The sequence below is a fragment of the Geotrypetes seraphini genome, chromosome 10, assembly GCF_902459505.1.
Source record: "Geotrypetes seraphini chromosome 10, aGeoSer1.1, whole genome shotgun sequence".
Lineage (NCBI taxonomy): Eukaryota > Metazoa > Chordata > Amphibia > Gymnophiona > Dermophiidae > Geotrypetes > Geotrypetes seraphini.
This window is the reverse complement of record NC_047093.1, coordinates 145,896,180-146,176,373: the sequence shown is the minus strand read 5'-3', so window position 1 is coordinate 146,176,373 and position 280,194 is coordinate 145,896,180. Positions and strand designations below refer to the sequence as shown.

Below are 280,194 nucleotides of genomic sequence, written 5' to 3'. Positions count from 1 at the left end.
ATAGTGGGGGGACTTTAATTTGGTACTGGATCCAGCTTTGGACAAGTCTGGCTCCCCTTCAGCCTCCCTGGGAGCTAAGGGTCGTCTCCTCTCCGATTTTTGTGATACTTTTTCGGTGGTTGACCCTTGCCGTCTCTTTCATTCTGAAGTTAAGGATTATACTCACCTTTCTCGGGCCCATAATACCTGGTCTAGGCTAGATTATATTTTTCTCTCTTCTACTTTATTTTCTTCGGTTCTTTCCGCAGAGATTGGTCCCCTGAATATTTCTGATCACACTCCTATTTGGGTGGATGTTCACCTAGATGTTACGTATTCCAGGGCGCCTCTTTGGCGCTTCCCGTCTTACCTCGCTCATGATAAGGAATTTCAAACCTTTTTGTTGGCCCAATGGGAGGACTATGTTACTAATAAAACTCCCCATCTGGATGAACCTGTTTTATTTTGGGAAGCTGCCAAGACTGTACTTCGGGGACATATTATATCCTTTCTGAGCGCCCGCAATAAACGTATTCATGGTGGTATTATTGTCCTGGAACGAGCATTACGTGTTGCTAAGCGGACTTTTCAATCTCGTCCCTCCAAGGAGACTAGAGAACGATATCTGTCTACTCAGGAGGCTCTCAATTCGAATTTCGTTGCTTCATTCTCGCTCTCAAAAATGGGCGGCTTACTATAAACATCGTTTCCAACGTTTTGGAAATAAGCCTGGGCGCCTTATGGCACGTTTGGTGAAGGCTGCGACCTGCAAGAAACCTATTTTGTCTCTTAGGGCTCCGGGTGGGGGTATGGTGACTAGTCAGGCGGATGTCTCTGCTGTCCTTTTTGATTTTTTTCGTCAATTGTATGATGAGCCCGCTTCAATTTCTCCAGATTTGTTGACTTCCTGGTTTTACCAGAGGCGGTCGTGTCATCCCTTAATAGACCGTTTCGAGTGGCAGAATTAGACGCCGCTATTAAAGCTCTTCGCTCGGGTAAGGCCCTGGGTCCGGATGGTTTCTCGGGCGACTTCTATCGTCTTCTTTCTTCCCATGTATGTGGTCCCTTACTGGCTTATTTCAATGCTGCTATTGCTCAGGGTTCGTTTCCGCGTTATGCTAATGAGGCTCTTATTACCTTATTACTGAAGCCTGGTAAGGCGGCCGATGACCCAGGCTCATATCGTCTTATCTCTTTGATCAACGTGGATCTTAAACTTCTCTCTCGTATGTTAGCAGATCGCTTAGCTCCTCATCTTCCCGACCTTATTCATGACGACCAGGTTGGGTTTGTCCGGGGCCGTCAATCAGTTTGTAATGTTCTTAAGGTTCTCTTTGCTATCGCCCATTGTAGTTCCAATAGTATTCCGGCTTTGTTTGTCAGTCTGGATGCGTCTAAAGCTCTTGATAGTGTCATCTGGTCCTTTTTGTTTCGCTCTCTAGAACATATAGGTTTGGGTGGCTTTTATCTGGATGCGATTAGATCACTTTATTGTAACCCGAGGGCTTCTCTTTTGATTAATGGGACCAGGACTGATTCTTTTCCTATCCTTCGGGGTACTCGGCAGGGCTGCCTCCTTTCCCCCTTACTTTTTCTGATTGCTTTGGAGTCATTGCTTTGTACTATTAGGGGGTTTGCTGCTGTTCAGGGTCTTCGTGTTGGGGGGATTGAGTTGAAGACACTTGCCTTTGCCGATGATTTGTTCTTAATCCTCACTAGACCTGAGGTGTCCCTACCTACTGCGTTAGATCTTCTTTCTGAGTTTGGTTTTTACTCTGGTCTTTCACTTAATTTGGATAAGTCCTTTGCTTTGCCTTCCTCCCCCGACCTCCGCCGCAACTGGAGGGGGGTGTTCCCCCTTCGTTGGGCTGATTCTTCTTTGAGATATTTGGGAGTCCTCCTTCCATCAGATTTATCCACTTTATATCGACTGAACATGGAGCCTTTGTTCCAGGCTCTTCAGAACAAGTTGTAGCTCTGGGGAAACCTACCCTTTTCGCTTTTGGGCCGTGTACACCTGTACAATATGCTCCTTGTTCCGTGTTGGCTCTATATTTTCCAGGTTCTTCCTCTATATCTGACTTCTCGGGATGAACACCGATTAGAACGTTTAGTCCAAAGATTTCTTTGGCACGGAAAGAGGCCCCGTCTCCCTTACAGCTGAGCGGCGGCTCCGTGGTACAAGGGTGGACTAGGTATATTGAACCTTCGCTATTTGACCATGGTTGTGGAATGCGCCACATCAATGATTTTTTCAGAGGGACTTCTAGCTTCACTGCTACTCACTTGGAACTTCATTGTTTTCGCTTTACTCATTTTAGTGCTTATCTCCACTCGCTTCCCTCCCCTTTGCCTGAGTCTCTTTCAACGAAGGTGCTACATCGTCCCTTGCGAAAGGTTTGGTGCTGGATTTGTAAATTTCACTCTCTCTCTGCTTCAGTCTCTCCCTTTTTGCCTATACGTTTTAATCCCTCCTTTCTACCTGGGATTGATGGGTTGAGTTTTGTTCAGTGGGAAACAAGGGACATATATTTTGTGTTTCATCTGGTTGATGATGATGGTAAAATTAAGTCCTTCGCACGACTAAGCGATGAATTAGGTCTCCCGCCCACTGATTACTTTGCCTGTATGCAAGTTCATCATTACCTTTCTTCTTTGCCCTCTAGATTTTTACAAGTCTCTTGCCACGAGTTGCTCTCCACGGCATTCACCATTGGTTCCCAACTTTCTGTTCCCCTTAAATTCCATCATCGCCATTTGAAAGATGAATCCCCCATGTTTGATTTCACCACTTTATGGGAAGCTTGGGCCCGTGACCTTGCAATTGACTTGCCTGATGATGTGCTTCTCCAGGCAGTCCGTAGGTTACCTGCCTTTAGAAAATATACTACCTTTTGGGAGCAATGCTATAAGTTGATTTTTCGCTTGTACATTTCTCCCAGGAGGGCGTATTTCTCGGGTTTTCGCGAGACTGCTACCTGTCTCCGCTGCCAGGCTCCTGACGTGGGCCTGGGTCATATGTTTTGGACTTGTTCTCACATCCAGGCTTTTTGGCATGCTGTCTTTACATTTGTGGAGCGTATTTGGAGCATTTCGATTCAACGCTCGCCTTTATTACTGTTTGGAGCTGTTCCTCATTATTGCCCTCGTACGAGGGGGGCTGCTGCTTTCCTTGACTGTCCTTGTTGCCCTAAAGTGTATTTTGCTGAAATGGTTCGAGGGGGATGCACCAGACTACTCCATTTGGCGTTGCCGGATGATTACTCTCTTGATGTGGGAGCGGCGTGATGTGCAGGACTTTTCCTCTCTCCCAGGCCGTACATGCCAATGTGTCTGGGAACCATTTTGGACTACTATGACTCCTGTGGCTCGCAGCCGTTTGCTTAATTGTTGACTCTTTGTTTTTGTCTTCTCTAAAGTATCTGGTATGCCTATTTCCTTGGATTCTTTTCTGTTTGCCATTGTTATACTTAGAAGGAGGACCTACCCGGGGGGGGGTTAGGGGAGTTGGGGAGGGGGGATGGGTGGGGTGGTTTGGTGGGGGGGGGGGAATTTTGGAATGTTTATACCAAAATGTGAGCAAATCTGCAGGTTGATCTGTTTCGTTGTTTGCTGTTTTTCATGAGCTCAATAAAATATATTTGAATATAAATATTGCTTTAAACATGCTATACTGTGGTTTCATTATCATTTTAATGATCCTATGCTTTGGGTAAATTATGTAAAACCGTACATTCCTGAAATAATGATAACAAAAGGTTAAAAAATGGCGTGATATGCTACGGACAGTTAGGCGTGCAGAGAGATTCAAATCTACGCCGAGTGTTCGCCGATATTTCGCATATGACGCCTACGCGGAACAGAAAATTACAAAGTTATAGCTCATTCAGTAACACAGTGGTTAGAATGAAGGTTAGCGATAAAAACAGCACTATTGGACTCCATGTCACATACTTGAGAATATGGGTTTTGGGTCAGTGAAAGCAGTGCTTTAAACCATTGAGCTGCCACTCTTTTGTCTCAGCCTACTGTGAGATGATAGCTAAGCTGATTTTACCTTAGCAGGTCACTAAGGTATGATTTGACAGGGGAGCCTGAAACACTGGAGTGAAAGGTGCTGTAGCTCAATGAGTAAAAGCGCTATCCCGATCTTCCGGAGGTTGTGAGTTCAACTCCCGGCCTGTGTTTTACTTGTGGCATTCTACATTCCTGGTGCACCCTGATAATGTCACAGGTCATCATTGTGCTGCTGGCTACTTCCATTTGCAATGAACTAGAAGCCACATTTAGGTTTGTTCTGTGTTTTTAAGCTTGGCCACTTGAAGTTATGGGATTTGACTTTGGTTTGAAGAATGAGCTGATTGTAGCAATGTTTCAAGACAAGGAGAGTGTTATTTAGAGCAAAGAATCACTTGTATACAACCTCTCTCAAATAACGTCTCTGTGAAGCCCAGAGAAAGCTCATTGGACGAGTTAGGCCGCCTATAAAGTGTTTCTGGAGCTTAAACGAAGTTTCTCAGAAGCCTATATGGTGTTCAAAGTCCTATGCTTTCCACTTCTTATAGGAGTTGATAACATATCTATACAACTTTCTGTGTAGCATAAATCTGAAGTTTCCCCCTTCCATGCTGATAATTTGAGTTCAACTCCTACTCAGTACTTCTCATCTTATATTTTTCCTTTTAGACGTGGCATATTTTTTAAGTTTTTATAATGGTAAAGTATACAATTCTGAAATCATAAAGTAAAAAGGTTTAACAGGGCAATGTTCTATCTCCTAGCAGAATTAACTGCCATTCACTACCTATAAGAAGCAGTATAATCAAATCAGAACTGCTATTTGAAGGGACATACATATATCTTATAAGTTTTCTAACTCTGTGCTGGGAAACACAAACACAGACCTAGTTTGTGTTGATTCTGCTTTAATGTTCTGAGACAAGTTAATTTAATTTTGTTAATGAAGTTAACTGCTTAGGACAATGGAGGTTCGACCCCCCCACAGCTAAGCTCTGGTTGAGAGAGATAAAGGAAGCTTTAGATAAAACACTGTTGATAAGACAGCACCTTTATATTTAGACAATGAAGCACATATGCTGTTCACCTACCCCCCTTTCTTGTGTTGATTACTTCTTTGAAGTTTATGTATCCTGTCACCAGATATGGTTTGTACTTACGTCATCTGCTAATACTACTGACCCATGTAAAAAGGTATAAAACTGGTTGTAAGACAAATAATAAAACAGGCAATTTCTTTAGGACAAGTCTGAGTATCCTTCCTGCCTAAAGGAAGTGCCTCCAGATATCTGAAAAGGCGACAGGGTGTGTGCAGGGCAGTTTCGGGACCAAGAAACGGACCCCGTTCATTTCACTATTATTGTATGGTTCGTTGTCTAGCACAGCGGATTAGAGTGAAGGTTAGCATGTCACATTTTTTCAATATACTCGCTGATATTCCCAGATCAACTCCCACTGAAACTAATAAATTATAACTATTTCTTTAAACATGCTATACTGTGTTTTTATTATCCTTTTAATGATCCTATACTTTGGGTTAATTATGTGAAAGCTTACAATGGTGAAATAATTATAACGCTTAAATATATATAACATTGTAGGGACGTCTATCTAGCGTCTTGGAAATGGCAGTGTTGAGACGTCTAGATCAGTGTTTTTCAACCTTTTTTGGGCAAAGGCACACTTGTTTCATGAAAAAAATCACGAGGCACACCACCATTAGAAAATGTTAAAAAATTTAACTCTCTGCCTATATTGACTATATATAAAGTAATTCTCTTGAATAGGAATCAAATAAACACAAAGAAAGTATTTTATAATTACTTTATTACGAAATAAAAATTATAAAATACTTTATTCAGTGCGAAACCTGGGCCTGTTTGGCTGAACACAAAGCTGATATTCTGGCTGGAATGGAAGAAAGACACACACGTAGCTCTTCGTCAACAGCTCTCAGTCTCTCTCTGTATTTGGTTTTTATAGCATACAAAAATAGACAAATATACCCTCCATCCTTTTTATTAAACCACAATAGCAGTTTTTAGCGCAGGGAGCTGCGCTGAATGCCCAGCGCTGCTCTTGACGCTCATAGGCTCCCTGCGCTAAAAACCACTATTGCGGTTTAGTAAAAGGGGACCATATTGTAAAATATAGACAGCAGATATAAATTCAGAACTGTGCATAGTAAGTGAAGGGAAGTTTTCATCTCTGGGCATTTACCCAGTTAACTATTAAGTTATTTGGGCAAATTCCTTTGAAAACTGTGGTAATACTGCCTCCACTTTGCTAAATTTAAAATAAAATCATTTTTCCTACCTTGTCTGGTGATTTCTGGTTGCACTTTCTTCTTCTGACTGTGCATCCAATCTTTCTTCCCTTCTATCAGCCTGTATGCTTTCTCTCCTCCACACCTCATTCCCTCCCCCAACTTTTTCTTCCTCTCTCCCTGACCTTTCTTTCTTTTTTTCTGTTTCTCTTCTTTCCTTCTGTTTCCCTGCCTGCCCCCTTTCTTTCTTTCTCCCAGCCTCCTGTCCAGCAGTAACTCTCTTCCCTTCCTCCCCTCCCAGCAGCATCTCTCCGTCTCCCTCTCCAGTAGCAGCTGTCCCTTTTTTTTCCTTGCCCAGCAGCTTCCCAGATTCCTTTCCCTCCTCCCCTCCCAGAAGCATCTCTCCTTCTTCTCCCTCTCCAGTAGCAGCTGTCCTTTTTTTTCCTGGCCCAGCAGCTTCCCAGATTCCTTTCCCTCCTCCCCTCCCAGAAGCATCTCTCCGTCTCCTTCTCCCTCTCCAGTAGCAGCTGTCCCTTTTTTTCCTAGCCCAGCAGCTTCCCAGATTCCTTTCCCTCCTCCCCTCCCAGAAGCATCTCTCCTTCTTCTCCCTCTCCAGTAGCAGCTGTCCTTTTTTTTCCCTGGCCCAGCAGCTTCCCAGATTCCTTTCCCTCCTCCCCTCCCAGATGCATCTCTCCTTCTCCTTCTCCCTCTCCAGTAGCAGCTGTCCCTTTTTTTTCCTGGCCCAGCAGCTTCCCAGATTCCTTTCCCTCCTCCCCTCCCAGAAGCATCTCTCCTTCTCCCTTTCCAGTAGCAGCTGTCCCTTTTTCCCCTGCCCAGCAGCTTCCCAGACTGATAGTGGTTTTCTCCCCTCCCAGCAGCTCTTCTTACTTCCCAGCGCAGCGATTCACGAAGGCAGCCTCGGGTCCTTTGTTGGGTCGCGCCGCCTCTGAGGAAAGAGGAAGTTGCATCATCAGAGGCAGCCGCGACTCAGCAAAAGCCCCGAGGCTGCCTTCGTGAATGGCTGCGCTGGGAAGTAAAGGAGAGCTGCAGAGAGGGGAGAAAGCCACTGTCGGAGGCTCCCCAAGATCTCTCCGGCCCAGCGCACGCTTCCGATGCTGATCTTGCCGGTCCTGCGCGGACCGGCAGGAAGTTCAAATGAGTCAATCTTGCCGGTCCTGTGCGGACCGGCAAAAATTTCCCGCGGACCGGCGGTTGAAGAACTGTGGATTAGATCGCCAAGACAAAGTGAGTCCTGGGTGATCGACTCACTTTGCCTTGGCGAGCTACTGGCGCCCCTGCCTCGGGCCCCCTGTAAGCTCCGGGCCCGGCGGCCCTGCGGCACACCAGGCAACATCTCGCGGCACACTAGTGTGCCGCGGAACAGCGGTTGAAAAACACTGGTCTAGATGACGTTTCAGAAAACCGCGTCTAACTCGCGCTCAGCGTTGTACAGATGTCTAGAAGAAGCCTAAGTATCGCTAATTGGCACTTGCACTGCGAGGACGTCTAAACCACGCCTAAGTTTAAACACATTATTCAGAATCTAGGCCTTAGAGTTTTCAGTTTTTTCATAAGCTATTTTTCTTAAGATATGAAAATAAATGGAAACTCACTGAACTAAGTGTATAGCCCTCAATTGAGAGACTATGTTGTTTAACTTGCTTTTTCACTAAATGTTTCAAACTATCCTCATAATTGTGTTTAAGAAAAATTTGTTTTGAGTTATAGATAACTTTTTGTGCTTTGGTTGACTTTTAATCAATTATAGTGGAATATAGCAAAAACTCAAAATACTCTTTATTCAGAACAGGAATTATTACATTATTCTAAGATCTTTCAGTTTGAGGATTCTGTAATCACTATTGTATTTTAAACCTGTTAAAGAAGGTAATAAAAGCAATCTTTTTAAACATTAGAATGGCAGTTAGACTGAAAGATTTGCAGAGCACTGAGAATTTTAACATGGTAATGCAAGTTTTAGTTATGTCTTATTTGGATTACTGCAACCCTTTATATTGTAAGTTATCACAAACATACGTTTAACCACTGCAGGGAGCCTAGAACACTGTTGCTCCATTAACTAAAGGTGCATTTCAAATTCATCACATTATCCCAGTTTTACAAAAGCTTCCTTGGCTACTGGTTGCCCACAAGAACTTTGAGATCCCAGGGGAAATGTTTAATGGAAAGTGTCCTAGGTCCACTTAGTAGAAGATAGGAGACATTTGTTTTTTATTGCCAGTCCTGCTTTTTGGAATAAACGCCCATTAGCATTAAGGCAGATGATAACATCTGCTTTGCTGTAAAGCGTCAAGATTGTATACATTTGTTTTTATATGCTGTTAATGTTTGTCTTATGTTATTTTATATATGGTAAGATTATTGAGGTAATAGGCTATGAATATTTGAAATAAATACATTTTCCCAGGCAGAACCACAAGGTGGCAGCATTACCTTACAGATCAGCAGTAGCACTGCAGCTCAGCTCCCTGATGGCTCATTTTGAATGTAGATCTTGAGGGATTTCTCAGTTTCTAAGGGATGGGGGGCAGTACAACAATCTAGCTACAATCCACCTTGGAGAGACAAGAGACAAGAGGCACCAGGCACGATGTGCGATTCAATCTCTTTCACTAGTGGCACTAGTTGGGGCAGCTGTAGCAGGGAGAACTGGTAGTAGGAGATGCTGCCCCTAGTGGCCCTCATTGGTTCAGGCAATAGAATCAGAGTCCAGCTTTGCAGATGGCAAATGTTTGTATGAATAAGGCAGACAAGAGATTAGAGACTCCACCACACTGAAGAGAGAAGGGAGTTGGGGAGTTAAAGATATTCATGGCTCTGAGCCTCTAGGCTAGTGAGGCTTAACACCTGAGGAGCTTCTCTCTCCCACCCCACCACAAGAGTTAAAGGGACAGTGCAGATAAAATTTCTGGTCTTTAAAAGGCCATATCCTGCTTAGCTAATCACAACTCCCTTTTCTGTTATGAACTAAACAAACACAATATCACAGACCAGAAACCAGTTACAAAATGTTTTACTACAAATCCAGGCTAAATAAGTATTAAGTTGTGACCTCCACTGGTTCCTATGAAGTCCAGTATTACCTGTAATCTGACCCCTAGCTCCACTCTTGAAATGCTGTGTAGGAGCCAGAACCTAGTCCAACATGAATAACTTGTCTCCTTTGATATTTCAGGGTCAAAGACTATAAAGTCCACCTGGTATTGTCTTAGGTTCCAAATGCTGAAGTTGTCATCCAAGCTCACTCCAGCCTATCCAACCATCCTGTTTGCAAGATATCTACCATAATCAGGAAAAAGATGGCCAGTCGGGGGATGCATCCCTTTCAGGTCCTGCATTCAGCAGTGTTACAATCCAGGGGGACATTATCCCTGGAGCAGACTTCCCAACTAACATATTCCCTCCCTCCCCCCCAAAAAAATTTTTCCTTCAGTCTCTGTCAAAAGATAGTGCCCATCCCACCCCCCTCAACCTTTTTGTAAAAAGTGAAACATTGAGAATAACTACAGTAAAGAGACAGGCAGGAGATTCACAGTAATATTCCATCAGCACACATGTAGTGCTGTCTTCAAGAATCAACTTTCTAGGAAGAGGTAGCCGACAGCCCTCCCAGCATGTCCATGTTTACAACCTTGTAAAAAGCCAAATGGTACCCAGCAGCCCAAGCACACTGGTTTCAGGGTGGCTCAGACACTCATTCAGGCTTGTGACAGATTCTGACCCTCTAAATCTTCAGATTTCACAGATGCCCTGTAATAGGTCTTTGGATATTTCACATTCAAGGTTCTGAAGTGCTGCTGCCATCCATCACTCCACAGCCTGCTAGCAGGATCTCTCATCAGAAGCGTTGCTGACAAATTCAAGCTAAGAGAGAACCAGCAGCCCTGAAGGAAGAGGCACGCTGTTTAAGCCAAATAATGAACACCGGTAAATCAAGTGTATCTTCCACCATGTAAATTAAGTCCAAGACCCCAGACGGACCTGGGCATCAGAGCTCAAGAGGTACCACTGGACCGGCGGCCAGTCTGCAGCAGGGCTGTGGTGAGCTCCTCACTTACTGCCATCTCCGCCACTTCAAGAAGCCGGAATTCAGCACAGAAGAGAAGAAGATGCAGGTACAAGGTGTTGAGATGTGGATGCAACTCCAGGGCCAGTACCATGCGGAAGTGTGACGAATAGATGTGCACCAAAAGGTGAAAGAGGAGGCGAATGATCCTTTGCATGGCCGGCCGGAAGGCTGGGGAGAAGTCTCTGTCTGTGGGGAGAAAGAGAAGGGTGAGGACAAGCCCTGCAAATAGATGAGCTAAAAACACTCAGAGAGAAGGGGAGGAGAACAGATGTGAGGATGGAAAGAAGAGGAGAAATGGAAGTGTAGGATTGGGGAAAGGTATACAGCTCTGAGGGGTTCATACATTAGAACAATAGGAGGGGGAGACGGAAGAAGCAAAGAGAGGATCTGGGTGTCATCGTAGACAATACGATGAAATCTTCCACCCAATGTGCGGCAGCAATCAAAAAGCAAATAGGATGCTAGGAATTATTAAAAAAGGGATGATTAACAAGACTAAGAATGTTATAATGCCCCTGTATTGCTCCATGGTGCTACCTCATCTGGAGTATTGCATTCAATTCTGGTCTCCTTATCTCAAGAAAGATATAGTTGCACTAGAAAAGGTTCAAAGAAGAGCAACCAAGATGGTAAAGGGGATGGAACTGCTCTTGTATGAGGAAAGACTAAAATGGTTAGGGCTCTTCAGCTTGAATAAGAAACGGCTGAGGGGAGATAATATTGAAGTCTACAAAATCCTGAGTGGAGTAGAACGGGTACAAGTGGATTGATTTTTCACTCCGTCAAAAATTAAAGACTAGGGGACACTCAATGAAGTTACAGGAAAATACTTTTAAAACCAATAGGAGGAAATTTTTTCACTCAGAGAATAGTTAAGCTCTGGGATGCGTTGCCAGAGGATGTGGGAAGAGCGGATAGCGTAGCTGGTTTTAAAAAAGGTTTGGACAAGTTCCTGGAGGAAAAGTCCATAGTCTGTTATTGAGAAAGACATGGGGGAAGTCACTGCTTGCCCTGTATTGGTAGCATGGAATATTGCTATACCTTGCTATACCTTGAGTTTTGGCCAGGTACTAGTGACTTGGATTGGCCACCATGAGAACGGGCTACTGGGCTTGATGGACCATTGGTCTGACCCAGTAAGGCTATTCTTATGTTCTTAGGAGAGAGTGTGTAAGGATCTGGGGAAGCGATGCTCTTGCTCCCAAAACTTTTGTGCATTGTAATTTTATCTTTTTTTTTGTTTTGTTTTACTGTTTTCTTGCCTTTCGATTTTTTAAAATCACTTAGATATTTTTATAATTATTTTGCAGTACATCAAAATAAAAATTGAACTTGAATATGGAAGAAGGGAGGAATGTGGTGCAGAGAGGGAGGGGAGAGAAAAGGTACAGGAGGTAGCGTGAAGGAACAAGGGAGAAAACTGGCATCCTGTGGGGAGAGAGGTGACTGGATGATCATATCTTACTCTCTCTGGTTGGAAAGAGGTCCTCGCTGCTCAGTAGTTTGTGGGCGAAACTGGCACCATAGTCTGCATACTGTGGAGCTGAACACTTCCTCCTTCGCCCCCTCTCATCCATCCATTGGAAGGTACTGAAAAGAGAGATACCAATCAGAGTACACACAGAAGACTCCTGCTCTATCCATAGCTACAGGACACTATACACTATACAGGGCTATAATCTGTTCAGGAAAGACAGAGTAGGAAGAAAAGGAGGGGGAGTAGTGTTATAGATTAAAGATCATATTAAAGCCATACATTTGCAGGATCTGTAGGGCAAGGAAAAAGGCATTGTGGATCAATTTAGAAAGAGGGAATGATAAATATATTTACACTAGCTTTATAGCCCGTTACATTAACGGGTGCTAGAATATATGTGTGTGTCTGTCTTCATTTCTTTCTCTCTCTGTCTCCTTAGCCGCTTTTTCCTGTGCATTCTCCCTTCTTTTTACCTCCCCTGTGTCCACCACCACCCCTTCACTGCTCCCCTTATCCAGCAGCAGCCCTTCTCCCTTTGTTTTACCTCCCCCTGTCCATCAGCACCTCTTCCTGCTCCCCCTGTCCAGCAGTGGGCCTCCCTTCATTTCCCACCCACCCCCCCGCATCCATCATCACCTCTTCCTGCTCCCCCTATCCAGCAGTAGGCCTCCCTTCATTTCCTCCCCCCGTGTCCATCATCACCTCTTCCTGCTCCCCCTGTCCAGCAGTAGGCCTCCCTTCATTTCCTCCCCCCGTGTCCATCATCACCTCTTCCTGCTCCCCCTGTCCAGCAGTAGGCCTCCCTTCATTTCCCCCCCCTGTCCATCAGCACCTCTTCGTGTTCCCTCTGTCCAGCAATAAGCCTCCCTTCCTTTTTTCCCCCCCTGTCCATCATCACCTCTTCCTGCTCGCATTTCCCTCCCCCTCCAGGTCCCTATGCAGCAGTAGCAGCATTTTCCCCCACCCCCTTCCCTAGTCTTACCACGATGTGGCCTGCTCCTTTTGGCCCCTTCGCCTTCCATTCCCGCGGTCTAGCCTGCTCCAAGGGCCCCCCCTTCCCTTATTGTGTTCCCCGCAGGCAGGCCCAGCTTCTCCCTTCATGTTACCTTTTTTTCATTCTGTTGCCCTCCCTCACGTGGCTGCCTGCCTGGTCCCATTGAGCGGCTCGCGGCTGAAGTCTTTTTTGTTGGCGCTTCCCTGCCCTGTGTTTGTTTTGGTGTTTGTCTCTGTGGATTATTTTTTTTTTCTGTGTCTCTCTCTCCTTTTATTTTTGTCTTTCTTTCAAACTTTCTCTATTGCTCCTTGTCTTTAAGGGTTTTTTTCCTGTGTGTGTCTCTCTGTTTGTATATGTCATATGTCACCTATTTTTTTTTTTTTAAATAACTGAAGTTTCACAGAGTAAGTTGTTGTTTTTTTTTAATGTATATTACCAGCATTTCTTCCCTCTCCATTTCCCTTCCACCACACTACTTTCCTGTGCAGCAGCAGCATTTCCCCTACCCCCCCTTTCCCTTCCCGCAGTCTGGTTGGCTCCCTTAGAACCTTTCCGCCACCCCCTTCCCTTCCCGCGGTCCTGACAAACCTGCTACACCAGCAGCGTCTGCAGCACTGTACACACGCTACTTCAGGGCCTTCTACTGCCCTGATTTGCTCTGCTGCTGTGCCAGAGTAAATCAGGGCAGTAGAAGGCCCCGAAGCAGCGTGTGTACAGTGCTGCTGGAGTCGGGACCGCGGGAAGGTTTCTAGAGAGTAGCTGAGCAGGTCACCGGCAGTAAATGAAGGGCTGCTATCCTCGGGGGCAGAGCCGTGGCAGGAGCTTGAATTTACAGTTTGCGGGCGGCCGTCCTCGCGCTCCGTCCACCGTGCGCGCGGGCTGCCTCTGCCCTCGGGTGCACTCGGCGGCGATGCTTGTGGCAGCCATTGTGAAGAGGCGGCATGGTGCAGTCTGTATTGTGAGGTGGAGAGCAGGGAAGGGCGTGCATGCGCACTTGTCTTGCCACATCCCGACAGAAAAGGGATGAGGGAACAAGCGAGGCAAGTGCGCATTTTATTATTTAAGATTGGTGTGATATACAGGCCTCCTTCACAGACGGAAGAAGTGAACAGAGATTTAATAGTAAAATTCAGAATACTAATAGGTGATTTTAACATGCTGGATGTTGATTGGGGTATCCCTATTGCGGGGGTCTTCTAGAACAGTGGTTCCCAACTCTGTCCTGGAGGACCAGCAGGCCAATCGGGTTTTCAGGCTAGCCCTAATGAGTTTGCATGAGAGAGATTTGCATATAATGCTTATTTGTTTTGTAATTCTCCTGGAAATGTCCAGACTACTAATTTGTAATCCGCTTAGAACCGCAAGGCACAGGCGGAATAGAAATCACTAATGTAATGTAATAATGGAAGTGACAGGCATGCAAATCTGCTCCATGCATATTCATTAGGGCTATCCTGAAAACCTGATTGGCCTGCTGGTCCTCCAGGACAGGGTTGGGAACTACTGTTCTAGAAGTAGGGAGATCCTAGATTCTCTACAAGGAGAACTGTTCCAGCAGTTGGTAATGGAAGGGGGTCATACTGGACTTAGGGCTAGATTCACGAACCTGCCCGATCGGGCCAGGTCAGATGAATTCTGCAAACTAAAATATGCAGATGGGGGTGATCGGAGGAACGCCCCGAATATAAAGGCACAGGGTATCGCCATTTGTACACACATTAAACTCTCATTGATTTTTTTGTGGTACAAATAGTTTTATCATTCCACCTTTTTTTAAAATTAGTTTTTTAGCCCTACGAGACCATGGTTTTAACCTGCTTTACACCCGCAGGTTAAAACCACAGGCTCGCAGGGTGGGGAAGGGCAGGAGAAAACTGGGGCGGCGATTTGGGCGAGCAGGCAGGAGAGATTCAGGGAAGGGCAGGAGAAAACCGGGGCAGCGATTTGGGCGAGCAGGCAGGAGAGATTCAGGGAACGGCAGGAGAAAACCGGGGCGGCGATGCGGCGATTCAGGGTTGGGAAGGAGAAAACCAGGGCGGCGATGTGGCAATTCGGGGCGAGCAGGCAGGAGAGATCTGGGCAGAGCTGGGCAGAGAGCAGGGCTTCCAGAGTTGGAAAGACGTTTTCGACTGGTCCCCAGCATTCACTTCTTGGGTTGATCGGCCAGCCTAGTCGGTTTGAAAATTTTGGTTGGTGAATTGTATCCCGGTCCACTTTGCATACGTTTCTCCTCATTTGCATGCACAGATTCGAAGCGGATCACAGGAGAGGTTAGTGAAATGAGCAGGAGGGAAATTTGGTCACAAAGGGGTCGCAAACCGATTGGTACACAATCGGTTTTCTTTGTGAATCTAGCCCTTAGTTCTTACAAAAGGGGAAAGTGTTTCTGATGTTACAGTGGGTGATCATCTGGCATCCAGTGATCACTGCATAGTATGGTTTAATATTAAGATGGGTATTGAGAGGGCTCATTCAAAAGCAAAGGTTCTAGACTTAAAAAAAAAAAAAGTAGCTTTGTTCAGATGGGGGATTACGTCAAGGAATTGTCTGGATGGAAATGTCTGAAAGGAGTGAAAATGAAGTGGGCAAAACTGAAAGGAGTAATTATAAGAGCGACAAACCTTTTTGTGAGGCAAGTAAGTAAAAGTAAGAGGAAAAGAAGGCCGCTTTGGTTCTCAAAAGTAGTAGCTGAGAAGGTAAGGAACAAGAGGTTAGCTTTCATAAACTACAAAAGACAGACAAAAATATCTGGAAAAGTTAAGAGGTTGGTCGTGTAGTCAGGAAAGCAAAGATGCAAATGGAAGAGAAAATAGCTGACAGTAAAAGGGGGAGACGAGACATTTTTTAGATATATTAGTGATAGGAAGAAGTGCAAAAGTGGCATTGTGAGACTCAGAGGTGAAGGGGAGGAATATGTAGAAGCTGATAAAGAAAAGGCTGAATTGCTTAACAAATATTTCTGTTCAAAGCTGGAGATCCGGGAGCAGGACTGCAAAAGACAAATTTGAATAGGGATGGTGGAGTGGTAGACACTGATCTATTTTCTGAGGGTTGTGTTCGTGAGAAACTAGCCAAATTACAGGTAGACAAAGCGATGGGGCTGGAAGGTGTACATCCGAGGGTGTTGAAAGAGCATAGGGAAGTTCTGGTAGCTTCGCTGGCTGACCTTTTCAATGCTTCTCTAGAGCTGGGAGTAGTACCGGAGGATTAGAGAAGGGAAGATGTGGTCCCTCTACACAAAAGTGGAAGTGAGGAAGAAGTAGGGAATTACAGGCCAGTAAATCTGACTTTTGTGGTAAGCAAATTAATGGAAACGCTTCTAAAACAAAGAATGGTGATGTTTCTGGAATCCTGTGGACCAGAGGCAACATGGATTCACTAGAGGTAAGTCTTGTCAGACAAATCTGATCAATTGGAGAATTGGATAGAAGGAGTATACTAGATGTGGCGTATTTAGATTTTAGCAAAGCCTTTGACAGTGTACCACACAGACATCTATTAAATAGTGCTCTTGGGATGGGCCCCAAAGTGACAGGCTGGGTCAGGAACTGGTTAAGTGGAAGATGACAGAGGGTAGTGGTCAGTGGAGATCGCTCTGCGGAAGGGGATGTTACCAGAGGTGTGCCTCAAAGTTCTGTTCTCAGGCCCATTCTTTTTAACATTTTTGTAAGCATTATTGCTGAAGGGGGCTGTCAGGTAAGATTTACCTCTTTGTGGATGATACCAAAATCTGCAATACAGTAGACACCCTATTAATAATAACATGAAGAAAGACCTAGTGAAGCTCGAAGAATGGTCTGAAATTTGGCAGTCAAAATGTAATGCTAAGAAATGCAAGGTCATGCATTTGGGCGGCAAAAAACAGAGGGAATGGTACAGTTTAGGGAGTGAAGAACTTAATGTGCATGACAGAAGAGCGGGACTTGGGTGTGACTGTATGTGGCCAAACAGGTTGAAAAGGTGACACTGAAAGCTAGAAGGATGCTAGGGTGCATAGAAAGAGGTATGGCTAGTAGGAAAAAGACTCTGTATAAGACACAGTCACCGAGGCGCAAAATCTATATATATACAGCATATCAACAAGAGATCTAAGAGGAAAAAGAACAAGGAACTAGCATGGCTCACTGTAGGAAGTGATCAGAGACAAGAAGACTTCGTTTAAGGATGGAAAAGGTAAAAAATGGATGAAAACTGGAAAAAGCACAAACCAACATCAAAGCTGGTGTCATAAGGCGGTAAGAGGGGCCAAAAGAGACTAAGAGGAAAAAATAGCCAAGGAGGCAAAAAACTTCAAGCTGTTCTTTCAATATATTAAGGGGAAACGACCCGTGAAGGAAGCGGTGGGGCCATTGGATGACCATGAAATAAAGGGAGAGCTTAAGGAGGACAAAGCCATCGCCGACAAACTGAACACAATTTTTGTGTCTGTATTTACCGAAGAGGACATACACAACATACCGGAAGCCGACAGGCTATACGCAGGAAATGAAGACGGGAAACGGACAGGGTTGATGGTCAGTCTAGAAGAAGTATGCAGGCAGATTGATAGGCTTAAAAACGATAAATCCCCAGGACAAGATGGCATCCATCTGAGGGTAATCAAGGAACTGAAAGGGGCTATAGCTGAACTGCTTCAACTAATAGCCAATCTGTCGATCAAATCAGGAAGGATTCCGGAAGACTGGAAAGTGGTGAATGTTACGCCGATCTTCAAGAAAGGTTTGAGGGGAAATCCGGGAAACTACAGACCGGTGAGTCTGACCTCGGTACTGGGAAAGATGGTAGAGGCGCTGATAAAGGATGGACATAATCTGTTGAGGACCAGCCAGCAAGGCTTCAGCAAAGGAAGATCTTGTTTGACCAGTGTTCTTCCCAGAAATCTTTTCCAGCTGGGTGGCTTGAAAAAGTGTTGGGCGGGATAGGAAAATTTGGTGGTTAGAATATGGTCATTAAATCCAGTGGTGTACCTAGTATATATGACAGCCAGTGCTGATCATTTTTTAACAACCCTCTCCTCTATATAAAAAAGTTAGTTTTAGTAATAATCCATGAGCCACACAGCAAGGGTGCACATAGGAAAAGGCAGCATTTTAAACATTGCAGTGAGCACTAGAACACCAACGCACGAATTGTAAAACTAAACAAGTCAGATCCTGCACAGTCAATTGATTTTGTACAGTTAATGCTAACAGAAAACTATGTCCTTTTCATACACACAGAACACAGAAACTCCCTCGCCCAATATGGAATAATCACAAATTAAAAATAGAAATATATAGACAAAAGTTAAACTAATGCAACACCACAGTGACACATGTCCCCTAATACTGTGCAAAATATAAAGATTAGATGTAAATTTGAAAAAACTGATACATAACAATCAGCACTTTAAAAATTAACAAATAGAAAATAAAACAAATAACGAGAAATAAGAAAATACAATTTTATTGGACTAATCCATTTTTCAATTAGCTTTCAGAGGCCAAATCTTTCTTCAAAACAGTACAGTATACTGCTGTTATGGTATCCTGTCCTGAGCAAAGGGGTTTAATCCAAAAGAAATCGCCTTATTTCTATTTCCTATTTATAAAATTTTATTAATACAGTTACAATACTACTTGATTCTATGTAAAGCAACAAAGAAAATTTATTTCTACCTTTTGTAGTTTCTGCTTTAATCATCTCTTCACTCTTTTCTTTCTATACAGCGTTTGTCCTCTCTCCCTTCCATGCAACATCTGCCCTCTATCTTTGCCCCTTCCATCCAGCCTCTGCTCTCTCTACCCCTTCCATCTACTGTCCACCCTCTCTCTGCCCTTTCCATCCAGTGTCTTCCCTCTTTCTCTTCCTTATGGCATCTTTCCTCTTTTTAATGTCGCTTCAATAAAGTGTATATCCTATGCCATTACTCTCCTTTGTACATGATTCATTTCAGCTTCATCCCCTCTCCATTTATCTGTCTCCACTCCCTCCCCTATGCACTGGCATCTTTCTCCTTTCCTTCCTTCCTTCCCACTCCACCCCATGGTCTGGTAGCTCTATCTCCTTCCCTTCCCTCATGCCCTGGCATTGCTCTCTTCTCCCCCTCCATTATCTGGTATCTCTCCTCCTTCCTTCCTTCCTTCCTTTCCCTTGGTCTGGCATCTGTCTTCTCCCCCCCTCACATGCCCTGACATCTCTCCCTCCATGGTCTAGTATCGCTCTTTCTTTCCCTCCCTCCCTCCCTCCCTCCCATGGTCTTGGCATATCTTTCCTCTCCTCTCCCTTCCTGGTCTTCCTTCTCCCTCCTTCCCTCTCTCTCCCCAATTGGGTGCAGCAGCAGCATTTCTCTTCCCCCTTCTCCCATCCCCTCTCACTCTCCTCCTCCACTGCTCTTCCCCTTTCCCCCATCCACTCTCCTCCTCCACTGCTCTCCCCTCAGTCCTGCTGCAGCTTTCCCTCTTCCATTTTAAGTCCAGCAGCATTCTCTTCTGTTCCCAATCCAGCAGCACCTATCCCTCTCACACCTCCCTCCACCACTCAGCTCCAACAGCACCTCTCCCTCCCCTCCCTTCTCTATTTCCATTTACCCCACTGACTAGCTGCAGCACCTTACTTTCCACTCCCAGGGCCAGAAGCACCTCTCTTCTCCGACTAGCAGGGCTCCTTTCCCTTCCCTTTCCCTCCCCTCTGACTAGAAGCAGTACCTTACCCACTCACCTCCCAGGTCTAGCAGCAGCACTCCCTCCTCTCCTCTTTTCCTCGCCTCCTATCAGCACTCCTCCCTGTTATCTCCCAGGTCAATCGGCACCATGCCCCCCTCCCAATTAACAGGCTCTCACCGGCTTGGGAATTCCCTGGCCTGACTCGGCACAGCCTGAAGTTTTGTGCTTGACTCCAGCCAAAGAAAGTAAAAAAAGAACCCCCCCCCCCAAAAAAAAAAAACAGGTGATTTTTCAAACCCTCCCCGTAACACTAGCCTGGACAAGCAGCAGCACCGCTCTCTCCTTATTGTAATTTGCCTGACTGCTGCCGTAGCTTTAGCGAGTCAATTCACTCCAGCAGCCTCGGGGCCTCTGCTAAGCCATCCCACCTCCAAGGAAGAAGGAAGTTGCATCATCGGAGGTGGGGCGGCCTAGCAAAATCCCCGAGGCTGCAGAAAGGAATCAATTCAATAACACTACTGCAGCTGTCAGGCAAATTACAATAAGGGAGAGTGGTGCTGCTGCTAGTCCAGGCTAGTGTTATGGGGAGGGTCGAACACAGAACTTCAGGCTGTGCCGAGTCAGGCCAGGGAATCCCCAAGCCGGTGAGAGGGGTTTTAAAAAAAATTTTGAGTGGCGGTGTCGGCAGCAACAGGATTCGCGACTCTGATGACAGCCAGGCGCTCACCTAAATTAGCCGGGTGCAGCGCCCGGCTAAAAAGCGCTAGGGAGAACACAGTTGACGAACTTGCACTTCTTCCATGGGTGAAATACGTGGATTAAAAACTTGCTGGCAGATAGGAAACAGATTGGGGGTAAATGGACAATACTCCGACAGGAAAAGCGTCACAAGTGGCATGCTGCAGGGTTAGGTGCTTGGACCCATGCTCTTCAACATATTTATAACTGGAAATTGGTACAACGAGTGAGGTGATTAAATTTGCAGACGATACGAAGCTATTCAGAATAGTGAAGACACAGGAGGATTGCGAAGACCTGCAACGTGACATAAACATACTCAAGAAATGGGCCGCAACATGGCAAATGAGGTTTAAAGTGGATAAGTATAAGGTGATGCATGTTGATAACAAAAATCTTATACACAAATAGAGGATGTCCAGTGCAGTACTTGGAGAGACCCCCCAGGAAAGAGACTTGGGAGTACTGGTTGACAAGTCAAGCTGTCAAGGTTCAAGGTTCAAGATTTATTAACATTTGATTTATCGCTGAATCTGTTTACAAAGCAATGTACAATATAAAACATAAAATATAGATATACAATATTAAAACTCAATAACATTAGTTTAAGACAGGACAAACTTGAGGTGGAGGAAAAGAAAGGGAAAAGATTACATTTGTCTTAGTTAGGAAAACACTTATCCACGTTAAACCTCATTTGCCATGTTGCGACTCCAGAGTAATCTAAGGAAATACTTTCTTACAGAAAGAATGGTAGATGTGTGGAAAAGACTCCCGGAAGAAGTGGTGGAGACAGACACTGAATTCAAGAAGGCATGGGACAGGCACGTGACATCTCAGAGAGAGAAAGAGATACTGGTTACTGCGGTAGAGCAGATTCGATGGGCCATTTGGCCTTTATCTGCCTTCATGTTTCTCTGTTTCACTAAAGGTTTCCTAAACAAATTCCAACAGCTCTAACAAGGGAAGCCTTAAGTTCTATCTTATCACCTGCTTTGGAGACTGAGAAAGACTGAGTTAGGAGTGGGAGCCTCAGCTAATATACTATAACTAAAGTTTTGGTCTCAGTCTCCACCTGCTGGGCATAGTGAGATATTACCCATTAGTAAAGAACGACACAGAAATGGTGTCTACCAGTAACTAGAATACAGAAGGTGAAGCCTCTTCTAGATATCCCCTCTGTTACGGAGCAGTGCAAACACCAGAAGAGAAAGAGTAGAAGTAGGTGACAGAATGCATGAAAGTCCAGAATAGGTAGAGGATCCTCAGTGGTGGAGGGAGTGAGGGGCAAAGCCTGGGATGGGCACAGACAAACCTCAGCAGCATCAGAAGTGAGAGAAGTACTTGATTCAGGTGCCACTCTGGAGGTCCACAGTGACGTGTGACTTACGTGTTCCAGGCCTTCATGGTGGGGCAGGAGGAGTTGGTGCAGAACTCGGAGAGACAGTTATACAAGAGGATGACGTGGTTGTAAAACGAGAGCACTGTCAGAGAAAGAAGAGAGTAAAGCGATCAGAAGGGGAGGGGTTTTCCGAGGCAGATAGGAAACACCTGTGAAACAGTTTAGTTATTTGGTTTTATATCCCATCCTCCCAGAAGAGCTCAAAATGGGTTACAAGTTTACATACATAATAAAGTGTATTTATACAAAATGATAGCAGGACATTGTCTGACACAGATGACAAAAACATAGTTAACAAAGCATGGTAAAACTTAATATGACAAACATGGTAGGGTGAAACAGCATGATGAGCATAGTATGGCAAAACATAACATTACAAGTGTGGCTAACCTAGTATGACATGTAGCATGACAGAATCTAGCACGGTAGACATGGAACAGAAAACGCATAGTAGACATAGTGTGAGAAATTGTAGCATGGTAGACAGTATGGCAAGTATAGTGTGGAAGATACGACTTATAGGGTGAGAGAGAAGAGGTATGTCAAAAACGTAGCATGGAAAAAAATCACTCTCCTATAAAACATTCAAACTTCTTAAATTGCTAAAAATATCTCCATATTTAGTCAAAAATATGCTCAGAGACATAGAGGCAAAAACATGGGGCGAACCCCAAGAATACGACTTATAGTAGGGTGAGAGAGAAGAGGTATGACAAAAACGTAGCATTGAAAAAAATCACTCCTATAAAACATTCAAACTTCTTAAATTGCTAAAGATATCTCCATATGTAGTCAAAAATATGCTCAGAGACATAGAGGCAAAAACATGGGGCGAACCCCAAGAATATTCGCCTCACCAACCAATCATTGCAAATATTTGAACAAACTTCAAAGAATGTACTTTCTTTGCAGCTTGTGCAGTCTAAATGATAGAATATGTAATTAGTTGAATTGTAACAAAAGAACTTATCTTTTATCAAGGCCCAATCCGTTCCTGTGTCATGGAACCAATATGCAAGATTCAAAAGATTTTAAAGGTGGAATCTGTCTCAAAAACAATTTAATCAGCGCCTTCAAAAGTGCAAGCTACTTCCACTGCGCTCAAAATGGCCGTTTCCAGATACCTTTCTTCAATCACTCCCAGTGATATTAGACCAAAAGTTTTTGATTCCCCAGTATTGTTTTGACTTAAAAACGTAGCATGGGCAGACTTAGTACATGGAATGAAGGGATCTTGCACAGTGGAGGGGACTTGGTAGGGTAGAGCATTATACGATGGGCAACATAAAGTGTGACAGTACATGGTACGATAGGATATTAGTGAGACTCAGGACAGCAGAGGGTCGATGCCATTTCCCGTAAGGTCTGGGAAATTTGGGTTGGCGCACTTTCATAGAGAGTCAAGGGAAGATGTGGATTTTTATTGCTTTCCTGAATTCCTGAATTAGTAGATCTTCTAGTGATCTTATGTGGGTAGGTAGTTTGTTCCAGAGGAGCGGTAGGTAGTGTGAGTAAGATCTTTTCTGGGCGGTCTCAAAGGGGAAAAGGACCATTCCTAAATGTGTGAGAGGGACGTCAAGCAAGCACACATCCTTGCATAGAGACACAATACAAACTATGCGAATGCCATACACACAGATAGAAACTGGGGCAGCAGGCTCTCCTTTTTCTCCTCCATCCCCAGTACAGCTTTGCTGACTCTCACTATTCCTGTGAGTGAGGCAGATGGATGAGGGAGGATTTTCTACTAGCCAGGTTTACTGTGTTTGAATATTGGAGCCCATCTGGTCTTGTACAAGTCTCAGCAGGTGCTGGAATGGGACAGAGCTCCCCAAGCCACATGAACCGAGAGGTGGAGAGGAAAAGGAGACTGCAGGAGATGGTATCCTAAGGAAGGTCTCAAGGTGGAACCAAAACATCTGTGTATCAGATTCATGTTTAAACAAATGAATGTCGGTCGCAAAGGGTACAGGGAGGGAACTAGCACCCACCATTGCTGGCCAGCCATTCGTCTGCATTCACACCCTTGGGCAGTGCCACAAGCATTAATAAATCGGTATCCAGGATACGGGCGGAGGTGTACCGGGGATCCAAGCAGAGGCGCTCCTCATCCATCAGCCCTCTCCTCTCACGGTTCTTGTCCTTCAGCGATTTCCCTCTGCAGAGAAGAGAAGAGAGATTATCTGGGATCTTACAGAGGGCTGAGGGAGGCATGGGAGCTAGCTTTTACTAAATATTTGCAGAGATGAGTGGCATAGCTAGGGTAGGGCCAAAGGCCACCCATCCAAAATTTGTGCTCCCTTGGAGTGGCTGACAAAGATCCCAAAGCCCCAGCAGCTAAAGACCTCCTGACCAGAACTGCTGGCAACATAAACAGCCATGGTAGTTATCTGTAACCACTTCTTCCCCCCCCCCCCATGTATGCTCATTTTTGGAGACCCACAGCGGTGGCAATTTGCCCAGGTTACAATAGTTCTGGTTGGCTTGGGGCTCCCCATCAGCCCAGATATTTTTGTTTTATCTTTTTGTTTCCACCCTAGTGCCCCCCCCCTCAATCTGAGCTAAGGCCCACACACAACCATCTGGCTACGTCCTTGACAGTGAATGTCCTAGATTTCTGACCTCCCCCTTCATCCTGATGCATTTTGGGATTTGCAATGCTGGTTTTAGTGAGCAGGAACCAGGTATTACAAGTCCCACACTTCTTTGGGATCTAAGTTAAAAAAACAGGACTAGCCAACATCACCACCTCTGAATAACTTGGCAGTGCTGCTATTCCTAACACAAATGTTCCTCTCTGGACTCTGTGCTTGCTTGAGAGTAGAGATTCTCAAGCATCCACAGAGATGGCATCTATGAGGAGAGAGGCAGCAGAATAGTGTCCAGGGATCTGTGTTGTGAAAGGAACAGTGTGAGCCAGTCCTGATATTACTCCTATACGCAAGACCTTGTAGTTATTTTTCCACTAATTAAACCAGGGCTGGATGAGCCTGTGACTGACCTGGAGTGAACCAGCAACTGTACTAGAGAGAGCCAGGTGAAAGGACAGGGAGAAGGCAATTATGCCCTGGAGCGTAGGAGGAGGAGTGGGTAGAGACTAGAGAGGGAGGTGCAGTTGTTTTCTGTTGAAGATAGTGGGGACAGGGAGTTGCTCCATTGCAGAGATGGAGGAAAAGGGCTGGATACTCACTGCTTCCTGTAGCCCAACAACTTCCCTACTGCTTGGAAAACCATGATAACTCGAAGTTTCCTTCCAGGTCTCTGCACTGCCAGCAGTTATGAGACTTCACTGCACTCCGACTGTTTCTTTGAGACCTGCAGGGAACAGAGATTCATGTAGAGATCTTGTGTAGAAATAAAATGAAAAGAATCCAAGTGGACTGAAACTAATTCCTCCATTGCACTAGGGCGGTGGGAGCAGATCACCTCTATCTCAGTCTTCCAAAGAACAGGATGTCACATATGCATTTTGAAACTTGGGAGTGATTTTGTGCATGTAGAAAATAAATTAATGCACATAAGAAAATTAAAGAAAAATATATAATTTTTTTAAAAAGGCAAAGCAAATTGAACACAGGTGAATGAACATACCAGAGAGACTGCAGCACAACTGAGAGCACAGGGGTCTGACTCTGAAACAGCACAGTTACTTACCGTAACAGTTGTTATCCAGGGACAGCAGGCAGCTATTCTCACTAATGGGTGACGTGATCCAACGGAGCCCCGATGCAGACGCCTCACAAGCAGTCTTGCTTGATGAAACTCAAAGTTTTGAGTCGCCCGCACCGCGTATGCGCGAGTGCCTTCCCACCCAGCACAGGGCGCGTCAGATAGCTAGCAGAGAAGCCAACCCAGGGGAGGTGGGTGGGACGTGAGAATAGCTGCCTGCTGTCCCTGGATAACAACTGTTACGGTAAGTAACTGTGCTTTATCCCAGGACAAGCAGGCAGGTATTCTCACTAATGGGTGACCTCCAAGCTAACCAGAATGGGATGGTGGGAACGTTGGCAACTTAGGAGAACAAATTTTGCAATACTCTTTGGCCAAACTGTCCATCCCGTCTGGAGAAAGTATCCAGACAATGAGAGGTGACGGTATGAACCGAGGACCAAGTGGCAGCTTTACAAATCTCCTCAATCGGTGTCGATCTGAGGAAAGCTACAGAAGCTGCCATTGCTCTGACCTTATGGGCTGTGACTTTACTGTGAAGGGGTAATTCAGCCTGGGCATAGCAGAAAGAGATACAAGCCGCCATCCAGTTGGAGATGGTACGCTTAGAGATAGGACTTCCCAACTTGTTCGGATCAAAAGAGATGAAAAGTTGAGCAGTTCTGTGTGGTTTGGTGCGTTCCAGATAGAAAACCAAAGCACGCTTACAGTCCAGAGTATGAAGAGCTGATTCTCCAGGATGAGAATGAGGCTTTGGAAAAAACACTGGAAGAGATGAAATTCCGAGACAACTTTAGGAAGGAATTTTGTATGAGTGCGAAGAACCACCTTGTCATGATGGAACACTGTAAAAGGTGGATCCGCAACCAATGCCTGAAGCTCACTGACTCAACGAATAGAAGTGAGGCCAATGAGAAACACCACTTTCCAAGTGAGGTACTGCAGATGAGCCTTGTCAATAGGTTCAAATGGAGGTTTCATAAGCTGAGAAAGAACAATATTGAGGTCCCAAACCACTGTAGGCGGTTTGAGAGGAGGATTGACATGGAAAAGTCCTTTCATGAATCTGGAAACCACAGGATGAGCAGAGAGAGGTTTCCCTTGAAGCGGCTGATGGAAAGCAGCAATTGCACTCAGATGGACTCGTATCGATGTAGACTTGAGGCCAGAATGAGAAAGATGCAAAAGATAGTCCAAAACAGAAGATAAGGAGGAATGTTGAGGCTCCTGATGATGAGAAAAACACCAAGTAGAAAATCTAGTCCATTTTTGGTGATAGCATTGTCTAGTAGCAGGCTTCCGTGAAGCTTCCAAAACATCCCTCACAGCTTGTGAAAACTGGAGAGGAGTTACGTTGAGAGGAACCAAGCTGTCAGGTGGAGAGACTGCAGGTTGGGATGAAGCAGAGATCCCTGATGCTGTGTAAGCAGCGATGGAAACACTGGCAGAAGGAAGGGCTCCCTGCTGCTGAGTTGAAGTAGAAGGGAGTACCAAGGTTGGGGCACCGAGGAACAATCAGAATGGTGGCATGGTCGGACTTCAGCTTGACTAGAGTCTTTTGAATGAGAGGAAATGGAGGAAATGCATATAGAAAGAGATTTGTCCAGTCCAGAAGAAAAGCATCTGCCTCTAGGCGCTGAGGAGTGTAGATCCTGGAGTAGAACTGAGTCAGTTTGTAGTTGTGGGGGGCTGCAAAGAGGTCTATCTGAGGCGTTCCCCACAGAGAGAAAATGTGATGAAGGGGCGTGGAATGGAGAGTCCACTCGTGAGGTTGCAGAAGATGACTCAAGTTGTCCGCTAAGGCATTGTCCGCCCCCTGAATGTAGACAGCTTTGAGGAAGGTGTTGTGGCAAATAGCCCAATCCCAAACTTTCAGAGCTTCCTGACAGAGGGAGGCCGATCCCGTGCCTCCCTGTTTGTTGATAATACATGGTGACTTGGTTGTCCGTGCGAATGAGGACCACACGGTCGTGAAGCAGATGTTGAAAAGCATTGAGAGCATTGAAAATCGCCCTGAGTTCCAGGAGATTGATGTGGCACCGGCGGTCCGTACTGGTCCAATAACCTTGAGTGCGGAGACTATCCAGATGAGCCCCCCAAGCGTAAGTCAAAGAGTCGGTCATGAGCACCTTCTGATGGGGGGGGGGCATGTGAAACAGTAAGCCTCTGGATAGATTGGAAGAGAGCATCCACCAGCGAAGAGACTGTGCCAGAGCTGGAGTGACCTGTATGTGTCGAGTCAGAGAGTCGGAAACCTGCAACCATTGAGATACCAGGGTCCACTGAGGAATTCTGAGGTGAAGTCTGGCAAAAGGAGTCACGTGTACTGTAGAGGCCATGTGGCCCAAAAGAACCATCATGAGTCTCGCCGAGATAGACTGACGAGAGGACACTGAATGACAAAGACCGAGAAGAGCTTCCAGACGTTGTGGGAGGAGGAACGCTCTGAGTTGGATAGTATCCAGAACAGCTCCAATGAAGGGAAGAGTCTGGGAAGGTTGCAGATGGGATTTTGGAAAGTTGATCTCGAACCCCAGACTCTGCAGGAACCAGATAGTGCGCTGAGTCACCAGGATGACTCCCTGAGACGTGGAATTCTTTATGAGCCAGTCGTTCAGGTAGGGAAACACCTGAAGATCATGGTTCCTAAGCACTGCGGCCACTACAACCAGACACTTGGTGAAGACTCTGGGTGACGATGTCAGACCGAAAGGGAGCACTCGGTATTGAAGATGAAGATGTCCCACCCGAAATCTGAGGTATTGACGGGAGGCTGGATGGATGGGAATGTGAGTGTAGGCCTCCTTGAGATCCAGAGAGCATAACCAGTCATTCTGCTCGAGGGGATACAAAGATGCCAGGGTCAGCATGCAAAACTTTTCTTTGACCAGATATTTGTTGAGCACTTTGAGATCCAAAATAGGACGCAGATCGCCCGTCTTCTTCAGAACAAGGAAGTACTGGGAGTAAAAACCCTTGTTCTGTTGAGCCAAAGGAACCGGCTCGGTGAAATAGTCGTCCATCGATGGTAAAAATGATGGAGACGACCTCCGATAGGGGGAGAAACGGGGAAGGGCAGAACGACTGACGTTATGCTCTCCATGAGACAGTCAAAAGGGCTCAGGAGCTTTGGGGACAGCAGATGGCTGAGGCTTTTGTTGCTGTTTCTGCAGATACTGCCTCTTAACAGGCTGACGGATGGTAGGAGCCTGTTTAGGTGGGAAACGCCGCTGGTAGATCAAAGGCGGGCGTGAAGGACGAGGAGGAGCTGGCTTGGGCTTCGGACGGAGAATCGATTGGAAAGACTTCTCGTGGTCTGAAAGCTTTTTGGTCGCCGCCTCGATGGACTCGTTGAAGAGGTCAGCACCAGCACACAGGACATTAGCCAGCCTGTCCTGCAGATTGGGGTCCATGTCGATGGTCCGTAGCCATGCAAGCCGGCGCATGGCCACCGAGCAAGCAGTAGCCCGAGCAGACAACTCAAAGGCATCGTATGAGGACTGCATCAGCTGCAAACGGAGTTGGGACGAGGCCAGAACTTCTTGGAACTCAAAATGGGCCCGAGGATCCAAATAGGCCATGAACTTGGGAAGGACAGACAGAAAAAACTCAAAATATGTAATAAAATGGGGGTCACGTGATGGCGGGTTCCTGAGCGGACATCCGTGCACAGAGCTCCGCTCCGACTTCCCGGTTTCTCCCCCCTAATCGCCGTCCATGTCGGGTGAAACTTTAAATTTTTGATCGCCAATGCAGGCACTAGTGCAGGGGCACATTGTTGCGGTTCGGAGAGGCGCTGAAATCAATTTTGGCCGCGGGGCATGCTGCCAAAAGTTTCTCGGCCGGCGAAGCAGTGTGGGAGCCCAGCGTGCAAGATGGCCGGCACGCAAACCGACGTCCCGACGGATCGATCTGAAGATGTGCTGCAGGTGTCCATGAGGCATTTGTCACAGTTGCTAGATGACAAACTAGCTAAACTGCATGCCTCTATGGATGAACTGAAGGACACCTTGGCGGGACAAGCTGTTCAGCTGCAGCACGTGGAGCAGAGGGTGTTGGCCCAGGAGGATCGTGCTGGGGTAGCAGACGGGAGGCTAGACCTGCTGGAAACTCGAGTTGGTCAGCTCATGGAGAAAGTTGAAGATCAGGAAAATAGAGCCCGACGGAAGAATCTCCGGATCATCGGAATTCCAGAGTCTGTTAAGGACCCTGAGCTCCTCCATATTGTGGAGAAGTGGCTGCCGAAGGAGTTGGGCCTCCCGGAGCATGCGGGCCCAGTGGTGGTGGAACGTGTCCACCGGGTGGGACAGCGACGAGAGCGCTGGTAGACCGAGAGCTGTGCTGGCCCGCTTTCACAATTATGCTATCAAAGCCCGTCTGCTTGAGCTATTTAAGAAGTCCCGGCGTCTGGAATATGAAGGTGCCAAGATTTTAATCTTCCAGGATTTCTCTATTAAGGTGGCTGAACAGCGCAGAACCTTCACACCTTATTGTTCGCAGCTGGTCGCAAGGGGAATAAAATTTGCTTTCTTATACCCAGCTAAGGTGCGCCTGACCCATGAAAATCGCACCTTCACTGTGTCCCAGGCGGAGGAACTCAAGCGCTTCATCGAGAGCCTTCCCGCCCAGTAGGCCTCTTCCGACCGATCTTTACCTTCTGGGTGATCTGGACCTGATGGAGCTGTGTTGTTCCCCTTTTCATCTTTATGTTTCTATCTCGAGGGGAGAGGCCCCTTGGGGTCCCTGCTGATGTCTCCGGTCTCAACGTGTGGGACTGTTTGTGAGAGACTGTGTCTTTTGATCCTGTTTTTTGGCTGGAGGGGACCTCTCGGGGAGCACCTGCAACGGGGATCTTTACGGCAGGGCTGCCTCCCCCTCCCGGAACTTATTTTGGTTCTGAGGGGGACTATGTTGTTGTCCTTCCAGGTCTCCAGTTATATGTTTCTAGTTATATGTCCCTGCACATATCTTTGTTTTCATACAGGTTCTGGACAGTTCTGGTATTTGTTTTATGGTTACGGGGGTAGATGGGGGGAGGGGGAGCTTTGGGGAGGGGAGTGAGGGTATCTGTGTTTGCTTACTGCTGGGGTTGGTGTTATGAGAGTGTGGACGAGAGTGTGGTTATGGGTTGGGGAGGTGTTACGGAAGGGGGGATTGGATAAGGGAGATATCTGTGGGGGGTGGGGGGTGTATCTGAAGGAAAGCACAGTTACTTACCGTAACAGGTGTTATCCAGGGACAGCAGGCAGATATTCTCACATGTGGGTGACGTCATCCACGGAGCCCCGACGCGGACAGCTTTTCAAGCAAACTTGATTGAAGATTTCAAGTTTGCTAGTGCTGCACCACGCATGTGTGTGCCTTCCTGATCCACTAGAGGGCGCATACCCTCCTCATGGTCCTCAGTTCAGATAGCTAGCAAAGAAGCCAACCTCGGGGAGGCGGGCGGGTTGTGAGAATATCTGCCTGCTGTCCCTGGATAACACCTGTTACGGTAAGTAACTGTGCTTTATCCCAGGACAAGCAGGCAGCATATTCTCACATGTGGGTGACCTCCAAGCTAACCAAAAAGGGACGGAGGGAAGTTGGCAATTCAAGAAAACAGATTACGCAAAACCGACTGGCCAAACCGGCCGTCGCTCCTGGACAGAGTATCCAGGCAGTAGTGGGAGGTGAAAGTATGAACCGAAGACCAAGTGGCAGCCTTGCAAATCTCCTCGATAGGCGTCGACCTGAAGAAAGCTACAGAAGCCGCCATCGCTCGGACTTATGTCCCGTGACTCGACCATGCAGCGCGAGACCAGCCTGAGCGTAGCAAAAGGAAATACAAGCAGCCAACCAGTTGGACAAGGTGCGCTTGGGAACTGGGCGTCCTAACCGATTAGGGTCGAGGGACAAAAACAATTGAGGAACCTTCTGAGGAGACTGAGTGCGTTGAAGATAAAAAGCCAACGCCCTCTTACAGTCAAGTGTGTAAAGCGCCACCTCGCCAGGAGGCGAGTGGGGCTTCGGAAAAAAGACCAGAAGAACAATGGAATGATTGAGAGGAAAGTCCGAAACCACCTTGGACAAGAACTGGGGTTGAGTACGCAGGACCACCGTGTCATAATGAAATACAGGAAAAGACGGGTCCGCAACCAGAGCTTGCAGCTCACTGACTCTGCGAGCAGACGTGAGAGCAACCAGGAATACCACCTGCCAGGTGAAGTAATTCAAAAGAGCTTTATCAATGGAATCAAATGGAGGTAGCACCAATTGAGCCAGGACCACACAAAGATCCCAAACCACCGGAGGGGCTTTGAGCGGAGGATGTACATTGAAGAGATCCCTCATAAAGCGGGAAACCGTCGGATGAAAGGCAGCAAATGCACAGAGGTGGGCTCGACTAGATGTCGATTTGAGACCAGACCGAGACAAGTGAAACAGATAATCCAGCACTGAAGGCAAGGAGGCAGAGAGCGGATCCATGCGGTGCTCAGCACACCACGCAGCAAATCAGGACCATTTCTGGGAATAGCATTGCCGAGTGGAGATCTTTCGAGAGGCCTCGAGAACACCCCCACCGACATGAGAGAAACAGAAGGAGGGAGGCACGTTGCGAGGAACTAAGCTGATAAGTGTAGAGACTGCAGATTGGAATGCAACAGAAACCTCAACACTGAGACAGCAGAGAAGGGAACATAGGTAGAAGCAGAGGCTCCCTGACATGCTGGAGGAGCAGGGAGAACCACAGCTGCCAGGGCCACAGAGGAGCCATCAAGATCATGGTGGCGCAGACCGACAGGAGGTGTATCAAAGACCTGAGAATCAGAGTAAAGGGAGGGAACGCATAGAGGAACCTGCCCATCCAATCGAGAAGGAAAGCATCCACCTCGATGCCAACCCTGGAGAACATCCTCGAGCAATATCGAGGCAACCAGTGAGTGAGGGGCAAAGCGAAAGGAACTACCTGTGGGGTTCCCCACCGAGCAACCACATGCCGCAGAGTCTGAGAATGGAGCGACCATTCATGCAGCCGAAAAGGGCGACTCAACGTGTCCACCAGACAATGCTGCTCGCCCCAGAAATACACCGCCCAAAGAAAGAAGTAGTGGTGTAACTCCCCCTCCAATGACGAAGGGCTTCCCTGCAAAGTAACAGGGAACCTGTACACTCTGGCTTGGTCACAGAATACATCGCCACCAGGATGTCGGGACGCACCAGGACCCTGCAATCCAGCAACCAATAACGAAAATCCACCACGGCATTGTAAATGACCCAGAGCTTCAGCAGATTGATGCGGCTGCGACGGTCCGCACCCGACCAAAGACTCCGAGTCCGAAGGCCGTCGAGGTGCGCCCCTAAGCCTATGCTGAGAAGTTCATCGGCAGAACCCTCTGATGCGGGGATACGAAGAGGTGGCCCACCAATGAAACAAGCGTGTCAAGGAGGGAGGCACCACAAAAGTGCTGGGAAGCGGGATCCCGATCCTGCCATCACTGAGATGCTCGGGTCCAGCGGGGAACACGAAGATGAAACCAGGCGAACATCATGACTTGAACCGTGGAGACCCATGATCCCAAAGGATCAGACCGCTGAGACACCAGCTGACTCAGGCGCAGACAGGAGGCCTGCCGAGGCAGAGGCAGAAAAGACTGGAGGCGGACCGAGGACAGAGGGGCCATCTTCCGGGATCAGACCGCTGAGACACCAGCTGACTCAGGCGCAGACAGGAGGCCTGCCGAGGCAGAGGCAGAAAAGACTGGAGGCGGACCGAGGACAGAGGGGCCATCTTCCGGTATAAACAAATAAGGCCCTCCCCCGGAGGCCGAGACAAGAAGGAGCGCAGACAAACTGGGTCCAGGTCCGCCCCGACGGACTCCCGAGACTGGGGCGGACAGAGTCTGAACCGCTCCCAGACTAGAAACTAGTGCAGGTCACGAAGGGACAGGACCAGACGCAGATGGGAGGATGGGAATGCCCAACCGACAGAGGCGAGGCTATACTCCCAGTGCATAGATACGGAGACACTCCTCCCGAAGGGAGGGGAGGAATCCCCAGAAGGAGAGCAGCCCGGAGGCTATGCGAGAATAGTCAAAAAGACAGCCAGGAGTCGCCGAAGCCGGCGGCTGGACCATAACCCGGCGCTGCTGCAGCTATTGCGGCTGCTGCGAAGGAGGCCGAGCTAACACAAGAAAGGTATCCGGAGGGCCCCTCCGGAGAAGGAGTCCAAACCACCAAGGCAGAAAGGATTCAGCTGAAGGCGTCCCGATAGGCGAAGGACCAGTCGCGTTCTGAGAGGCGGTTAGTGGCCTCCGCAAGAGAGGCCTCAAGAAACGCAATACTCACGCAAGTAAAAGTGGCGAGATGATCCTGGAGGTTCGGATCATCTGCCACACTCTGCGCCAAGCGAGATGACGCATGGCGGGAGCAATAGAGCCGGAGCAGGGAAAGAGTCTCCTCCAGTAAACCAAACTCCGTACTACAAGATTCCGTCACGGCTGCCCGGAATGAACCGAAAACGGGGAACCTTCTCGAACAGGAGCCGGAGACGCCGAGGCACAGAGCCCCAGACGACATCGAGGCACGATGCCCCCGTCAAAAACGGGGTGCAAACCCGCAGTCGACACCGAGGCCCAAAGCCTCAGCCGATGCCGAGGCATAAAGCCCCCAGCGACGTTGCGGCACCAAGCCACAGTCGACGTCGAGGCACAAGACCACAGTCAACCAAAGGACACAAAGCCCCAAGCGACGTCAAGTCACAAAGCTCCAGTCAACGGCGAGGCACGAAGCCTCGGTCGACGACGAGGCACAGAGCTCCAGCCGACGATGAGGCCCCCAGCCTCAGTCGACGCCGAAGCACAAGCATCAGGCGACGCGGAGCACACGGTCTCAGCCGACGTCGAAGGTACAAAGCATCCGTCGACGTCGAGACACCAAGCCTCAGTCGACATCGTGACACCAAGCCCAAGTCGACGTCGAGGCAGAAAGTCGAAGCACAAAGCCTCAGACAACGTCGAGGCACAAAGCCGCATTCTACATTGAGGCACAAGGCCTCAGGCGGCGGTGAGGCACCAAGCCCCAGTCGACGTCCAGGCACAAAGCCCCAGCCGACGTCCAGGCACAAAGCCCCAGCCGGCGTCCAGGCACAAAGCCCCAGCCGGCGTCCAGGCACAAAGCCCCAGCCGGCGTCCAGCCACAAAGCCCCAGCCGGCGTCCAGGCACAAAGCCCCAGACGACGTCCAGGCACAAAGCCTCAGACGACGTCCAGGCACAAAGCCTCAGACGACGTCCAGGCACAAAGCCTCAGACGACGTCCAGGCACAAAGCCTCAGACGACGTCCAGGCACAAAACCTCAGTCGACGTCGAGGCACAAAGCCTCAGTCGACGTCGAGGCACAAAGCCTCAGTCGAGGCACAAAGCCTCAAACGACGTCGAGGCACAAAGCCCCCGTCGAGGTCGAGGCACAAAGCCCCCGTCGAGGTCGAGGCACAAAGCCCCCGTCGAGGTCAAGGCACAAAGCCCCAGTCGAGGTCGAGGCACGAAGCCCCAGTCGACGTCGAGGCACGAAGCCTCAGTCAACGTCGAGGCACGAAGCCTCAGTCGACGTCGAGGCACGAAGCCCCAGTCGACGTCGAGGCACGAAGCCTCAGTCGACGTCGAGGCACAAAGCCTCAGTCGACGTCGAGGCACAAAACCTCAGGCGACGTCAAGGCACAAAACCTCAGGCGACGTGGAGGCACGAAGCCTCAGGAGACGTGGAGGCACGAAGCCTCAGCCGACGTTGAGGCACGAAGCCTCAGTCGAGGCACGAAGCCTCAGTCGACGTCGAGGCACGAAGCCCAGTCGACGTCGAGGCATGAAGCCCCAGTCGACGTCGAGGCACGAAGCCTCAGTCGACGCCGAGGCACAAAACCTCAGGCGACGTCGAGGCACAAAACCTCAGGCGACATCGAGGCACAAAACCTCAGGCGACGTCGAGGCACGAAGCCCCAGGAGACATCGAGGCACAAAGCCTCAGTCGACGTATGAAGCCTCAGTCGATGTCGAGGCACGAAGCCCCAGTCGACGTCGAGGCACACCGAAGTCCGTCGAGGTTCAGAAGTCGGCACCATACCAATGAAGCTGGTAATAAAGGTGCAGCAGTGCGCTCCATAAAGGGCAACCTCGAGATGAGTATTCCCATGAAAGGAGGCACGCTTCGAAGGTCTCGTAGAGGCGGGCACGATTGCACTCGATGCCTGGAATGCCTGAGACTCAGCCGGTGGCGTTACCGAGGTAACGCACCTAGAAGAAAGAAAGAAAGAAGACTTACCGGGGATCGAAGCTACTCAGTCCGATTCCAATGAAGGAAAAAGGGTCCCGGCCATTCTGCTCACATGAGGTGAGCCCAGAGAGAGGCCAGGGAAGAAGAAAATACAGCTGCAGCAAAATGAGGCCTAGCAGCATGGCTGAGGAAGGGCCTGCCGATGGACCAGCAGAAACACAATCAAAAGTCATTTTTTTTTTTTTTTTGAAACAAAGAAAATACACGATCAATTAACAAACGCACAGCGACTCCCTAACAAAATAAAGAAGCCGCGGTGACAGAAAGGCACTTAGAAGAACGCAGAGAAGAGAGACAGGGCTTTCTGGCTCAGCGGAAAACTAAGAACTGAGGACCATGAGGAGGGTATGCACCCTCTAGTGGATCAGGAAGGCACACACATGCGTGGTGCAGCACTAGCAAACTTGAAATCTTCAATCAAGTTTGCTTGAAAAGCTGTCCGCGTCGGGGCTCCGTGGATGACGTCACCCACATGTGAGAATATGCTGCCTGCTTGTCCTGGGATAACAGGAAGTTTTGTTGGGGGAGGGGTGGAAGGGTGGGCTGCATCCTAGGAGCACCCGGGGGTCTCTGACCAGCAATGTTCTGATACTTCAGTGGGTGGCGTGCTGGTTTGGCTGGGAAGCCGGCAGTCTCTGGGGGAACTTACTTCTTACCAACTGCTACTGTGAGTTCTGTTAAGATTGTCAGCTTTAACATTGATGGCTTGCATTCCCTGGTGAAGCGCAGCAAATTATTTCAATACTGTAAGAAATTAAAAGTAGATGTTTTAATGCTTCAGGAGACTCACCTCAGCGTGACAGAACATGTTAAACTGAAGAGGGAGTGGGTAGGGGAAGTAGCTTTTGCTTCCTATAACTCCAGACAGCGAGGTGTTGCTCTCCTCTTTCATAAAAAACATCCTTGTACTATGCACAAGGTAATACAGGACCCTGAGGGGCGATATGTGATCTGGGCAGGAGATTTTCTGGGGAAGAAATATGTGTTTTGTTCTCTTTATGCACCTAATGTATACTCTCATAGATTTTTTTCTGTATTAGTAGCGGCTCTGACGCCTTTTTCTGAATACCAATTGGTACTAGGTGGGGACTTTAACATCACTGCAGACCCACTTGTTGATTGCAAGCCGCCTAAGTCTCGATTGAAAGGAGGCGATCACAAGGGGGTGAACTTTGTGATGCACCAACTGGGTCTGATTGATGTCTGGCGCACACTGCATCCTACTGAATCTGACTTCACTTTTCACTCTCAAGTGCATGATGTTCATAGTCGTTTGGACTACCTGTTGGTGGCTCCTTCTCTGCTGGCGGGTATTCCACGAGTGGTGATTGAAGACGGTGTTTTGTCAGATCACCACTTGGTTTGGCTGGAGCTCATTGATAGGCCGGGGCCCCAGGGGTCGACTACCAGTTGGCGTATGAATCCCACGTTATATGAAGATGATGAGTTTAAGGATTTCCTGGAACAACAATGGGATTTCTTTGTGAACGACAACCCTGCTTCTGATGTATCAGAGGTGGTGTTTTGGGAGGCGAGCAAGGCGGTCTTGCGTGGTAAAATTATAGAGTATACTACCCGCAAGCGCAGAGCCCAAGATAAGACACTGTTGGACTTAACACAACGTTTGGCCGCGCTGCGTGGGAGTTTACATGCTCCGGGTGCCACGGCAGCTCAATCTCAATATTTTGACCTACGTAGGCAAATTAATGGCAGAAAGAGCCCTTAGAGATATCAGATTGTATAAATATCGCCTCCATCGCTGGGGTAACAAAGCGGGGAAACTGCTTGCATCTTTGGTTACCTCCAGGGCTCCGAAGCACATAATTTCAAGGATTCGGGCGCCTGATGGTAAAGAGATAACTGCCCAAGCTGGGATACAGCAGAGTTTTGTTAACTACTATAGGGCTCTATATGATAAGGGGACCTGTGACACAGAACAGAGGATGACTTTCTTTCAAGACCTACAGCTTCCGTCCCTGGGACATGAGCAGCGGGAGGCGTTAAATGCCCCGGTGCGAGGGTTGGAGATTCAACAAGCTATTCGAGCCTTAAAATTGGCTAAAGCCCCTGGGCCTGACGGACTGGGTTCTGAATATTATAAGTTGTTGGGGGTACGAGTGGTGGGCCCATTTCAAGCCCTGTGTGGGGCTCTTAGTAGAGGTGAACTGCCTCCGCATAGACTCACTCACGCTAATATTGTGGTTCTACCGAAACCGGGTCGAGCGGAAGATCAGCTGGGATCCTATAGACCTATTTCTCTGCTCAATCAAGATATCAAGTTGTTTGCTGCTATTATGGCGGCTCGCCTGGGTCGGGTTTTGCCCAATTTAATTCATTCGGACCAGGCAGGTTTTGTGCCGGGCCGCTATTCATCTGCTAATGTGTTGAGGGCGCTTTCGGTACTCCAGAATCCTGGACTTGCTGGGCAACACCCAGGACAGAAGAATGCCCTTATAGTTAGTCTAGACGCGGAAAAAGCGTTCGATAAAGTGTTATGGGATTATCTTTTTTGGGTTCTTCCTCAGTTCGGCATTATGGGGAGCCTTCTGACTGGGATTCGATCATTATACGCTCATCCTACGGCCCAAATCCTGATTAACGGGGAGCTTACCTCTTCTTTTGAACTCGAGAGGGGGATGTGCCAGGGCTGTCCCCTCTCTCTGATGCTTTTTGTCTTGGCTCTAGAGCCTCTTGCGGCTAAGCTCCGTCAGAGCCCTGACTTGCGTGGTATTTGGTTGGGTTCCCAAGAATTTAAAATTAATTTGTTTGCGGATGACATACTCATCTTTCTGGGAGATGCTGAAGAGGGGGTTCCTCGTTTAATTGATCTTATATGGAGGTTTGGAGCCTTTTCTGGGTTGCGAATTAACTTTGATAAGTCAGAGGCTCTGGCGGTCCGCCCCCCGTGTGCTTTGTGGCAGGATCCTTCTTTTCCGTTGCAATGGTCTAAGGGTACGCTCAAATATCTGGGAATATATCTGCATGCGGATCCGGGGGTGGTATATCGGAAGAATGTACTTGATAAATTAGATGCAGTCCGAGCTCTATGTAAGAGATGGATGGAGTTTCCCCTCTCGCCCCTGGGACGCGTTGCCCTTATTAAAATGGTCCTCTTGCCGAAACTCCTGTATCCACTACAAATGGTGCCCCTATGGATCAAACAGAAAGATGTGCAGGCTTATAGGGGGGGTCGTTTCGTCCTTTATATGGCGCTCCCGCCGGGTGAAAATTGGCTATAACAAACTGATTAGGGGGCGTGAGCACGGTGGTGTGAACTTGCCCGATTTGCGTCTTTACAATGTGGCTGCTTTGTTGAGATGGGTGCATGAATTATATACAGGAGTTGCCAGGTTTGCCCCGGTTGGATTCTGGTACATTTTGTCAACTCCGGTGTCAGTTTTTAACCTCCTGTGGCATGGGGCGGGACCCTGCCCTTCTATGCTTCGACCCTTACGAATGGCCTGGTGCTGGTGGCGGTCTTCCTTTGGGGGCGCGGTGGGTCCTTCGCCTTTTACGGAATTGGTGGGTAACCCTAAGTTTCCTGCTGGTTCGTTGCATGCATTTTTTGCCTCAGTTCGGACGTCTGGGTGTCGTTTTGTGGGGCAGGTGGTTGAAGTGGGGTCAGGATCGGTTCCCTCTTTTCTGGCATGTCGGGACCGCTGGGGTTGGACCGCAGGGTCTATGTTTGCATACCTGCAGATGCATAGTTATTGTTTGGCGCTCTGTTCGCCGGAGGGCAGCTTGCCCACTTTCACTTCCTTGGATCACCAGTTTTTGTCCGCCCCATCTGACCTTAACACGCTCTCGGAGTGGTATAAAGTGGGGAGGGAAAGACGGTCTGATAGGTTTCTTGATGCTATGGCATCGGATTGGACTTCAGCATTGGGAGAGCAGGTCACTGCTGACGAATTAGTTCGGTGTTTTCAGGAATGTGCCTCTGCCTCCCCTACTGTGAGTTTGAGGGAAGTACATCTGCAGATACTGCACCAATCTTATTTAACGAGATGTAAAGGACGAACGATGGGGTTATGGCCTGATGACTGCTGCCCCAAATGTCCGGCTCGTCGAGACACCTTGGTACATCACTTTTTGGAATGTTCACATGTAGGGCCCCTGTGGATTTCTGTGCTTCGGGAGCTGGAAAACGTTATAGGATTATCTATAGACTGGTCTTACAAGACGTTGCTGTTGGGTGTCACAGGTCCCCTGGTGGAAGCGGGTGTTAGCGATCCTGGAAGGCGCTTTCTTTTAGTGGCCTTACAACGCGGCCAACATTGCAACAGTGGCGGGCTCATATGTCTCTGATGGCTGGGTGGGAGCGGCAGCATCGCCGGGGGGCAGCTTGCTGGAAATCTGGAACCTATTTGGATTATTGGAGTTCCTTTTAGGGCTGGGTGGAGATCACGGGTGCACAGGGTGGGGGGGAGGGGTTAGAGGGGAGGGTTTCATTTCAAAATTGGATCTGCATGGGAGTTGATATGTTGTGGATGTATCCATGTTTGTTTATCCTTTGCCTGCACCTTTGATTATTGTACATGATGTCCTTATTGTATGGTTATATTCTGTATATTCTCGTATGCATTGATCCTTTAATAAACATACTTTCAAAAAAAAAATATGTAATAAAATGAAAATTGTAGTTGAGAACTCTGTATTGCATCATAGAGTTCTGGTAAATTCGCCTGCCAAACCTGTCCATCGTTTTGCCCTTCCTGTCAGGTGGAACAGTGGCATATACCTGGGAGGGGTGAGACCGCTTCAATGAGGACTCTACCAAAAGGGATTGATGGGCTAGTTGGGCACCATCAAATCCCTTATGATGAACCGTGCGGTATCTGGCATCCAATTTGCCCGGAACAGCGGGGATTGAATAGGGAGTCTCCAGACAGCGGACAAAGATCTGATCCAGCAGCTTATGAAGAGGAAGCTTGAGGGATTCAGCAGGAGGTTGAGGGAGATGCATTGTCTCGAGATACTCCTTTGAGAATTTGGACCCAGTGTCCAGCTGAATGTCCAAATCAGCTGCCATCTGACGGAGAAAAGAAGAAAAAGACAGCTGGTCAGCCAAAGCAGGGCCTCGAGAAGGACTCGAGGACGTCGAGGCCTCCTGATCCAATGAGGACGGGAATCGGGCTGGAGAAAAAGACCCCACCGTGTCCTCGAGCTCCGGCATCGGAGGAGGCGAAGTAGACGGTGGAGAAAACTGAAGAAAAGGTTGCTTCTGATGAGGCGAGGCATGCCTGGAGGAGTGCTTCGAAGAATGCCTCGATCGATGATGCGAGCTGTGCTTCGAAGCAGGCCTCGACAAACGAGGCGAATGGGTCTTTGCTGAGGCCCCCAGAGAGTGGGATGGGGCTGGAAGCGGTGGATCGAAGCAGAGGTGGTTGACTGGAGGAACCATGAGGCACTCGCAAAGACTCGAGTCCTTGCATCGAGTGAATCGGTTCCAATGGAGGCATGGGCAAAGACTCTGCTCCTTGCGATCCATGCATCGATGCCAGACCAGACACTCGCAGAGACTCTGCTCCCTGTTGAGAGTGTGTGTATGGCTGAGGCACTGGAGGCAGCTCGACCTCGCGGGAGGCCTTCGTGTGCCCAGGCTGGATTTGAGAGAGAAGCTTCGGCCCCATCGTGGTAAAGAGCTGAATGAATTGCTTCTCAAGTAAGGTCTGGAACGAAGCCGGCAAAGATGGATCTGTGTCACCAACGGGACCACCTGCACGGGCTTCGTGCTCCCTCGAGGCAGTGCGAGAGTGCTTGGATTTAGAAGCCTTGGGCACTTTAAGCACCACCGGGGGAATGGGCTGCTGCGCCATCTGACCTGAAGAGACAGAGGAAGGCACCGCAGACTGCGTCGAAGACAGAGCCGGAACAAATGAGGCCGGTTTGATGAGGCTCGGAGCAGAAGATGTGGAAGCCTGGGGAGCCTCGGGAGAGGCCGATGGTGAAGGGCCCTCGAAGACTCCATGCTGAACAGCGACTCCCACAAGATGCAACGACTCCCACAAGATGCTTGAAAGCACGGGCTATAAGTGCAAGGCCGGCACAATTTCGGAAGGTGTTGAGACCCAAGACACCGAAGACAGCGTCGATGAGGGTCTGTCAGTGAAATCACGCGCTGGCACTTGGAACACTTTTTAAAACCGGTAGCAGGCCGGGACATAGGTCGGAAAAGCTCCGCCGCAAGATTGAAGCCGCGGGGCTGCGGCCACATGGCCTGCCCGGTCGAATGGATGGAAGAAATTAAAAAAAAAAAAAAACAACCAACAATAAAAGTACGACGAAAATCAGTGATTAAGAGAAAAAGAACCCAAAACTGCGAACTTCAGAAGGCACAAGTGAAAATACTTCACGCAGAGAGTCGAAGACGGACTTCTCGGCTCTGCGGAAAAGTAAGAACTGAGGAGACACGCCCTGTGCTGGGTGGGAAGGCACTCGCGCATGCGCGGTGCGGGCAATTCGAAACTTCGAGTTTCATCAAGCATGACTGCTTGTGAGGCGTCCGCATCGGGGCTCCGTTGGATCACGTCACGCATTAGTGAAAATACCTGCCTGCTTGTCCTGGGATAAAGTAGGGGTCTGAAAATGCCAGAGACAAAGGTACAATGTAAGAGCATAGGAGGCAGGAATTGGCTAAGACTACAACAATGACGAAAGTAAGGGGATGAAAATACCAGAGTGTGTTGCACAATATAAAGAGCATGGTGTACTGAAAAAGTAGGCCCCCTATTACGTGTAGCATGTAATGACTGTGCTGTGTTACAGGTTGTGTGTAATATGTATTAATTGTATTTTATGAATTGCATTTAGCTCATAGGTGATCGTGTTCTGTTACAGGTTGCATGTAGTATGTACATGTTCATGCTCTTATTAGTTGTTTACTTTGTGATAGCGACTGATGCGGCCTCCTCTTTGCAGCTATTTTCACGGTCTAGCCCTCTCTTGTGTTTGTCTAAGAAGCTGTTGTGACTCCCTCCCAGAACACAAGGAAGTCACGAAGGCAGTTGAGTGTTGTAAATCCCTCCCTCCTCCCCCCCACACATACACCATTTCCTGCTCCTACAGACCTGGAATTGGAGTACATTATTCAGCATCCCCTTCCCCGCCTAGTGGGGAGGAATCTTAAAATGTACTTATGACCTCCCCCCCCAATCTTACAACAAACTAAAAACCTAAATGTCTAAAAGCAGGCACGCACACACTTCCCCTCACTACAGGACAGGTATAACACAGGCAGCAGCAGCAGCACCCCCCCCCCCCCTTATCTACCACAGAATAAGTACAGCGCGCGCACACTGCCTCCACCTCAGGCAGCAACTATGAGTTTCCTCAAACATATACAGCCGCCCAACCCCCAAAACAGGTACAATACAAGCAAAGCAGGGTGGATGTTCTCAAATACACACAAAAAAAATCCCATACTGCCCTCCACCACAGTATGTCAGTAGTTATAACCCAGGCTATGGCAGTGCAAGGTTCATAGAAACATTGCCCCACCACAGGACAAATAAAGACTAACAGTTTCCCTTTGTGTGGACTGAAGTTTTATCCTGGACTCTAGATGCTCTGTCCTCCATCCCCTAGTACTGTCCCTCTCTGAGCCTCAGATAGGACGCAGGATAAGTGACCCCCACCACCACCAGTCCCTAGAAGCTGCTTACCTTGGCCACTCTGTGGTACAGTCACAGGATCTTCTCTCTTCACTGTCCAGAGAACCTGAGGTTTGTGTTGCTAGAGTCAGACTCAGACAAAAGGTTCATGCAAGGATCTGCTAGTCCAGCCTCCCACAGCCACACCCCTCCTCCTGATCCACCCTCTGAACCTGCCCTTAGCAACCAAGGAAGCTTAGGGCTCCCTTCCCAAACAGGAAGGACCCCCTGCTCCCTGGGTCACCCTCAGCATGTGCAGTATGGCACATGGGGCTTCAGAGACTGGCTCACTGCCCAGCACCTTCCTCAAGACCTGGATACACAGGTTTGCACAGTTGTACAAGTACTAGGCGGAGGCTCCTGTCTCCATGCATTTATGCCACCTATTTCCTAGAATTAGAGAGAAACAGCCTTACATAGACACCCAGAAAAAGCCTTCATGATGTACTTACACTTGCCCTACAACATAAAACATCCTACAATTTTCTGGCCAGGAACAGAGCGAGAGAGAAAGAAATACAATGTGTGTCTGTCACACGGACACACCCCAGGGGTTGATATGGGAATACACCAGTAAGAATGTCTGATGTGATACATGTCTCCTCCAAGGACACAGTGGGGGTGATGTGGTACACATCTGTGCCAGTAATATGCTGGAGGTGATGTGACACACGTTTGTCTTAGGAATACACTAATGATTGGGGGGGGGGGTATTATGTGATGTGGTACAAGTCTGTTCCAGACACTCTAGGAATGACATGACAACTCTCTGAACCCTCCCTCCTCAAAATGTGTGTGTGTCTTGGGAACACATATGGTACATGTCTGTCCCAGGGACATGCTGACATGTTTTTGTCTTGGAGGGGGGTGTAATTTATGTGATATGATACATGTCTTTTCCAGGGATATGCTAGTGGCAGTGACACGTATCTAATCTATCTTGGGAACACGCTGGGGTGTGTTTCTGTGTGTGTGTGTCTCTGCTCTGGTTGTGCTCCTGTTTACTCAGCTGGCACTTACAATCAATCTCTGCGGCATAAACTGGTTCCAGCTAGTCCTACTCCCTATTTGCAAAGCCCAAAGGTACAGGTCCCTGCCGACCGAAGCCAAGCTTATCACAGTGTCTCACTTCCGGCTCATCACACAATTGTTTCCCACGTATTCACCTTTATAGGACCCCCCAGGGACCCCTGAAGAAGACTTTTTGTCGAAACACGGACCGTGTTGGGTCCTGTATCCCTAGCGGACTAGGTCCTTTAAGGCTTTTATGTGGATGATTTATTTTTATGTGGATGAAATTATTTTATGTGGATGATTTCAGTGTACCTTTGGAACTTTGACACTTTCAAATAAAGTCCATTTAGGTACATTGTCACTCCACAGAGTTTTTTTGGTTTTCTCTGTATTTGTAGGACACACACATATTTGTTCTTCGTGTGTCTGCTCATTCTTTACTTACAAGTCTTGTACATAAGTGTTATCTTCTTTGCATACACTCTTGTTTTACATGTCAGAGTTTGTATATTTAGCACATTCATGGCTGGCTTCACTATTAAGCAAACTAGTGGAGATGTCTGCGGCAGCAACAAAGTTTAATATTGAAATGTTGTCATACTTTTTTATAGGATTGTTTCTCCATGTTGATTTTAATGATCCTAATCACAGGGAACCTGAAGGGGGGGGTCCTAGAAATCTGAAAATGAATGGCAATGCACAGCCAAAATTTTCCCTTGGGAGCTAGTACTGCTGTTTATAGTTTATAAGAACATAAGAAACGCCTTCACCGGATCAGACCAAGGTCCATCTAGTCCGGCGATCCGCACACGCGAAGGCCCATTTAGGTGCTCCTTGTTGGAGACCCGGATTTCCCGTATCCCTTAATATGATTTGCAAGAAGGTGTGCATCCAACTTGCGTTTGAAACCCAGAACAGTAGTCTCTGCCACCACATCCTCCGGGAGAGCATTCCAAGCGCCCACCACTCGTTGTGTGAAACAGAACTTCCTGACATTTGTCCTGAACCTGCTGCCATTCAGTTTCAGGCTATGACCTCTTGTCCGTGTCACCTCTGAAAATGTCAGTAATGCTGCTTCCTGGTCAATTTGGTCAAATCCTTTTAATATTTTAAAAGTCTCAATCAGATCCCCACACAGTCTTCTCTTTTCGAGGGTGAACAGTCCCAGTTTTCTGAGGCGTTCCTTGTAGCTTAAATCTTTCCTTTTGGCTAAGTCTTAATAATAATAATATAATTTATAGCTAAAGAGACATATGATCAAGAAACTGTTTTATTTTACTTTTGTGATTATGATAAACATACTGAGGGCCTCAAAATAGTACCTGGCGGGCCGCACGTTTGAGACCACTGCCCTAATACATCCTGCCACTCCCTCCCAAATTCCCAACAAATCCCATCTCATGGCCTGAGAATTCAGGCTGCAGTGTGCAGGAATGTGAAGGCCACTTCTTACATCATATAAGAGATGGAAAACAACACTTCTTACAACTGTGACAACGCCCCTCAGGACACCTCATGTAACAAATGTTTGTGTTCAATTCCAGGGCTGCAGGGAGGCTCCAGCTTCAGAGCAGCCCACAGGAATGTGGCTGCCTTACCTGTCCTGGCATGCAGCTGGGCCCTTCCCTTGCATATTTCAGCCATGGCACCTGCTTAGTCACCAGAGCAGCCTGTACTCAAGCTGACTGGGAACACAGAACAAGATGTGCACTGGCCACCTTGGGAACACCAGTCACACTCCAGTCAGAGACCAAGGAGTACTCCAGTGTGCTGGTACACCAGTGACAGAACAGAGTGAGGAAAAAACTATTCAAAGCCTAAGGGTTAGTGCAGTGGCTGAGAACAGGGTTCAATTCCTGCTCCTTGTGACCCTAGGCAGGTTACTTAACCCTTTATTGCCCCATGTATGAGACTTAGATTGTGAACCCACTAGTGACAGAAGAAAGGGCGTCTGACCCACTGGTCTGACCCAACAGCGGCAATTCTTATGTTCTTAAAGTATCTGCATGCAATATATATAAACCAATTTAGTTACTCCCACTAGTGCTGCCCAATTCAGGAAAAAAAAATTTCAATTTGATTCGATTCAGCCTATTGAATCGATTTTTCGATTCGATTTTCCTGCCCAATTGGGTGTTTTTTTAAGCTTTGCAGTTATGGCACATTAATTGCTTACTCATTATTTTTTTTTCCTTGAAAATTTATTAGAAATTTTTCAAGAATACAGAAAGGAAAAATAAACAAAACAGGTCAATAGTAAATGGTTACATAAGTCAATGTGAAAAAAAATTCCAACATTATATAAAATACAGGAATATAATAATATTGTCACTGATTGTGTAAAAAGCAAAGGAAAAAATGAGGAAAGTGATAATAAAGGGGGAAGGAAAGAAGGGGAGAGGGAAGAAGCATAAAGTAAAATAGAAGGGCAGGAGAAAGATCCTAATTCAAGAGAGTAAGAGAGGAAAAAGGGAAGAAGGAAGATCCCCCCAGAGGCCAAAGAGAGGAAGAAGAAGGAAAAGAAGAGCAGCTCACTCATTATTAAAAGGTTAAAAAACAACTATTACAAATCCCACAATCCCTAGCGCCAGGCTCTGAACATTCCGGCCAGATTCGCAGTCGCCAATAGAAGGGAGTTAGCTGGGAGGCCCACAAGTAGCCAGGGATACAGGAAGGAACCTGTGAGAAACCTGAAAAGAAGGCCGCAGAGGCTGACAAGCACAGGAGCTGAGGTGCAGACTTTCCCTTTGCCCGATAAACCCTGAACGGAGTAAACACGGGGCACGAATGCATATGAAGAAGGGCTGCCCCCCTTCCCCCTTGGGATTACCTAGGGCCACCTCACAGGCTTTGCGCAACTGGGAATGCTTCACTTCCTTGTCGGCCAGGATCTTCTCCAGGGCCCATGACAGGAACATGCTTTTTGTCTGGCTCTCCTGCTGCATGACCGCCCTGGCCCCTTAGCTCGGCCCACTCTCTCGCACCCAGCTGCGCAGGGAGGCGGCCCCGAACCCCATCAGTCAGTGACAGCGCTACCTAAGGCCTGTACCCACCCCCCTCGCCCTCTAAAGGAGGAGTGGCAGCGGCCGGCCAGCAAGAGGCAGCGCTGCCGATCCTGCTTTAGGGGGCGGGTCAGACAATGAATTGGGAGGCTGATTTTTTTTGTCTGTTTTTGAATCGATTCACCCGAAATGAATCAGTGAATTGATTCGAATCATGAATCGGGCAGCACTAACACCCTGACCCTGACCTTTTTTTGAACACCAGCAAGACCACAGATGATGTAAGAGTCCAGGATAAAGACAATGAATGTGAGGCAACCATGACAGACAGACATATTTATTAGTCAGTCAGGCAGAAACATATTTTATCAAATTCCAACCAAGAAAAAAAAAGGTAAAAAGCAGCCATGCACCTTTACAAACCTCTACCACCTTACATAGCTCCTCAACTTCAGGACATTCATTGACTCCTACCAGCAGACACTGATAAAGTTCCTCCTTCAAAAGGATCCCTGACCATGACATTCCTGTCCCTTTACAATCCCTTTTCTACCCACCCCTCTCATCACCTCATACATAGTTGTCTTCTTGGGCCTGGTGTCAAGCCTCTTTTTCCTGGATTCCAGTCACACTGTGGGACCATTGACCCAAACCCAACAAGAACTCTCTCCTCAGTGCACAGGTGATATCTAAGATGTTGTCTCTTTAAACTCTCTCATGATTGTTTATCTTCCTGCAGGTGAATGCTGTGACTTCTATGGTGTCAGCCCCAGACACCGCAACATTTTGCTCTCCAGAGTTACTTATGAGCCCTCAGTGTCTTAAGTTAGGCTTTCTATTTCAGTTCTACCTGGGAAGGAAGGACCAGCTGTGGATTTCTCTCACTTAATCCTTGCGCTTCTTAGACAGATATCAGAGATACTGTCCGCCCTTGAAGCCTCTCTTCCAAGCTCGATTCCCTCTGTGGATCCCATTGTTTACAGTTGGGCCTGCTGAGCATGAAGGGCTGAGAAGCCTTTTCCAGATCCTCTGATTTCTTGCAGGCCCCACTTCTGCCCATCTGCTTCTCAGGCCTGGTCTGTGGCTCTTTGTTATGGGAAAATAAGGAGAACAGACTGAAACCTTCCCTGAAAATCCGGTTCCATACTCCCTGTGACTTGGGGTCGGAGCTAAGGTGGGAGGGTATGGAAAAATCCATGGGGGTCTCCAAAGCAGAAGGAGCTGGAGGTGTGTAGAGGGACTTGACATCCAAAGAGAATGAGTGTTTCATATTCTTAGCCTTCATACGGTTCTCCAAGGAGATCTCCAGTGAGTTGAACTGGTCTACCAGAGATAAGGGCTCCAGCTCTCTGGCCTCCTCTGCCACTTCCACACTAGTAATATCACAGGGTGGGCAGCCCAGGTCCATCGGAAAGCAGCTGTGTCCCTGGTCGCGCCATGGTGGTGGCAGAATATCTGGATGAGAGGGCTGAGAAGTGGCCTTAACGGATGGAGCGCAGGACAGGACTGCCTCATATTCCAGCAACTGACCCAGGAAGTTAAAATTGGGAGAAATGGACGGTCGCTTCTCCTTCACAAACCTGTAGGAAAAAAAGAAACATGGAATTATTATGTTCTTATAGGATTCTACAGCTAGCTTTGTGATTATTGCAGCTCTCTGGGTCTTGCCGCATCCAAAGAAAATGCAAGTGATTAGAAGAAAGTATCAGCATGATGGTTGACAATCATGTCACATCCAGGTGGAACTGACAAGACCTGAACAGCCAAAACCACCGGGGCATTACTACCTCAGTTTGAGTTCCAATCTTCAACTCTGCCCCTGACTGTGATCCTAACGTCTCTCAACTTCAGGCCAGGCCTAATCCCCGGTGCTGACACTAATCCTCTATGCATGACTGTAGGACAAGTCACTCTCTCACCCTATGCCTCAGCTCTAATCCCTGGCTCTGCTACCAGCTCTATGGGTCCCTTTTATGGAGAGTAAATATGTGTGATGCATGGAGTACCAAAGCATATGTAGGAGTTGTGAAAGTATGGACTTGTAGGCCATGTGACATGAAATGTAGTTGTGAGGAGACGGTGCAGATGTTTACAGCTGTATGTAGAATGGTACATGCGTACAGCTGTAAACATAGGAAATCCATGGGTGTAAATGGGCTGAACTTGGCTCTCATGCAGAGGGAATGTTTATCCTGTATGTATAAGCACTGTGGTTTCACCATTACCTATATGCCTCATCCAAGGGCAGCCTGATGCTATACATCACATATGCAATAGCGAAAGCGGCTGATCTGGAGACCCCAGCGAAGCAGTGGAGCAGAACCTTCCCATTCATCACCTCTGCCTTATCTGCGAGAGAAGGAGAGGGGGGTCAACAAACCGGGTATTATGAACAGCACTGCCATAGTTTGGAGAGGTGGCACTCATCAGTCTCTAGATAAAAGGATGTTCCTCCCACAGTGCACCAAAGTTCTGGAGGAAAAGTCCCAAACTGTTGTTAAAGAAATCCAGTGCTTATCATTGGATTAAGTAAAATGGAATTCTGCTACTTTTCAGGACTTTGCCAGATACTTCTGACCTGGATTGGCTACTGCTGGAGACAAGATACTGGGCTTGATAGACTTTGAGCAGCAAAGCATAGCAATTGTTTTTCTGCAAGAATTATAATATAGCTGTAGAATAAAAAGTACAATACCTATAATCTAGAAATAAATGAACAACAAGTAATGAACCTAACATAGGAAAGCTTTTAGTCATTTCCTAGATAACCTGTAGTTAAAAGTGAATGTAATTTGACCAGGTAGACAGTTCATCCCATAATTTTACTGCTTGGTATGCAGACGAAGAATGTATTAGTTGTCTTTGTTGCCCCTATGATTTAGAAAATTGAAATAAAGTGGTTCCAAAACAGTATCTTTAGTCTGAAAAAGACAGGATGATGTGTACATATATGGTGGAGATAAACCACGTTAACTTGAAACAGAATACAGTCGAACTCAAATCAAGTGGAAAAAAAAATCAAATGAACTGCTGTATTCTGAATTATCATCTTTCAGAATAGATTTAGGACAGGGAGCAGTCAATTTGTGAAAGTAGAGACTGAACCATCAGTTGAAAACAATTCTCTCTAGTTGCATACTAGATGTTTCAAGTTTATTTATATTTTGATATACTGCCTATTAAACAGGCTAGGCAGTGTACATACATATGTAATTTTCTCATGAGGAAAAAAGTTCTTTTGATGAGTAACTCTGTAAGAATTGAAAGTGTGTATCTGCAAAAAGAATCCCTAGAGCCCTAATTTCTGATGGAAAGTTAAGCAATAAAGTTCATGATCTGCAAGCCCTGATGTTAGAGGGAGACCTGGATATTGTTGCTATCACAGAGACGTGGTTCAGTGAATCCCTTGGATGGGATGCAAACATACCAGGATATAATCTTTTTAGAAAGGACAGAGATGGTCAAAAAGGTGGAGGAGTAGCTCTATGTAAGGATTGATATCCAAGCAACTGAAATGCAAGGGACCTGGGGAGAGGAAGAAGCTATATGGATCGCTCTGAAAAGAGAAGATGGAACTTCTATCTACATGGGTGTAGTCTACAGACCTCCAACTCAATCGCAGCAAATCTAATATAATAAAATGGTAAGCCGCGCATGCGCAGTTCCTATGCATGCGTCCGTTTTCCGTGAGCTGTAGCTAGGAAGTGCGCATGCACGGCTTACGGTCTTCTTCTTCCTCCCCCCTGCCTAGGTGGATGTCGGCTGCGGCGGCTGCTGGCTGCCCGAAGCTCGCTCTCTCTTCCTCCCCCGTGCTATAAAAGAGGCACGCACGCACACGCGCGTTTCTCCACATGCTCAGGAAGGAGCCCTTTTGAGACTTCAGGCTGTTGCCAGCCTAACCCAACCCGGCGGCTGACCCGCTATGGAGGGCGATCTGGCTCTTGAAGAAGAGATTGAGCTGCAGTTAAGCAAAGTGAGCGTGAAAGGGGAGGATGCGGAGAGCGAGGAGGAGGGCTGGAGCGCTGCGGAGGCGGTAAGGCAAAGCGCTAGCCAGGGGGAGGCAGAGCAGCCGCGCGCGTGTGTGTTGACGGTTCCTCAAAGGACGGAACGCGCTTTGCCACTTCCTGGGTAAGGGGTTCGTTTTTGTAGAAGCTGCTGCTCCTGAGAGTTTAAAGGGAAACTTGCACTTTGGTGGGGGGTGGGGGGAAAATATGCACAGTTCAAATTCTAATGTCAGAGTTCTTTTGCAGAAATGTCTGAGAATGAGCTCAAACATAAGTAGGGCATGGAGTTCAGGAGGAAGGTATGGGGGGAGGAAAATACTGCAACACATGGAAATGGAGGGGCAGAAAAGGGGTTGATGGACAGGGGAAGAGGTGCTGATGAACAGGGAGGGGGGCAGAAAAATGAAGACAGGCCTACTGCTGGACAGGGGGAGCACGAAGGAGGTGATGATGGACAGGGGGAGGTAAAACAAAGGGAGAAGGGCTTCTGCTGGATAAGGTGAGCAGTGATGGGGTGTTGGAGGACACAGGGGAGGTAAAAGGAAGGGAGAATGGACAGGGGGAGCAGGCAAGGGGTGGTAGTGGACAGCCAAGGAAAAAAAACCCAGAAATACAGAAAGCGGCTAAGGAGAGAGAAAAAATAAAAAAGACAGACACACACACATATATTCTAGCACCCGTTAATGTAACGGGCTATAAGACTAGTTGATAAATATCTGATTGTGGATATCCAAAAGTTTGGAAAGAAAGAGGAGGTGCTGCTGTTGGGAAATTTCAACCTGCCGGATGCGGACTGGAAAGTTTCGCTGCGGAATTGGAAAGAAGTAGGGAGATTGTGGATGCCTTTCAAGTGGCTCTGCTCAGACAAATGGTGATGGAACTCACGAGGGAAAAAGCGATATTGGATCTGGTCCTCACAAATAGAGAGAGTAAATCTAATGTATGAGTGGGTGCTCAACAAACCGTTTGGTTTGATATAATGGTTAAAGTGGAGGGCAGTCATACGATACTAAAAGTCCTAGATTTCAAACGTACAGACTTTAATAAAATGGGAGAGTACCTGAAGAAAGAGCTGTTAGGATGAGAGGACATAAGAGAAGTGGAAAAACAGTGGTCTAAGCTGAAAGGAGCTATAAAAATGGCTACGGAACTCTATGTGAAGAAAATATATAAAAATAAGAGAAAAAGGAAACCAACATGATTCTCTAAACTAGTGACAGAGAAAATAAAGGCAAAAGAGTTGGCGTTCCTGAAATATAAAAAAAAACAAGAAGAGTATAGAAAGGACTACCGGGTGAAACTGCAAGAAGCCAAGAGGGAAATACGCCTGGCGAAAGTGCAGGCGGAAGAGCAAATGGCTAAAAATGTAAAAAAGGGAGACAAAAATGTTTTCAGATATATCTGTGAAAGGAGGAAGATGAAAAATGGAATTGCTAAACTAAAAGATGCTAGTAATCGATATGTGAAGAGTGATGAGGAAAAAGCAAACGTGTTAAACAAATACTTCTCTGTGTTCATGGAAGAAAAACCTGAAGAAGGACCGAGATTGTCTGGCAAAGTTAACACTAGAAAATGGAGTAAATTCTGTGCTGTTCACGGAGGAAAGTATTTATGAACAACTTGAAAAACTGAAGGTGGACAAAGTGATGGGACCGAACAGGATCCATTCTAGGAGAGATTCTGGTGGGTCCTATTAAAGACTTGTTCAAGTTTATTATAAAATTTGATTAATCGCTTATTCAAAATTCTAAGCAATGAACAAATCAATAAAATTACAAAATTGGGGGGAAACAAAACTAACAAAAACTGAACCTTACAAAACATATTGAAGACTAACTTTACTAACAAAATAAAACGTGAGGAAAGGATGGGGAAAGAAATACAATTTGGTTAATAGAAGAAAAGACACTTATGGTTGAAAACAATAGGAAGGGAGAGAACAAAGAATCTCAAAGAAGTTATGAAAATAAAATGAAACTCCTAGTCAGTCCTTTTAGTCATTAAATGCGTCTTTAAAAAAAAGCTTTTAAGTTTGCTCTTAAATTTATCCAAATTTATTTCCTCTCTTATGTAAACAAATCTCTGAAGATGGGAGTGGTTCCTGGGGACTGGAGAAGAGCGGATGTGGTCCCTATTCACAACAGTAGTCACAGGGATGAAGCAGGAAACTACAGGCTAGTAAGCTTCACTTCGATTGTTGGAAAAATAATGGAAGTGTTGATGAAAGAAAGAATAATGAACTTCCTAGAATCTAATGGGTTACAGGATCCGAGGCAACATGGCTTTACTAAAGGTAAATCGTGCCAAAAGAACCTGATTGAATTTTTTGATTGGGTGTCCAGAGAACTGGATTGAGGACATATGCTAGATGTAATTTACTTAGATTTCAGCAAAGCCTTTGACACGGTTCCTCATAGGAGGCTCTTGAACAAACTTGAAGGGCTGAAGTTAGGACCCAAAGTGGAGAACTGGATTAGAAACTGGTTGACAGACACCAGAGGGTGGTGGTTAATGGAAGTCACTCGGAAGAAGGAAAGGTGAATAGTGGAGTCCCTCGGGGTTTGGTGCTGGGGCCGATCCTGTTCAATATGTTTGTGAGTGACATTTCTGAAGGGTTAGATGGAAAAGTTTGCCTTTTTGCGGATGATACCAAGATTTGTAACAGAGTAGACACCGAGGAGAGAGTGGAAAACATGAAAAAGGATCTACAAAAGTTAGAGAACATAAGAATTGCCGCTGCTGGGTCAGACCAGTGGTCCACTGTGCCCAGCAGTCCGCTCACATGGCAGCCCTTTGGTCAAAGACCAGTGTCCTAATTGAGACTAGCCTTACCTGCGTACGTTCTGGTTCAGCAGGAACCTGTCTAACTTTATCTTGAATCCTTGGAGGGTGTTTCCCATATAACAGCCTCCGGAAGAGCGTTTCAGTTTTCCACCACTCTCTGGATGAAGAAGGATTGTACAGAATTGATCCCCTTTTAACTTTAGAGAGTATCTTCTCGTTCCCTCTACCTTGGAGAGGGTGAACAACCTGTCTCTTATCTACTAAGTCTATTCCCTTCATTATCTTGAATATTTCTATCATGTCCCTCTCAGTCTCCTCTTTTCGAGGGAGAAGAGGCCCAGTTTCTCTAATCTTTCACTGTATGGCAACTCCTCCAGTCCCTTAACCATTTTAGTCGCTCTTCTCTGGACCCATTCAAGTAGTACCATGTCCTTCTTCATGTACGGCGACCAGTGCTGGATGCAGTATTCCAGGTGAGGGCGTACCATGGCCCGGTACAGCGACATGATAACCTTCTCCAATCTGTTTATGATCCCCTTCTTAATCATTCCCAGCATTCTGTTCACCCTTTTCGCTGCAGCGGCATATTTCGCGGACAGCTTCATTGACTTGTCAACAAGTACTCACAAGACTGTTTCCTGGGGGGTCTCTCCAAGTACTGCACTGGACATCCTGTATTTGTGTATAAGATTTTTGTTACCAACATGCATCACTTTACACTTATCCATGTTAAACTTCATTTGCCATGTCGCGGCCCATTTCTCAAGAGTGTTTGTCACGTTGCACGTCTTCGCAATCCTTCTGTGTCTTCACTACTCTGAATAGGAGGTTTGCGACAAAAGACGTATGAGGAGAGACTGGAAGCCCTGAATATGTATACCTTAGAGGAAAGGAGGGACAGGGGAGATATGATTCAGACGTTCAAATACTTGAAAGGTATTAACGTAGAACAAAATCTTTTCCAGATAAAGGAAAATGGTAAAAACCAGAGGACATAATTTGAGGTTGAGGGATGGGAGACTCAAGAGCAATGTAAGGAAATTCTTCTTTACAGAGAAGGTGGTGGATGCCGGAATGTGCTCCTGAGAGAGGTGGTGGAGAGGAAAACGGTGACGGAGTTCAAAAAAGCGTGGGATGAACACAGAGGATCTAGTATCAGAAAATAATAGTAAATATTGTAGAACTAAGGCCAGTACTGGGCAGACTTGCATGGTCTGTGTCCCATATATGGCTGTTTGGGGAAGGATGGGCTGGGGAGGGCTTCAATTGTTGGGAGGGTGTAGATGGACTGGAGTGAGCTTTGACAGAGACTTCAATAGTTGGAACCTAAGAACAGTACTGGGCAGAGCTTTAGATTCTTGCCCAGAAATAGCTAAGGAGAAGAAGAAGAAAAAAAACAACCCCAACAACAAATTTTTAGATTGAATCAGGTTGGGTGGACTAGATGGACCTTTAGGTTTTTATCTGCCATCATCTACTATGTTACTATATATCTTGTATTCTAATTGCACTCTCCTGTAATGGGTTAAATTTGTTTCTAATCAGCAAAAATGTTGTTTTAATGTAAATGATGTAAATGAATTCCACTTGTTTGACTGTAAATGATGTGTTTCATTCATTCTTCTATTAAGTCCATACTAGTGTAATTGTCATTTTTTGATGTTTAATTGAGATAGGAATGGGAACCAAAATACAGTCAAATCTTGGTTTGCGAGCATAATTTGTTCCAGAAGCAGGCTTGTAATCCAAAGCGCTTGTATATCAAAACAAATTTCCCCATAAGAAATAATGGAAACTCAGACGATTCGTTCCACAACCCAAAAACTTTAATACAAAATACTATACGTACTTGTATTGCAAGACCTCGCTCATTTAGAACAGTCACTACACTCCTGCAGCATCAGAGAGAGAAGAACCATCGGCTCAGTTGTGATGTGTGTATACTGTATGTACTTGTATTGCAAGACATTGCTTGTATATCAAGTTAAAATTTAATAAAATGTTTTGCTTGTCTTGCAAAACACTTGCAAACCAAGTTACTTGCAATCCAAGGTTTTACCGTACTTATGTTGTAAGCTTAAATAAATGATCGAAAACCAATTTGCTCTAACAGAAAAACATTGAACAAAATGGGTGACAGAGGCCCTGCATGGAATTGTCTGAGTAATTCATCATTCATGCTAACTCTAAAAAAAACACTTAAACCAATTTTAAGATGTTATCAGAGAGAAGCTACACTTTTCAGAATTTGTATTAAAATATTATGATCAACCCAAATCAAACACCAACTGTGAGGTCAAATTGTATTATCGGTGCTTATTTTCCTTCATTGATTAAGATCCTAATAGTGTCCCAGAGAGAGCCACCACCATCTCTGTGCTACAGCCTAAGTATTATCTGAATTGTGCAATATATTATACCGCTCCAGAAATAGACCCAAATGGAGAGATAGGATATTACCTTCCATGAGGACCAGCACAAGGCGTGGAAGTAGAAGGGACGCTGGGAAGCAGTGATCACAATATGATCCACTTCAATCTGGACACAGGGGCAAAACATCGATCCAGAACGACAGCCATGGCACTGAACTTCTGAAAAGGGAATTACGAAGGGATGAGACTCATGGTGGGAAAGAAGATTAAGAAGAGGATAAGTACTGTAAAACCGCTAGAGCAAGCATGGTCCCTTTTTAAGGACACAGTTACCGAGGTGCAAAATCACCACATATCAACAAGGGATCCAAGAGGAAAAAGAACAAGGAACTAGCATGGCTCACTGTAGAAGTGAAGGAAGCGAGCAGAAACAAGAAGACTTCATTTAAGAAATGGAAAAGGTCAAAAACGGATGGAAACTGGAAAAAGCACAAACAACATCAAAGCAGGTACCATAAGGCCAAAAGAGACTACAAGGAAAAAATAGCCAAGGAGGCAAAAAACTTCAAGATGTTCTTTCGATATATTAAGGGGAAACGACCCGCGAAGGAAGTGGTGGGGCCGCTGGATGACCATAGAATAAAGGGAGTGCGAAAGGAGAACAAAGCCATCACTGACAAACTGAACACATTTTTTGTGTCTGTATTTATCGAAGAGGATATACACAACATACCGGAAGCTGACAGGCTATACGCAGGAAATGAAGACGGGAAACGGACAGGGTTGACAGTCAGTCTAGAAGAGGTATGCAGGCAGATTGATAGGATTAAAAACGATAAATCCCCGGGACTGGATGGCATCCATCTGAGGGTAATCAAGGAACTGAAAGGGGTTATAGCTGAACTGCTTCAACTAATAGCCAATCTGTTGATCAAATCGGGAAGGATTCCGGAAGACTGGAATGTGGCGAATGTTATGCCGATCTTCAAGAAAGGTTCGAGGGGAGATCTGGGAAACTACAGACCAGTGAGTCTGACCTCAGTACTGGGAAAGATGGTAGAGGTGCTGAGAAAGAACCTCATCATTGACCACCTTGACGGACACAATCTGATGAGGACCAGCCAGCATTGCTTCAGCAAAGGAAGATCTTGCTTGACGAACTTGCTGCACTTCTTCAAGGGAGTAAACAGGCAGATAGACAAGGGTGACCCAGTCGACATTGTATATCTGGATTATCCCAGGACAAGCAGGCAGCCTATTCTCACATATGGGTGATGTCATCAGCGGAGCCTGGATGCGGAAGCTCGCAAGCAGACTTGCTTGAAGAAACTAGAAGTTTCGAGTCGACCGCACCGCGCATGCGCGAGTGCCTTCCCACCCAGCATAGGGTGCGTCTCCTTAGTTCTCCGCAGAGCTGAGAAGTCTGTCTTTGGCTCTCTGCGTTTAACTTCGTACTTCGTGCCTTCTCTCAACTGCGGTTTGTGTTCTTTTCTTCACGAATTGCTGTTTTTTCTTTTCTTTTATTTTAAAAAAATAATTATTATTTTCTTCCGTTCGGCCGCCGGGACAGGCCGCTCGGCTGCTGGCCACGGGCTTCGACTTTGAGGCGGCTATTTTTCCTCTTATGTCCCGGCCAATAACAGGCTTCAAGAAGTGTAGCCAGTGCCAGCGTGCGATTTCCCTCACGGACCCACACCGTTGGTGCCTCAAGTGCCTTGGGCCAGACCATCAACCGAAGTCGTGCAAGTGCTGTGCTACTCTACAACCTCGAGCCCTCAAACGCCGTCGCATTTTGGTACAGAAGCTCTTCAGAATGGATTCTTCCTCCAATCCATCGACTTCGAAGGCGGCCTCGTCCTCACCTTCGACCTAGATTCCCTCCTGCTTCGACCTCGAGCCTCATCAGACCTTCTTCGTTTGCAGTGGCTCTCTCTTCGACGACTCCTGCTGTATCTTCCCCTGTATCCTCAGGTCAGATAGCTCAGCAGAAAGTTTCAGCGGTGGTGCTTAAGGTGCTAAGACTTCCAAGTCGAAGCACATTTGTACTGCCTCTGTGGAACCTCCAGCCAAAGGCGGTGGTCCGGTTTAAGACGTGGTTCCATCCTTGCCGGCTGCTTTCCAGACCATGTTGGAGAAGCAATTCATTTAGTTCCTTACTAATATGGGACCGAAGCTTCTTCCTCTCATCCAGCCTGGGCATTCTGCAGACTCCCGCAAGGTCGAGCCTCTTCCTTAGCCTCAGTCTGAGCTTGCACACTCTTTGCAGGGAGCAGAGTCTCTGCAAGTGTCTGGTCTGGCATCCAAGCACGTCACGCAAGGAGCAGAATCTTTGCAAGTGCCTCGGCAGGAATCCTCACACTCTATCCAAGGAGCATATCGAGGAGTATATCGAGGTTCCTCCACCAAGCCTCTGGAGCTTCGATCTATAGCCTCCAGTCCTATCCATTCTTTGGTAGCGTCGGCTGCTTCTGTCTCCGAGGCGAAGTCTCCTCGATCTTCGAGACTTAGCAAACACAAGATATGGAGGGCCATGTATGTCAATGCACACAGTTTAGGTAACAAAATTCTAGAATTGGAGGCTGAAATAAGGAATGCCGACCTAGATGTGGTGGCAATATCTGAAACTTGGTTCACGGACTCACATGGGTGGGATATGGCTATACCGGGCTACAATCTACTTCGTCAGGACAGAGAGGGCAGGTTAGGAGGGGGGGTAGCTCTATACATTAAAGAGGACATCAAAACCACCAGGATCACAGATGTCAAGTACACCGGGGAGTCCCTCTGGGTAAACCTGGCAAGAGGCAGAGAAAAATGCCTGTATCTAGGTGAGGTTTACAGACCCCCAAGACAACTGGAAGACATGGACGCAGAATTAATTGAAGACATAGAGAATATCACTCTACGAGGAGAAGCTGTACTGCTAGGGGACTTCAATATGCCTGATGCAGACTGGAACTCATTTTCAGCGACAACCAGCGGTAGCAGGAGGCTCTTAACCTCCATAAAGGGAGCACGTCTCAAACAAATGGTAACGGAGCCCACTAGGGCCCAGGCGATCCTCGACCTGGTACTCACCAACGGGGAAAGCGTTTCAGAGGTCTCAGTAGGAGATACGCTAGCCTCCAGCGACCACAATATAGTATGGTTCAACCTTAGGAAAGGCTTCCCTAGATCAAACACGAAAACAAAGGTACTCAATTTCCGGGGCACAGACTTCGCACGCATGGGAGATTTCGTCCATCAGACGCTGCAGGACCAAGCGGAGACCGATGATGTAGAAGCTAAGTGGTTAACACTGAAATCAACCATACATGAAGCAACTAGCCGCTTCATAAAATCAGTAAATAAACGACAAAGAAACAATAAACCCCAATGGTTCACCGCGAAGATCTCGCACCTCATTAAGGAGAAGAAAAAAGCGTTTCTCTCCTACAAGCGCACGGAGAAAAGAGAGGCAAAAGTAGAATATAGGACCAGGTCTACAGCGGTCAAAATGGCAGTTAGGGAGGCAAAACTTCGAGTGGAAGAAATTCTGGCAAAAAACATTAAAAAGGGGGACAAATCCTTCTTCAGGTATATTAGTGACAGAAAAAGGAACACAGGCGGGATAGTACGCCTTAGAAGACCGGACTAAACTAAACTAAACTAAACTAAACCTTAAGTTTATATACCGCGTCATCTCCACGGAAGTGGAGCTCGACACGGTTTACAGGGATTAAAAATAAAGAAGAGGAACTACAATGGAAGGAGGGAGAGGTAAAGTGAACAAGGACGGAGGAGGTACATAGAATAGTGGAGAGGGAGGGAGTGGTTACATTTTGGTGAAAAGCCAGGTTTTCAGATGTTTTCTGAAATGTTGGAGGGAGGAAGTTACGTGGAAGCAGATTCCGATAAAGCCGAACTACTGAATGAATACTTCTGCTCAGTCTTCACCTGTGAGGCACCGGGACACGGTCCCCAGTTGAAGGCAACACAAAGCACAGAAGACCCGTTTCAGAATTTTGAGGCCTGAAGCGGGCAACAGCAGTGAATTGTGAATGCTGCTGCTGCCAGATGAAGTTCAGGACATCAGGACATCGGGGAAGGAGCAGGGAGAAATCGGCTGCTGGCTTGGAGGTGAGGGTAGGGAAAGAATCGTGGAAGTGGAAAAATTGGCACGATGGCTTTGGGGGGGCTAGGGGGAGAGAGAAAGAAAGGAAAAAATAAAGAGGGGGGCCAAGGGGAGAGAGAAAGAAAGGCAGAAATAAAGAGGGGTCAGGGGAGAGAGAAAGAAAGGCAGAAATAAAGAGGGGGTCAAGAGGGAGAGAAAGAAAGGCAAAAAGAAAGAGGAGGGCCAGGGGAAGAGAGAAATAAAGAGGGAGGCCAGGGGAAGAGAGAAAGAAAGGCAGAAATAAAGAGGGGAGGCCAGAGGAAGAGAGAAAGAAAGGCAGAAATAAAGAGGGGGTCAAGGGGGAGAGAAAGAAAGGCAGAAAGAAAGAGGAGGGCCAGGGGGAGAGAGAAATAAAGAGGGAGGCCAGGGGGAGAGAGAAAGAAAGGCAGAAATAAAGAGGGGGGCCAGGGGGAGAGAGAAAGAAAGGCAGAAATAAAGAGGGGAACCAGGGGGAGAGAGAAAGAAAGAGGGGTGGGGCAGGAGAAGAAAGAAGAAGGACCAGAGACTCATGAAATCACCAGACAAAAAGGTAGGAAAAATGATTTTATTTTCAACTTAGTGATCAAAATGTGTCCGTTTTGAGAATTTATATCTGCTGTCTATATTTTGCACTATGGCCCCCTTTTACTAAAACGCAATCGCGGTTTTTAGCGCAGGGAGCCTATGAGCGTCGAGAGCAGCGTGGGGCATTCAGCGCAGCTCCCTGCGCTAAAAACCGCTATCGCAGTTTAGTAAAAAGGGAGGGGGAATATTTGTCTATTTTTGTATAGTTGTTACTGAGGTGACATTGCATAAAGTCATCTGCCTTGACCTCTTTGAAAACCCGCGGAATATAAATGATAATTAACATTTTCTCTGCGTACAGCGTGCTTTGTGTTTTTAAAATTTTATTGTTGGTAGATCATTTTGACTTGGCCACAAAGGTAAGGGGGAGGGAGGGAGGGGAGCTGCTGAAAGACATCTAGTAATCCTTGCAGGCTTGACTGTGCAGGGAATTATTTTTGTAAAATCATGTTTTGTTATGTGACTGGCATTATCTAGACTTTAATTTCTATGAATGAATAGAATGAAAATGATATAAAATTATTTGCTTGCGGGGACCGCGTGTTCCAGCTCACACAAGGAAGGAGGGGGTGAAAGGGAAAAAGTTTCTCTTCCTTGGAAATAGATTCTGAAGTGACCTCATCAAAGAAGACCAGCACCAAATGTACAAGAAATCCCTTAAACAATGTCAAAAGAGCCCAAAATAGAAAACTGCTACTGCATTGAGACTCCATTATTGAAGGAATCAACTTGAAATCACAGAAGAGACAGGAAAAGGTTAAATGCCTCATGGAATCCTCAGGTACAAAACACAAACCAAATTGTGAATGAAATCGAAGCAGACAGTAAGAATTATAAAATTGATGTCATTATCTATCTGGAAAAAAAGGCGTACAATTTTCAGAAGTTCTATTTGCTCATGGTAAGGGAGAAGAGAGACTGCTAGTGATGGTGGGGGTACTGATAGAAGATATGAAAGAAGGGTGGTAGAAAGGAACAGATGGTAAAGGAGGGAGGGAAGGGTGGTGGTGGAAAGGAATAGAACAGACATTGAAAGAGGGTAGAGAACAACAGACCCTGAAAGGAAATGTGGAAGGCAGAGTGGGGAGAAGACGCTGGAAGGGAAGAAGACAGATGCCAGACTATGGGGGAGCGGAGGGAAGAAGATGGGTGCTAGACGGGGACGGTGACGGGGCGGTGAATGGGATGGCAGTGGCGGTGACGGGGCGGTGAAAGGGATGGCGGTGACGGGGCAGTGAAGGGAACGGCGGTGACGGGGCGGTGCAGAGGATGGTGGGCCGGGGATGGTGCAGTGACGGAGACAGATTTTTTCCCCGTGTCATTCTCTACAATCGCCCTCCTCCTAAGAAACAGCAGCCTCAGAAGCAACAAAAATCTCAACCTTCTGCTGCACCTAAGGCTACTTAGCCTTTTTGACTGTTTACAACAAAGCATAACCTCCACCATTCAGACTCTGACTTCTTTTCCCCCATAGGAGGTCGTCTCCATCATTTTTACCACCGATGGATGACAATTACATCCGACCTCTGGGTGCTAACCATCATCAGGGAAGGATACTCTCTTCATTTCACTCAGGTTCCACCAGAGCTTCCTCCAAGAGAGTATCCTTCCAGTCCATCCCAGACTACCCTTCTTCTTCAGGAAGCTCAAGCTCTGCTTCGTCTCCATGCCATCGAACCAGTTCCTTTGGAACAGCAGAACAGGGGTTTTTACTCCCGTTACTTCCTTGTTCCGAAGAAGACAGGCGATCAGCAGCCCATTCTGGATCTCAGGGCTCTCAACCAATTTTTGGTCAAAGAAAAATTTCAAATGTTGTCCCTGGCATCCCTTTATCCCCTTCTCGAGCAGAACGACTGGTTATGCTCTCTTGATCTCAAAGAGGCCTACACTCATATTCCCATCCATCCGGCCTCCCGTCAATATCTCAGATTTCAGGTGGAGAATCTGCATTATCAATACAGAGTGCTGCCCTTTGTCCTGGCTTCATCTCCCAGAGTGTTCACCATGTGCCCGGTAGTGGTAGCAGCAGCTCTCAGGAACCATGGTCTTCAGGTTTTTCCTACCTCGACAACTGGCTCATCAAAGATTCAACATCTCAGGGGGTTATTGTAGTGACCCAACTTACTACCTGGTTCCTACAAAGTTTGGGATTCAAAATCAACTTTCCCAAATCCCAACTTCAGCCCTCACAGAATCTACAATTCATCGGAGCTATTCTGGATACTGCCCAACTCAGAGCATTCCTTCCACAACAACGTCTGGAAGCTCTTCTTCAACTATGTCTTACAGTGTCTTCCCACTCTTCCATCTCAGCGAGATACATGACAGTACTCTTCGGTCACATGGCCTCCACAGTACACATGACTCCTTTTGCCAGACTTCACCTCAAAATTCCTCAGTGGACCCTGGCATCTCAATGGATGCAGGTTTGCGACCCACTTTCTCGACACATAACAGTCACTCCTTCATTGAAGCAGTCTCTCCGTTGGTGGATGCTCTCTTCCAATCTCTCCAGAGGCTTGCTTTTTCAACCGCCCCCCCATCAGAAGGTCCTCACAGATTCCTCGACCTATGCTTGGGGCGCTCATCTCGATGGTCTCCATACACAAGGCCACTGGACCAGTACGGATATCGTCAGTGTCATATCAATCTGTTGGAACTCAGAGCGATCCTCAAGGCTCTCAACGCTTTTCAACATCTTCTTCAAGACCAGGTAGTCCTCATTCAGACGGACAAACAAGTCACCATGTATTATGTCAACAAACAGGGAGGGATGAAATCTGCCTCCCTTTTTCAAGAAGCTCTGAAGGTTTGGGATTGGGCAATCCGCCACACCACCTTCCTAAAAGCTGTCTACATACAAGGGGCGAAAAATTGCGTGGCAGACAACGCTGAGTCGTCTTCTACAACCTCACGAATGGACACTCAATTCCTTGCCTCTTCATCACATTTTTTCGCAATGGGGAACACCTCAGATAGACCTCTTTGCAGCTCCCCACAACTACAAACTGCCTCAGTTCTGCTCCAGGATATACTCATCACCTCGAGGCAGATGCTTTTCTTCTGGAATGGACAAATCTCTTCCTCTATGCATTCCCTCCATTCCCTCTCATTCTCAAGACTCTGGTCAAGTTGAAGAACAATCATGCCACCATGATTCTGATTGCTCCTCGGTAGCCGAGACAACCTTGGTACTCCCTTCTACTTCAACTCAGCAGCAGGGAGCCTTACCTTCTACCAGTTTTTTCATCTCTGCTTACACAGAGTCAGCACTGCTTCATCCCAACCTGCAGTCTCTACACCTGACAGCTTGGTACCTCTCAACATGACTCCTTCAGTTTTCTCATTCTGTAAGAGACATTTTAGAGGCTTCTAGGAAGCCTACCACTAGACAATGCTACCACCAAAAATGGACTAGATTTTCTATGTGGTGTTTTTCTCACGATAAGAACCCTCAACATTCCTCCTTATCTTCTGTTTTGGATTATCTTTTGCACTTATCCACTTCTGGCCTCAAGTCTACATCCATCCGAGTCCATCTCAGTGTGATTGCAGCTTTCCATCACCCTATTGAAGGGAAACCCCACTCTGCTCATCCGGTGGTTTCCAGATTCATGAAAGGACTTTTCAATGTCAATCCTCCTCTCAAACCACCTCCTGTGGTTTGAGACCTCAATGTTGTTCTTGCTCAATTAATGAAACCTCCTTTTGAACCAATTGATAAGACTCATCTGCAGTATCTCACTTGGAAAGTGGTGTTTCTCATTGCCCTCACTTCTGCTCGAAGAGTCAGTGAACTGCAAGCTTTAGTTGCTGATCCACCTTTCACTGTCTTCCATCATGACAAGGTGGTTCTCCGTACTCATCCTAAATTCCTACCTAAAGTGGTTTCAGAATTTCATCTCAACCAATCCATTGTACTTCCAGTGTTTTTTCCTAAGCCTCATTCTCATCCTGGAGAATCAGCTCTTCATACTCTGGACTGTAAACGTGCTTTGGCCTTCTACTTGGAACGCACCAAACCACACAAAACTGCTCCTCAACTTTTTGTCTCCTTTGATCCAAACAAGTTGGGATATCCCATCTCTAAGCGTACCATCTCCAACTGGATAGCGGCTTGCATCTCTTTCTGCTATGCCCAGGCTGGATTACCCCTACACAGTAGAGTCACAGCCAATAAAGTCAGAGCAATGGCAGCTTCAGTAGCTTTCCTCAGGTCTACGGCTATTGAGGAAATTTGCAAGGCTGCTACTTGGTCCTTGGTTCATACTTTCACTTCTCACTATTGTCTGGATGTTTTCTTCAGATGGGATGGCCAGTTTGGCCAGACAGTATTACTAAACTAAACCTTAGGTTTGTATACCGCGCCATCTCCACAAGCGTAGAGCTCGGCACGGTTTACAGGGTTAGGTTGAAAGGAGCTACAATGAAGGGTTATAGAAAAGGAGCTAGGAAGATAAAGAGGGACAGGGTACCAAAGAGTGGGAGGTGTTAGATTTTTGAAAAGAGCCAAGTTTTCAGGTGTTTGCGGAAGGATTGGAGGGAGCTTGAAATTTTGAGCAGGGATGTGAGGTTGTTCCAGAGTTCTGTGGTTCTAAAGGGGAGGGATGTTCCTAGTTTTCCTACGTGGGATATACCTTTTGCAGAGGGGAATGATAGTTTCAGTTTTTGGGAGGATCTAGTGGAATTAGGGTTAGAGGAGTTCCAGAAGAGTGGGATAACGGGAGGGAGGATGCCATGTAAGATCTTGAAAGCTAAACAGGCACATTTAAAGAGGACTCTGGAGTGAACTGGGAGCCAGTGAAGTTTGGACAGGAGTGGGGAGACGTGGTCGAACTTGCCTTTAGCGAAAATAAGCTTGGCCGCAGCGTTCTGGATTAGCTGAAGTCTATGGAGTTTTTTTTTAGTTAGGCTTAAATAGATGGAGTTGCAATAATCCAGTCTAGAGAGGATGGTGGATTGAACAAGGTCGACGACGTGAGAATGATGAAAGTACGATCTCACTTTCCTCAGCATATGAAGACTAAAGAAGCATTTTTTTTACCAAGAAGTTGAGGTGGTCATTGAAGGAGAGAGAGGAGTCTATGATGATGCCAAGGACTTTGCTTGAAAACTCAAGCTGAAGAGTGGAGCCGGAAGATAATGGGATGGAGGTGGGTAAATGACCTAATATTGGGCCGAGCCAAAGTAATTTTGTTTTGGACTCGTTCAATTTCATTTGTACAGAATGTGCCCAGGATTGAAGGTTCATTATACATGCGGATATGTTCTAAGCGAGGTTAGTGAGGTTTGAGTCGGTCTCAAGAAGGATGAGGATATCGTCAGCATAGGTGTAGAGAGTTTTCAGGGGGGATAGATGAAGGAGTTTCAAAGAGGACATGTAAATATTGAAAAGGATAGGAGAGAGGGGTGAGCCTTGCGGGACTCCACATATCAGCTTCCAGGGAGAGGATGAGGTACCGTTTATGTTAACGAAGTAGGAGCGTAAGTGTAGGAATTTCGAGAACCAGTCTAGGACTGTGGAACTTATGCCTATTTCAGAGAGTTGGAAGATTAGGATATCATGATGGACGACGTCGAAAGCTGCGGAGAGGTCGAATTGTAGAAGTACAGCGAATTTGTTGTGAGAATGAAGTTGTTGTACCTTAGAGATTAGTGAGGCTAATAGGGATTCGGTGCTGAAGTTGGGTCTGAAGCCGAATTGGTGAATAGAGAATCTTTCTAGGTAGGATGAGAGTTGAGTGGATATGATGGATTCTAACATCTTGGTTAGGAGAGGGATATTTGCTATTGGACGGTAATTGGAGGGAATAGAGGGGTCAAGGTCGGTCTTTTTCAGTAGAGGGGTTAGTGCAATATGTCCCATTTTGGAGGAGAAAAGGCCCGATGTTAGAGCAGCGTTTATAAGTTTGGTGAGGGAACCGATGGCCTGTGTAGAGATATTCTCAAATAGGTAGGAGGGGAAAGGATCCAATTACAAAATTTATTCTCCTTAATTGCCAACACTCCCACTATCCCATTCTGGTTAGGTTGGAGGTCACCCATATGTGAGAATAGGCTGCTTGCTTGTCCTGGGATAAAGCACAGTTACTTACCGTAACAGGTGTTATCCAGGGACAGCAGGCAGCTATTCTCACAACCCACCCACCTCCCCTGGTTGGCTTCTCTGCTAGCTATCTGAACTGAGGAGTCGTACCCTACGCTGGGCGGGAAGGCACTTGCGCATGGGTGGTGCGGTCGACTCAAAACTTCTAGTTTCTTCAAGCAAGTCTGCTTGCGAGCTTCTACATCCGGGCTCCGCTGATGACGTTACCCATATGTGAGAATAGCTGCCTGCTGTCCCTGGATAACACCTGTTATGGTAAGTAACTGTGATTTTTCAGAAGGCGTTTGACAAGGTCCCACATGAATGACTACTTTGAAAAATTGTGAGCCATGGAATCGAGGGTGAAATACACATGTGGATTAAAAACTAGCTGGCTGATAGGAAACAGAGAGTGCGTGGGGGGGGGTAAAAGGACAATACTCGGACTGGAAAAGCGTCATGAGTGGAGTGCCGCAGGGTTCAGTGCTTGGACCCATGCTCGTCAACATATTTATAAACGATCTGGAAATTGGTACGACGAGCGAGGTGATTAAATTTGCAGACGATATGAAGTTATTCAGAGTAGTGAAGACACAGAAAGATTGCGAAGACCTGCAACGGACATAAACACTTGAGAAATGGGCCGCGAAATGGCAAATGAATTTTAACGTAGATAAGTGTAAGGAGATGCATGTTGGTAACAAAAATCTTATACACAAATACAGGATGTCCAGTGCAGTACTTGGAAAGATCCCCTAGGAAAGAGAATGAGAGGGCACTCTCTAAAGTTAAAAAGGGATAGATTCTGTACAAACATAAGGAAGTTCTTCACCCAGAGAGTGGGAGAAAACACCCTCCAGGGATTCATGACAAAGTTAGACAAATTCCTGCTGAACCAGAACATATGCAGGTAAGGCTTGTCTTTGACCTAAGGGCCGCCGTGGGAGCGGACTTCTGGGCACGATGGACCACTGATCTGACCCAGCAGCGGCAAATCTTATGTTCTTAGGATCTTAACAGAAAAAGAAATTGAAGCAGTAGTGTCTATAGTTAGGAATTCTCATAATTGGAGTGAGAATTATTTCTTCCATGATGACTGGGAACTTTTGTATTTGTAATAGAATGGATTTGAAACATAATGAACTAACCTGATGAGACACTGTGTATTTGTTAAACTGCATAAGAAAATATGATCTCTAAAGGAAGGGAGTGGATAGTAGGTGGTGTATTAGGCAGGCTATCTGCCTTCATTTTTCCATCTAAAGATCTATGGTCTATGTTTCTACTTGTATGTTTAATTAATGAAAGATTAGACCAAACTCTGTCCATAAATATGTCAGCTCTTCATAAAGATATCTAATGCAGTAGTTGTATCAGTACTACCAAAAAGTTTATTCCGAATTTTGCATACTTTCTAAAAATTGCCAACTGGTTAGATGTGGGTTGGGATATTCCAGAAGAGGAGGTAAGTTTATAGATCAGTTCACTTATTTAAAAGATGAAGATTTTTTTGTATCATTTTTAATGCCTTTCAGGTTAGAAGAGTAAGACTTCCTGGTTTCTCTCAATTTGAATTTAGATAAGGAGAGGAAAGGAAAATGGTAAAACCAGAGGGCATAATTTGAGGTTGAGGGATGGTAGATTCAAGAGCAATGTTAGGACATTCTACTTTACAGAGAGAGTGGTGGATGCCTGGAATGCGCTCCCGAGAGAGGTGATGGAGAGGAAAACGGTGACTGAGTTCAAAGAAACGTGGGATGAACACAGAGGATCTAGAATCAGAAAATAATATTAAATATTGAACTAAGGCCAGTACTGGGCAGACTTGCATGGTCTGTATATGGCTGTTGTGGGGGAGGATGGGCTGGAGAGGGCTTCAATGGCTGGAGGGTGTAGATGGGCTGGAGTAGGTTTTAATGGATATTTCGGCAGTTGGAACCCAAGCACAGTACCGGGTAGAGCTTTGGATTCTTGCCCAGAAATAGCTAAGAAGAAAAAATTTTAAAAATTTAAATTGAATCAGGTTGGGCAGACTGGATGGACCATTCGGGTCTTTATCAGCCGTCATCTTCTATGTTACTATGAGAGCTTTTTACACCATTGAATCTTAATGTGAATATTATTTGTTTTCCTGTATTGTAGTTTACAACAGTATTGTTAAGCAGAAGTTCTGGAGAATATCAATCAATACTAAATCGTTCTAAAAGCAGAACCATTCACTGTCCTCTCCTCATGGCCTACTGTTCCCACATTCTCTCCTCCCTTCATACCTGTAAGCTCATTGGCCCAGGAGCCCTACATCCCTCTCCCCTTGTATGCTATGGTCTGTGGCCTGGGATCCCCACATCCCTCCTCCATTTTTACCTACAAGGTCTGTGGCCCGAGATCCTCACATATCTGCCCCTCCACACACACACCTATAAAGTCTGCAGCCTGGGATCCCCATGCTCCTGCCCTTTCTTACCTATGAAGTCTGCAGCCTGCTTTAGCCAGGGCAGGATATTGTCAGAGTAACCGTCATTAATCGGAATTCTCAGGAAGCGGTAGCTGGGTATGAAACTGGACTGTGGACAGCTGCAGCTTACATTCAGAACATGAGTGATCCCATTTAGGCCAATGATCTCCTGCAGGAGGAAAAATCCAAAATACAAGCCCTTCATTAACACTCAGTCTTGACATCTGTTCAGACTAACAGAATACAGTGCTTAAAGCTCCAGCCTCAACATCCTGAGATTGTGGGTTCAAACCCATGCTGCTCCTTGTGACCTTGAGCAAGCTACTTAAGCCCCCCTCTCCCTTGCCCCCAGTACATTAGTGAGCCTTCCGGGACAGACAAGGAAAAATGCTTGAGTACCTGAATAAATTCATGTAAACCGTTCTGTGCACCCTTGGGAGAACAGTATAGAAAATTGAATAAATATAGTGGGACAGGGTCAGTGTCTTCTTTTTTTTTGTCTTCACAAACATGGTGGGTTTTTTTGGTGGGGGTATGGTGTGGTATGGGAGGGCCTGGGAGCAGGTGTCCTTTTTTTGTGTCTTCACAAATATGGTGGGGCAGCGATGTGATGTGGAAGGGGCCGGGGATCAGGTGTCTTTTTTTGTCCTCACAAATATGGTGGGGGTGGGAGGGGCCGGGGCAGGTATCCCTTTTGTTTTCACAAATCTGAGCGACCTTTATAGAATCTGGGAGATGGTGGGACCATGCACTTTTCACCTTAATTTTTCTGCATGTGTAAAACTATGTGCACTTGAGTAGGAGAGAGCATGGTGCAGTGGCTGAAGCTAAAGCCTCGACATCCTGAGGTTGTGGGTTCAAACCCACACTGCTCCTTGTGACTCTAGGCAAGTCACTTATTCCCCCCCATTGCCCCAGGTACATTAGACTAGTAAGGTTTAAAAAAGGTTTGGATAATTTCCTAAAAGAGAAATCCATAGGCCATTATTAAGATGTTTATTCTTAAGATAAGCAGCATAAACTGTTTTACTACTTGGGATCTAGTTAGGTATTTATTTTAAAAATTTCTAACCCAGCTACAAACTACAAACTACAAACAATCGTCAACTAACCAACATACAAATAAGTAAACAGGTACTTGGGACCTGGGTTGGCGGACACTGTTGGAAATAGGATAATGGGCTTGATAGACCTTTGGTCTGTCCCAGTATCGTAATTCTTATGTTTTTATTTAGATAGTTTGTGAGACCACCAGGAAAGAGGGAAAAAATGCTTGAGTACCTGAATAAATTCTGTGCTCCCCTGGGAGAATAGTATAGAAAATTGGATGGATAAACAACCCTAAGACCTCATTCCTAATGGATGCTAAGATGTCTGACCTCATTCCCCATGCGTGCTGCTCTTTGATCAGACTTTTTATGAATACACTTTTTAAAAATAATCATCTTATAATAGTTATGTTGATAAAACCAAGAAGTAATACCATACTCCTGTACAGATACTGTACTCTGTATTCTTTACCTGGTTGAGAACATCACTCTGAGACCCCAGGTATAAGTGGGGCAGGACACGTGTAATGGAGACAGATGAGGTGGACAGGCAGGGCTGGGAGATGCTAGCGTGCAGGAGGCTGGCACTGTGACCCTCACACAGGCTGGGATAACAGGATAAGAACTCTGCAAACCCACCTGTGATGAGAGAAGGCAGAACAGGAGCTTGGAGCACTGGGAGCTGTGGGGAGTACAGACCCTATAAGACTAGCTTCAAGTTCCAATTACCTTCCAGTAGCGAGACCTGGCTAGAACAGGGCTGCAGCACCTCCAGAACCAGGGAAAGCACGGGACTGGCAGAGCACTCCAAACTCCCCTGGTCATACACCACCACCTGCTTCTGGCTGGGAGTGTCCCCCTGCTGGCTCAACTTCAGGATACAGGGAGAAAAGGGGTGAGAGAAGAAATATTGGTGAGAAAAAGCGTACGAGGACAACAAAAAGGTGAGAGCCAAGACATGTCATCAGTGTGTGTGCAGGACTGTCAGTGCCTATCACTTCTAGCACTGACCTGGAAGGATGGTTGCAGCAATTTCTGTAAAAGACGCTTGAGATGGTGTCTTGAGCCGCCGAAGTTTACAGAGCCCACCACATGCAGGAGGTTGTACTCAGTGGCTGATCGACAATCTAGGAGCAGGAGCTCACTAGGATCCTGCATCAGCATTCCTGCCAGCTGTTGTGCCTGCATGGCCCGAGGGGATGTCGTCTCCCCTCCCATCTCTGCAGGGTCAACAGAAGGAAGTTGTGTGAGAACTGCACCTAAGCACAGCTTAGAAGGGGGGGGAGGGATGAGCTATAAACCCCAGCTGCAAGAGCATGGGGGGAGATGGGATGTGCTAAACCCATTACACAGATTCAAGAATGAGCTCCCACCCCCATTCCCACTACTGCATCACACACAGCCAGAGGAACCCTTCCCAACCCTACATCGCAGAATCAGATTTTTAAAATATACATTTAGAGATTAAACTACTAAAAATGCAGAAACAGTAAAAATTACAAGATACAGAGAAAATAACATCTCCAGTTTCTGCTACAGATCTGTACTCTGGTTAGGTTACAGGTCCCATCCAAGAGGTTTTCTTACCTTTGCAAGCTTCAGATTTGTCTTCACTAATGTGGAACAGAGGGGGGGACTCTAGTGCTAGAATTTAGTGGTAAAACAAGATAGACCTGTGAAGCACAGATATGGGGAACAAGGGGAGGTTTTGGACCACTGCTGCAGAGATCTGAGTGGTAGAAGGGAGTTTCTGATCCTGCGATCCACAGATACGGAGAGCAAGCGTTGGTTCTGGTCCAGAGATGCAAGGAGAAGATGGAGGTTCTGGTCCAGCGATTCAGAGACGTGAAGAATAGGGGAGGAGAGAAGGTTCTGGTCCTGTGATGCACAGACACAAGGAACAAGATTTAATTCTGGTCCAGTGACAAAGATGTAGGAAGCAGGGTTGAGGCTGATACACAGAAGCCAAATGCCCCCTCCCCAGGTAGATCTCCACAGCTATGGAAAGTGGAGGCAACACAGGGATGAAGTCACCTGCAGAAAGATGGTAAAAATAACCCATGTTGATGTCATCTCCAGCCAATGAGGATGCAGCAATGCCACAGCCACCTTCTATTAGTCCAGGACGGGTTTTCCACTCCCAGTTAACCCCTGAATGTCTTGCTTCAGCATATTAGCTTGGCATATTGGGATCAGGCACTGTATAGATGAGGATATAGAAGGAGGCTGAGAATAAAGTCCCTGCTGTAATCCCAGCTCTCTCCCTAAGTTCATCCAGTTATAAATCTTTTAGGAGTGTACTTCCTCACACAAGTACCCTTAGTTATAACCCCACCACCCCAAACATGCACTGCTCTGGCAATGTATCTACCCCTACAGCACCCTCTGCTATTCAAGTAGAGACTCCTGATGTCAGAGGAGTGGTGGGACCGCAGCAGAGGAAACAGCGCCGAAGCAGCAAAGATCGCAATCTTGCTGCAGGCTGCTTTTCTAGGTTCTTCCCCTTTACCTAATGTTTTTTAACCTTAAATGTTTCTTTTATATTGAATTGTATTTCCTCCCATAACTTTACCTTTCTGTGATCATGTATGTTTATTGTCCTGTTGTATATGTTCAATCATGTTATGTATTTTTAAGCTATTTTAATTTGTTTAATATTAAGTTGTTCTAATTATGTATGTTTACCCTAACTTTGTAATTTAAGCTGTACATCACTTAGAACCTGGAATAGGCAATTAATCAAATCTTGTAATAAACTTGGAAATGGTGCGGGGAGGCCAGGGGGATGAGCGGTCCTTCAGGGGGGGGTGCAGGCAGGCAGGCCTTCAGGGTGGGGCAGGCAGGCAGGCCTTCAGGAGGGGAGACAGGCCTTCAGGGGGGCAGGCCTTCAAGGGGGGATGACAGGCCTTTAAGGGGGGGGCAGGCCTTCAGGGGTGGGATGCAGACCTTTAAGGGGGGGACAGGCCCTGGTGTAGAAGTAAACAGAGGGAAGGGGGGGGTTCAAAGAGATGTGCATATGCTAGACTTTGGGTGGGAAGAAATAATGGGTCTGAAAATAGAGGAGAGGGAGAGAGATGATGGACCATGGGTTTTAAGGAGGGAAGGAACAGAAAGGGAGAGAAGTTGGACACAAGGGATGGTGTGGAGGGGGGGATAGAGATACTGGATAGGAGGGTAGTTGGGAAAAGAAAGGTAGAGATGATGGACCCTGGGGTGGTGGGGAAGGAGGGAGATATGCTGGATGAAAGGGTAGTTAAGAAAAGGAGGATCTGTGAAGGGAGTCGAAAAAAGGAAAGATGCCAGACATCCGGGGGAGGGAAGGGAAATGGAAGGGGAGGACAGAGATGGCAGATGGATGGTTAGCATGCAGAAAGAAGAAAGAAGGAGACCCTGGCAAGCAAGTTAACAGAAGACAACTAGAGCCTTGGACCAACAAGATTTGAAAAATAACCAGACAACAAAAGGTAGAAAAACTAATTTTATTTTCTGTTTTGTGATTACAATAAGTCAGATTTGAAATGTGTATCCTGCCAGAGCTGGTGTTAGACCGCAAACGTGAGCTAGGATTTAACAGAGAGAGGCCAACAGCGTGTCAGATTTTAAGAGAAAATGGGATATTCACGTGGGATCTCTAGGGGAATAAAAGTCAGGGAGTGGGTCATTGGTGTGGGCAGACTTGATGGGCTAAGGCCCTTTTCTGCCGTCAATTTCTATGTTTCTATGAAAATTGAATCTAAAAACCAATTCAATAGGCTGAATCGAATCGAAATTTTTTTTTTCCTGAATCTGGCAGCATTAGTTTGCGCTACTGTCTTAGACTTTAGGACCTGGGATTGGGGAGAAATGGCATCCTCAGTACTTTATAATGCAAGTGAAACGAGGATTTGGTCAGACTTTTGAAGGATCTGCAGAAGAAAAATATTGTATAGGCCAGGGACATGAGACAGCAAGAAACGGGAACTTTTCTTCCTTCTAATTTTGTGAATGGATAGGCTGAGGATGTCAGAGAGTTCAGTTAAAATATGTGCTTTATAAGAAAATATAATAATGTGTTTTATAAAGTTTATAAGCATTGCTGGCCTACCCGGTGAGATGTTCCTAGTAGTGGTGGTGGTGGCAGCATGTCAATGTGTTGAGAGGAAGAGGTGGTCTGGGAAATTCTGCTGAGCAAACTCCGGGCCCATTTCCACCCCCCAGTTAGTCCACTCCACTCAACTGGTTCACACACTGAGTGGGTCTTTGGGTGTTGTTCCTGGGTAATTGTTTTGGGATCTCTTCCAGTGGTTTGTCAGTATCTCCTTCTGGTCCAAGGAAGGAAACTTTGTTAACCTTAGCATTGACCTTCAGAATATGTGTGTAACAGCACTGCTTGTGTGGCATTAGGCTATTTAGTGATCGAAAGAAAAATACAGACCTTTGCACATTTTTGCACTATATGGTGGGTGTATGAGGAGATTCACATTTCCTGCACAGCTAAGTCCATGTGAAGTTACCTTGTGCTGTATTTGACATCTAGCAAGGTCTCTGTTTGGAAGGAAAGATCTAAGCTTAAAAATGAAGTGGCCAGAAGTTATGGTAAAAGCAGATAGCGTAGCTGATTTTAAGAAAGATTTGGACAAATTCCTGGAGGAAAAGTCTATAGTCTGTTATTAAGACATGGGGGAAGAATCTGCTTGCCCTGGATCGGTAGCATGGAATGTTGCTACTTTTTGGGTTTTGACCAGGTACTAGTGACTTGGATTGGCTACCATGAGAATGGGCTACAGGGCATGATGGACCATTGGTCTGAACCAGTTAGGCTATTCTTATGTTATGTTCTCATCTGTAGGGGCCTTTGTTTTCACTTCTTATTTTAATGTATTTTTTGGGGGGGAACTTATCAGTGTTTTTTATAATGGGAACAAAAATGGAAGAGAATTAATGTGTGTGGAATGGGGGGGGGGGGGTTACTAATTTCTTCAGCTAAATAATTAAATCCACTTCAACCAGACATAGGAGAACTCGCGCACCATTCACACACCCTCCAACCAAAAACGTCAAAAGAAAAAAACTGTTCGACAACCTCCTAGCCATTCGAGCTGCAACACTTGACCCCCAACTCTACAACCTATTGACCTCGACCACAGACTACAAAACCTTCAAAAAAGAAATAAAAACCCTTCTATTCAAAAAACACATAAAACCGAACTAACACAATCAGAACTGTCCCAAGCATCACCTGCAACTACTCCATATGTACTTCTGATGTCATGACAATTCAGACATAATTTATGTTATGTTATGCTTGGAATAATGGTTACATATATGAGGTTCAATAAAAGAAAATTTTCACTGCCTGTTTCTATTCTGACCATTTATTCCGTTTCATGGTCATTACAAAAAATATTTTTTACATGGGGGGGGTGTAAAAAAATGATGTGCCCTGGGTACCACATACCCTAGGTACGCCACTGACGAGGAGTAATACAACGTATTAAGTTAGGCAAATCTCCAGGAATGGATGGATTTACAGGACTGTTTTATAAAAAGTTTATATCCTTTGTAACCCCTGTTTTGGCAAGACTATTTAATAATTTAAAAGATAGAGAACAATTGCCTTACTTTATGAGATTGGCGGGAATTACAATCTTACCTAAATCAGGAAAAGACAATACATATTGTGCTAGTTATAGACCTATTTCCTTATTGGGAATTGATACAAAAATCATGGCCTGAGTTCTTGCTGATAGATTATCACCATATATGCCAAAACTTATACATCCGGACCAAGTGGGTTTTATAAGTGAGAAGCAGGCGGATGATGGGATTAGGAAGGTGTTAGATCTGGTATGGAGGGCCAAAAGAGATGGAACAGAATGGGTGGCAGTCTCGGTTGATGCTGAAAAAGCATTCGACCGAGTTGAATGGAAATTTATGGATGCAGTGTTGGGATATATGGGTTTTGGGAAAAGGTTTAGGGATTGGATATTTACATTATATAACAGCCCACTAGCATGTGTTAAAATAAATGGAGTCTATTCCTCTACATTTGAACTGCAGAGAGGGAGAAGGCTGTCCCTCTTGATTTTTGCATTAATTATAGAACCTTTGGCACAGAAAATTAGATAATCCCAAAAGATAAAAGGTTTGAAGGTGGCGGGTGAAGAACAAAAGCTGTCCCTGTTTGCTGATAATATATTAGCTATTGTGGAGGCATCTGAGTCGACCTTAACAGCTCTTAAGGATACCATGGGTGAATATGGTTGACTATTAGGATTTAAGGCTAATCTATCCAAGACAGAAGTAATGAACATTTCAGCATCTATAGAGGGGATTAAGGAGCTCCAAAGATCAGTGCCTCTGAGATGGGTAAAGGGATCTAGTCGCTATTTAACATTAACTATGGGAGCAGATTGGACACTTTTGTTCCAGCAAAACTATATACCATTAGTAGGGGATATCCAGAAAGATTTAGAAAGATGGAATAAGATGTTTATTTCATGGTTAGGATGTATGGAGGTGATAAAGATGATGATTCTCTATCTATCTAGGTTTCTCTATCTATTCTAAGTTTTAGCGATAGAAATTCCAAAAAGCACAGTTACTTACCGTAACAGGTGTTATCCAGGGACAGCAGGCATATATTCTCACATGAGGGTGACGTCATCTACGGAGCCCCGATGCGGAAGCATTTTCAAGCAAACTTGATTGAAGATTTAAGTTTGCTCTGCTGCTCCACGCATGCGTGCCTTCCTGCTCCACTAGGGGGTGCATCCCCTCGTGGTCTCCAGTTCACTTAACTAGCCAAGAAGCCAACCTCGGGGAGGTGGGTGGGTTGTGAGAATATATGCCTGCTGTCCCTGGATAACACCTGTTACGGTAAGTAACTGTGCTTTATCCCAGGACAAGCAGGCATGATATTCTCACATGTGGGTGACCTCCAAGCTTACTGAAGAGGGATGGAGGGAAGTTGGCAATTTAAGCAAATAGATTTCGCAATACCGATTGGCCGAACCGGCCATCGCTTCTGGACAGGGAGTCCAGACAGTAGTGGGAGGTGAAGGTATGAACCGAAGACCACGTGGCAGCTTTGCAGATTTCCTCGATAGGTGTGGACCTGAGGAAGGCTACGGAGGCTGCCATCGCTCGGACTTTGTGTCCCGTTACTCGACCATGCAGCGCGAGACCAGTCTGAGCGTAGCAAAAGGAGATGCAATCGGCCAACCAGTTGGATAAGGTGCGTTTGGAAACTGGGTGGCCTAACCGGTTTGGGTCGAAGGACAGAAACAGTTGTGGGACTTTCCGGTGTGGCTGAGTGCGTTGGAGGTAAAAGGCCAACGCTCTTTTGCAGTCAAGAGTGTGGAGCGCCACTTCTCCTGGGTGAGAGTGGGGCTTGGGAAAAAACACGGGTAAGACGATGGACTGATTTAGATGGAAATCAGACACTACTTTAGGTAGGAACTTTGGATGGGTGCGGAGTACCACCTTGTCGTGATGGAATACCGCGAAGGGTGGGTCCGCTACCAGCGCTTGTAGCTCACTAACCCGCCGTGCGGACGTGAGCGCGAGTAAGAAAATTACCTTCCAAGTGAGGAATTTTGGATGGCATTTGTCTAATGGCTCAAATGGAGGTTTCATTAGTTGAGCCAGAACCACGTTAAGGTCCCAAACCACCGGGGGAGGTTTGAGAGGGGGGTGGACGTTTAGCAGACCCTTCATGAAGCGAGTGACTAAGGGATGGAGCGAGAGGGCTTTCCCTTCCAGGGGCTGATGAAAGGCCGCAATTGCACTGAGGTGTACTCGAATGGAGTTGGTCTTTAGGCCGGAATGAGATAGTTGAAGTAGATAGTCAAGGACCAGGGGGACGGGGACCGACACTGGGTCCTGGCTGTGGGAGGAGCACCAGGTTGAGAATCTGGTCCACTTTTGTGAGTAGCAGGTTCTCGTTGAGGTTTTTCTGGAGGCCTCCAATATCTCCTTGACTGATTGAGACACGGGGAGAGCAGTCAGGGGGAGAGAAACCAAGCATTCAGATGAAGAGACTGAAGATTGGGATGTAACAGTGAACCCTGACCCTGTGACAGTAGAGAGGGAAACAGAGGCAGAGGCAGTGGATCTCTGACACTGAGTTGAAGTAGCAGGGAAAACCACGGCTGGCGTGGCCAGCGAGGGGCAATCAGGATCAGGGTGGCTTGTACTGTTTTCAGGTGGACAAGCGTCCGCAGTATCAGAGGAAACGGCGGGAACGCGTACAAGAACCTTCCCTCCCAGTTGAGGAGGAAGGCGTCGGCCTCGAGCCGGTCCGGGGAGTATATCCGGGAGCAGAAGAGAGGTAGCTTGTGATTGTGAGGGGACGCGAACAGGTCTATTTGAGGCGTCCCCCACCGTTCGAACACTCCTCGTAGTGCCTGAGAGTGTAGTGACCACTCGTGTGGCTGGAGGAGGCGGCTGAGTCTGTCCGCCAGGCAGTTTTGTTCTCCTTGTATGTACACCGCCCGAAGGAAGGTGTTGTTGGAGATTGCCCATTTCCAGAGGCGCAGGGCTTCCCGACAAAGGGGCCAAGACCCTGTGCCCCCTTGTTTGTTTATGTAGTACATCGCTACCTGGTTGTCGGTTCGGATGAGAACCACTCGGTCGCGGAGCAGATGTTGAAAGGCTACAGTTGCGAGGTAGATGGCCCGAAGTTCTAGCACGTTGATGTGGCAGCGACGGTCTTGTGCTGACCACATTCCTTGGGTGCGTAGGCCGTCCAGATGGGCTCTCCAAGCGTACTCCGACGAGTCCGTGGTGAGTACCTTGCTGTGGGGTGGGGTGAGGAAGAGCAAACCTTTGGAAAGATTTGAAGAGTCGGCCCACTAGCGGAGCGATCGTTGCAATGAAGGAGTCACTGTCACGGAGCGGTCGATCGGGTCCCGGTCTTGACGCCATTGAGACGCCAGGGTCCATTGAGGGATTCTCAGATGGAGGCGGGCGAAGGGTGTGACATGGACGGTGGAGGCCATGTGGCCCAGGAGGGTCATCATCTGTCGAGCTGATACTGAGGTCAGCCGAGAGATCCTTCGGCTCAGACTTACTAACGCCTCCAGGCGCGGAGGGGGGAGGAAGGAACGGAGGCGAACCGTGTCCAGCGTGGCCCCGATGAACTGTAGGGACTGCGAGGGGCGTAGTTGAGATTTTGGGAAGTTTATTTCGAACCCCAGACTTTGTAGGTAGGTAATAGTCTGTTGGGTCGCTGAGATAACCCCTTCCTTGGACGGGGCTTTGATTAGCCAGTCGTCCAGGTAGGGGAATACCTGGAGGCCCTGGGAACGTAAGGTTGCTGCTACCACCACGAGGCACTTGGTGAAGACCCGAGGTGATGATGCTAGTCCGAAGGGGAGGACTCGGTATTGTAGGTGCCAGTCCCCTACCTGGAAACGCAAGAACTTGCGGTGAGTGGGGTGCACTGGGACATGTGTGTACGCCTCCTTGAAATCGAGGGAGCAGAGCCAGTCGCCCTCGTCGATCAGGGGGTAGAGTGTTGGTAGTGAGAGCATCCGAAACTTTTCCCGTACCAGGAATTTGTTGAGGCGTCTCAAGTCTAGTATTGGGCGTAGGTCTCCCATTTTTTTCGGTACCAGGAAGTAACGGGAGTAGAAGCCCTTCCCCCGTTGGTCGGGGGGGACCTTCTCCACTGCTCTCAGGCGGAGCAGGTCTCGAGCCTCGGAGAGGAGTAGAGGTAGCTGAGTCCGGTTGGGAGGGCAATTCCTTGGTGGATTGTCTGGGGGAATGGCCCGAAAGTTGAGAGAGTACCCTGATGAGATCACGCCAAGGACCCATGCGTCCAACGTGATTTGTTCCCAGCGAGGGTAAAAGGCTTTGAGTCGACCCCCGATGGGAAGGAGGCCTGGGACTATGGCGGAGGGGGCCCGCCCCCTTCCGCGTGTCCCGTCAAAAGGACGGGGATGGTTTGGTGTTCGCGGGCGGTTGAGACTTGGGCATGGCCCTGTGGTGGGCTTGCGGGCATCTGGGTGGGGGCCGCGAGAAAGCAGGGGTGGACTTTTGTGGGTAGCGGCGCGGAGGGGCCCTGTATGGCCTGGACGCTGGCGGTTTGGGCTTTTGCCGGACAAGGGAGGCAAACGAGCGTTCATGTTCGGAGAGGCGTTTTGTCGCCGCCTCGATAGTGTCATCGAACAATTCCTTTCCCACGTAGGGGAGGTTAGCCAACCGGTCCTGTAAGTTGGGGTCCATGTCGACCAGGCGCAGCCAAGCTAGTCGGCGCATGGCGATAGCGAAGGCTGCTTCTCTGGAGGAGAGTTCGAAGCCATCGTAGGCCGCGTGGAATAGATGAAGGCGCAGGTTGGAGAGGGACTCTAAGAGCAGGCTGAACGTTCCCTGCCGGGAGGCCGGTAGGTCAATCTCAAAGGCTCTCAATAGTCCAATGAGGTGTTTGAGGTATGATGTGAAGGTGAAAGTGTAGCTTTGCACCCTAGAGGCCATCATTGCGTTTTGGTATAGCCTCCTGCCGAACTTGTCCAGGGTTCGGCCTTCTCGGCCTGGGGGGACCGCTGCTGAGACCCGGGACGGGTGAGCCTTTTTCAAGGAGGATTCTACTAGCAGCGATTGGTGGGAGAGCTGTGGTTGCTCGAATCCCAGGTAAGGTACTGTGCGGTACTTGGCCTCCATTTTGGAGGGTACGGCCGTGACCATGTAGGGGGTCTCCAGGTTCCTGAAGAAGGCCTGTTGGAGTACCGGGTTAGGTGGTAAGCGAAGGGACTCTCTGGGCAGTGATGGCATATCCAGCTCCGCCAGGTATTCCTTAGAGTATCTGGAGTCGGACTGGAGGTCTAAGTCCAATGCGTGGCCCATGTCTTGGACAAAGCGAGTGAAGGATGGGCGAGATGTCCCCGGGGCCCCGTGCGGGGTCGGGGAACGAGACCTTCGTCGGTTGGAGAAGGATAAGGAGGCTTCCCTCGAGTATCGAGGTTCATGCTCTGATCCATGCTCCGAGACTGGGGAAGCACTGTGAGAGTGTTCCGGGGTTGTCGATCTTCGGCGTCTCGAGGAGCCCCTCGGAGACGATGCCGGGGTTAGGGGTACCGATCGATGTCGGATTGGTGACCTTGATCCGGACTCCCTCGGAGAATGCGTCCGAGGGGGAGTTCGGAGGATGTGCGGGTTGGAGAGTGATAACTCAGCCACCCTTAGTGGTCCCGTACGAGGTGTGGGAGAATGGCCTCGTAGAGTTGGTGAACCTCGTGCCCTCTTGGAGGTACGGCGGTTCGAGGTTTCTGTAGTTCTAACCCGACGTTTTGCCCCTCTGCGGTCTGCGGAGGGGGAACGTCTCGGGCGTCTCGGCGAGGAGTCCGAGGAGGATGGGATGCGGCGAGGGTTGCGCACCTTTCCTCGAGGTTGTTCGGTGTGAGGCTCAGGCTGGTCTGGCACATTCGAGGTCGAGGCCGATTGAAACTGGGCCATTGCAGCGGACAGCTCCGACGTGATCATCGCTCGGAGTAGGTCCTGGAAGACGGGCACGGACAGCATCGAAGGCATGTCCACTGCCTCGGTGCGCTCCACCGGGGGCGACCTCGTATTAGAGTATTCCCGTGTGGTGGAGGCACGGCCCGAAGGCTTGGAGGGCTTAGACGGGGCTGTAAGCATGGGGCTTCCGCCATGCGTCGCCGCTGTCCCCGAGGTTGGCTTCTTCGCTGTTACAGAACCTGAAGAGGGAAGAGGGGACTTACCCGGAGCCGAGGCTTTTTGTTGTCCCGAGGACTTCGGGGTCGAGTCTCGAGGCGATGCTGAGGTTTCCGGGGCCGAGGTCAAGGCCGGGGCCGAGGCCGGGGCCGACCTCGAGGCCGAGGTGGAGGGTTGGTCCGGGGTGAAGAGATCCGCCATGCGGGCTTTTCTTCGGCGGAGGGCCCGGTTTTGGAAAATAGCGCACTGGGGGCAGGAGTCGGTTGGATGAGCCGCCCCCAGACAGAGGATGCACCGGCGATGCGGATCTGTGAGAGAAAGAAGCCGCTCGCACCGGGTGCACTTTTTAAATCCGGTCAGAGGCCGGGACATTAAATCGAAAGTAGCCGCGGGTCGATTAGCCACGCGGCCACGGGGACCCGGAAGCCTCCGGGTCGTCAAAAACGAAGCAGGAATCAAGTAAAGGAGTAAAGAATTCGCGCACAGCGACTTAATCGTGAAAAAACAAGAAAAAATCGCGGTGCTAGAAGGCAGTTGGGGCAGAGCCTGAAAAACACGTCTTCTAGGCTCGCGGAAAAATTTTGAACTGGAGACCACGAGGGGATGCACCCCCTAGTGGAGCAGGAAGGCACGCATGCGTGGAGCAGCAGAGCAAACTTAAATCTTCAATCAAGTTTGCTTGAAAATGCTTCCGCATCGGGGCTCCGTAGATGACGTCACCCTCATGTGAGAATATCATGCCTGCTTGTCCTGGGATAATTATATTTTCAAAAATGGAATAGTATGATATTGAGATTTATCTGGGGAGGAAAGTGCCCAAGGGTTGGAAGATATGCAAGTCTAAGGCGGAAGGAAGATTAGGTTTACCTTCTTTAGAGAATTATTATAAAGCTGCACAGCTGAGAGCAATAGTTGAATGGCATTCATATTCACCTAAATTATGGGTAAGGGTAGAACAAGAAATGTTAGAAGGGACAGAGGGTATTAGAGAATTGAAATACTTACCATGGGCGGGAGAAAAATAATTAACAAATATAAGTAACCCTTTTAGTAGATGTTCTATGAGAATATGGAAAAGTACTGGGAAAAAACTTTTAGGAAGAGAAAAAAGTATATTTTTCTCTCCTATTTTATATGTGTGAGATTTTATACCAGGGAGAGAAGGGGGAATTTTTTAAAAGTGGGAGGCAAAAGGTTTGAAATGTTTTAGATAACTTATTGACGAAGGGGAGGTTAAAGCTTTTGCAGACCTTAGGGACCTTATTTACAGGTGAAAAACTATATCCTGACATATAAGGAGATGAGTAAAGAAGTTTTAAGGAAATCTGAATTTGAAAGGGAATAGAAAACCCAGTTGCAAAAGGATGTATTTCATGGTTATATAGAATTATACATGAAAACAAGGAAGTGACAACCTCATATATGAAAGCATGGGAAGATGATCTGGGGAATGGTCAATTGATGAATGGAGGGTAATTGTAGTACAGGTATATCTTTTCCAGAGCTGCCTCACTGGTGGAAAATGCTATTAAACTGTAAATTTACTAAGGAGGACAATGCTGTCTGTTGGAAAGGATGTGGTGAAAGAGGCACATTCTATCATATGTGGTGGAACTGCCAAAAAGTCCAGAAGTACTGGGAGCAGGTATTTTATTATGTGAGTACTTCAAACTCTACTTAAAGTGAATGCTGAAAAAGCATTGCTGGGAGTAGGAGTGGAGGGGTTAACATCCTCTCTCCTATCAATCTAAACTTATGGATCTGGCATTTATAGCTGCTCGATTGACATTGGCTCAGCAATGGCGTACTCCAAATATAAAACAAACAAAGGGAAAAACCAACAATCTTGCAGTGAAGGATGCAAAACAAAAACAAAGAGAACTACAAAAACACGCACAATGATGCAGGCTAAATTTATTTGTATAAAATAATTGAGTGTGGTTAATAATACCACCTTAAAAACAAACCTAGGTGATTCTGCAATTCTCTTTGTTTTTGTACTCCAAATATACCCACCATCAGAGATATGAGAGACCGTTTAGGAATAGTTTGCGAAAAATACAGCTTCAGCTAATAGTCAATCTGTCGATCAAATTGGGAAAGATTCCGGAGGACTGGAAGGTGGCGAATCTTCAAAAATGGTTTGAGGGGAGACCCGAGAAACTACAGACCGGTGAGTCTGACATCGGTACTGGGAAAGATGGTAGAGGTGCTGATAAAGGACCGCATCATTGATCACGTTGACGGACATGGTCTGATGAGGACTAGCCAGCACAGTTTCAGTAAAGGCAGATCTTGTTTGACAAACTTGCTGCACTTCTTCGAGGGAGTAAACAAGCAGTTAGACAAGGGTGACCCAGTTGACATTATATATCTGGATTTTCAGAAGGCGTTTGACAAGGTTCCGCATGAATGACTACTTTGGAAAATTGCGAGCCATGGAACAGAGGGTGAAATACTCACGTGGATTAAAAGCTGGCTGGAACATAGGAAACAGAGAGTGGGGGTAAATGGACAATACTCAGACTGGAAGAGCGTCACCAGTAGGGTGCCACAGGGCTCGGTGCTTGGATCCGTGCTTTTCAACATCTTTAGAAACAATCTGGACATTGGTACGATGAGTGAGGTGATTAAATTTGCGGACGATATGAAGTTATTCAGAGTAGTGAAGACGCAGGGGGATTGCAAAGATCTGCAATGTGACATAATCAGGCTCAAGGAATGGGCATCCACATGGCAGATGAGGTTCAACGTGGATAAGTGTAAGGTGATGAAAGTCGGTAACAAAAATCTCATGCACAAATACAGGATGTCCGGGGCGGTACTTCAGGAGACCTACCAGGAAAGAGAATTAGGAGTTCTGATCGATAAGTCAATGAAACCGTGCATTAGAGAATGACACGGTGAAAAAATTGGTCCCCGTCACCGCCCCGTCCCCGTCTCACCATCCCCGTCACCGCCCCGTCCCCGTCTCACCATCCCCGTCACCGCCCCGTCCCCGTCTCACCATCCTCTTCACCGCCCCGTCACCGCCACTGCCACCCCATTCACCGCCCCGTCACCGCCACTGCAATCCCATTCACTTTTCTTTATTTACGTATAAAGGAAACATTCTTTAAAACTTTAAAACTTAGTTAAATATTAGTTAATAACTATACAAAAACAAAACACGCAGAGAAAAAATTAATTAATATAAATTCTCAAAACTGACACATTTTGATCACTAAATTTAAAATAGTTATTTTTCATACAGTTTTTCAATCACTAATCTTCCACCACCCCTGGGGCTAGCAATGCAAAAACAAACACGACATGTACTTTAAATGCTTACAATGTTAGCCTATATGGTAATTAGACGCGGCCGCTGTACCTAATCGCGGCAAAGATCTCCCTGCCGTGATTAGCATAGTGACCGCGGCTACGGCTGCAAGTCTCCCCTCCCCCCAGCGATCACGGCAGGAGGGCACCCAACCCCTCCTGTAGACCCCCCCAACGGCCCTCCCGACAATCGCAGCAGAAGGGTACCCAACCCCTCCTGCCGGTCCTCCCAATGGCCTCCCCTAAGATCGCCGGCAGGAGGGTACCCAACCCCTCCTGCTGGACCCCCCCCCCAACGAACCCTCCCACCCCGGAACCCCCTTAGTCTTACTTTCCAAGTTGGACCGGACGGCTCCTCACACGTATGGCCAGCAGGCTTGCCTCCGTCCAAATGAGGCGGGCCCGCCCCTACCCTGCCCAACCCACAGGATCCTAGGGCCTGATTGGTCTAGGCACCTAAAGCCACTCCCGCTATAGGAGGGGCCTTAGGTGCTTGGGCCAATCAGGCCCTAGGATCCTGTGGGTTAGGCAGGGGAGGGGAGGGGCGGGCCCGCCTCATTTGGACGGAGGCAGGCCTGCTGGCCAGACGAGCGAGGAGCTGTCCGGTCCAACTTGGAAAGTAAGACTAAGGGGGTTCCGGGGTGGGAGGGTTCGTTGGGGGGGGGGTCCAGCAGGAGGGGTTGGGTACCCTCCTGCCGGCGATCTTAGGGGAGGCCATTGGGAGGACCGGCAGGAGGGGTTGGGTACCCTTCTGCTGCGATTGGCAGAAAGGGTTGATCTGACAAATGAGGAGCACGGTGAAACACAGGTAAATAGCGGTTCCTAGAAGGGGGTACATTGGCCCGCGGGACAAACCTGTTCACCGTTTCCGCGGTCGGTGAATGGCCTTGTCCCCGTCACCGCAGCGACTGCTAGTTTTCTTCCCCGTTTTCGGCGGTGACCCGCGGCTTAAATGCGGTGGCCGCGGGTAAACCGTCACCGTGTCATTCTCTACCGTGCATGCAATGTGCAGCGGCAGCGAAAAGAGCAAACAGAATTCTAGGAATGATAAAGGGGATCACAAACAGATTGGAAATTATCATGCCGCTGTACCGGGCCATGGTGTGCCCTCACCTGGAGTACTGCGTCTAGCACTGGTCTCCGTACATGAAGAAGGACACGGTACTACTCGAAAGGGTCCAGAGAAGAGCGACTGAGATGGTTAAAGGGCTGAAGGAGTTGCCGTACAGCAAAAGATTAGAGAAACTGGGCCTCTTCTCCCTTGAGCAAAGGAGATTGAGAGGGGCTATGATCAAAACATTCAAGGTACTGAAGGGAATAGACTTAGTAGATAAGGACAGGTTGTTCACCCTCTCCAAGGTAGGGAGAATGAGAAGGCACTCTCTAAAATTGAAAGGGGATAGATTCCGTACAAACATAAGGAAGTTCTTCTTCACCCAGAGAGTGGTAGAAAACTGGAACGCTCTTCCGGAGTCTGTCATAGGGGAAAACACCCTCCAGGGATTCAAGACAAAGTTAGACAATTCCTGCTGAACCGGAACTTACGCAGGTAGGGCTAGTCTCAGTTAAGGTGCTGTTCTTTGACCGCCGCCGCGTGAGCAGACTGCTGGGCACGATGGACCACTGATCTGACCCAGCAGCAGCAATTCTTATGGGCCCTTTTAACAAATCAATGGGTGAAATTTAGAGATATTTGGGAGAGGTATATTGAAATGTTAAAAGAGATTTTTTGAAAGATTTGAACTGTACACTATTCCATCCTTAAGAATTGGGAATCCAGGTCTCTGAGAGGGGGGGGGAAGTAGGGACTGGGATTGTTTTATTTGCTGGGTTGATAAGATGTACTAATTTATTAGTTTATTATCCTAAATGTATTTTATGTTTTGTACTGAGCGTATGGTATTAATATTAAAATTGTTAAAATTACTAAAATAAAGAATTTTTTTTAAAAAAAAGAATAGACTTACTGTGTCAGACCAATGGTCCATCAAGCCCAGTAGCCTGTTCTCAGGGTGGCCAATCCAGGTTCTTAGTACCTGGCCAAAACCCAAGGAGTAGCAATATTCCATGCTACTGATCCAGGGCAAGCAGTGGCTTCCCCCACGTCTCTCTCAATAACAGACTAGGGACATTTCCTCCAGGAAATTGTCCAAACCTTTCTTAAGTTTGTTTTTGGCTTGTGTTGGTTATCAATACACACAAAATGCATCTCTACATCTATTCTTTTGGTAGGATGACTGAAGTAGTCACTCTCCCATTAAGGGTCTCGGCGTTTTGTTGGATAGATTTTTGCATTTACACACAATGCGTTTAACTGTGCAAGATCAGTTTTACTTAGGTCATGCATGTGCTTATGATCTGTGTGCTGGAACTGCATAATCTTCCCACTGCTGGATTTCTAAAAAGAGCAGAGTCCAGAAAGCAGCATCTCAAGGATGGAGGGAAAGCACCACCCAGTACCCATGAAATATATTTTCCACTCGCTAAGGAGCTCCATGCTGGAAGACGTTTCTATTTTAGTTAGAATTTAGGGCTATGAACCCGCCAGTCCTTCAGGGTATTTCCAGTGATTGTCCCAGATTTGTGGAAGATGCTTGCACTGACCTCGAGAGGTGAGACAAACCCAGCAAGGCTAAGGGGATAGAACTTGATATACCACCTTTCAGTTGCTACAAAGTACTTTACATACAGTATTATATATACCGTATTTTCACTCATATACCGCGCACCCATGTAAAACGCGCACACGGGTATAGCGTGCGGGAAACTGTAATTATGTAAAGAAATTTTTATATACCGCGCATGCCACCCCAACTCTCCTGTCGCCGCCCGAATCTCCTTTCGCCCGCCCCGACTCTCCTTTCGCCCACCCTGACTCTCCTCTCCCCCTTGAAGTCCTGTCCCCCCTTGATGTCCTGTCCCCACCCTGAAAGCCTGATGCCCCCCCGACGTCCGATTCACCCCCCCCGACGTCCGATTCACCCCCCCGCAGGACCGCTCGCACCCCCATCCTGAAGGACCACTTGCACTCGCACCCGCATCCCCACAGCCTCCCCACCCCCCCATCATGGAGAAGCTGCCTACCGTTGTCCTGCTGCTTCCTCTGCCGGTGGTCCCGCCCCTTCTCTGAGCCCTGCGTCTGCGCTGCTTCCTCTTCCGGCAGTCCCGCCCTTTCTCTGACATCAGAGAAAGGGCGGGACCGCCGGAAGAGGGAGCAGCGCAGACGCAGGGCTCAGAGAAGGGTGGGACCGCCGGCAGAGGAAGCAGCAGGACAACGGTAGGCAGCTTCTCCATGATGGGGGGGTGGGGAGGCTGGGGGGTGCGAGTGATCCTTCAGGGTGGGGGTGCGAGCGGTCCTTCAGGGTGGGGGTGCGAGCGGTCCTGCGGGGTGAATTAGACGTCGGGGGGGGAACTATGTAAAAAAAAAATGTGTACAACGCGCTCACGAATATAACGCGCATGGTTATACTCAGTTTGTAAAATCGTGTATAACGCGCGCGTTATATGCATGAAAATACGGTAGTTCCATATGTGGGGCAATGGAGGGTTACGTGACTTGGCCAATCACAAGAAGCTGCAGCGAGATCAAACCCAGTTCCCCAGGCCACTGCATTGATCACTAGGATACTCCACAACGCATTAAGAGCTGTGTGCTAGGATGGGGTAGATGGCTCCAGTGCGCCACTAGACCACCAGGGAAATAAGGTAGGCCTGGGGTCTTTCCTCTGGATCCGGGAGGGGGGTTGATGGTGTCTGTTTAGGGAGGGAGGGGGGGAACACTCTTTCTTTTAGGGGGCATGCTGACGGTGGGGGAAAGCCTCCCGGTTCAGGGGGGGCTGGGCTTATGGCAGCGGTGGAAGAAACAGAGAAGGAACACTAGTGGGAGGGAGGGTGATAGTACTTAGGGGAGAACTCAAATATAAACTGAGATCCCCCAAAGCAATCCAAATAATCAGCATTCTACTATATTCCAGTATGGAAACCTTCCAGAGCCACTTTTACCCTGCAGAAGGCCCCCCCCCCCACTACCCCCAAGGAGAAAGTGAAGAGAAAATCAGGGTAGGAAGAAATACATTCACAGCAAGAATTACTTAACTACAAATCAAACATTCTAAAATTAAATTTTATTGATATTTTCAAATACAGGTTATTAAAACTCTCCCATCCCATCCCATCCGAGAGGCTTCCAATCATGGCAAGCACACCATGGTAGAGATGATTCATCTTCCGTTCTGAAGAGAGGGGTGAAATGCTTGGGGAAGAGAACTGGACCCCTCCGTCTCTGTATCATGTCCTTATCTGTGCTCACAGGTCAAAGGATGAGGAATTACAGCTCCAGGTATAACCACTTACCCGAGAGGTGGCAAAGTGTGCCAAGGAGGCAGAGGCAGGAGGCTCTGGGAGGTCACTTCTTTTCTTGCCAAGAACATAGAGATTAGCCCAAACTGCTTTAAACCAGGTTGGTTAGAAGAGACAAGATACCAGCACTCCAGACTTGAGTAGTGAGCAAGCCACAGACGGAATGCGGGGGTCCGAGTGAAAGGTGAAGCCTTTGTTGACTGAAGATCCAGAGCATAAAGATGCAGGATAATGTGGGTTTCAGCTCTCTGAGAACTGCCGCCACAGCGCCTCTAGCTGTGGGTCATCGAAATGCGGCACAAAATTGATTCTCAGGATCTCACTAAAACCTTCATTTAGCGATGGAGGTACATACTTGTTCCTAGAGCAGAGACAGCACAGTTACTTACCGTAACAGGTGTTATCCAGGGACAGCAGGCAGATATTCTCATCATGTGGGTGACGTCACCGACGGAGCACTCTAGCGGACGTTTTCGCAAGCAAAATTGCTTGAAGACCTTCAAGCTTGCAATTGGCCTGCGCATGCGCGCGAGCCCCTCCCGCCCGACCTAGGGCATGCGTCTCCTTAGCGTGGCCTCAGTTCAGATAGCTAGCAAAGAAGCCAACCACGGGGAGGTGAGCGGGTTGTGAGAATATCTGCCTGCTGTCCCTGGAGAACACCTGTTACGATAAGTAACTGTGCTTTATCCCAGGACAAACAGGCAGCATATTCTCAACATGTGGGAGACCTCCAAGCTAACCAGAATGGGATGGTGGGAGAGTTGGCAAGTTAGGAGAACAGATGTTACAACACGGACTGGCCAAAGGGGCCGTCACACCTGGAGAAAGCATCCAGACAGTAGTGAGAGGTGAACATATGAACCAAGGACCAAGTGGCAGCCTTACAGATTTCCTCAATGGGAGTTGAGCGGAGGAAAGCAACAGATGCGGCCATCGCTTGGACCTTGTGGCCTGTGACTCGACCCGGCAGGGAGAGACCAGTCTGAGCGTAACAGAAAGAAATATAAGAGGCCAACAAGTTAGAAATGCTCCGCTTAGAGACAGAGCGACCCAAGTGATTAGGATCGAAAGAGAGGAACAGCTGGGGAGCCGAACGATGAGGAGTGGTGCGCTTCAAGTAGAAGGTCAGTGCACGCTTACAATCAAGAGAATGCAGAGCCACTTCTCCAGGGTGAGAAGGAGAAATTAGGTTCTTACCTGCTAATTTACTTTCTTTTAGCTTCTCCAGACCAGTAGAGGTTAACTTTACGAATGGGTATATATCTAATCATGACCAGCAGGTGGAGACTGAAAACAAAACTTTGGGACAGTATATCCTAGCCCCTCCTCTCTATTTCCCTCAGTCTGCCGAATAGCCAAGCAGAACCAAGAACTGGAAAACAACAGAGAGAAAAAACAATACTCCAAAAGGAGTAACAAATAACATACCCAAAATGCTGTTGGAAAATGCAGAGGAGAAATTCCCGAAGGAAGAATGTCCCCACAGCTCGCCAGCTAAGCCAGCCGAGCCACAGCCGCTGTTCTTCAATTCTCCCCGGCCCTAGAAAAATACTAGAACCCGCAGCAAAAACCAAAAACTGCCCGCGCAACAGCCCCAACAACAACAACAACAGACAGGGTGGGGACCTCTACTGGTCTGGAGAAGCTAAAAGAAAGTAAATTAGCAGGTAAGAACCTAATTTCTCCTTCTTTAGCACTCTCCAGACCAGTAGAGGTTAACTTTACGAATGGGACGTACCAAAGCAGTCCCTCTCACGGGCGGGACCCCCGAAGGGCCGATACCAGTACACGCTCACCGAACACCGCGTCCCGACGCGCCTGCACATCAACCCGATAATGACGAACAAAGGAATGCAAGGAGGACCAAACCGCAGCCTTACAAATATCCACTGGAGGCACGAGCGACGACTCAGCCCAAGAAGCCGCCTGACCCCGAGTGGAATGAGCCTTGAGAAACTCCGGAACAGGCTGCTGTTTCAGAAGATAAGCGGAAGCAATCGTCTCCTTGATCCAGCGCGCAATAGTAGCCTTAGAAGCGCCCGCTCCCCGACGAGGACCCGCCAGGAGGACAAAGAGATGATCGGACTTCCGGAATTCCTGGGTCCGCTGCACATAAGAGCAAAGGACCCGACCGACATCCAACTTGCGCAGCTGCCGTTGCTCAGAAGAGCCCTCCCGACCACCCAAGACCGGGAGAACCACCGATTGATTGACATGAAAAGGAGAAACAACCTTCGGCAGAAAGGAAGGAACAGGCCGCAAGACGACCCGCTCCCTAGAAAACTCCAAGAAGGGAGCCCTACAAGAGAAAGCCTGCAGCTCAGAAACACGCCTAGCAGAAGTAATGGCCACCAAAAAGACCGCCTTCAAAGTAAGGTCCTTCAAAGAACAGTCGTCCAAGGGCTCGAAAGGCGGACGCACCAAAACAGAGAGAACCAGATCAAGATCCCAAGAGGGAACCGAGGGCCGTAGGGGAGGCCTAAGCAACTTGGCCGCCCGCAAAAACCGAATCACATCAGGAAGAGCCGATAAACGCTGACCTGACACCAACCCTCGAAAGGCCGACAGGGTCGCAATATGAACCCGGAGAGAAGACCAAGCCAGGCCTCTATCCAGGCCATCCTGCAAGAACTCCAGAATGTTAGGCAGATAAGCGCGAAAAGAGGTCACTCCCCGCGCCCGACACCATTCCTCAAAGAGACGCCAAACCCGCACATAAGCCCGAGAGGTAGAAAGCCTCCGGGACCCCAACAGTGTAGAGATCACCTTGTCTGAATATCCCTTCTTGCTAAGGCGACCCCTCTCAAGAGCCACGCCGTAAGACAGAAGGGAGACGGGTCGAACATGGGAATGGGACCCTGCATCAGAAGGTCGTCCGAGAGAGGCAGAGGAAGAGGATCCGCTACCAGGTGCCTCACCAGATCCGCATACCACGGACGGCGAGGCCAATCCGGCGCCACCAGCACCACCAAACCCGGATGGTGAACAATGCGAAGAAGCACTCTGCCCACCAGCGGCCAAGGAGGGAACACATACAACAGCCCCTCCGTTGGCCACTGCTGGACCAGAGCATCCAGACCCTCGGCCAGACCGTCCCTGCGACGACTGAAGAAGCGGGGCACTTGGGCGTTGCCACCCGTGGCCATCAGGTCCATCAGGGGCTGCCCCCAAGCCTGCACTATCAACTGAAACGCCTCGGCGCCGAGACACCACTCTCCTGGATCTAGAAAGTGACGACTGAGGAAGTCTGCCTGAACATTTTCTACTCCGGCTATATGAGAGGCCGAGAGGTCCAGCAGATGGGATTCCGCCCAAACCATGAGCAGAGCCGCCTCCTGCGCCACCTGAGTGCTCTTGGTGCCTCCCTGACGATTGACCTAAGCCACCGCCGTGGCATTGTCCGACAGCACTCTGACCGACTTGCCCAGCAACAGGGAGTGGAAACCCAACAGCGCCAGACAGACCGCTCTGGTCTCCAACACGTTGATCGACCAGGCGGCCTCCTCCGCGGACCAGGTGCCCTGAGCTGAGTGACCCAAACACTGAGCCCCCCAACCCAGGAGACTCGCATCCGTCAGGAGCACCGTCCACTGCGGGAGATCCAGACCCACCCCCTGAACTAGGTGAGGGGTCTGGAGCCACCAACGCAGACTGCAGCGCGCCAAGCCTCGCAGGGGGACCGGAACATCCATCCCGTGCCTCTGGGGAGACCACCTCCGGAGCAGCGCATACTGGAGAGGACGCATGTGGGCCCGCGCCCACCTCACCACGTCCAGGGACGCTGCCATCGACCCCAAGACCTGGAGGAAATCTCGCGCCCGAGGACACCGGGACGCCAAAAGCAGGCGAATCTGAGATTGCAATTTGCTCACCCGGCCCTCTGGGAGGAAGACCTTCCCCAAGGAGGTGTCGAACAGCACCACTAGGTACTCCAGACGCTGAGCCGGGACCAACCGACTCTTGGAAAGGTTGACCACCCAGCCCAGCGACCGGAGAAACTCCACCACCCGAGCAGTAACCCGGGAGCATTCCTGCAACGACTTTGCCCGAATTAACCAGTCGTCCAGGTAGGGGTGTACCAGGATGCCCTCCGACCGCAAGGCTGCCGCGACGACCACCATCACCTTGGTGAACGTCCGAGGAGCCGTGGCCAGCCCAAAAGGAAGCGCACAGAACTGAAAGTGCCGACCCAAGATCGCAAAGCGCAGGAAACGCTGATGAGAGGCCCGAATGGGAACATGCAAGTAGGCCTCCGTCAGATCGAGAGAAGTGAGAAACTCCCCCGGCTGAACCGCCAGAATGACCGACCGCAGAGTTTCCATACGGAAAGAGGGAATCTTGAGAGCCCTGTTGACCCCTTTCAAATCGAGGATGGGCCGAAAGGTCCCCTCCTTCTTGGGCACCACAAAGTAAATGGAGTACCTGCCCGTGCCCCACTCCGGAGGGGGCACCGGAACAACTGCCCTGAGATCTAGCAAGCGCTGAAGGGTCTGGCGAAAAGCCTGCGTCTTCCCCGGAGTCTGACATGGAGAAGCGAGGAAAAAATCCGGCAGAGAGCGGGCGAACTCCAGGGCATAACCGTCCCGCACCACCTCCAGGACCCACTGATCGGACGTGATCTCGGCCCATTTGGGGAAAAATTCGCGCAGCCGTGCCCCCACCGGAACCAAAGGGGGCGCCGGCAAGGCGTCATTGTGCAGGACGGGAAGCGGGGGAACCGGCGGAGGGATTCCCTGCCCCCCGACGGGCCCCCCGAAAGGGCTGCATGCGCTGGAAGAACCGACCCCGGGAAAATCCCGGAGACTGGAAAGAAGCAGCCCCACGCCCAGGGCGATACTTGCGAAAATCCCGCAAACGCCCCCGGGCCGCACCCCCCCCGAGACGCCGGACGGGCACGGTCCTCCGGCAGACGGGGAACTTTCGAGTCCGACAAAGTCTGAATCAACTTATCCAAGTCCTCTCCAAACAAAAACGACCCCCGAAAGGGAAATTTAGTAAGCTTAGCTTTGGACGCAGCATCCGCCGCCCAAGCGCGCAGCCACAACACACGCCTTGCGGCCACGCCAAAAGCCATAGACTTAGCCGAGATCCGCACCAAGTCATATAGAGCATCTGAGAGGAATGAGGCCGCCATCTCAATCTTCGCTACCTCCTGATCCACCAGAGACCAGTCGTCAGACTCTCGATCCAAGATCCGCTCCGCCCACCGAAACACGGCGCGAGCGACCAGTCCCCCACAAATAGCCGCCTGGACCCCAAAGGCAGAGACCTGAAAATTTTGCTTAAGGATGCTCTCCAATTTGCGCTCCTCAGAGTCCCGCAAGGCAGAACCGCCCTCAACAGGCACGGTATGCCGCTTGGAAATTGCCGAGACCACCGCATCCACGACTGGCGAAGCTAACGTAGCCCGATCCCCTTCCGGAATGGGATACAGGCGAGCCATGCTGCGCGCCAGCCGAAACGGCGTCTCCGGCGTTTTCCACTGCTCCAGAATAATATCCCGAATATCCTGATGCATAGGAAAAGAGCGGGAAACGGAACGGATCCCCCGTAACAGGGGGTCCCCCACACGCGGAGTCTCCGGCGGCGCGTCCTCAAAACGCAAAACCGAAGAAACCTGCTGAATAAGGTCAGGCAGCTCATCTTTCTGAAAAAGGCGCACCACGGACGCCTCGTCACTGGAGAACGGGAAATCCGACAACCCGCCGCCAGCTTCCGTCCCCTCCAGAGAGTCCTGGAACTCCTCAGAAGGGTCCAGGTCCTCCTCCAGACCGACCCGTTCCTCCGACCACAAATTCTCGTCCCACGACACCCGCGGACGCTTGGACAAGGGAGGCGGCGGAGGGGACGTCACGCCAGACGAAAGAGGCAAAGCCGCAGGGAGCGCGGAGGAAAACCCACCCCCCGAAACCCCCTGGGTGCAACCGGGACCCCCAGCCGCCTGAAAATAGGCTCTGCATAAAGAAAAGAAAAATTCAGGAGAAAAACCCCCCGAGGGTCCCAAGGGACTCCCTGCCACAGCAGGGGACCCAGCAGAACCTTGCCCCTGCATAGTCAAAACAGGGGGAAGGTCACCTGAGGTGGAAGACAAAATGGAGGGGCCAGACAGAGAAGATGGCAGATTTCCCGCCAAAAAAGCTCCCTCCATAGCCTGAAGCGGCTGAGAAACCTGAATAGTCTCAGCCGCTAAAGCAGGCAAGCCGGCATCAGCTGTCAAAAAATCAGCTGAGAGGGAATCCTTCGGGGAATCCCTCCGTGGGCGGTTGTGGAAGACCGGGCTTCCCCACTGCTCCAAGCCGACTCGCGAGGCACCATCGGCGGAGAGCTCTGGGCGCCTGCAGCCGCTGCCGACGGAGCTCCACCACCTCACCGACCCAAACCGCCGAGTTCAGGCCGGCCGCGAGTGCCTCGCGGCTGGACTAAAATTGTGTCCTACTCCCCCGGAGAAGGGCACAATTGCTCCATACGCGACCTAGCTATAAAAAAGTGCTGGTTACATGAAAAAATACAGTAAAATACAGTTTTCTTAAAGGGAAACAACCCTTCAGACCAGCACTACCTCAGGATTTTTTTTTTTTTTTACAGAACAGACTCCACAGGCTCTCAAAGCAATATGCCTTGCTTGATTTAGGGGGCAAGGGATACTGCTGAGGCTCCTCTAAAAAAATGTGGGGAGGTGGAGGAAGTGGGGGGAGGGACCCCGCTCGTGACCCGCCGGGTTTGACACCCCCGAGGTCGGACGAACCCCCAAACAGAGTCCGCCCAAGCTCCGTCCGGCTAAAAACAGGGACAATAAACCCCCTAAACAAATTCCAACAGCCCTACCAAGGGAGATGGGTACAGATCACTCAACACCTGCTGGAGACTGAAAGAAGACTGAGGGAAATAGAGAGGAGGGGCTAGGATATACTGTCCCAAAGTTTTGTTTTCAGTCTCCACCTGCTGGTCATGATTAGATATATACCCATTCGTAAAGTTAACCTCTACTGGTCTGGAGAGTGCTAAAGAATGAGGCTTTAGAAAAAACACAGGAAGAACAATGGATTGGTTGATTTGAAACTCAGAAACAACCTTAGGCAAGAACTTAGGATGGGTACGGAGAACCACCTTATCATGATGGAAGACAGTGAAGGGAGGGTCCGCCACCACGGCTTGGAGCTCACTAGCCCGACGGGCAGAAGTGAGAGCAATAAGAAACACAACCTTCCAAGTAAGATACTTCAAGTGAGCCCGCGCTAGCAGCTTGAACGGGGTTTTCATGAAACGAGCAAGGACCACGTTAAGATCCCAAACCACAGAAGGAGGTTTAAGGGGCGGATGAACGTGGAAAAGGCTTGTCATGAAGTAGGAAACCACAGGATGAACAGAGATAGGTTTCCTGTCAATCGGCTGATGAAAAGCAGCAATGGCACTAAGGTGGACTCGAACCGAAGAGGAATTGAGTCCAGCGCCAGACAAGTGTAACAGATAATCCAGGACAGCAGACAAAGAGGCAGAGATCGGCTCCAGCCGCCGAGTAGCACACCAGAAAGAAAAGCGGGTCCACTTCTGAAGGTAACATTGGCGAGTGGACTCCTTCCAAGATGCTTCCAAGACATCCAGCACAGGCTGGGAGATCTGGAACGAGGGCATTAAGTCTCGAGGAACCAAGCTGTTAAGTGCAGAGATTGTAAGTTGGGATGAAGAAGAGAACCTTGACTCTGCGTAAGCAGAGAAGGAAAAACAGGCAGAAGAAGGGGCTCCCTGGAATTAAGTTGTAACAGAAGGGAGAACCACGGTTGTCGGGGCCACCGAGGAGCTATCAGAATCATGGTGGCACATGTGGAATTGAGCCTGACGAGAGTCTTCAGAATCAGAGGGAATGGAGGGAACGCATACAGAAACAGGTCCGTCCAATCCAACAGAAACGCATCCGCCTCGAGTCTGAGAGGGGTGTAAACCCTGGAGCAGAAGCATGGCAACTTGTGATTGAGGGGGGATGCTAACAGATCGACATCCGGAGTCCCCCAACGAGCAAACACCTGACGCAGAGTCAAGGAATGGATGGACCATTTGTGAGGCTGCAGAAGACGACTCAACCTGTCTGCCAGACAATTGTACTGGCCCTGAATGTAGACCGCTCGAAGGAATATGTTGTAGCGAATGGCCCAATCCCAGAGCCGCATTGCCTCTTGGCACAGGGACAGGGACCCCGTGACCCCGTTTGTTGATATAATACATGGTGACCTGGTTGTCCGTGCGGATCAGCACCACTCGGTCGCGAAGCAGGTGACAAAAAGCTTTCAGGGCGAGGAAAAACCAGCAGATAGATGTGACAAAGGCGGTCGGCACTGGACCAAAGATCCCGAGTGCCAAGACCATCCAGATGAGCCCCCCAAGCACAAGTCGACGAATCCATCATGAGGACCTTCTGCGGAGGAGGAGCATGAAACAGAAAACCTCTGGAAAGATTGGAAGAGAGCATCCACCAACGGAGGGACTGCTTCAACAAAGGAGTCATGACAATGAGTCGAGAGATAGGATCTCGATCCTGGTTCTATTGGGACGCTAGAGTCCATTGAGGAATATGGAGGTGAAGTCTGGCAAAAGGAGTCACGTGAACCTAGTAGGACCATCAGGAGCCGAGCCGGGGGCCAAGGACAGATGGGCCACCCTCCGGCATAAACGAACAAGGGCCTCCTGATGAGGCCAAGGCAAGAAGGAGCGGAGATGAACCGTGTCCAGGACCGCTCTGATGAACTCTAGAGACTGGGACAGACAGAGGTGAGACTTGGGGAAGTTCACTTCAAAGCCGAGACTCTGAAGGCGCAAGATGGTTTGATTCGTCGCTCGCAGAACTTCTTGGCGAGAGGAAGTTTGATCAACCAGTCGTCGAGGTAGAGAAAAACCTGCAGGCCGCGGAGACGCAGGGCTGCAGTTACTACAACCAGGCATTTTGTGAAAACCCTGAGAGGCCGCCAGGCCGAAGGGAAGAACACGATACTGGAGATGGAGATCCCCCACCGGGAATCTCAGATACCGGCGAGAGGCCGGGTGTATTGGAATGTACGTGTATGCCTCTTTGAGGTCCAGTGAGCACAGCCAGTCCCCCTCGTCCAAGAGGGGGTACAACGTAGGAAGGGTGAGCATTCTGAACTGTTCCCTGACCAGAAATTTGTTCAGAGCACGGAGGTCCAGGATCAGACGCAGATCCCCCGTCTTCTTGGCTACCAGAAAGTACCAGGATTAAAATCCCGTATTCCACTGGTCCGGAGGAACCTCCTCAACCGCCCGAAGGCGAAGAAGTGCCCGAGCTTCCTGCAAAAGGAGAGGCAGCTGAGACCGGGACGAAGGAAACTCTTTTAGAGGAAGGTCGGGGGTACGTGACTGAAGTGAAGGGAGTACCCCTCCCGGATGATGGAAAGCATCCAACTGTCGGTGGTAAGACTTTCCCACTAGGTGTAGAAATGATGGAGATGCCCCCCGATGTGGAGGGGAGAAGTCTCCAGAAGGAAGGGAGCCTGAAGGCTCATACCGGAAGTGTCAAAAAGAGGGCCCAGGCTGGGCCTTAGCTTGCCGCTGCTGCTGTTGTTGCGGCCGCTTCGAAAGAGGCCGAGAGAACGCAGGAGTAGATTTCTGCGGATACCTCCGGAGAGGGATTTTGTATTGCCGAGCTGGAGGGGTCTTCGGCTTAAGTCTCACCAGAGAGGCGAAGGACCTTTCATGTTCCGAGAGGCGCTTGGTGGCCGCCTCTATGGAATCATCAAAGAGCTCATTACCCACGCAAGGGAGATTGGCTAGACGATCCTGGAGATTCGGATCCATATCCACAATCCTGAGCCAAGCGAGGCGACGCATGGCGATAGCAGAAACCGTGACCCTCGAGGACAACTCGAAGGCGTCATAGACCGCCTGAAACATATAGAGGTGGAGCTGGGAGAGAGTTTCCTCGAGGAGATGAAACTTTTGACGACAAGAATCCGGCACATCCGCCCGGAACGAGTGGAGGGCTTCCACACAGAACTGGAGATAGGACGTGAAGATAAAGTTATAGTTGAGGACATGGTTCGCCATCATTGAGTTTTGATAAAGACGGCGACCAAACTTGTCCATAGTACGGCCCTCCCGGGCCGGCGTGACAGCTGCATATACCTTCGAGGGGTTGGATTTCTTCAAGGAAGATTCAACCACCAAGGATTGGTGAGAAAGCTGAGAACTTTTGAACCTCTTGACCGGGATTGTCCAGTAAATGGGACTCCAATTTGGAGGGAATAGCCGGGACCGCATAAGGGGTCTCCAGGTTCCGGAGAAATGTTTGCTGGTGGACCTGGTGTACGGGGCGGATGAGCAACACCCATTTCCGCCAGGAATTCCTGGGTATAACTGGACTCAGACTGAAGGTCCAGGTTCAAAGCCTTACCCATATCAGCAATTAAACGAGTGAAGGAGGAGTTTTGAGAAGAAGACTCATCTTCCTGAGGAGACCCCGAGCGAGATCTGGAGGCAGTAGAGAAAGAGGGAGAAATTTCCCTTGAATAGCATGCCGGAGCCTCGGAGTCCCACGAATGGGAGAGCGAGGAGGCTCTACTAAAGCGCCTCGGGGGCGTCGAGGAACGCCCCCGCATAAGGTGGGTCGATGAGGACTCTGGAGTATGAGCGACCATTTTTTGGAGTCCCGGAGAAGACAGGGCAAAAGAAAATTCCTCCACCGGTTTATAAGAAGACCCTTGAGAGGCGGTAATTCGCCTCAAGGGGGAATGCATAGTAGAGTCCAACTCGAGGACAAGGGTGTGGCCTGGAAGGCTTCATGGTGGGAGACCTGCCCCGAAGGGGCGGAGAAGACCGCGGCTTTTTCGAAGGGATGAACCTCGGCAAAGTAGCGGGCGAGAAATGGGTCGCTGTCACGGGCCCCAGAAAAGTCACAGGTCCTGATTCTGGAGACGAAGAATTGCTCGAGGGAATCCTGTAGGTCTTGCGGGCATGGCCCCGAGACACAAGAGAAGGACGCTCAGGTTGGTCAGATTGTGGCTGGGTCGAGACCGAGGTCCAAGGCGTCGGGGTCGAGACCAGTTGGCTCACCACTGAGGAAAGCTGCGACATAAGGATAGCCTTAAGCATGTCCTCGAACATAGGCACCGAGACCAAAGGATGTTGGGTCACAGGTGCAGCAGTGTGCTCCTTCGGGAGTGACCTCGAGGAAGAGTATTCCCTACGTGAGGAGGCACACCTAATTTGAGGTCTCGAAGATGCCGATGAGGCGGGACTCGCATGAGACTCAGAGGTCTACGTACTGGCACACCTGAGGAGGAAAGAGGAGACTTACCCGAGGCCAGAGTAGCAGGAGGAGCCGAGGCTGGAGCCTTGGAGGTCGAGGGGTACTTTGAGGCCGAGGCACCCAACACCGGTGCCGAGGCCGAGCTCGAGGCCTGCCCCTCAGGATCCATCAGGCCAAGAATCTTGACCACCCTCCGACGAAGAGCCCGCAGTTGCAAAGTCGCACAATCCGTACACGACTCAGTGCGGTGCTCCGCACCCAGGTACTCCACACACCAACGAAGAGGATCGGTGATGGAGATAACCCGGTTGCACTTAGTGCAGTTCTTGAACCCGGCGTGAGGCCGCAACATAAGAAAAAACATGGCCGCAGCCCCGCGAAGCCAAGCGGCCAGAGCAAGAATGGAGACCCGGTCAAAAGGACGTGAAAGAAAATAAGGAAAAACAAAGATACGAGCACAGCGACTCAAACAAAAAGAACGAAGAAAGCCGAGGTGCAAGAGGGACAACGAGATCACGTGCAGCAAGAGAGTAGTGCTTCTGGCTCTGCGGAAAACATAGAGCTGAGGAGACGCATGCCCTAGGTCGGGCGGGAGGGGCAAGCGCGCATGCACGGATAATCGCAAGCTTGAAGGTCTTCAAGCAAGTTTGCTTGCGAAAACGTCCGCTAGGGGGCTCCGTCGGTGACGTCACCCACATGTTAAGAATATGCTGCCTGCTTGTCCTGGGATAAAAAGAAGAACAATATCAGCTGTGTCACTGTGGACACAGAGACTCGCAGCAGGGGCAGCACTCACTCACTTGTAACTGTGGATAATCATATCATTAACAGAGGAATGACCAGACCCGATGTAAGTCATTTCTCGGAACTAAGGACAAAGGAGAAAAGAGCCGGTTATTGTCAACCTGTAGTCAGGACCTGAAACACTTTTACAACCATTCCTAGCCTGCTCCCCATTCTCTTAACAGCGACCATACCCAGGACTGCTCTCACCTCTCTCCATTATAGCAGAGACTAGCCCTGGCTTAACCCTACCCCTCTCACCCTATTGTAGAACAAAACCCTGCCCCGGTCTGCTCCCACCCTTTCACTCCGTTCTTGCTCAGAAACCAGCCCTGGCCTACTCCCGTCCCTCACTAGCACAGAGACCATCTCTGACCTCTCACCCGGTTATTATGCTTGACCAGTTCGATGGGAGCGGTGAACAGGAAACACCTCACAGGAACACCAGCTTTCTGAGCACAATCAATGTACCTAGGAGAAAGCAAAGAGGCATGTGACAGGGTACAGTGGCCCGGCCCAGCCCACCATCCCCCCCTCCTCCCTGCAGAAACTTGCTGTCTGGCCTGCACAACTTTTCTGTCCTGCACTACTTTTCTGTCTATAAGTGCTTATTCCAGTTAGTCCCCAGTCCAGCACGGCTCCCCTCTCTTTAGGCTTCCTGTCCTCTACGTAACTCACGCACAGTAGAGACTGACCTGCTGCGCGACTCCAGGTCAGGGTTTGTGTTATCAACAACGACACTCCTGCCACTGCGCAGGGCCTCCTCACAGGCTGACACGCACTTCTGCCATGAGCCCAGTGTGTCCTGGTAGAGGTGAGAGCACAGTGAATTCACAGGAGACAGTGGTACTTGGGACGATCTCGAGTGAAAAGCTGAATAGTTTACAGTGTGACTGAGGAGCTGCAGGTGGATCTCAACAAAGACAAACCAAGCTTAGTCACAGGTAACGAGACAAAATTGTAGAAGCTGCTCTCAGTTCTTACCCGATTAATGTAGGCATAATCTTTGGACACCAGCTGATTTTTCATGAAGGTAGACTTCCCAGCTGCAGAGAAGAGGAGGACATTTAAGAGCTCCAAAAATCCATGTGGGTATTCAGCTACAGGATCTCAGCTCTCAAACAACTATGAGCACATGCTGTACTATCTCTGTTCCCACCCAGGCACACAGCCATGTCAATACTGCTCCCACCCAGCCGCAGTCTTCCCTGTCCTCTTCTCCTGACCATCACCTGCAGGGTATCCGACTGCCACTACAATCTCCTGTGAGGGTAAGGTAAGTTGAGACGTGGGAGGCTCGTATAGAAGACCAGTAGCATCCAGCTTCCTCTGTCACACATGAAATGCAAGAGAGAAACCATCACTTTCTCTATAGGGGAGAGTCAGCAGTGTACACAGGTTCATACAATTGCAGTAACACTTATCAAATTAAGAGAGCTGACAGCGTACACTACCTGTAAAGCACCATTCTGTGCACACAGTCCTATAAAATGCATGACTCACCGGATCAAACGTTGGCGGCTGAAATGGAGCCTCCTTCCACCCTAAGAAGAATTCCTCAGGTGTAAAGAATGGCAGACCAGCATTCAAAGCAAACTACAGCAAAGGGAAAGAGGGGCATCAGTGAGACAGACTCCGCTGGACAGAGCAAGGGGCATCAGTGATTAAATCCTCTGTGAGATAAAGCAAGAGAGAGGTAATCCAGCATAAGAAAAAAAAAAAGAGGAAGGCACTCAAGAGTCAACTTAGCATGAGAGAGAAGATGAGAGCAAGCGAACACAACAATGTCAGAGAGAAAGCACGACGGAAAATGCAAAAAGTATGAGAGGCGACTGGGTGTAAGTTTCTCAAAAGCTTCTCACCAGACGGTCACTGCAGGAGAAATCCTTCTTCTTCCGGTCAGGGGCCCAGTTTGCTGGCCGACCTGCTGCATCTGAAAAAATGGGCAGGAAAGAGTTGAGTGTAAACTTTAGTTGCAATTGTAGGTAAGGAGCTAGAGCTTCTTTGTTTGTGAGCTACTGGAGAACTTTCTCCTGCACCATCTGCACATGCATAACAACCTTACCACCCACATACAGGCTCTGCTCCACATCCACCTTAATCCCATCGTTAGCCTGTAGGGGGAAACAGAGAATAATCTTTTCAGAGCCAAATGAAGGCAGTCTAATACTAGAGCTCCTTTCTCATATAGTGCCTGTTCTTTGGTGTGCCTTCCCATCCGCATTGGATAGGTTACCTACTCCAGCTTTTCCACTATCTTCACAACTCATTGCCACTCCCTCCTGGTTTGCACTGACCCTAGGTTCTTGTTTTAGGTTAGAGATTCATCCCATCTACCTCCTGTATAATCCTTCTGTCTTCACAGATACCTTTCTCTCCTCAGTGCAGGTCACACTCCTAGAGGTGCTTCACAGTCATCACCCTCAACAGTTTAGAAACTGAAGACAGCTTTGTTTCAGGGTCTCACTGAAATAATTCAGTTAAGGCTGTTAGTACTGCAAAGTTCCTGTTCCATAAGGACATTAAGAAGCCTACTCAATGTAGGCAAGATTGTTACAGATTCCTATACAGGGAAAAACCAAGATTTTGCAGGAAATGAGAGAAGGAACACCCACAGAAAGAGTGAGAGCTTCTAGTCACATCCAGTATGCTGATGATGGTGCCACTACATACAGTCCAGCAAGTCCTTCTAAGGACTAAAATAATGCTCTTCTGTTCTTGTTCCCTTCCTATTATTTTTCCCTTCTGTGTTCTTTTCTCCAAAGATTGTAGTTCTTGCCCCTTTCCCATTTGTTTGAAGTAAGTCTGTCTGTCATGTCATTTGCTATACTAACATACCCTGGTATTGTCTTACACTGTTAATTTTTAATCTGTTTTTATGGTATCTTTGTACACCACCTAGAAGTCTGATTAGGCGGTATAAGAAATTTTAAATAAACTTGAAACTTGAACTAGTGTAATAACTGTATCAGTTCTAGGGCATCGTCCCTACTATTAAATCAGATTAACAAGATCTCAAAAGGAAGCTTCCTTTAATCCCCTGGGTCTACCATTGGCTCTCATTATCTGCTCTTAGTGTACCCAGAGAGCCCTGTAGCACAGCTTACCTTCTCACATAGGAAGTCCCACATACCCAAAACAGGTTTCCGATAAATTCCTGCGCCTGTGGCAACAAACACCTGAAAGCAAAAGGGGCACATGTGACTCTGCTCAGACATCATCCCATTACAGCAACACACAACAATCCATATCCACTCAATTGCTCCCAGAGCCCCGTCTGCTGATGTACACCCACCCTGCTCACCTGGATGGTGATCCCCCTCCTCTCCCAGAGCCTCCCCAATTGATGAACCCACCTATTCCAGAGCCCCCTCAGCAGACGTCTGATGAACCTCTCTCCTCTCCGAGAGCCTCAATTGATGCATCCACCTCCTGCTCACCTGGACAGGGAGACCCAGCTTCTCCAGAACAGCCTCCGTCTTAGCTTTAAAAACCTCTGGCTGCAGTTTGCCGCGACTGATCCCCAGCTGATTTGTGAAGAATACAATCTAGTGTGGGAAGGAACAGAACATATGGGATCATACCCAACTGTCAGTGTTACAAGACTTTCTAATATTCAGCTCCCGATTGGCTTCAATGTCTCAACCTGAGGCAGTGGACCAACAATTAAATTCAAAATATTCCATGTTCCCTGCTCTTTCTTTACTGCCTCCATCATTCAGCAGGTGAGCTGCTCTCACCAGCACCCTTCTCCTCCAGCCCCAGCTAAGCCTGAGCACCTTTCCACCCCTCCTTATTACATTACATTACATTAGGGATTTCTATTCCGCCATTACCTTGCGGTTCAAGGCGGATTACAAAAGGTTAATTAAAAAAGTAGAGTTACAATGATTAGCTAGAGAGGTAAGTTGTAGATCTTATAAACATTTAACGTGTTGTTGTGGGTGAGGTGGTTTGTAAAAGAATTAATAGGTGGTCGCAGTGGAGGTTCTTTTGTTATTATTAGTGCGGTAATGGGTAGGTCTAATGTCAGTTTTAGAGTTGCTAAGAGGTCGTGATGTTATTGCTGCTTCAGGAATTTCTTGAAAAGTATGGTTTTTATTTCCTTTCTGAACGTCCTATAGTCTGGGGTGGTCATCAGAAGGTTGGAGATCTGGTTGTCCAGTTTTGCGGCTCAAGTGGCTAGGAGGCCGTCGTGTAGTTTTGTTCTTTTGACTTCCTTGATTGGGGGGGGTATGAATGGGGAGTGCGTTTTTCTGTGTCTGGTAGTGGGTGCTTGGATGAGGCGATTGTTCAAGTATGATGGGCTGTCTCCGTGTAGGGTTTTAAATAATATGCAGTAGAATTTGAATTGGATTCTTTCTTGGATTGGAAGCCAATGTGAGTTGATGAAGGCTTCCGTGATGTGATCATGTTTTCTCAATGAATAGATGAGTCTCAAAGCTGTATTTTGGATTGTTTGGAGTTGTCTAATCGTCGTTGCAGGGCAAGGAAGGAAGAGGATGTTGCAGTAGTCCAATATACCTAGTATTAGGGATTGCACTATAAGTTGGAATTGTGTTCTTTCAAAGAATTTTCGGACTTGTCTCAGATTTCTCATGATTGCGAATGATTTCTGAATTGTTTTATTTATTTGCGGTTGCATAGTGCCGCGTCTGTCTATGGTCATGCCAAGCAGTTTTATGGTGGTTTGGATGGGGTATTTGATTGCGTTTATATCTAGGTTGATTGTGGTTTGGACCTTGTCATTTTCGAGAAGGATGAATTTGGTTTTGTCTTGGTTGAGTTTAAGTTTGTGGTTTTTCATCCAGGTTGTGATTGTTTCAAGTGTTTGGTGAAGTTTGTCTGTCATGGTAGGTTTAGAATGATCGTATGGGATGAGGATGGTGATGTCATCGGCATAACTATAGGTGGTTATGCCTAGATTGTCCAGATGCGTTCCTAGAGAAGCAGTGTAGAGGTTGAAGAGGGTAGGGGAAATCACACTTGAATCCCCATCACACTTGAATCAAGGCACTTACGAAATCTTAAACCCTGACTCAACACAATGATACCCTTGTCAGTACTGTTTTGACTCAATATTTACCTCCTATTTGTGTGGTCTTCCTGATCGTTCTGAATTTCAGTTTGGCTAAGGTCCCATTGACCTTCATTTTGCACTACCTGGGGCTTTTCCCACCACATTATTCCTCTCTCAACTCACCACAGTAACCCTCAGAGCCCTAGATCTAATCAGTAGGGGTCACTTTTGAACAATGACTGGGACTGCCTAACCCTCCCACTGCTTCCAAAGCACCCTGAAACAGGAATGAAACACAGGTCCCTCTGTATGACTGAGTCACAAGGCTGGCTGCTTTTAACCATGTTGGTTATGTATGATATGTTGCCTGAAGTCTCATTTTGACAGGACTGTAAACTTCATGGAGTGCAGATTTTATCTGTGCGGTTTACTTCTAACAGTGCTTTAGAAAGCTTTAAGGAGTTGTGATCATAATTTAATTTAATTCTTATATACCGCTAATATGGGATGAGGACATATAAAGGTACCTTAAATCCAGCACTCAGTCTCTCCTTGAGTTTCCGGGGTACTTCTGGGTACAGAATTCTAGGAAAAAAGAGAAAGCAGATAGTGATGATTATCCCGTGACACACACACACAAACCCTTTGCTGTTATTACATGCTGGGGTGATACCGGAGGAGAGGAGAAGGCAACACCAGAGACAGACAGTCACAGCTCATAATGGGGAATAGTGTTCACTTCATGGTTTCACTTCTTATGGTACAAACACCCTCCCTACCTCCAATCATCTGGGCTGGTGGGAAAGACTTTTCCGGACTTCGTAGTGATGATTGTACTATCGATGTCAAAGCCAGCAATCTGTGGAGGACAGAAAGGGAGGAGGGTTTTTCTTGGCAGTAAGGGATGGGACAGGGACTCTGCAAAATGATCTGGAAGCTTTTCGTTGATGCAAAGAAGCATAAGGAGAAATTAGGTTCTTACCTGCTAATTTATTTTCTTTTAGCTTCTCCAGACCAGTAGAGGTTAATCTTTACGAATGGGTATATATCCAATCATGACCAGCAGGTGGAGACTGAAAACAAAACTGTGGGACAATATATAATATACTCCCTTCTCTATTTACATCAGTCTGCCGAATAGCCAAGCAGAACTAAGAACTGGAAACAGAAATAAACAATACTCCGAACAGGAGTAGCAAATAGAAGTTGCTTACCTGTAACGGTAGTTCTCCTTGGACAGATGGATCTTACAGCCACACATGAAGTTGACGTCCCCGTGACGGAGCCGACCCGGCAGTCTAAAAGCTGCAAAGCTAAAGAGCTTTGCGCATGTGCCAGCCCTCCCGCCCTAAAGTATCCCACCTGGCCCCTATATAAGCACACCCCCAACCGGCAAACCCAGTTAGGTACAAAGCTGGCGGAAACAATAGGGGAGGCTGGGCGGGATTGTGTGGCTGTAAGATCCATCTGTCCAAGGAGAACTACCGTTACAGGTAAGCAACTTCTATTTCTCCCTGGACAGGGATCTTACAGCCACACATGAAGGTGCCTCCCGAGCTGAAGGTAACAGAATAACAACATGCTATTATAATAATAATAAAGATCTGTTACCTGAGACGGAGAGGAGGAGGGAAGTTGACGCCTCATAAAGCCGCTTGCAGGACCGTAGAACCCAGTGATGTATCTGCACCGGATTCCACATCAAGGCAGTAGTGCTTGGCAAAGGTATGAATCCTGGACCAGGTAGCCGCTCGACAGATCTCTTGGAGAGGAGCGAGGCGAAGGTTAGCCCAGGTGGTAACCATAGCTTGGAGGTCATGAGCCGTGACATGCGGAGGGATCTCCTGAAGAGCAGGACTGGAGGCGGAGGCATAACAGTACGCAATGAGCTGGGTAATCCAAGAGGACAATGTCAACTTCGAAACTGGTCTAGGAGAGGAAGATGGACGGATGGAGAGGAACAACTGAGACGGGCGCTGAGGAGTCGCAGTTCTGTCCAAATAGATGCGGAGAGCTCTGGCACAGTCCAGTGTGTGGAGTCGTTCGGCCTCCGACGAAGGGTGAGGGGGTGGATGAAAAGAAGGCAGCACAATGGATTGGTTCAAATGGAAGGCCGAGACCACCTTGGGCAGGAACTTAGGATGAGTGCGTAACAGCACTTTGTCATGAAGAAATTGGGTATAGGGACTATAGGATACCAAGGCATGGAGTTCTCCAATGCGGCGAGCCGAGGTAATAGCTACCAGGAATAGAGTCTTCCAGGTAAGAAATTTGAGTGGTATAACAGAGAGAGGTTCAAATGGGGGAGCCATGAGAGCCTGCAGCACGAGGTTGAGATCCCAGACCAGCACAGGAGGTCGGAGGGGAGGATGCAGACGAAGAAGTCCTTTGAAGAAGCGCTTGACCACAGGATGGCGTACCAGAGAGACCGCGTCCACGGGGTTATGGTACACTGAGATGGCCACCAGATGAAGGCGAATGGAGGTGTAGGATAATCCGCAGACCTGCAAAGAGGCAAGGTAGCGGAGGACCTGAGCCAAGGGCGAGGTGCTGGGGTGAACACGATGGGTGGAGCACCAGCGCTGGAAACGGGTCCACTTGGCGGAGTAGGAGCGTTGAGTCGCAGGAGCTCTGGAGGCAAGAAGGATGTGTAGGACCTCCGGAGGGAAGGCAGAGTCCCCAGTCAGCGTGGGAGCAGGAGCCAGGCTGTCAATTTGAGAGACGGAAGATTGGGGTGTTAGCAGCTGACCTTCATGTTGTGTGAGAAGATCCGGGAACTGCGGGAGAATCCAAGGAGCCTGAGAAGCCCGGTTGAGGAGGACGGGGAACCAGGCTTGTCGCGGCCAATACGGTGTGATGAGGATCAGGGAGGCATTGTCTGCGATGGCCTTTTGAAGGACTTTTCCAATCAGAGGAATCGGAGGAAACGCATAGAGGAGATGCTGAGACCAGTGGAGGAGGAACGCATCGTCTGCCAGACAGGTTGGTTCGCCGTACCTGGAGCAAAATCTGGGACATTTGGCGTTCGTCTGGGATGCAAAGAGGTCGACGTGAGGAGTGCCCCATTGTGCAAAAAATTTTTCGCGTAACTGTGCTCCGAAGCGACCATTCGTGAGGACTGAATTGCCTGCTGAGTCTGTCTGCGAGCTGGTTGTCCGTGCCTGGAAGGTAGACCGCCTGCAGGGTGGAGTGGAGCTGGAGAGCGAAGTTCCAAATGGAGACTGCTTCGCGGGATAGGCGAGAGGAGCCCATCCCCCCCTGTTTGTTCACATAGAACATGGCAACCTGGTTGTCGGTGCGGATTCGGATGATCTGACTGTGCAAGTGGTGTTGGAACACCTGCAGAGCGAGATGGATGGCATGCAGTTCCAGGAAGTTGATGCTGCAGCGAGCTAATGCTGGGGACCAGGTGCCCTGTGTGGACCAAGAGAGGAGATGAGCGCCCCAGCCTTTCTTGGAGGCATCCGTTGTGATGGTGACAGTAGGCTGAGGAGGATGAAATGGAAGCCCGTGAGAGAGGGGATCCACGTGAAACCACCATTGCAAGTCCTGAAGCACTTGGGGCGTTAATTGTATTTGCGTGGAAAGAGGCTGAAGGAACTGGTTCCAATGGGTTTTGAGAAACCATTGGATAGGTCTCATCTTTAGGCGAGCAAACTGCAGCACTTGCACTGTGGCCGCCATGTGCCCTAGCAAGGTGAGAACGTCCCTGGCTGTGACCCAGAGCCCTGGGTACCAGGGGGACATCAGCTGTTGGATGACTTGTGCTCGCAGTGACGGGAGGAAAACCATAGCCTGCTGAGTCCGAAAAGTTGCCCCGATGAATTGCAGCGATTGAGATGGGAGGAGATGGGACTTTGGAAAATTGAGGGGAAATCCCAACTGTAGAAGGAGGTTGATGGTTTGGCTCAAAGCGTGGCGGGTGAGGCAGGGTGTCATAGCCGAAATGAGCCAGTCGTCCAGGTAGGGGAAGATGGACAGGCCCTGCTTGCGCAGATGCGCTACTATGGGGATGACACACTTGGAAAAGACCCTTGGTGCTGACGAGAGGCCAAAAGAGAGAACCATGTATTGGTAGTGAAGGTTCTGAAACACAAAACGAAGATACTGTCTGTGAGAGGGATGGATGGGAATATGCAGAGAGGCATCCTGAAGGTCTATGGACGTGAGCCAAGCGTCGACTTGGAGCAGTGGAGCAATGGCTGAGATCGAGAGCATGCGGAACTTCTCCTTCAATATGAATTTGTTTAGGTTCCGTAGGTCCAAAATCGGGCGAACGCCTCCTGTCTTCTTTGGAATGAGGAAGTATCGGGAATAAAACCCCTGGCCCCACTGTTGTTCGGGAACCGGCTCTACGGCCCGAATGTCCAGCAACCGAGATAACTCCTGTTGCAAAGGAAGCAGGCGAGATGGTTGAAGTGGCAGGTGGGAAGGGGGGCACCAAGGAGGAGGAGCCAGGAAGCGAAGGCGGTAACCATGTTGAATGATGCGCAAGACCCAGGTGTCTGTGGTTATATCTTGCCAGGTCTGGAGAAAAAACCTCAACCGACCTCCCACTGGAACAGCGGGAAGGGGAGGGTTGTCAAAAAGAGGGTTGGGGCTTCTGGCCCGCAGGTTGAGCGGGTTTAGGAGAGCGACGGTCTCGTGGGGCTCTGTTGGAGGATTGCTGTCGATAGGGCCGAAACTGCTTTTGCGGATATGGAGCAAACTGTCTGGCAGAAGAAAACGACTTCCTGGGATTGAAATGCCGTTGGGAAGGTAGCTGCTTCTTAAAGGGTTGTTTGGAGTGATGCGCGGTATCCTCCTCCAGAGCATCCAGTGTGGTGCAATCCTCTTTAAGCCCCTCAATAAGATCCTTAACCTTGTCGCCAAACAAGCTGTCTCCGAGACAAGGAGCATCCACCACCTTTGCATGGATGTCCACCCCCAGTTTAGAGCATTGCAACCATGCCAGCCTGCGGGTGGAAATGCCTGTAGCCGCTCCCCTCATGGCGGTATCAAAGGCATCATCAGCTGCCCGGATAAGGTTCTTGGAGCATTCTTCGAAGTTGGAGAGGACGGCATTAAAAGCCTCCTGCGTGGGCACCGGTAAGGTCTCGACCAGTTTTCTCATATCCTCCATGTTAGAATAGAGGTATTGGGTGTAGAAGAACTGATGGATGGCAATTCGCCAAGACATCATGGAGTTTTGGTAAGCTCGTTTACCCATGGAGTCCATGATGCGCATCTCGCGGACAGGTGGAGTAGATGCAAAGTCTTTGGAGGATTTGGATTTCTGCAAGGCAGAGCGGACCACCAGGGATTGGTGAGGGAGTTGAGTTTTGCCAAACCCCGCCACATCCTGAACCTTGTATTTATGTTCCAAACTGCGTTTCGTGACCCGGGACGAGTAGGGTGTGTTCCAGATAGCTTTCTGAGAATCAGCCAGAGTAGCATGAAGGGGCAAAGAGACCACTTCTTTTGGAAGGTGAAGATACTTAAGGACCTGAAGCCTCTGTTCCCGGGGGTCCGGCTGGGCCGTGGCGGTCAATTGTAAAGAAGACGCCATCTTGGATAGGAAGCGTGGGTAGGAGGTGTCTTCCGGGGGCGATGCCCTATCCCGCTCAGATGGAGTGTCATCATGAGCCAGAGAAGAGAGCAGGGGATCCGTCTGCAGATCAGGCGAGGGTGAGCGCGAGGAGGAAGCATAGTAGGATTCCAGCTCCGCCGCCATAGAAGAGGTAGTGGAGACAGAGTCAGAGAGATGGGCATCATGCTGGACCAGATGAGGTGAGGATGTAAGCTGAGTGCCCTGTTCAATATGCTGAGCGGAGAGTAGCGGAGGAGATGCAGAAAGCAGTTGCTGTTGCTGAAAAAGCTGGAACTGCTGGAAAAGTTGAAAAAGTGCAGGTTGCATCAGAGGCGGAGACTGGTGGGAGAGCTGGGGAGGATCCTGGGCTGGAGCAGCAGCAGCCGCAGCAGACAGTGTAGGAGGAGAACCCGAGGAGGAGGAGGAACTAGAGGAAAGAAGGTGTTTAGATTTCCTCTTCAGTTTCCTGGGTGGGCTGGCTGAAGCAGAGTGCAGATGCCGGTCTGGGGAGGCAGAACGCTGGGCTGCAGGCTCTTTAGTAAAAGGAGCACGGTGCCGACGGCTGGAGTCAGTCGGTGCCGAGGGCGGGACCGAGAGGGAGCGATCCTGCCGGGATTGGCCAGTGGGAGCAGTCACTGGGCCAATAGGCAGTGGAGGAGCAAGGGAGCCAATAGGCAGCGTCCCTGCGTGTGACGTCATCGGTCCCGACGAGACACACGCAGGAGACGCTGATGCCTGAGCTGGTTTGTGAATCACCAGCTTCGGCACCTTGGGAGGCGGTCCCTGCGGCTCCGATGCCCCTTGCTGGCAGGCGGAGGGGAGAGCGGAGGCCGCGTTAGGGAGCTCGAATTCCTTAAGTTTAAGCGCTCGGATTTTGAGCGAGCGCTTGTTTAATTTAGCGCAGTGAGCGCAAGAAGAAGTCCGGTGGTGGGGGCCCAGACATCGGATGCACGAGGCGTGCTGGTCAGTCGCCGACATCTTCGAAGAGCACGTGGAGCAGCGTTTGAAACCAGGTTTTGCTTTTTCTGACATGCTGAACCAGAGCGCTGCCAAGTCGAAATCGTGTAGTGAAATGTTGATTAATTAAGAGTTGAAGCGATATAAAAACGGCTGACACCGTTCAGACTACCGAGTCAGATAAGAACATAAGAACATAAGTAGTGCCTCTGCTGGGTCAGACCACAGGTCCATCACGCCCAGCAGTCCGCTCCCGCGGCGGCCCAACAGGTCATGACCTGTCTGAATCACCCCTTGGTTTCTCCTCGAAGTCCTATCTTCCCATCCAATTCTTGACCCTTTGTCCCCGCACCCCTTTCAGTACCCTACGATCCCTTTGTCCCTCAGGAATCCGTCCAATCCCTGTTTGAATCCCTGTACTGTATTCTGCCTGATCACTTCCTCCGGGAGCGCATTCCATGTGTCCACGACCCTTTGGGTGAAGAAAAACTTCCTTGCATTTGTCTTGAACCTATCCCCCTTCAGTTTCTCCGAGTGCCCCCTCGTACCCGTTGTCCCTTTCAGTCTGAAGAACCTGTCCCTATCCACCCTCTCTATGCCTCTCAAGATTTTGAAGGTCTCTATCATATCTCCCCTGAGCCTCCTCTTTTCCAGAGAGAAGAGACCCAGCTTATCCAGCCTCTCGGCGTATGGGCAGTTTTCCAGCCCTCTTACCAGCTTCGTTGCTCTCCTTTGGACTCTCTCAAGTACCGCCATGTCCTTCTTGAGGTGCGGCGACCAATACTGAACGCAGTATTCCAGATGCGGGCGCACCATCGCCCGATACAGTGGCATGATGACTTCCTGCGTCCTGGTTGTGATACCCTTCTTTATGATGCCCAGCATCCTGTTGGCTTTTTTCGCTGCTGCTGCACACTGTGCGGATGGCTTCATTGATGCATCCACTAGCACACCCAAGTCTCTCTCAAGTCCGCTGTCTCCCAGCAATGCCCCCCCCATTTTGTAGTTGAACAACGGGTTCTTATTTCCTATATGCATGACCTTGCATTTCTCAACGTTAAAGCGCATTTGCCATTTGTTTGCCCAGTCTTCCAGCTTGTACAGGTCCCTTTGCAGGTCCTCACACTCCTCCCTGGTCCTAACTCTGCCGCAGAGTTTGGTATCGTCCGCAAATTTTATAACCTCGCATTTTGCCTCCGTTTCCAGGTCATTGATAAATATGTTGAAGAGTAGCGGCCCCAGCACCAATCCCTGCGGCACACCGCTCGTGACTCCCCGCCAGTCAGAAAATTGGCCCTTCACTCTGACCCTCTGCAGTCTACCCGACAGCCAGTGCTTGATCCATCTGTGTACATCCCCGCCCACCCCGTGGTTCCACAGCTTCTTAAGCAGCCTTTCATGTGGCACCTTGTGGATAGATCGCGGAAACTTTTAAAACTGGGTTTGCCGGTTGGGGGTGTGCTTATATAGGAGCCAGGTGAGATACTTTAGGGCGGGAGGGCTGGCACATGCGCAAAGCACAGCTTTTAGACTGCCGGGTCGGCTCCGTCATGGGGACGTCACCTTCATGTGTGGCTGTAATATCCCTGTCCAGGGAGAACTAACATACCCAAATGCTGTTGGAAAATGCAGAGGAGAAATACCAGAAGGAAAATGTCCCCACAGCTCGCCAGCTAAGCCAGCCGAGCCACAGCCGCTGTTCTTTAATTCTCCCCGGCCCTAGAAAAATACTAGAACCCGCAGCAAAAAACAAAAACTGCCCGCGAAACAGCCCCAACAACAACAGACAGGGTGGGGACCTCTACTGGTCTGGAGAAGCTAAAAGAAAGTAAATTAGCAGGTAAGAACCTAATTTCTCCTTCTTTAGCACTCTCCAGACCAGTAGAGGTTAATCTTTACGAATGGGACGTACCAAAGCAGTCCCTCACAATGGCGGGACCCCTGAAGGGCTGACACCAGAACACACACACCGAACACCGCGTCCTGACGCGCCAGAACATCTACCCGAAAGAGTCTGACAAAGGAATACAAGGAAGACCAAACCACAGCCTTACAAATGTCCACTGGAGGCACGAGCGACGACTCAGCCCAAGAAGCCGCCTGACCCCGAGTAGAATGAGCTTTGAGAAACTCCGGAACGGGCTGCTGCCCCAGAAGAGAAGCGGAAGCAATAGTCTCCTTGATCTAGCAAGCAATAGTAGCCTTAGAAGCGCCAGCCCCCCTAAGAGGACCAGTCAGAAGGACAAAGAGATGATTTTATTTCCTGATCTCCTGGGTCCGCTGCACATAAGAGCGAAGGACCCGACCAACATCCAACATGTTCAGCTGACTTTGCTCAGAAGAGCCCTCCCAACTACCCAAGACCGGGAGGACCACAGATTGATTGACATGAAAAGGAAAAAATACTTTCGGCAGAAAAAGAAGGAACAGGCCTCAAGACAACCTGCTCCCTAGAAAACTCCAAGAAGGGAGCCCTACAAGAGAAAACCTGTAACTCAGAAACACGCCTAGCGGAAGAAATGTTCTCCAAAAAGACCGTCTTCAGAGTAAGGTCCTTCAAAGAGCAGCCGCTCAACGGTTCGAAGGGCGGGTGCATCAGAATAGAGAGAACCAGACTGAGATTCCAAGAGGGAACAGAGGGCCGCACGGGAGGCCTGAGCAACTTGGCCGCCCGCAAAAAGCGAATCACATCAGGAATGGCTGTCAAACGCTGACCTGTCACAAACCCCCGAAAGGCTGACAAGGCCACAAGCTGAACCCGGCGAGAAGCCGAAGCTAGGCCTCTATCCAGGCCATCTTGCAAGAACTCTAGGATGTTAGGCACAGAAATGCGGAGAGACCACTCCCCGCACCTGGCACCACCCCTCAAAGAAGTGCCAAATCCACACAGAAGCCTGAGAGGTAGAAAGCCTCCAGGACCCCAAGAGTGTAGAAATCACCCTATCTGAATACCCCTTCTTACCAAGGCGACCCCTTTCAAAAGCCAAGCCGTAAGACAGAAGGGAGACGGGTCGAACATGGGAATGGGACCCTGCGTCAGAAGGTCGTCCAAGGGAGGCAGAGGAAGAGGATCCGCCACCAGAGTGTCACCAGATCTGCGTATCACAGATGTCGAGGCCAATCTGGAGCCACCAGAACCAGATGGCGAACAATGCGGAGAAGAACTCTGCCCACTAATGGCCACAGAGGGAACATGCACAACAGCCCCTCTGTTGGCCATGGTTGAACCAGAGCATCCAGACTCTCGGCCAGTCCATCCCTGCGACGACTGAAGAAGCGGAACACCTCGGCATTGCCACTCGTGGCCATCAGGTCCATCAGGGACTGACCCCCAAGCCTGCACTATCAACTGAAAAGCCACGGGGCTGAGACACCACTCTCTGGGATCTAAGATGTGACTGAGGAAGTTCGCCTGAACATTCTCCACCCCGGCCATGTGAGAGGCCGAGAGGTCCAGAAGGCGTGACTCCGCCCCAAAGCATGAGCCGAGCCGCCTCCTCCGCCACCTGAACGCTCTTGGTGCCTCAACGATTGACATAAGCCACTGCTGTGGCATTGTCAGACAGGACTCTGACCGACTTGCCCATCAAGAGGGAGCGGAAGGCTAACAGCGCCAGAGGACGGCTCTGGTCTCCAACACGTTGATCGACCAGGACGCCTCCTCCATGGACCAGGTGCCCTGAGCTGAGTGACCTAGACCACAGGTGTCAAAGTCGGTCCTCGAGGGCCAGAATCCAGTCGGGTTTTCAGGATTTCCCCAATGAATCTGCATGAGATCTATTTGCATGCACTGTTTTCAATGCATATTCATTGGAGAAATCCAGAAAACCCAACTGGATTCCGGCCCTCGAGGAGGGACTTTGACACCCCTGACCTAGACACTGAGCCCCTCCAACCGAGGAGACTGGCATTCGTGAGAAGCATCGTCCACTGCGATAGATCCAGACTCATCCTCTGGACCAGATGAGAGGTCTGGAGCCACCAACGAAGACTGCAGCGCGCCAAGCCTCACAGAGGGACAGGGACCTCCAAACTGTGCTCTGGGGTGACCATCTACGGAGCAGAGCATACTGAAGAGACACATGTGGGCCCATGCCCACCTCACAACAGCCAGGAACGCTGCCATCGACCCCAAGACTTGGAGGAAATCCTGTGCCCGAAGACACCAGGACGCCAAAAGAAGGCGAATCTGAGATTGCAATTTGCTTATCCGGGCCTCTGGAAGGAAGACCTTCCCCAAGGAGGTGTCGAACAGAACCCCAAGGTACTCCAGATGCTGAGCGGGGACCAACCGACTCTTGGAAAGGTTGACCACCCAGCCCAGTGACCGGAGAAACTCAACCACCCGAGCCGTACCTCGGGTGCTCTCCTGCAACGACTTCGCCCGAATCAACCAGTCATCCCAATAGGGGTGCACCAGAATGCCCTCCGACTGCAATGCCGCCGTGACGACCACCATCAACTTGGTGAACGTCCGGGGAGTCGTGGCCAGGCCCAAGGGAAGCACACAGAACTGATAGTGCAGACCCAAGATCGCAAAGCAAAGAAAGAGCTGAGGAGAGGTCCGAATGGAAACAGGCAAGTAGGCCTCTGCCAGAGCGAGAGAAGTCAGGAACTCCCCCGGCTGAAGCGCCAGAAGGACAGACTGCAGTGTGTCCATGCGAATAAAAGGGAATTCTGAGAGTCCTGTTGACCTCGGTTTAAACCAAGGATGGGCCGAAAGGTCCCCTCCCTTTAGGGCCCCACAAAGGAAATGGCGTACCAGCCGAGACCGAACTCCTGAAGGGACACTGGACAACTGCTTTGAGATCTAGCAAGCGCTGAAGGGTCTGGCGAAAGGCTAGGTTCTCCCATGCCACCTGACATGGAGAGGCTAGATATGATCCGGCAGAGAGCGGGCAAAATTCAAGTACATAACCGTCCCGCACCACCACCAGGACCCACTGATCGTACGTGATCTTGGCCCACTTGGGAAACAAGTTGCGAAGCCGGGCACCCACGGGAACCAAAGGGGGTGCCGGCAAAGAGCCAACGCGCAGGACGGGCAGCAGGGGAACCGGGGGGAACTCCCAGCCCCCCGACGGGCCCCCTGAAAGGACTGCATGCGCTAAGCCAACCGACCCTGGGGAAAAACCGGAAGCCTGGAAAGAAGCAGTCCCATGCCCCAGGCGAAACTTGCGAAATTCCCGCAGACGCCCCCGGGCAATGCCAACACGAGACGCCGGGCGGGCACGGTCCTCAGGCAGACGGGGCACCTCAGAGTCCGTCAGAGTCTGAACCACCGGATCTAAGTCCTCTCCAAACAAAAACAACCCCCGAAAGGGAAATTTTAGGAAGTTCAGTTCTGGACGCGGCAACCGCCGACCAAGCGCGAAGCCACAAGGTACAGCGTGCGGCCACCAAAAGTCCCAGACTTAGCCGCACCAAGTCACAAAGAACAACCGAGAGGAACGAGGCAGTCATCTCAATCTTCACCACCTCCTGATCCACTAAGGACTAGTCATCAGACTCACGATCCAGGACACGCTCAGACCACCGAAACACGGTGAGAGCCACCAGCCCCACACAAATAGTCGCCTGGACCCCCAAGGCAGAGACATCAAAATTATACTTAAGAAGTGTCTCTAAAGTACGCTCCTCAGAGACCCTAAGAGCAGAACCGTCCATAACAGGCACGGTATGCCGCTTAGTAAGTGCCGAGACCACCGCGTCCCCCATTGGCGAAATTAAGGTAGTCCTATCCCCCTCCGGGATGGGATACCCATGAGCCAAGGCGCACACCAAACAAAACGGCGCCCGTAGGCCACTGCGCCAGCACAAAATCCCAAAAATCCTGACGCACAGGAAAAGAACGGGAAACAGGACAGGCCCCCTGAAGCAGAGGGGCCCCCATACTCGGGGTCTCCGGTGGCGCAACTTCAAAAATGCAGCACCAAGGAGACCTGCTACATCAGGTCTAAAAACTCATCCCTCTGAATAAAAAGCGCACCACGGACGCATCTGCTCTGGAAGACAGGAAACCCGCCGCCCCGCTACCAGCGGGCGTCCCCTCTAGAGGATCCTGGAAGCCCGCCAAAGCGGCCAGGTCCTCAATCATGCCAACACGCTCCTCCGACCACCAATTTGCAATCCAAGCCCCCCCGCGGGCGCTTAGATGAGGGAGGAGGAAGAGGGGACGCCAAACGAAAAGAGGGAGGCAAAGTCATAGGGGGTGCGGAGGGAAACCACCCCCGAAACCCCCAAAGTGCACGTGGGACCCCCAATTGTCTGCACAAAGAAATTAAATTGGGGGAAAAAAACCCTGGGGGTCCCCAGGGACTCCCTGCCCCAGCAGGGGTCCTTGCTGAAACCTGCCCCTGTTTTTCCAATACAGGGGGAAGGTCACCTGAGGTTGCAGATAAAATGGAGGGGCCAGACAGAGAAAATGGCGAAGTTCCCGCCAAAAAAGCTCCCTCCATGGCCTGTAGCGGCTGAGAAGCCTGAACAGTCCCAGCCGCTAAAACAGGCAAGTCGGCATCAGCTGTCAAAAAATCAGTTGAGAGGGAATCCTTCGGGGAATCCCTCCGTGGGCGGTTGGGGAAGACCGGGCTTCCCCACTGCTCCCAGCCGACTCACGAGGCACCATGGGCGGGGAGCTCTGGGCGCCTGCAGCCGCTGCCGAAGGAGCTCCACCACCTCACCGGCCCAAACTACCGAGTTCAGTCCGGCCGCGAGTGCCTCGTGGTTGGACCGAATTGTGTCCCACTCCCCCGGAGAAGGGCACAATTGCTCCATAAGCGACCTAGCTAGAAACAAAGTGCCAGTTAGATGAAAAAATACTGTAAAAAACAGCAAACTGACAGGGAAGCAACCCTGCAGACCGGCACTACCTCAGGATTTATTATTTTTTTTTACAGAACAGACTCCACAGGCTCTCGAAGCAATATGCCTTGCTTGATTTAGGGGGCAAGGCTTACTGCTGAGGCTCCTCTAAAAAACTGTGGGGAGGTGGAGGAAGTGGGGGGAGGGACCCCGCTCGAGACCCGCCAGGTTTGACACCCCTGAGGTCAGACGGACCCCCAAACAGGGCTCGCCCAAGCTCCGTCTGGCCAAAAACAGGGACTAGAAACCCCCTAAACAAATTCCAACAGCCCTACCAAGGGAGATGGGTACAGATCACTCAACACCTGCTGGAGACTGAAAGAAGACTGATGTAAATAGAGAAGGGAGTATATTATATACTGTCCCACAGTTTTGTTTTCAGTCTCCACCTGCTGGTCATGATTGGATATATACCCATTCGTAAAGATTAACCTCTACTGGTCTGGAGAGTGCTAAAGAATATCCTGTATTTGAGGGACAAACTAGTTACAAAAACCTAAAGTGGAAAGTAGGAAAAGGAAAAGCTAAAAGCAGCAAACGAGCAGGACAAGCTAAGGGATATGCTGGGTGTACAAGCTTTTCTAGGAAGAGTTTTAAGAGCAACACATTTTATGGTTTGTTTGTTTTTTGTTTTATATTTCTCTGCTGTTGGATGTTTTGTTGTTTTATGTATTTGTGTTTAATTATATTTGGTGTAAATTGCCTGGAGTGTTCTGGGCAGCTACATCATATACATACACATTAGACATGTATATAGTATGACACGATGGTTTAGGTCAGGGGTGTCCAACCTTTTGGCTTCCCTGGGCCGCATTGGCCGAAAAAAAATTTTCTGAGGCTGCGCAAACGCTGCAGCAAGACAGAGGAGGGAGCTGGCAAGACGGTAAACACCCAGGGGCAGCAGAGGAAAACACTGCATCGTCCTCGACCGGGGCCACACAAAATACTTCACGGGGCCGCAGGTTGGACACTCCTGGTTTAGGTCATGGGGTTACCTTGGTGCTGGCCTCTACTCCTTTTTTGTTGAACACTAGCAGTTTGCCATGCTCTTCCCATGAGTCTTTGGGGCACAGCTGGCCTCTATTGGTTCCTGAGGACCCTGGTTCTGTCTCAGAAACTAATTTGCTCTTCTTTGATTTTTGGGCTTTGGCTGCCATTTCCTGCAGCTCCTTCAATTTCTGGGCTGTCTCGTTTTCAGAGTCCAACCCTTCTTTTTCATCCTCTTGTACTTTTGACTTCTTCTTGTCAGGCTCCTGCTGGTTATTACTGGTTGTGCTAAAGTAGTCCCGGAGTGTTTTCTTTGGGGAGGAGGTGCGAGGGTTGGCTGTCTTCTTTCGAGGTGCTGAAGGCTTCCCATTGGACCCAGAGAAGGCGAGAGTGTATTGGTACTGGCCATTCACCACACACAGCGTTTCTCCCTCCTTCATGCCTGTGCTGCTCCCTTGTGTCAGGTTCATACCCTCCACAGAGGTGGGATTCACTCCAAGCTGCAAAGAACACATATCAGAACAGAAACTGCAGTGCAAGCTTCACACACGTATACACACACACTGCACAGAGTTAACCTTTCTTCACACATTCACCCCCCTCACTCTCTTAGTAGGCTAGAGCAGTGGTTCCCAACCCTCTCTTGGAGGACCACCAGGCCAGTCAGGTTTTCAGGATAGCCCTAATAAATATGCATGAGAGAGAGCTGCATATAATGGAGGTGCAAATCTGCTCCATGCATATTCATTAGGGCTACCCTGAAAACCCATTTGGCCTGGTGGTCCTCCAGGACAGGGTTGGGAACCAATGGGCTAGAGAATGACATGGTGACGGAAAAAAACTATATGATGGCCTCCTGGCCACTCAAGCAGCCAAACTAGACAACCAAATCGCCAATCTACTGACGGCATCCCTCGACTACAAGACTTTTAGAAAAGAAATAAAGACCATACTCTTCAAGAAAACTCTGAAAAAAGAAATAATACACCAAGTCTCAAACTCCACCTCTCACTAAAGCCAACTACCCCAAACAAATAACCTTACCCATTTCTTACTCTTTTTGAAAATGACCAATTTTTTTTTTTTTTGTAAGTTCTTGTTGTAATACATCTTGGATAATTCTTTTGTAATCCGCCTTGAACTGCAAGGTAATGGCGGAATAGAAATCCCTAATGTAATGTAATGTAATGTTCCCGTCCCCACGGATACCCACGGGAAACAATCCCGTGTCATTTATTAGTGTTTATCTCAGTGTTTCTCAACATGCGGTATGCGTACCCTTAGGGGTGGCACTGGCTGCTGCCGAGGCTACTGTCTGCCCACCCGGGTACTGTCTGAAGCCACTACCGGGGATCCCTCCTTCCTGCCTGCCCCTCCACCAAAACCGACCCAGAGTACTTCCCTCCAATGTCAGAGCTGACATCAGAGGAAAGCTTTCCGGGTCAGTGGGGGGTGTTTCCCAGTTATCATCTCCTGCCTTCAGCGGCACTCATTGCAGAGATGCACAGTGGTTCACACGCTGCACGTAGATGACCTGGAAACCTTCTCTCCGACATCAGAGGGAAGGCTTGGGCAGCCACGTGCAGCATGTGAATCACTGCCTGCATGTTCCTGCAATAAGTGTGCCACTGAAGGCAAAAAGAGCAAGTGTGGCTCGAGCAAGTAAGGGAGAGAGGGGTCATGATCTGGGACCAAGGGAGAAAGGAGGGGGGAAGGAGCACATTAGGACTTGGGAGGGGCATGATTTTGGAACAAAGGCTGGAAGGCAGGGTGGGGGGCACGAACTTGGGACACAGAAGGAAGGGAGGGGGTATGAACATGTGACACATAAGGGAGGGAGGGAGGAAGGGGGCACAAACTTGGGACAGGAGGGAGGGAATAGAAAGGGAGGATTGTTGGGCATGAGTGTGTGAGTGACAGGGAAAGAGATGGTGCACATGGGAAAAGGAAGAAAGGAAAATTGGGAATAGAGAGAGAAAGGAATGAGGTAGAGATGCATGGGGAATAGAAGGATGATAGGGAGAAATGTTGGATATGGTGGTGGAGAGGGAACAGATTGAAGTGGATGCAAGGGGTAGGAATGTTAGACATAGTGATGGAGGGAGAGATGTGGCATTATGCTGGAGAGGGGTGATAGAAGGAGAACTGGGCATGGGGCTAGTGGGCAGTAGTGAAAAATGCTGCACATGATCTTGGGGATGAGAGAGAGAGAAATATTGGATGTGGCAGTACAGGGAGTGGGAGAGATGCCTGGATCTCTCAAGACTGATGGACGGTCAGAGAGAGGGAGACATGTTGCCAATAGGCGTGGAGGAGGGAGGAAGAAAAGTTGGACTCATGGAGGGACAGAGAAAGATGTTGGTTGGGGAAGGGAATGAGGAATGAGGACCGAGGCAGAAAGAAAGAAATATTGGATGCGCAGTCCGAAGGAAGTGCAACCAGTGGCTCATAAAATCACCAGACAAAAAAGGTAGGAAAAATGATTTTATTTTCAATTTAGTGATCAAAATGTGTCAGTTTTGAGAATTTATATATGCTGTCTATATTTTGCACTATATTTGTCTATTTTTCTATAGTTGTTACTGAGGTGACATTGCATATTTTAAAGTCATCTGCCTTGACCACTTTGAAAATAACCCGAATGTAAATGATAATTAACATTTTCTGTGCATACAGTGTGCTTTATGGGGTTTTTTAATTTTGTAGTTACTATTATGTATTAATAAGATTATATTGTGTGTATCCCGAAAAATAGATGGAACAAATTGCATTACAATTAGTAGTAGTATGGGGTAGGATCAGGAGCAGAACCTGGGTGGGGGTACTCGGTTGATATTTGTTAAACTTAGGGGGTACTTGGCTTGAAGAAGTTGAGAAACACTGGTCTATCTCAACCTCAATCCTTCTAAACCAGCATTCTTCAATGCAAAGCTTGAGGGTCAGTGGCTGTGCCCATTTGTATTCTGTTTCTTCCCTCTCTCCTTAAAGGATGACAAGGGGACGGTTTCCCACAGTTTTCCACAGGGACGGGAACAGTGATGAATTCTGTCACCGTGTCATTCTGTACTCAGTACATAAATAACAGCAATGCAAGTTTCATAGAGACACAGCTGCACCCCAGGTCTAGGATAGTTCAGGCAGGAGCACAGTTACCATTGGTCACATATTCTCCCCCAGTGTAAAGTCAGTGTTAGTGCAAGCTTCACAAACCACACACTTCTCCATTACAGAGGAGCTAGAGCAGGGGTCTGAAAGTCCCTCCTTGAGGTTCGCAATCCAGTCGGGTTTTCAGGATTTCCCCAATGAATATGCATGAGATCTATGTGCATGCACTACTTTCAATGCATATTCATTGGGGAAATCCTGAAAACCTGCCTGGATTGCGGCCCTCAAGGAGGGACTTTGAGATCCCTGAGCTAAAGCATGGGTAGGAGCTTACCTAGATTTCCTTGGCTGTCCCACCTCCATCCACGACATTTACAGAAATAGGGCAAAACTTACACTTATTACCACTTCTGTGAATAATTACCTGTGTGACACGCACACTTCTGTTCTCACAATCTGCCAACAGTTCCACTAAAATAGAAAGGAACAGGATATGGGTAATGCTACTGTGACCCTGTGCTGAGTTCTTTACTTCTTGTGTCTTAGTTCAAAGATCTAAGTCTATTGCTGCCACTTTCCAAACTTCATTGATCGGGGTACTGATGAGGAGTGGCGAGGGAATGGGGCTGAGACTTGTATGCTGCTTTATTTGTGGATCCACATTCAAAGCAGTTTACACATTCAGGCAGGGGCTAGAGATGGGGTAATGGCGGGTGGGATGTGATGGCTGTCAGGGGGGTACCTAGCTGCCTGGTGCACTTCCTGTCGGTGATGCGGGTCTGGGGACCCCTGCCCAGGATGACGGGGGGGGGGGGTGCGGTGGGGCAGAGGGACGGGCTCCAGCGTTGGGTCCCCGATAGACAACCAAGTCTCCAACCTATTGACAACAACCCCAGACTACAAGATGTTCAGAAAGGAAATAAAAACTATACTCTTCAAGAAATCCCTTAATAAAGCTTAATACCATGATAAAGCTCTTACCATCCCCTCCCTAACCCCAGATCCTACTTTTCCCTCTCTTGGAAACCTTCTCTGATCTAACGTTGTAACCCTTCTTCCAGAACTCTTTTTGTAATCCGCTTTGAACCGAAAGGTAATGGCGGAATAGAAATCTGCAATGTAATGTAATTCTATCCAGGTCCTTATTTTGTACCCGGGGCAACGGAGGACTAAGTCAGGGTCACAAAAGGAGCAGCGCTGGGATTTGATCCCACAACCTCAGGGTGCTGAGGTAGCGGCTCTGCCACTAGGGCTACCGAGCAGAGAGGATGGTGGGGCTGGAGATGGGGCAAGGGCGGGTGGGATGTGAGGGCTGTCAGGGGGGTACCTTGCTGCCTGGAGCACTTCCTGTCGGTGATGCGGGTCTGGGGATCCCTGCCCAGGATGACGGGGGTGCGGTGGGGCAGAGGGACGGGCTCCAGCGTTGGGTCCCCGGCCAGCAGGCAGAACTCCATGAGGACGAGGAGACTGGGAGCAGCACCCGACGTAACGTCGGCGGTCGGAAGCGTAACCGGCGCGTCACTTCCGGCGAAAGCGTAGGCGAGTGTGGCTCCTGGAGAAGGCGTGGCCGTGGAGGTGGCTTCGCAGACCGTCAAACGCTGACCTTCTGGCGCAGGTGAAAAGCCCAGCAGCGGTCGAGGAGAGACCAAAGCGCACGAAGCCTAAGTCTGTCTTAACTGGGGCTTTTCTTTCAGAAGCTCGTCCGACCCTTTTTTTTTTTTTTAAACCCTGCCGAGCTAACTGCGTTTACCACGTTCTTTGGCAGCGAGTTGCAGTTTAATTTACACGCTCAGTGAAGAAATATTGTTTCCCTTTTGATGTCAATTCACGACGTAGTAGCTTCTTTGTGTACCCCCTAGTCCTTGTAATTCTGGAAAGGGTAAACAAGAGATTCACAACATCTATCCGTTTCACTTATAAACCCTCTGATATAACCCGCTAAAGCCATCTGTTCTCCAAGCTAAAGAGCCCTAGCCACTTTAGCCATCATCCTATCCCCTTCATGTTCGTGCTTTTCTCTGTACAGTACCTCTTCTAATTTCACTATACATTTTTTGAGATTTGCCCATAATATTCAAGGGGTGGTTGTACTGGGAGGCAGTACAAAGGCATTATAACAGTTTCATTTTTGTTTTCCATTTTGTTCCTCATAATTCCTGGTATTGTATTTGTTTTTTTAACCCCCCACTGCACACTGAGCAGAGGGTCTCAATGTATCAGCAACAATGACACCTACATTCTTTTCCTGGTGGGTGATTCCTAACCTTCCATCACATAGTTATAGCTTGGGTTCCTGTTCCCTTCTTGCATCCCTTCTATGGTCCTCTTGTGATTTATCAGCTTGAAATTAGTCTGTTGTCAGCAAATTCTATCACTCATTCTCATTTTTAGATCATTTATAAATATATTAAAAAGCAGCAGTCTCAGCACAGACTCTTGGGGAACCTCATTATTTACCAAAGAAAAGTATATACCTGCCCAGGTCAGTACCAGTGATGAACTTCAGTGCAGAAGAGCCTTGGTGCCACATGAGTGAGGCTCTACTTGTCCCAGCCCCTCTGATGTGTCCTATTAATGAATGGGAAACATCTGAGTGGTGCTCGAAAGCAGTGAAGAGTCAGTACACTCTCATCACCAACTCTATCACTGGCAAATCTTTAGAAAGAGATGGGAGAGGAGAATTTAGATCCTGCTAGCAGCAAAAGACACCAGTGTTGGATATTTTAGGCAATCATTCTCTGAGATCACATTGAAAGGTATCAGAGAACATGAAAAAGATCTGTGAGATCTGTTGATAGTGGACGTTGCTGGGTTCTACAGCCTTCAACCACTTCTTGACGGTGGTAATCAAATAGACTAGACCGATAGAGGGCACAAAGTATTCACTGATACTGTGTAACAGAGAGACACTGCTATCAACCATATATTGAGGCAAAGACTGTGAAGATGTCATACCAGTGTTTCCCAAGTAGTGTGCCAACAAGACCTGATCAGACAGTTTATGGAAGAAAAGTCAAGTTTGCTGATGCTTAGGTCCAACCAGCTTGTGGGCACAGCTCCTAGCACCTCATAAGAATAAGAAACACCTTTATGTAGGCTTAAAATGGAATTATGTATGATTGATTATGCATTGTTTATGAGATCCTTTTTTACCTCTGTATTATTGGATATTGTAATTATTCAAATTTATAATAAAAAAAAAAGAAACACCAACAGTGGCTCTTAAACATGCAGAAGCTCCTTTCTGGCTGAGTACACTTGTAATCATACACTGTTCTCTCCTTCATAGATACAGATGAGCCCTGGCTTGTGGGGATTAACAAGAGCATGTCGGGCCCAAGGTACACATCGCACATAACTTTCAGTGTTTTCTTAGCCTCTTTTGACTGGCAATTTTTCCAGCTAAGTTAGTTTTGCACATTACCATGACAGAGAGACAAGCCTCACTCCTAAGCCTGCGTGCTTTGCAAAGGTCTGCATGCTATACAAGATGTTTGAAAGTATAGGGTGTCATGCATTTAAAAAAGCTGAGAAACACTGACATTGACAAAACATTTTAAAATATTTCTTTGTTCTCACATGCTGGAAGCATAATGTTGCATTAATCAGTGAAACAAACTCCTGATGTAAATACATTTTGAACTGTATTTTTCAGAAAGCAGTCTGTGAAACACATAGAGAAGGAAGTGAAGACTTTTCCAAGGCATTGTAGATGACCGAGATGTGGTGAGGGTGTGAGAAATGGAACTCTGGATTAGAGAATGACACGGGGAAAAAATTTGTCACTGTCTCTGTGAGCTCAGTCCCTATCCCCGTGAGCTCAGTCCCTGTCTCCAGCTCATCCCCACAAACCGTCTGATCCCATCCGCACAAGCCTCGAATAGTTATGATTTTATATTGAACTTTTTATTAAAGTATAAAAAGAAACAATAATCTATACAATTAGTCATTTTATAAACACAAATAATACAGAGCAAGGAACAATAAAAACCCTGCAGAAATTCATTCATGTGCTGACATTGGAAGACCTGAACCATAAGTCTGATAAGTGCTCTTTTGATATTGTAATTTGTCTGGTGTACTCTCTCTATATCTAATTGTGGTATACTCTTCTGCTTTCTAACCTAGACCTCTTTATTCCTCAAATCCCTCCCCCCCCAAAAAAAAGGCTTTTTCTTCCTTTTCTGGCTAACTCTGGTACAAGAGTCTTTCTTGAGCTGCTAATTTTTCTGAACTTTCCTAACTTGGGTTCTAGATAAGCTCCGTAAGGTTTATTTTACATTGCCAAAGTTTGGATAGGTAGCAGATTAAGTCTTGCAGCTGGTTTATTGGGCAGGAACTTGGAATATATACATCTGCTAGCCTCCTCCCCACACATCTTGACAGTAGGCAGGCTCTATTACAGTGTATAGAAAGGTGTTTTAATAGAAAATTACATTGAAGATTGGTTTCATTGCTAACACAGCTCACAGATCTCTGGTTGCCTAGGCCCACCCATCCTCCCCTCAGCCCATCCATCCCTGTGCTTACACTACTTAAATACCTAATTCCCATTTGCTTGGTTCCCTGCTGAATTAAGGACAAATTGATCCACCCACCCCTGGATTATCACCGATAAGAATTTTTCTTGTCTATATATCAGTCACTTTCTATACCATCCAATTAAGATGACCTTTTTTCAGTGCAATCACTGTGGTGCTTTAGTTCCAAGGCGCACCATCTGGACACTTAGGGCTTGCCCCATCTGTCTTCAGCTTTCTAGTATTAAAGAGGAGCTCGGAAATCTTAAGCAGGAATTGAATGCAATCAAAGCAACTTCCATCATTCCACTGAACCATACCAATTTGCCACCACTGCCAAAGAGTAATGCAATCAAGGAATAAATGGATCACAGTAGAGTCAGTCAGACTGTGACACGTGACAGAAATATACACCATCACAATTGCACCTACAGAATTCCTTTGCTCCATTAGAGCATTGCAGTGCTCAAGAAAGAACTGAACTTGAACTGGAACCAGTGAAGGTAACTTATGAAGAAAAGCACTCACAAAGGAAGAGTAAGAAACAAGCCAATAAAGGGGATTCTATCATCAGAGGCATTAACATTGAAACACAAGACAAGGAACCTAAAATAGTGAAGTGTCTCCCAGGAACCTCGGCTACTAGGAGTACCCAACAAATACTGTCTATAATCAAGGAAGAAACTAAGAAGTCTAAAGCTGATGTTATCCATCTGGGAACAAATGACCTAGCCAACAACTCCACACTTGGAGCTCAGAAAGCCTTTCGGAAGCTTGGTGAGGGCTTGAAACCTTTTGTAAAAACTGTAGCTTTTTCTGAAGTACTGCCAGCATATGGAAAGGGAGAGCAAAGAGTTAAAAACACAGAGGACTTCAATAGGTGGCTCAAAGCCTGGTATCATCAAGAAGAATTTAGGTATATAGGAGGAAGTGGAAAAACATGGAAAAACAAGAAGTTATATTGTACTGACGGGCTACATATTACTACAGCAGGAAAAAGAATCCTTGCGGAGAAATTTAGACAATATGTTTCTAGGCATTTAAACTAGAGGGTGGGGATGGCATATGTATGAAGGACAATTACGGAGACCACCCCCATCAAAAGGCAGGATGTGATGGTAGTAAAGATTGCAACACAAACAATATTAGCAACTCACTTCTTAGCATTGCAACGCGAAGAGAAACGAAACAAAAAGCTATACAAAAAAGATTACTGCTGAAAAATAGCTGGAAAACGATGACCACAAATGCTCGCAGTCTAAGCAACAAAGTTCATGATCTGCAAGCCCTGATGTTAGAGGGAGACCTAGATATTGTTGCTATCACAGAGACATGATTCAGTGAATCCCATGGATGGGATGCAAACATACCAGGATATAATCTTTTTAGAAAGGACAGAGATGGTCAAAAAGGTGGAGGAGTAGCTCTTTATGTAAAGATTGATATCCAAGCGACTGAAATGCAAGTGACCTGGGGAGAGGAAGAAGCGATATGGATCGCTCTGTAAAGAGAAGATGGAACTTCTATCTACGTCCTCCGACTCAATCGCAGCAAATTGATAAAGATCTGATTGTGGATATCCAAAAGTTTGGAAAGAAAGAGGAGGTGCTGCTGTTGGGAGATTTCAACCTGCCGGATGCGGACTGGAAAGTTCCGTCTGTGGAATCGGAAAGAAGTAGGGAGATTGTGGATGCCTTTCAAGTGGCTCTGCTCAGACAAATGATGACGGAATTCACAAAGGAGAGAGTATATCTAATGTACCTGGGAAGTAGCGATCATCAAATAATTTGATTTGATATAATGGCTAAAGTGGAGGGCGGCTATACAATACTAAAAGTCCTAGATTTCAACGTACAGACTTTAATAAAATGGGAGAGTACCTGAAGAAAGATCTGTTAGGATGGGAGGACATAAGAGAAGTGGAAAAACAGTGGTCAAAGCTGAAAAGAGCTATAAAAATTGGCTAAGGAACTTTATGTGAAGAAAATAAATAAAAATAAGAGAAAAAGGAAACCGACATAGTTCTCTAAACTTGTGGCGGAGAAAATAAAGGCAAAAGAGTTGGTGTTCCTGAAATACAAAGAAACCCAAGAAGAGGAGTACAAAAAGGACTACCGGGTGAAACTGAAAGAAGCCAAGAGGGAGATACGTCTGGCAAAAGTGCAGGTGGAAGAGCAAATGGCTAAAAATGTAAAAAAAAGGGGAGGCAAAAATGTTTTCAGATATATCTGTGAAAGGAGGAAGATGAAAAATGAAATTGCTAAACTAAAAGATGCTAGGAACCGATATGTGGAGGGTGATGAAAAAGCAAATGTGCTAAACAAATACTTCTGTGTTCACGGAAGAAAATCCTGGAGAAGGACCAAAATTGTCTGGCAAAGTTACACGGGAAAATGGAGTAGATTCTGTGCCGTTCATGGAGGAAAGTGTTTATGAACAACTTGAAAAACTGAAAGTGTACAAAGCGATGGGACCGGACGGGATCCATACCAGGATACTGTTGGAGCTCAGAAAAGTTCTAGTGGGTCCTATTAAAGACTTGTTCAACAAATTTCTGGAGACGGGAGTGGTTCCTGGGGATTGGAAAAGAGCGGATGTGGTCCCTTTTCACAAAAGTTACCACAGGGATGAAGTGGGAAACTACAGTGGGTAAGTCTCACTTCGGTTGTTGGAAAAATAATGGAAGTGTTGATGAAAGAAAGGATAGTGAACTTCCTAGAATCTAATGGGTTACAGGATCCAAGGCAACATGGCTTTACTAAAGGTAAATCTTGTCAAACAAACCTGATTGCATTTTTTGATAGGGTGACCAGAAAGCTGGATCGAGGACATATGCTAGATGTAATTTACTTAAGATTTCAGCAAAGCCTTTGACACGGTTCCTCATGGGAAGCTCTTGAACAAACTTGAAGGACTGAAGTTAGGACCCAAAGTAGAGAACTGGATTAGAAACTGGTTGACAGACAGACACCAGAGTGTGGTGGTTAATGGAAGTCGCTCAGAGGAAGGAAAGATGAGTAGTGGAGTCCCTCAGAGTTTGGTGCTGGGGCCGATCCTGTTCAATATGTTTGTGAGTGACATTGCTGAAGGGTTAGAAGGAAAGGTTTGCCTTTTTGCTGATGATACCAAGATTTGTAACAGAGTAGACACCGAGGAGAGAGTGGAAAACATGAAAAGGGATCTACAAAAGTTAGAGGAATGGCCTAATATCTGGCAACTAAAATTCAATGCAAAGAAATGCAGAGTAATGCATTGGGGATTAATAATCGGAAGGCTCCGTATATGCTGGGAGGTGAGAGGCTGATCAAGTTTCAAGTTTTATTAAAATTTTGATGTATTGCAATATCATTAATTCAAAGCGATTTACAATTAAAAACAGGGTCTTAATTATTAACTACAACAGAAACACACGAACATGATGTACTGATACATAAGGGAAGTACGTATGGGGAGAGGGACCTTGGGGTGATAGTGTCCTAAGATCTAAAGGCGAGAAAACAGTGCAACAAGGCTGTGGCTTCTGCCAGAAGGATGCTGGGCTGTATAAAGAGAGGCATAACCAGTAGAAGAATGAAGGTGTTGATGCCCCTTTACAGGTCGTTGATGAGGCCCCACTTGGAGTATCGCGTTCAGTTTTGGAGACTATATGGCGAAGGACACAAAAAGGCTTGAAGCGGTCCAGAGGAGGGCAATGAAAATGATAGGATGTTTGCGCCAAAAGACGTATGAGGAGAGACTGGAAGCCTTGAATATGTATACCTTAGAGGAAAGGAGGGACAGGGAGATATGATTCAGACGTTTAAATACTTGAAAAGTATTAATGTAGAACAAAATCTTTTCCAGAGAAAGGAAAATGGTAAAACCAGAGGACATAATTTGATGTTGAGGAGTGGGAGACTCAAGAGCAATGTAAGGAAATTCTTTACGGAGAGGGTGGTAGATGCCTGGAATGTGTTCCCGTGAGAGGTGGCGACGATGAAAATGGTGACGGAATTTAATAAAGTGTGGGATGAACATAGTGGTTCTAGAATCAGAAAATAATAGTACTGGGCAGACTTGCACAGTCTGTGTCTGTATATGGCCGTTTGGTGGAGGATGGGCTGGGGAGGGCTTCAATGGTTGGGAGGGTGTAGATGGACTGGAATGAGCTTTGATGGAGACTTCAGTAGTTGGAACCTATGAACAGTACCAGGCAGAGCTTTGGATTCTTGCCCAGAAATAGCTAAGAAGTAGAAGAAAAAACCCAAATTTTTAGATTGAATCAGGTTGGGCAGACTAGATGGATCATTTGGATCTTTATCTGCCATCATCTACTATGCTACTATGTCTATCCTCCCCTTCACAAATATAATATAATATCGTATTTCTATACCGCATAACCTTAAGTTCAATGTGGTTTACACAAGTTATACATAATAACAAGGGAGAAAGCATTAGAGATTTAATCAACCAAATATTTTGAAAAAAGATAAGTTTTCAATTGTTTTCTAAAATGTTCAGAATAATGAGATGTGATGAACAATGGTCAGAAAACCTTATCATGGAAAGCTGCTTGAAATGAAAACATATGATCATGGTATTTCTTGCTTTTGCAACCCTTGACAGAAGGAAATACGAAGAGGGCATGAGATTTTCTGCTATTTTGGGATTCTACTGAAAATCTATCAGCTAAATAGAGTGGGGCTAGACCATGAGTGGGCAACTCCAGTCCTCGGCCGGAATCCAGTTGGGTTTTCAGGATTTCCCCAATGAATATGCATTGAAAGCAGTGCAAGCAAATAGATATCATGCATATTCATTGGTGAAATCCTGAAAACCCGACTGGATTCCGGCCCTCGAAGACTGGAGTTGCCCACCCCTGGGCTAGACTATAGGCAACTTTATAACATATGCAACCCAGGTAGAAAATTATATATGCTTCCACAGGAAGCCAGTGCAGCTCACGATAAAAAGGGGTAACGTGATCAATCTTCTTCAGACCATAAATCAATCAGTGTTCTGAATCAGTTTCAATCTAGAGAGCTGCATGGGAACGGGGACGACGGGAATCCCGCGGGTTTCCCCTTCGGGTCACGGGGCTCCCGTGGGGACGCTCCTCATGGTCTCGGGGATCCCGCGAGGTTGGGAGGCAGCTCAAGCCAAATGGCTCGTCTTCTTTTCCTGCCCTTCTGCTCCCAGCACACCATACATAGCTGACCCGGAAGTCTTCCCCCGGCGTCAGAGCTGACGGAGGTAAGGCTTCGGGTCAGCCACGTGGAGCGAGCAGGGCCCGCTGCCCTGTGAAGAAGTGCAGCACTTGGGAGACAGGAGGGGGCAGAAAAGGCAGGGGCCGATGCCCTGCAAAGATGTGCAGACTCGGGAGACAGGAGGGGGCAGAAAGGAAGGGCCCGCTGCTCTGCGAAGACGTGCAGCACTCGGGAGACAGGAAGGGGGCAGAAAAGGCAAGGCCTGCTGCCCTGTGAAGAAGTGCAGCCCAGTCATTCGGGAGAAACAGGGCTGTTTTGTGTTGTGTATTCAGAACCCATATCTGGTAAGTGATCATTTAAATGCATTTGGGGGGGGGGGGGGGGGCTTTCCTTTAGGTTTTGTCCTTTCAAAGTTTATTGCACTTTCTCTGGATTTTTGCTTTTCAGCATGGGGGGTTAGATTTCTTAGGCGGCCCGTTCCGTATTTTCTGTGTGTGTTTTATTGACTTCTAACCATATGCATATCATAGTGTACTGTTATCTAGTTTTTTAAGGGGAAATCAGCATTTAAGAATTCTTTTTGTTAGTGTGTGTATCAAAGTGCAGGACTATACAAGTGCAGAATGGAAATGAGTCAACTGATGGGTCTGAAGTAATAGATAGAAGGTAAACAAAATACAATGTAAAAGGGAGAATCGGGTGTGAGTGTGTCAATGAGAGGGAAATAGAGATGGTGTACACGGGGAATGGAAGAAAGAGGAGAATTTTTGGTCATAGGTTGGGAGTGAGGTACAGATGAGAGGGAGAAATGTGGTGGAAAAGGTACAGTATGACAGACTGAAAGGGATGCAAGAGGGAGGAATGTTGGACATAGTGGTAAAGGGAATGGAGGGAGAGATGTGGCATGGTGCTGGAGAAATGTTGGCATTGGGTTGGTGGGCAGGGGCAAAAGATGCTGCATATGGTCCGGGGGATGACAGAGAGATAAATGCTGGACCATGGTAGGAGGAACCAATGGACAGCAACAGAAGAATTTACAGAAGATGGGAAAGTGGAAAAAAGAAACCGGGACCAACTTGATGGAAAAATAAGTTTCCAGACAACAAAGATAAAAAACGGAATTTATTGACTAAAATATGTTAGCTTTGGGAAATGTATATAGCAGATGTCTTTGTATTGTGTTCAAAAGAAAAGGAAATTAATTTCTGGTTTTATTTCTACAGTGTTGAAGTACTTGCTGACCCTTGCTGTGGCTGGTTGGCCAGAACTCCCCTTCCACCAAGCGCAGCAGTCGCTGGCAGCATCCATGAGCCACTGAAGTGCCAGCATCTGTGATTCAGGGACGCTACTGCTGCCTGCCAAGCTTGGCAAAAGGACCCCCGGCCAACTGCAAAAGAAGTCCTCAGCTGACAGCTTGGTGGTTCTCATCAGCTGAGTATTTCTATTTTATATTTACATTAGAGGCTCTGGTAGAAACCCATTTACAAAGTATGTATTCTTCCCAATTAATATTTCCAAATTAATAAAATATCTTTGCTTATTTGTAAATGGGTCTCCACCAGAGCCTTTAATTAACTATTTCTGAAGTTTATAGGGCCGGGTGGGGACAGGGATTCCTCGCAGAGACGGGTGGAGACCGAGGGATTCCTCACGGGGACAGGTGGGATTTTGGCAGGGATGGGTGAGATTTCTGTCCCCGCGCAACTCTATTTCAATCTACTTATGTTTTTCTTGGTACTTGTAAAATAAATGATATTACAAAAGTCTAAATGCAGAGATTTCAAAATAAGGTCTAATAGTACGTAACTTCCATAATGTATAATACCCCTTTTGGACCATAGTATCAATCTGGTTTTTCATGGTTATATTCTGATCAAATACGACTCCCAATATTTTAATAGATGGACAAATTATATATTGGATTGTATTTATCATAATAAAAGGTTCTTGAGGATTCTTAAGAGAAGAGGCAAAAAATAATTTAGTCTTCTCGTGATTTAATTTCAGTTTATCCCCTCCACTATTGAGAAAACTGTATAAGCCGAATTATTACAAAATGCTACACAGAAAAATTATGCTAACAGAATACAGCAGTCACGCATGACAGGAACAGTGTTAGGGGAGTACAACTAGGGCAACTATCCCCAGTCAGAGAGAGCTCTATGTCAGCTGGAAACCTGGGCTTTGCAATCCCCAGTTATGTTTAACACCAGCTTTAGCAGAATACATATTTCAAATCTGATATATTCTAATAACAAAATAGAAAATAATTTTTTTCTACCTTTTGTTGTCTGGTCATTTTATTCTTCACATCACATTGGTCTCAGGCTCTGGTTTCTGTTTCCATCTGTCTACTCTTAACTCACTTACCAGGGTCTCCTGACCATTTGACATATCTTCTTTCTCCATGCTAACCATTCATCTTCCATCTCGGTATGTTTTTTTCCCCATGTTTAGCAAGCATCTCCCTTCTCTGTATCCTATGCTTCCCTTTCTAGTATTTCCTTTATGCCTATCTCCCTGCCTTCATCATCTCACCATTCTATGATCCCCTCTTCTTGTGTACAACAACACTCCTCTATATCCCTATGCCCCACCTGTCCAGCATCTTCTTTCTGTGTTCTTATTCTCCCTATGTCTAGCCATCTTCTCTCTGTGTCCATATACCCTCACATGTCTAGCATTATCCCTCTGTCCATATACCACCCCCATGCAGATACAGCATTCCCCTTTTTGTCTCTGTTCCTATGCTCCCATCCATGCCAACCATCTTCTCTCTGTGTCCAGCTTCTCTCCTTTCTTACTCCCTTACACTAATGTGTCTCATACTCTTTCTTTCCTCTCTCCCTCTGCTTTGTTCAATATTTCACTCACTCTTATTTCATTCCCTTGGTTCAGCTTTTCTCTTTCTCTTCTCGCTCTTCCTCCCTTCGAGTGCTGCACCTCTCCCCCTTCCCTCTAGCCCCCTTCCCATGGGTCCACCACCTCTATCCCCTCCCTTCAGCACCCAGGTGAATCTGGCACCCCTCCCCTCCAGCTCCACTCCACCCATCACATTGGCCCAGCACCTGTTTCCCTTCCCCCCAGTCCCCAGACTAGATCCAGCAACTGTCTCCCTTCAGCTCCAGTCGATCCACATCCAGCAGCCCAAGCAACTCCCTCTCCCTTTGTGGGTGATGCAGCAGCAGGTGCCCCCCTCACAAGTCCAGCAGCAGCACCCCCTTGCGAGTCCAGCAGCAGCAGTCCCCCTCTCTCCCTATCGCTGGTCCAACAGCCTCCCAACCTTCACACCCTCCCGATGGATGGCAAAATCCCCCCAAACCCCTCTCCCCCTTTCACGGATACAGTAGCAGCCCCCCTTCCTCATGCCAATCCTTGCACTCTCACTCCTGATGGCAGACGAACCCCCCCCCAAACAAACCTCTTGAGTCAGCCCCTTCACACCTCCCGGTGTGGGCATACCAGCCTGTTGGAACAGAAACTTCCTGCACACAGGTCTGGAACCTTCTTGCTGCCGAGTTGCTTCTTCTGATATAATTTCCGGCTGGAAGTTACATCAGAAAGAGGGATTCGGCAAAAAAATTCCGGTCCAAACAGCCCTGCGTCACATGTGCAGGAAGCTTCTGTTCCAACATGCTGGTATGCCACTCCGGGAGGTGCGAAGGGCCTGACCCAGGAATTGCACTCACAGATTTGTTTTTGTTTTTTTTCTGTCCTCCATCGGGAGGGAGGGTGTGAGGGTTAGGAGGGGCTGTTTGACTGGCGATAGGGAGGGAGGGGGGCTGCTGCTAGATGTGCAATCATGCCAAGGAGGGCATGGAGGCAACCAGTCTTTCCTAACCCCCCCCCCCAAGTTCCTGCTGGTTCCCCGTGGCTATCCGTGGGGTAACAGTCACCATGTCATTCTCTACTCTGATTGCCAGAGAAAGACAACTAATAAGAATTGATATACTGGGACAGACCAAAGGTCCATCAAGCCTAGTTTCTAGCAGTGGCCAACCCAGGTCACAAATATCTAGCAAGATCCCAAGTAGTAAAACAGATTTTATGCTGCTTATCCTAGGAATAAGCAGTGGATTTCCCCAAGCCATCTAAATATATGGACTTCTATTTTAGGAAATTATCCAAAGAGTGAATCTGTCCATATTGTCCTGGTTCCATCAGAGCTCTTAAAGAAAGGTTTGGAGACTCCCTGGACTGGCCTCGATGAATCTGTCTCTTTTCCTGAGGAAGAGTTTGGAGTCGTTCCTAATTAATCCAATTGGAACCATCTTTACTCTCTCTGGACTAGTCCCCTTGGAGCTGTCTGAGAGTTTCACGCATCTCTCCTATTTTGTACAATTGGTGCTCCCCTGGGTCTTACTAGACAAATTCCACTGGAGCTGTCTCCTGAGGAAGAGTCTGGAGAATTTCCTAACTGATCCAATTGGAATTGTCTGGCATCTCTCTGGACAAGTTCATTAGAGCTGTCTTTTTTTCTGAGGAAGGTGTAGAGTTTCCCTGGACTGGTCCAGCGGGGATCTTTCTGAATCTATATCTTCTCCTGAGGAAGGGTCTGGAGTCTCTCCTATCAGGTCCAGTTGGAGCTGTCTGGAGTCTCCCTGGGTTAATTCCATTGGAACTGTCTCTTTTCCAAAGGAGGTGTTTGGTTTGCTATTATGGTCCAGGGCAGGAGTAGCTGTGTATGCAATGATGAGTAAGGTCAGTCTGGGGTAGAGGTTTTGGGTAGAGAGGAACCCTACCCTCATGGCTTCTGAAGCTAGGGAGGCATCCTCATCTTCAATTTGTTGAGGAGAGAAGGGGCATGAGTAAAACTTCCAAGGAGCTTGTGTAAGCAAATGCCCTTCTGTACAGGGATTGAAGGTGGTGATCTGCACCCCATTCCTAGCACTTACTCCGCTTTAGCCTGGGGGGTGGTGTAGTGCATTTTATGACTTCGCTCTGGGACAGAGCCTCTATCATCCATGAGATGGCGCTGTTTAAACATTCCATCTGCAAGAAAACGGTTGGCATGAGTGTGATGTTGACACTGTACTCTATGCACACTCTGGTATACAGGACAGGTACAGCACAGGCAGAAGCAGTACATTGTCACACAGGGCTCTTTTTATATCTGTACCTCAGATTCTAGCGCTTTTAACCTTTGGTCTTGATCCTTGATCTTTGTTAAATGTTTCAAGGCCTGATCCACCCTACATGACACAAAAGGAGAGTTTATGAAAAAGGGACAATAACATTGCTTTTCTCTTTCCCTGAGTTGTCACAGAGGCCCCTTCCCCCATCATTGCTTCACCAGTCTGACTTCTGAGATGTACCTGGCAGCCCCAACCCACACACAGTTGCACAACTCCCCCATTCCAACCTTACTTCTGAGATGTCCTTCGCAGACGCTCTGTGTCACTATCCCTTTTCATTTTTGCAACATTCACCAGGTAATTCTCCTTCTGCACAGCTTCCCAGATAAGCATTCGGCTATCCTGAGGTCCCTCCAGCTGGAGCTCTGCAAAACATACACACACGTAAGTATCAAGCTATCCATGGTTTCGAAGTATATTAAATATTGGCTACACTGCCTATCATCAGAGACACCTAAGTGGTTTACATATAATTGAAAAGTTACATGCTGCTTCTTTGCCCATAAATGGGATCCAAAGTGATTACATCATAAGTAATAAACAAATGTGGAGGGGCATTTTCGATATAACATCTAAATCTGAGCTTGGACATTTTGCGGAAAATACACAAAAATCCATGGCCATTTTCAAAACTGCAAAACATCTATCTTGTATTTTTCAGATGTGCATCTTAACTTTGTAAACCATTTTTTTTTGGGGGGGGAAAAAGTCATCCAAAAGAAAAACGCTCAAAACAAGCCATTGGGATGTAGGAGGGGCTGGCATTCTTAGTAGAATGGTCACACAGACATTCCAGCAGAGCAGTAGGGCACTTCAGGGGGTACTGCTGTGAACTTCACATAAAAAGGTCCAGGTACACATCTCACCATAACCCCCAGTCTATCAACAATAATGCAGTCTTTTCCACTCAATAGCTTATAGATGCTCAGTATTCCAAATACGTCTCCATGCCAGAGGAGCGTCCAAAGAGCATCCCCTTTTTGTTTTTCCTTTCGGTAGTTACTGGCCAGTGGTAGCCTCGGCCAATAGTCCACCTGTAATGGCAACATATAAGCAGGGAAATGCAGACAGAAACAGACCAGCACACTTTTTGCCCCTGACCAGGCTCCTATGGGACACTTACTGAAGTGTTTCACTTTCATGGATTCCACTTTGCGTATCTTGCGTTTGATAAATGTATGGATATGACTGATAATGATGAAGGGTGGAGCCAACACAGGCCGGTTGTGGTACTCCACGATCAGATTGTACCGCTGGAATTTCCAGTAAATGTCACTGTTCTCTTGGACTTTTGAGAACGTGTAGCTGTGGAGAGGGACACATGGAACCTGTTAGAAATGATAGAGGTGGGAGTGCAAAAGATTTATCCTACCTTCTTGTATACAGTGATTAAGTTCTAATCCCCACTGCAGTTTGAGCTAAGACTTGGAGAAGACTTAACCTTTCACTTCATTCACAGGTTTATCCCAGGACAAGCAGGCAGCATATTCTTACGTATGGGTGATGTCACCGACGGAGCCCCAGTACGGACCACTTTAAAAGTGCATTGCCACTTTAAGACTTTAGAAAGTTTGCAATAACCTGAACCGCGCATGCACGAGTGCCTTCCCACCTGATGTAGAGCGGTCCCTCAGTTTCTTAGTTTCCGCGGAGCTAAGAAGACGCGTTTTTTCAACAACCGTTGAAACTTTTTTCTCTGCTGCCTTCCCGCTCTCGCGGATCTCTGACTTTTCAGTCAGTTTTGTTTTTCTTTTCTTTGTTAAGTTAATTTTAGTAAAAAAAAAAAGTACAAATTTTTGTTTTTTCTCTTTTGCGGGTTCAGCCCATCAGGGCCTGTTCGACCAACTTGACCTCGGATTTTAATTTAGCTAAGGCCGTCTTCCCTTCGGGTTTCAAAAAGTGTGGACATTGTGTTCGCCCCATCTCCATGACTGACCCGCATTGCTGGCATCTCCAGTGCTTCGGGCCCGAGCACCGTCCAGAAAACTGTTCCCGCTGTTTGTCCCCGCAGAAGAGGACTCTCAAGAACCTCCTTATTCAGCAGTGCCTCCTTTTCGGTGTCACAATGGAAGGTGATTCGACATCACTGCCGACGTTGGCGGCACTGACCAAATCAACACCGAATCAATCGACATTGGTGGAACCATCTTCGGTGTCACATACTTCAGTGGGTAAGCTGGCTAAGAAGCCTTTCACCACCCCTTCTAGGCCTCAGGTCAAAGCAGCAGTGAGTCAAGTCCTGCTGACCTCGAGGAGGTCCAAGAAGCGCTTCGCTCCGATCTCGGTGAGTGCCTCGACATCGGCCTCTTCATCGCCGGAGCATAGAACCGCACCAAAGGTACCTGCAAAAAAGCCAGTGGTACCAGTGCTTACTCTCAAGCAACAGATCCAAGAGTTGCTAAGAGAGGAATTACGTGAACAATTACAAATTCTGGTGCTGACTCAAATTCTGCCCATGTCCCCCTGTGCCAGTCCGGTCTGAACCCTCGACACATGGTGTATCTGCACTGGAGTCTGCATCGGTGCCGCCACTTCTGGTTAAGGAGCCGACACCGATGATTCACCGACACCGGTTGTCCTCAACCCAGACATCACCTGAGACAACATCGGTGCTGTCTGGAAAGGCACTGTGGAAGTTAAAACATCTTGAGCCTTCGACACCGAATGCTCGGCACCGATCCCGGACAACTCAAGATTCAAACCTTTGGATAGATTTTGATCAAGAATCTATTCTGTCTGAAGATAAGGGTTCTTTAGATGACGAATCCATTCACCACTTTTCTCAAGATGCTCCTCTAGTGTCTGAAAAATCTTCTTTCTCCAAGTTTCTACGGGAGATGTCTGAGACCTTGTCCATCCAACTGGAAGCTGATTCTAAAAGATCTAAACAGTTCCTGGATGCCTTGGATTATGATTAGAGAATGACACAGGGAAAAAATCCCTGTCACTGCCCCGTCCCTGTCCCACCGTCCCCTTCACCGCCCCGTCACCGCCATTCCCTTTACCACCTCGTCACCGTCACCGCCATCCCTTTCACCGCCTTGTCACCGTCACCGCCATCCCTTTCACCACCCTGTCACCGTCACTGCCATCCCATTCACCGCCCTGTCACTACCCGGCAGCATCCATATTAGCCTCAGTACTGCAATATTTAGCTTATTCCTTCCTTATACATCAAAGTTCTGGCTGCTGAACTAGAGAAAGAGATGTTCAGCTGTCAGGGCTTTGTTTATACATTGTATCAACACAACTAATATACTACTTTATCCTAAAGCAAAAGGAAATAACTAGAATTTTTTTTTCTACCTTTGTTGTCTGGTTTCTGCTTTCCTCATCTTCTCATTCAATTCCTTCCATCCACTGTGTGTCTTCTCTCTGTGTCTTCCATTTGCTCTGTTACTGTGCCTCTCCCTTCACCCCCCCCCCAATTGGTCTGGCACCCATCTTCTTTCCTCCGCTCCCCCATAGTCTGGCATCTGTCTTTCCTTCCAGTGTCTTCTCCCCACTCTGTCTTCCAAATTTCCCTTCAGGGTCTGTTCCTCTCCACCCTCCTTCAATGTCTGTTCTATTCCTTTCCACCACCACCCTTCCCTCCCTCCTTCACCATCTGTTCCTTTCTACCACCCTTCAGCTCCTCTCGTGCGGCCTATCTATCTACCTCCCTCCCTCTTACTTTCGTGGCATGTTACAATGAATATAGCCATAAATATTCTGTCATGGCAAGCAGATGACCTTATAAAACTAGAGCTTAGTACATAGTATGAGTGCAGCAAGTTACAGAATTGTCTCCTTACTGAATATCCCCTAGTCTGATCAATTTATGATTTCATTTCTTTGTACTCTCCTATTGCAGGTCTCATGGTAACATCAATGCTCAAAATGTGCATGATAATGATGTAAATATCTTAATTGAAGCTTGGAATTCGCTAGTAGTAGACATTTTAGATCAGATCAATTGTATGCAAACTCATGGAAACACTAATCAAACGTAAATTAGACACAATCTTGGATGAGGAGAATCTACGGGATCCCAGTCAACACGGATTCACCAAAGGTAGGTCCTGCCAATCCAATCTCATCAGCTTCTTTGACTGGGTAACAAAACAGCTAGACTTGGGAGAATCCATGGACGTTGTATACCTAGACTTCAGCAAAGCTTTCGATAGTGTCCCGCATCGCAGGCTGTTGAGCAAGATGAAATCAATGGGGCTGGGAGAAACACTAACTACATGGGTCAATGACTGGCTGAGTGGCAGACTTCAGAGGGTGGTAGTTAACGGTACCCTCTCTAAAACATCGGAGGTGACCAGTGGAGTACCGCAGGGCTCAGTCTTGGGCCTGCTCCTTTTCAACATATTCATAGGGGACCTAACTCAGGGCCTTCAAGGTAAGATAATGTTATTCGCTGACGACGCCAAACTATGCAAAATAGTGAGAGACGGCAATTCACCCGATAGTATGACACAGGACCTACATTTGTTGGAGCTTTGGTCCTCAACCTGGCAGCTGGGCTTCAACGCTAAGAAATACAAGATTATGCACCTCGGCAATCCTTGCAGAACTTATACCTTGAATGGTGAGACCTTAGCTAGAACTTCAACAGAACGAGACTTGGGAGTGATCATCAGCGCAGACATGAAAACTGCTGATCATCTGGAGAAGGCTTCATCTAAGGCAAGACAGTTGTTAGGCTGCAACCGCAGGAGTTTCGTCAACCGGAAGCCTGAAGTCATAATACAGAACCATGGTGAGAACTCATTTGGAATACTGTGTGCAATTCTGGAGGCCACACTACCGAAAAGATGTGCTGAGAGTAGAGTCGGTGCAACGGATGGCCACCAGGATGGTCTCGGCGCTCAAGGATCTATCGTACGAGGAAAGGCTGAAAAATTTGTGGCTGTACTCACTCGAGGAACATAGGGAGAGAGGAGACATGATCGAGACATTTAAGTATATTACCGGCCATATCGAGATGGAAAAAGAGATTCTCTTTCTCAAAGGACCCTCAGCCACAAGAGGGCATCTGCTCAAACTCAGGGGCGGGAAATTTCATGGCGACACCAGGAAATATTTCTTCACCGAGAGAGTGGTTGATCCTTGGAACGAGTTCCCGGTGCAGGTGATCGAGGCAAACATCGTGCAAGAATTTAAGAGCAAATGGGATGCCCATGTGGGATCCCTTAGAGGGTTAAGCCAAGGGAACCTGTCACAAGGAGTGGGATCCCTAGGATAGACTTGGGGGTGGGTCAGTAGAGTGGGCAGACCTGATGGGCTATGGCCCTTATCTGCCGTCATCTTCTATGTTTCTACTTATTAGTCATAATTAAAATGACTTACTCTACTCCTTGGTAGAGATTGACACAGGGACAGAATTTGTCCCCGTCCCCATCCCAATCCCCACAGATAACCATTCTTTAGCGTCTTCTCCTCTCCATCTCCCCACCCCCAGCACCCTTCACGTGGTCCAGCAGCTCCCTCCTGCCGGCCAGCCGTGGATTTCCCTCCCTCTCTCCCTCCCTTTCCCTTACCTTCACTTGTTGAAACTAGCGATTTCTATAAGGTTATGTGCTGTATTGCAGCCGGAGCCTTGAAGTCGCGTCGGGTTGCCTGCTAGAAAAGTCTCCTCCGATGCAACCGGAAACAGGAAGTTGCATCGGAGGAGACTTTCCCAGCAGGCAACGCGATGCAACTTCAAGGCTCCGGCTGTAATACAGCACATAGCCTTATAGAAATCGCCAGTTTCAACAAGAGAAGGTAAGGGAAAAGGAGGGAGGGAGGGAGATGCATGGACGGCCGGCGGGAGAGAGGGGGCTGCCGGATCAAATGCTCTTCACCGCGCATGCTAACCATTCACTGCTCCACGGGCCGGTGAATGGCCTTGTCCCCGATCTCGCGGTGATCTTTTTTTTTTTGGTCACCGTTTTGGCGGGATACCCGTGGCTAGCCGCGGGTAACAACCACCGTGTCATTCTCTAATTACGATCAACCACCCAAGGAACTCCTCAAGTTTCCCTTCTATGATATATTACAAGACTATTTTCACAAAAAATTTGGAAACATCACGTACTATCCCTGTGGCTCCTCGTAAGTTGGACTCTTTGTATAGGGTGGTACCTAGTCCTAGGTTTGACAAACTCCGACTTCCACATGAGTCTCTCTTGGTAGAATCTACCTTAAAGAAATCCTCGGGGCTAGTGTGTATGCCTCTGTATCTCCTGGCAGAGAGGGCAAGGTCATGTTAGTCAACCGGTCTGGCAAGTACAATTTTCACTTCTCCTTCTACATGAAGCATTTAGTCAAACAAGTTGCCACGTTCCAGAAATATCTTCCAGAATGTAAGCTTCCTGCTTTCCAGCATATTATTTCCGACCTGCTCCAGCTCCACAAATGCATGGTTTGTTCCACCTACGATACCGTGAACTCACTTCATGTGCTGCAGCAATGTCGGTGGCCATGCGACGTCTGGCCTGGCTTCAGGTTTCTGAGCTAGACGTCAACCATCAAGACAGGTTAGCAAATGCACCTTGTCTAGGGGATGAGATTTTTGGTCCCTCCATGGACATGGCTACCCAGAAGTTGTCTGCTCATGAGACCAGATGGGACATTCTGGTCAAGTCAAAAAAGAAGCCTCTACCTTCAGACCAGCTTCTTCCTATCAGAGGAGGTTTGCTGCAAAACCTGCAACTCCTGCTCCACCTCAACCCAGGAGACAGAGACAACAACAACCATGTCTGCAGCAAAAACAACAGGCTGCCCCCCAAAAGCCTTCAAAGCCTTTTTGACATATTTCTTCAGAGCATAGCCAATGTTATCATTCTGCATTGCCTCAGCCCATCGGAGGCCATCTCCAATCTTTCATAGCCCTGCTGGGAGCTCATAACATCAGACCTCTGGGTCTGTACCATCATTCATCAGGGTTACACCCTCAATTTTCACACCCTTCCACCAGACCATCTTCCAAGAGAGTCTGCTTTGGATCCTGCATAGTCCTCCCTTCATCTGCAGGAGGTTCAATCCCTTCTCCTTCTGAATGCCAATGAGGAAGTTCCCCTCAATCAGCAGCAGTAGGGATTCTACTCCCGTTACTTCTTAGTTCCCAAGAATACCGGAGGACTGAGACCCATTTTGGATCTCAGAGCTCTCAACAAATTTCTAGTCAAGGAGAAATTCAAGATGCTTTCTCTCGCCCTGCTTTATCCTCTCCTCAAGCAGAACAACTGGCTATGCTCTCTGGATCTCAAGGAAGCCTACACACATATTCCAATTCATCTGGATTCCAGGAAGTACCTCCATTTTCAAATCAATCGATGTCATTACCAGTACAAGGTTCTTCCCTTTGTCCTGGAATCTTCTCCCAGAGTTTTCATGAAGTGCCTGATTGTAGTGGCCGCATCTCTCCGTTCACACGGCCTTCATGTCTTTCCTCACCTGGACAACTGGTTAATCAAGGCGGTATCCTCTCAGGACATGGTCCATGCGACATCTCAAACCATCTCTTTTCTTCAGGTTCAAGGATTCAAAGTCAACTTCCCCAAATCACATCTTCTTCCAACTCAACGTCTGCAGTTCATTAGGGCAATCCTAGATACTACTCTCATGAGAGCGTTTCTTCCTCAAGATCGTCTTCAGGCTCTCATCCGCCTTTGTCAGCAACTGCTTCCTCTTCAATCCATCTCGGCAAGGCACTTGATGGTTCTGCTAGGCCATATGGCTTTCACTGTCCATGTGACACCACTGGCAAGACTACACCTTCACACTCCTCAGTGGACCCTTGCTTCTCAGTGGTCTCGAGCGACAGATCGCCTATCACAACATATATCTGTAATATCATCTCTTCTGTGGTTTCTTCAATGGTGGATTACCTCTTCCAATCTATCCAGAGGTCTCCTTTTTCACTTACCCCCTCATCACAAGGTCATCACAATGGATGCATCCCCTTATGCCTGGGGGGCTCATATGGACGATCTTCAGACTCAGGGTCTTTGGACCACCAGGAATCAGAAATTTCACATCAATTTCAAGGAGCTCAGAGCGATCTATTATGCCCTCAAGGCCTTTCATCATCTTCTCTGCCCCCAAGTCCTCCTCCTTCGAATGGACAATCAAGTAGCAATGTGCTACATTACATTACATTACATTAGTGATTTCTATTCCGCTTGTACCTTGCGGTTCAAAGCGGATTACATAAGAAGAAGCTGGACATTTCCAGGAGGGTACATGACATTTAGGGTAAGACATAGTAACAGAATGAGTATAGTCTTAGTAACATTGGATGAAAGCAGTTATATTACATTACATATCAAATCTTTTCCAGGCGTTGGTAGGTAATATGATTCGGTAGGATGAATTGGTTTTGATTTTTCATTTATTTTTTTTATTTTTTATTTTTTTTTGGTCGGTTGAGGGTATGGTGCCAGGGAGTGGGTAAACCTGGTCGGTGTACGTGGAAGAGGAGAGTGAGATTAGGTGTTTTGAATATGCTTTTTGAAAAGTAGCGTTTTGATTTCTTTACGGAATGCTTTGAAGTCAGATGTTGAGGTTAACAATCTGGTTATGGAGGGTTCGAGTTTTGCTGCATGTGTTGCTATGAGGTTATCATAAAGCTTTTTGCGATGAGTGCCGTTGAGTGGTGGGTATGAGAATGGTGTCAGTGATCTTCTTATTCTGGGTGGAAGGTTACGGTTTAGACGATCGATTAGATAGGCAGGTGCTGTACCGTTGAGTACTTTGAAGATTAGACAGTATAGTTTGAATTGGATTCTGGCTCTAATCGGTAGCCAATGTGAGTCTAGGTAGGCGTTAGTTATGTGGTCATATTTTCCGAGGGAATAGATTAGTCTGAGAGCTGTGTTCTGAATGGTCTGTAGTTTTTTTATCATTTTTGTAGGACATGGTAGATATAGGATATTGCAGTAGTCCACAAGTCCTAGTACCAGGGATTGAACAATGATCCTGTAGTGTTCTTTGTCGAAGAATTTTCTTATTTTTCTTAAGTTGCGCATTGTGAAGAATGCTTTTTGGGTAGTTTTGTTGATTTGAGTCTGCATAGTGCAGCATCTATCTATCAGCACTCCCAGGATTTTGAGGGAGGTCTGGATTGGGTATTTGATAGTTTTAATTTCCAGGTCTGTTATGGATGGGATTTTGTCCGTTTCAAGCATTAAGAATTTGGTTTTGTCCGAGTTTAGTTTTAATTTGTGGTTTGTCATCCATTTTTCTACTTCGTCCAGTATTGTTTCCAAGTGTCCAGTTGCGGAGTTGTCTTGGGTTTCGAAGGGGAGGAGGATAGTTATGTCGTCTGCATAACTGAAGGATGTTACATTTAGGTTGTCTAGAGTGGTACCAAGGGAAGAGATGTAGAGGTTGAATAGAATGGGTGAAAGTGGAGATCCCTGAGGGACTCCACATGGATTAGACCATTTGTTGGATTTCGTATCGTTTATCTTAACTCTGTAAGTTCTTGTTTTAAGGTATCCTTGGAACCAGTTGTACACCACCCCTGAGATCCCTATTGCATCAAGTATCTGGAGTAGTATGGTATGATCAACTAGATCAAAGGCTGCGGAGAGATCTAGTTGGATAATTAGGATCCTGTGACCTTTACTGAGGTGTTGTCGGGCTATGTCCAGTAGTGTTGCTAGTAGTGTTTCCGTGCTGTGGTAAGATCTAAATCCTGATTGGGATGAGTGAAGTATATTGTGGTCAGCTAAGTAGTTAGAGAGGTATTGAGCCACAAGTCCTTCAATCAGCTTGACATAGAGTGGGATCGAAGCGATCGGTCTATAGTTGGTAGGTGTGTCTACAGGACCTTTTTGGTCTTTCAGTATGGGTGTGATTATGATCTCTCCTAGATCTTGTGGGAATTGGCCTTCTATGAGAGTGCTTTGTATCCACTGCATGAGGCTGGTTTTGAATTTAGGGGAGGCATTTGTGAGTAGATACGATGGGCAGTAGTTCAAGTCGCATGAGGTGTGGCTGTATTTTTTATATAGTCGGTTCAGTTCAGGCCATTGTAGAGTTGGGAAGGTGGCCCATGTTCTGTCTGCTGTTATGTCTTCTTCTGTTGTGGGGGTAGTTATTAACTCGTTGAGTGTGGTGGTTGAGTTGTTGAAGGTAGTTCTGATTTTGATGATCTTGAGTTTGAAATGGTCAGCTAGTTGGGAAGCTGTTGGAGTTTTGTTGCTTTGAGTGGCAAGGTATGGGTTTGTGTCTGTAAGTTTTTTTACTAAGTTGAAGAGTGTTTTTGTATCGGGGTTGTTTGTGCCAATTAGTTTAGTGTAGTATGTTTTGCGCTTTTCCTTAAGTTTGTTGTTATATAGTTTGATTTGGGTTCTCCAAGCGGATTTGGTTTGGTCATTTCTCTTTTTTCTCCAAGATCTTTCAAGTTGTCTGCAATGTCTTTTTAGTAGGTGGAGTTCTGAGTCGAACCACTTGTCTGATGGTCTGCAGGTTCTGTGTTTGGTTTTTTCTGGGGCTAGCTCATTCAAGGTTGTTTCACTTAGGGTGCGCCAGTGTTTTGTGAAGTCTGAAGGGTCTATGGGGTTAAGTGCAGGGTCCACTTTGTCCCAGAATGTGGCTGGTTCAATTTTCTGTCTAGATTTGAAGGTTGTTTTTTGGGGCATAGATTTTATGTTGTTTTGAAGCCAGTTGATAGTGAAGGTGTATTTGTGGTGGTCTGACCACAGAGAGGGATGCCATGTACCATTGGTGATGTGAATATTTGGGGAGTGTAGGTTATGAGGTGTGAATGCTGCAATGTCAAGTTGGTGGCCTTTATTGTGCGTGGGTTCCTGATTGAGGACCTGGAAGGATAGGGCGTCGAGGTATGAGAGTATTTCGTTTGCTTGTTTGGATGTGTGGTCTTCGAGGTGGAGATTAATGTCTCCTAGGAGCAAGTTGTATGAGGAGGATAGAGAGTTCTGGAATATGAATTCTTCAAGATCATGTTTTGAGGTGTTCCATTTTCCTGGAGTGATGTAGCATAGTAGACAGTTCAAGGTGCCTGTGAGTGTGTTGTCGGATAGTTGGCATGCAAGGAGGTCTAAGTGAGGGGTCGATTGTTTGTGTAGCACTTTTATGTTGTTAAGCAAGGAGGCACAGGTTCTCTCCTGTTGTGTTAGGAGGCCCAAAAAATTTGGACTTGGGCGATAGCTCGCAACCTTTTCCTAAAAGCTGTCTACATTCAAGGGGAGAAGAATTCCCTGTCAGACAACCTCAGCAGAATTCTTCAACCTCACGAATGGACTCTCAACTCTGCAACTCTCCAGTCCATCTTTGCTCAATGGGGCACTCCACAGGTGGACTTGTTTGCGGCTCCTTACAATCATCAGTTGCCCCAGTTTTGCTCCAGGCTTTACTATCCTCTCCGTCTGGAAGCAGATGCCTTTCTCCTGGATTGGACGGGCCTGTTTCTATATGCATTCCCTCCAATCCCTCTCATGTTGAGAACTCTGTTCAAGCTCAAGCGAGAAGCAGCCACCATGATTCTCATTGCTCCACGGTGGTCCAGGCAACATTGGTTCTCCCTTCTACTTCAACTCTGTTCCAGGGAACCAATACCTCTTCCAATATTTCCTACTCTGCTTACTCAGAATCAGGAATCTCTTCTGAATCCCAACCTACAATCACTACACCTGGCAGCTTGGCTTCTTTCGGGCCGAATCCATCTAACTTACATCTTTTCTCAGCCTGTTCAACAAATTCTTGATGCACTCAGCAATGTTATCAACAAAAGTGGACCAGGTTCTCTTCCTGGTGTCTTCTTCATCATCACGATCCAACTTCCTTATCAGTGGATTTGGTGTTGGATTATAATAATAATAATAGCAGTTTATATACCGCAGGACCGTGAAGTTCTATGTGGTTTACAATGATTAAAAAATACTACAAATTATTACAAAAACTGGTGTCTAACAGATCCAGTGATCAGTTATTGTGAGAAAGATTGTGCGAATCAGCTACCTAAGTACTTCAGGAACAGATATGTTTTTAGGTGAATTCCCCATAAGTATTAGCTAGCATAAGTAATTGTTCCAGATCTTTAACCCATAATTATCTGCTTCATCAATCTGATTCTGGCCTCAAATCTACATCTGTCAGAATCCATCTCAGTGCTATTACAGCTTTTCACATGCCAGTCGAGCGAAAACCTCTTCCTGCTCATCCTTTAGTCTCCAGATTCATGAAAGGACTTTTCAGTTTGAAACCACCTCTCAAGCCTCCGCCTGTCGTCTGGGACCTTAATGTGGTACTTTCCAGTTTGATGCATGCATTCAAAGTTTCTACCAAAAGTTGTCTCAGAGTTTCATCTCAATCAATCGATTGTCCTACCAGTATTTTTCCCCTAAACTTCATTCTCATCCAGGAGAAATCGTTTTGCACACTTTGGACTGTAAACGGGCTTTGGCCTATTACATTGACCGGACAAAGCCACATTGAACATCTCCCCAACTATTCATCTCTTTTGATCTAAACAAGCTGAGGGCATCCTGTTTCTAAGAGAATGATTTCCAACTGGCTAGCTGCCTGCATCTCGTTCTGTTATGCTCAGACTGGACGGGCACTGGAGAGTTGTGTTACAGCCCACAAAATTAGAGCTATGGCAGCTTCTGTTGCTTTCCTCAGATCTACTCCCATTGAGGAAATCTGTAAAGCTGCCACCTGGTCCTCAGTTCATACCTTCACTTCTCACTACTGTCTGGAGTTCTTCTCTAGATGGGATGGGCACTTCGGCCAATCTGTCTGTATTACAAAATTTATTTTCCTAAAGGCCAACACTCCCACCATCCCATTTCTGTTAGCTTGGAGGTCACTCATACGTGAGAATATGTTGCTTGCTTGTCCTGGGGTAAAGCACAGTTACTTATCCATGAACAGCAGACAGATATTCTCACAACCCACCCACCTCCCTGGGTTGGCTTCTTAGCTGGCTTATCTTAACTGAGGGACCGCGCACCCTACGTCGGGCGGGAAGGCACTCGCGCATGCATGGTTCGGGCTATCGCAAACTTTCTAAAGTCTTAAACTGGCGATGCACTTTTAAAGTGATTTGTACTGGGGCTTTGCCGGTGACGTCACCCATACATGAGAATATTTATCTGCTGTCCCTGGATAACACCTTTTACCTTCTCCAACTTACAAACTCTCACCACCCAAGGTCTGTCTTTCCTTAACTTGCAGATCCACTCTTTTAACAGGCTTTCCTCTATCCACCAACAGACTTTCCCTTTCTCCCATCCAGAAGTCGTCACATTCTCTCTCTTTCATACAGTTCTCCCTTTACATAGGTCTTCCTTGACCTGCAGATTTGTCTTTCTGTATATGTATGCAGAGACAGATAGTTTATAGTTTATTAGCATACTTCCTATACTGCCTTTCTTAAACAAGTCAAAGTGGTTTACAATTTAAAATGGAACACAGAAACAAATGACAAAATTAGGCAGGGAAGATATAACAATCTTGATACCTGAACATGGCAATCAACAGATTTAGCAGCAGGATGTTGGCCACAAGTAGGAAGACCACGAGAAGGAGAAGAACCAACCAGTTGGCATAAGTATTGGGGCAAGGAGGAGCCTTCTCCATAAATATGGCTACTGGGTCATCTGTGCAGTTAGAGATGGTGATCTGAGCAGCTAGAAAGGAGAGATTGGATAGTATAGTATTATCAATGGGAGCTCTACAGAGGGGAGGGGTCCATTCATGTGTGGCTGGAGGCTGCATGGAGGGGTTGTTAAAGAGGGTGTCTTATCCCATCTGACCAGAATATGTGAGGAGGGGATCCCTCCATTACAACTGTCTTGAGGTTGTGGAAGAAGTGGGTGGAAAGCAGCTTGTCCCTTCTCCCAGAGAGGAAGTACAGTCCTATCTGTTTGTTATATTTATACATTCAAATTTGATATACTGCAACAGGCCTGCACATGGGCATCTAGGCAGTTTATTAAAAAAAACAAAAAAAACTGGAAGAGGTATTGAAAAAGAAAGTGAGGAAAGAAATGAGGAAAAAGGTTAAGCGGAGGAAGAAAAAAGGTGAGTCTTTAACAGTTTCTTGGACACTGCATGGGGAAAAAGACCTCATCTTGTGTGATCAAGAACTATAAGGAGAGGAAGTCTTACCTAGGGACCACATGGGGTGGAGGGAGGAATTCTTTCCATTCCTTACCATCCATTTCATCCAGTGGGATATAACCAAAGATTTGCAGATATGAGCGGTAGAAGACGCGTCGGAAGATCCAGGTTAGACGCATATCACTAGGATGCAGGAGTCCCTCTGTGGCTACTCCATATGCAATCAGCCAAACTCCCAGAAAAAAAAGGAAGAAGAACACATCCTTCATCTGCATAGAGGGGGGAGAAAGAAGCCAGTAGGGAAGCATATAGAGAGGCAACATGGGAAAAGGAAGATAGGGCCACGGATGAGGTATGGAGGGAGAAGGAGTGAAGGTTATATAGAAGAGGAAGGGAAAGAGGAGAAAAGATTATTATTGTATCCTATACTGCTTGATGCTCCTTCCCTCAATCAGGCACCCCCTCCATCACTCATACTCACCATCTTTCGCACAATGATAATTTTGGGTCCAAGCTCTTTGTTGACTGCAAATATCTGAATCAATCTGAGGGTGAAAATCATGAAATCAAAGCAGAGTATGGTCCGTCCAGCCTCAAATGTCTGTGAAAACATCCTGAAAAAAGAAGAGAGGTTTAGGAACCAGAGATATGCACTCATCACCCATTGACAATAACCATGAGAAAGGAGCTACCCTCAGCCAGGAGAAGACCAATGGAGCAAGGTCCCCTCCAACAAAAAGGGAATCACAGAACCACTTGAGCACTAGAGAAAAACTATAGAGCATGCTACTGCCCTTAGGAGAGGAAACGGAACTAGTGGCTCTTATAAGAGGTAATCCATAGAGCAGGCTGTCCTTAAGAAAGGAGTGGAATACAATATCTTAATAGAAGGTCTTGTAGAAGTGGCCACACATTTGGAGAAGGCATAAAATCAGTTCTTCTTAGAAGAAGAGCCACAGAACCTGCCACTTTAATGCTTGCTACAGGAGCTTTAGAAATGGGCCCATCCTTATAATAAGCCATGAATAAGAAGCTTGGAACAAGGTCTGTATTTACAAGAGGAACCATGGAAAGGGGCCTAACCTTTTGAGAGAGTTTTAGTAAGGGTCCATCCTCCAGAAGAGGAGCCATAGAAAGGGGCACTCTCTCACCTGCAGCTAAGGCCCACCATGAACATCAGTAAGGCAGTGATGTCCACATGGTTCCAGGAGTCTTGCATATACTGCTTCACTTTCTGTGCCACGGGTGCATTACCCACAAAGAAGCTCTGACGAATCTCCTCACAGACCATGGTGAAGACCCAGAAGTAGAGGATGCCCTCTGAGGTAGACGGGCCATCAGGTGGTGCCGGCTTGAAGTCCAGGAGCAGAACATAGGAGAAGAGGAAGAGGAAGGCAAAATACATGACCACGTTGCCAAGGAAGGCTGTGATGGGGGCACTCCAGAACTGTTTCCATTGGTGCAGCCATAATGGATTGATCCTTTTCACCTTTACATATTCCCATGGGGGCTCTACACTGGGTCCCAGAACCATTGGCTCTTTTCCATTCTTTTCCTTTTCTATTTCCTCTAGAAAATTCTCCCTGGAGGTGGAGAGGAGGGAGAGTGGGTAGTAGGAGAGAGAATAAAAGCCAACATGTGTGTGACATTACAGTAAGTCTCTTCTGCCCCTTCATTACTGCCCATGCTGCTCTCATAAATATTCCAGCTTCTCCTTCCCTCATTTCCCCTCAAAAATAGCTATCTGCTCCTCCCTCTTTAATCTGCTTCCAACTACACGAAGATTGTGGAACAGAAGATCAGATGTACCAGTTTGTAACTTAAAAACAATAATCTTAAAAACAATCTACAAAGGATGTGGAATCTTTTGGTGATATTTGGATTTTGTTGTTTTGTCAAACTACTCCACACCATTAATCTGCCTCAATCTTACCTATAAACACCCCTTTCTGTTTCTCCTTTTTTTTTAATCTGCCCCCAGATACTCCTCATCTATTAATCTGGTCTGATTTTCACTCATAAAATATCCCCCAAAGTACTTCTCTAGAAAAATGCATCATATCTTTCTTCATAAATATCTTTGCCTCCTCTTCCCCAATAAAATGTCCCAAGATTGCATCCTAAATACCCTCAACTCCTTGCCCACCTTATTAAGGTCCCCTCCTCACCCATCAGTGGTGTCAGGATTAGGTGTATTCACATCTGCATTCAAGCTTTCCAACTCCAGCCCATCAGATACATTTGGCATCCTGTCTTCCTCCAACACCCTGTGAAGAGAGGATAACCAAGGGGCTAGTGATTAAAGAGAGCTTCCATTCAGCAGTGTAAAGGGGTTGGGACTCCCCTCAATGTGCACTTCCTCTCAGCCGTGAGAGTTATGATAGAGGTCTATAAAATACAAGTGGAGTGGAACAAGTAGACAAGAATCACTTGTTTACTCTTTCAAAAAAGATTAGTATTAGGGGGCATACAATGAAGCTTCTAAGTAGTAGATTTAAAACAAACCAGATAAAATATTTCTTCACTCAACATGTAATTAAACTCTCGAATTTGTTGAAAGAGAATGCGGTGAAAACAGCTTAGCAGGGTTTAAAAAATAGTTTGGATAATTTCTTAGAAGAAAAGTCCATAAGCCATTATTAAGATGGATTTCAGAAAATCCACTGCTTATTCCTAGGATAAGCAGTGCAAAATCAGTTTTACTCTTTGGGATCTTGCAAGGTACTTGTGATCTGGGTTGGCCACTGTCAGAAACTGGATATTGGGTTTAATGGACCTTTGGTCTGTCCCACTAAGGCAATTCTCAGCAGTGTCAGGGGAGTGGGACTCCCTCAGAGTGAGCTTCCTCTGAGCAGTGTCCTTTTAGTGTCAAGGGACTGGGATTCCCTTTGTGAGCTTTCTCCTAGCAGTGCTCTGGGAACTGCCTTCTTTACTATAGAGTATCTCTCCTCCATGATGGTACAGACAGGCCCCTTCACTCACTTGAAGTCAATGAGTCCAGAGTAGATGAGGGGAGGACAAAAAAAGGTGAGTATCAGCTTCCAGACGGGGGTTGTCTGCTCTATCTGTCCCCACCAGTTCTCTGTCAGCATGGACTGTGGGGATAAGCCAAAGGTACAGAAGTCAGCTCACTACCTGATAGATGTCTTATTAATGCATGAGCAAAGTGCCCCTCACCTGCACACCATCCTGTGAAAAGAAATTTCTGGCATCAGCCTCATAGGCCAACTGAAGGCAAGTGACCCCTTGCCATCTGCTAGAGCATCTAACTAGCAGGCGAAATGCCCGACTCTCGCTGTTCCTATAGCACTCATTAAAGACACCTGGCAGAGAAGCAGAGAGAGAGAGAGAGGGGTGTCAGAATGGGGACAGCAGGAGTGACCTGATTAACAATAGTACAAAATCCTTCAACTTAGCAGGGTTTTAAAAAGATTGGATAATTTTCTAGAATATAATAAAAGTTTATTTTTATATTGCAAAAATCTTATAGTTCGACATAAGAATAAACGAAAAACTACAAACACAGTGATATACAAACTTAAACTGACAAAAGTGTTTTAAGCAATTTTCTAAAATGTTGATAGGAAATAAAGTTGGTTACAAAACAACGCCAGAGGTTTTTAGTACGCCAGAATGCTGAATGTGCTGCTTTGATGCTCATAGGAACTCTGACCGTCAGAGCAGCGCAGAGCATTCGTCATGTGCAGTTTTGTAAAAGGGGAGGCAAGTTCCTTAACCCTGAAAAGAAAAGTTCTCCTAGGACAAGCAGGATGAGTCAGCCACATATGGGTGTTGTCCCAACAGCTCCCAATTTGCGGATAAGCTCTCCAATAGCTCAGAGATTTTTTTTTTTCTCTCTGAGCACATGCAGTGCCCGGGCCCCACTGGGCATGCCCGAGCCCTACCCATTTCCCCCTGCTTCCCCCTAATCCCCAGTCTTTAGTTTCCACCCGTTCCCATCGGTCGGATTTTCTACAGCTCTCCATTACAACTTTTCTACTCATCACCTTGAAGATGCCTGAATCATCTAAAGAAACGACTGGGATGCAGGAGAAGGATGAATACACTGGATCCTCATGAGTTGTGCGCCCACTGATTGGATCCGGCGCTCGAGGTTTCCGTGTTGCTTGCATTGTGCGCACATGTCACCACGTGCACGCAAGCTAAGGAAGAGGGCACTGAGAGACTTCATGAAGAGAAGTGAGGCCCGAGAATCTTCCTCCAGCAGCCATCCTCATCGGAATGCAGCAGCGGGGGATCCACAAGCTACAGCGGCAAGGAGCCTCCAGGATGCCCTGGCTCAGCTAATCCCCCCGCCAGCACTCGGCCCGGTAGAGAAATATCTCCCGGAGTCCCTGCATGTTGCCGCTTACAGCCAGCCTCTGCAGGGCAGCCGATAGGAGCCTCACCAGACCGAGAGATCTCTCCAGGAGTCACTGCATGTTGCCGCTTACAGCCAGCCTCTGCAGGGCAGCCGATAGGAGCCTCACCAGACCGAGAGATCTCTCCAGGAGTCACTGCATGCTGCCGCGTAAAGCCAGCCTCTGCGGTCAGCAGATCGGGGTTTTCATCCTCCAGACTGAGAGATCTCCCCCGGAGTTTTTGCATGCTGCTGCGTAAAGCCAGCCTCTGCAATCAGCAGATTGGGATTTTCGCCCTCCAGCCTGCATGCTGCCGTGTACAGCCAGCCTCTGCAGGGAGACGATCGGGGTTCCCCCTCCAGCTCCAAAGGTAAGTCCTATCTGCTTGGTTTTGGGAAAACCTCTGATAATCTTTTGCAGCCCCGAGGGCTCTGCCCCACCCTCCTCCCAATCTGAATCTAAGGAGAAAGAAACTCCCATGCTTCTTTCCCTCGGAGGGGACCTGCAGACCTCAGCTTGTAAAAGACATGCTGAAAACAAAAAAAAACCCCCAAAAACCCCCCAACTACTTCTTTCCCTCCTGGGGTCTTACAGAGTCCACCCCTCCCCCTCCCCCTCTCATGTCGGGAACGAGGAGTCTGCCTTTCACAGCAGGGTGCTGATATCATCAGTGATGTGGCATGTCAGACCACGCCTCTCCAAAGGTAGGGGTTTGAAACTCCTCAGCCTAAAGAGCAGTTCACTGCACTTCAGATGCTTTTCCAGCCAGCATGAGGGACTCTGCTACTATTATGATTTCGATAGCACTGAAAGGCATATGCAGCGCTGTACAGTTTAATATACAATAGGCAGTACAGCAGGAGAAGCCCCCTCAAGAGGCATTATCACTCCTCTTTCTCTGCCTCCAGGCACAGTGGGAAACGCAGCCAGGAGCACTGGCACAGATGAAGGGGTGCATCCTGCCCCCTCTCTGCAGGCTCTCCCCCCCTCTCAAGAAGGACAGAGAATGTCGGTGGGGTACATGGAGTCACCCAACCAGTTAAGTGAGCAGCACATGAACCTGCGAACCACCAGGGGTGGGACCAGCAGCAACAGTTAATCCTCCTGCTGACCCACTCCTCTCTCAGCGGGCAACACTCCTCACAATGCCCCCCTTTAGAGGGAGCCACGCACAACAATATGGCACGGTCCAGCGGCATGCCATGCACCCAAGCAACACACCAGCCTCCAGCCACGCCCCGAGTCACCACACACAAAAATAAATAAATAATTAACGGGAAAAAAAAGAAAACCTACAAACGAGGACTCACCCCCAAGTCCCTCCAGAAACTCACAGCCTTTCTCAAGATCCACGGGGGTGGACAACAAGTACCCAAGACAGAGTACTAGAAGGCCTGAACTACCAGTACCAGTACTTCATGCAGGCAGTGGCGATTCCAGTCCACAAGAACCTCCTGGACTGTAGAGACAAGATTTTGGCTGACTCCCTCTTCAGGGCAACCAACATCAAGGAGACTGGGATTGAAGTATCAGATCTTTCCAGCCCAGGGATTCGACAACCCGCAGCAGCCATACAGGGACATTGCGGTAGCCTTGGCGCTTAAGAGAAACAGGGCAGCACGACCCCCCCCTCCAACGCCCCGTCAGGGAAGGACCTGAAAAACCCTGGATTCCACGGGGAAAAAGACCTTCGAGGGCGCAATGCTGAGCGCAAGAATTGCTGCGCTCCAGTTCCAGATGCGGCTTTATCAGGAGGCCAGTGAGAGAAAATAAATAAATAAAATAAGATAGGGACTCCAGCTCACTACCGAGCCAGTCCACACTGGCAGCAGTCTGTGCCCCAGTGCTCGCAACAGTAACATAACTGCTACGCAAACAAGCACCACCCGAGGGGCAGGGGCATCCAAGGGCAGCCCTCTCCCCAAGACAAAAACAGAACCTTGACCACCCTCCGGCCCAGCAGGATCAGATTGTCTGCGAAGGCTTGGCCCAGGATCACCATCGACCAGTGGGCCCTCAGCATCATCAAGCAGGGATTCCGAATTCGTCTCCACTTCCGCCCCCCCCCCCCCCCGAGTGGGCGGGGCACCCTCCATCTGACGACCCAATTTTCCTGCAGCAAGGAGAGGACCTGCTTCGGCAGAATCAATAGAGGCGGTGACGAAGAGAGGAGATCACCAAGGGGTTTCTATTCCAGGAACCCCCGCGTCACCAAGGACAAGGACAACTCTTGTTCCTGGATCTCTACAAGCTCAACAGGTGCATACAACAAGGTCCAGATGCACTCTCTGGGTACAGTCTTGGCCCTGTTTCAGCCCGAGTATTGGCTAGTATCCCATGCACCCAGCCCACGGGAGGCATCGTCGCTTCTAAAGCCAAGACAGACACCTCCAGTACAAGGTCCTGCCCCTTGGACTCTCAACGGCTCCAAGAGCGTTCGCAAAGTGCGTGGCAGTGGCACATCCTCGCCTTCAAGGGGTACCCGTCCTATCTTATCTCGACAGCTGGCAGTCCCGACAACCACCATAATCCTCCTCCAAGAACTGGGGTTCCTCATCAACTACATGAAATCCCACCTGATACCCACCCAGGGGATATCGTTCATCTGGGCAGTCAGCGACACCACACAGACCAAGGCCGTCCTACGGGACTACTAGATCGACGCCATGACATCCCTGGCCCAGTGCATCCCTGCCAGCAGCTCATCGTCAGCACGCTCCCTCCTGTGTCTCGGCTGCAGTCTTTGTTGTGCAGCACACCAGACTACACATGAGATCCCTGAAAGGGCACCTCAGACGTCACTGGGACCAGTGTACCCAACCTCTGACCACCCAGATACCCATTCGCTAGCCCATACACAAGACGCTTCACTGGTGAACGGCCCGAGATAACTTAGCGAAAGGGAAACCAGACCACCACCTCACCAGCTGGTGGCCACCATGGATGCCTCCAAACATGGAGGGGGGACACACCTTCTCGATCCTCGCACAGGCGTCCTCACTCCATATCTACCTACTGGAGCTCAGGGCCATAGGGAATGCCCTCGAAACCGTCAAACAGGCAGGGCAGTCCTCACCCAAACAGAAAACCAGGTGGCCATGCACTACATCAACATGCAGGGAGGGACAGGGTCAACCTCGCTATGCAAGGAAGCTTGCCACATGTGGGAGTTCACCAACTCCATTCAATGCCCCATCCAGGCAACTTACCTCCCGGGGGAGCAGAACAACCTGGCAGAAAGACTCAGCCACCAGCTGGATCCCGATGAGTGGTGTCTCAACCCAGCAGCGATGAAGAAGATCTTCAGCACCTGGGACACACCGAGCATCGACCTGTTTGCAACCGAACCGAACTCAAAATACTCGACCTTCTGCGCAAAGAAATCAACCCATCGCCGTCTCAGCCCCGACGGTCTGTCTGTGAGTTGGAACCACGGACTCTTATATGCCTACCCGCCATACCCTAAGTCCTGCAGAAGATCCTTCAGGACAGAGCAACGGTGATCATGATTGCCCTGTCCGGGCCCCTGCAACCATGGTTCCCGTTCCGGCAAGGGATAGCGGTTCTCCCACCTCTCCCCCCTCCCGATCAGTGCAGTTCTCATAACACAACGCGGGAACCTTACCCTCCACCACGACCTGCGTTCCTTAGCCCTGACCGCATGAATGATGAGAGGATGAACCTACCACAAGACGTGGAGCACACACTTATGGCAGCCAGAAGACCTTCAACCAGAAAACGCTATGGGATTGAAATGGAGAAGGTTCCGCTACCGGTGCACAGACACGCAGCGAGACCCCTACAACTGCCCCATACCAGACATCCTGCAGTACATACTGAGCTTATCTCAGTGGGACCTAAAACCCACTTACATCAAGGTCCACCTAAGTGCAATCGCGGCATACCACGCTGGCCTAGACAACAAACCAGTGTCGAGGCATCCAGTAATCACAAAATTTCATGAAGGGACTGTCCAATCTGCACCCACCGGTCAGACCACCACCGCCCGGATGGGACCTCAACTTGGTGCCGCATCAGTTCACCTCGATCCCTTCAAACTTTTGGGGAAGGCAGATCCCGTATTCCTGGCCGGGAAAACCCTGACCATCGTGTCGGCTGACACACTCCTCCATGAGAACAGGGTGGTACCCAGAACCCACCCCCGATTCTTGCCGAAGGTGGCTTCAGCGTGCCTCCCGGCACTCTACATCTCCCCACAGGTAGGCACACTGCCACCTCAGCAACATCTCCTGGATTGTGTGCGGGCCCTGACTATGCAGCAGATTAGACAAGCCTCAATTGTTCATCTCCTACGACCAAAACAGACCAGGACTTCCGGCCACCAAACGCAGGCGCTCGCGCTGGATATAAAAGTGCATCCCCTTCACCTATAGAAAAGCGCAGCGTCAACTGCAGGTGGGAGCCAACGCCCACCAGCGCAGAGCCATAGCCACCACAACGGCTCATCTGCACCACACACCAATAGGGGACATCTGCGATGCAGCCACTTGGTCCTCCATGCACACCTTCACCAAGCACTACTGCCTCGACATAGCATTCCACGCTCCAAATGCATTCAGCCGAGCAGTCTTGGAAACATAGAAACATAGAAATAGACGGCAGATAAGGGCCACGGCCCATCCAGTCTGCCCACCCTAATGTCCCTCCCCTACCTTTGCCCTGTGAATAGATCCCATGTGCCGATCCCATTTGGCCTTAAAATCAGGCACGCTGCTGGCCTCAATCACCTGCAGTGGAAGACTATTCCATCGATCAACCTTTCAGTGAAAAATAATTTCCTGGTGTCACCTCGTAGTTTCCCGCCCCTGATTTTCCATGGATGCCCTCTTGTTGTCGTGGGGCCCCTGAAAAAGAAGATATCTTCCTCCGTCTCGATGCGGCCCGTAAGATACTTGAACGTCTCGATCATGTCCCCCCTCTCCCTGCGCTCCTCAAGTGAGTAAAGCTGCAATTTGTCAAGCCTTTCTTCGTATGGGAGATCCTTGAGTCCCGAGACCATCCGGGTGGCCATTCTCTGCACTAACTCCAGCCTCAGTACATCCTTTCGATAATGCGGCCTCCAGAATTGCACACAGTATTCCAGGTGGGGCCTCACCATGGATCTATACAATGGTATAGATTCGCCTTACTGCTGACAAAACCTCTTCGTATGCAACTCTTTGTCTTGCCTTGGATGAAGCTTGCTCCACTTGATTGGCAGACTTCATGTCCCCACTGACGATTACCCCCAAGTCTCGTTCTGCTACCGTTTTTGCTAGGATCTCGCCATTAAGGGTATAGGACTTGCATGGATTTTCGCTGCCCAGGTGCATAACTTTGCATTTTTTGGCATTGAAGTTGAGTTGCCAGGTCCTAGACCAGCGCTCCAGTAGGAGTAGGTCGTGTATCATGTTGTCGGGCATTGAATCTTCGTCCGTTGTGCTTTTGCCCACTACATTACTTAGTTTGGCGTCATCGGCGAATAATGTTATCTTACCTCGAAGCCCTTCTGCCAGGTCCCTTATAAAGATGTTGAATAGGATCGGGCCCTGTGGCACTCCACTGATCACCTCTGTCATTTCGGAGGGGGTGCCGTTTACCCTTTGAAGCCTCCCTCCAAGCCAGTTCCCAACCCATTTCGTCAATGTGTCACCTAATCCTATAGAACTCATCTTGCTCAGCAACCTGCGGTGTGGTACGCTATCGAATGCATTCGGCCGAGCAGTCTTGGAAGTGGCTCTTCCCTCCTGGGAGGGACAGCAACCACTAGCACAGCCTTGACAAACACTGATCAAGTAGGGTGTTATAAATATCGACAAACACTGATCAAGTAGGGTGTTATAGATATTGATTAAGTAGGTCTTCCAGCACTCCTGCCTAGACTGAATGTGGAATAGGCAAGTATGAATTCTCACATGGAAGTACAAATTGTCACTGTTGAGCAGTTGGTTTCTCACTGTTCATTGATTTTCATTGACCAGTTTCGCTGTTCTGTGAGTTAAGTAGGTCTTCCAGCACTCCTGCCTAGACTGAATGTGGAATAGGCAAGTATGAATTCTCACATGGAAGTACAAATTGTCACTGTTGAGCAGTTGGTTTCTCACTGTTCATTGATTTTCATTGACCAGTTTCGCTGTTCTGTGAGTTAAGTAGGTCTTCCAGCATTCCTGTCTAGACTGAATGTGGAATAGGCAAGTATGAATTCTCACATGCAAGTACGAATTGTCACTGTTGACCAGTTGGTTTCTCACTGTTCATTGATTGTCATTGACTAGTTCACTGTTCTGTGAGTATTATTGCTCAGTTAACACAGCACTTTATCTAAAACCTTGTTTCCACAACTTCACCTGCTTTGCCTGATTACCCTGCCCGGCTCGGCCTCCACAGCCAGGCGAGGGATGCACAAAGCGCTAAGGCGCAGGTCCAGTCGGTACATCCCTCGGCTAGGGAGTCACCCATATGTGGCTGACTCATCCTGCTTCTCCTATGAGAAAGTGTAGTTACTTACCTGTAACGTAGGTTCTCCGTGGACAGCAGGATAGTCAGCCACACAACCCACCCGCCTCCCCAAACGGCCGACCCGGCCACAGCTAGGAACATCCTGGGGATTAGAGGGAAGCAGGGGGAAATGGGTAGGGCTCGGGCATGCCCAGTGGGGCCCGGGCACTGCACGTGCTCAGAGAGAGAGAAAAAAAAAAAATCTCTCTGAGCTATTGGAGAGCTTATCCGCAAATTGGGAGCTGTTGGGACAACACCCATATGTGGCTGACTATCATGCTGTCCACGGAGAACCTACGTTACAGGTAAGTAACTACACTTTACAAAACAACGCCAGAGGTTTTTAGCACCGGCCAGAATGCTGAATGTGCTGCTCTGATGTTCATAGGAACTCTGACCGTCAGAGCAGCGCAGAGCATTCGTCATGTGCAGTTTTGTAAAAGGGGAGGCAAGTTCCTTAACCCTGAAAAGACAATAATCTATTTAAAATATCTTTTATGTGAACAACCTTTAACAGATGGAAAAGAGAACAAAGTAAAAGTTCGTAGTGAATGTCTAGAGTCTACAAACATGAAGTGGTCAACAAGATAATCTGAACCTTATAACAGATACACCCAAATCTGAATATAACTCTTCCTTCAAATGAAAGCCAGTAAAGTTTTTGGTAATATGTTGGCACATAGTCTGTCTTCTTCAAATTAAAAATTATGTTCAAAACATTTTATTGAAAGAATAAAGTAAAAATACATATGTGTATTATATAGATAGATATTCTTTATAAATGATTTCACAAATGTTAAAATTCTATCATTCCTCCAAACATTTTATATAATAAACCATAATCCCCCCTATCACCCCTATCACCCCTTCGCTATCCCGGCCCTCCCCATTCCCTCATCCTTTCTCCATTCCCCCCCTCCTTTCAAAACATTTAATTCCCCCCCTTCCATCCCATTTCCCTCCCCTCCATCCCATAATCAATTTCCCCTCCCCGGATGAAAGGTGACAAAAATAAAGAAATAAAATAAAGATCTGGAATGTAATTTAGACAACCTTAGCTTCAATGTAAATCATTTAGAATTAAACTTCTTGCTCTAGGTGAAAGGTTTTGAATAAAAGGATCCCAAACTTCCATAAAAAAATGAGTTCTTCTAGAAGATCGCTGAACCTCCCAAATCTTAAATAATAAAATGCTAGCCGTGCATGCGCACTTGTTCTGCGTGTTCCCTGATCCCTTTTCTGTTGCGCTGTGCTGGCGAGAGTGCGCATGTGCGCTTAATACGTCACCAGGATCCACTCCACAAGCCGGGACCGCAGACAGACGCCTATCGCCTCCACAAGCCCTTACTGGAGGATCACCAAGAGAGCTCCCAGAGAATGCTGCGGCAGCGGGGGGTCAGAGGAGAGGGACCGGTGCCGAGGGAGAAGGCATCGCCGCCGAGCGACCCCAAGGGCAGAGGTAGCCCGCGCGCACGGTGGGCCGAGCGTGAGGACGGCCGCACGTGCAAACTGACAATTAAAACGGCTCATGCCGTGGCCCCGCCACATGCCCTCAGCCCCCGAAGCGCAGCAGCCCTTCATTGACTGGCGGTGACCTGGGAAGGGGTGGGGGAGGAGGAGGAGGATCTCGCATGCAACCGTCCCCCCCACCTCATCCCCACCCCTGGATTCAGTTCCGTTTCTCCTAGCGGCTCGCCGGTGTGCGGATCTCGGTTTCCCCGCCCCTCCCCCCCCTGGAGGGACCCGACGGACTGAGGGAAAAGGAGACAGAGTGAAGCGTGGCAGCGGTCGCGGGAGCTGCGAAAACTTTCTTAAAGGGACAGTAACGCTCCTCTCTGGACAGATGCTAAAGGCCAGACCGCGGGAAGGGAAGGGAAGGGGGGGCCGAAGGCCAGACTGCAGGAAGAGAAGGGGTGGTGGGGGGAAATGCTGCTGCTGCTGCACAGGGGGCAGGGAAACACACACAAAGACAGACAAAGAAAGGGGTCCAGGGAGAGAGAAAGACAGAGAGAGAGAGAAAGACAGAAAGAAAGAAAGACACACAGACATATATTCTAGCACCCGTTAATGTAACGGGCTAAAAGATTAGTTTCAAATAAAAGTAAACGATGCAACTGGTTCCTCCAATGCCAAAAGCTTGGAGATTCTTTCTGTAACCATAATTGCATAATTCATTTATGCCCAATCATATATGCCTTCTGAAACAAAAGACATTTCCTTTGGCCAAATACCCCATAAGCTGCTGCCTTACCAAAAATTACTCCCCTTGGAGAACCCACAACAGGACTACCCCATAAAGAACCCACAACAGGACTACCCCATAAAAAACCCAAATATAATAGGATGGCAGACCAGAAAGACTTGATTAAAGGACACAACCAAAAAGTATGAGATATTGTGCCAGGATCCCTATCACATTTAATACAAATTGGGGGATCTACCAAACCCGCATGAAAAGCTTGAATTTGGGAAAAATAAGCCTTATGTAAAACTCTATAAATACATTCCCTCCAAACAGACCCCGTAATAACTTTTGATATTCTATTAATAGCTTGAGTAAAATCAAGAAGTGAAATTTGAATTCCCAACTCATTCCAATTTTGTAAAATTTTTTCATATGTATGAGTAGGAAGTAAATTCCACCACCACTTATGTAATAAAGAAACTGAAATATTGATTAAATAAAGATATAATTCTATCATGAACTTCACATGAAAAATCCAATCTCCGCAATTTATTCAAATAATTCACCAATTGCATGTAAGTGTATAAAGACCCAGGACCCCCTCCTACTATTACAGAAAGATCAGGAAAACTCCTTATCTTCCCTGTCTCATCCAATACCTGCACTAAATAATAAATACCTTTAAACCACCAATTTCTAAAAATCCTAGATGTCATACCAGGTTGAAAATCTCCATTATCCTGAATAGGTAACATATCTGTTATATGCGGATTGTAACCCCATAATTTAACTAAATTACCCCAGACTGACCTCATTGGAGTTAAAATAGAAATTCCTCTTAAATGAACTGGTAATTTAGACTGATGTACATGAAGAAGAAATAATAAATGAAAAGGCTTTTTCATATACTATAGGAGTAAATAAAATATCAAGTTTCAAGTTTATTAGGTTTTTATATACCGCCTATCAAGGTTATCTAAGCGGTTTTACAATCAGGTACTCAAGCATTTTCCCTATTTGTCCCGGTGAGCTCACAATCTATCTAACGTACTTGGGGCTATGGAGGACTGAGTGATTTGCCCAGGTCACAAGGAGCAGCGCAGGGTTTGAACCCACAACCCCAGGGTGCTGAGGCTGTAGCTCCAACCACTGCGCCACACACTCATCCAGAACCCAATCCCTAATATGTCTTAGTAAACAAGCCTTCCCATAAATACGAAGATCCAGAAGTTCCATACCACCCATCATCCCTGATCCTAGTAAAAAATCAAAAGATAATTTTGGCTTTTTCCCGGAGCAACAAAATTTAGTAATAGCAGTTCATTTCCGCCAATCTCTACTTGTCAATTCTAGGGGAAGCATCTGAAAAGTATATAACCATTTCAGGAAAAGAACCATTTTAAAAAGAGCAATACGCCCACCTGTAGGAAGATTTATAGTCCACTAATCAGTTACATAAACAAATACGTGCCTGTTAGTTTCTAGGGAAGATCATAATATCTTATCCAGGTTCAGCTTTCTTTGCCTATTTACAAGACCAGACCCAGGCTAATGAGAAATACTTTTATTATGAAAATAGAAAAATATAATTCACAAGCCAGCAGCAATATCTAAATATTGTTCACAAAATATACGATTACATATATGAAACTCAGTACATAATTATCACAACACACTTGCTAGATAACTAAGTAAAACTAATTACACACACTAAACACTTATGTGTTTAATTAAACACTTATGTGTTTAATTCCTGATTAGCAGCAATCTCCTCAGGACAGGACAGAAATACTGTATAGTTTACTGACCTGAAGAAAGAGGTTTTAACCAAGGAATGCAGCGACTGACCCATCCGATCCGCCACTAACAGCACAGCCATTCTCCGTGAATAGCTTCCATCCCTTCGAAGAATACCACGAGGACACCAATGCCTCGCTCCGGGTCCAACGACTCAGCAGGGCCCAGTGTCATCCACCAGTTCCTGCGTTTTCCTCTTCAGAAACAAGCGCACATACCACCTAATCCTTCACCTTCCCCAGGACCTCTCCAAACCCAGCAGACAACAACCCACCAGTCAAACGGATAAGTATTCTGCATGGTTATTCAACTTTTCTTTCCAGACCAAGATATCTTAAACCCCGTCCTATCTCTCACTGCATAGTAACATAGTAGATGACGGCAGATAAAGACCCGAATGGTCCATCCAGTCTGCCCAACCTGATTCAATTTAAAATTTTTTTTTTTTTTTAATTTTTTCTTCTTATCTATTTCTGGGCAAGAATCCAAAGCTTTACCCGGTACTGTGCTTGGGTTCCAACTGCCGAAATCTCTGTTAAGACTTACTCCAGCCCATCTACACCCTCCCAGCCATTGAAGCCCTCCCCTGCCCATCCTCCACCAAACGGCCATACACAGACACAGACCGTGCAAGTCTGCCCAGTAACTGGCCTAGTTCAATATTTAATATTATTTTCTGATTCTAAATCTGTGTTCATCCCACGCTTCTTTGAACTCAGTCACAGTTTTACTCTCCACCACCTCTCTCGGGAGCGCATTCCAGGCATCCACTACCCTCTCCGTAAAGTAGAATTTCCTAACATTGCCCCTGAATCTACCACCCCTCAACCTCAAATTATGTCCTCTGGTTTTACCATTTTCCTTTCTCTGGAAAAGATTTTGTTCTACGTTAATACCCTTCAAGTATTTGAACGTCTGAATCATATCTCCCCTGTCTCTCCTTTCCTAGGATATACATATTCAGGGCTTCTAGTCTCTCCTCATACGTCTTCTTGCGCAAGCCTCCTATCATTTTCGTCGCCCTCCTCTGGATCGCCTCAAGTCTTCTTACGTCTTTCGCCAGATACGGTCTCCAAAGCTGAACACAATACTCCAAGTGGAGCCTCACCAATGACCTGTACAGGGGCATCAACACCTTCTTCCTTCTACTGACTACGCCTCTCTTTATACAGCCCAGCATCCTTCTGGCAGCAGCCACTGCCTTGTCACACTGTTTTTTCACCTTTAGATCTTCGGACACTATAACCCCAAGGTCCCTCTCCCCGTCCGTGCATATCAGCTTCTCTCCTCCCAGCATATACGGTTCCTTCCTATTATTAATCCCCAAATGCATTACTCTGCATGATGATTTCCTTACACTACTACCTAACTCTATTTCTCATGTTTTACTGGGCCTGCTACAAAAGCTGGTTAACCAAGGCATTACTCTCCTCCCCTATCCCAATCCTCATTAGGCCTCGACCTACCTTCCCAGAACCTCATAGGCCTGCTCAACGCCTCATTCTTGACTGTTCTGAATGGGTCTCTTTCCAAATCCTAGTTGTCCCCCCCCTCTCGCAAACCAAAGAAACCTCACAGGAACATACGACGATCACTGAAGAAAATTACATACTCAGCCCCTATTGACGCTCCTCACTACCAAAAGATACTAGGCTTCTACTTAAACATCCGATCTGTCAGGAACAAAGCCCAGTTAGTTAAAGATTGGCTAGAGGAGACCAACCCCGACTTTGTCCTCTTAACAGAAACTTGGTTGATCTCTGACAAAGACATCATAATTCGTGAATGTCTACCACCTGGATTTAAAATTACCTCTCTACCCAGATCCAGGCGAAGAGGGGGAGGTCTAGCCATCATTACAAGAGATGCATTTGAGTCCACCATCTTAGCCTCAAACTCCTCATCAGATCTCAAAATTCTTTCCTGTAAACTCCAATCTGACCAACTAGAAGATAGCCTAATCATCACTCTATTTTACATCCCTCCTAAGAAATGGCCCACCGCTAAAGACAACTCCGAATTCCTCCTCACTAACTCAATTACAGGTCCCTACAACCTACTGATCGGTGACCTGAACATTCACCTAGAACAAGCTGAACGGAGTGACACCAAAGACCTACTATCCCTCATCACCTCTCTAGACTTCTTCGTACCGGCCCCTGAAATAACCCATCACAAAGGTCACCATCTAGACCTTGCAACATTCTCCTCCAAAGAACAACTCCACCCCAAGATTCTCTGGGAGCTAGCCACTTGGACTGACTCCCTATGGTCTGACCACCGACTATGCTACTTCCAACTTAACTGGCAAGCAAAACATCATCCACCCAACCCCAAACAGGCAAAAAAGACCAAGAAAATGATAACCACCAGAGGCCTTATCAACCCAGTGGAATTCTGGTCTCATTACGACATCTCCAACCCGGACCCTGACTCATTCACGTCCGAAGCCTGGACCATCACAAGCACTCAGATCCTAAACAAAATGGCCCAATTAAAACAAGGAAAATGAGAAACAAAAACTCAGATGGCTGGTTTGACGCCGAATTAGGATCAGTGAAACGGGAATTACGGAAGCTAGAAAGACTATGGCTAAAATCTGGTGATAGTAAAGAGAGAACCAACTGGAGAACAAAATTAAAAAATACAAAAATCTCATAACTACCAAACGCACTAACTTCTATACGCAAAAAATCGGCTCCCCCAACCCCAACATCAAAAACCTCTTCAAAATAGTCAATAACCTTTATGACACTCATACCCTAACCTGTACTACCTCCGACTCCCCACCACCAGCCAATGCCCTGGCCGACTTTTTTTACACCAGAATCTCCAAGCTGAGTTCCACCCTATTGATCCCCACAACCAACCATTTAAATTACCCAGTCGCTCAACACCTCAACGAACCCAGGGCTGATCTGTTCTGGAACACCTTTGCAATCCCTAACTGGCAACAATTCTGCAAGCTTTACTCAAAATACGCTAATTCCTACTGCATACTGGACTGTTGCCCACCTAATGTAATGAAAGTTGCCCCGGTCACCTTCAAAGCCAAACTACACACCTGGATTTCTTCCCTTTTACTCTCTGGCACGTTTCCTGAGGACCAAGGCCAGTTCCTAATCTCTCCGATTATAAAAACCCCCAAAGAACCCATCTACCTAACATCAGACTATAGACCCATCGCCAACATCCCCTTCTTTGCTAAATTAATGGAGGGGCTGGTCAACCAAGACTTAGTGACCTATCTGGACAAATTCGTTCTGGACACAGCACCAAAACCATTATAGCTTCTCTACTAGACTCCCTCCACCACCTGTTTAGCCAGGGCACAAGTGCATTAGTCCTTCAGTCTGATATAAGTAGCGCCTTTGACCTAGTTGATCATACCATCCTCTTAGACTGTTTGGAGTCAATCGGCATCTCAGGCAACGTTTTAAAATGGTTCCAAGGTTTTCTAAGTAAGCGATCATACCAAGTTTACAATAACAATACACACTCCTTCAGCTGGGTAAACGCATGTGGAGTCCCACAAGGCTCTCCCCTCTCCCCCACACTATTCAACATCTACCTGGCCGCACTTGGGAACCTACTACAAAGCTTGAAAATCAAGTTCTATATCTACACTGACGACATTACCTTAGTTTTTCCTCTAACCATCATAATTCCTGAGATAACAAACCACCTGGCATCCATCCTAAAACAAATCGAACTATGGATGACCGATTTCAAATTAAAACTCAACTCTGAAAAAATTAAATTCTTCCTGGCGAGTCCAAATCAAAGATTCAACAATCTCCTTAAACGGTCAAGTCTTCCCTATCACTGATTCCATAAAAATTATGGGAATGACACTGGACCACAACCTCACCCTTGAAACTCACACCGACTTACTGGTCAGAAAAGGCTTCTCCGCCTTATGGAAACTGAGAACCATCAGAAAGTACTTCGATGCAACCTCATTCCAATTACTGGTACAATCCTACATCCTATGCCTACTTGACTATTGCAACATAATCTACCTAGGGTCCTTCAAAAAAACCAAACAAAGACTCCGCATCATCCAAAATTTGGCAATCTGACTGATCTTTGGGCTGAATAAATGGGAACACATAACTCCCTACTATCAAAAACTCCACTGGCTACCCATGGAAGCAAGAATCCAGTTCAAGTTTGCCTGTCTCTGCTTCAAATCCATTCTTGTAATGGCCCCCTTATACTTGACTCACCATTTTTCCCTAAACTGCCCTTCCAGGCCCACCCGTAGAACCCACCTCTTCAACCACCCAACTCTAAAGGCCTGCTGATACAAAAGACACTTGAACAGAACTTGCCTTCCAAGCAGGACATCTAAATGACTGGCTGAGCAGAATTATCTCGCGCTCCTCATCCTACCTAAACTTCAGGAAATTATTAAAAACTAACCTATTTAACCGAATCATAACCTAGTCCTCTTTCCCTACCCCTGCTCCCCAAGCTCTCTTTTGCCTTACCTCTTCGCCCTGCCCACCTTACATTTGTCCACGCATATTTATTGTACCTGTACTCGCTGATTGTAACTATTCGCTGATTGTCCAACCCTCTGTTGTAAACCATATTCGCTGATTCTTTGTTGTATCTGTATTCACTGATTGTAACTATTCGCTGATTGTCCAGCCCTTCTTTGCCTCAAACTTCTACGTCTTTGGCGGTATATAAGAAATAAAATAATAATAATAATTACAGTTATCACCAAGAGTAACTTTACAAGCCTTATCCTATATCACCATAGGATACTTTATCTAACCCCAGCTGATAAGATAATAAGTTCCTTATCTCACCATTCAATTAGGCCTTAGCACAGAATCAGGGGAAATGGAAGACGTTTCTCCTCAGCTTAGCAGATATAAAAATCCTTGGGTTACAGGAACAAGTGTTCGTCCGCCACTGGTGCAGCTATAATTTATTGGCAGCAAAGGTTTCCTTGATGTGATGGAATCCAGATCTGTTTAAGGTCCGATTCACTCTCTCAGAGAGTCACACGAGGTAACTGTTCAGGTTTTAATTATTATAAAAGAGGTACGTGGAGAATACCTGTGATGAGATGCGAGTTCACCCACACCTTAACACAGACTAAATTATAGTTAGCACATTTCCCTTGGATCTCGTCAGATGACCTCTTTGGACCAATCCAGAAACAGAACTTAGATGAATAGCCTTTCTGTATAAAGTCTCATACAGGCTGGGAGACAGAGGCACCTTCGATAGATAAGCACAGCATAGGAGTATAACTCCCCCAAGATTCACATGGGCAGATCACATAGACATAGCTGGATGTCCTTGACTAGAATACAGTTCTGGTAAATACCCAGAAGGCATCAGGCAGAAACAGCAAAAATGTGTTCTTCTTTCTCTTCTTGCTAGGTTCAGGCTGGAATTATTTCTTGCAAATAATGGTTCAGGCTTGAAGATGTCAGAGAGGCCTAACCTTCAGGTGCAAATAAGGAAACATCCCTACACACCTAGGGATAAAGGCAAAGACTGCCATTTCAACAATTTTTATTTTGTGTGACTCATAAAATCTGGAATATTAGATTTATATAGAAATTTAGAATCTACTGGAATATAAATTAACCAAGTATTTAAATTTATCTTCCATCCATCTAAGTGGAAAATCAGGACCCCACTGCATGCGGAAATTATCATTAGTAGCCAAGGCTTCAGATTTATCCATATTTAATTTAAATCCAGAAAAATTACCAAACTCAACAAAACTTTCCAGTAAAGACTGTAATGATATCCTAGGATTTGTTAAATGCACTAAAATATCATCTGCAAAAGCAGCAATTTTAAAAGAAGACCTGATATCCACTCCACAAATATCTGGATTAGCAAGAATTTCATGAATCAATGGATCCAGGGTCAATACAAAAAGTAACAGAGACAAAGGACATCCTTGCCTTGTTCCTTGACTCACCACAAAAAATTCCGAAAAGCAACCATTAATAAAAGATCCTAATGGCCTCCTGAAAATAACCTGTAATACCATACTTAGTCAAAACTGCAAACAAAAATTCCCATCTTACCCTATCAAAGGCTTTCTCAGCATCAAAACTAATCAACAATGATGGTAGATTCTTATGACGTACCCACTCTAAAGAATATAAAATAGACCGAATATTCTTAACTGCTGTACGTCCTTTTACAAACCCTGCTTCAGGTTCAGCAATCAGATCAGGTAACAACTTCGCCAATCTATTAGCCAAAATCTTAGCCAATAATTTAGCTTCATAATAAAGCAAAGAAATCAGTCTATATGATTCCACCTTATTAGGATCTTTACCCAATTTCAGAAATACAATTATTTGAGCCTGCCGAAGTGTTTTAGGTAAAATTTGTTCCTTAATCTGATTATTAAACATCAGTATTAAAGGGGTCGCTATGTTATGCCCAAGAATCTTATAAAACTCAGCTCTATAACCATCCATACCAGGTGCTTTACATAATGGACTCTGTTGTATAGCCAATAACAACTTTTCTTCCCCAACAGAACGATTCAAATGTGTTCATTCTACCTGCCTAATACAAGGTAACTCTAAACTGGACAAATAAGTATCACTAGATAATCCATTATCCTGACTAGGAGCAAACAAAGAAGAATAATAATCCTGAAATACTTTACCAATATCATTATCTTTTATAAAAATAAATTGACCCTGAACTGATTGAATTCACAAAACCCTAGATGACAAACATGTATCTCTCACCAAACGAGCCAATAATGCTCCCGACTTAATACCGTATTTATACAATTGATACTGATAATATTTCACAGATTTAATAGCCCTTTGATGAAGAAGCTCATTCAACTGAAGCTGTATAGCTAATAATTGAGCAGAATTATCTTCTGTAGAACATCTGGCATGAATACCTCTAATTTTAATTAATTGCTTTTCTAAACGTAATATAGCCCTATCATGAGCTTTCTTTTTTTGACTAGAATATGCAATATCGCCTTTCCTGTTTCCCAAAACAAAGTAGGAATTTCCTTATGTTCATTATTAATCTGATAAGAATTCCAGCAATCAAGAATATGTTTTTGAAAATTACTATCATGAAATAAATCCAATGGAAATCTCCATTGTGGTAAACTCAAAGACTCATAAATCAGAGATAATGTAACCCAGTCTTTTGAATTTTGGAAAACAATATATCAGAGCAAAGGAGATAATCATGGAATGGATATTATGAACCTTGGAACAATGAGTATAATCCCTATCTAAAGGATGCATCGCCCTCCAAATATCCAATAAATTTAAAGAATCACAAAACAAAGGAATCCCTTTAGTTACATCTAACCTATCTGTTTTCCAAAGGACCGATTTGTCTATCTCTGGATCTGGCACCCTATTAAAATCACCCCCTATTATAATAGGACAAGAATCCTGTTGCATAAGATAATTTAAAATTGTAGTAAAGAACTTTTTATCATAAGAATTTGGAGCATATAAATTACAAAGCAAAATATTTGCCCCATTACTCCTAACCTTTGCTATATAACAACTTCTTGGATCAATATTAAAATGTATCTTTTCAACCACTAATTTTTTATGAAAAAGAATAATTACCCCTGCCTTTCTATGAAGGGCCGGGGCTTCAATATAATCACCCACCCACCAAGCAAGAAATTTAGAATGCTCTTATGTTGTCAAATGAGTCTCCTGTAAAAAAAACAATAGATGCATTATGTCTATTTAAACTTTGCAATATTTTTTTCCTTTTAAATGGAGAGGAAATACCCCCCACATTCCAAGTAATGAACTTTAAAAACATGTGAATACTTGACCAAAAAAGATATTACATAAATTGGTAATAAAAATCCAATCAAAAGATAGGAACCGTCCCAGCTACCAGTCCCCATCCAAGCCAAATAAAAATATACTCCATAGCATTCCACATCCCTTGTCAAACTGAAAAATAAAGTTTTTTGTCAACTTCCATCCAAACCACCCTTCCCCATTGCCCCAAATCCCTTTCCTATCCATACCACCCCCATGCCACCACAAGATCATAATTCTTCACCACCATCCATCCCAACAGCCCCACCCCCAATTCAAACCCAACTTCCCCCTTATAACTCCACTCAAAATTATATCTCATAAACGAACAGTTGTATTTTGAATGATACGTAATTAAAGTTTTTTTTTTAACCTTCTAAATAAATAATATTACAATAATCTAAAATATTCAAAATCAAAGATTGTACTAGAAGTCTAAAGGAATTAGTATCAAAATAAGATCTAACTGTTTGTAGTTTCCACAACATAAAGAAGCTTTTGTGAACTATGGCAACTATTTGAGTTCCCATTGACAATTTCTGATCCAAGTAAACCCCCAGAATTTTAATAGTGGAATTAATAGGGTATGAAGTTCCGTTCAATTTCAAAATCCCTTCATTAATCTTATTAGATGGGCTAGCAAAAAAAGAATGTCGTTTTAGCTGAATTAAGTTTCAACTTAAACTGTTCTCCTCTGCTCAACGAGAATTACAGTGGCAATGAAATCTGTAGATTGAGATGGTAAAGAGGGAACTGGAATCACAATGGTTATGTCATCCGCATAACTATATAATTTTGTTCCCAAAGGTGGTTAATATAGACCCCAAAGAAGCCAGATAAATGTTAAAAAGCATTGGGGAAAGGGGAGAACCATGGGGAACACCACAAGGATTACTCCACTTACTAGAAAAAGTATCACCAATTCAAACTTGGTAGGAGTGTATATGTAAAAAACCTTGAAACCATTGAAGTGCTTCACCAGAAATACCGCTTGCTTCTAAACAATTAATAAATTCCTCGTAATCTACAAGATCAAATGCACTACTTCAATTAAGTTGAAATATTAAGACTCCTTTACCTTTACTAAAAAAAGAAAAGTCCATAAGCCATTATTAAGATGGACTTGGGAAAGTGTACAACTTATTCCAAGGATAAGCAGCATAAAATCTGTTTGTCTAGCTAGGTACTTGGGACCTTGGTTGGTCACTGTTAGAAAAAGGATATTGGGCTTGATGGACCTTCAGTCTGTCCCAGTATGGCAGCTCTTATGTGAACCAAGTATAGAACAATCAAGCCACTGTGACATCACTGATGAGGTTGGCTCTTAGGCATTGGTGGAATGAGGCATTATGACATCACAATCTCAGCTCTGGAATGTTGCTACTCTATGGGTTTCTGCCTGGTATTTGGGACCTGAGTTGTCCTCTGTTGGAAACAGGATACTGAGCTTGATGGACATTCGGTCTGTCCCAGTATGCCAGCTCTTATGTTCTTATGTGAGCCAAATATAGGACAATTGAGCCATTGTGATATCACTGATGAGGCTGGCTCTTAGGCATTGGTGGAGTGAAGCATTATGACATCACAATCTCAACTCTGGAATGTTGCTACTCTTTGGGTTTCTGTCTGGTACTTGGGACCTGGGTTAGAAACAGGATATTGGGTTTGATGGACCTTCGGTCTGTCCCAGTATGGCGGCTCTTACGTTCTTATCTTAGAGCAGTGGTTTTAAACCCAGTCTTCATGGACCACCTGGACAGTCAGGTTTTCAAGATATCCACCATGAATATGCATAAGATAGATTTGCATACAGTTTTACTTTGGGGCATTCACATCAAATATTTTTCTTTTTACCACTTACAGGCAGAAAGGCATGACAAGCGACTCTGCCCCTGAATGCACCTACAGCGAATGCTTATACATGGCTTTGCACTTATTTTACTTGTGGGGTAATCATTATGTGGCATTGGGTGAGCTTGTGTTGGCATTTACATGCAAATTCATTTCTTAACATTACCTCCTTTATGTATTGCTTTGGTAACACAAGGACAGATCGGCTGGGAAAGAGTCTTGGATCTAGAAAAGCCAAGGGAGTTTAAGACACACTGTGCAGTGTAAGCATTGACTGCGCCTTACCTATGGCCAGATGCTCAAATGTTCTAGCTAGCTCTCTCATAGCCTGAGCCTCCTCTGCTTCCAGTGCAAAACGAGCCAACTCTGTGAGGATTTTAGTGGCTGCCAGTGCAGATGCCACAGAGTCAGAGCCCTATAACAGAAACCTCATCAGTAATCTCAGAGCCACAGATGCCCCTTTCTCATATAGCCTTCAAACACCCTGAGTCATCTGGCACTTGTTACCAGTTGATCATCCAGCCCCCAGCGTCTCTTCTTCACCTCCAGATTCCCTTCAGTTATCTAGCCTCTGAACAGCCCTCACTCACATACTTCCAATGTACCTCACATTCACAGACTGAACAGAACTGTCATATACCTCTGACTGCAGGGTACATTGGAGGTGTTTTGAGGGCTATCCACCCTCCCTGTACTGCTCACTCACCATCTCCCAGAAGTAATTAGCCATCTCCTTGCGGTTCTGCAGGATAGCCCAGATAAACAGATCCACCCAGGGCATGGAAGATTTTTGAGTGTTGTACCTCATGTTCTGGGCAGCTTCCAGTGGAGTCTTAGCCTGAAGGATTGAGAAACTTGTCAGCACAGGATCCCATTTATCTTAACTGCTAAATTCTGGACAGAGGGAGGGGTATATATCTATGTTTACAAGAAAAGAACCCCACTCACAGTCCATACTGAGGTAGGGGCACTTTTGTATACAGAAGGACCTCACCATGGCCCCTCACTCCTGAATACTGAGATGGGGGGCATCTCTGTGCTTACAGGAGAAGAAACCCCCCTGCTCTCTTACATTGGAGAACTTCCTGTTGCTCTGTATCTTGTAGCTGCCCAGCTGTTGACTATAGAAAGTGGAGCAGATGTCCCCAAGCAGCTCCCGCAGGACTTTGGACACATCGTAGAGTTTGAAGTCCTTCCCCTTGAAACTGGTGTCCACCAGCTGGTACTCATGGTGATGGAGCCTGCTAGCCTCCCGCTCTTCCTGCTTGTGTGCCAGGAGCTCGTAGATTACACTGTTCTCTGGTACAGAGCTGTACAGTTCCTCTAGCTGACCATATGTTAGGTAATCCACCAGGTTCAGACCATTTTCTATAAAGAGTTTCACAAAGTCTGTTTTATCATTGATCAGTGCATCTGTCAAGGTGTCTTCCAGGTCATTTGTCTGCAGCCAAAGAGGCAGAGAGATCAACAAAAAAATGGAGAAAATTATGCCAGGTAAGTGGAGTGGACAGGCTTCCTTAATATCCTTACTATTATGGTATAGGATAGTTCTGTGATACCCTCTGTAGTCCCTTGAAGACTCTTCCTGCCAGCTTCTAGTAAACACTCCCCTATAGCTATAGGGCCTCTAGTAAACACTCCACTCATGCTACAGGGGCCTCTACCCAGACCCTTCTAACCCCTCTCCTCATAACTCCAGCCTGCAATAACCACTCCTCAACTACTCACCTTCCAGTGGATCTCCCCATGGAAGAGTTCAGTGTTTGCAGTATCCACGCGGTTCCAGGCCACAGCCAGCTTTAGTTCATCCAGGTACTCAATAGCATTACTGCTCTGTTTCTTACATGCTGAACATGAGGACAAAGAGATCCTGTCAGACTTCACTGCAGTCCACTCATACAATGATCAGAGACACAGAAATAAGGAGAAGAGAGAGCACGGAATAGAGACAGAGAAAGGACAGAAGAGAGAAGTTGAATTATGCAGAACCTTCTCCTTTCCAGGAGAGACATATAGGAACATTTCTCAAAAGTCATCTGGGTGAAGTCTTCCTCACCTTTCACCAGGGCATTCAGGATGACAGTCTCAAAATCTTCCAAATCGTCCTGATGGGAGTATACTGTTACCAGCTCACGATTTTCCAGAATTTGTTCCACCTAGTGGGAGGAAAAGGACACATGTGAAGGCCCAAGCTTAACTGGCAGTGCAAAAGGCAAGGGTTCCACCCTGCAGCCCCTAACAATCCTTACTATGCCACAGACCACTTGTGGGGCTCAAGAATAAACAAGTCACCCCAGACCATGCCTGTTAGACAAAGATTGACCAGCCAGTGGCCTCTAATGACTTTCTCTCAGGGATCTTTAAAATATTCTAATAATATCACTCGACAACTTGCAAAGAGTCCAGGACACTCTAGAAAAGACTGAGAGAGGGATCAAGATGGCCGAAGGAGCTTAACAACATCTACAGTCTCCAGCTCTAAAATAGCTGCTTACCTTTATAAAAACTGTTTTTTTAGCTGTTTCTTGCCTGTTTCGACCTGCTATGCCGCATACTAAAAGGAAAGGGGTTGTGAGAGCTGTAGGTCCAGCTCAATTGTTAACCCCGGTCCAGCAAACTATCCCACACTTTCTGGAAAGGTTGTCAGCTGCCGCCATGGCTCAGACTGAAGATGGGGGTTCAAGTTCTGCATTAGGTGCGAGCATGGGATCACTCAGCCTAGAGGAATGGGAGATCTCTTTGTTTCCCCTGTTATTGAATTATCCTCGATGTCCAGCTCAAGAGCATGCGCTAGAGCTGAACCCTAGAAGTGGGGAAGAGGAGACCCTGGAGGGCGCTCTGGATGTAGTGTTCTCCCCAAGGAAACAGTCAATCTACAGTGAAGTCTGGGAGACCAGCATCTGCTACTGAAATTCCTTGGGGACACTTCTTGAAGCCATAAGACTGGATGCGAAAGTTGAAAATACAGCTCAGGACCTAGATGTATTAGTTTCTAAGGTGGACACTTTCTCCTTTAATTTTGAAAAGGTGCATAGGGACTGTATTGAAAAAATTCAAAGTGAAACCAGCCCATTGAAAAATACCTTAGTTGAAGTAATTAAAGATCAAAAATTTATTCAAAGGAAGATTGAAGCAATTGAAAATTTCAACAGATGTTTAAATCTGAGGGTTCTTAATTGCCCTAAAATTCTAGGCATATTACCTGTAGAAGTTTTCAAAAAATACCTGCTGGAAAACTTAAAGTATCCGCCACAAGCTATTCCCCCTATAAATAGGGCATACTATTTACCTTTTATTAATAAGAAGGATACAGATGATAAGCCAACTGGTTCAGTCCCTAGGAGTATAATACAGCCAGCTGAAAATCCTCTTAATATTACAGAAATTCTGGAGGAAGCCCTTTCTCAAGTCAAAGAACGGGCAACACTAGCAGTTAATTTTGTCTTTGAACAGGACTTGAATTCAATAATACATAGAAACATAGAAAATGATGACAGAAAAGGGCCACGGCCCATCTAGTCTGCCGACTAATGACCCACCCCCTAACTATCTCCATGAAGAGATCCCACATGCCAATCCCATCTTTTCTTAAAATCTGGCATACTGCTGGCCTCAATTACCTGTTGTGGAAGATTATTCCAGCGATCAACCACCCTTTCGGTGAAGAAATATTTTCTGGTGTCGCCATGAAATTTCCCACCCCTGATTTTCAACGGATGCCCTCTTGTTGCCGTGGGTCCTTTAAGAAAAAAGAGATCTTCTTCCACCTCGATACGGCCTGTGACATCTCAATCATGTCTCCCCTCTCTCTGCATTCCTCGAGTGAGTATAGCTGCAACTTACTTAGACGTTCCTCATATGGGAGATCCTTGAGTCCTGAGCCGCGGAGATCCTTGAGTCCTGAGCCACGGAGAGACAAGCCAGCTTTTAAAGAAGGCAGGAGACAACGAAGCTGCGGGCACTGTAAGCAGTAGTTTTATTTAAGTAAAAACAGCAAGGGAAGGCTAAATCACAGGCAGCGTGGGGTAGGCGAGAGGTAGCTCCGCCCACCCCCAGCGCGTCACCAGAACCGCGATTCGGCTCCCCCTTAAAGAGGAGAGCCGCGGAGAGACAAGCCAGCTTGTAAAGAAGGCAGGAGACAACGAAGCTGCGGGCACTGTAAGCAGTAGTTTTATTTAAGTAAAAACAGCAAGGGAAGGCTAACTGAATCGCAGACAGCGTGGGGTAGGCGAGAGGTAGCTCCACCCACCCCCAGTGCATCACCAGAACCGCGACTCGGCTCCCCCTTAAAGGGGAGAGTGCCAACGGCGCGCAGCGAAGGCGAGCGGCAAAGGCGCTCGCCTTAGTGAGAGCGCCTTTGCGAAGACGCCTTAAGAAGGACCAAGGAACCAAGGCCAACAAATTAATCAAATTAATTATTCCCAAACTTAAGTAGTAATCTGTCATACAAACTCAGACGGTTGGTTGGGACAAAGGGAAAACAACTAATTGGTAGGTGGACTCGCCGGTACTTACTGGTATAGTGGGTTAACACATACATCACACATACAGCAAAGGTAGCTCGGAGGAGGAACAGGTTATGAGCATCTACGGAAACCAGAAGATAAGCTTTCCAGTCTTCTGCACCAGCTGCAGTATGTATGAGTACCTCCCCTCAGGGACTATGGCATACATTTGCACCCGGTGCAGGGAGCTAGAAAGCCTGAAACAGCAAGTCTGGTTGCAGGAGGAAACGGTGAAGGAACTAGAGGAACTTCTCATCAGCAAAGAGGTAAATCGCATGAAGGAGAGGTTGATTGTGGAGTCCAGCACTAGTGATGTGATTGAAGAATTGGAGAGATAAATCGAAGATGCCCACTAGCAGATTGTGGAGACCCCCGGGCTTGAGATCTGCGACCAAACAACCCAGGAGGGTGGAATAATTGAAGCAGAAAGTGACCGAACAACCCAGGAGGGTGGAATAATTGAAGCAGAAAGTGACACCAATCAAATCAGCACAGACGAAAGACCATCTGAGGATGCGACACAGAAGAAAGAAGTTATGACTTACGCCGAGGATCCTCCAACTAAAGAAGATTGGGATTATAGTCGGAGATTCTATAATAAGAAATGTGGACAGCCACATTGCAGGAGGAAGGGAGGATAGATTGGTCACCTGCCTGCCTGGAGCAAATGTGAAGGATGTGGCCAGCAGGATTACCAGGATTATAGATGGAGCAGGAGGAAAGGATACTGCAGTGATTATCCACGTGGGAACCAACGATGTATGCGGACGGAAGTATGACAGGGAAGAAATGAAGGACCAGCTTCGCTCACTTGGAAGGCAGTTGAAGGTCAGGGAGGTGAAGGTGGCTTTCTCGGAAATCCGTCCGGTACCGAGAGCGGACGCAAAGAGACAGGACGAACTGAGAGCTGTGAACGCCTGGATGAGGCGTTGGTGCGAAGAGGAGGGTTTCGACTTCGTGCGTAACTGGACAACATTTTGGGGAAGAAGCAGGTTCTATAGAAAGGACGGACTACACCTCGCCAAACAGGGAGCGAGAGTCCTGGCGGAGAACATAAAGAAGTCCATTGAGAAGGCTTTAAACTAATGATCAGGGGGAGACACAGGCACTAAGGTGTAATTACCTGCTGGACTTGCTATTTGCTCAGGACTGCAGCGCTTTTACTGTCATCTAAGCTGGGACCGGGTTGCTGAATCCCTGCAGGCATCTGCGGAGACAGACGCCCGACGTCACGCGGGTCCTTTCTCCGAGGTAGAAAGGGACGCCGCGACTGCAGGAGACCGGGGAGACACAGGCACTAAGGTGTAATTACCTGCTGGACTTGCTATTTGCTCAGGACTGCAGCGCTTTTACTGTCATCTAAGCTGGGACCGGGTTGCTGAATCCCTGCAGGCATCTGCGGAGACAGACGCCCGACGTCACGCGGGTCCTTTCTCCGAGGTAGAAAGGGACGCCGCGACTGCGGCGCGTGGCCGCAGGGTGCGGCCGCAGGGCGTGGCCAAAGGGGCGTGTCCTAAGGGGCACGTTTTGCCCCTTGGGAGCCCCTTGGAGACACTGGGAGAAACGTATGTAACTTTAACTTTAACTACAATATGGGAAAAAGAAAAGGGAAAGCAAAAGTGTCTACGCCTATTTTAATGGGCCCCATAGATAGACATTTAGTTCCATCCAGTGTACTCAGCCATAGCCAAGGAGCGAGTTCACTATCAGGAGCATCTCTTAGTCCTCCAGGTAGAACTCCACCACCTCCACCAGGTATTCCTGGTGAATTGGAGCCAAATCCGGGCTCCATTTTTCAGCCAGAGGAAATCTCTGAGCAACAGACATCACCCTTATTGTCTTATGGGGTGATGCCGAAAGCCTTATCTTTTCAAGATGAGGCTTTGGCTCCTAGAGATCCTAAGGCTGAACCTCAGGAAGTTACTTTAAAAGATGTATGGTTAATTAATACTCGAATGGAGGGGTTATTAAAATCTGTGGTGACACAGAATGAAAAATTTTCAAAGGAAGTGATTGATAAGTTTGTGAATGTTGATTCAAACTTAAAGATTATAGAAAAATCTATTAGGTCAACAGAGTCCCAAATGTTTACTTTACAAGCAGTCTCCTCATCAGCTGTTAAGGATTTTCATATTACTCATTTGAAATTTGAAAAAATGGAGAACTTGCAGAGGGCAAAAAATCTACGTCTAGTCAATTTTCCCAAAACTCATTTGATTTCCCCTGAAATATTGGTTAAGAAATATTTTAAGGAAGTTTTGGGAATGGCTGACATAGAAAATTTGCCTTTAACAAATTTATATTATATTCCTCAGAAGAAAAAAGTTTCCATAGAACCGGGTATAGATCAGTTGGAACAGATTGATTTTGATTTAACTGGTTTCTTAGAGGACTCACAGGATATTATCCAAACTAGATCTACACTCTTAATAACATGTACGAGAGAAATAGATAAATCCTTAATAATGAAAGCTTATTTTCAGAATAAACAAACAAAATTTTGTGGAGACAATGTATTAATATTTCCAGATGTGGCCCAAGCAACACAATTAAGAAGAAAATCTTTTTTGGTTTTGAAATCTAGGGTATTAGCTTTAGGAGCCACATTCTATTTAAAATTTCCCTGTAAATGTTTGATTAAATTTCAGGAAAATGAATATGTTTATTGGGACTCAATGCAGTTAGAACAATTTTTACAACGTCATGAAACAAGTTCACCTTCTTCTCTCACCACATAATTAATAATTTGGAGTTTTGATTTGTATTTATACACCAGAATGATTGATCTTTATTGATCAGGATTATATTTAAATATATCTGTTTCATTTACCTGTTTTCTCTCTCAATTATGTGGACTAGAGGAAATTATATAGAAGAACCTTTAGTAGGTTATAACATTTGTATTTATGTTTCTGTAAAATTCCTTTTCTTTTCTTATTATTTGTATAAATGATAATGTAAAATCTTGAAATAATAAAAAACAAAAAAAAAACAAAAAAAAACTAATGATCAGGGGAGAGCCGACAGTCGACAATCGGTCGATGGCCCGGGCACCAGGATATACTGAGGAGGCAACTTCAAGCAACCACACTGATATAGGGCAAGAACATGAGGATACAACAAGAGCCGATAAAAAAGTTAGGTCGATGGCCCGGACACCAGGATATACTGAGGAGGCAACTTCAAGCAAACACACTGATATAGGGCAAGAACATGAGGATACAACAAGAGACGATAAAAAAGATCAAATGGATACAAAAAAGGATGGGAGAACCACTAAATCCAGTAAATTGGCAAAAACAGTAATTAAATGTATGTACACGAATGCCAGAAGCTTAGGAAACAAAATGGGCGAGCTGGAAGAATTAGCAAAAAGAAAACAACTGGATATCATAGGAATAACAGAAACATGGTGGAATGAAGAGAATGAATGGGATACGGCGTTGAAAGGATATAAAGTCTACAGAAGAGATAGGATTGGGCAAAAAGGGGGAGGTATTGCCCTGTATGTCCAAGAAGAAATAGAGACTGTTAGAGAAGGTGAGACAGAAGCAAATGGTAAACTAGAGTCACTCTGGATAAAGATTCCTGGACAAAAGGAAGCAGACATACAAATTGGACTTTATTATCGACCCCCGGGACAGACTGAGGAAACAGACCAAGAAATGATGGAGGAAATTAAACGAAGATGTAAACCAGGAAATAAGACGATCATGGGAGACTTCAACTTTCCGGGGATCAACTGGAAATTGGCAACGTCAAACTGCGGCAGGGAGTTAAAATTCCTTGAATTGTTAGGAGATTGCTTCCTTGAACAAATGGTAGGAGAAACCGACAAGAGGAAATGCAATCCTGGACTTGGTCATAAATGGCATTGCTGGTAGGGTAGCAGATTTAGAAGTTACGGCCCCGCTAGGGACAAGTGATAACAATATGATGAATTTTACCATTGGCATCGGAAAGGGGAAACCAATTAAGACTGGAACCACGACCTTTAACTTCAAAAGAGGAAATTACGACAGCATGAGAACTATGGTTAGAAAACGGCTCAAGAAGGGCAAAGCAGACATCCAAACAGTTGATCAAGCATGGTCTCTACTGAAAAACACCATCACAGAAGCACAGAATCTTCACATACCGAAGATATCCAAAGGAAGGCGAAAAAAGAACAAAGGAGAACCAGCTTGGTTATCCAAAGAGGTGAAAGATGCAGTGAGGGAGAAGAGGAACTCTTTTAAAAAATGGAAACGGGAGAAAACGACGGAAGCCTGGAACTGTCACAAAATCGACCATAAAAAGTGTCATAAAGTGGTAAGAGACGCCAAAAAAGGCTATGAGGAAAAGATAGCGCAAGAAGCCAAAAATTTCAAGCCTTTTTTTAGATATATAAAAGGAAAGAAACCAGCAAGAGAGGCAGTGGGCCCTCTCGACGACCAGGGAAGGAAAGGGTCAATTAAAGAGGACAAACAGGTTGCCGATAGGTTAAATTCATTCTTTGCCTCAGTCTTCACAAATGAGGACATTTCAGCAGTACTAACCACAGGGAAGATATTCACCGGGGCCATAGAGGAAAGCCTCACAACAGTAAATGTGATGTTGGACATGATACACTTTCAGATTGACAAACTAAAAAGCGACAAATCCCCTGGACCGGATGGAATTCACCCAAGAGTATTAAAGGAACTTAAGGTGGAAATTAGTGAATTATTACAATTCGTAGCTAACATGTCTATTAGAACTGGGCAAATACCAGAAGACTGGAGAATAGCAAATGTCATCCCAATTTTCAAAAAAGGATCAAGAGGTGATCCAGGAAACTACCGACCTGTGAGCCTCCCATCGGTTCCAGGGAAGATAATTGAAACACTAATAAAAGATAACATTGTACAACACTTGGAGGATCACAATCTAATAAGGGCTAGTCAACACGGCTTCAGAAAAGGGAAGTCATGTTTGACAAATTTACTACAATTCTTTGAGAAAGTGAACAAACAAATGGACAGGGGAGATCCAGTGGATATAATTTACTTGGACTTCCAGAAAGCGTTTGACAAGGTCCCACATGCAAGGCTTATGAAGAAACTACTAAGCCATTGAATAGGAGGAGAAGTACACAGATGGATCGGCAAATGGCTAGAAAGCAGAAGGCAGAGGGTTAGCATAAATGGGAAATTCTCGGACTGGGAGAAAGTGACTAGCGGTGTACCTCAGGGCTCGGTTCTTGGGCCTATCTTGTTCAATATTTTTATAAACGACCTAGAAGAGGAAACAACATGCAATATAATAAAGTTTGCGGATGATACAAAACTATGTCGGGCGGTTGGTTCTCAAAGGGACTGCGAGGACCTCCAGAAAGATCTGAACCAGCTGGAAACATGGGCGACAAAGTGGCAGATGAACTTTAACATAAACAAATGCAAGGTGATGCATCTAGGAAAGAAAAACAAGGAACATGAGTACAAAATGTTGGGGGTGACATTAGCAAAATGCGAACAAGAAAGGGATTTAAGGGTACTGATTGACAATACCCTAAAGCCATCGGTACAATGTGCGGCAGCGGCGAAGAAAGCAAACAGGATGTTAGGCATAATTAAGATGGAAATCACGAGTAGATCGGAAGATGTCATAATGCCACTTTATAGAACAATGGTCAGACCGCACTTGGAATATTGTGTCCAACACTGGTGTCCATACCTCAAGAGGGATATAATTCTGTTGGAGAAAGTGCAGAGGCGAGCCACGAAACTTGTCAAAGGAATGGAGCATTTGAGCTACAAAGAACGACTCAGGAAACTGGGACTGTTTACCCTCGAGAAGAGAAGACTGAGAGGGGATTTTATAGAGACTTTTAAAATATTAAAAGGATTTGATAAGATAGACCAAGAAGCAGAAATGCTAACATTTTCAGATGTGACACGGACAAGAGGTCATAGCCTGAAACTGAGTGGCCGCAGGTTTAGGACAAATGTCAGGAAGTTCTGTTTCACTCAGCGAGTGGTGGGTGTTTGGAATGCACTCCCGGAGGAGGTTGTGGCGGAGACTACGGTACTGGGATTCAAGCGCAAGTTGGATGCACACCTTCTTGCATATCATATTGAGGGATACGGTAAAGTCAGGTCTCCAAAAAGGAATACCTAATTGGGCCGCCGCGTGTGCGGAGCACCGGACTAGATGGACCTCGGTCTGATCCGGTGAGGGCGTTTCTTATGTTTTTATGTTCTTATGAGACCATCCTGGTGGCCATTCGCTGAACCGACTCAACTCTCCGCACATCTTTTTGATAATGCGGCTTCCAGAATTGTACACAGTATTCCAGATGGGGTCTCACCATGGATCTGTACAACGGCATTATGACCTCGGGCTTACGGCTGACGAAACTTCTACGGCTACAGCCCATGATTTGTCTAGCCCTGGATGAAGCTTTCTCCACTTGATTGGTAGTCTTCATGTCTTTGCTAATGATCACCCCCAAGTCACGTTCTGCTACAGTCCTTGTTAGGATTTCACCATTTAGGGTGTAAGTCCTGCATGGGTTTTTGCCGCCAAGGATATATTTTAAAAATCCTACTTCTTCCTATTCTGGTCAAAGGCTTTGGCTGTATCCTGATATTACTAAATCTACTCAGGAGCAAAGAAAACAGTTTTTGGAGATGGGAGAAGAAACTAAGAAGCTAGGTGCCAGTTACCTTTTGGCATATTCATGTAAATATGTAATTAAATATCTGGGCCTGAGATATGTCTTTTTTTCAACCAGAACACCTGAGATCTTTCTTAGATCTCAAGACGATAACAACTGACACTGTTTAAAAAATAAGAAAAGAAACAGTCAGAGTTATCCGTTTTTGTTCTCTTTTCTTTATATGTGTTAACCTACTAAAGATTCTTCCATAACCTTTCTTAGTCCACCCCCACTGGAATTATAGTGGTCTGAGGAAGTGTATTGTTTATTCTACTAAGTATTTACCTGATATTTTTATTCTTTTGCACTGTATTTCTTTAACAAGGGGTGTAACTTGTAAATGGTTTAAAATAATAAAAAGAAAAAAAGAAAAGACTGAGAGAGTATTAGATACCTACAGAGAATTCAGAGCACTGAAGAAAGGACTTTCAGAGCATCAGATATCATACCATCTTACAGAGAGTCCAGAGCTCCCCAGGATGTATACAGGCTGATCGTACTGTAACCAACTTATGGAGAGTCCAGGGCTCTGCAGGTCCTAACAAGCTGGCAAGGGACTGAGAATGACTGTATCTCCTTGTATGTCATAAAAACACTTTCAAGGATTTTTACCAGAAGAGAGTATATACATTTTAATCAATAAATTTCCAGCTTGATGTGGAGGGAAGGGGGTAAAACACTAGCTGGTATCATTTTCTGATGGGTTACTCTTTATCCTCAATACATACCTGATTGGCCAGCCTGGACACATTTTCCTGTGGAAAATATTGTTTCAGCTTCTCCTCCACTAGAAGATGGACAGCTTCAAGAGTCAACGCCTCCTCCAGGATTTTCGCCAAGCAATCAGCAGCCCCACCTGATCCTGCTACCAGTAGGCAGGGGATGTTGCTTTTGGTGGCTTTGTACACACGCTGGAGGAACAGAACGAGCATGGAAACATTAGCTAGAAAATGTAGGAGTTAATGGCTTCTATCTGCCTGAAAGTGTCCGTATGGGTCTTTTAATGTGATATTTTCTTCTCACATGCCCTTGATAACATTTCAAAAAAAGTCTCAATGGAAAAATCACTTAGATCAAAGCACACAATAGCACAGTGTCTCAAACTGTGTGCCCTGAAGAGATTCCTTGTGTGCCACAAGAGATTCTAGAATTTTACTTTACTTTTAAAAATTTCCTTCATAAGTATACACTAGAATAGATGACATGTACATCATGTACGCAAGAGTCTGTCAATGTTATGAGCAACAACCCAAACAAGCATCATTTTTTTACGTGATTGGTCCTTGAAAACTAACAGCAAGCAAGTTTATTTTTATTTTTTATGCAGTAGTTATCCATTTGGATCTTCTTATTTTTGCGACCTTGGATTTTCAGCTCTAAACGAAAATAAATTGAAAAAAAGAGAATGACTGCAGATGGTGGATGATGAAATGTGTGTTTGCTTGTCAACTATAGAGCTGCATTTTGAGTTAATTTGCACTCAAAACAAGCACATCCATTGCGTTGATTAGCAATTCTATTCTATCTACTTTAGTTTCACTTTTGTTACAATTACCAATAAATAGTTTAAAGAACTTTAAATAAATAACTTTCAAATTTAATTTTATTGTTGGTTTTGCAATTTTATAATTTCAATTATCTCAATTATAATGTGCTGCAAAAAACATTTGCCCGTTTAGGGTGCCGGAGCTAAAAAAAGTTTCAGAGACACTGCTATAGCACTTCATGTAAATTTCACCATGGGAATTTGGCTTGTTTTTAAGTAGAAAGAACTCTCAATGCCCGATTCAGTTAGATTATATGCCCACTGAGGCAAGAACTTATTGTATCTGAATAATAAGCTGTCTCGAACACTGTTTGAGCAGGCAGACTAAAGATTCAATAAGTATGTACTGCTGAGTCTGCATCTCTGTGTTTACCCATCTTACCGTCACCATCTGGGCTTCTCCTGCAATCAGCATACACAGTACTGGTATCTCAATACTTCCCTTCCCTGTAAAACATAGAATACTGATGAAACCCAGTACCAGAAAGCGAGTGATAACAAGGAAAATGACAATACAGAGCAACAGCAGCATAAGCAAACCAAGACAGTAATAATGAGAAATGCAAAAACACAGCCAAATAAACAGCAGCAACAGCAAACCAAGTGGTGAAATACATTGGCAGCAAAACCACAACAGCAGCAAACAAAAACAACAAAGACTAAAGGTCCATCAAGCCCAGTATCCTGTTTCCAACAGTGGCCAACAGTATCATAAAAACAGCAAAAAAGCATAAACTATGGAAAAAATGCAGAGCCCCTGCATGGGTAAATCCAAAAAGCAGAAAAATGACAGATCAGCAGTAGGAATAACACAGGAGCAGAAAAACCCAACAGGTGCAACAATAAAGTACAGGAAGAAACTCGCATTCACAACTTCTAAGAAAACTACTGCAGTTCTGCTTATTACTGTCTCTCTCGCCCTATAGTTTCAACCCTTTCCTCTATCTCCCTGGGTCTATATTGCCTTGCCCTCCCTTGGTATCTTTCTCTTTGTCTCTCCCTATCTCTCTCTTACCCCTTCCCCACCCCTTTCTCATGGCTGTGTTGCTGGAGTACCCAGGCAGGACCCTGATGCCAGCTCACCTCCGATGCCTATCTTCTGGTGTGATATATGCTCCTCCAGCCGAGCACGGAAAACTGTCTCCCCTCCCATACGCTGTTCTGTCCCATCGTCCACTAGCAGGAAGGCAGAGTAGTTATTATCCAAGGAATAGCAGGGTCCATCTTTGTTTTCCATGTAATACCTGGCAGGAAATGAGCCCTAATGAGAGAGACCCCATTTCATAATTAGAAATTGACAGAGGACTGCGGATTTTTCCTAAAGCACATAAAGACACTGCCCTAGTCTTCATGACTCTCATCCTCCAGTCACAGACATTTCTAATGTCTATGGGGAAAGGATAGATGCCCAGGGCAGGATTTGACCCTACAAAATTCAGTGGTATAGAGCTGTTCAAAGCAGAATCCTCACTTCATCTCCAGTTCATCTGTTTATTTATCCAGTGAGTTTGCAGCACTAGTTTCAGACCTATCAGTGTTAAAGGGACGTTGGCACTCTGAGTTTCCTCTCTAGTGTGCCTTAACCTGATACCAAAGGGGACTTCTGCACTGTGGGCTTGAAGCCTTACCTTAGGGTTGATTAATCTCTCCCGGTTGCTCACGACACCCCATGGTGCAATCCCCATGGCCACCACTTTGATCCTGGAGTTGGTGCTAGCAGTGGCATGATCTCGGACCGCTTCTCCGACATACTTCCCTATACCAACCTGCAGCCCTCTGGTCATGATCCAAGCACCTGCAACCAAAAGAAGGGGATACTGCCAGGTAATGAGACATCCCAATATCACTGGCCCACAGCATCGGGCCAGAGAAGGTTGGGAGAAGTACCACAGAACTCCCTCTCCATTTCTTTGCAGGGACTGTTTAATCTTTGACCTGCTCCCTTGTCTCGTTTGTGCCCCTTCCCTTTCATCCTCCTCCATCACACCTTAACATAAAAGGAAATATTCGCTTGCAGATGCCATCCCCCATCCACCCCATTCACAGATAGGTGGAAACACATCCATGCTTGGAGCACATACAACCAGCGAGAAAATAGAACAAGTTCTTGTTTCTTCTTGTCCCTTCTTGGTGTGACATGATCATATCTTGATTTGTAGTATATGAGTTTTGCTGCCTTGTTTTATATCAGTTGCAGATTAGTCATTAGTTTCACAGAGTAGAGCATTGCAGTAGTCTAGTAGTGGCAATATTGTGGACTGCACTAGTACCTTGTAGTGTTGCTGGAAGAAGTGCACATACAACAAGAGACAAAAGAGAATGAGTCCTTCCCCCTTTTCTCCCCTTTTTTGAGCCACTGACCTGTGCTCTGCGCAGCTTTAACTAGCCCCTTGCGTAGAATATCCTTCAGCCAGGAACGTATATTTTCCTCACCCTCTCCCCCAAGTACTGACACAATTAAATTAGGGGGAGGCATATGCCAGTGCTTGGTGATAAGGTTGTAGACCACAGCAGAATCTGTCTCGTTTGAAAGGCGAATGAACTGCAGGATGAGAATAGAAAGATGGGTTAGAATAGCAACACACAAAGGCAAGTGGGCAGGACACGGGTCTGTCTCTAAGAAATATCAATTCCACATTTTCCATTCCCGACTCAAGATTAGGGGACACCAGTTGAAATCTGGTATTGTTCCTCTGTGGGATACGATGGAGGGGGGGGGGTAGTATTTGGATACTACTGCCTTTGCTGTTTGGCTGTGGTGTATGAGAAAGGTCACACAAGGAAGTACAATTTTACTTCATCACTCCACACCCTCTCCTCACCTTGCTATGTTTCTTTCCTGCTCCTACAAATTCCACAACCCCGTAGGCATCTGTGGGCTCCTCGGTGGTATGCTCATTTGAATTCCACTTACTGACGATAGCAGCCCCGAAGTTATCTTCCACTGCCACAGACCCGTGAGCATATCTGGGGCTCCCACACTGGCACACCTGCACCCCGCTGTATGGTCCCAGTAATAGAGAAAGCAGCAATTTAATGAGAGCAGAATCAGCCTGAGTTTTCTCATGCAACATACATCTTCAGACTAAAAAGAAGGATGGAGGCATCACCATGGCCAGTGTTATGGGTGGGAAACCAGAGCAATTACCCTGGGACCCCCATATTGGATCTCTAAGAGAGGAGGATGAGAAAAAGAAAAGTGATAGAAAGTTTGCGGACCCTGCAATTGATTTAGGGATGTCCCTGATATTCCCTAAGTCTGAAGCTACTGCAAAAGGTATTTTAGACATGTTGGAAACGGTGTATGGTAATAGAGTTGACAAAGAGGTTGTTTTACTACATTTAAAACTATTGTGCAGTGGGCTGGGGAGATTTTTCATTATGTGGCAATATTAGAATGTATTATGCTTAAGGCTGTAAGGAAAGGTGCTCTCTTAGTTCAGGACATGGACAGGGCTCAGATTGAATAGAGGGACCCTGTAGAGCCTATGATTTGCAGCTGGTTTCAGTCAGGTTTCGATTCCCTTGCAGATAGGGTTACCATACTTCTTAAATAAAAAAATGGATACATGGCCCTGCCCCTAGTCCCACCCCACCCCATTCCGCCCCCACACAAACCTCTCCTTCCCTCCTGCAGGATGAGTACCTCTCTGGTAGCAGCGGGGGCTTTATTTGCAGACCCGCCAAGGGTACCAGGAGTAGGAGCTTTTTCGAGCCACTGGAAGCTTGTTTGGCACTGGCTGGAGGTGGTAGGAAAGGTCCCAGCTCTGTCTGAGCTTGAGGCTGCATTCATTAACGTTGTTATCTTTTGGGTGACTTGTATTATTAGTCTGAGTCTCTTTGAACTCCTGGTAGGGATTTATTTAAAACAACAACATGTTTTTAGATTTTTGTGAAACAGTGTGATTGTGTGAATTACAATGGGAAATGAGTTTCACACGTTTGCTATTTGGTAGTTGAATGGTTTGCTGTGAGATGTCTTGTATTTTATATTTTTCAGACTTAGGAACAATAGAATCAAACTGTTAAAGTTACGTTGATCAGCAGATCTACCCAATTGTTCAGTAAATCTGGGGAAGGTATTAGGGACGTCACTGTATAGCATTTTATTTCTATTCTGTTTTTTATCAGTAACCAGTGTAGTCCTATAATCTCTCCCGGTATTGGTGGTGTGACATGGTCAAATCTTAATTTGTAGTATATGAGTTTTGCTGCCTTGTTTTGTATCAGTTGGAATTTTTTCATTAGTTTCACAGAAATACCTGAGAGTAGAGCATTGCAGTAGTCTAGTAGTGACAATATTATTGACTGCACTAGTACCTTGTAGTGCTGCTGGAAGAAGTAGGGTCTTACCCTTCTTAGTTTTTGTATTAAGTTGTTAACATGATCCTCAAAACTTAATAAGCAATCTAACAGTAAATGAAGAAGAGAATGAAGTGTGAATGGAGAAGAGAAAGAGATATTGAGGGAATCGAAGAACACACAGGACTAACTTACCCCTTTTCCTCTGTGGTCTCAATGAAGGTAGTACAGGTCTTCTTTTTGAACACCTTCGGAATCCAGCTCTGTGAAGAGACAGAAAGGGGTACTTGAGTGAGTCTTTGGAGAGAAGGCAAGGGGTCCATGAGTTCCACTGGGTGACAGTGCATCCTTAGAACTCAATGTATTAAAGTGATAGCAAATGAAGATTAAAATGGCTCATCCAGTCTGCCCCAGAAGGTATTTAGTATTGTGACTGTTTTTACTCACAGGCAGTTGTACTTCCATGTTTCCCCGAAAATAAGACCTTCCCCTGAAAATAAGCCCTAGTCACCGGCGGCAGCAGCACTTCCCCCGCGACCCTTCCATCTCTCCCACCCATCCGAACCTGAACTGCAAGATCGAAATATAATACCTTATAACAAACGTATTGTTGGCAGCACAGGCCCCATCGCCAGCACTAGATTCCACATCCACCTCATGAAGTGGATAAGTTACATGCTCACAGAGGGTCAATTTCTACAAGAAATCGCCGAAATTATCATAACCCCTATTCTGAAAGACCCATACGGAGCAACATATCAGCCATCCAATATACAGACCTATAGCCTCAATACCGCTATACGTCAAACTAATGGAAGGCCTCGTAGCAAAACTTCTTACCGAATATTTAGAAACCCACAACATTCTTCACCCCTCACAATCAGGCTTCAGAGGCAACTACAGTACAGAAACATTACTAGATACACTCTCTCCTAGACATAGTCAAACAACACCTAAGCAAAGGCAAAAAATGCTACTCATACAATTCGATTTCACAGCGGCATTCGACCTAGTAGATCACGACATCCTACTACAAACACTGGAGGCAATAGGAATTACAGGTAAAGTCTACAATTGGTTTGAAGGATTCCTCCGCGCAAGAAGATACAGAGTAAAAGCAAACAATGAACAATCAGAATCCTGGAACAACCCTTGCGGAGTCCCCCAAGGCTCCCCACTATCACCAACACTCTTCAACTTTTACATAACCACACTTGGCACATGCTTAGACAAACAAGGCATAAAGTCATACAGCTATGCAGAAGATATCACCATCTTCCTACCTTTTGACCAAACCACCCCCAACACAACAAACTACACATTGCACTAGAAACAGTGTCAAAATGGATGAGAGACCACAAATTAAAACTGAACCAAGAAAAAACCAAATTCTTACTTCTAGAAAGAAACAAAACCCCAACCATAACAAACCTAGAAATAAACTCTATCACATATCCCTTACAACCCAACCTATAACTTCTGGGAATAATGATAGGCTGCACCATGCAACTTCAAATCAGCAAAACGGTTCAGAAGGCATTCTCAACCGTGTACAACTTAAGACAAGTCCGAAAATACTTCAACAATGAACAATTCAAACTCACAGTACAAGCACTAATCCTAGGACTCCTGGACTACTGTAACATGCTTTACCTGTCATGCCCCACCAACATGCTAAAACAATTACAAACAGTCCAAAATACAGCCCTAAGACTAATATACTCGCTGAAAAAATACGACCACATTGCCTCAGCTTTCCAAGACTCACACTGGCTCCCTGTACAAGCACGCATGCAACACAAATTCTACTGCACCCTATTCAAAGCCCTAAATGGAAATGGACCAAGCTATCTGAACAACCGCCTAATTAGGAAAAACACATCCAGACCAAGGAGAACTCAAGCACACTTTACCCACCCCTCAATCAAAGGCATGCAAAGCAGAAAAATATATGATAGTCTACTAGTCACCAGAGCAACAGAAATAGACCACCACCTCTCAAATCTGCTGACCACAACGCCCAACTACAAAACATTCAGGAAAGAACTGAAAACCATACTATTCAAGAAATTTGTCAAATGATCTAACCAAACCATATTGACCATTCCCAGATCCCAACACATACTATAGCTATCAACCTTGTAATCTCCCTGGGAATGCCCAGGCTAATTTCTTGTTGTAAACTGCCTAGAACTGAAAGGTATTGGCAGGATAGAAGACATTAAAGTAATGTAATGTAATATATCCTGTTTCTAACAGTGGCCAACCCAGGTCCCAAGTACTTAGTAAGATCCCAAGTAGTAAAACAGTTTTTATGCAGCTTATCCTAGGAATAAGAAGTGGATTTCCCCAAGCCATCTCAATAATGGCCTATGGACTTCTCTTTTAGAAAATTATCCAACTCTTTTAGAAACCCTGCTAAGGTAACTAATTTAACCACATTCTCTGATAATGAATTCCAGAGTTTAATTACACATTGTGTCAATAAATATTTTCTCCAGTTTGTTTAAATATACAACTTAGTAGGAACTAGGTCATTAGCACTCAGACTTAACGGGGTGGGTCAGAAGAGTGGGCAGACTTGATGGGCTATAGCCCTTTTCTGCCGTCATATTTCTATGTTTCTATTGCATGTGCACTAGTCATAGTATTTTTGGAAAGAGTAAACTAGCAATTAACATCTACCCTTTCTATTCCGCTCAGTATTATATAGTCCTCTATCATATCATCCCTAAGCCGTCTCTTCTCCAAGCTGAAGAGCCGTAGACACTTTATCCTTTCCTCTTAGGGAAGTCATCCCATCCCTTTTATCATTGTCGTTGCTCTTCTCTGTACTTTTTCTAATTTCGCTATATCTTTTTTGAGATATGGCAACCAGAATTGCACATAGTATTCACGGTGTAGCTGTACCATAGAGCAATACGAGGGCATTATAAAATTTTCATCTTTGTTTTCTATTCTATTTGTTTTGTAAGCCACCACCAAACATTGAGCTGAGGGTTTCAATGTATCCTCAATGATGACACCTAGATCCTTTCCCTGGGCAGTGTCACCTAATGTGGAACCCTGCATCAGGTAGCTATAGTTCTAGTTCCTCTTTCCCACATGCATCACTTTGCACTTGCTCACATTAAATGCCATCTGTGATTTTGATACTATTACATTAGTGTTTTCTATCCCGCAAATACCTTTCAGTTCAAGGCGGTTTACAAAAAAGAATTGGGCTGGGCATTCCCAGAGAGCTTACATAAGAACATAAGAATTGCCGCTGCTGGGTCAGACCAGAGGTCCATCGTGCCCAGCAGTCAACTCACGCGGTGGCCTCTGGTCAAAGACCAGTGTCTTAACTGAGACTAGCCTTACCTGCGTACGTTCTGGTTCAGCAGGAACTTGCCTACCCCACCAATTCGGCTTCAGACCCAACTTCATCACCGAATCCCTACTGGCCTCACTAATCTCTAAGGTTCAACAACTCCATTCTCGCAACAAATTCGTCATCCTCCTACAATTCGACCTCTCCGCAGCTTTTGACGTCGTCCATCATGATATTCTAATTTTCCAACTCTCCGAAATAGGCATAAGCTCCACAGTCCTAGATTGGTTCTCGAAATTCCTACGCTCTCGCTCTTACACCATTAACATAAACGGTACCTCATCCTCCCCCTGGAAGCCGATATATGGAATCCCGCAAGGCTCACCCCTCTCTCCTATTCTTTTCAACATCTACATGTCCTCTCTGAAACTCCTCCATCTATCCCCCCTAGAAACTCTCTATACCTATGCCGACGACATCCTTATCCTCCTCAAGACCGACTCGAACCTCACTAACCTCGCTGAGAACATATCCGCATTCATAATGAACCTCCAATCCTGGGCCCACTCTGTACAAATGAAACTGAATGAGTCCAAAACAAAATTACTTTGGCTCGGCCCAATATTAGACCAATTACCCACTTCCATCCCATTGCCCTCCGGCCCCACTCTTCAGCTCGAGTTTTCAAGTAAAGTCCTGGGCATCATCATAGATTCTTCTCTTTCCTTCAATGACCACCTCAACTCCTTGGTAAAAAAATGCTTTTTTAGCCTTCATATGCTGAAGAAAGTAAGATCTTGCTTTCATCAAAATCACTTCGCCGTCCTTGTACAATCCATCATCCTCTCCAGATTGTATTATTGCAACTCCATCTACTTAAGCCTAACTAAGAAAAACCTCTACAGACTTCAGCAGATTCAGAATGCCGCGGCTAAGCTTATTTTCGTGAAAAGCAAATTCGACCATGTCTCACCACTCCTGTCCAAGCTCCACTGGCTTCCTGTACCCTCCAGGATCCTCTTTAAATGTGCCTGCTTAGCCTTCAAGATCCTACACGGCATCCTTCCTCCCGTTATCCCACTCTCTTGGAATTCCTCAAACCCTAATTCCACCAGATCCACCAAAAAATTAAAACTATCATTCCCTTCTACAAAAGGTATATCCCGCACAGGAAAACTAGGAACATCCCTCCTCTTTAGAACCACAGAACTCTGGAACAACCTTACATCCCCGCTTAGAAATTCAAGCTCCCTCCAACTTTTCCGCAAACACCTGAAAACTTGGCTCTTTTCCAAAACGTAACACCTCCCCCCTCTCTGTTACCCTGGCCCCTCCATACCCTCTTAGTTCCTATCCTATAACCCTCATTGGAGTTCCTTTCCATCCTAATCTCTGTAAACCGTGCCAAGCTCCACGCTTGCGGAGATGGCGCGGTATACAAACCTAAGGTTTAGTTTAGTTTAGTCTTGAATCCCTGGAGGGTGTTGTCCCCTATGACAGACTTTGGAAGAGCGTTCCAGTTTTCTACCACTCTTTGGGTGAAGAACTTCCTTACGTTCATATGGAATCTATCCCCTTTCAACTTTAGAGAGTGCTCTCTCATTCTCCCTACCTTGGAGAGGGTGAACAACCTGCCCTTATTTACTAAGTCTATTCCCTTCAGTACCTTGAATGTTTTGATCATGTCCCCTCTCAATCTTCTCTGTTTGAGGGAGAAGAGGCCCAGTTTCTCTAATCTTTTGCTGTACAGCATCTCCTCCAACCCCTTAACCATCTTAGTTGCTCTTCTCTGGACTCTTTCAAGTAGTACTGTGTCCTTCTTCATGTATGGCAACTAGTGCTGGATGCAGTACTCCAGGTGAGGGCACACCATGGTCCGGTACAGCGGCATGATAGCCTTCTCCGATCTGTTTGTGATCCCCTTCTTTATCATTCCTAGCATTCTGTTCGCCCTTTTCGCCGCTGCCACACATTGCGTGGATGGCTTCATTGACTTGTCAATCAGAACTCCCAAGTCTCTTTCCTGGGAGGTCTCTCCAAGTACCGCCTCGGACATCCTGTATTCGTGCATGAGATTTTTGTTACTGACATGCATCACTTTACACTTATCCACGTTGAACCTCATCTGCCATGTCAATGCCCATTCCTCGAGCCTGATTATGTCAAATTGCAGATCTTCGCAATCCTCCTGCGTCTTCACTACTCTGAATAACTTTGTATCGTCCGCAAATTTAATCACCTCGCTCGTCGTACCTATGTCCAGATCGTTTATAAAGATGTTGAAGAGCACGGGTCCAAGGACCGAGCCCTGCGGCACCTCACTGGTGACGCTCTTCCAATATGAGTATTGTCCATTTACCCCCACTCTCTGTTTCCTATGCTCCAGCCAGTTTTTAATCCATGTGAGTATTTCACCCTCGATTCCATGGCTCGCAATTTTCCGAAGTAGTTATTCATGCGGAACCTTGTCGAACGCCTTCTGAAAATCCAGATATACAATGTCGACCGGATCGCCCTTGTTGATAGATAGAATGAGCTTACAAGAATTGATGAATAGCATGAGCGATGGGATCTGGGGAAGGGTTTATAAGGTTTTAGTTAGATCATTTGACAAATTTTTTGAAAAGTATAGTTTTCAGTTCTTTCCTGAATGTTTTGTAGTTGGCCGTCTTGGTCAGTAGCTTGGAGAGTTGACGGTCTATTTTCGCTGTTCTGTATGCCTTTTGCTGGGGATGGGTGAAGAGAGCTTCTGTTCTCCTTGGTCTTGATGTGTTATTTCTGATTAGGTGGTTGTTTAAGTAGCTAGGACCAGTTCCATTTAGGGCTCTGAAGAGGGTACAGAATTTGTATTGTATGCGTGCTTGTATTGGGAGCCAGTGTGAGTCTTGGAAAGCAGTTGTAATGTGACCGTATTTTTTCAGTTAATATATCAATCTGAGAGCTGTGTTTTTGCACCGTTTGTAATTGTCACCCAGTCTCACAAGGTCCTCTTGCAATTTTTCACAGTCCTCTTGCTTTTTAACTAGTTTGAACAACTTTGTGTCATCAGCAAATTTAATTATCTCACTTATTATTCCCATCTCTAGATCGTTCATAAATATGTTAAAAAGCTGTGGTCCCAGCACAAATCCCTAATGAACCCCATTATTTATACTTCTCCATTGAGAATGTTGACCATTTAAACATTACCTCCTATTCCATGACTTTCTAATTTCCTAAGAAGGTACTTTGTCAAATGCCTTTTGAAAATCCAAATATACAATATCAACCAGCTCACCTTTATCCACATAGTAACATAAGAACATAAGCAGTGCCTCTGCCGGGTCAGACCAGAGGTCCATCCCGCCCAGCAGTCCGCCCCCGCGGCGGCCCAACAGGTCATGACCTGCCTTAATCACCAGAAGGGGCCCCCTTGCCCCCTAGGTTTCTCATCGAAGTCCTATCTTCCCATCAATGTCCTAACCCTCCGGCCTTGCACCTGCACGACCTGGTGAGCTGTCTATACTTATGCAACACCCCAGCACCTCCCTCAGTACCCCACGATCCCCTTTTCCCTCAGTAATCTGTCCAATCCCTGTTTGAATCCCTGTACTGTACTCTGCCGGATCACTTCCTCCGGGAGCGCATTCCATTTGTCCACGACCCTTTGGGTGAAGAAAAACTTCCTTGCATTTGATTTGAACCTATCTCCCTTCAGTTTCTCTGAGTGCCCCCTCGTACCTGTCGTCCCTTTTAGTCTGAAGAACCTGTCCCTGTCCACCCTCTCTATGCCCCTAAGTATTTTGAAGGTCTCTATCATATCCCCCCTGAGCCTCCTCTTTTCCAGAGAGAAGAGCCCCAGTTTATCCAGCCTCTCAGCATATGGGCAGTTTTCCAGCCCTCTTACCAGTTTCGTTGCCCTCCTTTGGACTCTCTCAAAAACTGCCATGTCCTTCTTGAGGTGCGGCGACCAATATTGAACGCAGTATTTCAGATGTGGGCGCACCATCGCTCGATACAGCGGCATGATGACTTCCCGCGTCCTGGTTGATATGCCCCTCTTGATGATGCCCAGCATCCTGTTGGCTTTCTTCGAGGCTGCTGCACACTGTGCGGATGGTTTCATGGATGGATCCACTAGCACACCCAAGTCTCTCTCAAGTCCGGTGTCTTCCAGCAATCTCCCCCCCATTTTATACTCGAACAACGGGTTCTTTTTCCCTATGTGCATGACCTTGCATTTATCTACGTTAAAGCGCATTTGCCATTTGTTTGCCCAGTCCTCCAGCTTATCGAGGTCCCTTTGCAGTTCCTCACACTCCTCCCTGGTCCTAACTCTGGCGCAGAGCTTGGTATCGTCTGCAAATTTTATAACCTCACACTTTGCCTCCGTTTCCAGGTCATTGATAAATATGTTGAAGAGTAGCGGCCCCAGCACCGATCCCTGCGGCACACCGCTCGTGACTCCCCGCCAGTCAGAATATTGGCCCTTTACTCCGACCCTCTGTAGTCTACCTGACAGCCAGTGCTTGATCCATCTGTGTACATCCCCGCCCACCCCGTGGTTCCACAGCTTCCTAAGCAGCCTTTCATGTGGCACCTTGTCAAAGGCCTTTTGAAAATCGAGGTAAATGATGTCTATGGGTTCCCCTTTGTCCACCTGACTGCTTATTCCCTCAAAGAAGTACAGAAGGTTTGTCAGGCACGACCTTCCCTTACAGAATCCGTGCTGGCTTGTCCGCAGTAGGCCATTTTTCTCGATGTGCTCGCAAATGCTGTCCTTGATCATTGCTTCCACCATCTTCCCTATAACTGAAGTCAGGCTCACCGGCCTGTAGTTCCCGGGGTCACCTCTCGATCCCTTCTTAAAGATAGGTGTGACATTCGCCAGTTTCCAGTCCTCTGGTACCTCTCTAGTTTTCAAGGATAGGTTGCAAACATGCTGGATTGCGCCCGCTATTTCCTGACTTAGTTCCTTTAGAACCCTTGGGTGGATCCCGTCCGGTCCCGGTGATTTGCCGCTTTTCAGTCTGTCAATCTGCTTGAGGACATCCTCCCGACTTACCTCTATATGCCCCAATCTTTTGGCCTGCTCCCCACTCATGAGCTCCTCTGAGTCCGGTATATTGGACGTGTCCTCGCTCGTGAAGACCGACGAGAAGAACGTGTTCAACCTCTCAGCTACCTCTTTATTCTCCTTAATCACTCCCTTCCTATCCCCATCGTCCAATGGCCCCACCTCCTCTCTCACTGGTTGCTTCCCCTTTACGTAACTGAAGAATGCCTTGAAGTTTTTCGCCTCCCTGGCCAGCCCCTCCTCGTATTTCCCTTTTGCTTTTCTAATCTCTCGGATTTCCTGTGCTCCTGGTGATTTTCCTCCTTTGGATCCCTTTTCCATTTCCGGAAGGACACTTTCTTGTCACTGATTACCTTCTTTACTTCATGTGTCATCCAAACCGGGTCTTTTGACCGCTTGTTCTTGCGGCCTTTCCTGAAACTGGGGATGTACAGTTTTTGCGCTTCCTGCAGTGTGTCCCTGAGAAGGGTCCAGGCGCTCCCTACAGTCTCCATCCTAAAGCCGTTCCTGAGCTTCCTCCCCACCATTTTCCTCATAGCAACATAGTTCCCTTTCCTGAAGTTGAGCGCAGTCGTTGCGGTCCTCCCCACTATGGGTGACCCCCCTTTCTAATGTGAATCTGATCACGTTGTGATCACTGTTGCCTAGTGTTCCTCCCACTTCTACCCCTCTTGCAGGCCCCCCTAATCCGTTAAGGATGAGGTCAAGAGTAGCATCCCCTCGCGTCGGTTCCTTGACTAGTTGCTCCATGAAGCAGTCCCTCACAGCTTCTACGAATCCTGCTTCCCTCGTGGAGTTGGAGTGTCCCGTACTCCAGTCTATCCCCGGGTAGTTGAAGTCCCCCATCACTGTTACACTTCCAGTCCTGCATTCCTGTCTCAGTTCTGCTTCCAAGTCTTGTCCTATTGTTTCTGACGCACCAGGCGGGCGATAATACAGCCCCAGCTTTATGTCTGCACTCTTCTTTCCCGGCAATTTGACCCATAGCGATTCTAGCTCCTCTGCCTTTGTTGCCGTATCGATCCCAATCGAGTAGATATAGTCCTTTATATACAGCGCTATGCCTCCCCCCTTCTTGTGGGTCCTGTCCCTCCTGTAGAGCTTGTAACATAACATAGTAAATGATGGCAGATAAAGACCTGAACGGTCCATCCAATCTGCCCATTAGTTATGCTCATTCACCCCTTCAAAGAAATGCAGTAGTTTGGTGAGGCAGGATTTCCCATGACTAAACCAAGTTGGCTTTCGCTCATTAATTCATGATTATGTATTTGTTCTGCATTTTGTTCTTTATAATAATCTCTACCATTTTGCCTGGCACCGATGTCAGACTCCCGGATCACCTCTGAAACCCCTTTTTAAAAATCGGTGTCACGTTGGCCACCCTCCAGTCTTCCGGTACTATGCTGGATTTTAACGAAAAATTACTAACAATAGCCCTGCAAGTTTAATTTTTCAATTCTATCAGCACTCTGGGATGTATACCATACAGTCCAGGCGATTTGCTACTGTTCAGTTTGTCAAATTGACCCATTACATCTTCCAGTGTAACAGCTCAGAGCAGGCTTTAGGATGTCCCATGATTCTGTCTGTAAAATCTGCCAGATTTAATTTAATTTAGAAGCACCTTGCAAGCCCCTAAGCAGTGGCAGTGAGGCAAATGTGTGCGAATCAGAGTAAACCCAAAACTGAAAGCATATATTGGTTCCTGTTTCCAGCTTAAATAAAAGCCTTCCAAGCAATAAAAAATGGTAAGCTTATATTTAAAGGCCCAGAAAACAGGCATGAAAATGTGCTTCCTTTGGATTTCCCTGGCACATGCACAAAAGGGCTGAGCTTAACACACAGCTCTTGTGCATGTAGCAGGCACGTTCCTCCCTCTTAACACTAACAGCATGCATGCAGTTTGTACGCTATTACTGTTGAGCACTGGAAAATTATTTTGCTGCACTTTTGTTGTGGTATTTCCCAGTGCTGGAGTTTTGAGCATCAGCCCACCAGTCTCTGATAGAAACCATGAATTATCAATTTCTGAAAAGTCTTCTCTGTAACACAAACTGTGGTATTCTGCTGTTAATTTGCTCTCTCTTTTCTCAGACATCAGAGTTCGCCATCAGATCTTCTTCTGAACTCCTTTCAGAACCAAACTCTCAGCAAAGCGAGGGACCCACCCCACAGGCTCCCTGCAACCAGCCATAGAACCCATGAAAAGGCAGAATCCATGAGGGCCAGAAGCTCTAAAATTGCCATTAAAATCCTGTGGGTCACTGTGTGTGTGTGCGCTGATTAATTGTCCGATTGAAAACGGAGATTGATGTTCAAACAATTTTGCATGCAAGTGAGTTTCACAGAGGGACATAATCCCATCCGATCAGTCGTTGGAAAAGTGACTGACACATGCGCAGAGCTGGTATGGGAAGCCCCAAATCAGCCTCCTGCTGCTCAGCTGTTCAGGGCAGGAAGACCTTTTTTTTTTTTTTAATGGGCACAGATGTGCACTTGTTACAAACACACAATAACTGTCCCCCATTAAAAAAATAAAGTTGTGCCGGCCCACTCACAATGACCCTCCCCCCCCACACAAAAAAAAAGATCAGCAGGAGGGATGCCCATTCCTTCCTGCCTCAGCCACCTGGACCCCCCCCTCACACCACACACCATTCTCCTATACCTTATTCAGAAGACAGCAGGAGGGATGCTCACTCCCTCCTGCTGATAGGCCCACTTCTTCAAAATGGCCCTCCTATGGGAGGGTCCTTAGGCACCTAAGCAAATCAGAGGCCCCTCCCAGTGCATCCTGGGATGCACTAGGAGAGGCCTAAGACTCTGGTTGGGTCAGGGGGCCTGGGGAAAAGAAGAAGCAATATGGTTCGTTCTGAAAAGAGATATAACTTTTATCTGCATGGGTGTTGTCTACAGACTCAATTGCAGCTAATTGATAAAGATCTGGTTGCAGATATCCAAAAGTTGGGAAAGAAAGGGTAGGTGCAGATGTTGAGTGATTTCAACTTGCCAGATGTGGACTGGAATTTCAGTCTGCAGATTCGGAAAGAAGTAGACAGATCATGAATGCCTTTCAAGGGGCTCTGCTTTGCTCAATGTGTGGCACAGTGGTTAGAGCTACTTCCTCAGCACCCTGAGGTTGTGGGTTCAAATCCCATGCTGCTCCTTGTGACCCTGGGCAAATCATTTGGCCCCTCTGTGGAGGATTATTTGGAGGACTCAGGTCTGCCTAAATTAAAGAATATTGATAAGCTTTCCCTGAAAGCCCCGATCTCAATTCGAGAACTCCAGGAGGTGCAACGGAATTATTCTGCTCCTGCTCCAGGTCCGGATGGCTTTACGGCAGAATTTTTAAAATTATTGTCCTCCGCTTATCTGTATGTCACTGCGAGACTATTATACCCGGGTCATTGAAAATGGTGCCTTTCCCCAGGGAGCTAATGAAGTCTTTATTACCTTATTGTTGAAACCTGAGAAAGAGCCATCACTCCCTGAGTCCTACCGTCCCATATCCCTCCTTAATGTGGATATAAAAATCTTAGCTAAAACATTGGTGAACTTGGAATACAAGGAACGACTTAAGAAACTGGGATTGTTCTCCCTTGAGAAAAGGAGACTGCGAGGGGATATGATCGAGACTTTCAAAATACTGAAAGGAATCGACAAAATAGAGCAGGAAAAAAATTGATTTACAATGTCCAATGTGACACAGACAAGAGGACATGGACTGAAGCTAAGGGGGGACAGGTTCAGGACAGATATCAGGAAGTTCTGCTTCACGCAACGAGTGGTGGACACCTGGAATGCTCTCCCAGAGGAGGTTATTGCGGAATCCACCGTTCTAGGATTTAAAAGCAAACTAGATGCACATTGCACATCTCCTTATGAGAGGCATAGAGGGATATGGGTGACTAAAATTACTTATTATGAAAGGGAATTATAATGGCAAAACAAGGGTGATACTGAAAATACTGCTTTGATTAGTCACCCATCAGCAATCTATAAATCTTTATATATATAAAAAATGAGTCCAACCGTCCCATATCCCTCTTAAATGTGGATATAAAAATCTTAGCTAAAACATTGGCGGTTTTTATATATATATAAAGATTTATAGATTGCTGATGGGTGACTGACTAAAATTACGCCAGGTGTATACCTGGCTGGGCCTCCGCGTGTGCGGATCGCCGGACTTGATGGACCGAAGGTCTGAACCGGAGACGGCAGTTCTTGTGTTCTTGTGTCCTTCTTCCCAGACTCATTGGCTCAGAACAGGCGGGTTTTGTGCAGGGCAGACAATCTGTCCATAATGTACATAAGGTGCTTCTAGCCATAGCACATGCACAACAACATGATATTCCTATGGTGTTAGTGAGCTTAGATGCTGCCCGTGCTTTTGATCAGGTGAATTGGCAATATCTATTCACTGTGTTGGATTATATGGGTATGGACGGTTAGTATGTGCAGGCTCTTAATACTTTATACATAGCCTCCGCTGCGCGCTTGTTAGTTAATGATAGTATTACCGATCCGTTCCCAATCACATGCAGCACCAGGCAGGGTTGTCCTTTTGTTTCTTTTATATTTGGAACCTTTTTTATGCACAGTACTGCAGGATCTGGATGTGGCCAGACTCCATTCCTAAGAAATCTGTAAAGGCTTTTGCAAACGACTTACTTTTTACTCTCACTAACCCCCAACGGTCGATCCCTCAACTTTTGCAATCCCTGGAGGAATTTTAGGTTCTATTCAGGGTTTGCACTGAATTGCACTAAGTCTATGGCTTTGGCCATTCCAGAAACAATTTCTGCCAATTGGGTGGATAATTTTCCATTTTCCTGGGCTCAAAATTCTATTAAGTACCTGGGGGTGAGGATTCCCTGAGATCTCTCCACAGTGTATGCATGTAATGTTGATTCATTACTGGATGATACTCTTAAATCCCTGAATCTTTGGGCTACATTCCCCTTATCAGTGGCAGGGCGGGTGGCCTTATATAATATGGTAGTATTTCCAAAATAGCTGTATAAATTTCAAGTCTTACCACTTTTGTTAATTCATTCTCATTACTGCCAGCTCACAAAAATTTGTTTGGGGGGGGTAAGAAGCCATGTATGACGTTACACAGGGTATGTTTACCTCGGGACAGGGAGGGATATGGCCTATTAAACATTCATTGGTATGCACTGGCGTGCCAGATGAGGCACATCAACGATTGGTTTTGGGGAACTTGTTATTTCTCTGACCCAGTTTTTGAGTTGTCTTTGATTGCTCCATATCATTTTAGTTTTATGCTTCATGTGACGAGCCCTGCCCTTTGTTCTGTGGTGCAGAGTTATCCAATCTTTACCCCGTCACGACGAGCATGGCGCTGGGTTTGTCGGGCTTTGTCTGTCTCCTCTTCTGTCTCTCCTTATCTCCATATCCAAGGTAATGTGAATTTTCTGCCGGGGATTCAGAGTCAGCCTTTTTAGAGATGAGCAAATGCGGGTCTTTGTTATCTTTTTCAATTGTTTACGGAGGAAGGTCTATTGGCCTCTTTTGACATTTTATGTTGCTAATACAAGTTGCCTAGGCAGGATATTTTTTCTTATTATCAATTACGACATTATATACAATCATTACCCACATGCCATTTAACTGAGGAATGTAGAGACACTATATCCAGCCTTTCGGCTCAGCAACATATCCCTTTGCAATTTCATCATGTGGGAATTTTAGTCAGTCAACCTGGTATAAACTTTGAGATTTTGGCTGCGGTATGGGCGGACGACTTACACTGTGCACTTACTTCTCACCAGATCCAACAAAGATTGGAAAATTCTCAAAAATTAACTGGCAATATTTTGCATTGGGAATTCCAACTTAAGTTTATTTTGAGACTATATATTTCACCCCTGAGGGCCTTCCGCATGCGAATTGTGCAGTCCCATAGCTGTCCAAAATGTGGTCAAGCCAAGGCCACCTTGGGCCATATGTTTTGGACTTGTCCAGTTGTAGTGCTATTTTGGACTAGATTGGGACACTTTACATCTACATTGTAGGGCAGGCGATGGACTCCTACCCCAAGAGCATTGTTTGGATTTTATATGATCGCTTCACTTAAACCTAAAGGAATGTCAGCGTTTGTTGCCCGAGTCGTGCTGCTGGGCAAAAAGACAATCTTATCTGGTTGGCTATCCGGGGAGCCCCCGACTTACAGCCAGTGGAGATTGGCCATGATTGTACAAGCCTCCTTAGAATGTAGAACATTTGTTGACGTTGATTCCTGTGCTTGAGATTGCTTTCGGTTGATTTGGGAGCCCTTTTGGGGGAACCTTACACCGCTTGCGAGAAGTCATTTATTGAATCTGTGATTCTTGTTTTGTTTGATTTTATTCTGTGCCTGTTTTCGATTGTGTTTGTAGGGGTGGGGGGTAGGAGGGGGGAAGGGAACAGGGGTTATGCTATTGTATTATGAAAAAGGTGTATTTTGTAATTATTTTTCTGTTTGCACTTTGTTTCAATAAACACATTTCAACATGCTTTAGACTGGTCTGTCCTTTAACAGTAAACAGTTGTTAAACTGAGCACAGCCTAGTCTATATTTATTTGCGCACCTGTAACACATCTCACCATGAGACAGCAGGGACTATGCGGAAGGACTGAATGCCACCATAACACAATCTATCATGATAGAGCAGGGACTGTGCAGAAGATCTGAGTGTCCCTGTACTACATCCTTTCATGCAAGCAAGTACCCCACTATCAGTCAAGGCCCAGAGTATCAGGGTTTATAGGCAGTCTGAGCTCTCTATGAGTTAGCATGTGATGCAAGCAGCCTGACCTATTTACTCATGATGCCCACTAGAGCTCCTGCCTCTGGCATTAACCAGCTAATGACAGCAGCGGAGCATGACTCAGGTGCTGTACAGTTGGTTTGTTTAAAAAATGATTCCTCCAGAACTGCCTTTGTTGCATTCTAAACCCCCTTCCCCCAGAAATACAGGCACTTCCCCTTTGCAAGTCCACACAGACCCTACACACACACATTAGCCAGCCTACCAGCCAGGCTTTGTGTGAACCCCTGTCCTGTCCCTGTTGCCAAAGTACCTTACTCTCATCTGGTTCCATGGCTGAAGTTCTCTGTGGCTCCCTGGGTGACTCTTTGTCCTCCTCGGTTGACTGAGAAGAGAGCTCAGGTGCTCTCAGCTCCTACCCTGAAAGCTACACCTCCCATCTCCCTGTGCTGAGACCTTGGACCTGCTTCCCCACCCCAGCATCATTGCAGGGTTACACCCAGACAGAACCTGTTCAGTAAAGTCTGAGCTATAATCAAAGAGACTGGCTCACAGAACAGCAAGAACTGACAGCTAAGTGACTGTCTGCAACCGGGCACGTTATTGAGTCCGGGCAAGTTATTGAGTCCTGGTTCTAATCTCTAGATTTGTCCCCGACTCTATGTGTGACCTTGAAGGGGATTTTATCTCTCTGTGCGTCAGCTCTAATCTCTGGTTCTGTCCCTGACTGGGTGTGTGACCCTGGGGTGAGTCACTTTACCTTCCTGTGCCTCAGCTCTAATTCCCGGCTCTGGCCCTGACCTACTGTGTGTGACCCTGGGTTGAATCATTTTATCTCCCTGTGCCTCTGCTCTAACCCCCAGTTTTGTCACAGTATCTCCTTGTGCCTTGAATTCTAATGCCCCTCTTTCTTATGCTTGGAAAGGGGCATCCTATTACCTTTTGTGTGCCGATGATTTGCAATTTTTTGTCCCAGTTTCTACCTCCACTGATGATTCTATTAGATGCATTATATTATGTATGAATGTGGTTTGTACTTGGTTGAGGACCAATAGACATCATCCAGATGTGTGTAAGACACAAATGTTTGTAGAGGATTTTTTTTAACTACTTGGTAGATTTATCTTAAGAATTCTAAGCTATGGTTGTTGCATTTTATATACTGTACAGTGATGGCTAATGTGTAAATTCTTTGAGCTCTCCAAATTATTTTTAGGGGATGAGATTTCTATGTAATTGTAATGTTATTGAAAGCATTTTGTAAATGTATTGTGCATGAATTATTGTGAATGTTTTTCAATTGTTAACGGCTTAGTTTTAGGCGGTCTAGAAATATTAGAAAGAACACGTGTTTTAATGTGTGAAAAAGATGGTCTCAGAGTAGAGAGTGAAGGAAGAGAGAGCTTATTAACATGAAGCAATCTGTTAGAGCAGTGGTCTCAAACTCAAACCCTTTGCAGGGCCACATTTTGGATTTGTTGGTACTTGGAGGGCTGCAGAAAAAAATAGTTAATGTCTTATTAAAGAAATGACAATTTTGCATGAGGTAAAACTCTTTATAGTTTATAAATCTTTCCTTTTGGCTAAGTCTTAATAATAATATTGTCATTTATAGCTAAAGAGATATGATCAAGAAACTATTTTATTTTACTTTTGTGATTATGATAAACATACCGAGGGCCTCAAAATAGTACCTGGCGGGCCGCGAGTTTGAGGCCACTGTGCTAGAGTGATGCTCAGTTTATAGGGACACCACTGAGGACAAGTATTCTAGGTAGAATCCGTGCAATATTTTAAAACCAAAACAAAACCCCCCTCCAATCTATTCTAGCACTCACTAGAAGCCAATGAAGATATTTTTTAAAAGATGTGTAATTCTGTCAAATCTTGATTTATGAAGAAATACTCTTGTGTTCTGTAATAATTGAATCCTAAAAAGGGATCTTTTTGAAAGTCAAATGTAAAGAGAGTTATAATAATCCGTTTTAGAAAAAAGTGAGAGCTTCAACAATTTTCGGCATGTCATCCAAGGAAAACTAGAAATAAAGTTGATGTAGCAATCTGAGTTTACAAAACACCGATGATGTCAGATGTTTGATTTGATAATATCATTTTAAATCAGTATCAACCCAGACCATGCAAGTTGAAGTTTGATAGATTTGCCACCTGTTTGGCAGGTTAAATTTAAGATCTTGTGTTGATCTATAAGGCACTAAATAACAAGGTGCCTTTATGTATTGCATTTTCTTTTATTATTTATAGGCAACTCTTTAGTTGCACTGAATAAAGAATGTTTTTTTTGAATGTTCCTTCATTTAGACTGGTCAATCAGAATAGGATTTTTTCTGTAACGGGACCAGAATTGTGGAAGTACGGGGAGACAAGACATTTTTTAGATATATTAGTGATAGGAAGAAGTGCAAAAGTGGCATTGTGAGACTCAAAGGTGAAGGGGAGGAATATGTAGAAGCTGATTTAAAAAAAGGCCGAATTGCTTAACAAATATTTCTGTTATGTGTTTATGGCTGAAATGACGGGAGCAGGACCACAGAAGACAAACTTAAATAGGGATGGAGGAGGGTCACGTGACGCCATGCTCCAGGGAGGTCGCTGAGTGCTTCTTCTCCGGCCGCCAACCCATAAAAATCCCGTCTGTTTGATTTTTTTTCCTCCCGTGTGGGACGATCCGCCGTCTGAATGCATTTAGTTGTTCTTGAGTTTCGTTTATTTGCCGCCAGATGCCGTCTAAAGCACAGCGCAAAGAGAAGGATCGCAGCCGTGTTTTGGACGGCAAGATGGCGCATGCATCGAGTCCCCCGGGCCCTCCCGCCACGTCTTCATGGGTCTCCGAAGTGACAGCGGAGGTTATGGCAGCCATGGAATCGATGCTGGACCAAAAACTGCAGCGTCTTGATTCGAAGCTGGAGACCTTGCAGGGAGCCATTGAGGGTGTGAGTAGGGACCTGGCCCAATTCCAGCAGCGGGTGAGTGCAGTGGAGGACCGAGTGGGAGGTGTGGAAACCCAGCAGGCTGTACAGCTTCGTCGCCTGGGGGTTCTGGAGGATTGCCTGGAGGACCTAGAAAACAGGCCCAGCGCAATAATCTACGATTTATAGAGCTCTCGGAATCTCTGCCTGACCTGGAACTTCGCACCTTTCTTGAACATTGGCTGCCCTCGTTTCTGAACCTTCCCGAGGGCCTTGGACCATTGCGGGTGGAATGGGCCCACAGGCTGGGAGCCAGGCGGGGGAGGAAGCCCGACCTAGGGTGGTTATTGCGCGCCTATTGAACTTTGCTCATAAGACAGCGATGCTGCAGGCTATTCGTGGAGGGCACCAGCTGATGCACGAGAATCTCAGGATCCTGTGCTTTCAGGATTATTCCACCAAGGTGGCACAACAGCGTCACCAGTTTAGTCCTCTCTGCTCTCGCCTCTTTGCCCGCAAGATCCGGTTTGCTCTTCGTGTCTCTTATGGTGGCTCTACCAGTTTCTATGAGACCGTGGCAGCAGCTCAGGGCTTCTTGGACCGGCTGGAGGAGACCAAGGGTTCGCCTTCTTCAACGGCACCTTGATAATGGCTCTACCAGTTTCTACGAGACCGTGGCGGCAGCTCAGGGTTTCTTGGACCGGTTGGAGGAGTTTGAGGGTTCGCCTTCTTCAACGGCACCTTGATTTCTGTAGTGCTGTTTGGCAGCTTTGGTTTTTTTTTAAACTGTTTTTGGATTCTGGCTCGTGAGCTCCAGTGGAGGGCTTTGGACTGGACTCTCTTCAGTTGCTGGGGCTATATGGGTCTCTTATTTTCTTGGTGGCTGGTGGAATGACGGTGGGCTGTTTCTGTGCTGATTGGACATTTCCTGAGCCCTGCGGCAGGCCCTGTGTCCAGGAGATGGCTGCCTGTTGGTTTAGGGCTGTTGCTTGTGACTCTGTCTCCTGGACTGGTACCCCATCTTTTCTGCGACCCAGCTCTCAGCTGCTCCGGGCCTGAGGGAGTGCTTCCTTTCTTTCCTGGACTTATCCAGCTGTGGTTGGTTCATCGTGCCCTGGCCTCGAGCTGGGGAGTGCTCTTGAGGCCCAGTTATGCCACGGTCTCTTGGTCGGGACTCCTCGGACTACTAGGACTGTTGCCATGTCCCTGCCTGGGGTGGTGTCTATTTTGATCCCGGTGCTTCAGTTGGGGGTTTGTTTGTGGGAGCCTCCGGATGTGTTTTGGCTGGTTCGGGCCTGCTCATGTGGATGTTGGTTGATTGTGATTGGCTGGCTGGTGTGGTTGGTGGTGGGGATCTGATGGGTTATGAGTGCTGCCCGGTTCTGTTTCGCTCTGGTGTGTTTGAGTTGAGTTTGGGGGCGTATGGGCTTGGTGTGTTTGTGGGGTGGGGACTGGTGGGCGTAACCTATTGTTTGGCACCATGGGGGTCCTGGGGTTGGTGTTCTAGATGGTCTCCTGCGGGGTGGTTTCTTAATTCTGGACATTAGGGATTGGGTTGGGGGGGTGTCCTGTCGTGACTGGTTCCTCAGGAAGGAGCCTGGGTTTCTTTTGGGAGGGATGGGTAGTTTGGGTATTCTGGGTTTGGTGTCTAGTTGGGTTTGGGAGGTTGGAGGGGGGTTTGTTTGGGTTGGGAGGGTTTGGTAGGGGTGGGTGGGGTGGAGTTGGGGGTGGGTCCTTTTGGGTACTGTGGTACTACTGGCTTCCGTGGGGTTGACTCACTGGGGGGGGGGGAGTGAGCTGGGATGCCCCCTCTCTGTCTGTGGCAGGGCAGTTTTCCCTTGTGGATTTCTTTCCTATTTCATTTCTATGTCCCTTAAACTGTTTTCTTGGAATGTGGGGGGTATTCATTCCCCTATCAAGAGGCAAAAGGTGCTTTGGCAACTTCGACGAAACCGAGCTGACGTAGCCTTTTTACAGGAGACGCATTTGCCTGCTACTGAACATGCAAAGCTCCAAACTTGGTGGGTGGGAGCGGTCCTGGACTCTCCAGCCAAGGGTAAGAAAGCTGGAGTGGCTATATTGGTGGGTAAGCATCTTCAGTTAGTGGTACATGATACTGTTAGTGACCCTGAGGGTTGGTATATTCTTGCTTCTGTTAGTTTGAACTCTACCCCTTATATCTTATGTAATTTGTATGCCCCCAATAGCCCAGGAGCGGGGTTTTTTCACCATTTGGCTGATCTTCTTTCTGTGTATAGGGATGTCCCCTTGGTGGTGGGGGTGATTTTAACAAAGTGGCTGATCCCCTTTGGGACCGCTCGAGAGGGGTGGGGAGGGAATCTCATAAACCTACCACCGGCATTGCTATCTTTGGACGCCTGGAAAGCCCTACATCCCCTGGAAAAGGATTTTACTCATGTTTCCCGGGCCCATGAGTCATTATCTCGTATTGATTATCTTCTTCTCTCGCGTTCGCTGTTTTCGGAGCTCCTTGATTCAAAGCTCGGTCCTATCGAGATTTCTGATCATGCGTGGGTGACGGCTGAGTGGCAGCTCCGTCCATTGGGGTGGTGTTTCCCTAGCTATCTCTATAGGGATAGTAAGTTTCATGCTCATCTTGTCGCTCAGTGGCATTTGTTCCAGGAGACTAATGCGGCTCATTTTGATACCCTGTTATTGGCTTGGGAGACCGCGAAGGTGGTTCTTCGCGGAGAGATCATCTCTTATGTTAGCTTTCAGCGTCGGACATATCAATGGGAGCTGCTGCACTTGGAGCGTCTGGTTTTGTCGCTGCGTCACCACTATGGTCATACGCATACTCTTGGTGATCGGGCCCAGTTATTGGAGGCCCAGTGCTCGCTTAATTCTCTTCTGCATCACCTTTACCGTTTTGCTAACAAGAGTAGTAAGCTTTTAGCAAGATTGGTGCAGCAACAGAGAGGTAGTTCTCATGTTGCTACCCTGATGGGGCGGGGAACTGAGATTGTGCATACTGATAAGGATATAAACTGAGTATTTCGGGCTTTTTTTGCACAGCTGTATTCCACTCCTGCTGACCCCCGATTGAATGGAGACTTGTATTTGTTGGGCCACGTTCTTCCGACCCTTTCGGCAGCGGCTAGAGAGCGGTTGGAGAATGTATTTATGCCGGAGGAGATCGAGCGAGCGATTCAGTCTAGTGCTTTGGGCAAATCTCCTGGGCCTGATGGCTTGCGTAGTGAGTTTTATAAGATCTTACGGGTGGACATTGCGCCTTTGTTGGCCTTAGTGTTTAACGCGGCGGTTGAATCCGGGACGCTACCTCGACATTTGAATACAGCCCAAATAATAGTTTTGTTAAAGCCAGGAAAGGACCCGCTGCGCCCTGAGTCATATATACCCATTCCTTTGCTGAACTTTGAGGCCAAGCTCTTTGCAAAAGTTTTGGCGAATCGTTTGGCACTGGAATTACCTAGTATTATTTTGGACCAGCAGGTTGGTTTTGTGAAGGGGCGAGCTGTTGCAAAGAATCTCAGGCGTATTCTGGCGGTCTTGGAACGGGCGGCCCAGGACCAGTTTCCTTCCCTGGTGATTAGCTTTGATGCAGAAAAAGCCTTTGACCAGGTGGATTGGGGTTTTTTATTTGTGGTCCTGAGAACTTATGGATTGGACCCTTGGTTTATTCAAGCTGTGCACACCCTCTATGCCGATCCCCAGGCACAGGTGTGGGCGAATGATGTTTTGTCCGATTCGTTCCCTATTTGTCGAGGCACCCGCCAGGGGTGCCCCCTTTCACCATTGTTATTCATTTTAACCCTGGATCCTCTTATTCAGGACATCCAGACAAACCCTGAGATCTTAGGGATGGTGGTGGGGGCTCATCATTTTAAAGTGGCGGTCTTTGCGGATGACCTTTTGGAATATTTGACCTCAGGCCTCCTTACCTGTTCTTTTGGAGAGTTTCCGGGAGTATGGGAACTTTTCGGGCTTTCGTTTGAATCACCATAAGTCGGAGGCTCTTGCTTTTCTGGACTCTCTCCGGGCGGACTGGGACCCCGGGTTCCCTTTGCGCCGGGCTGATCGTTCCTTGCGTTACTTGGGTATTCAGCTGTCGGTGGATGTTCGGGCCTTGTATCGGTTGAATGTAGATCGTTTGTTGACTGAGACTAAAGGGCTCCTGCGTCGCTGGATGAATCTTCCTCTCTCGTTGATGGGCCATGTTCACTTATTTCGTATGGTTATCTTTCCCAAGTGATTATATCTGCTACAAACGCTTCCCTTGTTTCTTTTGAAAAAAGACCTGGCCAATCTTCAGCGATTGGTTCTCTCCTTCTGTTGGGGGGTTAGGAAAGGTAAGATGAACAGCACTTTTCTTTATGGCTCCTGGTCCACGGGTGGCTTGGGGCTTCCCTCAGTTCACCTTTATAATTTGGCCTGTTTGCTCCACCATGTACGGGACTGGCTCTTTGTCGGTTCTCAATTCACGGATGTCGCCTTGGAGGCTGACTATTTTTTTCCTTGGGCATTGCCTTATCTATTACGTTGGGCTGGGAAGCCACAGTTGGATCTTGGGGCTCGTAGTTGTCTGGTTCAACTGCTGCGCAGGGCTTGGTGGTGTGTATCGTGGTTTTGGGGCCACTCGTATTCTAGTTCGGTTCTCTTGCCCATGGTGGGCAATGCAGCCTTTTGTCCGGGCCAGGATAATGTGGTTTTTAAACGTTGGGCACGGAAGGGGCTTTGCAATTTGGGGCATTTTCTTCAGGAGGATGGGAGCCTTTCTCCTTTTCCGGCTCTTCAGGCGTCCTGGTCCCTGAGTAGCTTGGATCACTTTGCTTATAGAGAACTTATAGAGACTATGTTGCTACTCTGCCTAGGGATTCCCTCCAGCATGCTTTTCTAGTTATCTTGCAGGAATTTTTTTTTGACGATAATTGGGATTGGCTCTCAGTGTCTCAATACCATCGCCGGCTGGTGGCTCTGCAGCCACGGAGGGACTATCGCCACCTTCTGTCTCTGTGGGCTCGGGACTTGGGTTGCCGCCCTCGGGTTGCATCCTTGTCTCCGTTGGTGCAGCAGATACCGCGGGTGGTGCAGAGTGCTGAGCTCCAGGAATGTCAATTTCGGGTCCTTCATAGGGGGTTATGTTTCTCAGAAGCAAGCCTTTTACTTTAGGTGTGTCTCTACCTCTATCTGTTTGAAGTGCCGACGGGTTGAGAACTCTTTGGCACATGGTCTTTGGTCTTGTGCGGTTATTGCTGCCTTTTGACTGGAGATTCGTTGTTATTTGCAGTCCCTGGTGGGCTATGCACTTCCCTCTCAGGTGGAGGGGGTACTCTTTTTGGCTACGGGTTTTCTGGGTGGGCTCTCTGCTGGAGATCCTTTACTTATACGCAAGGGCAATATAGTGGGGAGAAAATGTATTCTCAATCATTGGCTCCAGGACTCCCCATCCACCTTTTGGTATTGGCGCAATAAATTCCATCTGCTCATATTCTGGGAGTCCTTGTCAGCTCGGTTTTCTCGTACTCGGAGTAAGCTTTTTTTTGTCCGTTTGGGCGCCTTATTTGGACACTCTTTCCCCTCTGATTAAAAGCCAAGTTCTTAACCGGTTGCAGAAGCCAGTGGTGCCTGGGTTGCCAGTGGGTTAACGGGGTGGGGGGAGTTGGGTTGAGGGGTTGTAGGGGGGGAGGGATGGGGTGGCTTTTCTTGTTGGATGGGACTTGGCCGAGTCTGGGTTTAAGAACATAGCCTGGACCCTACCGAGCTCTGCCTCTTGGGTGGTTTGCTGCTGTTGTTGTTTTGTTCCTGTATTCTGTAGCTGGAAAAATGTTATTGTACTTGATCTGTTTGGTCTTTATCATTTAATAAACTGTTTTTGGGAAAAAAAAAAAAAATAGGGATGGAGGAGTAAGACCCTGATCAATTTTCAGAGGGTTATGGTCATGAGAAGCTAGCTAAAATAAAGGTAGACAAAGCAATGGGGCCGGATGGTGTACATCCTTGATTGCTGAACGAACTTAGGGAAGTTCTGGTAGCTGACTGATCTTTTCAATGAGTCTCTAGAGTCGGGAGTGGTACCGGAGGACTGGAGAAGGGCCTCTCCACAAAAGTGGAGGTAAGGAAAAAGTAGGGAATTACAGGCCAGTAAGTCTGACTTCTGTGGTAAGCAAATTAATGGAAATGCTTTTAAAACAGAGAATGGTCAAGTTTCTGGAATCCTGTGCATTACAGCCCAGAGGCAACATGGATTCACTAGAAGTGGGTCTTGTCAGACAAATCTGATCAATTTCTTTGACTGGGTGACTAGAAAATTGGATAGAGGATGTGTGCTAGATGTGGTGTATTTAGATTTTAGCAAAGCCTTTGACAGTGTTCCACACAGATGTCTAATAAATAAACTGAGTACCCTCGGGATGGGTCCCAAAGTTACGGGCTGGGTCAAGAACTGGTTGAGTGGAAGGCGACACAGAGGGTAGTGATCAATGGAGATCACTCTGAGGAAAGGGATGTTACCAGTGGTGTGCCTCAAGGTTCTATTCTTGGGCCTGTTCTTTTTAACATTTTTATAAACGATATTGCTGAAGGGTTGTCGGGTAAGATTTTCCTCTTTGCTGATAATACCAAAATGTGCAATAGAGTAGACACACAGCATGGTGTGAATAACATGAAGAAAGACCTGGCAAAGCTTGAAGAATGGTCTGAAATTTGGCAGCTAAAATTTTATGCTAAGAAATGCAAGGTCATGCATTTGGGCTGCAAAAACCAGAGGGAATGGTACAGTTTAGGGGGTGAAGAACTTATGTGCACAATGGAAGAGCGGGACTTAGGTGTGATTGTATGTGATTATATTAAGGTGGCCAAACAGTTTGAAAAGGTGACGGCGAAAGCTAGAAGGATGCTAGGTTGCATAGGGTGAGGTATGGCCAGTAGGAAAAAGGAGGTATGATTTCCCTGTATAAGATTCTAGTGAGACCTCATTTAGAATATTGTGTACAATTCTGGAGGCTGCACCTTCAAAAAGATATAAAAAGGATGGAGTTGGTCCAGAGGAATGGTAAAATGGTATGTGGTCTTCTTGATAAGGCTTATGGGAACAGACTTAAATATCTAAATCTGTATACTTTGGAGGAAAGGTGGGAGAGGGACGATATGATAGAAATGTTTAAATACCTACGTAATGTAAATGCGCATGAGTCGAGTCTCTTTCATTTGAAAGGAAACTCTGCAATGAGAGGCCATAGGATGAAGTTAAGCGGTGATAGGCTCCAGAGTAATCTAGGGAAATACTTTTTTACAGAAAGGGTGGTAGATGTGTGGAACAGTCTCCCAGAAGAGGCGGTAGAGACAGAGACTGTCTTAATTCAAAAGGGCCTGGGATCTCTCGGAGAGAGAAAGAGATAATGGTTACTGGGGATGGGCAGACTAGATGGGCCATTTGGCCTTTATCTGCCATCATGTTTCTATGTAATTACATCACAGCTTGGCAATATATTTATTAACCAGGCTTTTTCTGATTAAGGAGACCATGATAAAACAAGGAAAATGGTAAAACAAACAAACAAAACCTTAGAGAAGCAGCTGCATGGTTAAAAAGGGAGGTGAAGGAAGCTATTAGAACATTCTTCAGAAAACGGAAGATTTGACTGAAGATAATAGGAAACAGCAAATCAAATGCAAATTACTTAGAAGGAAAGTAAAGGGAGATTTTGAAAGAAGATTGCCTTGGAGGCAAAAACATCATAATACATTTTTTAGGTATATTAGAAGCATGAGGCTGGTAAAAGTATCAGTTGGACCAGTAGATGACTGAAGGGTAAAATGGGAACTCAAAGAGGACAAGGCCGTAGCTGAGAGACCTGAGAACCATTGATGACAGAAACCAAGTTAACGTTACATCTGGAAAATACTATTGTATCAAAATAAACTGTTTTTGTAAGATAATCTGGGAAGTCTTTTTATATTTAGGGTCACGGAGTTATAGTCTGTACCTTGTTTTTATAACCAGAAAAAATAAAGGTTGTGAGGGAAGTGACATCACCAGACTGCATGGATGCTTGACCGCTCAGCTCCAGATGCCGTAAGTGTAATTTTCATAACTATACCCCTCTATTGCGAGTGTTCAACCCTATAAAATAACAACCCGAGGGTGGAAATCGGGAGAAATCAGCTATTACTTCTATGGCTCAATCAGCCCACAGAGCGCTGAAAGATTTCGCCTTTGGCCCGTTGCAGGCTGACGAGGCAAAGATAGTGCCAAAGAGAGGAAACATAGCTACTCAGTCGCTTGTTGCAGAACCTACCGCGGGGGAGAACTCCACCCTTTTTTTGCTGGATCCTTTGGCTGAGGTGCAAGCCTTATTTTGTGAGATCCTCAATCACATGAAGGGGCTCCGTGGTGAATTTAACACGCTAGTGTCAGACCTCCGAAATGAACTAGCGGAGCTTGGCAATCGTGTAGGCGATCTGGAAACTCATTTTGAGGAACAACATGAAGCTCTGACCCAGGTTGACACGCGGACCAAAGATCTGCAGGCGCAGCAGGTGTACATCAATGACAAACTCAAGGATCTCGAGAACAGAAGCCGGCGGGCCAACCTTAGGATACAGGGTATACCCGAATCTGCAAACTATGGTGATTGCGAGAAGGTAGCCCAACAAATAGTGCTTCTGCTTTTTGCTGATGACCTTGAGCACTGATCTGTAGTGGACATCCAGTTTGGGGAGCCCTCCCTACCATCATTGGAGCGGTTGGAGAATGGTTACTTACAGCAGCCTGAGATCTCACTACTTCGATGGCAATGTACCAGACGGGAGGGTGGTCACCTGAAGCGACAATCAGAGCCTGAGCAGAGTCCCCAAACTGAAGGCCATTATGTAGTGGTGAATGTCTTCCTTTATATGACGCACTGCAGTTTTGTCATGGTACCAGTGTGATATGGACCTTCAGGGTTCTGGAATGTTCTTATGTGTGCACAGTTGAGCATTAGGGTTGGACTTTGGAATGATATTGTGTATCTTGCTTAAGAGAGGGTTTCACATGTCACCTCCACCATGTTGGGTGGCTGGTTTCTTTGGCTGGGAGGGCACCTGGGGATGGGCCCTTCCCTCCTTCCCTCCTTTGGGTAACGGGAGTGCACTTGTTGTTTTGTTCAGTGCTCTCTTGTATGGTTGTTATGGTTGGGTGGGGGGAGGTTTTTTGGGGGGAGGGAAGGATAATAATAAACTTTATTCTTGTATACCGCCATACCATTTAGATCTAGGCGGTCATGTGGGTCACTTATGAATAGAGCTTTTTTCCAAAGGTCTCTCTTTGGATGTTACCATGGGTCCCGAGGGACTGTTTACATTTGGCGATGAAAACGCCTAACCCCTTTTTGTAAGCTGTCCTCCAGAGTTGGTATGCACTCTGCAAGCAGATGTTCCCTGAGCATTTGGTTTTCTCTCACATGGCTCACCGAATCGGGAAACTGTGATTCGCCGCAAGTGGATTCCAGCGGGCCTTCGTACTTTGGACCAGCTGTGGGATAATTTGACTATGCATCCCTTTCCAGAATTGCAAGAGGAATTTGGGTTGGAAGATAGGGACTCTTTTCTGTATATACATTTGCTGATTTTTTTGTCTCGATGGCCTTTTTGGGAACTTTATTTGGGGGAGACCTGGCTTGAGCAAGCTATTAGGGCTGGGGGTGAGAATATCTCAACTATACCGAGCTTTGTTGAAAAGGGAAGCACCTTTAGATCCCTATAAAGCTCGGTGGGAGCGAGAGTTGTCTGGGTGGTGCAGCATCTGCAGTTGGGACTCTTTTATAGGCGGTTATTTAAATTAACATTATCCATTAACTATATAGAGATCGGTTATAAAATGTATTACCGGTGGTATTATACCCCTGAACGACTCTTTTCCATTTTCCATGAAGGGACTGATCGCTGTTGGCTTAATTGTGGAGCAAAGGGTGATTTTATCCATATTTGGTGGACATGTCTGGGTGTAAGGTTGTATTGGCAGCAGGTGGTTGCTTTTTGGTTAAGATTTTCTGTAAACATTGTTGTATATTGCTGGAATGTTGTCTACCTAATGTGGGTATTCCTGGTTTGATTTCTCCTGAGCAGAAATTAGCTGCCTGTGCTTTTACGGCGACTCGTCTTGCCTTGGCACAGTGTTGGCATACCCCCACTATACCTCATATTCAGACAGTGTACTCTCATCCGGAATATTTACAACTAATGTCTAGATTGACAGCGTTCAGACATAATACCCATGTCGCTTATTCTAAAATCTGGGATCCATATGTACGATGGAGACAACACTCTACTTAATTTTGTTCTACTGACTTCTGTTTTAGCTGTTTTGGGGTGGGAGGGTTGGTAGGGGGCTGAAGGCTATATTGGGTGGGCTGTATTATTTGTTTTTCTTTTGCTGTTTATAGGGGGGGTTCTTGAGCTGTTTGCTTTGTATCTTGATTTTAAGCTGAATAGTTGCTTTGTGTGTGTTTATGTTTTAGGGCACTGGTCTTTGACCAGAGGGCCGCCGCATGAGCGGACTGCTGGGCACAATGAACCCAGCATCGGCAATTCTTATGTTCTTATGTTCTTCAATAAACAAAGTTCAAAAAAATAAAAAAATAAATAAAGGTTGCTAAAAGCAACAGGCCCAGTGCCTCCCCTCTGCCCCTGCCTGCTGCTCCTGTCAAGCCTAATTCAGAAGAGCAGGTGAGATTCATAGAATTTTACGACTTTCCAGTGAAATATCAAATCAACCAAGGCTTCTCTGCTATTTCTTTGTTGATCACTACACTGAACTATCACAGCCATTTTGTTTTCTGCTCCAGTCTAATAGAAGCAAGGCATAAACATATCCCTCATTTCTCAGAACACAATGTCCAAAAATATCCCTTCAGTTAGGATGGGTGGTGACTTACCTCACCTACTCACCTCCTGTCAATTAGAAGAATAATTAGGATGTTTCTTTTTATACTCTTAATAAAGTTAATACCAGAGATGCTGAGTGAACTGGATCCCATGGGTGCATTGTAGGATTTGTATTTCCCATTTCTTCCATTAGCGTAACAAGGATACAGATATTCCTCTGCAACAAGGAGAAGGGGAACAAGAAAGACAGGATACAACCAACCTAAAGCCCCCCCATGGCATTCATTGCAAGATATACTCCCCATAGATCCCTATAATGCCCCCTGAGATGAGAATATCACCACCCCTGCTTGTTCTTCTAAGACTGCTCTCTCTGGATCTGCTAGATGCTGAAAGTTAGGTGGAAGGGAAAGGAATGCCTGAATCAGGGGATTCTTTCCACACTTGTAGTGGCAGGAATTCCTCTGCCAGAGAAACTCATTTCTTAGTATTGCAACGGAAAGTGAAACGACACAAAAATCCATACGAAAAAGGAGATTATCGCTGAAAAATAGCTGGAAAGCGATGACCACAAATGCTCGCAGTCTAAGCAACAAAGTTCATGATCTGCAAGCCCTGATATTAGAGGCAGATCTAGATATTGTTGCTATCACAGAGACATGGTTCAGTGAATCACATGGATGGGATGCAAACATACCGGGATATAATCTTTTTAGGAAGGACAGAGATGGTCATAAAGGTGGAGGAGTAGCTCTCTATGTAAAGATCAATATCCAAGTGACCGAAATGCAAGGGACCTGGGGAGAGGAAGAAGTGATATGGATTGCTCTGAAAAGAGAAGATGGAACTTCTATCTACGTGGGTGTAGTCTACAGACCTCCGACTCAATCGCAGCAAATTGATAAGGATCTGATTGTGGATATCCAAAAGTTTGGAAGGAAAGAGGAGGTTCTGCTGTTGGGAGATTTCAACCTGCCGGATGCGGACTGGAATGTTCCGTCTGCGGAATCGGAAAGAAGTAGGGAGATTGTGGATGCCTTTCAAGAGGCTCTGCTCAGACACATGGTGACGGAACCCACAAGGGAAAAAGCGATATTGGACCTGGTCCTCACAAATGGAGAGAGTATCTCTAATGTTCGAGTGGGTGCTCACCTGGGTAGTAGCGATCATCAAACGGTTTGGTTTGATATAACGGCTAAAGTGGAGAGCGGCCGCACGATAAGTCCTAGATTTCAAACGTACGGACTTTAATGCAATGGGAAAGTACCTGAAGAAAGAGCTGATAGGATGGGAGGACATAAGAGAAGTGGAAAGACTGTGGTCTAAGCTGAAAGGAGCGATAAAAATGGCTACGGACCTTTATGTGAAGAAAATCAATAAAAACAAGAGAAAAAGGAAGCCAATATGGTTCTCCAACCTAGTGGCTGAGAAAATAAAGGCGAAAGAGTTGGCGTTCATGAAATATAAAAAAAAACAAGAAGAGGAGAGCAGAAAGGACTACAGGGTGAAACTGAAAGAAGCCAAGAGAGAGATACGTTTGGCGAAGGCACAGGCGGAAGAACAAATGGCTAAAAATGTAAAAAAGGGAGATAAAAATTTTTTCAGATATATTAGTGAAAGGAGGAAGATAAAAAATGGAATTGCTAGGCTAAAAGATGCTGGGAACAAATATGTGGAGAGTGATGAGGAGAAAGCAAATGTGCTAAACAAATACTTCTGTTCTGTGTTCACAGAAGAAAATCCTGGAGCAGGACCGAGATTGTCTAGCAAAGTTACACGAGAAAATGGAATAGATTCTGCGCCGTTCACGGAGGAGGGTGTTTATGAGCAACTTGAAAAACTGAAGGTGGACAAAGCGATGGGACCAGACGGGATCCATCCCAGGATACTAAGGGAGCTCAGAGAGGTTCTGGCGAGTCCTATTAAATACTTGTTCAACAAATCTCTGGAGACGGGAGTGATTCCTGGGGATTGGAGGAGAGCGGATGTGGTCTCTATTCATAAAAGTGGTCACAGGGATGAAGCAGGAAACTACAGGCCGGTGAGCCTCACTTCAGTTGTTGGAAAAATAATGGAAGTGTTGCTGAAAGAAAGGATAGTGTACTTCCTTGAATCTAATGGGTTACAGGATCAGAGGCAACATGGCTTTACAAAAGGTAAATCGTGCCAAACGAACCTGATTGAATTTTTTGATTGGGTGACCAGAGAGCTGGATCGAGGACATATGCTAGATGTAATTTACTTGGATTTCAGCAAAGCCTTTGATACATTTCCTCATAGGAGGCTGTTGAACAAATTTGAAGGGCTGAAGTTAGGACCCAAAGTGGTGAACTGGGTCAGAAACTGGCTGTCAGACAGACGCCAGAGGGTGGTTGTTAATGGAAGTCGCTCGAAGGAAGGAAAGGTGACTAGTGGAGTCCCTCAGGGTTCGGTGCTGGGGCCAATCCTGTTCAATATGTATGTGAGTGACATTGCTGAAGGGTTAGAAAGAAAAGTGTGCCTTTTTGCAGATGATACCAAGATTTGTAACAGAGTAAAACATAGAAACATAGAAATAGACGGCAGATAAGGGCCCACGGCCCATCTAGTCTGCCCACCTTAATGTCCCTCCCCTACCTTTGCCCTGTGAAGAGATCCCATGTGCCGATCCCATTTGGCCTTAAAATCAGGCACGCTGTTGGCCTCAATCACCTGTAGTGGAAGACTATTCCAGCGATCAACCACTCTTTCAGTGAAAAAGAATTTCCTGGTGTCACCTCGTAGTTTCCCGCCCCTGATTTTCAACGGATGCCCTCTTGTTGTCGTGGGACCCTTGAAAAAGAAGATATCTTCCTCCGCCTCGATGCGGCCCGTAAGATACTTGAATGTCTCGATCATGTCCCCCCTCTCTCTGCGCTCCTCGAGCGAGTATAGCTGTAATTTGTCAAGCCGTTTTTCGTATGGTAGATCCTTGAGTCCCGAGACCATCCGGGTGGCCATTCTTTGCACCGACTCCAGTCTCAGCACATCCTTGCGATAATGCGGCCTCCAGAATTGCACACAGTATTCCAGGTGGGGCCTCACCATGGATCTATACAATGGCATAATGACTTCCGCCTTACGACTGACGAAACCCCTTCGTATGCAGCCCATGATTTGTCTTGCCTTGGACGAAGCCTGCTCCACTTGATTGGCAGACTTCATGTCCTCACTGACGATTACCCCCAAGTCTCGTTCTGCTACCGTTTTTGCTAGGATCTCGCCATTAAGGGTATAAGACTTGCATGGATTCTGGCTGCCCAGGTGCATAACTTTGCATTTTTTGGCATTGAAGTTGAGTTGCCATGTCCTAGACCATCGCTCCAGTAGGAGTAGGTCGTGCATCATGTTGTCGGGCACTGAATCTTCGTCTGTTGTGCATTTACCCACTACATTACTCAGTTTGGCGTCATCGGCGAATAATGTTATTTTACCTCGAGTAGACACCGAAGAGGGAGTGGAAAATATGAAAAAGGATCTGCAAAAGTTAGAGGAATGGTCTAATGCCTGGCAACTAAAATTCAATGCAAAGAAATGCAGAGTAATGCATTTGGGGATTAATAATAGGAAGGAACCGTATATGCTGGGAGAAGAGAAGCTGATATGCACAGACGGGGAGAGGGACCTTGGGGTGATAGTGTCCAAAGATCTAAAGGCAAAAAAACAGTGTGACAAGGCAGTGGCTGCTGCCAGAAGGATGCTGGGCTGTATAAAGAGAGGCGTAGTCAGTAGAAGGAAGAAGGTGTTGATGCCCTTGTACAGGTCATTGGTGAGGCCCCACTTGGAGTATTGTGTTCAGTTTTGGAGACCGCATCTGGCGAAAGACGTAAGAAGACTTGAGGCGGTCCAGAGGAGGGCGACGAAAATGATATGAGGCTTGTGCCAGAAGACGTATGAGGAGAGACTGGAAGCCCTGAATATGTATATCCTAGACTAGAGGAAAGGAGAGACATGGGAGATATGATTCAGACGTTCAAATACTTGAAGGGTATTAACGTAGAACAAAATCTTTTCCAGAGAAAGGAAAATGGTAAAACCAGAGGACATAATTTGAGGTTGAGGGGTGGTAGATTCAGGGGCAATGTTAGGAAATTCTACTTTACGGAGAGGGTAGTGGATGCCTGGAATGCGCTCCCGAGAGAGGTGGTGGAGAGTAAAACTGTGACTGAGTTCAAAGAAGCGTGGGATGAACACAGAAGATTTAGAATCAGAAAATAATATTAAATATTGAACTAGGCCAGTTACTGGGCAGACTTGCACGGTCTGTGTCTGTGTATGGCCATTTGGTGGAGGATGGGCTGGGGAGGGCTTCAATGGCTGGGAGGGTGTAGATGGGCTGGAGTAAGTCTTAACAGAGATTTCGGCAGTTGGAACCCAAGCACAGTACCAGGTAAAGCTTTGGATTCTTGCCCAGAAATAGCTAAGAAGAAAAAATTAAAAATTTAAATTGAATCAGGTTGGGCAGACTGGATGGACCATTCGGGTCTTTATCTGCCATCATCTACTATGTTACTATGTAAACCCTTTCTATCTTCCCCCCACCCCCAACTACCACCACTTCATAAATCATTCAAAGAACAGGTTAGGGAAAAGAATGGGTGGAAATGGGGATGTTAGCAGAGTGCACAGGCCCCTTCCCTCAAGAAAGCGGAAGAAAAGGTTCAGCATCTGATCTTATTTATCTTGGGAGGGGCCCTTTCATAGCTATATCTGCTCACAATGACCATAGTGTTTCTTTGGGGGAGGTCAACCCTTTTCCCCCCTTGGAAGCATTAGGATGGGGGACAGAGTTGTCCCTTATTCACTCAAAAACAAGCCCCACACGGACAAACGAAACACACACCCAGCAACACTACAAGGCCTTACTTACAACCCACAACATTCACACTCCCCAAAGAGAAAGGGAAAAAGGAAAAAGAAAAGAAGTGGAGAAAAAGGCCTCAGTTCAGCTTCATCTGGCCAAAAAAACTCCACTCCTACAAAAGCTGTTTATGTGTAAATGCTGAAAAATAGTCCAAGAAAACAAGGCAACTAAAGTAGCCTGCCAGGTGGTATCAAACGGCACGCCTACTACAGATGAAAGTCAGTGGGGGAATGTAACAAAAGGCAGTATAGTCCAGCTCATAACATCCATAGCAAAAGCAAGAAAAAATAACTTAGCTGCTAATGGCCTCCAAATCCAGGCCAGGCAGTCCTTACACCCAACGGGGAACCCTCCGTTTCGCATCAAATCGCTGCGTCAGGGGTGTTCATATCATTGCTTCACATCCAGATATTCCAGACCCACCATACTCCTCAAACATCCTCACCACTTCATCGATCAAAACTGGCGCAGAGAGACTCTTCACTCCGGCTCTTAAAAAGGCCAAAAGTTCCGCCCCTCCACATGCAGCCACCAATCAAAAAACACTCAAACTCAAAAGAAGGCGGACCATTCTAGTCTGGCATTCGGGCAGAGTTGTCCCCAGTCTTCTCTCATCTCTGAGCCTCATGTCTCTTTACATAATAGATCAAACTTATACTGAGACCACATAACTGTAAGGCAGGTCAGAATTTTTTAAATCTCATCTCTCTCCTGGGCATATCCTGTGTCTCAACTCAAATCCCCTGCTCTTTGGCCCTACACTTTATCTCCCATGTCCTGTCCTGGATTCCCAGCTTCTTTGCCAGACTCTGCTTTTCAGTGTGCCTCCAGAGGGAGGGGGGAAAGGTGGGTGTGCAGCTGCAGTGAAAGACCTGCTGCCACTTTACTGACTGCTGTGTTGGAGATTGGAAACTCAGCAGAATTTATTTGAATGTGAACCAGAACTACAGCAGGTACTCGGGTATATATAGCATCCCTTGCACCCAGTTCCAGTTATAGGAGTTAGCATTTTTCTCATCTCAATCTCTCTTTATGGTCAGAAGAGCAACCAAAATGATAAAGGGGATGGAACTCCTCTCATTTGGTACAATGGTAATGGTAAAAGTATTTGTATTCCTCCATCTCCTTTAGGTTCAAAGCAGATAGCATAAGGTTAAAACAAATCAAGTTTATTAGGATTTTATATATCGCTTATCAAGGTTATCTAAGCGGTTTTACAATTAGGTACTCAAGCATTTTCCCTATCTATCCCGGTGGGCTCACAATCTATCTAATGTACCTGGGCCTATGGAGGATTAAGTGACTTGCCCAGTATCACAAGGATTAGTGTGGGTTTTGAACCCACAACCTCAGGGTGCTCAGGCTGTAGCTCTAACCACTATGCCACACTCCACTCACTATGGAACAAAAATGACATTAGAAACTTTTTCTTATAAGAGTTCAGGGCTCTGTTTGCAGTGTTTCATAGACAATTTTGTTTGAGCCTCTCCCGTTGGGCAAGGTTGAGCTTTTGACTTTTTGCTGTTTTGTTTTTTTAATATTGTTGCTGTTTGATCTTCGAATTCCTGCTTTGTTCCGTGTTCCTGTACTTCTGTCCATAGTATTGGTTTAGTGGGGCAGCTGCCTTTTACCTCTGTATCACCTTGATTTGTTCATAGCAGGGAGAGTGGCACAGTAGATTTTGGGTGTTGGGTGGGCTGGGTGAATTTAGGGGTGGGGGCTCTTGTATATTTCTTGAACAGATACCTCTTATTGTCCTGTTGTTTTTTTCTCCTGCTTGTTCAATAAAAAATTGTTTTCACTAAGAAACTTTTTAAACAGGTTACCCTTGGGGTGTTTACGGAACAACAAATAAGAAAGGATCAATTTTAGACACTGTCTGATACAGAAAATGAAATTGATAAGGATTTTTAATATTGTATACCTACAAAAGATAGAAAATAAATTGAACCAGTATCTCCAGCCCATGAAGTCAACGGGGAGAGAGGAAATTAAAATAAATATTCTGGACTAGTACCTGTAAATGATTTATAAGGGCCAACATGATAATTTGAACACGATGTGTGCCCTGATTGGCATCCAGTGAAGCTTTATCAGAACAGGTGTAACACAATCAAACATTGGGCACTGTGGAAACAGGATAGTGGGCTAGATGAACTCAAGAGAAAACTGCAGGCTATGTACAAGATGCAGGCAATGTTTATTGTACCAAAATAATATGCAGTAATATACAACCTTATTACCAACCAAGGGACCCGATACGGTCCGTGTTTTGGACAGCACACCTTCCTCAGGGATCCATGGTTAATAAGGTGTAAGAGTAACCACAAAGTAATTAGAAGTAACAAACGAATGCCTGTAAAATATGATACTGCGAAAACTACCGTGCATCTCAGCGTCTGACGACAAGTAGAAAACTAGATGAACTTTCATTCTGACTCAGTATGGTTACTTTTGGGTTCTTACATGTGCATTAGAGAGCTGCTCAGGAACGGGAACGACGGGAATCCCGCTGGTTCCCCCTTCGGGTCATGGGGATCCCTTGGGGACGCCCCCAGGGTCACGGGGATCCCATGGGGATGCCCCCTAGGGTCGCAGGGTTCCTGCGGGTTTGGATGTACTCATGAGGCTCGTCTTCTCCCTACCTACCCTGCCGCAGCACACAGCCGATCGGAAGTTTTCCACGATGTCAGCACTGACGTCGGAGGGAGGGCTTAAGCAAAGCCCTCCCTTCCTCCGACGTCAGCGCTGACATTGGGAAGACTTCCGGTCAGCTGAGTGCTGCGGCAGGGCAGGTAAGGAAAGGCAGTGGCGTACCAAGGGGGGACGGGGAGAGAGGTCTACCCCGGGTGCAGCCTTGGGGGGGTGAACAGCCGGCCAAGTCCCCTTACCTTTGTGGCGCTTCCCCCGACCGACCGACAACAGGCCTGGTCCGACAAACCTCCCTGCCCTGTACCGCAAATCTAGATTACCTTCTTACAGCAGCTTCAATACTCCAGCTGCTGTAAGAAGATAATTTAGATTTGCGGCTACGGGGCAGGGAGGTTTGTCAGACCGGGCCTGTTCTGTTGTCGGGTGGGTGGGGAAGCGCCACGAAGGTAAGGGGGAGGGAGAGAGAAAGGGAGGAAAGGTGGAGTGGAGAGGAAAAGACGCTTAAGGGAAATGGGTAAAACTGAGAGGGGAGAAGGATGCTGAAAGCACTGGGGAAGACAAAGGGGTGGAGAAGGACGCTGAAAGGACATGGGGAAGACAAAGGGGTGGAGAAGGATGCTGAAAGCACATGGGGAAGACGGGGGTGTGTGTGTGGAGAAGGACGCTGAAAAGACATGGGAAGACAGGGTGGGAGAAGGACGCTGAAAGGACATGGGGAAGACAGAGGGGGAGAAGGATGCTGAAAGGACATGGGGAAGACGGGGGGAGAAGGACGCTGAAAGGACATGGGGAAGACAGGGGGGGAGAAGGACGCTGAAAGGATATGGGGAAGACGGGGGAGAAGGATGCTGAAAGGACATGGGGAAGACGGAGGGGAGAAGGATGCTGAAAGGACATGGGGAAGACAAAGGGGTGGAGAAGGACGCTGAAAGCACATGTGGAGGACAAAGGGGTGGAGAAGGACGCTGAAAGCACATGGGGAAGACAAAGGGGTGGAGAAGGACGCTGAAAGCACATGGGGAAGATGGGGGGAGAAGGACGCTGAAAAGACATGAGGAAGACAGAGGGGGAGAAGGACGCTGAAAGGACATGGGGAAGACGGGGGGAGAAGGATGCTGAAAGGACATGGGGAAGACAGGGGGAGAGAAGGATGCTGAAAGGACATGGGGAAGACGGGGGGGAGAAGGACGCTGAAAGGACATGGGGAAGACAGAGGAGGGAGAAGGACACTGACAGGACATGGGGAAGATGGGGGAGAGAAGGACGCTGAAAGGAAATGGGGAAGAGAGAGTGGGGAGAAGACGCTGGCAGGGAAGAAGACAGAGATGCCAGACTATGGGGGGAGCGGAGGGAAGAAGATGGGTGCCAGACCAATTTGGAAGGGGGGAGAAAGGGAGAGGCACAGTAACAGAGCAAATGGAAGACGCAGAGAGAAGAGAGATAGTGGATGGAAGGTATTGAATGAGAACATGAGGAAAGCAGAAACCAGGCAACAAAGGTAGGAAAAAAATTCTATTTTTTTTTGCTTCAGGATAAAGTAGTATATTAGTTGTGTTGATAAAAATTTATAAACATTAGAGGCTCTGGTAGAAACCCGTTTACAAAGTATGTATTCTTCCCAATTAATATTTCCAAATTAATAAAGTCTTTTTGCTTATTTGTAAATGGGTTTCTACCAGAGCCTTTAATTCAGTAACATAATTAAATGAAATAACTATTTCTGAAGTTTATAGGGACGGGGGGATGGGACGGAAGGGATTCCTCGCGGGGACAGGTGGGGATGGAGGGGATTCCTCGAGGGGACGGGTGGGGATGGAGGGATTCCTCACGGGGACGGGTGGGATTCCTCACGGGGATGGGTGGGACTTTGGCAGGGACGGGTGGGGACGGGTGGGATTTCTGTCCCCGCGCAACTCTCTAATGTGCATGCGAATGTTATATGTGAATATGAGACTGTGTGTATCAAGAAGCATATCTAGACATGCATGTATTTATGTGCATATGTGTTAATTAATGAATATAAGAGCAAGTAGCCTCCAGACTGAGGATATGAGAGCTCTTAGGAGCTTTCCTGCCTTCATCTCTTCCCACTCTGCTAATCTGAACAGAGAAAAAGTGACATGCCAGCCTCGCAGGAAGTTCACAGAGCTAAAAATATAGCTGCTCGGTTGTATATCCTGGATTTGAACTTCTTTCCAATATTATTAGTAACTGGCTTTAGTTTGGATTTTATATTTAATTACTTACCTTTCCAAATGTTTTATTAACATTTGATATGCTGCTTAAGCATATTGCAGATCTAAGTGGTTTACAATAAAATACAGGTCCTTAGAACTTCCCTATCTGTCCTGACGGCTCACAATCTAGCTAAAGTACCTGAGTATATAATTATTAAAATAGAAAAGATATAACAAAATTCCAAGAATTATGAGGGAAAGGTACAATTCAAATAATAATAAAAGAAATAAAAAGAATAAAATTAAAATATACAAATAAGTTTAAGAGATTGGAGATAGAGCAAAATAAATTCCAATCTGGTGCTAAGTCCAGTCATCAATCCGGTCCAATAGAGCTCCACATCTGCAAGGAAGGATCGACACAGAGAAGTGATGGTGGGCTGTGGGGCCATCCCTGCCAGAGGTGAAGGAATCAATGGCTGCAAACTAGGCCTAAGAGCAGAAGGCAAAGAAACCAGGAAGAAGAGGCAGGCCACGAAAGGTCATCCGAAGCAAATCCAAGCTTAAAGTGAGTTGTGAATTATTTCCTGGCTCAAGTGGATGTACTCTCTGTTCTTAAGGCAGTGGAAGATGAACTCATTTGCAGCATCAGTGGGAAAGAAGGAAGAATTATATTTTACCTGCTAATTTTCTTTCCTTTAGTCCTACCATATCAGTATCTGTCATCCAGTGGATAGAGACAGCAAATTAGTTCCCTATGATTTGCCCCTTAAGGAGGACAAAATTAGCTGGTTACAACTAAATGCTCTAGGCTGAAGGAAGAATAGAAAGGTAGCATGTTACAGTTAACTGATAGCAAAAGGTCAAAGGTAGCATATTACATTGAAAAATTGTAAAAATCAACCTGTGAGATTAAGATAATATAATCAGTCTAGGACAGGGGTGCCCAAATGGTCGATTGCGATCGACCAGTAGATTACAAAGGCAACGCGAGTCAATCGCACCTTTGCAATCTTGTTCTCCCTGCTTCCCCGAGCCAGGCCTGGTGCGTACAAATGCCGGACCCACAAGACTTCACCCCTGACGTCAATTCTGACGTCGGAGAGGAAGCTCTGGGCCAGCCAATTGCTGCCTGGCTGGCCTGGAACTTCCTCTCCAACGTCTGAATTGATGTCGGAGGTGAAGGCTTGTGGGCCTGGCGCTTGTATGTACCAGGCCTGGCTCGGGGAAGCAGGGAGAAATTAGCAGGGGGGGGCGGCCGCAGGGAGAGAGAAAGAATCGGGGAAGTGAAAATCGGTGTGATGGCTTGGGGGGCAGGAGGGGAGAGAAAGAAAGACAGGCAGCCAGGGGGAGAGAGAAAGAAAGACAGGCAGGCAGGGGGAGAGAGAAAGATAGAGAGACAGCAAGAAAAGGGGAGGGGGCAGTAAGAAATAAATATTGGATTTACAGAAGAAGAAAGTGCAACCAGAGACTCATGAAATCACCAGACAAAAAGGTAGGAAAAATTATTTTATTTTCAATTTAGTGATCAAAATGTGTCCGTTTTGAGAATTTATATCTGCTGTCTATATTTTGCACTATGGCTCCCTTTTTCTAAACTGCGATAGTGGGTTTTATCGCAGGGAGCTTATGAGCGTCGGGAGCTGCGAGGAAAGGGGAGGGGGTATATTTGTCTATTTTTGTATGGTTGTTACTGAGGTTACATTGCATATTTTAGTGTCATCTGCCTTGACCTCTGAAAAAAATCCTGAATACAAATGATAATTAACATTTTCTCTGCGTACAGTGTGCTTTGTGTTTTTTAAAATTTTATTGTTGGTAGATCATTTTGACTTGGTCATTTTAAAAGTAGCTCGCAAACCAAAAAATGTGGGCACCTCTGGTCTAGGATATTACAAATACTGTGTTTCCACGAAAATATGACCTGTCCCAAAAATAAGCCCTAACATGATTTTTGGGGTAAGTCTTAATATAAGCCCTAGCCCTGAAAATAAGCCCTAGTTGTAGGCAGCCGTGCTTCCCCCCATGCAGCTGAACCATCGAACCCCCACTGACCCTCCATCCTTCCCTCCTAATCGATCCTCGCTGACTGCAACCATAAATACCTTGCTGCAGAAGAGCGTCGGACCAGCAGCACTCACAGGCTTCTTCGTGGCCTTCTCGCTGGGGCCTTCTGTATAATGATGACGTCAGTCTGTGAGTGCTGCAGAGACGCCCATTTCCTAAAGCTGACATATTTTATGTGCAATCTTATAAGAACCTAAGACTAGCCTTACTGGGTCAGACCAATGGTCCATCTAGCCTAGTATCCAGTCTTCATGGAGGCCAATTCTGCTGAATCCTCGCAAATTGGAGTTGCAGCTATCACTACATAGGATTATATCGAGTTAAACATGTTACATAGAGTTATACATACTACATAAAATTCTGTGAGACACCTGTTGTGTAGCAGCTAACCATAAACCTTGTTGTCCTATAGAGTAAACATTTATTATAAGTCTTAGTCTCCTTAAGCTCCTAGCAGGGATTTCTTGAAAAGCCATGTTTTTGGATTTTACATATTACAATTAATAAATTCAGAAAGAAAACCTTTTTTTTTCCACTTTTGTTGTCTGAGCATTGTTTTGGTCCCAGTGTCTCTCTTCTGCTTTTCTCGTAGCTCTTTATATGGTAATGTAATGTAATTTATTTCTTATATACCGCTACATCCGTTAGGTTCTAAGCGGTTTGAAGAAAATATACATTAAGATTATAAATGAGAAGTAAGAAGGTACTTAAAAAATTCCCTTACTGTCCCGAAGGCTCACAATCTAACTAAAGTACCTGGAAATTAATATCCTGTCCTTTTGACATTTTTTTCTCTATGTTCACCATCCATCTTCTCCAGCATCTTCCCTCTGTGTCCTGGTCCCTATCCTTCTCCCACATTCAGCATCTCTTCTCTATCTTACTCTGAAATGCAGGTCCCAGGTACCCGAAGTTGCTTTAAGAGGTTCCGATATCTCCCTCTGCTTGTGGGCGGTAGTTCAGGAAATTAAATGTAGGTTTGGAAAATCCAGGGCACACAGCTGGAAGTTCACAGTAACTCTAATATTCCTCTTTCTCTTAAGCACTAAATGCAGGTAAAGCAAGTTCCCCATATCAGCTGATCACCTATAGAACACACTGTGAAGGAAGCTTCTACAGCTTTATAAGCTCCTATACTTGTGTTTCTCGGTTTGTTCTAATTAGATCAATCAGATGTCTCTGTATGCTTAAACTGTTTGGATTAATGGCTTAGAGGCCTCAGGCTGCAGGGCTGTCTCTTTATGATCTAACACAAGGGTTGAATTTTGGAAAGCGTGTTTTTACTTCCTTTCAGAATTTGTCACCACCTCCTGTTTATAATACAGGACAGAGGGATCCTCCTCCTATTCTGGACCTGTCCCTGTTGCCAAACAAAAACTCAGTTTTCTACCTAGTGGCCAGTGATGTCATTGAAACTCAAAATAACACTGTTTTACATAGGGCATTCTGGAATTCAATGTAAGTACCCCTGTTGTAAGATCTTTACATTATTCTCGGTAGAGATTGCTGGTGTGCTGGTGTGGTTGAGTACTGTGTATAATTCTAGTCACTTGAACTCCTCAAGGAAATAACGCAACTAGAAAAGGTTCAGAGAAGGGCAACAGAAATGATAAAAGGACAGATCACCACCCTATGAAGAGAGGCTAAACAGGTTAGAGCTGTTCAGCTTTGAGAAAAGATGATTGAGGAAGAGTAGGAGGGATGCTCATAAATTATGAGTAGGGTGTGAACAGGGTAAAGAGGGAGCGGTCATTTAACCTATCAAACAGTATAAAAAGAAGAGGACACTCCATGAACCTAAAGACCAGAAAAAAAAAAACTTTCTAGGATTTGTAAGAACTGCATAATTAAGCTGTGGAATCTCTTTTGCCAAGGAAGTGTTCAAGGCTTACTTGAATTATGTTTAAATCATTTTTACTGAGCACAACAAAAGCAAATGTAACAAGTGCAAAACTGGTATCACAGATTATATGGTGACATAAAACAATTCGCCGGCTCAAACAGTTTTCAATAACAACCACTCAACCCAAACCCTCCCACTCACCCCACACACATCAGAACACAAAAGAAGAAAAGAAAAATAATAAACAATAAATAACACAAAAAAGGGACAGAAAATTAATAGGTATATGTATCAGATTGTCTCAATTCTCTTAAAAGTCTACTCCTCACAGTTGGGGAAAAGGAATTCCAAAAAGGACTCCAGATATGCACAAACTTCTGTCCTAGTACAGTATCCAGTTTCTTATCTGTGTGCACTGCATTTTCAATAACAGGGTCATATGTTGTCTCCTGTGTTGAAGCCATAACAACAAGATAGTCTTTTTCCCATGAGCACCATCCGTTGAAGAAAGGCTGCATAGCCCTTAGGAGTGGGAACATATAGAGAAAACCATTAAACAGGACCAGAGCCTCCAGCTTCATGCCACACCGCCAGAGAGATGATATGGCCCTCAACAAGAAGTTCCAAAAGTGTTGGACAGGAGGACATTGTCAGAACATATGGCCCAGGGTGGCCTCATGACACCCACACTTGGGGCAATGGGAGGTTTGGGCCACCCCCAGCTAGATAGGCCCTGCGAGGAGACAAGTACAGGCGAAGGGCAAATTTATATTGAAGCTCCCAACAGGCCATATTGACCGTGACTTTACGTATTGCAAGAACAAAGGACTTGTAGGTAGCCTCCTGGAGGGAAATATTGAGATCAGACTCCCAAGTGCCAGCATAAGCATGGTATAGAATAGTGGGAGAAGAGTCCAGGAGAGCTCTATGATGCTATCTCAGAGCTCTATGATGCTATCTCAGAGGAACTTTATTCTGAGTCCGCAGGGTAAAAAGAAATCCCAGTTCCTCCTGGACATCCTACATCAAATCCGTTCAACAGAGACTGTGAATGTAATTCCTGAGTTTCAAATAAGGAAAGATATCCCGAGGAAAGAGAGAAAACTCTCTTTGCAGCTCCGAGAAGGGCTTCATCTTGCCCTCCTCAGTGAGGACATGGAAGAGATAATGGATACCTTTCTGTGTCCAGCGATGAAAGTCCAGAGAGGTGGTACCCACCGGAAACTGGGGATTGCAACGGATTGCCAAGTATGGGGAAGCCTTAGTAGAGAAATGATGACGTCTGGAGATCCATCTCCAAGCAGCAGCAGCTGTAGGGAGCAGGTGAGACCTCGTGACAACAAGTGGAGGGTGGAGTCTGGTAACATGGAGGTAACACCTGAACTGCACAGAATCCATAAGAGACAGTTCTAGTCCAGTAGCTGTGAAGTCTTCAGCTGAACGAAACCAGTCGCTAACATGTCTCATGGCACAGGCAACAGTAAGAAATTTGACATTCAATCGGCCCAAGCCTCCCTGGGAGATCGGAGTGTGTGGCGCAGTGGTTGAAGCTACAGCCTCGGCACCCTGGGGTTATGGGTTCAAACCCTGCGCTGCTCCTTGTGACCCTGGGCAAGTCACTCAGTCCTCCATAGCCTCAGGTGCGCTAGATAGATTGTGAGCCCACCGGGACAGGTAGGGAAAAATACTTGAGTACCTGATTGTAAAACCGCTTAGATAATCTTGATAGGCGGTATATAAAAACCTAATAAACTTGGAAACTTGGATATAACAGAATAAGAGAGCCTCACCCTCTTTCCCTACCACAGATAGATCTGCAGAGTCTGCTTCAATTTCCGTTCGTCACAGACCCTCAAAAAGAAGGGCAGCATCTGGAAACATAGAGCCAATTTGGAGCCAAAAGCATATTAAACAGGTGAATCCTGCCAAACAGGGAAAGAGGGTAGACTCGCCTGAGATTCAACTTCACAGCAATATCATGTAATAAAGGTTGTACATTGAGAACATATAAACGGGAGAGTTGAGCAGGAATCAGGACCCCTAAATACTTAATATGGTCTGCCGCCCACTGCAAAGGGAAGGGACCCAACCACGTATCCTTAACCCCAGGGACCATAGGAAAAGCCTGAGACTTGTGAAGGTTCAAAGTAAATCCCAAGTAAGCCCCAAAGTGAGAGATGGTATCGAGAAGGGCAGGTAAGGATTTCTGGGGGTCAGTGAGGACCAGCAAAAGATCATCCGCATATGCCAGCGCCTAAACCGAGACATCAGACAGCGGTACCCTCTTGATATCTGGGGACATCTTAATCAGAGAGAGCAGTGGTTCTAAAGATAACAGAAAAAGCAAGGGTGAAAGGGGACACCCTTGTCGTGTACCCCAAGCGATGGGAAAGAGGGAGGACCAAATCCCATTAACCAAGACAGATCCTGTACACCTGTAGAAACAGGCCCTGAACACCCATATGAGAGAGAACCTCAAACAAAAAGGGCCACAGCACTTTGTCAAAAGCTTTTTCGGCATCCAGGCTGATCAGGGAGGGCATCTCATGTGTTGACAATAAGCCATAGCCAGAAGTAGCTTCCGCACATTCAAAACTGATTTGTGGCCCCAAATGAAGCCCACCTGTTCCTCACCAATTAACTCTGGAAGGATCGTGGCCAGCCTGGACACCAAAAGCGTAGAAAATAATTTAATGTCAACATTAATTAAAGAGATGGGGCGATATGCAGACACCAATTCAGCATCGGCCCCTGGCTTGGGCAATAATGTAATTAAAGCCATATTAGCCTGGTATGGAAACTCTCCCTCCCGCAAGGCAACACTGAAATAATCAAGAAGAGGTCGTACTAAGGGGACCTGCAGTGCCTTATAAAATTTGCCTGAGAACCTGTTGGGCCCCAGGGCTGAGCCCAATTTAAGGGAGACGATGGCTTTCTGAAGCTCCTTAGCCGTAAAAGGGGAATTTAAAATGTCCAATTGCTCATCAGAAAGCTGGGGAAGCCGGGACTGAAGCAAGAATTCCTGAAGGGATGCCTCAGTGGGAGGGACACCCCTTGCGTATAAAGACGTGAAAAATTCCTTGAACAGACAAGAAATCTGTTCTGGCTTTGAATGCATCCCGCACATTGGATCCTGAATTGCTGTGATATGCCGGCACCCTCCCCAAGCCATATCGGAAAAATTTCTCTTTTCTATATAGCAGCATCCGCGTAGTTTGCTCATGAATCATAATGTCCAAGGCCAATTGCGTGGCCCTCAAAGTTTTCTTATTAACTTGGGAGGGAACCCAAATGAATTCCACTTTGTGCTTCAAGACCTGCCGCTCTAGACCTAATATGCCAGAAGCCAAACACTTATTACGAGTGCTGACATATACAATTATATCCCTGTAATGACTGCCTTCCCTGCGGACCAATACAAGAAGGAGTCAGAAAGGTGCTGCAGGTTATTACAAGCATAATCCTCCCATTTGGCATGCAAAGACTTCGAGAAATGAGGGTCCTTATATAGATAAGCTGGAAATTTCCAGCTCCTCTGTCGGTGGTAAAAATGCAGAGAATCTAACACTATCCATAACATGCAATGATTAGACACCTCCCCAGGACCCACTTCCGCTGAAGAAATGAGGGAAAATAAATCCTGCTGGACAAAAACATAGTCCAAGTGGGAATAAGTACCATGAGCCCTGGAGAGGTGGGTGTATTCCCGCTCCCTTGGATGCAGAGAACGCCACGCATCCACCAAATTCAAAGCAGTGGTAAAGCTCACCAAATCATTACTGGCCCCCTCACCCCCAGAAGGGAGTCCCTGGGTTCTAGCACGACTAGGATCCATAACCAAATTCATGTCTCCCACTACCATCACATTTTCCATTTGTTGAGTGGTGCAAAGGCTCAAGAGGTCTCTATAGAACCACTTATCTTTGTACGCTGGGCCATAAACAACTAACAATGAAAAGGTACTGCCTCTCAACTGAAGGTCTAACAAAAATACCGTCCCTAGGAATCCTTCTGCTGCAGCGTGACTGTACATTGCAACGACTTCCATGCTAAAACCGCCACCCCCTATGTCTACCCCCTGAGGAGGAAAAGTGCACAGCACCTACCCAATAGCTTTGCAATTTTAAATGTTCTGCGTCTGAGAGACACGTCTCCTGAAAGCAGGCAATGTCCGCCCCTTGACGCTGGTGATCTTGTAGAATCTTGGTGCGTTATATCGGGGAAGTGATTCCTCCCACATTCCAAGATACAATTTTGGTACTAGCTATATTAAGGGAAAATGTTGAAAAAGAATAGAAACAGCAGTGTCCTGCAAAACCCGGGGGGGAAGGCGCCCAGCCCTCACCTCCCCATTCCAACTGCGAGAGAAGCAGTCCCGTCCCCATACCAAAAAGAAGAAAACAGAAAACAAACAACAACAACAAAAAACCCCTGAGAAATACTGAATACAATAGAACCAAGAACAGTATAAACACAAAGCATCCTACCCCAGAACCTCTACTCTTAGGCATCTCTACCCCACACCCAGGATCCCCAAAACCTCACAGAAACCACATGGGCCACTAGACCCACACAGACCAACGCAAAGCGCTGGTGGAGATTCACTAAATGCTCAGGACCCCACCCCACCAACATCTAGTGATAGGGCCTAAAGACCTCAGGAGCAGTGCCCGACTACTTCCACTTCTTTTCGGGCTTCCTCGGAAGCTTTCTCTATTGTTATTATCCCATCTATAAAATCAATAAAAATATTTTGAACAGGAATAACAATACTGTACAGAAACCAGATAAGTGGGGAACCAGGACGTCAAAGTGTTAATGGCGTCCATGGTCCATAGAATCAAACATCTTCCAAGAGCCATTGTGTGAGATTTTCAGAGTAGCCGGATGAAGGAACAAAAAATGGATCTACTTGTCAGCCAAAGCAGCGCACAGAGGTTGGAATTTTTTCCGGCGAGAATGCAATCCAGGCGAGTAATCCTGAAATATCTGGACACGGTGATCCTCATAACTCAAGGCGTCTCTGTGATCTCTGCAGGTCCGCAGCAGAGCAGCTTTGTGCAAATAATTATGCACCTTGACTATCACTGCTCTCGGCCGCTGTTGACCCTCTGCTGCCTGTCCCAACTGATGCGCTCACTCAAAGCAAATGGGACCCATACTATCAGGCAGCGGCAGCTCTTTCTGAAGCCAGGCAGTGAGAAGGGTGCCAAGCTGCTGCTCAGGTAAGTTCTCCGGCAACCCCACAAATTGCAAGTTCCCCCTCCTGGAGCGGTTCTCCAGATCATCTAATTTAGCAGCCTGCTCTGCAACCAGCTTCTCCAGCGCCGTGATCGTGGGGGCCACTGCCAAATTTGCCGACACTCGCATTCCAGCTCTCCTGTTTGCCTCACGGTATCTGCCATCAAGGCATCAACCTGCCCTAGCTGACACGATAATTTCCCTAGTTGGGGCTCCAGCACACATTTCATGGTGCCAGAAAGCTGTGTCAGCTGAGTGGTAGTAAACTCTTCTGAGGGAGCTGGCTGCGGCGCCATTTTGTCCTGTCGTTCCTTACCCACCTCCTTTGGCTTTTTTGTGGTTTTGCCAGCCATCTCAGCGTCACTGGTATGCAGAAACACATCTGTCCATATAGGAGGCAGGACAAGGAGAGCGAGTAGGCAGCCCAGAAAATATTTAAATTGTAACGCGGTAGTCAGTGATGTGGAGCGGGGCCCAGGAGCAGAGCTGAGACATGTCTGCTCTGCTCACATCGTCACGTGATCCCCCAGCTTACACATTTGCCCAAAGTTTTGCAGACAGATTTCCTAACAGAAAGAGCAGGCAGATAAGGGGTTTCACTCTTTTGTGATTATGTATACTGGAAGGGGAGGGAAAATTGAACCACTACCACTTGGATTTTGTATTGCTCCATCTAGATTAACCTCAAACGTTGAACTCATTTTAAGCCTGGGCTGGTATCAAATGACTGTCACGGTGCTTATGAGGCAAGATCAAACCACTCAGTTCTCGACTTAATGGCGCCATCTTTCGTTCAACCATGTTGAATGCACTTCATCCAGGAGTTATTAACCTGTTGCATTTCCTGTTTGTTCCTAAGGACAGAGCATAAAGACATTAAGAACATAAGAGCTGCCATTCTGCGACAGACCGAAGGTCCATCAAGCCCAGTATCTTGTTTCCAACAGTGCCCAACCCAGGTCATAAGTACCTGGCAAGGTCCCAAAAGAGTAAAAACAGATTTTTATGCTGCTTATCTTAGGAATAAGCAGCGGATTTCCCTAAGTCCTTCTTAATAATGACTTATGGACTTTTCAGGAAACACTTACTGATTACGAAGCATCAGAACTTCAACATAAACGTGAGTCATTGATTTCCTCCATTTCGCCCCTGTCTTCTAAATTCTCTACTAAATGGGCTGCTTTTATAGACTATTTGGATTCTCTTTAGATCCATATTCTCATTTTATAATTATATCTCTTTCCATTTTTCTAATTTACTGCTGTTCTCTTCTCTCTTCTTTCTCTTTCTCTCCTCTTCTTGGGCCTCTGAGGATCTCTCCTTTCTCTTTCTCCCTTCTTTCCATTAGATTGATTGTTCCCTCCCTACCTGCTGCCCTCTTTGCTCCTCTCTTTTGATTTCCTTCCTTTCCTCCCTCGCCTATCTACCCTACTTTATTGCTCCCCTATGATATTTTATCAATTATTCTATTATTGAAATTCGTGTATTTGACTTGCTTCTTAAATTTCGTACATTGATATTATTTTGTTTATTCTGAAGCTTGTTGATGCTATTGTTGTTCCATTGTCTGTTAACTTTTCTGTCCCTTCTTGTGTTATATAAACTTTCAATAAATTTTCATGGTGAAAAAAAAGAACTTCAGATCTGTTGATTGAGCAGTTGCAGGCAGATGGATTTTAGATCAGTCTTCTACTTTTGTCTTTTTTGCCCAAGTGCAATTTGTCTTTATTTATTATTGTATTAAATTTTCTATTCCGTTCTCCCAAGGGTGCTCAGAACGGTTTACATGAATTTATTCAGGTACTCAAGCATTTTTCCCTGTCTGTCCCAGTGGGCTCACTATCTATCTAATGTACCTGGGGCAATGGGGGGATTAATAATAATAATAATAATAATTTATTTTCTTATATACCGCCCTGCCAGTAGTTCTGGGCAGTTCACCACAAGAGAAACAGAAATTTCAGTGAAGAAATACAATTCAAAAAAACAATGCTGAGCCAGTGTCAATCGAGCAGCTATAAGTGCCATGTCCATAAGTTTAGTTTGAGAGGATGTTAACTCTTCCACTCCTACTCCCAACTTGCCCAGGTCACAAAGAGAAGCGTGAGTTTGAACCCACAACCCCAGGGAGCTGAGGCTGGAGCTTTAACCACTGGACCACACTTTAGAAGCTAAACATCATGTTTTAATAGTCCCAGTTATTTGGAACATAGAATGATATAATAATAATAACAGTTTATTTATATACCGCAAAGCCGTGAAGTTCTATGCGGTTTACATAATTTAAAATACATTTAAAATACAATAAAAGCAGAAGAAAATTAGAGAATAAAAACCAATAGCTAAAAACCCTAAAAATCTAAAATTACATAATCTAAAATTTTACAAGTTAACTACCTAAGTACTGTATTTCAAAAATAAATGTGTTTTTAGATGTTTCCTAAATTCCCCATAAATTTCAGTAAAAAGGAGCAGTTGATCTAGGTGTGCTAGTGTTTTTAGCGCGCTAGCCAAAAAATTACCGCCTGCTTAAAAGGAGACGGTAGCGGCTAGCGCGTGCGCTAAAACCGCTCGCGCACCTTTGTAAAAGGAGCCCTAAGTCTTTACCCCATATAGATTGTTTTGCACAACCACAATGAGACACTAGGAAGAGCAGTCATCCATGCTGGGGTCAAATGAGGTGTATTTCATCAATCAAGATAACAGGTGTTCATGTTCCAACTGGACTGTAGATGCATATTGAATATTGAGTCCATCTCACCAACCACAACTGGGTTTTGAAACATGGAAACATGATGGCAGAAGCCCATCTACAGCATCCACTATCTCCTCCTCTCTCTAAGAGATTCCATGTGCCTGTCCCAGGCTTTCTTCAATTCGGACACAGTCTTTGTCTCCACCACCTCTACCGGGAGACTATTCCACACATCTACCACCCTTTCTGTAAAGAAGTATTTCCTTAGATTACTCCTGAGCCTATCACCTCTTAACTTCATCCTATGCCCTCTCATTCCGGAGCTTCCTTTCAAGAGACTCGCCACATGTGCATTTATGCCATGTAGGTATTTAAACATTTCTATCGAGAGCGACCAAGATGGCGGCGATGTAGAGAAGCTGCGAGAGACGCTGTTAATAAGCTCCTAGCCTGCATTCTCATTTATACCTTATTTCGATGCCTTCTAAGAGGAAAGGGGTGCTTAGGGTCTCTGCCTCGTCGGCCCTGACGTCCACCCCGAATCAGCAGACGATGGATCGTTTCTTCGCGCCTTCTCCGGCGCTCACACAGGCTGGAGTGGAGAGCTCGGCGATGGGCGGTGACGGGAGGGAGTCACTGGCCCTTTCGGGCATTGAGACATCGTTGTCTCCTTCAGCTCCCATGACGCCTCCGTGTCCGGCAACAGCCGAAACGCTGGGGTCTCACGGTGAGGGCACAGCGTTGTCGGCGGAACGGCAGATGGAAACAACTGCAGAGAGAGGGGATTTTTCTCTCTCCCAGACGGAGGTCTCCATGAATAGCATCTGGCAATTGCTTCAGAGGATGGAAGGAAAAATCGAAAAATCAACTGAAGAGGTAACAAAATTAAATGAAAAACTGGAATTATTGACTGGGTCAGTTGAATCTATGAAGATAGAGTATACAGGCCAAGCCAAGCAAATGTAGGTGGATATACATTTGCAACAATTTAAATTGGCTTCAATTAAAGATAGCTCCACTATTCATAAGAAATTAGAACAATTTGAAAACTTTAATAGGCGTTTGAACCTCCGCTTTCTAAATTTTCCTCAAACTTCAGGCGTGTTACCTATTGACTTGTTGAAAAGATACTTCATTGAGAATTTGGAAATTTCTTCAAACTGTATTCCTCCAATTAACAAAATTTATTGCCTACCAAATAAAAAGATGCCTAATGGAAATGGAAAGGTAAATGGAAATGAGATTGGGAAAGTAAGAGAAGGAGAGACAAATGTGATAGATTTTGCAAATGTGACGGCTTTACTGGAACAAACGATAACATCTGAAATGGACAGAGCAACGCTGCTAGTATCATTTGTCTTTGAACAGGATGTGAATATGATTATGAAATTGTTCTTCAAAAATTCCCAAAAATTATTTGGGGGACGGAAAATATGGATATATCCTGATGTAGCTAAGACTACACAAGAACGGAGGAAAGAATTTCTTTCAATGCGACAACAGACTATAAATATTGGAGCAACATTTTTATTGGTGTATCCTTGCAAATGCATGGTTAGGTACTTAGGTGTTAAATATGTTTTTTTCTCTCCTAACCATCTGAAGGAATTTCTAGATGTTAAGCAGATCATCAAGGATTAAGGGATAATAATAGTAATGGGCGCTTGATACATTATGCCTTTCTTCTTTGCAGTATTCCTCTAAATTTCTCTCTAATATATGTTTTGGTCACCCCCTGTTATTGTGGTCTAAGAAGGGGTTTATCATCATGATGATTGTTGTAAAAGTATTATTGTGCTGAAATTTTCTTCCCTGTATTCAATGTAACAAGAATTAATTCTTGTAAAATAAGATTGTATAATTATAAATTAAAAAAAAAAAATCATTTCTATTATATCTCTTCTCTACCACCTTTCCTCCAAAGTATACATATTGAAATCTTTAAGTCTGCCCCATATGTCTTATGATGAAGACCACCAACCATTTTAGTAGCTTTCCTTTGGACTGACTCCATCCTGTTTATATCTTTTTGAAGGTGTGGTCTCCAGAATTGTAAACAATAAATATTCTTAATGAGGTCTCACCAGTCTTATACAGAGGCATCAATACTTCCTTTTTCCTACTAGCCATACCTCTCCCTATGCACCCTAGCTTCTTTCTAGCTTTTGCTGTTTGGCCACCTTAAGATCATCTCATACCCAAGTCCAAATCCTCTTTCATGCACAAAAGTTCTTCACCCCCTAAACTGTACTTTTCTCTTGGGATTTTGCAGCTCAAATACATGGTCTTGCATTTCTTAGCATTAAATTTTAGCTGCCAAATTTCAGACCATTCTTCAAGGTTCGTTAGGTCCTTCCTCACGTTATTCACACCAGCAGGGGTATCTACTCTGGTAAGATTTTCTTCTTTGTGGATGATATCAAAATCTGCAATAGACAGCCCTTCAGCAATTTCACTTACAAAATATTAAAAAGCACAGGTCCAAGATCTGAACCTTGAGACACACCACTGGTAACATCCCTTTCCTCAAAGCAATTTCCATTAACCACTGCCCTCTGTTGCCTTCTACTCAGTGGCGTACCTAGGGTATGTGGCACCCGGGGCCCATCATTTTTTGACCCCCCCCATGTAAAAAAATATTTTTTGTAATGACCATGAAACGGAATAAATGGTCAGAATAGAAACAGGCAGTGAAAATTTTCTTATATTCCAAACATAACATAACATAAATTATGTCTGAATTGTCATGACATCAGAAGTACATATGGAGTAGTTGCAGGTGATGCTTGGGACAGTTCTGATTGTGTTAGTTCGGTTTTATGTGTTTTTTGAATAGAAGGATTTTTATTTCTTTTTGAAGGTTTTGCAGTCTGTGGTCGATGTCAATTGGTTGTAGAGTTGGGGGTCGAGTGTTGCAGCTCGAATGATTAGGAGGTTGTCGAACAGTTTTTTTTCTTTTGACATTTTTGGTTGGAGGGTGTGTGAAGGGTGCATGAGTTCTCCTATGTCTGTTTGAGGCGGATTGAATTATTTAGCTGAAGAAATTAGTTACCCCCTCATCCCACATACATTAATTCTCTTCCATTTTTGTTCCCATTATAAAAAACACTGATAAGTTCCCAGAAAAAAAATACATTAAAATAAGAAGTGAAAACAAAGGCCCCTACAGATGAGAACATAACATAAGAATAGCCTAACTGGGTCAGACCAATGGTCCATCATGCCCAGTAGCCCATTCTCATGGTAGCCAATCCAGGACACTAATACCTGGTCAAAACCCAAAGAGTAGCAACATTCCATGCTACCGATCCAGTGCAAGCAGATACTTCCCCCATGTCTTAATAACAGATTATGGACTTTTCCTCCAGGAATTTGTCCAAATCTTTCTTAAAACCAGCTACACTATCTGCTTTTACCATAACTTCTGGCCACTTCATTTTTAAGTTTAGATCTTTCCTTTCAAACAGAGACCTTGCTAGATGTCAAATACAGCACAAGGTAACTTCACATGGACTTAGCTGTGTAGGAAATGTGAATCTCCTCATATACCCACCATATAGTGCAAAAAAAGGTCTGTTTTTTTCTTTCGATCACTACATAGCCTAATGCCACACAAGCAGCGCTGTTACAAACATATTCTGTAGGTCAATGCTAAGGATAACAAAGTTTCCTTCCTTGGACCAGAAGTGGACTGATAAACAACTGGAAGAGATCCCAAAACAACACCCAAAGACCCACTCAGTGTGTGAACCAATTGAGTGGAGTGGACTAACTGAGGGGTGGAAATGGGCCCAGAGTTTGCTCAGCAGAATTTCCCAGACCACCTCTTCCTCTCAACACATTGACACGCTGCCACCACCACCACTAGGAACACCTCACTGGGTAGGCCAGCTATGCTATAAACTTTATAAAACACATTATTATATTTTCTTATAAAGCACATATTTTAACTGAACTCTCTGACATCCTCAGCCTTTCCATTCACAAAAATAGAAGGAAGAAAAGTTCCCATTTCCTGCTGTCTCATGTCCCCGGCATATACAATATTTTTTTTCTGCAGACCCTTCAAAAGTCTGACCAAATCCTCGTTTCACTTGCATTATAAAGTACTGAGGATGCCATCTCTCCCCAATCCCAGGTCCCAAAGTCTAAGACAGTAGCGCAAACTAATGCTGCCAGATTCAGGAAAAAAAATTTCGATTCGATTCAGCCTATTGAATTGGTTTTTCAATTCGATTTTCCTGCCCAGTTGGGTGATTTTTTTCAAAACTCCTGGTGGGTTTTATAGCTTTTTCACCCCCTTTGGCTTCTCCTAACCACACTGGCGCTGTGGTGTAAATAAAATAAAGAAACAAAAAGGACTTTTCCTCTCTCTGTTAAATCCTAGCTCACGTTTGCAGTCCAACACCAGCTCTGGCAGGATACACATTTCAAATCTGACATATTGTAATCACAAAACAGAAAATAAAATTAATTTTTCTACCTTTTGTTGTCTGGTTATATTTCAAATCTTGTTGGTCCAAGGCTCTGGTTTTCTTCTGATAACTTGCTTGCCAGGGTCTCCTTCTTTCTTCTTTCTGCATGCTAACCATCCATCTGCCAACTTTGTCCTCCCTTTCCATTTCCCTTCCCTCCCCAGGAAGTCTGGTATCTTTCCTTTTTTTCATCTCCCTCCACAGATCCACCTTTTCTTAACTACCCTTTCATCCGGCATCTCTCCCTCCTTCCCCACCACCCCAGAGTCCACCATCTCTCTCTTTTTTTCCCAATTACCCTCCTATCCAGTATCTCTATCCCTCCTCTATCCACACCATCCCTTGTGTCCAATTTCTCTCCCTTTCTGTTCCTTCCCTCCGTAAATCCCATGGTCCATCATCTCTCTCCCTCTCCTCTATTTTCAGACCCATTATTTCTCCCCCCCCCCAAAGTTTGGCATATGCACGTCTCTTTGAACACCCCCTTCCCTCCGTGTACTTCTAAACCAGGGTCCCCCCAAAGGCCTGTCCCCCCTTAAAGGTCTGCCTGTCCCCCCTTGAAGGCCTACACCCCCCTTGAAGGCCTGTCCCACCCCCTTGAAGGCCTGTCCCCCCCCTTTGAAGGCCTGCACCCCCTTGAAGGTCTGCACCCCCCAAAGGCCTGCACCCCCCCGAAGGCCTGTCCCCCCCTTGAAGGCCTGTCCCACCCCCTTGTAGGCCTGTCCCACCCTTGAAGGCCTGTCCCCCCCCTTGAAGGCCTGCACCCCCTTGAAGGTCTGCACCCCCCAAAGGCCTGCACCCCCCCCGAAGGCCTGCACCCCCCTTGAAGGCCTGCCTGCCCTCCCCCTTGAAGGCCTGCACCCCTTGAAGGTCTGCACACCCCCCGAAGGCCTGCCTCCCCCCTTGAAGGCCTGCCTCCCCCCTTGAAGGCCTGCCTGCCCGCCCGCCCCACCCTGAAGGCCTGATGCCCCGACCCACCCCGAAGAACCGCACGCCTCCCTGGCCTCCCCGCACCACCTATGAAGCAGCCGCAGCAGGATCGCGACGTCAGCGATCCCTGCGCTGCTTAGGCGCTGCTTCCTGCGCTGCGGTCCCGCCCCTCCTCTGACGTCAGAGGAGGGGTGGGACCGCGGTGCAGGAAGCAGCGCCCAAGCAGCTCAGGGATCGCTGATGTTGCGATCCTGCTGCGGGCTGCTTCATAGGTGGTGCAGGAAGGTCAGTGGGGCGAGCGGTCCTTCGGGAGTGGGGGGGGGACTGAACGGCAAGGCCGGGAGCACCCCCTCAGGGCTGGCACCCGGGGCGGACCGCCCTTCCTTCCCCCCCCCTTGGTACGCCACTGCTTCTACTCAACCACTTCTTGACCCAGTCTGTCACTTTGGGGCCCATACTAAGGGCACTAAGTTTATTTAACATAAACAGATCCCATCAGTGTATGTAGAAATTCACATTAAGATCATAAGAATAGCCTTACTGGATCAGACCAATGGTCCATCTTGCCCAGTAGCCCGTCCTCACGGTGGCCAATCCAGGTCACTAGTACCTGGCTAAAACCCAAAGAGCAGACACATTCCATACTACCAATACAGGGCAAGCAGTGGCTTCCCCCATATCTTTCTCAATAACAGACTATGGACTTTTCTTCTAGGGAATTGTCCAAACCCTTCTTAAAACCAGCTTTGCTATCTGCTCTTACCACAACCTCTAGCAATGTGTTTCAAAGCTTAACTATTCTCTAAGTGAAAAAATATTTCCTCCTATTGGTTTTAAAAGTATTTCCCTGTAACTTCATTGAGTATCCCCTAGTCTTTGTAATTTTCGATGCAGTGAAAAATCGATCCACTTGTACCCGTTCTACTCTACTTAGGATTTTGTAGACTTCAATCATATCTCCCCTCAGCCATCTCTTTTCTAAGCTGAAAGGCCTGATTGTCTTAGAACACAGAAGCCGTTGGCTGTTGAGGTCCACTATACAGTAATTCTAATTACATTAGTGACTTTTATTCCGCCATTACCTTGCGGTTCAAGGCAGATTACAAAAGATGTTATCTGGACAATTCCAGAAGAGTTCTAATTAGATCAGAACAACACTCATAACAGCACTTGAAAAGTTATTAAATTTGGAGAAGTCTGAAGCCATAGCTATGAGTGGTACTGACTGCTTGGTAAAACCAGTTTTTATATTGAATGTAGACAGATCCCAATGAATATCCATGCTACCAAAAAGTCATTAAGGTTGGCACTGATCACTTTATACAGCATGATTATCATGGTTGTTTATCACAGCAAATGCTCTTGAATGGAGTATATTCAATAGGGTGGACAAAAGATGGTGCCAGTAAATAGAGGGCTGAGCAGGCAATCATTTAAATTAAAGAGGTAACACCATTGACAGAAAGCTGGGAAAAATAATTTTAGTTTCGTTGGGAAGACTTTCCAGAGAAAGGAAAATGGTAAAACCAGAGGACATAATTTGAGGTTGAGGGGTGGTAGATTCCATAGCAATGTTAGGAAATTCTACTTTACGGAGAGGGTAGTGGATGCCTGGAATACGCTCCCGAGAGAGATGGTGGAGAGAAAAATGGTGACAGAGTTCAAAGAAGCGTGGGATGAACACAGAGGATCTAGAATCAGAAAATAATATTAAATATTGAACTAAGGCCAGTACTGGGCAGACTTGCATGGTCTGTGTCTGTATATGGCCGTTTGGAGGAGGATGGGCTGGGGAGGGCTTCAATGGCTGGGAGGGTGTAGATGGGCTGGAGTGAGTTTTGATGGAGATTTCGGCAGTTGGAACCCAAGCACAGTACCGGGTAGAGCTTTGGATTCTTGCCCAAAATTTAAATTGAATCAGGTTGGGCAGACTGGATGGACCATTCGGGTCTTTATCTGCCATCATCTACTATGTTACTGTCTAAAATTTGGTGACAGTTGGTAGTTGACAAGTATCCAGGTGTTGCTGAATATATTGAACCAGTAAAATCAGAGCTTGTAGAGCAAATTTATTGTCCAGAGATCAAAACTAGAAGGATATTCTGCTTAAAACCAAAGAGCTCATAATTTTGAAGTGATTATAGAGACTTTTTTTTACACTTAACATAACATAAGAGCATAAGCAATGCCTCCGCTGGGTCAGACCTGAGGTCCATCGTGCCCAGCAGTCCGCTCATGCGGCGGCCCAACAGGTTCAGGACCTGTGCAGTAATCCTCTATCTATACCCCTCTATCTCCTTTTCCAACAGGAAATTGTCCAATCCTTTCTTGAACCCCAATACCGTACTCTGCCCTATTACACCCTCTGGAAGCGCATTCCAGGTGTCCACCACACGTTGGGTGAAGAAAAACTTCCTCCCTTACCTATTGTTCAAACTAGGACTCATGGTTGCTGAACAAATGACAAATGGAATGATGTACAAGTTTCCAGCCCTATTTCAAGCTTTGAATTGAAAGGTGTACAACATCTTTCACCATTCAGAATATTCCATATTCTATCTATTCTGTCAGTCTAGTCTGTATTGAGTGACAGGATATGCAAGACATGCCATCACTATTTCACGTCAGTGGTAAAGCTGCAAAACCACACGGCTACACAGAAACATCAGTCTCTTCCAGCCAAATTAGTCAAAGCTTTAAGAGTGACTGTCCATTGATAATGAGAAATGATGGTGATTATAGTACACTAGTCTTTAAGCCCGTTACATGTCTGTCTGTCTGGGTTTTTTTTTCTTTGTCTCTATCTCCTTGCACGCTGCCTGTCTGTCATTTTTTCTGTCTGTGTCTCTCCCTATGTCCTTAGTGCCCTCAGTGCCTCCTTCCTATGTCCTTAGTGCCCCTTCCTATGTCCATAGTGTCCTTAGTGCCTCCTTCCTGTGTCCATAATGCCCCCCAATGTCTTCTTCCCATGTCCTTAGTGCCCCAGTGCCTCTGTACTGTGTCCTTAGTGCCCCAGTGTCTCCGTACTGTGTCCTTAGTGTCCCAGTGCCAGCATACTGTGTCCTTAGTGCCCCAGTGCCTCCTTCCTATGTCCTTAGTGCCCCCAGTGCCTCCTTCCTGTGTACTTAGTGCCCCCAGTGCCTCTGTCCTGCGTAGTGCCCTCAGTGCATCCTATGTCCTTAGTGCCCCCAGTGCCTCCTTATGTCCTCATCATTATCTTCCAGACTTTGTCCCACCCCCACCCCGATGGCAGCCTGCCTGCCTCCCATCCCCCTGAGCAACATGTTTCCATTTAACCTCCAATGCCATTCTGCCTGCCTGCCTCCCATCCCCCTGAGCAGCATGTTTCCATTAACCCCCCCCCCCGATGCCAGCCTGCCTCCATCCCCCAGAGGCCTCCCATCCCCCTGAGCAGCATGTTTCCATTGAAATCCCCCCACCCCACCCCCGATGCCTTCCTGCCTGCCTGCCTCCCATCCCCCTGAGCAGCATGTTTGCATTGAAACCCCCCCAGCCCCCTCCGATGCCTGCCTGCCTTCCATCCCCTTTCCATTGAACCCACCACCCCCATGCCAGCCTGCCTGCCTCCCATCCCCCTCAGCAGCATGTTTCCATGGAAACCATCCCAATGCCAGCCTGCCTGCCTGTCTTCCATTGAAACCCCCCACGCCCCCTCCGATGCCAGCCTGCCTGCCTGCCTCCCATCCCCCTTCCATTAACTCCTCCACCACCCATGCCAGTCTGCCTGCCTGCCTCCCATCCCCCTGAGCAGCATGTTTTTAACCCCTCCCCCCTGCCGACCCTACCCGGCACACCAGAAACCCCCGTTGACCCTCCCAGCCAACCCTCTCACCGCTATATGGCCGACAAACCTCACAGCTGCAGCAGCATCCCAGGCACACTAAACACGCTGCTTCGGCTCTTCTACTGGCCTAATTTCCTCTGCCGCGTAACTGATGATGTCATCAGGGACGCGGCAGAGGAAATTAGGCTAATAGAAGAGTCGAAGCAGCGTGTTTAGTGTGCCTGGGACGCTGCTGGAGCTGTGAGGTTTGTCGGCCGTGTAGTAGTGGGAGGGTCAGCTGGGAGGGTCAACAAGGGTTTCTGGTGTGGCGGGTAGGGTCGGGGGGGGAGGAGGGGGAGTCGCAGTGTGTTACCTGGCCGGTCTTTCGACACGTGCATGCGCAATCTGACGGCCACATCCCGACAAATCAGATCTCAGGGAGCACGGGATAAGAGTGCGCATGTGCGCTTAGCATATTATTATTATTATAGATGCTGAGTACAGAGAGAGAGTAGAGCGGTGGGATGAAGATGACCTAAATTTAAGTGGTCTACTTCTTCGAGAAAACAATGTTCACTTCAGCAGTCTTGCTATTTGTACAGATCATTACTCATTCATCCTGCTATGGTGATGAAGAATTCATGAAACAATTCAGGATTCTCAGCATTACATGCTGTTTGGAATGCTACTACTACTTCTATAGTGCTACCAGACGTACACAGCACTATAGTCACAAAGAAGATAGTCCCTGCTCGAAAGAGCTTACAGTCAAGACAGACAAACAGGATGTCTTGAATACAGTTAAGGGAAATGGAATGCTGAACTAATCACAAACAGACTTGATATAGTGTCACCTTAGCTGTTTCCAGTAGGTCTAAAAATTGTTTATGATGTTTTCAATTAGTAAACTGGAATGGACTACGTAATGTAAATGCGCATGAGTTGAGTCTCTTTCATTTGAAAGGAAACTTTGCAATGAGAGGGCATAGGGTTAAATTAAGAGGAGATAGGCTCCAGAATAATCTAAGGAAATACGTTTTTTACAGAAAGGGTGGTAGATGTATGGAACAGTCTCCCAGAAGAGGTGGTAGAGACAGAGACTGTGTCTGAATTCAAAAGGTTCCTGGGATGGGCATGTGGGATCTCTTGGAGAGAGAAAGAGATAATGGTTATTGGGGATGGGCAGACTAGATGGGCCAGTTGGCCTTTATCTGCCATCATGTATCTATGTTTCTACTTTCTTTAGATGTTTCATTTATTGGAGGCTTGTGATGTAATATGATGAGAGGGGGGAAGGAGGGATCAGTTTTGCTCCAAAATTGTGTGACAGCATTTATGGATAACCCAAAGAATAGCAACATTCCATGCTACCGATCCCAGGGCAAGCAATGACTTCCCCATGTCAGTCTCAATAACCCTACTAACCCCACATTCATGTTGTTTGTGAAACTATTTCACTTATTTATAGTTTTACTTTAAGATTTTAGTTGGTAAACCGTCCAGAAGGTTCACCCTTGGCGCGGGATAGTAAGATTTGAATAAACTTGGAAACTTAGACTATGGACTTTTCCTCTAGGAATTTGTCCAAACTTTTCTTAAACCTAGACCACATCTCCTGGCAATTAATTCCAGAGCTTAACTATTTGTTAAGTGACAAAATAGTCATCCTATCGAGGTCCATTTTTAAAACACATAGGGCTAGATTCACGAAACTGCCCGATCAGGCCCGATCTGGGCAGGTCAGATGAATTCACAAAGCCCCAATATGCAGATGGGGGCAATAGGAGGAACGCCCCCATCTGCCTTCCCAGATTGCTCGATAGCGATCCCCGCGCATGCCATTGTCCTCATTTGCATGTGCGGATCGGAGGATGGTCGGAAGAGAGGTAAGTGAATCGGGCTGAGGTCGCTAAGGGGTCGCAAACCGATCAGTACATGATCGGTTTGCTTAGACACCCAAAATACAGTAGAAACCTGTAGTACTTTGTGTGTCTTTGAAAATGAGCCCCATTGATTTTTAAAGTATTTCCATATACTGTAACTTCATTGTAAAATCTTTGTAATTTTTGAAAGAGTAAAAAAATCTATTTACTGGAGGGAGTGTTGTACGTCACTGCCTGAGGGTCTGTCTGATAACTAGGGTTTAAGCAACCATAAACAGGCTGACCTGGCAAGTAATCCAGATTTTTTATTATCAGATACAGGTTGTGGCCTATCACGGTACCTCTTATATTCTAGGAGTAAACAATTTTTATTGACAAAAACAATGTGGAGCCATAGCAAAACTTCAAAGTACAGAATACAACAAAATAAGCGGGAAGTCCGCTAGAACCAAACATAACAATACCAAGTCACGTGTCATGTAAATCCACCCCCCTATCCCCATGAACCTCCAGAAATCCCCCTAACCCCCCCCCCCATTTGAAGTCCCTCTGCACACACGAGGAAGTAGGCCCGGGGCTGCTACCTCAGTGCCATACGGGAGTCTGAGGGCCCCCGGAGCACCGAAAGTCAAAGAAAAAACTAGGCAAGCCTGTCCTACAAAAAGGATGCTCCTCACAGGGTCTGGACTCTGATGACCCCAGGGCACCCACAAGCTCCTGAGCCTACCTGCTAAAATTCCAAGCCCCTCTTCCCCCCCCCCAGAGCAGAGAGATACGAACTCCAGAGCAGACTAGACTGCCATCTTACACCCAACAGTTAAACAAGGGTGTTTAAAATAAGACTGCGCCTCCTAAGAGATAAGGAGCATAAATACGGGTCCCAGAGAAGCAAAAAAAAAAAATGACATTGGCGTTTAAGAGAACCTCCCGCGCCTCCCAAAGAACCAAGGTATGAAGTTGGGCTTTCCACTGCCAAAAAGTAGGGGAAGTCAGAGAGATCCAGTGCTGCATGATACATCTGCGAGCCAGGAGACACACCTTATGACACAACCAGCGATCTCCGCTAGGCAAGGTCCGAAAAGTGCCCGGAACATCCAGCACCACTTGATCCACGGTACTGGCAAAGGAGCATTCCAGAAGTGAACTTAAATATTGTGCTACCTCAGCCCAGAAGGCCCTAATGCACCTGCACTCCCAGAGGGCATGTGAAAAAGTATTCCGTGTTCTACCACACTTAAGGCACAAGGGCAATGCAATGACACCAATCTTATGAAGCTGAACCTGGGTAAAGTAGCCTTGATACAGTACACGAGCATAACATTCGTGCAACACTGCCTCTCAGATTAAATGAGGCAAGACCCTAAGATTCCCAGGTATATGCCAGTGATCCAGATCTATATGAAGCTCCGCTGCCCAACTAGCCTGAACATGCTGATAGTCCTTGGGAAACTCAAATGAAAGCAACGCCTTATATAATGCCGACACTGAAGTCTGGATGAGGTCAACAAGGGCAAAAAAGTCCCGAAGGCGAGCACCAGTAGGATGCTAGAGAGCCTCCTGCGGAAGAGAGAGTATATAATGCTTGGCCTGACAATAGGCGAAAGTGTCCCCCCAGCAACGTCCCAAACAGTCCTGGAGAGTAGCCAAGGGCCGTAACCCTCCCTCGGCCTGCATAAGATGTTCCACCAAAGAAATACCCTGCTCTTTCCAGCGGCAAAAACTATTATTGTCCATCCCAGGCAGAAAATGAGGATTCCCTGTAAGCGGCAACAAATTAGTCACCCTCGGATCACCCCCTAAATGCCTCACAAGCCCCTCCCAAGCCACCCACATGGAAGCCAAAAGCACACTGCCACAGACCTCCCGAGGCAGAACCCCACCGGGGAGGTGAAGCAAAGCAAGAAGAGAGTATGTGGCATAAAGAGCAGCCTCCTGAGACGTAGGGGTATATTGAAGTTCCCCAAACAGCCAATCCTTCAAATGGCACAAGAGACAAGCCAAGTTATACACACCAAAGTTCGGAATGCCAAGACCCCGCCTGCTGCCATCTGCCCACCAGAAGGTCAGAACGCAACCTAGGTTTCCTCCCCCGCCAACAAAACTTCAACAATACTTGATGTAATGCCCGCAAGTCTTTCTTAAAAAGATGCAATGGGAGAATCCGGAAGACACAGAGCCATTGGGGAAAGATGACCATGCGTATCAACACGATTCTACCCAACAGGGTAAGAGGCGCATCTCTCCAGCTGTCCAGTTATCGGGATGTTCGATGAAGGAGCTCCTGAACACTGATTGAGTAAAGGCGACTGGGAGAAACTGGGAGTTGAATTCCAAGATAACGAAAGGAACCAGTCACCCAGCGAAGCAGGAACAAAGCCCCCCACTGAGCCCGCAACTCCGGTAAGGACGGTAAGGCCTCAGATTTGCTCAAATTCAAACAGAAGCCCGCAAAATCCCTGTGTCCAACAGAGCTGCCAAGGAACGGTGGGGATCCATAAGATTAACGAGCAGATCATCAGCGAAAGCCACCATCTTAAAGCAATAATCCCCTGTGGACACACCCTGCATGGTAGGATTCTGATGAATGCCCCGAAGCAGAGGGTCTAATGACAAAATAAACAGTAGTAGGGATAAAGGGCAGCCCTGCCTTGTACCCCTAAAAATCTCAAAATGTGAAGACCTACAACCATTCACCATAAGAAGAGCTGCCTGGGATGCATATAATGTCCGCAGTGCCGAAACAAAATGCCCCGCAAATCCATAGGTGTGCAAGGTCACATACAAGAAATCCCAGCGTACCCTGTCAAATGCCTTTTCTGCATCAAAGCTGATAAGAAGTGAAGATGTACAGGTGCACATACAGGATTCCAAGGAGACGAGGATCTGATGGAGGTTCTTTTCAACTGAGCGGCCCTTAACAAACCCGACCTGTGCCTCCTGAAGTATCGCAGGCAGAACGCGAACCAAGCTGTTGGCCAAAACCTTGGCCAACAATTTTACCTCACAGTTGAGTAAAGAAATCGGACGATAAGATTCCAGCTTAGTGTGGTCACGCCCCAGTTTGGGAAGAACAATAATTTGGGCCATATTGAGATGTGCCGGCATGGCCTCTGCATTAACCATCACATTAAACATGGCTGTAAGCGGGGATACAATCTCCACTCTCATAAGCTTATAAAATTCAGCCCAGAAGCCATCATTACCAGGTGTCTTCAAGGTGGAACTCTGTCGAATAGCCAAATCTATCTCCTCCTCAGACAACGGGGTGTTCAAGATAGTCAACTGAGCAGAGGTCAGGTGAGGCAAATCCAAATACAATTAATTCCCCAGGCAAATCCTGCATCGAAGATTCAACATACAGGGCAACATAATAATCCTGAAACGCCCGACAGATAGCCTCATCATCAGTAACAGGCCTTGAATCATTCAAGTTAAGAGAATCAATTTTCTGTTTGCCCTCCCTATGAGAGATCAAACAGGCTAAGAGACATAGTAACATAGTAGATGACAGCAGATAAAGACCCGAATGATCCATCGACCACTCTTATGACCATAAACATAAAGTTTATACCTATAATATGCCATACTTTTAATAGTATGCTAGTGAAGCCATTCGTTCAAAGTGACTTGTACTGTCAGCAAGGCCTGGTGGTTAGCTGCAGTATGATGGCGCACATACTCCCAAACGAAGATCTACCAAATGAGTTGATAAATGCAAAATGTCCCGATCTCGACTATTCCGAGCCTGGGCAACATAGCTAATGATGTGACCCCGGAGAACCGCCTTAGCGGCTTCCCAGAAAAGGACCAGGTCATCCCTATGTTGGCTGTTGTGATGTCAGTAGTCCATCCAGCAAGCTAACAAAGAATCATAAAACTTGGGGTCATGACTGAGCCAAAGAGGGTATGTCCATTGAAAACTACGGGGTGCCTGATCAGAGGGAGCACACTCCAACCACACCCAGACATGATCAGAGATTGCATAGGGGCCGATCTCTGCCCATACAACCTGAGAAAAGATGGCCCATGAGATCAACAAATAGTCAATATGGGACTGCGTGGAATGTGCACGTGACATATGAATAAAGTCCTTCTCAAAAGGGTGCAAAATCCTTCAGACATCGACAAGCTCCAAAAGCTGACAGAACGACGGGAGTCTCCTATTGTCCTGAGCATGACGACTCGAGAGCGCGGTTGAGGGATCTCAGGCAATATTAAAGTCTCTCCCCCCCCATCAGCATTGGAAGGTGAGTGTGGAGTGAAAGAAGTGTATGCAATCACTGATAGAATTTACGGTTATAGGAATTAGAGGCATAAACACTATCCAAAAGAACGGTCTGTCCTGCAATCCGGCCTGTGCAAAAAATATAGCGGCCTTCAGAGTCAGCTGCCACTGTAGTGAGACGGTCAGCCACCTCTTTCTGAACTAGGATGGTGACCCCACATTTCCTCCTCGAACCTGCTGCCGCAACACAGGCACCCATCCAGCCTCGTTGAAATTTGGAGTGCTCCACTGCTGTAAGGTGTATCTCCTGGAGTAGCACAACATTTGCCTTAAGGCACTTTAGACTACTAAGAATTTTTGTACGCTTTACCGGGGAAGTAACACCCCCAACATTCTAGGTCACCACTTAAACCATGGAAAGGAAAGAAAGTATGAGACCAAACAATGGTGAAAAAATTCCTGTGTGATCCAAGAGTACCGTCCCAGCAAGCGGATTCCAGGAAACAAATGCAACCAAGCACAGGTAGCTACACCACCATCCGGAAACCACCCCAGCTGCTCCAAATCAACAAAAAAGGGTTCGTATCTCCCTGCTCTGGAACCAATGTCCCCCAACCTACCCACCCCATCCCAATCCACCCCCCCTTCCCAAGCACCCCCGTTATCCCCAGTCCCCAAACCCCAAAATCCCTGTACTGATCATCAAAAGAGAATCCATCTGCCCGATATACCCCAACATGGACAAACCCCCACCCATTTCTGTGAACCACACCATCTAGCCCCAAGAAAGCCCCCCTACTCCACCAAATTAAGATAGCTACTAGTCAACTGGTATCACTAGCAGAAGCCCCCCACCCTACCCCAACAGAAGCCAAGGCTCAGCCAAGAAACCCCCCCTCTTCCCATTACCATCAAACCACCCCCAACATAACACAGGAAGCAGGGACCCAGCAGGAAGAGAACGAGCGCCCAGGACCTGAAGCCAAGGACCAAGAAACCAGGCAGACAAACCAATCCTGCAGATGACAACAGAGTCAATAGGGCCAGAAGACTGTGGAGGATCACTCTGTCCTAATGCTGGCTAGGAGTCCCACAAACCAACAAGAACAGTCAGTACTCAAGCATACCTCAATCACACACACATCACACACACCCTCCAGTTGTACCAAAAACCATCCATCAAGACCAGGCAAAAAAGAACAAAAAACAGGGAAACCGGAAGGCAAATTGTTAGCCTGCTACAGGGGGAAAAGGCTAGACAAATACAAGGAGCTCAGAAGCGCTGGGCAAAAAATAGAAAGGAGCAAAGCGAGAGGGAGAAAAAATGCGAAACATCCCAAGCAGACAAAAACGTACATCCAACAGGTACCAAACCAATAACTCCCCCCCCATCCACAACCAATCACCCCAAAAATGCATTAAAGTAAAGGAATGTCCAGAAAATACAGGCATGCATCCGCAAGTCCCCCCAGGGTCAAGCACCAGGATGTCCTCCAACAAATCCACCAGAGGTTCAGGGTGTCCACAAAGGGCAAGGTAGTCAAACTCCAGGGCAACTCAGGACCCCCTTCAAAACTCAGAGGGGAGTAAAAAACTGCACAGACCACCGTCCCGAGAGGCAACAGAGAGATCCACAATCAAGTAGCTGTAACAAGAGGAAAGGGCATCCCAATCATGGGGCTGTGGAAGTTGGAAAGCCACTGCCCCATCCAGCTAGGTAAGAAAATCTTGAGCCGCTGACAAAGAGTCGTAGATGTGAGTTGTTATGTTGTGGGAGACTCGAAGGTGGGCAGGGTAGAGCAGCACAGATCGGATTTTGCGAGCAAACAATGTTGAACAAAGAGGGCTAAACCGCCGCTTCTGCTGGGCCACTCAAGTGGAGTAATCCTGGAAACAGAGGATCCTGTGGTTATCATAAAGCAGCTGATGGCTGCCCCGGAGTGCTTGCAGGATCGCCATCTTGTGCGCAGTTAAGCACCCAGAGAATAATCATCCGGGGCCGGGCATACGCCTCCCATCAAGTCCCAATCCTGTGGGCCTGCTCCACCCGAAAGCAGCCAAGAGCCTCCGGTAGTCCTAATGATTCCGGAATCCAGGTCTCAAAGAATGTCCAGAGCTCTGATTCTTGCAGTTTCAGGCAGCCCTACAAATCTTAAATTGTTTCTTCTAGCCCGATTCTCCAATTCTTCAATCTTATCCTCCAAAGCCTCCAGCCGTTTCAGGTGCTGCTGCTGGGAAGTCTCCACTCCTCCCACATGGTCCTCCACAGCGCTAACGCAGTGCTGGAAGTGTTCCAGTTCCTTGCTGACTCCATCTAGCTTCCCCTGCAGCCTTTCAAGTTTGTCATCAATAGGCTGGAGCCGCTTGTCCAAAATAGACTCCAGGTCTGCAGTTACCTCTGATGTAATTTCCACGACCCACAAAGGAGTCGTGGAGGGCCCCGCTGGGCTCAAGGGAGCTGCCATTTTGTCCTCCAGAGCTCTGCTCCATTCGCGTTGTGTGCGCACCGATTTTGCCGCCATAAAGCACTGCACACAGTCAACAGTGCGGCTCCAGTAGTGTAGGAACCCCGAGAGTTCACAAGGAGCACTCCACAAGGGGTGAGGAGCCGAAAAAAACAGGTAAATCGAGCGGGTGGCAGGAGAGACGAGATTCACCATCTGCTCCTGTGACCTCACCTCTTATATTCTAAACCTCAGTCACCTGAAAACATATCTGTTCTTAAAGTACATAGGAAATTGATTTGCACAATCTCTCCCACAATAACTGATCTCTAGAGCTGTTAATCAATAGATATTAACTATGTTAATTCTACTCAATCTGTAACATTTAGAATCATTGTAAACTGCATAGAACTTCATGGTCCTGCGGTATATAAACTGTTATTATTATTATTATTCATTGTCTTGAGGAATTGGGGGCCTAGGATCTGGAATCCGAGGCTCTTTATAACTCAAGGGTTCTCTCCTGTTGTAGGGTTTGGGTTCTGCTGAGTTGCCCAAATCAAGAACTGGACCTAGAAGACCACCAGCGTCTACTATCCCATCTAGCCAATATCGGTATCTCAAGCACTGTTTGGTCTTGGTTTTCCTCCTTTCTCTCAGTCATCCAAATCTCAACTACCTCTGTTAGTCATGACATCAGCTGCAGAGTTCCCCAAGACTCACTTTTTTCACCCATCCTTTTCCGTAGTCCATTAACCATCCTAATAAAGTCCTATAATATTAAAACCTTTATCTATGTAGATGACATTCTAGTATTTCCTTGCTCTCCTTTTCAACCTGATCATGCCCCTCTTCAGAGTTGTTTCTCTGCTCTATCATCTTGGATGTACAGTAATAGTCTCATGCTTAACCCAGAACAGTTGCTTGTAGGATCACTGACCCTCTCTTGCAACCTTCAGAAGTTCCAGTGTTATTTGGTATACCAATCCCCACGGTAACCAGTTTTTTGATATCTTGGGGTTACTCTTGATTCCAGATTAATATTTCATGAACACATCTCTCACACTATTCAATCCAGTTTTCTATCCCTGCTTCAGCTTCATTTCCACTCATTTCCACTTTAATTCTTTTCATACACTCATTCATGCCTTGATTATCTTGACACTCCATTGCTGTAATTCCATCTACGCAGGTATCACTACTACCCAACTCAGACCCTACAAAATACAAAAATAAGTAAAGTTTACTCTGCCATGCCCGGCATTTCAATCACTTGACTCCTCTGTTTTTGCATCTCCACTGACTACCAGTGCACTTTTGTATCTCTTTTAAGATTCTATGTCTCATACACAAGACACTTTACAGAGGCCATAAATGTCATCATTTATCATTCCATATATCCCTACCCAAGCCCTCCACTCCTTAGATGCTAATCAGTTGGTTCTCCCCAATCCAAAACAAATATACTATGAATCTACCAGAATTTCAGTGTTTTACTATATAGCACCAAAGCTTTGGAACGACCTTCCCTCATTAATTTAGTTTGAATCAACTTATGCCATATTTAAGACCTTACTAAAGACCCGTTCCTTCAACATGGCATTTAACCTATCAAATCCCTGATGATCTTCTCCTGTAGGGTCCCCATGGAGTACACATATGATGTTTGATTATTAGCTTGCTTGAATGTTGTTAGCCTTTCTTACCCCAGTACTATGCAGTTCTTTTCTTATTGCATTTCGTTTACTGTACACTAGAGCTGTCCAATTCAGGAAAAAATATTTTGATTTGATTCAATTTGATTTTGCCAATTGAATTTATTTAATACATCCTGGTGGGTTTATTTTGCAGCCTCTTCACCCACCCCAAACTCTTTGCCCTCTCCATCCCCACGCTGTCAAGTGTAAACAAAACAAACATAAAAAAGACTTAGAGAGGAAAAGTCTTTTTTATGTTTGTTTTGTTTACACTTGACAGCGTGGGGATGGAGAGGACCTAACAGTCCTAGCTCGTGCTTGCTGTCTAACACCAGCTCTGGCAGGATATACATTTCAAATTTGACATATTGTAATCACAAAATAGCAAATAAAATTATTTTTTCTACCTTATGTTGTCTGGTCATTTTATTATTCAAATCATGTTGGTCCCAGGCTATGGTTTCTGTTTGTCTTTTGTTAATGCACTCATCAGGGTCTCCTGTTCATTTGACATTTTCTTCTTTCTCCATGCTCACCATCCATCTTCCATCTCTGTACCTTCCCTTCTCTCTCCTCCTCTCTGCAGGTCCAGCAACCTCTCTCCCCATCCATCTCCAGCCCCCAGTCCAGTGTCTCCCTTCCCTCCAGCCCTACCACCACCACCCCATGTGGCTAGCACCCTCTCTCTCTTCCCTTCCTTCAGCCCCCATCCACCCCCATCTGATCTGCATCCTCTCTCTCTCTCTCTCTCTCTGTTCCCTCCAGCCCCCCTACGTGGCCAGCCCCCCCTCTCTTTCTTTCCCTCCAACCCTCTCACTGCATTTGGCCAGCATCCTCTCTCTCTTTCCTTTCCTCCACGTGGTCAGCACTCTCTCTTTCTCTTCCCTTCCTACCACTTCCAGCCTCAGCCAGTCAAACGTCTCCCCTCCCTGCAGGTCCAGCACCCTCTATCCCTTCCCTCCAGCTTCCATCTTCCCCTGGGTCCATCGGCAGTAACAGGGTGGAACGTAGCAACCCCCCCCCCCCACACACACGGGTCCAACAGCAGTGGCTTTGATGGTGGCAGTGCCCCCACAGGTCCGATAGTGGTGGCAGAGGATAGTGGTGGCAGAGGAAGCAACGTTGCTCAGCACCCCACCCCATTACCTTCTTAGCCCTTGCCACTGAACCTCACTGGCCTGCTCTTGGGCCTTCTGATGTAACTTCCTGTTTTGCAGAGGGAAAGCTCAAGGGCAGGTCTGAATCGGTGAGTTCATTTTTTTTCATAAAACAAATCGATTCAGCTGAACTAAATCGGTGAATCGATTTGAATTGTGAATCAGGCAGCTTTACTGTACACCACATTGATCCATTCACTGGCAAACAAGGTATATAAAATGTAAATAATAAACAATAGTGGGGGTAATATAATCTTAAGAAAAGCTGCACACAAATGGCCCCAGAGCAGCTCTGGCCTGATGTGAGAATACAATACAAGGGGCAATATAGATGTGAGGTTAACATATCCGAAGCATTACAGAAGTGACAGCATACCAGAGGTATTTAAAGCTGAATTATTATTTTACCTGGGCTATTTTAGTAAATGGATAACTATACACAAGGTTCTGTTAAAGATAGTAGTTATGTCCCTGTAACGTTTAAATGAAATCCTTGAAAAGATAAGGTATGAAACTGGCTGTCACCTTTGCTTCCTACTGTCAAATATGGAGAGTATTCTGGATCTCAGCAGCAATGAATGAGATATGTCTGGGTGCTGGAAAACAGTGAGGAAACAAAAAAAAATGATAATACAAGCCAGAAGACTAACTTGAGGGACTCAGTACTATTATAATTATTATAAATTATTTGTGTGTGAATCCTCAGTGTGAGGTTATGAGCTCAAAAGGGCAGTCCCCTGCTAAGAGGCTGCTGTATTGCTCTGTGGCCCTTAAAATCAACTGGCATAAAAGCCAATCTCAATTTCAGCCACACACCATCATTGGACTCACTAATGTGTGTGTAAGTGAACACGTGAGTCAAAAACTAAATTAATAATATACTTCTTTCGATAAAGAGTCCAAACGTTAGTCCCCCAGTTGTCGGCCAGAATGTGAATCGTCAATATAAGAACAAAAATCACACTTAGCTTTATAAATATAGTCTGTTTATCATAATGCTTGGAGCGTCCATAGCTTGTGAAATGCTGTCCTTCTCCCTTTGGAATGTAATCTCTCTTAAAACGGTTTAACCAGGCTTGGTTTCGGGGCGCTATTGCCCCTTCTTCAGGAACCTAAGAGAAGTAATGTTTACACTTTACAATGAACAATGGTGGACAACTTGACGTTGTAATGTGTAAACATTACTTCCCTTAGATTCCTGAAGAAGGGGGCAATAATGTCCTGAAACCATGCCTGGTCGAACTGTACCAATTAGTTTTTAGGGTATATTGTTCTCGGAAAACACTGAAGAGACAGAACACTCTCAGTATCTCCCACTATCATTGACAAATCTACAGAAAGAGACACAGCTTTCAGATTGGAGAGAAGTTAGATATGATCCTAGGTCACTTTAAGGCAATCATTCCATTGAGGTGGTCACTTGGAAGGGTATCTGAGGGCTTAAAATATTCATATAATGCATAGAAAAGATATGGATATATATGTTTAATAGAGAAAACATTTTTTTGAATCAACATTCAGTGGTCATATATGTTGGTGTAAAGCTTGTCAAGGGATGATAAACCTTGAAAAAACCTTCTGTGGGTGAAACATGTTGGCTCCTATTTCCCTCAAAAGAAGACCACAATTAAAAGCTAAGTACCCTTGAAATATGCTAGAAGAGTTGTTAAATAAAAATTTAAAAATAAAGTTTGTGAGTAAAAATTGAGGTAGTACATAAAACCTAGGGCTGTGAAAGCTTTTGAGCCCAGGAGCTGAGGAGCTAGGGATTATACATTAGAGGTGAGGAGGAGTTTGAGATATATATTGAGCTTGATATATATCTTGGTGAGAGTTTAATAGAGAAAACTGTCATCTATCACATACTGAGGCAAGAGGATATAAATAATATCTAAAATCTCAGCTTTATTGATACATTTTCTTTAAAATATTTTTTCTTTTCCATTCATACATTCAAAAGGTGCTCCATCAATGTGTTCATTTGTACGTGAATAACAAACTACAGTGGTTGATCAGAAGACTTCATACTGTTCTTTCCCGTATTGTCATTCTTCTATCAATGGGCTGAAACACTCATTTATAGTTTCTCCTTAGATTGAATTTTGTTTATAACCATTGAGTGAAAGTGAACTAGTGCAAAAAGTGCGGTAGTGCTGTGAATTAAACTCCTTCGGGTTACATTTACCCCCCAACTCGAGTTTCGAGAAGGTCTTCGTCAGGAGGGGTACTAGGAGCATAAAAGCAATACAAAAAGTAAATTACTATATACTTTTAAAACTCACGTTATCTACTCTAATGCTTATACATTTTAAATTCTAACGTTTAATTTATAATATAATTAATCTTCAAAAGACTCTTTCATACCTGTCAATCGGCTCTTTAATACACATAACAGTTTTAATACACATAACAGAATACAAGGGTAATACAGTGGTGCCTCACACAACGAACTTAATTGGTTCCAGGAGCAAGTTTGTTATGTGAAACGCGTTTTCCCATAACAATACATGTTAAAAAAAATAATTCGTTCTGTAGCATAAAATATGCTAAGATGACATAAAAAAAGATAAATTTTTTGTTATTATTTTTATTTAGATACATCTAAAAACATACATCTCCCTGTCCTTTTACTTCCACTATCTTCCTATCCCATCTCTATTCCCTTTTGTCCCTCTCCCCATGATCAATCATCTCACCACCTCTCTCTGCCCTCACCCTCAGGGTTCAAGATTGCTTCCACTCTTTTTCCTGTTGTTCTCTCTGCCTGTCACCCTATGATTTAGCATCCCTTCTGCCCTTGTCCAATATTTCCCCTTCTCTCCCTCCCTCTCATCCCCTGCTCCAACATGTGCTTTCAGCGGCCTTCTCCCCCCTTAAGCGTCTTTTCTTCTCCACTCCACCTTTCCTCCCTCCCTGCCTCCACCTTTGTGGCGCTTTTGCACCCGACCGACAACAGAACAGGCCCGGTCGGACAAATCTCCCTGTCCTGTAGCCGCGAATCTAAATTACCTTCTTACAGCAGCTGGATTATTGAAGCTGCTGTAAGAGGTAATTTAGATTCGCGGCTACAGGGCAGGGAGGTTTGTCGGCCGGGCCTGTTGTCGGTCGATCGGGGGACCTGACCAGCTGTGCACATTCTTCGGGGCGGACCGCCCCCTCCCCCCTCTTTCATTCGCCATTGCCTTCTTCCTACCTGCTCTGCCGCAGCCGCACACAGCCGACCGGAAGTCTTCCTGATGTCAGCGCTGACGTCGGAGGAAGGGAGGGCTTTGCTTAAGCCCTCCCTCCGACGTCAGCGCTGACATCGGGAAGATTTCCGTTCGGCTGTGTGCTGCGACAGGGCAGGTAAGGAGAAGGAGACTACCCTCGCGGCTCGACCAATCCCGCTGCGATCCAACCCCGCAGGAACCCCGGAAGGATGCAGCTCGGGCGACTTCGTTGTGTGAAACGAAGTCCGTTGTACGAATCAAGACATAACGTTCGTTGTGCGCAGCGTTCGCTGTGCGAGGCGACCGTTATGCGAGGCACCACTGTATTAGTAAGTTGTTACATTACAAGGAACAACGTTTTATATTTAACTGGAAAACATCTACAGCCACAGGGTTAAACATGGATATAGAGTGGATTGCTTTGTAAAAGCTCTATTTCCGGTTCAGAGGGAGTCATTCCGGTCAAGGCAATAGGTAATTGGATACCATATTTAAAGTTGGGACAAAAGTAGAGTGAGACGCTGGTATTGTTCGTCCTCCCCAGGAGAAAGAGCCAATTGACAGGTATGAAAGAGTCTTTTGAAGATTAATTATATTATAAATTAAACGTTAGAATTTAAAATGTATAAGCATTAGAGTAGATAACGTGAGTTTTAAAAGTATATAGTAATTTACTTTTTGTATTGCTTTTATGCTCCTAGTACCCCTCCTGACGAAGACCTTCTCGAAACTCGAGTTGGGGGGTAAATGTAACCCGAAGGAGTTTAATTCACAGCACTACCGTACTTTTTGCACTAGTTCACTTTCACTCAGTGGTTATAAACAAAATTCAATCTAAGGAGAAACTATAAATGAGCGTTTCAGCCCATTGATAGAAGAATGACAATACGGGAAAGAACAGTATGAAGTCTTCTGATCAACCACTGTAGTTTGTTATTCACGTACAAATGACCACATTAATGGAGCACCTTTTGAATGTATGAATGGAAAAGAAAAAATATTTTAAAGAAAATGTATCAATAAAGCTGAGATTTTAGATATTATTTGATTAGTTCATCCAGCTATTTCTGGTAATATCTCCCACATTTTGTGACATAAGGGGATATAAAGACATCATACTAGTGTTGCCAAACTAGTGTGCCAACAAGGCCTGATAAGGCATTTAATGGAAGCAAAGTCAAGCCAATGCTCTAATCAAAAACAACTTATGAGCCCTGCTCTTAGCACCTCGCAATAACTCAAACGTGCAAGAGCTCCTTTCTGTCAGAGCACACTTGTAATTATACACTTAACTCTCCTTTGTAGATACAGCATGAGCCCTAGCAAGTGGGAATTACTAGGCATCATGTAGGGTTTAGATAGCCCCAGGGGACACACTGTGAATAGCATCTCTTCCTTCCAGACCCTAGGGGGATTGTTAACTGTTTCCCAACTTTTCTTTTGGCTAGGGTCATTGTTTCCATATGGCTTAGTTTTACCCTTTACCATGATAGTAATAAACATCACTCCTAAGCTTTAAGCTTGCCTGGTCTGCAAGCCACAGGAGATGTTTGAAAGTGCAGGATGCCTTGGACTTGAAAAGGCTGAACCACAGACTTATATAATCAAAACTTTTTGATTTCTTATTCTGAATTACTTTTGAATATTTTCTAATTGTTCCTTCACATGCTGGACTGTATTTTCAGATAGCAAACTGGATTATATAGAAATGGATGTGAAGACTTTTCCAAGGCACCATAGGTGTCTGAGAGGTGGTGAGGGTGTGAGAAATGGAACTCTGGATGTCAGGGTATACACATTCTTTCTCCATGTTAGTGATAGCTCTCTGCCCATTGGAGCTATCATGCTTTTTATCTGTACAACACAAGAACATCCATCTGTGCTCAACAGTCACATGTTTCAATTTACTAAGATACACAATACTTTAATAAAACAGTGAGCAATGTAAGCCTGAATGCTGGGGTGCCAAGGGAGCATCACACACAAGGGTAGAGTGTGTGCCTAATAGCAGACTTGGAGACAGAGAGGGTCTGGCGCATGAGGTAGCACAACTCAGGACATCCCCACACTTACAAACAAGAAAACATGCCTGCCTTTTAAAGGCTGGAGAAACATGAGGACCATAAGTATTTCCAAATTAACTTGGCTAGAGAAAGATAACTAGGAAGAATGAATTGGTTCAAATTATCCTGATCCCATTGGAGCTCTCTCTTCTCTTGAAGAAGGGTTTGGTCCAGTGAAATGGTCTCTTCTCCCGAGGAAGAGTCTGCAGTTATTCCTAATCAATCCAGTTGGAACCATCTTTAGTCTCTCTAGACTAGTCCCATTGGAGCTGCCTTTTTTTTTTTCCTAAGGATAGTCTTTCCCTGGACTGAATCTATATCGTCTCCTAAGAAAGGGTCTGGAGTGTCTCCTATCTGGTCCAATTGGAGCTGTCTGGAGTCTCCCTGGACTAGTTCTATTGGAGCTCTCTTTTCCAGAAGAGGAATTTGGTTTGCTACCACAGTCCAGGGCAGGAGTAGCTGTGTATGCAATAATGAGTAAGGTCAGTCTGTGTGAGATTTTGGGTAGAGAGGAACTCTACCCTCATGGCTTCTGAAGCTAGGGAGGCATTCTCATCTTCAATTTGTGGAGGAGAGACATGGAGATGAGGGGGATGAATGAAGCTTCCAATGAGCTTGTGTAAACATATGCCCTTCTCCGGAGACAGGCAGGGGATATGCAGCCCCACTTGATGGTGAAGTCTCTGACTGAGCCTAATGACATCGGTACTCTCCCCTAACTATAGTAAGCCTTTGAGCTTACTGAGCATGTGCAGGATTGCCCTACTACTTAAGCCCCTCCCCTCTGCCTGTCAGTTTTTTTCTGACCAGTTCCTGTACAGTCACAGCTCTCCCCTTTCTCAGAGAAAAATATTAGGAAAAAGTAGTATTTAGTCAGGAAAGCCTTGGCTTTCTAGCCTTTAGGGCAGTATTTAAAAAGAAAAAAAAGGTGTGAAATTCTGACCTGTTTCTCACAGTTCTTCAGTGACAGGGAAACTGATTTCTTCAACTGCCAGTTTTTTGACTGTGAGAACTAATCGCAAGTATTTTTGGCTAGAACAACAATCGCTTAAAAAAAAAAGAGACAGAACGAAAACCTAACAAGCCGTTCTTCAGAACAAGCATTGATCTGTTGCCCTTACAGACTTGCCAGCCCCGCTTTCGCACATAGCAGCTGCTAAGACTATGGAAACTTTGGCAGTTAAGATGTCTACGCCTCCGATGTTGCTACAAATTGGCACGGAGAAAATGCCAGCAAAGAAATAGCTTATTTTTATGTTTCCCTTCCCTCAGGGCCCTTCTTCGGTCCAACGGGGGAAAGCAGCGTACATCCAACGCTGACAAAAAAGTTTCTGCATCGGCGAGGCAGCAGAAGATTCCTTTGGCTCCCTCCCCTCAGGACCCTGCTTCGGTCCGGCGGGGGAGGGCAGTGTAATCCGCCAACACTGACAAAAAAGTTTCAGCACCGGCAAGGCAGCAGAAGATTCCTTTGGCTTCCTCCCCTCAGGGCTCTGACTCGGTCCGGCGGGGGAGGGAAGTGCCGTTCTGCCTCAGCTGGACTGATGACAAGGTCCCAGCACCGAAGGCAACTCATATGAAGAAGCTTTGCGCCAGAATGGAGAGCATACCAGCAAAGCAAAAGGTATTTTTGGCTCCATCCCCTCAGGGCTCTGCTTCGGTCCAGCGGGGGAGGGAAGTACTGTTTTGCCTTAGCTGGGCCGATAACAGAACCCTAGCACTAGCGGCGACTCATCTATTACAAAAAGGAAAAAATAAAAAAAACTTTGCGCCTGCACGGAGTGAACACTGGCGAAGCAGCAGGTACTTTGGCTCCCTCCCCTCAGGGCCCTGCTTTGGTTCCAACGGGGGGAGGGCAGTGTACATCTGCCAAAGCTGATAAAAAAGTTTCAGTACCGGCACGACAGCAGAAAATCCCTTTGGCTCCTTCCCCTCAGGGCTCTGGTGGGGAAGGGAAGTGCCGTTCTACCTCAACTGGCTGCAACCCAGCATTGGCGGCAATCAATAATATGAGGCAGTTCCCGGATCTCCCAGGTAAGTGTTGGGACTGTGGGTGCTTTCAGTGGCTAATAGGAAAGCCGCATTGGGACGGTGGTTCCTGTGCAGGGACTCTGCAGGCCGCACTGTTGGAAGATTTTATTGGGCCACATTCTTCTTCTTCCCTTGTTCCCTCCCCTTAGGGGCCTATTTTGACTCCGCAAGGGAAGGGAAACCTATCGCTGCCATCACAACAAGTAAAAAAAAAAGGAAATCTATATATTATTAATATATATACTTATATATATATATATATATATATATATATAAAATCTATATACTTATAATATGATAATTATTAACTAAGTACCCAGAAGCTCCTGCTGCTGAATTGCTCTTTTATTTTCATTTCGGTAGCGGCATATTAGACATAGAGTTCTAATTCATGAATGGCAGTGGCTCTCTCTCTCTCTTTTATTTCATTGGGGAGACGCCACTGAAGAAGCTGGTGAGTTCTAAATATGGATGGAAATTAAAAAAAACCAAAAACCTAATAATATCTGGCGAAGGACATAAGAAGACTTGAAGCGGTTCAGAGGAGGGCAACGAAAATGATAGGAGAGACTGGAAGCCCTGAATATGTATACCCTAGAGGAAAGGAGAGACAGGGGAGATATGATTCAGACGTTCAAATACTTGAAGGGCATTAATACTTGAAGTTCTACATTAATGCCCTTCAAGTATTTGAACGTCTGAATCATATCTCCCCTGTCTCTCCTTTCCTCTAGGGTATACATATTCAGGGCTTCCAGTCTCTCCTCATTCGTCTTCTGATGCAATGACAATTTTTCATGAGGTAAAACTCTTTATAGATTATAAATCTTCCTTTACTGTTAAAGGAAAGATTTATAAACTATAAAGAGTTTTACCTCATGAAAAATTGTCATTTCTTTAATAAGACATTAACTATTTTTTTCTGTGGCCTTCCAAGTACCCTATTTTTTCTGCGGCCCTCACATCTTTCCTTTCTCAAAACTGACACATTTCAATCACTATATTAGAAATAAAATAATTTTCCCTACCTTTGTTGTCTGGTGACTTTATTTTTCTGTGCTTTTAACTATGTTTCCAGGGCCTTCTTGTCCATTGACTGTTTTTCCCTCCGTCTTAACTTTCTGCCTTGCATCCATCTTTGAATAGAAAAAAGATCAGACTGACTATGATGGTAATAATAATGTATGTCAGTGAGAAGAGAGTAGAGCTACTGGTGTTCAAAAAATGCTCAGAGAAGTCTATGTTTGGATGGACAAATCCCGTTCTACTAGACGCGGCAATCGTCCCACATACACACAAACGTCATCTGATTCCTCAGATAACGATAAGAAACAGCAGGTAGTGGCAGGGGCAGCTTCCTCAGTCCATTTTCAAGGGGGTCCAAAGCCCAGCATAAAAAGATCGACCAGAACAAGATTTCCAAAAAACCAGCCCTGACATCCAATATCTTTAATCTTTCCCACAGACAACTTACTTCAGTTGAAAAGTCACTTCTAGACAAAGGTTTATCCTTTGTTCCTACCAGCACATACCATTCTTTTGATACTCGTATAGCCATTTTCAAATTCATCAGAAAATGCAGACTTAGAAATTTCTTCCATAGTGAAAAATCTGACTCGCAGAGTAGCTCCCCTATGGATTCCAATAGTCAGCCGGACTCAGAACCTATGTCTCATCCACATCTACAGGTTAAATCCACGTGGTGCCCTCCGGGCACTGTAGACCCTCATATTCAGGCTTTTGAGAACCTTGTACTTCAAGATATAGGGACTGTAGAACATCAGCAATCCCTCAGTAGATTTAACCTCTCCCGTCCACAGTTGCTAGCTTTGGACTCTCTAGCAGCAGACAACAGCATTATTATACGCCCGGCTGATAAGGGAGGGGGTATAGTTATTCTAGATACTGACCAATACGAGGCTGAAGCTTATCGTCAACTTACAGACACCACTTATTATGAGGTTCTTCACATGGACCCTGTAGGAGATATTCAGGATGTGATTTCACATCATCTAATTTATGGATTGGAGCAGGGTATTATTACAGATCGGGAATACAGGTTTCTATTTTGTAAAAATCCCAGGACCCCTGTTATTTACTTTGTTCCCAAAATCCACAAGTCCTTGCAATCACCTCCAGGAAGACCCATAGTTTCAGGGATAGGGTCTGTATTGGAACCATTATCATCTATGTTGGATTCCTATTTAAAGAACAGGGTGCCTCTCGCACCTTCATATGTCCTGGATTCAGCTTCTATTATCAGATTTTTAGACACATTTCACGATGTCCCGGAAGGAGCTATACTTTTCACCTTAGACATTGCCGCACTGTACACTAATATACCCCAACGTGAGGCAATTGACATTATTAGAGCAGAATTATGCCTCATGGATCTTTCAGACATCAGGATTAATTTTTTGACCACCTTGGCTGCCATTGCATTAGGCATGAACTATTTTCAGTTCGGTGATGCCTTTTACAAACAAGTAAAAGGCACAGCCATGGGAGCCAAAATGGCTCCGTCTATTGCCTGTTTGTATGTCTCTAAATTTGAGAACAGTTTTTTGTACCCTTCAACATATTGGCAACATATGTTGTTTTGGAAGAGATATATAGACGACATACTTGGAGTATGGTTGGGCACAGTTGATGAGTTGCACCAGTTTTTGGAATGGCTCAACAGTTGCGACGGCAATCTACAATTTACTATGACCACCAATTACCATCAAGTCCCTTTTTTAGACATTAATGTGTTACTGACTAATGGACATTTTCAAACAACCATATACCGCAAACCCACGGATCGTAACAATCTACTGGAATATGACAGCTTTCATCCCAGACATCTGAGGGACAATATTCCCGTGGGACAGTTTTTAAGACTCCGGAGACTCTGCACCAACACACAAGACTACATTCAGCAATCGGAGGTTATGAAATTAAGATTTGAAGAACGAGGGTATCCAGCTGGAGTCATTCGAAAAGCATACAAGAGGGGGCTGTATGCTAACCGTTCCCTGTTGTTGGAGTCTCAACCCACAGCTGTAGAACAACCTCTGGTATGTGTTTTACCTTACTCACATTTGGCTTTCCATATCAAACGTATCATCAAACAGAAGTGGCACATCATGCAATATCACCCTGAGTTTCAGGTTGTGCCCCGTTTTGCCTTCACCAAGAACCAGAATCTTAAACAACGTCTGGTGCATTCACAATTTTTTAGCACACTTGCAGTAGCCTCCCCGGATGTAAGTGGGCACACGCCGTGTGGCACTTGCAAAGTGTGTCCGCACAGTGTCCCCATTCAGGAGATGAAATTAACCGTGAAGAAGAAACCCACCTCTTTGGCTTCTAATTGCAATACCAAAGAAGTTGTATACATCATTCAATGTCCGTGTGGCATGAAATATGTGGGCCACACCATTCGGAGTATAAAGACCCGCATTGGAGAGCATCTTAGTAGAATAAGATCAGGTGTACAAGAAGCCCCGCTGGTCCAACATTGGCTTCATCATGCTCACTGCATAGCAGATTTAAAATTCTCTATTCTGGACATTGTCACTCTATCTCGGGGGGGTGATGCACAAAGGACATTGTGGCGTAAAGAACAGCAGTGGATCTACACATTGAATACTCTACACCCACACGGGCTCAACAGTGAAATTGAGTGGGCTGCGTTTTTGTGATCTCTCTTTTTTCTGTGATCAGTTTTTTTCTTCTTCTTTTTTCAACATACTTTATGTGCATCATCAGTTGGCTTGCGTCAGCAGAAATAGTTTTGACGTTCTGCTGACGTCATGACGTTTTAACGGAGGTCACCTTCCCCTCCCCCCCTGTTTGATATAAATCGGGTGAGGCGGTTTGTGTTCCTTGTCGTTTGGAAACTTTGAATCTTAAGACCGGTATGTGTGTATGAGCTCTTCTTTTCCTCATTGTTTTGCCATAAATGATGTCAAGTTTTTTCTCTCTTTGCAGTAAGCTAGAGAATACTGCTGCGATGAGGGAGCTTTGTAACAATGTATACACATTTTTTTCAGATTTCTCTTGGCAAAAAATTGTTTCTATCAAGGCTGCACAGAGGGCTTTAAACAAACACGTTTGGGTCTCCTGAAGCAGAAGATCTCGAAACGGGGCCACGTTGGGACCCCTGAGACTGTTAACCTTTCTAAGTTTTCTGCAAGCTAAGTGCAATTATATTTTGTCCATATAGAGAGTCTCTGATATAGCTTTTTGAATCATACCACATGAGTGTTACAAAATTATATTTTTTCAGTGACCAGAGAGTGTTTTTCTACATGTGAATGCAATGATTGGATGGTAAACTCTTCCTCTCAAGAGGTGGTTTTCAACCCCTCTTCAGGGTTTCACTTCTCTGAGCATTTTTTGAACACCAGTAGCTCTACTCTCTTCTCACTGACATACATTATTATTACCATCATAGTCAGTCTGATCTTTTTTCTATTCAGCGATTTTCTGACTACATTAATATATCTCCCTGTACCTTCCTAACGTAGTTGCATCCATCTTTGGCATTAACTTAACATTCAATTTTTCCATTCTTCTGCTTTCTTCTCAAAATCTACTTTTCCATGTCTTCCCTTCCTGTCTCTCTCTCCTTCCCTCCCTATTTCCATGGTCTGACATCTCTCTACTTCCTTCCTTTCCCCTGGTCTGGCATCTGTCTCCTTCCCTCACCCCATGCCCTGGCAATTCTCCCTCCCCCTCCATGGTCTGGTATCTCCTCCCATGGACTTGGCATCTCTCGTTCCTCTCCTCTCCCTTGTCTTCCTTTGCCATCCTTTCCTCTCTCTCCCCAATTGGGGGAGCATTTTTCTTCCCCCCTTCCCTCCCCCCCTTCCCTGTGCAGCAGCATTTCCCTCCCCCCCCACTTTCCTGTGCAGCAGCAGCAACATTTCCCTCTCCCTCCACTTCCTTGTGCAGCAGCAGCATTCCCTCCCCCTCCACTTCCCTGTGCAGCAGCAGCATTCCCTCCCCCTCACTTCCCTGTGCAGCAGCAGCAGCATTTCCCTCCCCCTCCACTTCCCTATACAGCAGCAGCATTCCCTCCCCCTCCCCCTTCCCTATGCAGCAGCATTCCCCCCCCCACTTCACTGTGCAGCAGCAGCATTCCCTTCCCCTCCACTTCCCTGTGCAGCAGCAGCAGCAGCAGCATTTCCCTCCCACCCTTCCCTATGCAGCAGGGCATCAGCATTTCTCTTCCTCATTTCTGGTTGGCTCCCTTGCCGAAGTCATCTTTCAATTCAAAGCCGCGGGCAGCGGCGGCTCCTCGCACGATCCACGCTTGCGTTGGAAGCCTTCTCTCTGATGTCGTGACATTTTCCCTGGGTCCAGTGCACGTGGTGCGGGCCCATCACATCGGAGCCCCACATGCGGAGGGAGCTCAACTGCGGCTGGTCATAGCTCGCTTTTTAAACTATGCGGCTAAGGCACTTATATTAGAGGCCTACCGGCAAACCAGAACCCTAGAATACCAAGGAGTTAAGCTGCTGCTCTTCCAGGATTTCTTGGTCAAGCTTTTGGAGCGCCGGCAAGCCTTGGCCCCCTATTGTACCCAGCTGCATTCAAGAGGGATTAAGTTTGCCCTACAGTACCTTGCCAGGGTTCGCATCAGCCACAACAATGGCACTGTTACTTTGGACACAACAGTGGAGCTCTGCTCCTTTCTGGAGGGGTTGCCAGCTCCTTGACAGGCTCCTACAACAACTACCAAGTCAAGCGCCAGGCTGGACTCTGATCCTGGGGCCCGAGGTGGACTTTTCTTCCTGACCAGCTCCCTGGCTGCAACTTGGACTTGATCTGCGTGGCTCTGGTGTACCGGGAGCCCATGGTTGAGTAGCATTTGGAGTGGCTCATTGGCTTTTATTGTTGGGTCTTCCTCTTCCTACAGGACTGGCTCTAGTTTGGTGGCTTAGAGGGCTGACTTCCACTTTGAAAGAATACCTGAACAGGTTTGCTGCTTGCCTGCTGTGGTGCGACCTTTCTGGGGGAGCGAGCCTAAACCTGGCGGGGTGCATTCGTTTCATGCTATCTCCAGCATCGATACCTTGCTAGACATTGATTCTCATTGTGGGTTGGGGGAAGGGTACCTGATGGTTTCTGGTTTCTGGGGAGGATTGGATGTTGTGTATCAGGATGGTTGGTGGGGGGAGACAGGGGTTGGGAGCACCTTCCACTGTGGTAGATCCAGACTAACCCCCTGAACCAGATGAGAGGTCTGGAGCCACCAATGAAGACTGTAATGCGTCAAGCTGCGCAGAGAAACAGGGACATCCAAACTGTGCCTCTGAGGCGACCACCTCCAGAGCAAAGCATACTGAAGAGGACACATGTGGGCCCACGTCCAGGAATGCTACCATTGACCCCAAGATTTGGAGGAAGTCCTACGCCCGAGGACACCGGGATGCCATAAGGAGGCGAATCTGAGATTGCAATTTGCTTACCTGGGCCTCTGGAAGGAAGACCTTCCCCAAGGAGGTGTCGAACACAACCCCAAGGTACTCGATTGGAGAAACTCCACTACCCGAGCCGTAACCCGGGTGTTGTCCTGTAACGACTTCACCCAAATCAACCAGTCGTTCAGGTAGGAATATCAGAATGCCCTCCGACTGCAAGGCCGCCTCGATGACCACCATCACCTTGGTGAACATCTAGGAAGCTGTGGCTAGGCCAAAGGAAAGCGCACAGAACTGATAGTGCAAAGCGAAGGAAGCGCTGATGAGAGGCCCGAATGGGAACATGCAAGTAGGCCTCCTTCAGATCGAGAG

General features: G+C 46.5%; 4 protein-coding genes across 5 annotated transcripts; all 4 read right to left on the bottom strand.

Annotated features, from left to right (window-relative positions):
• Positions 1–9,729: 9,729 nt before the first annotated feature.
• On the bottom strand, positions 9,730–43,408 carry LOC117367466 (MOB kinase activator 2-like). The gene is made up of 6 exons (XM_033960017.1): positions 43,245–43,408; positions 24,798–24,922; positions 23,599–23,765; positions 21,596–21,689; positions 11,818–11,942; positions 9,730–10,538 (listed from the first exon to the last, which is right to left on the bottom strand). The coding sequence occupies exons 2-6, from the start codon at positions 24,839–24,841 to the stop codon at positions 10,279–10,281; spliced, it is 690 nt and encodes a 229-aa protein (XP_033815908.1). The 5' UTR covers positions 24,842–24,922; positions 43,245–43,408; the 3' UTR covers positions 9,730–10,278.
• Positions 43,409–47,569: 4,161 nt separating this feature from the next.
• On the bottom strand, positions 47,570–73,456 carry LOC117367412 (dual specificity protein phosphatase 8-like). Of its 2 annotated transcripts, XM_033959917.1 has the most exons (7): positions 72,302–73,456; positions 71,726–71,934; positions 71,444–71,585; positions 71,187–71,353; positions 69,675–69,834; positions 49,474–49,597; positions 47,570–48,828 (listed from the first exon to the last, which is right to left on the bottom strand). In XM_033959917.1, exons 2-7 carry the CDS (start codon positions 71,930–71,932, stop codon positions 48,150–48,152), a joined length of 1,479 nt encoding a protein of 492 aa, XP_033815808.1. In that variant the 5' UTR covers positions 71,933–71,934; positions 72,302–73,456; the 3' UTR covers positions 47,570–48,149. The 2 variants fall into 2 exon arrangements, with proteins under 2 accessions (XP_033815808.1, XP_033815807.1); XM_033959916.1 differs by having other exon boundaries at positions 71,726–73,456.
• Positions 73,457–89,792: 16,336 nt separating this feature from the next.
• On the bottom strand, positions 89,793–126,160 carry PNKP (polynucleotide kinase 3'-phosphatase). The gene is made up of 16 exons (XM_033961120.1): positions 125,910–126,160; positions 125,007–125,053; positions 121,486–121,977; positions 107,883–107,962; positions 107,631–107,688; positions 105,524–105,631; positions 105,191–105,262; positions 104,149–104,197; positions 103,946–104,016; positions 103,587–103,679; positions 103,316–103,412; positions 103,068–103,129; positions 102,779–102,888; positions 102,467–102,554; positions 102,101–102,168; positions 89,793–90,407 (listed from the first exon to the last, which is right to left on the bottom strand). The coding sequence occupies exons 1-16, from the start codon at positions 126,034–126,036 to the stop codon at positions 90,287–90,289; spliced, it is 1,743 nt and encodes a 580-aa protein (XP_033817011.1). The 5' UTR covers positions 126,037–126,160; the 3' UTR covers positions 89,793–90,286.
• Positions 126,161–137,878: 11,718 nt separating this feature from the next.
• LOC117368704 (transient receptor potential cation channel subfamily M member 4-like) lies at positions 137,879–210,550 on the bottom strand. Its single transcript, XM_033962447.1, has 24 exons — positions 210,496–210,550; positions 195,227–195,294; positions 193,552–193,729; positions 193,091–193,271; positions 192,358–192,524; positions 191,813–191,990; positions 191,112–191,176; positions 189,912–190,094; positions 180,056–180,155; positions 179,728–179,846; positions 179,072–179,440; positions 178,706–178,837; positions 178,285–178,414; positions 156,668–156,813; positions 156,473–156,585; positions 155,659–155,757; positions 154,642–155,073; positions 153,972–154,104; positions 153,585–153,759; positions 152,889–153,057; positions 140,547–140,728; positions 139,656–139,788; positions 139,408–139,480; positions 137,879–139,280 (listed from the first exon to the last, which is right to left on the bottom strand). Exons 1-24 carry the CDS (start codon positions 210,514–210,516, stop codon positions 139,173–139,175), a joined length of 3,654 nt encoding a protein of 1,217 aa, XP_033818338.1. The 5' UTR covers positions 210,517–210,550; the 3' UTR covers positions 137,879–139,172.
• Positions 210,551–280,194: the final 69,644 nt, after the last annotated feature.

Coding starts and splice junctions, on each gene's coding strand:
- LOC117367412 (XM_033959916.1), bottom strand. CDS start 71,932: ATGGGAGGGGAGACGACATCCCCTCGGGCCATGCAGGCACAACAGCTG. Junction 69,835..71,186: donor AGAGTGATGTTCTCAACCAG/GTAAAGAATACA, acceptor TTCCTCCTGCAG/GAGATCATTGGCCTAAATGG. Junction 49,598..69,674: donor GCAGGCTGCAGACTTCATAG/GTAAGAAAGGGC, acceptor CTTCTCTCGCAG/ATAAGGCAGAGGTGATGAAT.
- LOC117368704 (XM_033962447.1), bottom strand. CDS start 210,516: ATGGAACCAGATGAGAGTAAG. Junction 193,730..195,226: donor GAGACCACAGAGGAAAAGGG/GTAAGTTAGTCC, acceptor GGGACCATACAG/CGGGGTGCAGGTGTGCCAGT. Junction 178,415..178,705: donor CTAATTACTTCTGGGAGATG/GTGAGTGAGCAG, acceptor TTTCTGTTATAG/GGCTCTGACTCTGTGGCATC.
- LOC117367466 (XM_033960017.1), bottom strand. CDS start 24,841: ATGGTTTTCCAAGCAGTAGGGAAGTTGTTGGGCTACAGGAAGCA. Junction 23,766..24,797: donor TTGTTGGGCTACAGGAAGCA/GTGAGTATCCAG, acceptor TCTTCTCTGCAG/AGGGAAATCGCTGAAGGACA. Junction 10,539..11,817: donor CCTCTTTCCAACCAGAGAGA/GTAAGATATGAT, acceptor TTCTCCCCACAG/ACAGAGACTTCTCCCCAGCC.
- PNKP (XM_033961120.1), bottom strand. CDS start 126,036: ATGGAGTTCTGCCTGCTGGCCGGGGACCCAACGCTGGAGCCCGTCCCT. Junction 104,017..104,148: donor GCAGAGCCTGTATGTGGGTG/GTAAGGTTGTTA, acceptor CCATTTTTTCAG/ATGCAGCAGGTCGGCCAGCA. Junction 90,408..102,100: donor ATGATTATCCACAGTTACAA/GTGAGTGAGTGC, acceptor TCTCTGCTCTAG/GAACAAGTATGTACCTCCAT.